The sequence below is a fragment of the Anser cygnoides genome, chromosome 15, assembly GCF_040182565.1.
Source record: "Anser cygnoides isolate HZ-2024a breed goose chromosome 15, Taihu_goose_T2T_genome, whole genome shotgun sequence".
Classification (NCBI taxonomy): domain Eukaryota; kingdom Metazoa; phylum Chordata; class Aves; order Anseriformes; family Anatidae; genus Anser; species Anser cygnoides.
In genome coordinates, this window is record NC_089887.1 from 17,428,376 (window position 1) to 17,715,930 (window position 287,555).

At 40.4% G+C, this 287,555-nt stretch overlaps 7 protein-coding genes and 1 long non-coding RNA gene across 22 annotated transcripts; 4 read left to right on the plus strand and 4 right to left on the minus strand.

Moving 5' to 3' along the window:
* Positions 1–16,452: 16,452 nt before the first annotated feature.
* Positions 16,453–51,307, minus strand: TEKT5 (tektin 5). Of its 4 annotated transcripts, none has more exons than XM_066977977.1 (9): positions 50,658–51,307; positions 50,439–50,542; positions 45,944–46,673; positions 44,657–44,740; positions 42,931–43,001; positions 40,868–41,011; positions 37,354–37,576; positions 21,226–21,380; positions 16,455–17,849 (listed from the first exon to the last, which is right to left on the minus strand). In XM_066977977.1, the coding sequence occupies exons 3-9, from the start codon at positions 46,502–46,504 to the stop codon at positions 17,636–17,638; spliced, it is 1,452 nt and encodes a 483-aa protein (XP_066834078.1). In that variant the 5' UTR covers positions 46,505–46,673; positions 50,439–50,542; positions 50,658–51,307; the 3' UTR covers positions 16,455–17,635. The 4 variants fall into 4 exon arrangements, with proteins under 4 accessions (XP_013044959.2, XP_066834078.1, XP_066834077.1 ...); XM_066977976.1 differs by having other exon boundaries at positions 45,944–46,904; XM_066977975.1 differs by having other exon boundaries at positions 45,944–46,904; positions 50,439–51,307.
* On the plus strand, positions 51,129–57,720 carry NUBP1 (NUBP iron-sulfur cluster assembly factor 1, cytosolic). 2 transcript variants are annotated; one of them, XM_048053764.2, is made up of 11 exons: positions 51,132–51,225; positions 51,302–51,403; positions 51,779–51,915; positions 52,101–52,169; positions 52,687–52,719; positions 53,484–53,574; positions 54,479–54,633; positions 55,847–55,957; positions 56,074–56,176; positions 56,899–56,982; positions 57,556–57,720. In XM_048053764.2, exons 1-11 carry the CDS (start codon positions 51,192–51,194, stop codon positions 57,603–57,605), a joined length of 969 nt encoding a protein of 322 aa, XP_047909721.1. In that variant the 5' UTR covers positions 51,132–51,191; the 3' UTR covers positions 57,606–57,720. The 2 variants fall into 2 exon arrangements, with proteins under 2 accessions (XP_047909722.1, XP_047909721.1); XM_048053765.2 differs by lacking the exon at positions 52,687–52,719 and having other exon boundaries at positions 51,129–51,225.
* Positions 57,721–57,722: 2 nt separating this feature from the next.
* TVP23A (trans-golgi network vesicle protein 23 homolog A) lies at positions 57,723–68,450 on the minus strand. 2 transcript variants are annotated; one of them, XM_066977979.1, is made up of 6 exons: positions 68,138–68,450; positions 65,285–65,321; positions 64,209–64,298; positions 61,109–61,234; positions 59,330–59,459; positions 57,723–58,896 (listed from the first exon to the last, which is right to left on the minus strand). In XM_066977979.1, the coding sequence occupies exons 1-6, from the start codon at positions 68,290–68,292 to the stop codon at positions 58,838–58,840; spliced, it is 597 nt and encodes a 198-aa protein (XP_066834080.1). In that variant the 5' UTR covers positions 68,293–68,450; the 3' UTR covers positions 57,723–58,837. The 2 variants fall into 2 exon arrangements, with proteins under 2 accessions (XP_066834080.1, XP_066834079.1); XM_066977978.1 differs by having other exon boundaries at positions 65,177–65,321; positions 68,138–68,446.
* On the plus strand, positions 68,323–70,105 carry LOC106041193 (uncharacterized). The gene is made up of 2 exons (XR_001210350.3): positions 68,323–68,460; positions 68,567–70,105. It is a non-coding gene; the product is annotated as an uncharacterized lncRNA (long non-coding RNA).
* Positions 70,106–80,493: 10,388 nt separating this feature from the next.
* Positions 80,494–114,380, plus strand: CIITA (class II major histocompatibility complex transactivator). 3 transcript variants are annotated; one of them, XM_048053762.2, is made up of 20 exons: positions 80,727–80,861; positions 83,559–83,670; positions 89,761–89,904; positions 92,053–92,181; positions 92,610–92,669; positions 94,013–94,096; positions 94,710–94,769; positions 97,162–97,311; positions 98,527–98,673; positions 100,967–101,032; positions 101,482–103,189; positions 103,311–103,481; positions 103,584–103,655; positions 104,992–105,072; positions 106,487–106,579; positions 107,618–107,701; positions 108,476–108,559; positions 109,794–109,877; positions 110,564–110,657; positions 112,211–114,380. In XM_048053762.2, exons 3-19 carry the CDS (start codon positions 89,778–89,780, stop codon positions 110,634–110,636), a joined length of 3,273 nt encoding a protein of 1,090 aa, XP_047909719.1. In that variant the 5' UTR covers positions 80,727–80,861; positions 83,559–83,670; positions 89,761–89,777; the 3' UTR covers positions 110,637–110,657; positions 112,211–114,380. The 3 variants fall into 3 exon arrangements, with proteins under 3 accessions (XP_013044910.2, XP_047909719.1, XP_047909718.1); XM_013189456.3 differs by lacking the exon at positions 83,559–83,670 and having other exon boundaries at positions 80,494–80,861; XM_048053761.2 differs by lacking the exons at positions 80,727–80,861; positions 83,559–83,670 and adding an exon at positions 83,960–84,109.
* Positions 114,381–116,033: 1,653 nt separating this feature from the next.
* On the minus strand, positions 116,034–125,698 carry DEXI (Dexi homolog). Its single transcript, XM_013189459.3, has 2 exons — positions 125,034–125,698; positions 116,034–116,684 (listed from the first exon to the last, which is right to left on the minus strand). Exon 1 carries the CDS (start codon positions 125,429–125,431, stop codon positions 125,150–125,152), a length of 282 nt encoding a protein of 93 aa, XP_013044913.2. The 5' UTR covers positions 125,432–125,698; the 3' UTR covers positions 116,034–116,684; positions 125,034–125,149.
* A 630-nt stretch (positions 125,699–126,328) lies between these two features.
* CLEC16A (C-type lectin domain containing 16A) lies at positions 126,329–211,429 on the plus strand. Of its 8 annotated transcripts, none has more exons than XR_010825181.1 (24): positions 126,329–126,494; positions 133,136–133,264; positions 134,539–134,672; positions 135,439–135,587; positions 136,258–136,363; positions 138,207–138,330; positions 139,218–139,392; positions 140,013–140,066; positions 144,391–144,504; positions 149,384–149,612; positions 150,970–151,099; positions 155,978–156,078; positions 159,950–160,072; positions 161,707–161,816; positions 162,287–162,331; positions 163,536–163,586; positions 165,781–165,909; positions 169,604–169,724; positions 180,295–180,446; positions 181,102–181,306; positions 182,099–182,266; positions 195,456–195,602; positions 200,671–200,873; positions 204,849–204,985. XR_010825181.1 is itself a non-coding variant. In XM_048053744.2 (24 exons), exons 1-24 carry the CDS (start codon positions 126,415–126,417, stop codon positions 205,187–205,189), a joined length of 3,237 nt encoding a protein of 1,078 aa, XP_047909701.1. In that variant the 5' UTR covers positions 126,330–126,414; the 3' UTR covers positions 205,190–211,429. The 8 variants fall into 8 exon arrangements, 5 of the variants coding, with proteins under 5 accessions (XP_066834069.1, XP_047909701.1, XP_066834067.1 ...); XR_010825182.1 differs by lacking the exon at positions 200,671–200,873 and adding an exon at positions 196,477–196,624 and having other exon boundaries at positions 126,330–126,494; positions 204,849–204,987; XR_010825183.1 differs by lacking the exon at positions 204,849–204,985 and adding an exon at positions 196,477–196,624 and having other exon boundaries at positions 126,330–126,494; positions 200,667–200,790.
* A 67,434-nt stretch (positions 211,430–278,863) lies between these two features.
* SOCS1 (suppressor of cytokine signaling 1) lies at positions 278,864–281,590 on the minus strand. Its single transcript, XM_048053740.2, has 2 exons — positions 281,361–281,590; positions 278,864–279,747 (listed from the first exon to the last, which is right to left on the minus strand). Exon 2 carries the CDS (start codon positions 279,670–279,672, stop codon positions 279,049–279,051), a length of 624 nt encoding a protein of 207 aa, XP_047909697.1. The 5' UTR covers positions 279,673–279,747; positions 281,361–281,590; the 3' UTR covers positions 278,864–279,048.
* Positions 281,591–287,555: the final 5,965 nt, after the last annotated feature.

Consider the following 287,555-nt stretch of genomic DNA (forward strand, 5'->3'; position numbering starts at 1 on the left):
ACATCATATGATGCTTCATGAGAGAAGTGGGATGCTGTAATACTTTTTTTTAAAAAGTATATAATAAAGAACAAGTGAGGACTGGCAGATGTAATAGTTCATTGTATGCTAGTTCAGTCTGAATCTTTTAAATGTTATTTTTATTCTACTGAAAGAGGATTTTTTTTTTTAAATGTCTGGGGTTTGTTTCTTCTTGCCCAGCCAAAAGATGACAAGCAGCCCTTGGAATTTCTCTAATTTCTCACTAAAGTTCTGTCCAATTCACTTATCCTGGAAAAGGATCCAAATCTCCCTGTGTGAAAGTAATTTAGTAGCATAGGTTTTGTCCATTTCAAGTTAGGCTCTAATAATTGAATGCAAAGATAGGAAGGTAAAGCATATATCAAGTAGAAGGAAATCAAAAGAAGGAAAGCAATATAATATGGCAGAGAACCTACTGCACTCTTCTGCATGTAAACCAGATCACTGGAGAGGCAGTGAGTCTTCTCCCTGGTGTGTGACAGTCAAGTAGAAACTCCTATGTAATAATAGTGTGTTAGAATGGTAACTCGCTCAGTCTCAAATATCTGCTGTCTCTAGGAGAAGAGTAGTCATCCATTCAGGAAAAGGAAATGTAATAGGGTTTGTGTTTAGCTGTTAGCACCAGGGTTATCCTCAAGGTCTGATAGCTCTCCAAAAGGAGTTCAGCAGAATGGTGAAAAAGGAATTGCAGCTGGAAAGTGTATGTGGCAAGACAGTGAGGGCTGCCAAGCACTACGCAATATCATTAGCACGGCAGCTTCCACAGATCTGCGCTGCATTCTCAAATAAGTCCTTCAAAACAAATTTTAGCCCTCATTATAAATCTGAAGTAGAAATGTGAACAAATGAAAGCTTCTCTTTTGCTTTCCAGCTGGAAGTATCATCCCAGAAACTTAGGGGCGCATGCTATCCAGAAGACTTTGTACTCTTTAGCAGCATGAAGCTCTTTCTTTTGATGAAGAATGCTGTGTGGGGTATGGTTGAGCTACATGAGATTTCAAGACGTGAAATCTTAAAGGCAGAAATGAAGGCCTTGAATATGCACTTTGATAGCATTAAAAGTGTGAAACCATTTGCGCATAATACTATTCTTCCCTCCTCCTTCTTTTCCCAGTTTTGAATTGCGAGACAGCCAAGAAAGCACTCCCAAGAGCTCTCCACAAAGTCTGAATCATTCACAAACCTGTTTTAACTTCTTTAACAGATTTAAAATAACTTCTGAGACTATGCATGTGCCAAAGAATACATTGCAGTTGTTCATGCAATGTGTTTTTAAAACAAAACAAAACAGGTTGATCTTTTTTTAACTTTGCATGTACATCCTACGTATTTCAGGAAGAAAGATCAAGAAAGCAGTACCGTGGTGGTTTTATATGGGAAATGGCATTAGAATACTTGTATTTAGCTTCCTGCAGCGATAAATACTAAGAGAATTGTAAACAGAAAATGGGGAATTTATTATAGACAGGATACTAATTAGACACTTCATACTGGTTTAAGGTTAAGTTTTTACTGTGAGGGGAATTGGATTCCTTAAGGGATCAAAGGTCTGCTGAATGCTTGAATTCTAATAAACAGCTTCCACTTTAGAGTGATCGGCTACTTGAGAATTCATCTTTTCCTTGCAGAGAACCATCCAAAATGCTTTCCACTTAAACTCTGTTGTATAAATATTTGCATTTATTCAATGATGAATGTTCAATTTTACATAGAGCTGTTTTGATTAGTTAATGTAACCATGAAATTTACATAAATGTAGATGGAAGGCAGTGCAGCTCCTAATTTCCTTCTCACTGTCCTACATGCTTTTTAATTCTATGCGCCAGGGGAGAAATGTATACTTTGTATTGCCAGTTGAAGAGATTATGATTTGACTTCAAGTATGGAGGCAGGATTTATAGGCTGCCTGACTGCATTTAGTTTTGTTAACTAGCTGTGTGTGTAGAGTGCAATGTACTAGAAAAAAAGTTACTTAGGAAAAAAAAACGCAAAAACCTGCAATGAAAAGTGGTCATCTGAGAGAATGGAACTAGTTATATTCTGTTGGGGAAGAATTGTTTTTTGGGATTACGACTGCAATTGGGTTATAAAGGGTGGGAGGAACTGATGTTAACATTGTTACCCAAAGGAAATTATTCCTGTTGGATGTAATGACTGAAGCATTATTGAAAACTATGCCTATCTGGTTTTGCAGCTTGGAAGATATTTCAGAAGTCAGTTGAGCTAGGGACAATGGTCTGTGTTAGTAGCTAAGCCAGTGCCATAATGAGGTTGAATGTAAATGTTGAATTTCAGCAGCCAAAGTCTTTGGTCCATCTCTGAACTTGTGCCTCCTTCCAATTGATACCAACGGCGAAAAACTGCTTCAAGTATGTTATCTTTAAGACAAGAACTGTAACCTTCTGGGTCAACAGACTGATTAAACAGTAGTCTAATGGATGAAGGGTCCATTCCAAATGCTGCCATACCATAAAGAGTTTTTCAACTATATAAACTTCAGTTTTGACTCCACATAGGAAAAAGTGGGACACCAAGGATCTGGTTTAATGTCACGTGGGATGAATCCTGTCTGGGAGGACTGGCATGTATATGCATGTTACTCCCAACCTGCCAGTTTAATGTCTAGGTACAGTGTTTGTATATCTATTTAGTTTTAATAGCAAATACTTCTTGTGCCTATGAAGAGATCTCACACCTTTGATTTCCCTGCTGTAGTCTGCATGAAGATGGAGGTGTGAACTTGTTCATTTCCATGCCACTTCCTTGAAAGAGTGTGTGTGTGTGTGTGTGGACACATGCAGGCCTTGCTGTAGGGAAGAAGAGAAGCAGGTCAGACTCAGAAATTTGGCTTTTGTCTCTTCCCACCCACCCCAAAACAAAAAAAATCACAAGCAATTACATAGCTCCTATTAAACTCGCTTTTATTCCCAATAATTCTGACTAATTGTACATTGACTACTTTCTGTAAGTTGGTTTTCTTTAGGAGGACTATAGAATGATTTCATTTGGTCTTCATTCACTTTTAGTGGTGGTATTTCTTTAAGTTATCCGCATACCAGCTTTGTTCAGACAACAGTCATATTTAATAGTGAACATTCAACATGATTTAAGGGAGCTATAAAAACTCTTCCTCTGTATTTAGTACAAAGTCCTTCTATACATTTGAATGCAGCAGCATTTTAATGAGAACTGAAGTCCCCTATGTTATTTATAATGCCAAGAATGTGGGAACTGGGGAGTGCGACTCAAGGGAGAGCCCAGCAGCTGCATGCAGAACCAGTTTGGACCTAGTTCTGCTCCTTTTCTCTATAGTCAGCAGCAATCCAGTTACTTTGAGTATCTTAAAGGCTGGAAAATGTGGTGTAAAGGAAAGAACAAAGCAGTAAGATGAGGTTTAGGATATGGGCATAGTTGATCCAGCATAACCAAATAATGAGCAGTAGTCCCAGCTGGAGTCAGGTAGGTTCCTTGTGCTAGCATGTCTTTGTGCTGCCACTGGGAGGATAATGTTGAGACAGCATAGCTGGTGCTCTGTCCTGAAGGCTTTATTGACTTGGGTTTCATGCAGCTTTACCAGGAAAGTCCTTTTCTTTTTTTTTTTTTTTTTTTTTTTTAGGATCATGGTAGATGTTCTGCTGTACTCTTTTTTTTTTCGAAGTGGGAATAATATAAAGGAAACGTACAATGAATGAGTTCATGAAATACTAATGCTATCCACTCTTCTTAAGCTCATAAGGATAGATAAAAGGTTTTTCTAAGCTATCAATAGCTTTCTTTGTCAGACACTTTCCAGATGAGTACAGTGAGGTTGGAGAAAGGAGGACTTTTGGCTTGACGCAACCACTTTGATTCCTTTCATTTTTCTTTCAAAACAAGTTTTTGTGTTTTAAGGATGAGGAAGAAGAAAAAAAAAAAGAAACTTGGCAAGTAGAAGGCTTTTTTGGGGAAAGATTATTTTGAGTAATATTGTGTAGAAACATTGGGCATTTTTAGTTCTAGAGAGATGGAGAAAATTCCGTAAGGCTTTTCCAGATTCTTAGGATTTCATTTTTTAAATAAATGGCTGTTAGCTTTGCTAATGTTGAGGACTGTTCTGTATGTGAGAATTCTGAAAATAATAAAATTGGCATTTTAATTACTTGCATTGTTTTTCCCCTATGTCCAGTATGTAAGAGGCCACTTGTTTAGTGCACTCAGTGAAGCAAAAATGGAAACAAGCTTCTACTTTGTTTTCTGTTTACACCCTGACGTTTCTAAACAAGAGAAGAATGCAGAACACTTGTGGAAGAGATGGCTTTCTCCTGGATTTGCCAGATGTAACAACTTGAGAAGTTTATTATGAATTTGATTGGTAATCATATGTTATATTAGAAATACTGAGAACAATTAGACATGCCCAGAGAGTCAGATATTGTACCTACTATAAATCCCAGACTCTCTTCCTGAAGAAAGAAATGACACACACATTTCAGTAGCATTTGGACCACTGATGAGCTATATCACATAAATCATAAAGATCAAAGGGTCCGATGAGCAGAGTAGCAACTAGGGAAGTGATTAACTTTTCTTGTCCTGTCATTCCTGACAGTGGAGCTGGCTTTAAAAAAGCTTGTTCTCTTATTAGCCTGTTCAGAGGTTATTCCCATTCAGCACTGTTCACAGACTTGGTGCCAAGGCCTTTAACAGTAGTAGAATAGGGCCTTCCCATACAAAAAAAAAAGTGCACCCACAGCTACGGCACTAAAGCCTGTTGCACCCAGAACCAATGCTCCCCAGTCAGAACGACAGACTTCTATAAGTAAGGGTTGGGTGGCTGATAACTACCATCAGGAAAAGCTGTTTGTGAGTGATTCTCACTGATCTGACAGTGTCATTTCGTTCTGCTTCTGCTCCCAAGGGAAGGATATCCATTTATTTTCTTTACAAAATGAACTTTGTACTATTAACTGACTACATTACCCAGTTTCTCATGTTCAACACACCTATGGGAGTGCTTTAAAATTAGCTATTAGCTGGAGCTGTGTACTTGACACAGTTTGCAGTATGATTGTTTTGCTGTGAGAAAGGCAGAAATCATTCAAATTCCCATTCCCCTTGAACACGCTTTCCACAAGTGTTTTAAAGCACAGATGAGGTTTTCTGTGGTGGCTTGGGGAAGAACTGTAAAACATCTCAGCACAATGAGTCCTGAGAGAAGACCATGATCTGCTGTTTGCTGGACAGAAGCAAGCAAGTGAGGAAACAGGGAGGACATAATAAAGCACATAAGGTTTTGCAGTGAATGCTTAGCATAACTGTATACCGCAGCCTGAATTGCAGGCCTGGAATATCTAATTGTCAGTGCATAAGACTGAAAAAACAGTATATTTACTCTGCAGCGAATGCTGTTCATTGCAATTCTTTCACTTCATTACTGAGATGAGCTGAAAAGCAAAGGTCACAATGTGCTTGAGCTGCCATTGGTGAATTTGTCAGGCAGGAAGGAAATGCCTTCTGCAAGAAGGAATTTGGATGGTGACTACTACATTCTCCGCTTTCCTCATGTATATGATAAAATTATGCTGATTTCTTTAACTCCCTCTCTGAACATCTTCCCCTGCCCCTCTTTTGCCAGTACGTGTTTTTCCCCCCGTTATTCTACAACTTGTCCCAAATTACTCTTCCTGAATGTTCTTTTCTCACCACTTGTCTTTCACAGTTAGCAGTGTACCAATTTTCTTCTCTCTTGAAAGCTTTCTCAGTGCTTACTGTGCTCTGGGTGGCAGTCACTGCTTGTTTTGCCAGGGAGCAGCCAAGTCAGTCAGTGCATGGCTGTGAGTATTAGTGATGGAGAAAAAATGTGTTTTCCTTGGGTAGCGAAACGATTTGAGTCCTGACTCCAAATAGATTAGCCCCTGTTAAAAGAATAGTTCTCAGCCTTGGCACCTGAGACAAAATGAGCTTGCAGGGAGATGCTTGTCAAGAGCTGTGGATGGGGAATTAAGATTTTGAGTCTGCTTCAATGTCAGTAAGAAAATTGCAATTTTTAAAAGCAGCTACTGTCCACTGGAATGATAAAATGGTTGGAGAAGAGAAAAAAAAAATCCAACTTTATGTATGAACTCTACAGCAATTCTTCTCTAAGTCATAAAGGCATCTGCTGAGCCAAACAACATTACCTTGGATTATTTTTCCCTGTCAAGTTAATCTTCCTGGAAGAAAAGGTCAGGAATGCAATGATAAATGCATTTTAAATATCTATGGTCTGTAGCTTTGTCAGTCCTGAATTCAGTACCAAATTGCAGGTATTTCATTTTTCCCCTTATTCCCAGGCTTCTCACAAAGCTGTTCCTATAATGATGGAAAGTCCAGTCCAGGTTGAGCACACAAAACTGGGCATCAATTTGCATTGCTAAGACATTGATCACTTTGAAGGCCATGGGCTTCCTGGGACATCTCAGCTTCAGACACCAACATATAAACCACCAGCTTGTAGGGCTGCTGTAGTCACAACAGTACCGTCAGGTGACTGACTAGCATGACACTCTACTCATACTAGCAACAAAGATGAAATCTGGACAAAATATTTTTCAGCTATGTTTAATTGATTATCAGCCTTAATGTGTTGCAATTGTTTGTAATGTAATTGTTTCCCCAATAGGAAAATAGAATGTAGTATCTCTCATCTTCATCAGGAAGGGGTTTTATCAACAGTAACTAGCTTTCTTAATTTCTTTTCCTCTTTCTATCCTTCCTCAGTTGTTGCTTTGCTTGATTTCTTACTACCAGCTTTGAAAGACATTGTTTTATACAAGCACCTAGCGCTATAAACTGTATATTGGTAAGTGGTCTGTAATATCTCTTTCTCAGATAAAAGACAAAAGAAGAAAAATCATTCTAGAGCATGCGTTCAGGCACCTCAGCACTGAGTTGTGATTTGACCAGTTGATGCCTCTGTTGACTAATTGTTGCATTTCTCATCGAAATGGGGGAGAAGCCAGAGAGGTTCGTGCTCAGCAGCCCTGCAGAGGAAATGGTGGGAGCAGGAAAGTAGCAGAGATGATGGAGATTGCAGCCCCTTGTCACCTCCTTACCTAACAATTCTTGTGTTATTCGGTATTATCTTCAACAGAGTTAATTCCCCGTGTGGTCCGGAGGTGCTGCTTTCCCATGTGGCATGAGGCTTGCCACCAGGCTCAGTGCCATGTGCCAGGGCACTTGGCAAGCTTATGACAGGTCTAAATACAAAGTGGTGGCCTCGAGTAGGTAAATGTCTGGCTGCATAAACTCCGTTGTAAATGTTCTCATACCGCAAATAGTTCTTCTGTTCTAGGAATATGAAAGATATATGGACTGTGTGCTGGAGCTACCTAGTAGTAATAAATCATAGTGCCTAAATGTTTATGTATAGAAACTGCGCAGCTCTCCAGTGCATAGCTGTTATTTAGCCGCCCCTGGGGAGAAGCAGGTTGTAGTTCTTCTGCATAAGTGCCTTCAGCTGGGATACAAAAAAAAAATGTATCATTTGGGGCTGTCAGCCTGGCAAGTCTGTCAGCTCTGCTGCACAAACTGCAGCTGAGGGAAAAACTGATGTTTTCCACCACCTCCTAAAGATTTGTTTAGTAGCAAAACCTCGTGCGTCGCTTGCAGGTTAACAAACAAGCCAAACCCGCCCAACAGTCTCCCCGCAGCACTTAACATCTCTGCTAGGCCATATTATTCCTGAGCTTCTCCTTATATAGAGTTGTGACTTCAGTAAAATGGCATTGTTTGCTTAGGCACGTATTGTCTGTTCTGTGTTTGGGACACAGGAAACCTCAGCTATGCCAAAAATCTTCACCAAAGTATTCAGAATACATTTTTTAACAGGCATTCCTCCATCTAGCTGTAGACTCTCTCTACTCAGGCTAACAAACATGAGGACAAATACATGAGCTGGTATTCTGTTGGGCAAATCCATTCATGGTCAGTACAATGCATACAATGAATTAGTCACTAAATAACTGGTCCAGATGAACTCTTCCTCCAGTAGATTTAAGGAATAAGCACAGATTTGAAGTTCTGGAAGAGGGAGCATGCTTTGTGATACATGATACAGGATGTGCATTAGCAATTAGCCATTAAACTCGCCTTGCTTTAAGCATGGACTGTGCACCAGTCCTAAGTGCTATGGTACCACTGAGCCCAGGGGCTTTGGTGGTACCTGCCATTTACAAGGTTCAGACGGAATCCAGATCATTTCTGGGACTTGCCTTCTTTGTAGGGGTATGTGTGTCTTTGCAGCCATCAAGGAGGCTGGGTGGTGCAGAGAGCATTTGTGGCACTGGCATCTAATGACTTTTCCCCTGAGTCTGCTAGATACATATTTTCCTGCATGAGATGGAGGCATGGTGGTGCCCTTCCTTCGGTGCCTCAGATGGCTGCAGGGAGGGGCCTGGCAAGGGCTGTACTCTTTCCTTACATGAGAAGGGTGAAGTGAGGACACAGCCTGAGCAAGCAGAAAGGAGTGTCGGCGGGAACGGAAGAGCTCGAGCTGTAGCTCCCAGGGAGAGGGGACAGGCTGTGTGGACAGGGAGCAGCAGTGGTGCAGACTAGAGCTTGCCAGAGGCATGTTAGAACAAGCAGCTGCAATTTCAGCAGCCAGTTTAACCAAACTAAACTGAACCAGTAAGAGCACAAGCCCAGCTCTGCATGGTTGCATGCATAACTGAGTTTTCTTGGTGGCTCCTTGTTGTTGGGGCATGGCTCTGTAAAACTCCAGCAGGGGGGTGTGCATGGGGATCCTCATGCCCCCCAGACCCTGCAAAGAAAGCACGTATACTTCTCGTTCCTTCCTTTGAAGGGTAAGAGGTAGGATGTGCAGTATTCATTGCTAATTCCATTCTGGTTTGAAAATACATTCTCTGAGCAGCAGGTGTGTTTCAGGTACATCGTTAACGCTGACAATTAAGAGGTAAGCATTTACACCAGGTCTGTGCCATGGGTAGAACAACCACTGACGTGCCAAAACTGAAGCAGTTCTCAGGGTATCTGAAGTAGCTAGCCCGGATAGCTGGTTTCCTAATAAGCAAAGGTACTGGCATGGTTCACTCCAGTGTGTACTCTTGCTACGAAAGGATGAAGAGAAGTTTCACGTTGAAGTCTGTGCAGATCTGGTGTGTTATGTAAAAGTTTGTGAGCCCATGTCTCCAGACCCCAGGAACAGCACTGTTCCTTCATGGAGCCATGGGCAGTAGTGAAGCAAAAATTGCTCTGCTCTTCTAGGTGAGGTTTTCCAGGTTTCTCCTCACCAGCCACTTCTCGCTCCTTTGAGTAATTCTGCAGCACGGGTGAGAGCAGGCTTTGGCATAGCTGGCTGTAAAAACTGTGTGGTAACAGATGGGTGAGTGTCAGCCACCGCAGGTCCCTGAAGTGCACCGAGCAGTGCTGTGTGATGCTAAACAGTAGTGCTGACAGGCTGCTGAAAACAGGGGACCCACAGTATTGCTTAGCTGTATGGATAGATTGCTTTTACAAGCAGCCAAAGGCACCACAAACCAAGATGCTGATATGATTTGTGCCTGTAAATGTTTTTAGCCAGCTAGACAACATCTCCTGTGATCTAGTAAAATGTTGTGTATCATAAAGGATGCCTGTGGGCAGTTGGCTTGGGATTCCACCTGCTGGATTTGGCCAAGCTGCTGTTGCTCCCCGTCCGTGGGCCAGTCCTGTGGGTGCTGCTTCTTGTCTTCCCTTCAGCCAGGACGTCTGGTGGAGCTCTGCAGCCAGCCCTTCCTGATCTCAGAGCGGTGGGACTGGGAACACCCCCTGGGGCCAATGGGGCAGCAGCAGTATTGCTAATGCCACTTATGGGTTAGGATCACTGAGATTTAGGGAATGCTGATGCTGCAGGAGAGTGGCCCAGAGGACAGAGGCCACAACAAAACATTGAACAATACTGCAACTAATGGAGATAATGCAAAAACCACGGCAGCATGGAGCTCAGTTTTGGCTGTAAAACACATACCGAAATTCTTGGTTAACATTTAATGAACTCATTGTATGGGCTGAAGTCACAGCAGCATCTGCAGCACGGGGGTACCACAAACCGCCTGGCCATGGGGCAGGATTAGGGCAACCGCGGAGCCCTTCCCAGAGGCACGGCGGTGCCGGTGTGTTTGGCTCCCTGTGCCTGCCTGAGTGCAGGCAAACGGACACTGCAGATACAAATGAAACTTCTGATCCCATTTTCATGTTTACCTTGCTTTCCTGTACGGTGTGTTTGTAAATGCTTGCTAGTTGAACGCAGCCTGTACTAGGCAGGAACATGAGGGGTCACGTACACATTCCTGGCATGGATTCAGGGCTGAGACAGTTATAGGTGGAGCTGGCTGAGATAGCTGCAAGTACGAGTTTCACAGACTTCTCTCAGAACATTGCCTGCAGGGCACAGATGCGATATGAAGGGATGAACACTCCTCTCTCTTGCGTGTTTGTAGTAACATGACTGTGTTTGTTTCTGAAGCCCAGTTTTTAAAATAATGTTGCCTCTTCCTCCCACAGCACCTTAACTTACAGCATGGAAGCTGAAGTGCCTCGGTGTGCAGCCCGAGCCCACCTGGATCAGGTGCCTTTGTGATGAATGCCTTTCCTTCTTGTGTACTAAGGCAAAGCACCAAACACAGATGCACAGGCTGCAAGCGGCATTTTGCAGGGCTCCTTGCAGGACGGCTGTGATCTCAGCCGTCGGCAGCATGCAGGGTGGCTCCTGTGACTATAACTTTGAAGCCCAGTGCATCAGCCCGTGCCACTCAGTGCCCCATGGTTTCACTGAAGCCCCCTACTCTTGCTGTGCCAGCTCTGCTTGGCTGTGAAATCAGCAACTGCAATGGGCTTGTAGGGGCTGGAGAGTAGGGACCTGCTGTCAGTCAGTGCCCCAAAACTTTCCTGACCTCGCTTTGCTCCATGCCCTCTGACCTAGAGATTATTTTTACCACTGTCTTTTGTTTGCATAAAGCCTCGTTTTCTTGTGCTGAATTTTCTTGTGAATATTTCACAACACTAAGAAATTTCCCACCAGAAGACAACCTCTGCCTTGTTTATTTAGACATTTCCCTCCTTTTTTTTTCCACTTTAAAAATCCCATTCAATATTGTTGGCTTCAGTGACAGTAATATAACAGCAAATGCCTTAAATAATAATAATAATAATAATTTAGAAAACTGATAGGGACTCTTATTTGTATAGCGTAGACCAGCCTTATATAAAATACTCCAGGGTATTTTATATAAGCTTGAATTTCTTTGCATTGGCAACCAATAAAGGACTGCCTTGGTGTTTATAAATCATCAGAGAACATCCAAACAAAAGTTTAAACTACTGTGTTGTCCCCTCTACATATTTGTCTGATAGAGATACAGGAATGTTATCTGCGTTTTTGAAAATAAAAATCTAAGGGATCAAAGGACATCATAGGAAGAGTGGGTAAACATTCACGGATTTCAGTTGAAAAATAACAAGAGCTGTAAAGTCCAAATAGTTAGGAGGGTCTTTCCTTCATCTAATAACATTCAGACCAGTCTGACCTGTCTTATTCTCCTGACTAAGTTTTAATAGAAGGTTTGTTTTATAGCATGGTTTTCAGCAGGCCTGAGGCCAGAGAACAGATCTGAACTGGTAACGCACGTAATAAGGAGGCAGTGGTGGTTTTATGCCTTGAGGAAATACAGCAAGCATGTTCTTACATGCTGTGGGATCATAACGCACGGATACTGAAATTTCTACCATTCCTTAACACTTCAAAGCAATGTGCAGTAGAAGAAAGATCTGCTGTTTTGCATTGTCTATAAATTTATTTTTTTTTGTTGTACGGTAAAGCATTTATCTATTTGTCCCTTGGTAATTTATCTTTCATTGTTGGAATTGGTTGTAACTTTACTGTAAGAATTGAGTCCCTTGGTTTAAAAAAGAAGTCTGTAATAATTTACTTCGGGTGTGTTTCCTTTTTGTAAGAAAGGATTTAAGGGGAAGAAATGCAGAAAGCTGAAAATTTAATGGTAGTTGGACTACTGCTTTGGCGTAGGGATCCAGAGTCATCTGCTTCTGCTTTTGTTTGTCACCGGTGTATCTGCTTTTAGTGTGCTGCAGCTCTCGTGTTCTGAGTAACCTCTTTTATACGAGGTGTTGACCTCTCACAATGATGAAGAAAATTAGTCCAAAACCACAGGGTATAGCAACAATTGTGTGCCATGGCTGCTTGTGGGTTAAAAAATCGATCACCTAGCAGAAAACTTTATCAGGATTGAAGGCGACAAATTTCAAATCTCATCCCTGCTGAGCACAGTTTAGATGTGTGCCCTTTCCCATTATTTCCAAAAGCTAAAAGGATTTGGGTCATATTAGAGAAATCTGTGATCATTATGCGTTCAATTCATGCCTGTTATTTCTAGGGGGAAAAATCCCAGAGAATCGTTTTTGGTCTGTAGACCTGTTGTGCCCACTATCCTACCCTGGGGCCCACAGTGTCTGTAGCCATTGATTTTCCTAGGGAACTTGCAGATTCTGACCACTTGTGAATGTGAAAATTATTATCGTGTGTTTTGATTAATGATAATAATGTTATCATCATCATCATTGGGCGCATGCAAAGTGTGAAGCACAGATCTGCTGGGGCTCCTATGTGTTACTCCTATGTATTACTTAAGTGCTGGATCTGTCTCAAAGAAGGTACAGCACATATTCTGAAGAAGAACCTGGAAAATCATGTTGAAGAACGAGCTCCAGTTCTACCAATAAAAACTGATCTGACAAGGAGAGAGAGTAAAAGGGGAGGGTTCCCCAAGTTCTTATAACTTGATGACACCCACCTCCATTCTTGTGGGGAAAAGAAGAGACTTTATATCTAAGAAATAGACAGAAATTGTTTTGTTTTGTTAGCACTACCACCAGGAGTGAGTTAATTTTTCCTTATGTTTAATTTCAGAGGTTTAACGTGAGATATCCAGGTTGCGGATTGTTTTATTTCCATGTTTCAAGGAACAAAATTCTGAAGATCAGATTCTGAAAAGAAACAAAACAAATAGTTGGATGACAGCCCTGGACTTCAGGAGGACAGACTGTGACCTCTTCGGGAATCCAGCGGTGGTATGGCCATGAAGAGAAGGGGGATCATCGAGGTCTTACTGAGTTGTTTTTTTTTTCCCCAATCTTATCGATTCCTCTGAGTTCAAGAATTGTCCATTAAAATGTGCAGGAAATCAGGAAATAGATCAAAGGTTGCGGGAGGCCTGTACACATGAACAAAGAGTTGCTGACAAAACTCAGGCCAAAAAAAAAAAACCCACAACATATAAGAAGTGGAAATACTGTCAAGTCACACAGGATGAGTACAGAGTCAATGTCCAAGCATGCAGGGATGGTAAGGAAAACCCAAATCCACCTGCAGCTGAATCTTGCAAGGCACATGAAGAACTACAAGAAGGGAGCTACAAGTATATGAGCAACAAAAGGAAAACTAGAGAAGGCTTCCCACCTTGTCCTCCCTAGTGAAACAAAAATACAGTTATATGTATATGTTTCCATAATGTTATGGAAAAATGCAATCGTACAACTGTATTACCAAACTGTAATTTGTATTTGAATGTAATTTCCAAAGTCAGCACTTGTCTCCATAGTTAATATTCCTTCTTTGTCTCCTGTTGTTCACACCTTAACATCCTGTGCTGAAAACGCATGCCAAGTCTTACATGATGAGTAGTTCTACTGGAAAGACTTGTCATATGAGCACCGTCACGTATATTGACTAGGGACACCATCTGTAAGTTCTGAGGGGCAGGGAACACTAGCTACGCATGACACATTTTACTTCCTTGATGTGATTTCATAAAATAAGAGGAATAAACTACTGGTAGATCTGGGTAAAATGAGCTATCTTCGCTACAATCAGTAATTGTTTGTGCTGAAATGGGATTATCACTAGTGAAGATACTTAGATCCATTGTTCTCTTACTCTGGAGGTTGAGTCCCTAAACTTTTATGAGCTATAGTTTAGATAATGTTAGGAAATAGCTTGTCTGGAACTAAAATTATCTCATTGTTTGAAACAGGCAGGGACAGGTGTTGGTCTTTTCTGCATTGGTTTATTTGCTATAAAAACAGATCTTATCTTTCAAGTTTTATGGATCTGCTCATTAGATTTGTGGGTTTATACATGGAAATACAGTAGATCTGGCTTCTTGAGGTCTGTGGTTGCATGTGAGTACGTTAAGGATCCTGTTCATACGGAGAGAGATCTACAAAAAAAAAAAAAAAAAGACAAAAGGATGTTTATATTTATATATGTTTATATGTTTAAGAGATTAAGAGATTCTCAGGTTTATCTGGGTGAGTATCTTTATGCTTATTAGAAATGTGTTTCCTATGACGTATTCCCTTCATAGCTTGTGTTAACTGCATTCTGGATGCCTTGTGAATTCGTTTACACAGTAAATCAGTGGCAGAACAAGATGACAATCCAGGTTTTCTGCCTTATCCATCTACCCAGACTTCTAAGAAGCAAATACTGACTTATCTCTCCATCCTCTAAAATTTGGTAGCTGAGTTCCAGTCTTTTTGAATTATATAGCTTTATAGCCTAGACCTATGGAAGTTTCCCCCTTTTCTTAGATAGTCTAAAGGAAACTGTTTACTTTTACAAAGAGGCCATACATTATCAGCAAACTTAAATATGCTGCATGTATGGGTATCATTAATGAAAGATGTGAACATTTTCTTCACTAAGGTTTTTCCACTAGGTTGATATATAGTATACTAGGATATTATATAAATAATATGTAAATATATTAATATATATATATATAATATGCTAGGTTAATAAATAATAATTTCAGGTAGTTAAGGAAGAAAATGATTGTCTATTCTGTTCTTATTTTTGCAGTACTCAGTTTATTCTTGTCGATGGTCGCTGAATCTCAGAACTACTGTTCTCATGCAGAACGTAGACCCATGGTTTTACTCAGTCACTCCTAGGAGGAGTTTGCACTGTTCAAACAAGTTCAGTGTTTGCACTGACTATAAAGTGAGCACTCCACCCAAAAGCAGAGCTGTGATCTTGGAGAGAACATGACCGAAGAAAGGCACAGGAAGGAGCTGGAATTTCTGATGTTCCGAGCCATGGCTCAACCCCAGCATCTCTGTCCCTAAGCCCCCAGATTTACAAATTCAGGGCTTTGATTCAGGCCCACTTGTCAGTCATGTTGCCTGCTTGCAGGAAAAGATTTTTTCTTTTTTCTTTTTCTGTCAAAAAGCGTTATAAGAATTCAACTCTCTTAAACTTCTGCTATATGCTTCTTAACTGGGTTCTTGGCATAAGGAGGGGAGAAACTATTTCTAGAATAGCTGTGTGAACTGGGAAAGCCTCCAACTTCTAGAAATGTATTTAAAGACTTGAGGTTGATCCAAATTTCCAAATAATTTTTACTCTTCTGCTTGGTCAGCTGTCAGTATTTGATAAATAGGGTGGGCCTATTGTCAATATTTAACAGCTCAACACAAATATTATTCTTCCTACATTGTAAGAATAATATAAGAAATGCAAATCAAACACCTACACTTCGGTGGTAACAGAAGAAAGTGATAAAACCTTCCTTGCTGCCTTACAAAGGCATACAGAGGGAGGAAAATGTTACCAGTGGTAACAGTCTTCCTGCTGAGAAACAAAACACAGCCAGATTCCTTGTTCCTCCTACCTAAAGGCTTGTCCCAAGGGGGGGTCTGCATTTGAAGTTTGTTGTTAAGCGTTTCCGAGTAAGAAACAGTAAGATATGACTTAATTCAAACCAGATTACCAGTGAAGTCTTCTGTAAGAGTCCCTCCTGCACACAGTGGCCACTTGGGCTGCTCTGCAGTCATGTATTGCAATATAACCACAAGTTGTGTATCTGGAAACTTCCCCCGTATTTGGGGGAATTCCTCTCAGGGAGTTGGAGACAGTGTGCACTATCCATAATCAAGTTACAGGAATTACCCTAATTTAGAAAATCAAGGTGCAGTGCAGTCAACGTGAGATGAGTTTAATGAGTACCAGAGTAGGCACAGATGTCACTTACCGAATGTGTATTCCAAAATGTTTTTCTGGGATTTTACATATGTACAAATATTTCACTGTGTAAATAGTTTGACACAATTAGCAGGAGATGCAACTTTTTCTTTTTTTTTTTTCTTTTTTTTTTTTTTTTTAAACTGAAGGAATGAAATTGATTGTGAAACAGCTCAGCCACAGCCACACTCAGTGAAAACTGAGGTTAACTTGCAAGGAAGTATCAGCACCACTGGGCTCAGTGATCCTCAGCAATGTTCCTTTTATTGGGAGCTGGATTAAGCCACCACCCACGCAAAACAAAAGGTAAGGAACACAGCCAGTTTGTTCAGGAGATGTTCAAATCTAGCATTGTTTCAGATTTGGCCTTGGTCCAGCGTAAAATGTGTTTTGTGTGTTCCTAGAGCTGTTCTGTAAAGGGGACCTAAGGGAGCAGGAAACAGCTCAGTTACTACAATTGTGCTTTGCTGGTTATGCTGTACTACGTGGGTGTGAGTAAACCCAGTAGAGAAACACAAATAGCAGTAAAACATTTTTATTCCGTTTTGTCCAAAAGTCAGACTGCTTTAGCATGAGTTAAAACTAGTTCTTCCTCAAATCCTTTACAGCACTATCAGTGTTTCAGCCTTCACCTGGAAAAGTCTGATCTCAAAGCCCATTCTTCCAACTTCTTTCCACTACACTGAGTAGTGCTCTGTTGAGATCTAGGAAGCTGAGAGATCTTGACTTACAGACTGAAGGACAATTTCAGTGCAGTCATTGTAGGTACATCATATTCTGTATGCTGGTTCCATTCCCCCTTCTTTGTCTTAACTTTCTCACTGGTGATGATGGAGCAATGGTATTGTCATTGTTCATGAAGTCCTTTGAGATCTACTGCTGTATACTACACATTTCTATAAAGTTAAGACCTTTAGACATCTTTCATGAATAGTTCATGTAAATACACAATATTTTCCTTATGCTTAAAGGTATGAAAGATCAAATTAAAGAAAAAAAAAGTAGGGATGAAAAGATTCTCTCTCAGTGAATACACGCTACATGTGCACCTGAAGTTGTTGCACTGAAATTGTCCTTCAACTTCTACAAATCAAGCTTGTTTGACGTCCTCTAATTCTAAACAAACACAAAATTTATCACTGCTAGACAGGAGGAGAGTCGAAGGACAGGGTAAGCATTTAAACACAACTTTACCATACAAGGATTGAAACACAAACGGCACAATATGCCAGACAGTTAAATCCTGTATTGTACTTACTCCATTGAGAAGTACTACAGCATGTTTGTCTATTGCTTTCTCTACCTAGTAACTCACAAATGTCCTGTAATATTTGTATGGTTATTTTAGCATGCTCTGATTCTGTTAGAACAAGCCCACTAATTCTACACCATAGTGCAGCTTCAGCTGAGACTACACAGTTGTTCAAAGGAGAAAAGCACAGTATTGATTTGGGTTAGTTTATTTCTATTGGATTTTGTTATTTGGGAGAAAAAAAAAGTTATCTTCAGAAAATCTTTGCAACTTTTATATTGTGTGCGAAAGATATCAAAGTTTCCTGCTCAAGTGTAGCCAATGAGGCGTGGGGTACTGGGGAAGGTTTTGCGCATGTCCATACACTTCTTGTCAATGAAGAAGGAGTTTGCCTTCACAGAAATGTCATGTTCCAGCTTCGATTTGTTGGCGAGCAGCATCTGCAGAGTATCACGGGCTTCTTGCAGACGTTTCTTTAAGGTCTGTAAGGTGTCATCTATAGTGTAAACTTCAGTGACAAGCCTGAAAAAAAAGAAGGGGACAGGTTGCTCACATAACTTTAGCAGTCCCTCACCACGTTCCTTTTTTGACAGTGGACAGATTTTGAGGCAGAATTTGAACAGCCTTCTTGGACTGAATTAATACGAAACCTATTTGTCAAACTAGTTTGTATAGCACCTGTAAGTGTGATTTCTTGCCTGCATTGACCTGCAATAGCACATGAAGCCACTCTGCATTTTATCTGATACCTCCTCGCTTGCAGGCTACTTGTGTAGCCTCTCTAGGGCTAGCATGGCCAGGCTGAACGCTTAACGTATAGTTCTGAAGTATATGTTTGGGATGGATATTACTGGACTCTGTGTAGTTTGTGACAGCTCAAACCCGTGCAGCACGTGTGCTAAACGATCTAGATTTGGTGGAGGAGCATGTTAATAAGAACAAGAATTACTTATCAGAACAACCACTGAAAGCAGAGCTCTGAAATCAAGATTTTCTGTGAGCTGATATTAGCCACATTTCTTCCAGTGGCCTATCAACACAGATGTGGCAAAGCTTCTTGTGTAGTCACTGAGTTGATAAACTCTCTTTAATGCTGTCAACTTTGTTTATTATCTAATGTTCTATTAAATGAGCAAAGCACCACAGCCTATTAAAAAAAAAAAAAAAAAGATTTTTCCAGAATCAGCTGTAACTTGTTTTGGGACAGTCCCAGTTGCTTTAGCACAGAACAGCACAGAAAAACTAGACTTTATTAATTTGTTTTCTGTCTAATCCCTTCACTACAAAGTTGGCAGCACACACAGAGAACAAGTGCCAACATCAGCACTTCCTTTTTAAAAAGCAGCAAACTCAGATAACATTTACGTGTTACAAAGAAGTGGTTCATTTGATGTTTTCTTTCTCTATTGCAATTGAACTATTAGGCTGAATCGTTGTGCTTTAAACAAGAGAAATACACTTAAATTATTTAAAAGTAAAAAATAAAATCCTTAAAAAGTGAATTAGCAAAAGGTTTTGCTTTCTCAGATAGGAACTTCTCTAAGAAAAACTATTTTATTTGAGATGTGAGCTCAGCCAAAAACTGTGATAGAAAAAAAAGCGTCCATGTTTCAAATACTCTCTGTCAGAATTTCCATCACTAATTGCGGTTATGATGAACATAACATACAAAGATTTGGATCAACTAAAGCATCCAAAATAATTTGGCCTGTACTGGGGAGCTGTGGCATAACAAAATTCACATGTGTCGGAGGAAGGAGAATAGGATACACTAATTATCTGTCACTATAGCTATGTCTAGTAAACAGCATACTTGTATAAAAATTGTTGTTGAAATATTAGAAATCATATCAGGCTGTTGGCAAATTTGTGTGTACAATAAGCCTAAAATACCTCTGAATACCTGCACAACTGCTTCTGAAGTTTTTATGTAACCTGTAAGCTGGTTGGAGTTGGAATGATTCAGAACGCCTACATATATATTCAAGAATTTCACGTTTATGTCTTTTCACTCTAGTTTAAGAAAATATTCAAAGACATTCTGATTTACAGTAATTTCAGATGAGGCTTGTGAACTCTTTCAGACAGGACCCTTTGGAATGTCAACAGCATCACTGGCAATTGTGGGAAGAAGGAGGAATAATGTGACTTTGCTTCAGCACACTTTTGATCCCAGTTTGGACAAGTTTTGTATCTTGGATATGTGCAGTCCTGCTGAATAGATTGATATCAATCATAATGCTGCAGACATTTTCGTGGAAGAGATCGTCAGGGGGAAGTAGGGAGAGAACAAGACTCAGTGAGTAAAGACTGAAATTGTATTATTTAAGGCCATCTTGGTGGTGGTGGCGGTGTTTTTATTTTTTTTTTCTTGTTGTTAAATAAAATGCTGACACTAGTTTATTTCCATACCTAATTGATGGTGCAGCAGTAACTGAAGTTGTGACTGATCTGCTCCCAGAGTAAAGGTAAGTGCTGAATTTATGCTATAGTGCTTAGATCATAAGTTTGTTTTTTTTTCACAGCTGAATTCCTGCATCTAGAACAGGCGTGATTTGTGTGATATAAAAAGACATAAATAAAACTACCCAAACGGATATAAAAGACTTCATATCCAAAACAATGGTTTATGAGAATGGATTTGGAAAGCAGAGCATTAAGTTGAAGGAATCTAATATGTGGATACACCGAAGGAAATGTCAAGATCTGATTAAGGAGTTATGAAGCTGAAAAAAATAGATATTGCATTCTACAATTTATGGGCTAAGGAGATGGACGAAAAAGTGAAAAGATGCCAGTACAATAAACTATAATTCACTGTCATTTCCTTGTTTGAATAGAAGCTTTTTGAGCTGATAAAACATGTTTAGGAACAGTAATATAAATACTCAGTTTAAACGTTACGTACTTTATTAATCTTATTGTATGTGAACCTGTTGTATGCAGTAGGATTTCGGTAGAGACAAATGCCAAAAGGGATCAGCTTCCTACTTTCTGGAAAAATATGCAAAAATTCTCATACTGGACTGCAAAATTTACTCCATCTATGGGAGGAACCCTGCAGCAGTATTTCGTGAGAAAACCCCCACAGAATATTTTGAAGACAGTACTTTAAATAAGATGTACTTGATAGGGTTCTCTTGCACGCTAATGTGTTCCAAATGGATTGGGAGGGAGGGAGATAACCGGGATTAAATTTCAGAAGACCCTTCCTTCATTAGGGAAGGATGACCAGTGTCTTGGACACCTTCTTGTATATCCAGGAGGACACAATACACACTGTTCAATGGACTATAGCACAAGGATCACCAAGCTGATGCCAACATATGTTGGAAAGGCCCTACAGCTACATGACCAAAATGCATGCTAGATGAGCTAACATGTCCAGAGATGATACTGGAATCACCATATGCTTGGATAAAAGTACTGAAAATGAGTTCAGACAGTAAGGGTTGCTGCCTCATTCTTATTTGCAACTAACTTTTAAAGGAGCTTGACCATTAGATAACTTCTGTATCAAGACAGAATTTTGTCTGGGAAAACATGTTTCTAAAATAAGGTATTTCCTGAATTGAAATCTTGGTGTTTCATCCTGAATGGAATTAAAATCATTTAATAAATCCCACTCGGGCATGAGACCAAAACCCCAAACATATGAACCACCAACAAGCAAATGGACTCCAAAGTGTCCTCGGAAAGGGTCTCTAAAGGCACACGCACTTAACATTTGGCCCATTACTTCAATGTAGATACTTGGATTTTAGTTTGTTTTTGCAGAGTTTATATTGTCACATAATGAATACAATTCTAATCCTGTTGAATTAATTCATTGTTGTTAAATTTCTCTTTCTTGAGTAGCTGACTGAGGAAGGGATGGGGTGGTCTGGCCTCTACTTACTGGTACTGAGGTGCATCACGGCAGAGCTCTATATTGGGTCGTTTAGTTCTCGTCTCCAGGCGTGTCTGAGCCACTTTCAGAGGGTACTCCTTTGCCATTATGGATCTCTCCAATAGCATGATCATATCTTCTGTCTGGAAGATTTCTTGAAGTACCTGAACAAAGCAGAACATTTTTGTAAGCCTCATGTGCATATGAAACCATAACTCCCCCCTGCTTTAGACACTCCTATTGGACCTGCTTCGATTCTGGCATGTCACTTCCCTTTAATTTAGGGGAGGAGACTGCTGTAACCTCACAGTAATCAGGTGTATCTGTATAATTTGTTGGCTTTATCTTGCCATTTTTTACAAAGGCTATACAGCAATCACAGTTCTTAGAAGAGCCAGAGGCCATTAAATGCCATTAAAGCATGTAATGATGTTGTTCCTGGAAAGCTGGATAGCAATACTGGGTGATATTTCTGCTAAGAAATGCACCATTGTTTGATGTTATAACATTAAGGAATTTTAAGGCAAACTGGAATATAAATATATAACAAGTAGAAGAGAAGCACTGAATTCTTGCAAAGGGGAAATTTCAGCTTTTTTTTTTGTGTAAAGCCATTTTCATAGAGGCAATGTTTATAGCTCTAAAGAGGCTCATTTCCATTTTTACTTCATTATCTACTTTTTCTCCTAAATAAAATAACTGCTGCTTGATCAGGGACTGTTTTGCAGCGTTAAAATTTCAACAAACTGCCACTTTCATTCAAACCTTCATTCAATTCTTATTTCCTTTTGCCTCATAAAAATTCAAAAGCCATCAAATACGTGCTCTCTGAAATTGTTTCATATTCCAAGTATTTTGAGGACATTTGCTGCAAGAATATATAAGCACAAGTAATATTTTCATACTGAAACTTCTGAAAGTTTTGAAAATCCTCTGGGAGCTTTAAAGGGAAGAACAGCTTGCTTTAAAAGCTTATTTTCTCTAAATGGGGAAGGTATGGAGTGAAACATCATCAAAAAGAGGCCCACAGAATTAGAATAGCATAGTTTTAGTTGCAGAATATATTATCATATACTTTATATTATTCCTCAGGATACTGTAACTGCTCTTTCCATTCTTTTCCATACTGATGGAAACACAAACTGCAAGGGGAAAGCTTATCTCAGTCATAAAAGGAGAGAGAGGGATGAAAACATATTCAGGTAACATTCCCTAGCCAATTGATTATTACATTACTTAAATTTACCACAGTTAATTACAGCCAACATAGTGAACAAGTTCAAGCTTTTCCTGTAGACAGGTTAAAATGGAAGAGAACAAATTGAACTGATGTCATTTCTCATCCAGTCTACTAAAATCAATGCAACTTGAATTTCAACAACCACTAAAAATGGCATAATGCTATTTGAGTTATGCTGCTGTTTAGATCTTGCCTATGTGCTAAGTTGTACTGTGTTAGCTAATGAGGTATGTAGTTTAAAAACACAATTAGTTCTTGCTGCTGAAAGGTTAGTTATAGACAAAACCCAAAGGGCTAAGGATGCCACGAGCCTGCACCCCAGTCCAAATCCTTAAGAGCTTGTTGGTGATGTGTAGTGGGGCAAGACAAGAGACCTGGCTAGCACTGTGCAAACCAGTTCACCCTTTCCAGTAACGCCACTTTCCAATGGACCCTGAAGCGGCAGTCTATGAACGTGCCTGCTGTGATTTAAAGCCAGGTGAGTGTCTCCTCACTATACTCCTGAGCCCTTTGGGTCTCATTTGGGTTCTCACAGAGCAGGCTTGAGAGCATCTTCACCTGAAAGAAGCCTTTACTGCGTACAGACTGCTGGGGAAAAGTCTGGTTTGTTATGAAAGGAACACAGGACAGAAGAAAGCAAAGTTCAGAGTAGTAAATCTCTCCCTATAGTTTCGTTCTGCACCAGGTCTTTCTTAATTAATCACTGTAAGCAAGCTGTGTTTTACAGGGAATATTTATGCAGGTAGGCCAGTGTGCTTTGGTGGCTTTTTACAGGAACTACTTATGGTAAGAGTGCATTGTTAGATATGTTGTTTTCTAACTTTTTTACAGTTCTACCAGTTACATACACACATTTCTGTAGTTAAAAAAAAAAAAAAGTTAATAAAGTTAGGTGTTTTCATTATGCAGAAAGTCCACATCTTTCCCTGAAAACACAAAGGCTTTGGTCTTCTGCTGCTTAGAAGCAAAATTAGAGTAGCTTGTGCTGTTGCCAGAACTTCACTATTTAGCAATTTGCTAAGAGAATCCTCTGTTTGCTCATTTGTACATGATGAAGGTGAGATCTGGCCCCCAGGTAGGCTGCTGGCAGTTAAAGGGATGTTGGGGAGCTCTTACAAGCTTGTCAGTCCTAACCTTTGTTCACACCTTTCACCTTCGTTGCCAACCAAAACATCAACCTGTGGGGACGTACCAAGGCTGCGAGGAAAGAACAGGCAGTGTGTTTAGAGGTCACCCTCTGCTGAGCCAGGGCCCTCCTTTCCTGTGTTTATCTTACAGCTTCTCTCACTGCCGTGGAGTTTCCCATGCTACGCCTTGCTACGTGCAGGGGGCTGAGTCCACTGTGCTGGTCTTCTGGTACCTGCAGTGAGGGTATTGCCTCTCACAGTCATTCTGCTTACAATTTATAGTAAATATCCTCCAATTTACAGTAAATTGTAAGTAGATTTTCTTTTTAATAATAAAGTGTAAATCAAAGTAAAAGCAATGGAACAAAGTCACACACATCACCTCAGCCTGGTAAGAACAGGACAAAATTATGTTTCAATTTAAGAAAGGATTGGGTGAATGTTTGTTTTCTACCTATAATGACAGAGAGAGGGGATTTGTGTTCTCAGTCCTGATTGTGAATATGACCTCTGTGGTTCACACTTTGTCGGTGGTAACATTTTCTCTCTTCGGCATCAGGTGGAAATCCACTTTTGTGGAGGAAATCTATCAGTGAAACAGAGCAATTTAAGCAACCTGGAGCACTTCATTAGAAATGAACTGTCTGTGAAAGCAGCTCCGGCAGACCAATGTAGCAGTTTAGAAATGTGCTCATGTTATAGTAAGCATGTAATGTAGTCACTGTGCTGCTACCTTGTCTCATGACAGCATGAATCAAAATGCCCTTTATTCAGGGAGTGGAGTTAAGTTACAAGCTATTGTGCGGGTAATTAATGCCAACTGTTCTGAGCAAGTTAAACAAGTGTAAGGAGATTGAAAGAACATTTTCTGATATATTTTTTTTTCTGCCCTCTCTCTCATAAGTATCTTGTGTGTATTCTACACATGGAAGGAAAACAGGAAGCCCTCAGAGGGGACTCAGCGTGTGCTCAGAAACACTAACTGCAGCAAACTCTGGAAGCAGTATCCACATTTATATAGAAGACCAGGGAAGAAATTTAGTAGTCTTCTGTATTTCAGGTAACAGTGCCACAAATCGTTATTTGGGCTATAGCAAACAATGGCAAGTGTATTAATACATGGTAGTGCTTCTGTTACGGCTTGGTGTCCTTTACTCTTGCCTTCCGCATGTGTGAAAAGGTAAATTACATTAAGATGTAGAAGGAACAAGCTGATTCTAGTACACACCATACTGAGCAAATTGCCCATGTATAATCTATTCTCAGTCCCTTAGGAGTGCCATTTTCAAGTTCATCTAGCAGAGAGAACTTTACAAGAGAGGATTTCTGAAGCCACACTTCTCTTGAATCCTCTTCTCATGCGTTCATGTGGCCATAGTGAAAATACAACCACCAAACCACAAACCCATGTATTTTGATTTCAGTAGTAATGTTTCAAGTGTGTGAATATTGGTATTCATCAAACATGAGATTTGTTTCTGTCCCTTTACAGCACTTACTGTGCTGTGAGTTTGCATCTGTCTGGACCTCGTTGCCCGCTGCACATGTAGAAAACACCTGGGTGTTATCTTAGTTATAGAGAGGCAGGAGATTGTGTAGTCCTTTCTTTTTAGAATACTAACACATAAAACTGGCATAGGACAAGAGTCTTCTTGTATGCAGTCATTTTTAGTGACTCAAAGTATTTAAAGCTTACACAGCCTACAAATTCACACAATGTTTATGTTTGAAAAGGGCAAGCTCGTGAGTCTAAATAGAAAATATTTCTCTTTATTGAGAATCGGGTAGTTTATTAGTCGTGAAAAGAGAGCTTTAATCTAACAGTCACAGAGAACTCAGTTGTATATCCAACCCTTGTAACGCTGTGTCTGCATAACGCATAGTAACTACAGAGCACCCTCATGCCACAGGACTTCAGGACACTAGAGCACCTTGTGCTTATGATGGTGCCAGTGATCCACAAAAGCTTTATGCACAACCAAGGCAAATGATGAGTGCTACTGAGCAAATCCTAGTCATTTGCTTTAAAAAAAGAAAAAAAAAAAAGAAAAAAAAAAAAGAAAAAAAAAAAGAAAAAAAAAAAAAGAAAAAAAAGTTTAAGCCTGCCTGTGAACTTAAAATTCAAATGTTAAACTATGCAGCCATCTTTAAATCCTGCCTGGCTGCCTATAAGTGGATGTGGTTTAGGTTCATTGTGTGTTCTCTTTTTTTTTTCCTTACTTTTTTTTAAATTTTTTTAAGTGCTGTCAGTTCAGACCTACAGACTAAAATGCCCTCAGGGGAACCACCTCCAACACATCACAGAAGCTTTGTACTAACAATTTTTGATTACTCATTCGGGCTACACATTGGATAAAATGATTTAGATAATCTACTCTACATAAACGGATTGGTGGGGAGGATCACCAGATAGCGTTGCACCAGCCTACGTCATTTCTGGATGACCTCCAAAGGCAAGAAGCAAAAACAACAAATGCTGAGCAGTGTGTTCCTCAGAGAGCATGGTGAGGGACTGGCTCAGGCAGCTGCCCATCTGGAAACCTTTCCTGCCAGGACATGAGGAGAGTTTTGTGCTGCAGCATTCTTGAGAGCTTTCAGAAAACTGCTCTCCTGCCACTCTCTCACTTCACCAAGGACGTGAATTTTCATAGGCTGAGTACACAGAAAGACTGGGAGAAAGAAGCACTAAAGTCACACGTGTTTCATCATGTAATCAGGATAGTCATATGGACAACACAAGCATCTTTAAAATGCTGTGGTCTGACAGTTATCATTACTCTTTTTTGCTTCTGAAGCTTTGCTCAGTGTTTGGTAGCTGAATGCAAAAAGTAGCAGCCACATAATACGGTGGGAGGCAGGTGCCTCCTACTTTTGTAAATTCCTTTATATTTAATATTGTGTATCTCACTTTTTAAAACTTTTTTCATCCCCGTTTCCATATTTCAACCAATTGATTCTGTAAAAGTTTTAAGTTTATTGTAAGTTACCATACTTAAATAGTGTAAATGTGGCTGATTCATTTTAGAGCATATGACTACATTATTTTAGATTAAAACTATGATATCTTGCAATCTTCGGATTACAAGTGTAACCCAGATCTTAAATGTGAAATGAATTAGGACAATTTTTACTGTCATATGATAGCCAAATTCTTAATAGGCATTATCATGTTCTTTACTCTGGTGTTTAGGGTTTATTTCTTTTGAAGCTTAATTGCAGGTCATCATTTTATGATTTATAAAGTTTTGTTTGTTTGTTTGTTTTAATTCAGATGATGGTAAGAAATAGTCCAGGAATCATTTAACAAAAGAAGACAAACATTTAATAGTCACACTCCTCAACAGAATGTAACATCAGCAGGTAATGACTCAAATAGTTTAACTGTATTTTAGAAGAGTTAGAATCATTTTGAGCAGTGGTTTTGTGCATTTTTTGTGTATATTTGTATGGGATGTCTAAATGCCACAGTTAAGAGAAGCAGCTGACTAGTTTGGGCCCAAGGAAAAGATCTTCAAATCAATGCATTGTACAATTCACCAGGGACATCAAGAGTCTCCACTGGATTGGTCTGGGCTTGGGAATATTGCAAGTTTTTATCTATAAAGCTTCATAACAATGGAAATAGGGATGGCATAAATACAGTCAACAGATCTGAAAGCTAAAGCATACTTTAAATTCTATGTGTGCCAAAGGAAACATACAAAATCCCCAACATTTTCTTTATAACTGTCTTAAACGTAACATTTTCACAGAAGAGAGAGAGGAGGGAAAAAAAAGAAAAGAAACTATTAGAATGTAAATACTACTTACAGAACAAAGAAGTCATTAAATATACATCTGGATATTTAATCTGTGTCCTTACAATCAATTTCTGCATGGTTTACCCGTCTACCCCATACAGATTGAAAGAGAGGACCAGGGACTCTGAGCCTTTCATATGTTCACTGTAACAATTTCCAATCCTCTAAAAAGCCTCCTTCCACCAAATTCATATATGCATTTTTTTTACTTTTACCCTTGAAAATAATCCAATCAATTTCACACTTATATGAAGTTTCTATTTAACTTTTTCACTGTCCCTTTAAATGTACAAGATGTTTATTTTAAAACAGCTTTATTAAAATTAAAGGGGGAGAAAAGTATGGAATCATTTAACTTGGGCTGGATTTGCAAAAATATTTTCAAAATAACATAACTATACACAAGAAAATGCTTAACTATTTGTATACCTCATTGCTACATGCTTAACTATTGAAGGACAAAAATAAGCCTCAGAAGTTCTGTCATATTTTTCTACAATTTTACACTGTTTCATGCCTTCGGATGCTGCAGGACCAGCATTTTAGGCGTATCATAAAATACTCTATTATTAATGTGGTTTTGCTAAACCTGGTCAAAATAACAATTAAATCTGCAGTTTGAATCTTGTGCACACTGTTCTGTCTGAAGTTACTTCATCTGAGAGAAGGGTACACATCCCTTTAATAGAGAAAAGATGCCTCTACAAAGAGATGGTGCCACAGAGAGGAACTGCTATGGCTCATGCAGCTGCTGATTCTTGTTAGAAATGAGATTCTTTCTAGTCATTAATGAAACGTAAACCCCGTCACACTAAGCTACGTTGTCGATGTTTGTCTCATGACCCTTAAAGCCTGAAAATGCTTCTTTTCTAGACAAGCTACTACATACACCCATCTCTTGTTTTGGTACAAGACAGCCCTTTCTGAGAATAAGGAACAGTTTTATAAACATATATCAGCACTGCTGCCTTGAACTAAATCCTGTTTCCTCTGGAAGCCTATATGAATTGCCTGAGTGCAGATGGGCTGCAGGGGAGGGAGCAGTAGTAGTAACAACCACCTCTGTTTCTCATATTTAAATGTCACAGCAGAAAAAAATTTTCTTCTATATCAATGTCAGAAAAGGCTTGTTTTCATTCAATCCAGGCTGCCTTTACTTGGCAGCTGGAAGTGTGTCCCTTGGTGTGAGATTTTGCAAATAAAGGCACATGGATTCATGATAACCTGAATGCATCCTGATGAGCAATAGCTCTCACTTGATTATGCTTATTCTAGCCTACCCCATTTCATGTTCCCCTTAGGCTACTCCATGAAGTGGAGGATTGCTGCATGGCGCGCAGAGAAGCCAGGATTCTCCACTTGCCCAGAGTTAGTACTCTGGTCTAGTCTATGCAAGTCTTTATGATTTCGTGAGACAAAGCAACCATTTTAGGAGACAGAAATCTACTTTTGTTTTCAAGTTAGTGCCTTAGTTTTCACCTGTAACTTCTCTTGGTTTGTAGGTAACAGTCTAATGTGTATGTAGTCCCAGCTTAAATAATTATTTCCTCCTTCAAACAGGTTTTTCCAGGCAAGTTTGTGCTGCTTACACCAACCAGCACCCACCTTCCCAACCAATTCTGAGTCACTCTTTGTTAATCGTCCAACAGGTTCCAATATTAAACAATAAGATTAAGTGTATACCCAGCCACCAGAAACAGGCATAAGAAACTGTAAATGACTCAGGTTTTAAGACATAAAATGAGGAAGAGAAAAAAGTGGCAAACAAAAACTTGCATAAAATTTACGTGAGGATACATCAGGGTCTGAGATGAAGGCCTGCGTGGGGAGAGTGCCGTGGGGAAGGTGCTCCCTCTCCTATATGCATGCTCCTGCTCACAGCCCTGCCTCCCCTCTTCTTCATGCAGCTTGGGTGGGCACTGCCTGTCTGATTTCAGGAGTTCGTTATGGCCCTGTTCAGAGCAAGGCCTTTTCGACAGCCATAGGCAGGCTCCTCTTAGAATTTCACAGATGAGAAGTTTGAAAATTCTTTCAGAGGCTGGTAGGCAGTTCCTGGTTTTACTGCCACTGAGGTTTTCCTGGTTTTCATCCTGTGTTTTATGCTAGTTATAAACGCAAGTAGGTTTATGCTTTGAATTAGAAGTAAATGGTGCGAGTATAAAATGTATTCCGTATTTTTGTCTAGCCACCATATAAACATATTCAGTAGTTGCTAAGACAGGAAAGGTTGGTTGTTTTTTAATTTATAAATAAATTTAAATTTAATAAAAAATACTGTGTGAGGGATGGAAACTCTGTGAGGGTAAACTGCTTAAGAGATGGAGTAACTTACTAAAAAAGAATTCTGTAGGTTCTCCAGGTATAGAGTAAAATATATCAAACAAAAAGGCAAGAGTTAATTTCCACCATATATTGATGTAGTACACTGACTTTTCAAACCCTAGGGGTTAAAAAAAAAAAAAAAGAGTGGGGGAAACTGTTTTTAAGAGCATACATTTCTCAGTGAACTGAATGGAAATACTCAGAATCATGGTTTCTCTTTTTTTTGGAGTAGGTGGTTATTTTTTCATGGTTTTACTAAACATGTATCTGTTTTTCTAGAATGTTTCTGATCCCTGTGCTCCCGGGTAGAGGAACAGTAAACCTTGCAGGAAGGGTGGTGCTGGGCAGCTCTGCCTCTGAACATACAAATGCTTCTGAGCAGAGTGCAGGTGTTCTGTCTTGCATGGTGCTAGCTGAGATAATCTGGTGTTTAGGCATGGTATAAATAGTGGGCTATGTAGATACGTCACTTGCTGTCTGGTCTGACTGATTCTCAGAGCTATTGCATGTAAACATCCTGTCCTATTGGGTATTTCCAGGAGAGTGAGGCCAAGGTAACTATTTATGTTAATATTAACTTTATGGAAAAGAGATGCAAACATATTAATGAGGGGCTGGCACCATGATTAAAGGTTTTCTTTCTTTCCCTAAAGATTTGTGTACATTTTACATCAGACGTAAAATATATTTACCATAATTTTTCTTGTCATAAATTGAATGTTTCTTGCAGTGAGGCATGAAGGCGCCATATCACTATCTCTTACACTGTATTCCGTAGGCTATATTTTCTATTCACCTAAAAATCAGGTTCTAGAAAAGCTCTGAGCCTGACCAGAGTTATACATTGTGATTAGACCCTTACAGAATACTTCCATCCCCAAACAACCACATCCACTGGGAGCCCAGTGACGATGAAACACAGCGGAGCCGTAACACCTTTCTTGGTTTGGGAGCTAACCCTCGCCAACGAGCCAGGCAGGGCTCCTCGTCTTCTGCCTCCAGCACCTCATATTTTTAGGGTTCTGCCATCCAGATTCTGGATGAACCTCACCTTGTTATGACCTCGATTAATCCCAGAATCGAGTAAGATGAATTAAATGACAGACTTGTGAAGCTGGGACTGAAATGGAAATAGGAAATATTCGATCTCAGGGCGAGAAGGAAGTTTTAGTTATCTAGCTGCCTGCACTGCCCGCAGGATGTTAGTCAGTCCTGCAGTAATTCCTCTTCATAAGCCTGTGCCTGTAGAAAGAGCAGAACTTTCAGGGAGAACAGTGATCCTGATTCCTGGTGCTAATGAAGCAACCTATCTGTGGTAAGTTGTTGCAGTGATGAATTCCTTTGCTCTGAAAAATAAGCGCTTATGTTTTCCATCTGGATTTGTCTGGCCACTGATTCTTTGTTTTTGTCTGCTCAAGCAAAGAGTCTTCTATTATAATTCTTTTGTCTTCTGTATATATATGTGTGGATTTAGCAAATTCTCTGCCCTACACAACAGTTATTTGGATAAGCTAAATAAAGTGGTGTCATCTAGTGCTACTAACGTCATCCTTTTCAGCCTGCTACGGAGAAAGTTGAGGAAGTTGAGGAACTTATTCAAGCAAAAGCCTGCTTTCCAATCCTTTAAGCGTTCTTGCAGTTGTGATGACTTCCAGGCTTTGGAGTTGCAGTAGGGAATGCTTTATACCACACCCTTGCTTCCATGTACTTAGCTTGATTGCCACTGTAAAGATGGCAAATTGTCTCAATCCTCTAGAAAAAAAAATAAACCAAAGTGGGGAGGGGATAATTCTGCATGGAAGCTGTACCGTGAACTAGACAGGGAAACTTATAAAGCAAGTTTTTAAGGAGAGCATTTCCTTTCTGCATTCAGTAGATTAATGTTCAAAGCCATACAAAAGCACTTTAATCCCTTTTTACTGTTCCCCTATGCAAGTCTCTTCTGATAGACTTGGAGGCTGTCAGCCTCACCAGCCAGCCTCCCCCGAAGAAGCGGCAGGCAGGAAAAGCCAAATAGCAGGTGATGAAAATCCGAAGTGAAGAGAACTCAAACGGTTTCCTGAATACATCAGTGGGGTAACAGTGAGAGCACACAGCAGCTGGACTGAGAATGTGGAAAGACAAGTAGGAATCACTGACAAACAATGCTTTTTGGAGACTTTCCTTATGCTGACTTGGAAACTTGATCTGAACTTGGAGCCTATTCAGTACTGACACTCAGACCAAACTCCAAGTAGAAAAAAGGGTAAAAACATAGCTGTTCTAACACAAGACATCTGTAAGTCACTAAACCATTCCTTTAGCTAAATGCAAATTAGTGTAGGTTTATAGTAAAAAATGTAGTGGAGCAGGTGATATGTACTATAAAATGGTAGCGCATGTATGTTTTCATCCTTGTGCATTGTCTGATGATGAGAAATTGAAAGCATTTGGTCTTGTTTGGACTGATTTAGATAAGAAAAAGAAGCAAAGGCTGTGTCATGCATTTGATTGTTGGAGTTTTTGCTCCATTGCTCTTTAAATAATTTTCTTAGGTTTGTTTATCAAATGCCTGCCAGGAAGAGTTCTTACGTGCATCCCTTGGCCTTAAGTGAATTGGGAATTGTATATAGTTAAGGCAAACTATATGAAGTCTTTCTCTGAAGAATGTGTTTTGTTCATGTGTTTCTAAATATGCCATGTGGATGCTCTGTAGTGGGAAACAAGGTTAAATGCTGTGACAGAAGCTCAATCAGTTGCAACAGGAATGTTTTTGGGATCTGCTATTTAATTGTGTGTCAGTAATTCAAGGTAAATGGTGCAGGAACATGGTAGAAACTGAGGTACAAATCCACCAGAAAGAAGTACTAGTAGCAGACAAAATACTTCTAAAAGCAGATGGACTGCTGTGTAGTCATTACTCAGACTTGCACAGTTTGTAACCTGAAATGGAGACATTATGTCATTGATGGAGAAGGTCCTGGCAAAACTCCTGGCATAATGCTTGATAGAAGTAAAAACAACAGGATACCTTCATTGCATAGAGACTTTCTGTGTGTCTTTTGGTAAAAAGAACATACTTAGCTGGACATAAAGGTAGACAACATCCTACAATAAAACTAAGCAGATGTAATAATAGACACTGTTTTTCTTTACATTTTGTTTTTTAATATAAATGTGGTATTTTTTTAGGAGGAGGAAGAAGAGCTGGAAAGAATGCTAGGGAGCATCCACACAGAGCCTTCAATAGCATAACTGTTACCAGCTACTTGTGAACTAGAATGTCTACCCAGCAATTCTTCTGGACAGCAGCTCTGTAAAGCAGCCCGGCAGGCAGCAGCATGCAGGAAAGAAGGTACACGATGCAACACGCGCAAATGTCCACTAAGGAGAAAATCCTAGCTCTGAAAAATAACAGGTATAGCAATCTCCATGTGATATTTCTTAGTTTGCCTGCATAAATTCAGAACTAAGTAAATCTTGTTCATTCCTGTATTTTTTTTCCAGTTTATTGTTTTCCAAGCAATAAATGAGTAGCACTCTGTTCACATAATCTTGTGTGTGATACAATACTGTCATCAAGCAAAGGAAAGAAAGGCAGGAAGAGAGAGGCTGTTTACCAGTTGAGAACAGCAATACAACAATGTTCTAATGGATTATTACAAAAGCAATATCCATGTTCCTTTTGGTAGTGCCTTTCCCTAAACAGGTTTGAAGCAATGGCGTTCTTGCAGAGAAAGTTAGGATCATGAAAGGGTGGCTGTAAGGACAGCCTACATGGTGAGCAGAGATCTCACTCTTCACTGATACACCTCTGTTCCATGTATCACTTGGTACTACTGTTTTTAATGCAATTTATCCATGACTAGACAATATATTGTTGTCTTGTGGTCCTACCCCTCTGACAGAAACAGTCATTCCCTCCTTCTGGCATATCCCTACAGCACAGAATATGTAGAGTATGTGAACTGTTTTCATGTAAATATTAAAGGATTCTGACAAAGGGAGTTGGGTACTAACTGTTCCTTGATGCTTTCCAACCCTGAAACGGAGGCTGGCCTTCTGTCTCTACAGGCATGACCCAGGCACGTATAACGTCACCCACTTTATTTTTGGACAAATATTATTTCTTGAGCTTAAGTCAAAGGCCAATTCTACTGGCGGTGGATGGAGATGCATATGTGCTTTTGCACATGTGAAGACTAACAGAGTTGTTTTTCTTCTCTTTGACGGCAAGATAGGTATATGAGTAGACATCATGCTGTGGCCAAGTGACATAAAACTCCCCTAATGTGGGAGATTTTATTTTTTTAACTAGCAGAAGAAAAATAAACAGGGGTTTTCCATATGGAATTTTATTTTTTAAAATAACTCAATGAAAGGGTGGAATTAGTTTGGCTGGTATTCACCTTTATATATCCCTGCAATATAAACAAAATATGAAAAAACTCAGGCTAGGAGAAACATTTTAGGTACATAAATGTACAACATTTTAAGTGCAAATGCTAACCACAGCATGCATCTCCACCACAGTATCAATCACAGACACTAATACAGTGTACGGATCCCAGGTTTTGTAAGTTTTTACAAAAAGTTTAGTTCCAAAGGATAACAAAATGTTTCCAGAGCCAGTAGATGAAATCTACAATGTAAGACAAAAACTATTCCACCTGGTCCTCTATGTTGTTAAAGAAAATGTAGTGGAACACAAGCTGAGGCATTGGGCATTTGGTTCATAATCTTAGCCAGATGATCTTTTATGTGCAAGTGACATAAACAGAAGAAAATGTGCTATTTCAATATCTGGTAATTTTTTGACCACATATTCACACTGTTTACTCTTTTATGTATTTTTTTTTTTATTCTTTCCATTCTGAGCGTACAGATTTTAGAAACAAATGGTTGCCTGAGGTTCCCTGTATAGCCTTTTTGTCTGGAAGAGATTTGGCTGTTTCACAAAGCAGAAAAACATTTTTTCATTCAGAAATGGGCTCCAGACCTCATTAAATATAAATCTTTTCCTGGTTCCAAGACAGCATACCTTTTCTATGCTCACTCTTCTCTAAATTCATGGAGGTAGTCTGCTTAGCTACGAGAAGAGTTTGGTAGAGGCAAGGAGGTCTCTAATAGCAGCATTCGTTGCTTGAAAAGTCAGTGCAAAAACAGCCTTTGAAAGAATGATTCATTTTCTAAATTCAAAAAAAATGAAATTGTGGCACCCATTGTCTGGTTGCTATTAGATGTGAAAGGAACAGGAACCATAGTTTAGCTGCATTTGACTATTATCACATCCCAAAGGAAGAACAGAAGTGTGGTAGAGTTTAAAGGAAAGCCTCGGGTCCCAGCTGCACTGTTGGCTGTCTTATTAAAACACCCTAGCAGTACTTTTTTCTCTGAGTGTTACAAGTTTAAATGCAAGCCAGGAGAAAGAAGAAAAGGTAGTCTGCTATGCTTACCTATAGATGGCTGTGAAATGAGTACTCACTCCTTACTCACTTCTTCCCTAGTTTTATTTCTCTTTGCTCTTGTGCTTTTGAGGTATCATCATGAGCAAGAGAAATAGTAGGATTTCTATCATATAACCTCATCCACAGCTTAACCAGCAATACTTTTGCTCAATAAAGCCATGGCATTTTCCTTTTCATAGTTACTCCATGCTTTTGGTTTCTGCCATGTATAGACCTGTGGTTGCAATCAAAAATCAAAACTAGACACCTACGTTATAGTGTGGATACTGGTAGCCTAAGAAGGGCCCTTAGCCCTCTTCTGTTATCCAGAAGACCCGAGGATAAGTTTTACTCAGTTCCTCAGGAAGTGACAGCCTGTGGAAGCTGCATGGTGAATGAAAACAAAACCATTAACTTTCCTCCAAAATTGACAACACTGACCAGCCTGAATTATTACTCACTAGCTTGTGCAGTTTTCTTCCAGCATTTTGTTATTCTGATGTAACTACATTACTGTGGAGTTTTAAATGAAGATCTCTCTGCTACGTATGTGCTATCACCACACAACTCAGCAGTAAAAACAGCAGTTCATAGAGTGCAATTTTGTATGACGTGTTTTTTTATCTCTGTGTATGACACAAACTAAATTTTCTTTATACAAATGTGATTACTTCAGTTTCTCCAGTTTGTTTATTATTGCAATCTAATGGTATGGATAGCGTAGGGACACAAGTCAGTTTTTCTTCCCTTATGTACAAGTTGTCAGCAGTTAGGTTGTGTCAGCTGGACTTGGTGACCAAATCTTTGGTAGTAAGTTGATAACTCACAATGCACTTTGTGGTTCCATATGTACTCCCTGTGCTAGCTTGTGCTGTACTTTCTTTTATAAAAGGGACACTCAAAAGCATTAGAAAACACCAACGGAAAATGTGAAGCAAATGTTCATAGATTAAATCCATGAGAAACTTGGATGGCCAATTCAGGGATAAAGTGCTTCATTTATGTAAGATCCAAACCACACAAAAACTACATTCAGTATCTTTTACGCTTTATAAGCAGGAAAAAATAGAAGAAAACATTACTTTATGTGCTGTGACTTTATACATATTTAGCTAGTTGGTTTGCACTTTCCTAAGAGTCCCTAAAAATAAACTGAAAACATCTTAAACTACTTATGGCAAATAGAATGGCAGGAAAACTCTATTGTTTCCAAATGTGCATGGAAACAAACGAGTGAACATGAGTCTCCTCTGTAAGAGAAGGAGTCTTAATGGAAGAACTTAGTGAACCCTGAAGTCATATGAAAGTAACACAGTGAGTCTTGATAGCTCAACAAGATTTTATCTGTCAGTACAAAGGCAACACCTCTTGTTAACTTCAGACTATGTTTCAGAACTCAACTAATACGCTTCCAACATGTCACACTTTTCAGTGAAAATTGAATGAAAAGGTAATACAGGTAGGATTTAATACAGGTCTCCTTTTCCATTTCTGCTTTTTACCATGTGAAAACAAAGAAAAAATGTTTGAAAAGTTAACTGTCTGACCCACTCGAAATATGAGACTGTTTTCAACCACAACCAGGCAAAAATTCATGTTAAAGATGTGGAAGTGTATTTATTAAAAGGTGGAGAACAACTTGGAACTTAGGTTCAAAGTCAGACTAATGACATTTTGAAAATAAGTATTTTTAAATTCAGAACTTTTCCCTTGCTGCTGCAAAATGAAAGTGCAAAAACTTAATCTTTTTCCTCTAAAGGAGAGAAGTCATGATGCTCTTTGTGGACCTTCTGATTTGTTTGCTTTCCAAAGTTATTTCACTGTTTAACACCCCTACCCCCCAAGTAGTTTGTGTACTTTTCTTTGATCAGGAAATCACCAGGGAATATCCTCAATAAATGAAAAATAGAAAAAAAAATACCATCTAAGATATTTTTCCCCACTTTGGACATGTAAGTTGCAAATGAACATAATCACACTGACTCTCCATATAGGACAGACATTGTGTGGTTTCTTCTAAAACTTTGTCACCTTGTCAAGTCTGCTCATCTTTGAGTGAGCTCTTCTGCTGTGATTCAAATGCATTGTTTGCAGAAAGGTAATGCAGCCATGCCTTTTGGGGAGGTGCTTATTCAGGAAGAATGTAAATTCTAGAGAAGATTTCTGTGCCTTTCAGGTACAACTAAGATAATATACAGCTGCCAACCCTTAGCGAATCTTACCTTGGCCAGTTGTGCTTGGAGTTTGTTCTTTGCATCAGCTACTTCGGCAATGCGATTATTAAAGGCCAAGTTGGTGCTGACGAATTGATTCCACATCTCCTCAGATGTGCTCTCCAGTCCAACCTCTGTATCCTCACGGAGCTTGACAGAGTTGGCCCTTGCATGCTGAGAGCACCTGATATTGTCTTCACTGAATTTAGCCCATGTTACGGGAACTGAAACTCTAGTAAGGAAAATAAAAGTAAAAGCTTAGGTGAGCTATCTTCTATTAATTGGCAATTACGCTGAGATTGTGTCCATCCACTGAATTGTACAAACTATGCAGTCACATACATCAGATGATTTTATGGGTTTCATATGCATTTTTTTCTTTCTTCTCTGTTTCACATGATTTCATATACAGCAAAGATTTGTTCACACTGAGATTTTGGAGAGCTGTTGCTTCTACAGAGTTCCTATGGCTTGCTTGAACATTGTAGAAGAAATAGTTGGTTTTTTTTTGTGTTTTTTTTTTTTTTTGAGAATGAAAGTCTCTATTTTCTTAAAGTTGGATAATTAAATTACATTAATCCCCAACAAAATCTTCATTTTCCAGCCAATATTTGTATAGCTGCTAACTAAAGGTCTCACTGCCCCTGACATCAACTCCAAAGTAAGTTTATGTTTTGCTGTATATGTATTGTGATGCTTAAAAATTTTTTTTTCGGGATCAAGTATGAATGTCAGCAATGCAGCTTCTTCCAGCCTTTAACAGACTAGGTGGTTGTCTGAGTTCATACCTGCTATATGTCAAATGAAATTTGGCTCATTTCTTTGTTTCAAATTTGAGAGTGCTTGTGGCTTTAATTGATTATTAGATTATTTAACGTGATCTCCTGCCAATTGCACACCATCATAATAGATTCAAATACTGTCTACTTTCATGAACCCAGAGCCTTTGTCCTGGGAAACTGAGTTGTGCGTCACCAACTACCAGATGACATGAGAACCCAGGGAAAATGAGCAAGAAATCACAGGAGAAGGAATGTTAGGCAACACTTCTGGTCTGCTGTCAGAGCAGCCCTGCCTCATGAGATACGTATGACCTACACAATAAAGCAAGTGGCTCAGGCCTCCTAGTAGCTTTCATCATCTGAATGAATGGTAGCAGGAAAACAGATAAGGCACTGACTGAGCTAGGATAGGAGAAAGGAAAAAGTAATTTTCTCCCAGCTCCATCACTCTCCATCTCTATCATCTGGAGTATTTTCATCCTCTTACTTTTCCATGTATTACAATGGACATTTCTGCTTTAACTTACAGGGCTATTATTGTTAAATTTTCAATATCTATGGGACATACAGAAATGGCATTGCTATGGAAAAGTCTGTGAGTAGATAGAGAAAAACTGAATGTAGAGTTCCGGCACTGAAAATACCACCCATGAATGTTCCCTCTGTAATATCCTGTAGCCACACAAATTTTGGGATGCTTGGTTTCATGCCCAGCCTTCACAGATGACATTCAATATCATAATTGGTTGAACCTAAATCCCAGACTCAGATTTTTCCAACCTGGGAGTCTGTGGGACTCTGAACTTGCCACCTGAGCCCCCAGCTTGAAAAGTGGTGCAACATAAGCTACCCTCTTTGGAGTTAAATTCACCACCCCATTTAATGCATTGCTTAGCCTACTAGGTCACTCTGCCCTTCAACCAGAAATATTTAGCATGTTTTATGGAAAGATACATATGTTTTAGTTACCAAGCTGAAAGGCTGAGACAAACTTCTGACTACTTTTAGACTTCCTTCTCCACACAAAACTTCCTTCTAAGAACTACGCCTGTGTGTTAAACTCTGCATAGATAAGTCACCATTTTTTGAGTCTCACAATTACTTTATTTAGATTTTAATTTAACACTGAGAATTAATATTAAAGGAGGCAAAAAAAAATGCCAGTGTTTGTTTTCTCAGAGGCCCTTTTTTCAGTTTTTCATAGGGCATTCCTCTCTCTCCAAACCGAGCACTGATCTTCCTAAATCATTTAAGAAATCCTTAGTGCTACACATTCATTTAGCAGTTGCCCTGAAAAGTTTCAGGCACCCAACGTGATTTCATAGTAGAATGCATAAATCAGTGTATTAAACCTGAGCTGACAGTGTTTACAACTACTTATCCAAACGATCTCAGTGTACTTTCTGCAGGGCATTTGTTTGTTCATTCATTCTTTCTTTTTTTTTTTTTTTTTCCTTCATCTTTTTGGTCTCATGGATTATACTCATTTTCTGATCAGAAAATTAAGTTTCCAAGAAGGTTTTCATCTTGACTGTTTGAAGTATTTAGTACTTAATCTGTTCTTTAATGTTGTTTTTCCAGACTAATTTATCTGGCTGGCTCTGGTGAATGATTCAGGCAGAAAACACCTGCTCTGCTCCTGAGTGCTGCAGGTATGTCTCAGTCTGCCAAATGACTTCAGTAAAATGTTAATGAAAAATGGCATTGCTTTGGATTATGGTTAGTTAGAAAGTAAAAGGGTTGTTAAATTTATCCACATGAATCTGCTTTTTCACTAGAGTTGACAAGAATATTTTTATTCATTGCTAATCCTGAAAGTAGGTAGTGTTACTAGAGCCAGCAGAATGCTTGCCAAGTTTCTCTCAGATGTTCCCTTATTTTAGTAATGAATTAGGTGATCATTTAATGAAAAGTAGAATATAACTAAACAAATAATAAGGAATTTCCCTCCTCTGTCCAACAAAACAGAGTTGCCATCATTTGAGATTGTGGAGTACATTCACCATTCAGATACTGCTATGCTAAAGAGCAAGAAGGGAACTAGCAGGTCATCAGCACAAAAACACTGCCCTCTATTGCAAGTTGCTTTCCTTCTGCTATTGCTTCAGGATTGGATGCAGGTGTTGATAAGGCAACTACTGATAAAGGTTTAAAACAGTTTACAATTAGGAAATTTTAATTCAGTCAGTAATGCTAAACTATGCCAAATCTTTTCTGGTCATACTATTTAATACATATCTCTATATCTTGATGGCCTAATTTCCAAAAGAAAATAAATATCTATATAGTCCTTGGTGTACGCTTGCACACTGTTCACCCCGTTGCACTTAACTGCACACTTTAGCTGGATTTTGCTTTGATTTGCTGTGGTTTTGAAACCTGAAGGCCACAGATTATAAATCAATACCAAAGGGAGGTATCTGCATGAAACAGTTTGAAGGCTAGGAGTCAGCTGCAACACAGTTGTAAAGGATTGTCCTCTCTGAAACGTACAGCTCACTGCACATTGAACATCATAGGTGCTGCAGACTGCCAGGCCTCCGACCATGGCAGCTGTTAGAAAGCAGGGAATAACTGAGGGTGATGGAGGGTTTTGCACCAAGGAAAGACAGAGGCATACAGAGAGAGAAGCCACTTCTTTATCACTTTTCACATATAAGCAAGGACTTGTGCTGCAACCAGCCTCCGGCTTAGAGCAGGTCACATGGAAAGAGGAGGTGACAGTGACCACTCATACTCACGTCCCATCTACTTTCTCCACTCCATGGTAGAAGTTGATGCTGTCTGATGTGTTCCTCAGGTTAAAGCACTTCTCATCAATAAAATGGGCAGAGTTTTTGTCAGAAAGGTCCTGCTCCAGGGCATGCTGCGCATCTCTGTTGATACTGTGAAGGGAAAGTCTTGCCTTAATCTGAACTGCCTTTAATGCTTTTGTGCTAGGTAACTATTTGCCTTCATTAGCACCCTGCAATGCTGCATTTTATAGTTTGCTGGCGTTTACAGTGGCATGAAAATGCTTTGCACTGTAATTTAGCTATAGGAAGCTGCTGTACCATTCATCCCTGCTCTCCTTTTAGCCTATTGTGAGTATTCCCCAAAGAATAGCATCTAACTCAGTGCATTGAATGATGTTTGTCATTTTGATGAGAGTTGACCACAGGGGTGAAAAACAACAGATAGCTGTTTTGTGGCATGAAGGAAAGCCTTGGAGCAAAAGCGAATAGGCATTCAGTAATAGCTTTCATGCTGGCAAAGCTGTGAGAAAGAAAAGAGCATACCAGAATTATAGTTTGCCATCTCTCTTGATTTGGGGGGAAAAAATCACTTAGCAGGAGAGAAATATGTTGCTCCATCACTGCTTTCTTACCCACAAGGAATTTTTGGAATAACTTAACCTCCTTGGCTCTTCCAAAAGCAGGGAAGGCCTGATGTGGCCTTTGGACTGTAATGGGAGTAATATGGATGAAGAAAATCAAAGTGCAGCATTCCAGTGCATCAGGAAGACTGCAAACGTGTTGACGTTTTTTGCAAATATTGTTTTTTCCATTATGTACATGTAAATTGGCATTAGTACTAGTCTGCCTGACACGGTCACAAAATTGAATGAAAGGTAACCAGAAATGCTGTCCTAAAGAGCCAGAAAGAGTTCATGCCATCAGGTATGAACTTAGCCTTTATCAGATCATATGCCTCGTATGTCACAGTAGTGGGGTGAGCTGCAGGTATCACCTGACTCATGTGAGTTCTGAGTGCCATTAATAAGAGCAATAATTTATAAAGTCTGCTTAGGTCTTTATCTCTGGTAATGTAATAATCAAGGACTTCACAATGTTATGTTCATTGTGTGTGAGTACTTGACCTGTTTCTTTTGAGAATCATGTCATGTCATAGAAACATTACTTTGTAAATTTGCATCAGTTCAGTGTAGTTAACAGAACAGGCTATATTCAGAATAGTCTTAACTATTATTAACTATAAAATGCATATAAACATACATAAAATTAATTTAAGTCCAATCCGTAACTCAATTCGTACCTTATGAAGTGCATAGATTCCTGTTTCTTTTGTGAATAACAATTTTGCTTTCGAATTTAGTTTTGTAATTAAAAATAATAATAATTCCTTTATTCCCTTTGAACTTTGCTCCAGTGTGGCACACAGCAGCATTGGCATAACAGAGCTGTAATTCTGGTGTCCCCTATTTTAATTAAGTATTTCAGGTTTAACATGACTCTAAAAATTGAGTCACAGTTACCTTTGGAAACTCCAGTTGCAAATACATCTACCTCGTGCTGTTTGAAAGCATGCTGCCTCCTCAGTCTGTAGGATGGCAATATGGCATGGGAGTCCTGTTCTCATTTCTGTCCAGAACAGAACCCCAGGATGGCTTGTCTCATCACACAAATTGTCATTTCTTAGCCAGGTGGTTATATAAGATTGTTCTTTATCCCTATGAATGCAACTTTTTTTTTTTTTTTTTTTAAGTCAGCCAGTTGGAAAACAGATGCCCACATCTTTGTAGTGGTCTAATATGAATGAGTCTGAAGAACTGCAAATAGGAAAAATCTTTGACAGAAGATGGTAAATTGTCTTGGTTCAGCTGGTGCTTTAAATGCTAGGTATTGCTGTTCTGCAGTTTAACATACTATTCTGTCCTTCGTAAGAATTAGAAGTAGAAGGCCAGGAGCATCTAACAAGCTAAGCCTCTGATTTTGGACTGGCTATTTATAGTCTTCATTAGATATCAGCTAACACTGAATTCAGCTTCCTATCTTTAAAACAGGAATTAAATGTAAAGTCTTACCCCAACTGACGATTGATTCTCTGGGCAAGTTTTGCCAATATTTCTTGACAATCCTTGAATACATCAGCTTCCTAGAGTGGAAAATATTCAGTTGTCAGTGTTTTCACCAAACTGTATTTGTTTTAGTGAATATACCCTTTTTATTCTACATTCTAGATGTTGCAACCATCTCATATATGTCAAAAGTAATATGGATAAAGAAAGAATGTGTTTTGGTCCCTCTCTTCCTCAGTGCTACAAAGCTGTATCTCTGGAGTTGTTTTTGTATGGCTTTTTATATTACATCAAACATGCCTGTAGATTTTAATGGATTGAGTCATTCTAATAAAGAGAAGGCCAAATTTCCTTGGCTTAGGTATAATGAAGATACTTGTATCATGAGCCTTAGTCCATTAAACTATTCTCTCTAATTACTGCTACATTGTTCTACAATACAAACATGTTGTTAATAGCAGAATAGGTCAAAAACATACCTGATTTCAGAAGTAGGCTGCCTGATATAAATACTATAAAATTCTTCACAACTATAAATATTAATCAAAGAAATTCAAAGCCAAGTTTCCACTCCGATTCAAATAAATAAATAAATAAATAAATACTCAAACAACTCACACTGGAAATTATGCGAACATGGTACTCATAGTCCCTTATGGTATTCCATCCTCTTTCCTTTTTAGAAACCCTCTTTTAGCCCAAGGTACTCTCTTACCTGAGTGCGTAAAATTATTCATATGAATACATTTTGAAACTGAATAAAGTGCTTTAAATTATTTGGAAGTCATTAAGACAGCCTGGATTTAAAAATATAAGTTCTGTCTCTGTACTTGTACTGTATATGAAGGAATGACAGCAACTTTAGAACTGGCTTTGATGTTATTACAAAATAGTCCTTTGTTGTCCTTTATTGTCACTATCTAGCTTGTTCCATAGTCAGAGCAGTGCTTGGGGAGATCAGACAAATAGTCTTTATTTTTTATTTTAAAATATATCTGTTTTCATTGAGTCATGTGAAAGGATAAGCTGTGTTTCATCCTGCCATGAACTTTCTTGCTGAATTAAATTCTGAAATAATCAAACCACTATGTGTTAGCTCCTTGGTTCTTCACTGGAAACTCCAAAACACCAAGTTGCAAACTGTAGGCTCTGAACAACCATTCCAGTTTTTGAAGTGGTCTGCACATCCTTTTGAAATCTTTTAATCCAGAAAAATGCTTAAAGAATGGTATTGTCCCATAAATTTCTTTTCTAATATTTCTGTTTTCATATACATCCAATATAATTTATTTCAAAGTTTTGCAAAATTTTATTAATTTTGTTATTATTATTATTTAAAAGATTTAGCAGTCACTACTATCCTCATGTTCTTTGTTCAGTAAGAGTATAGAAAAAGCAAGGCAGCAAACCAGCATTTTATACCCTAAGAACTTCTGAGATTTTACAGACCATGGCCTAGAAAACAATCCTGAGATTGTTTCTACATTGTTTTATAGCTTCAGAGAAGATAGAACCAGATGAGACCTCACATGGATGCCAAGCTATTCCTCTTGCTCTAGGGAGGGTGAACAGAACATTAACCATAGTTTAACCCAGTTTCTTCTCCTTTCCCCTCTCAGTCTTCCAAATCAACTAAAGAAAGAAAATATTTTAATTCTTTTGCCGATAAACATTTAGTTGGACTTTGGTTATTCCCTCAGTTATAAAAATAAACTAGAAAGTCTAGTCTTACCTTTATGAGGTTCTTTTCCACATCGTCATGAACCAAGTCTATGCCTTTCCGCTTCTCACGGTAGTACAAGCATTCCAGGGCAGTCTGCAAGCAAACCAAGGAACATTTGTAAGAGTCTCTGTACATTATAGAGAGTAAACACAAAACTGCAGGGGCCACTGAGCTGACACACAAAGTAATAACCAGCTATTGAGGCTAAAACAGAACAGGGAGGTAGCTTCACTGCACACAACTGATGAGTCTTGGTGGCTTGTTCTTCCTTACCTGTTAATACATATTTTAGGGACTGCCTTAGCTTCCATTTGATTAGCTGCACATTATTGTGCAGCAAGGCCTACATCTCAACTTGTCCCAGCTTTGGTTTAGAGCGTGAATTAAAACACCTGTGTTCTACACTTATTCATAGCAAAATCCTTTAACCTCACCTCCCCTAATCCTCCCTTACATAGTGATGAAGTTTAGAAGTTTCATAGCTACAGTCATGAGTCCAGTTAACCTGCCTGAGCAGGCTGAGTTTACTTGTAATGTCTCAGCCACTTGTTTAGAACCATAGCAGTAAATGAAACACCATCAGTTGGCACAAAGCCTTTCAATGGAAAATGTTCGCTGAATAGAAAGCCTCCTCAGACACATACAATGTCATTATTGAATACTGAATTTTGGTTATCTATGTGTACCTGTATAGAAACATTTCTGATAGAAACAGATTTCATCTACAAGATTGCAGATTTTGATAACTTTGACTCTAGTTTCTGCATGGAGTTTTTGCTAGCACCATTCATAGGCTCATACATCTCCGTGGCCTTCTCTGTTGCAGTTAATTTGCCATTAAGATTCTGGAGAACTTCAAGATATAACACAAATGACATGCAAGATATAACACAAATGACATGCCATCTTAAGAGAAAACATTACTTTCCCTAAGCGATCACAGAAAATTCAGAGCTAGAATACAATACCAGGACACTGCACCTCACAGGGCCATCTTCTGCTCTCCTGGAAGGTACTGAGCTGACCGGCTGGTGCCTGAGGGAGACTCAGCCTCCCAGAGCATCAAGCAGAGAGGAGGGAAAAGAGGACATACAAGTGTCTTGATAGGTTCCTTTGTTGACTAGTACATGTAAAAACCACGGTGGCCAGGTTTCTTCGTTACTGAGAATAATGTTTGACCAAGATCTGTCTTGATGACAACAGTGGAAAGTCCTAACAGTATTCAACAAAGAGAAAGCTATTTTCTTTACCCATTCCACAACACAGTCGTGAAGTAAGTAGCTGTGTCACACCTACCTTCAGAGGTCCTTGCATTTCATCTACAGCACATTCGAGACGTTTCTTTGCGGTTTCCAAGGCTTGGGTCTCTCTCAGCAGACACTCTAGCTCATAGACAAGCTCAGATCTCCAGAAATCAATGTTGGAGATCCTCTCTCCCAGGTTTCTTCTACTGTCTTCTTGCATCTCATAAGTCAATTGGTCCTTATCTTGCATCAGTCGCACTGAATCCGTGTTCAGCCTACCAGCCCAGTACCTGGAGGCTTCGGAGCCTTTTAATTGAACCATGTTTGCATGGTGCCAGTCACGAGTGCTGTAGCGGGAGTGCAGGGCAGACCGTAATGTGGGCAGAACGGTAGGTGGCCGCCCAGCAGGATTAAATGGCTCATCAGAGCTGGGAGGGATCGAAATCACTTTGTGAAGCAGACTGGGCCTCCAGGAGCTGAGGTGGCGGTAGCCCGGTAGGTAGTAGGACTGGTAGGTGTCCTTGGTGGTGCTGGTGGGGGCCGGGTCCGGGAACAGGCAGCTCTTCTTCATGCCGCAGTAGCTGGCTACCTGTGTGGTCCCCAGAAACTCCATCCTGCACGGGGCTCAGGCAGCCGCCCTCAGGCTGTCCCCAAATGGTGGGCTGCTTCTCAGGGCTGTCCCCAACTGGTGCTGTTCTCCGGGCCACCCGACGCCTTGTGACACAGCGGTGGTGTCACAGGGTTCCAAGGGCCTTCACACCTCCCGGTGTTCTCCTGCCATCCTGTAGGAATATTTGGCAAAGAGGGATTTGCTGAAGGCTCACTCCAGATAGGCCTCTGGGCTTGCCTTCACTGAGCTTGCCTCAGTGAAATGAAATTTCAGTTTTACTTCCTAGTGGTTCGCAGCTATCCGTCACTCATGGCAGCAGGGACAAGCCTTCTGAACCAAAACACATTCTCTGGGTGTTGTCTCTCATGACTTTCTAGTGATGTCTGCAGATGGTTTGGTCCATCTGCAACCAAAAAGCACATATAAATATCTTGGGCTTTGCTCTTCCCTTCAACTGTGTTCATTTTCCGTAAGTACAAAAGCTGGAGAGCCCTTCCTCTTCTCATGATTTTTCTCAAATTATAAATGTTATGTAACTTGTCAGAGAAATTACTTTTCTAATTTTTCCTTTCAGGCTTCTGGTCAGTTTTGCAAAGAAATCCAGTGCTCTAAGACTGCATTATCACCCATCTTCTGTGCCAAGGATTTTGAACATAAATAATGATTTGCAGTTAGGCACTCTATTTCACTATCCTAAGAGTCCTTCAATCAGCACAGCTTTCTTCTAGGTCAAAGGCAAAACAGTTGCTGCCATTTCTCCTTCTCCAGATACATAACTATGAATCGGCTTGCTACATTTTTTTTTAGAATGTGGGAAAATAATATATATATGTATTTATATGTATTACATTGCAGTATATCTTGTCTCAGAAAGCTAGAACTGCATTACACCTTAGCTAAAAAACAGTAGAGGTAATTTCAAGTAAATGGTCACTATAAGTTAAATATATCTTCTCATGAAGTTTAGAATACATACAAATGTAAGTGCTAACTGTAGGGAGGTGAGATTCAGGCAGCAGAACCTCACAGCCTGGCTGGGCACTGCATCAGTGTGCCTCAACAGCAAAGGATTGATACACAAATGCTCACATGTAAAAAACTTTCCTCTTGCAATAATGGATGGAAATAATTCTCAGCAGCTGCCCAGGAGGGTGAAGTTAATCCTGAGCATGAGAGACTGCAAGAGCACTGGCAGAGTTCAGCACTGAGTTCAGCCTGACTCAAACTCTCTAAAGCCTAGCTGTTGCCCAGTGCAATTCCTTTTTCTGGGGAATGCTTTTTATAATCTTGAGAACAGGGAACGGTCTGTTGACCCCAAAAGAAAAAGACTTGAACATGTTCCTCATTTTAAAATGTGGAAAGTCCTGCTGACATCAGTGAATCTAATCCACATGTTTGAAAGGTAGCACAGACCTAAAGCACTCTGTTGAGCTGTGGTCTAAACCAAGCCAACTTTTTCAGAGGGAAGGCCAGTTTCTCCCAGTCCAGACATTTGAATTTGCTTAAACACTTGGATCCATTTCCTCGTTTTTGTCATTAGTTTCCCACAGAAGATAATTACAGAGCAGTAAATACAGAAGTTCTGCACATATCAAGTTATGATGAGCATTTACCTGAATAAGTATCCATGAAAGGGAAAATGTGTAACAGACTATTCAGTAATAACTGGAACCAGAGGCCAAACTTCACAAATACCTTAACTTAAACGTACTTTAAAACCTTTTTCATGGTTTATATTATCTGTAGGTGGACAGTTATTTAGAATGGTGTTTGGTTGTTGTTTATTTTTTCCCAGAATGTTCCTACCAAAAAACTTGCAGTTGTCGAAGTGAAGAGTGTTCATAAAGAGGTAACTTTGCAGTATTTTTCTCTCAAAAGGTCCAGTTTGCTGGTACCTTCCCAGCTATTACCAGATGCTTTTATCTATATACTATTTTTCTAAGGTGAGACCACCTTAAATGTTAACTATTGTATGTTAAAACAATCAAGTTTATTCAAATACTTGAGACTCCAGACTGTGTTCAGATCAGAAAAAGTCAATTTTTACAGGACCTTCAACCAAAACAATGGAAGGAGGCTTTGTGAGCAGAAAGTGTGTTGATTTACTCACAGTTCATGCAAAACCACTTCACAGACCTGCCTTTCCCTCAAGTTTGGGTTGCTATTAGTGGTGTTTAAACCGGAAATTGTCGGCTTCTTCACGGGAGCAAGCAACACTTTAAGGAAAGTAACCATACAATATAAGACTGTTTCAAGGCTTACATTTGTTATATGCATTTCCACGAGGAAAACTGAAAACTTCTTTAAAGGGCATGTACGTATTGACTTGTGGAAAACGGACTCCACAATGAATAAGATTGTAAAGTAGGTATGTTTATTCAGCGCTGGGCAGCACGGGGGGTAGTCCCACCAAAATCGTGCGCACCTGACGCGGCAACTTGCCATGGTTATCTGCAGCAAAGAGTTACATATGCATGAAGTTTCACAATACGCCTATATGTTAGTAATAGAAGATGAAATAATACAATATTGCTTAATGTGTTACATTTGCGATGTACTGTTCCGGGGCTGCGCTTGGAAGATAAAAAATATATGTGCAAGGATAGCATGGGAGAATGCACCGATTCATGATGAGGAGTAAGGAGGACTAAAAGAATGCTCAGTTTGCAAGACATCTAGATAACTGGGGCCTCTTGGACCCTGGGAACTGGATCAATCCAACCTTGCGGTTTGGACTGAGACCGAGGGCTCAGAGAGCATGCGTAAGAAGAAAAGGTTAAAAAGTTCAACTCTGATGAAGACATCTTACTTCATCCCGACGACCACCCGGACGACCACCAGAGAGTAATATGCAAGCGCAGAAGGACTGATAAGATAATTAGCATGCGAAGCGGGGCTAGGCAGAGCTAGGAAATTAATATGCATAGATGTGTTGTGAAACTTAATGCACATGTAATATTTTAGGAGATAAAAGAGAACTGAGTGAACAAATAGGACGAAGTTAGATTTGGGCAGGCATGCCCCTAACTTCCGGCGCCTAATAAAGCACCTTCATATAATCACTTTGTGGATTATGTGTCTTCATAAACGCTAACATATACATATTCATAACCTGTCCCTGCTTCATATTAAAATTAGTTCCAAGGAGTCATTTCAATAAACTCCTCCCATCTGCATTTGCACAGTGTCTCCTGGTGGTGGTTGTCGGGGGTCATGGGGATGAAGGTTGATGACTCTTCCTCATCACCGCTAGTTGACCTCTTGTCTTTGCACAGACTCAGTTGCTCCTTGGCTCTTGTCCACCCGCAGGACCAGTTTCTGCCAGTTTCTTAACATAGGCTCACACTCTTATTAAGAGACTGACCTTGGTAAGGGGCCCAAGGCTTCTTGCTTTAGTTAATTTGCACAATGCACCATAGTTAGCAAAGACACTAAGTAGCATCCTAGTTTAATGCTGTCAGTGCTCTATCTCTACTTGATAAGATTCTCTTAACTCCCTCTCTCAGTATTGCTTGCATTTTTTCCAAGCAAATTGGTTGCACTATTTCAAGTCTTATTCAGAAGGTTTAACTTGTGCAAAACCACAAATTTTACTCATGTTACTACTTTCAGATGGCTGCTGCTGCATCTACAATGGCTGGGGCTCTGCACTGTTTTAGTTAAAATAGCATTGCAAGAACTGTGTACATAGGTAACGGAAAAAAAATGAAGAGAAGGTAAAAAGATTGTCAAAGAAACATTTTCCTTCTCGTGAGACTAAAAACGGTTCTGTTGTTTAATGTTCATCTCTATTTAGATCGCAAGCCCTTGGGGGCAGGAATTGTTTTTTGCTGAATGTGAAATTACCCTATTAGGGATTCTCTGCTGGTATCCGTAGGGGACTCAGCTTTACAGCTGCAGTTTCCACAACTTTTAGGCAGGTGAAGTGTTGGCTTACCGTGGGTTGACGAGCGGCACAAGGAATAGTCACCACTGCTTGAAGCCTGCACTCCAGCACTACAGTTTTGACCTGATGTGTGGCTGGACCATGCTGAGAAACACCTGGGGGAGGCAGACAGGGGCAGCTGTCATGATAAGGTGCTGGTAACAAGGCCCAGACTGCACCACAGACAGGTGCATGCTTCCTTGGTTTGGGGATTTAGTAACCTTTACTTACAAACACAGCGGTTATCTGACTGCTACAAGCTCATGGGCCAAAACGAGGTAGAAAAATCTTGCAAATGAGTGCGCCCATTAAATTAATGGGAATGAATTGTGTAACAGCAAGGAACGGAAATAAACATATTCAAAACTGGTACGAAACACGGCAGTGGCATTATTTTATTGAAGCGATAATCTCAGAGCTGTATAACCTGAGAGGAAAGCATGGCGCATTTATTGCCGCGTAACGCCCCCTCCCCGCTGCACGGTGTCGGTGGCAGCACCTCCCCCTTCGGAGCGCGGCTCCTCCGGGACACGGCCCGCGCCAGGCGGGTGGCAGCGGGGCGCCGAGCTCCGTTTGGGGCCCTTTCGGGCGGCCAGCGCGGGCTCCAGCACGGACAGCAGCGCCCCTGTGCCGGGCCGCCCCTCAGGGGTTCGTCCCCTCAGCCCCGCACCTCCCCTGAGGGGCTCGGCTCCGCCCTCCCGCGCGTGCGCCCCGCTTCAGCACCGCCCCTGCGGCGCCCGGCGGATGTGACGCGCAGCGGGCGCCATGGCGGACGCGGCGGGCGGGCCGCAGCCGGAGGGTGAGGGACGCAGCGCGTGGTCCAGGGCTGTGACCGCCGCCGGTGCCCGCGCCCCAGCTCTCCTTGTCCGTTGCAGACTGCCCGGGGACCGGCAGCGCCCAGGCGGGCCGGGCCGCCGCCTGCCAGGGATGCCCCAACCAGAAGCTGTGCGCTGCCGGCGCCACCGGCCCGGACCCGGGTGAGGGAGGCCCTGAGGGGGCGGGGGGGGGGCGGGGGCGGGGCGGGGGCGGGGCTGGGGCTCACAGCGCGAAGGGCGGGGCTCACAGCGCGAAGGGCGGGGCTCACCGCGCGAAGGGCGGGGCTCACAGCGCGAAGGGCGGGGCTCACAGCGCGAAGGGCGGGGCTCACAGCGCGAAGGGCGGGGCTCACAGCGCGAAGGGCGGGGCTCACAGCGCGAAGGGCGGGGCTCACAGCGCGAAGGGCGGGGCTCACAGCGCGAAGGGCGGGGCTCACAGCGCGAAGGGCGGGGCTCACCGCGCGAAGGGCGGGGCTCACAGCGCGAAGGGCGGGGCTAGTAGTGGCTGACCGCTGACCGCGGCGTGCCGCCCCGCAGCGGAGGCGGCGGCGCTGCGGGAGCGGCTGCGGTGCGTGAAGCACGTGGTGCTGGTGCTGTCCGGCAAGGGCGGCGTGGGCAAGAGCACCTTCAGCGCCATCCTGGCCCACGGGCTGGCGGCGGACGAGAGCAAGCAGGTGGGTGGCGCCGGGCGCCCCAGGGCCGAGTCCCGGGCTGCAGGAAGGGCTGTGGCTGCCCCTGCCGCTGCTCCCCGGGGCTTTGGCCGGGCCCGCCGCGCAGAGGTTTCCCCTCCCCGACCCGGCCCTCGAAAGCGGCCCCGTGCCAGCTTGTTCCCAGCGGGCTGCGGTGCTTTGTTTTCCAGGTTGCTCTGCTGGACATAGACATCTGTGGGCCGTCGATCCCGAAGATGATGGGTCTGGAAGGCGAGCAGGTATGTTTGTGTTGCTTCTGTAGGGAGAGCTCAAACGTCTGGTTGAAAAGCATTCCCATTTTCTCATCCGCGTTCCAGTTTTACATAGATTGAAGGCTTAATGTTTACTGGGAAAGATGTGGCAGTGGGCAGGGAAATGAGATGAGTGAGTTTGGCATGATTTAGTTTGTGAAAGAGTTGTCTGCTTTTCAGTTCTGCAAACCATCTTTTGCTCCATATCTACCACATATCCATGAGCAGTTAACTTCAGTAATGTAGGCCTGATGCTCTTTACCAACCTGGAATATTTCATATAAATACATAAAATCAGAGGGGAATTTTCTGCAGAAGAATTAAGCAGTTCACTTACTAATGGAGATCTGGCCTTTCTGCACTGTTTAATTCAATTGTTCCAAAGAAGTGGCATTGCTCCCATGGGCAGGATATCTGTTTATCCAGTTTTGACTTAGGTTCATCCTCTGTGTAACTTCTACATTTTTTTCTAACGTAACTTTGTATGTATCACTTCAATTTTCAGGTTCATCAGAGTGGATCTGGATGGTCACCAGTGGTAAGCTGGTGCAGCTGTTTTAAAATGAGTTTGCCCTGTGGATTTGCACTGTGTTCTAAGGAGTGAAAGGATGGGGAGAAGCAGAGGATACTTATTCTATTAATTCTTTTCTTAATTACATACACAAATTCTAAAGAATCTGGCTATACGCTATATAGATCAGTGTTAAATTTCTTTTGTTAATCATAATAATACTGTATTTTTAAAATAGCTTTATTACTGTATTTCTGTTGCTTATTGGTTTTTCTGCTATGCTATTGGCAATAAATATTGGCTACTTGATATTTGTATTTGACTGTTATGCAGCTGTACAGTATGCTAACCTTTCAGCGATGGACAGAAAGTATTGTACACCCCCAAAAAAAATCATTGCTCTTCACAAAACGCAGGGAAAGTGCCAGGTGTGGTGGTTTGTTAGTTTCTAAAGACCACATTCAGTGTGTGTTCTGCTAAAAAGACAGCTTGATGCTGAGAGGGAGAGCTGCTTTTATCCTTACACTGCTCCCAGGGTTTCCATCAAACACTGTAAAACTTAGTAAAACTAGTTTTTTGTCAATCTATGAATGTAGTTGGTGAGAGTTGCAGAAAAACCCACGCAGTCTTTAAAGCTGTTTGTTAAAAGGGTAGAACAAGGTTCTCTGCCTTTGTTTTTTAATGTCTTTTTCCCCCCTCAAGCAGCTTTTTCTATAAGACTGTTTAGAGTTGGTTTCTCTGCTCTTTCTCTACTGTTCGGTATTCTCTACTAAGTTTCTCTTCTATTTTAGTATGTTGAAGAAAACTTAGGTGTCATGTCAGTGGGGTTCTTGCTCGGTAGTCCTGATGATGCTGTCATCTGGAGAGGACCAAAAAAAAATGGTACGTATAAAGCGTTTTCAGCAATAATCTATGTAGTTAAAAGACTGAATATCAGATGATGAACTTACTTGTCTAATAGCATAAATAGCATAATATAGCAGGGTACAACAAAAGAAAAAGCAGTAAATAATTCAGTTACACCAGTGGCTAATGTTGTTTCATGGTTTTGTAAATTGTAATACCTTCTAACTTCATCGAATGAATATGTTCAGCTTAAAAAAGTAGGTCATAAAAGGTCTGCGCTCATTATGAATTTGTAGTAACAGAGACAGATTTTAGTTTTGCAAAAGAAATTATTTTTATAAGTCCCACTTCTAGTTGCTTTTTCCTGTCAAGACAATGAATGATAGGAGCAGAATCTATCTAATTGTTGAAACAATTGTAAAATGATTGACAAGAAGGTAAAACCAAATGAAAACAAATGGAATGCTTTGCTGAAATTTACTCAAACCTCACTAATAATAAATGCTGTAATGGTCCACGATTCCTCAGCGTCAGATGCTTTAGTTGTGGTGTGATAAATTACAAAATACGTTGACTGAGAAGAATTATTTCAAAATTGGAAATGTATAGAAGTGTTTTTTTTGTGATGTTCACTACATACATAGAACTGCATCACTCTGAAGACAAATGTACAGCTCCAAGCATTTTATTTTCTTGTCATACGTGAAGGTAACTAAGTAACCTTTAACTAAGTAGATTAGTTTGAGTCAGTTTTTGCATGGGCGTATTTTTTTTAAGCTTTGGCAAAGTAAGCATTTCTGTACTTAAATCGGCTGTAGTCAGAAGAATCTGAATACGCAGAATCCAGCATTCGAAGTAGACTCTAAACCTTGAAATATACAAAGTTGGGTGTTTTTTTTTTTTCTTCTTTTTCATTGCACATTCTAATCCTTTCTTTTAGGGTTGATCAAGCAATTTCTTCGCGATGTGGACTGGGGTGAAATTGACTACCTAATAATAGATACACCTCCAGGAACGTCAGACGAACACTTGTCTATTGTGCAGTATCTCGGTGCATCACATGTAGATGGCGCTGTTATAATCACTACCCCTCAGGTAACAGAACTTAAATTTCCATTGATTGAAACATCATGGCAGTCCCTTGATTTAGAATCTGTATTTAACTTCAGAGAAAGGATGGTACAAAATCTGAGGGAATTGATTGACCCTGTGCCTACAGGTGGCTGCTTTATGAGTTAGACGCCGTACTCCACTGAGGCATCCATCTGAATGAGCCACTAAACCACGTATCTGTTCACTGTCAAAAGCTGTTGTGATCTGAAGCGTGAAGTGAAATGCAGTATTTCACTTTCTTCTTCAAGATTAGAGTTGGCATAGCTGGGAATTTGTAATTTACTCACCAATAGCTTAATGTACAGAAGTCAGAATGTTCAGAAGTCAGTAAGAAGTTTAGTATTTAAGTGATAAGATGTGCACTGTCTGAGAGCACACGAAGTGCTGCCTCCAGACTGCACAGTACTAGGCCTTTGCATAAGTCAGAGGGAGTAGAGGAAAGTCACACAGACTTACAATCTCAAGGAAAACTTGATTTGCAAATGGAAAGTAGGCACATTTCTGTGATGCGTGTTCTTAGAAGAAAAATCTGACCATGGAGAGCTGAAACTTAAAAGATATCAAATTCAAACATAGGTTTTAATCCCTGGTTTGGAAAAGAAACAGGAGATAAAACTAGAAGAAAACACCAAGTATTTTCACAACACTTGAAAGAATATAAAATGTAAAGGAAATGGAATGCTGAGGACAATACCAGATAGGCGTTGAGGAAAGGAGAATGAAAAAAGGAGAACTAATTGAGGTCAGGCATATATGCAAAAACTCTGAGGGGATGATAAGCTATTTAAAATGTGACTTGAAAAAAGTAAGTGTAAGCCTAGTGGTTCTTGTCTTTCTCTGCTGTTGACAATGCCAAGGATCTTTCTGTAAACTGAACATGTGAGAAAGTTCCATTTTAAAGAACTAGCAATTCAAGATGAACATGAGATAAAATATATGTATGGGTGAATCTACACTAGAGTAAAGTCAGCTTCCAAAATAAAACCACGTTCAGTAGGCTAGAACAGTTTTAGCCTGTTCTACTGTTATTCGGAGATTTTTTTTGCTGGACTACATAGTACAGGTTTATGTTCTTCAAAATATGAAGAGACAGTAATAACTGATTATAAACTTTAACATAGCTCTAAGGATTAACTTAGTAGCTTCAGCATCAAAATATTACAGTCAAAGTAGCAGTGTTTTCTAATATTTGTAGGAATTATCACTTCAGGATGTTCGGAAGGAGATCAACTTCTGTCATAAAGTGAAACTGCCAATCATAGGTGTTGTGGAAAATATGAGTGGCTTTATATGTCCAAAATGTAAGGTAAGGCTAGCTGTATCTTACAGCACTTCTTTATCTTGATGTTGTTTGCATATAAAACATTTCTCCAAAAATGCCGTGTTCTCTGAATTGCAGTATTTTAACTCATGCTTTCCTAGAATGAATCTCAGATCTTTCCCCCGACTACTGGAGGTGCAGAGAAAATGTGCCAGAACTTAAATGTTTCCCTCCTGGGTAAAGTGCCTCTAGATCCTCAAATAGGTAAAGTTACCATGTTGCACTACATTTAAAACAAGTTGTTCATCTTGTACTGAATTTATTACTGGAAAGCCTGACTTAGACACTGGTAAATTATAACATTAAACGTTTTGTCTCTTGGGTAAATAGCTGCTTTCAGATAGAATGGTTATTTGAATCAAAAATTACTGGAAGTGCGACACGGCATGGTGTAAAAAGAGAAAAGTGCTAGGATAATTTACTTAACCTGAAATTTCATCTTGATAAAGATTATATCATATATCTTTTCAGCTGTATAATTGTATTCTAAGTACACTGTGTCTTTCTCTTCAGTGTAATTACGTGAAAGTGCAGAATTAATAAATTCGTAACTACTACCAAGAATAACATCTTGTAAATATTACGCACTAAAATTAGTGCTTTACCCACTGTTACTGGCATGACTCAGATTCTCTTGTGGATTGTGGGATGGCTTGGTTCTTTACTCACCACCTATTAGAAATTAACGCTTGATTTAATGGCATAAGGAACAGATCGGTACTTCCAAAATAACGACTGAAATTTTCTATTGATAGTGTTCCTTTGTAAAGCTAAGCCATTATATTACTGACACAATGACTTAGAAGGAATAGATCAAGTGGCTCATTGGAAGGGTATAACTTCTAGTGGGATGAAGTTTAAAATAAGACAAGTTCTTTTTTAATTTTTCTCTTGGTATGTTTTCATGTTTTTCCCTGTCCTTCAAGGAAAAAGTTGTGACAAAGGTCAGTCTTTCTTGTCTGAAGCACCTGAGTCTCCAGCTACATCATCTTACAGGAACATCATTCAGAGTAAGTCTGGAAATCTCTGTTCAAGTGAATCCTTTCCATTCTGAGCGTTTCCTTTGGCAATGCGTAAAAGTGCTAAACAAAATTATGTTATTCTGCCACATACAATTAAAACAAGCACGGTACATATGTATAGCAATTCTGAAAGTAACGTACACAAGTACAATGCTTATTTTTGTTCATCAGTTATAATAGGCTTATAAAGCAATAACTAAATTGTATTTAATAACCAGTTTAAATGTTTAGTGTAAGTCATTAATTTTCAGAAAAGGTGTATATGCTTGCTCTCAAGCAGTTCTTCAGCGGGCCTGTTGAGAGGAGCTTACTGAGTAAGATACAGCTGGCTAATTATTGCCTTCACTCTGATTGTAATTACACAAAAAAAAAAAACATACAAAAACTACCTTAAGAGCAGACGACATACAGTTTTTAAAATACCAACAGTTGGGAAAATTCCTAAGGCCCTTTAGTGCTGATTAAGGCCTAACCTGTGATATTTGTACTGAATGGAGACAGGCTGATCCCTGATATGCAACTGAGATGTTACTTATATTACTTTCTCCCTTGTCTCTCCAGGAATTCAGGAATACTGTGATCAACATACTCAAGAAGAAAAGATTATCTAATTATGAGTGAAGTAAAAATGTATTTCATGTGTAATTATAGAAAAGTAACTTATGCCTTGATTTAATAGAAGGAATGTATTCTTTTTGTATTTTGCAAATAAATTCTTATAATTAATGTCTTTGCCTTAGGTTTTTATTTCCATAATTTAAGATTCTGGAAGTTCACAGGCATCTCAAAGCTTGCTATAGTTTAAAAAAAACACAACTGTACATCTATGTTACAAAGGTGTAATCTGAATCCAGTGTCACCATACTAGTAACCTGAATATGAAGTTGACTTTTGAAAACATCTGTATGCAAGATTTTATTCACACAGTTGAACATAAAATACGTTTCACTGATGTAGGGATGTTGTATCTGAAGAATCTAATAAGCATGTGTAGTAGGCTTTGCCCTACCCTCTGCACTGGGATTAATTGTAACGCCCACTTTCTTACTGCAAAACATCCCATAAGTATCTTTTTCCTTTCCGTATAAAAGATCTGTATTTTGAGTAGAATTGTTGAAGTGATGTCTTTTTTTATTATTGGCATCAGTTTTAAAATAAAAACCTGCTAGAGTTTAGGCAGCTATGATTACAGTATAAATACAATATTTTATTACAGGTATTGAATAAAATAAATGTATTTTAATTACTTAACTGTGGCTGCTCCACACAAGTACACTGTGAACTTGCTGCAAGATTTTTTTCTTCTACTAGATCTTAAGCCTGAATACAAAAAAAAAATTAAATTTGGTTTCTTAAATAACCAAGTGGCCCTTTATGATTGTAATTCCTCTTTTTACTGCAGAATCAACTCTGAGAACAGAGTTATGAGAGTTATGAGAGTGTACAAGAGGAAAAGGTAATTTCGTTTTATTAACTGTAGTTTGAAAAACAAGTGATCGTTGTCTTTTGACTATATTCTAATTCTCAGTTAGGATAACCCAATAGTTTCAGGTTAGTTCACAGTTTTTTTCTCAAGGACATGTCTGCTCATAAAAGTTCTGTATAAACCACAAGCACTGTTCTCATGCCTGTGCAAACTGCCTTTTGGTGAAAGTCTTATTTTGAAATAAGTAGAGTCTTTAACAAAGGCTATAAACCTTTCTGTCTGAAGACACAAATGACAAAATCATTATTTCATGCAGGTATAATTCTAGAAGAGCTTCACTTCAGTAACTTAATATGAAAAACAGCTTTCATAAATCAGTATTTTTACCGGTTGTCTTTTTATTATTTCCTTAAATGACTATCTAGTGCCTGTCTTTCCATGTTCTTCAATGCAGTCGTCTGAAATTCTTGTCTGTCCTACAGAATGAACACAGGAAAGGCGGATGTCACCATAGCACAGTATGCAGGAATCATAAACAGGGAAAAGGCTGGTGGAAGCCTCAGGGTTTAAGACTGCTCTTCCATTTGTATGTATCCATATTGTAACACCTAGGCATTACAATACCTCAGAAGGCATCATACTGAAGGTTTAACTTAGAGGAAATTCTTCATGGGCCTTGCAAGCAGCTCAGTTGTGAAGCTTCAGCAAGGCTCCTGAATACAGAGCAGACTGCCATGGGGTACAGCCCCTCTGCGAGAGTGCACAAGAATTGCTTATTGGAGAATCAAGGTAGCCCTGTCAGAAGCTACACTAGGAACTAATACCAGGAAAAGCCAAAACCAACAGCGTGAGGCAGGTCGGCATTTGATACCTCGTGGTTTATAGCTGATGGTCCAGCTTGGTACTTACTCTTGGGAACATCTGCTGTGACAAAAAACCTCGAAGTTATTCTGCTGATGCTTTTTTGTCCCCCTAATTTGCAGTGGATGTATCCATATAAATTAGCAGTTTGAAGGGAGATCCCAGCTATCACGAGAGCCTGTGGACAAACAAAAGATTGGCTGGGACAAATATACTGCCATATATGTAGACTATGCATAGAATATATATGCATGCACATATATGTATGTATACTCTATACATACAGGCTGTAAGAAAGGAATATCCCTTCAAATAATGAAAGACCTTAAAAGAGATCCAACCGTACTAAACACTGTAGTCCCTTTCTGCAAAATGTCTTTTTTATCAAAACTGTGCAGCTTTTTTTTTTTTTCTGGCTCAGGTCATTCTGCATTTTGAAAAACTTCATTACTTTCTGAAGAGCACCTATCCAAAAAAGCACCTATTTGACCAATTGCGTAATCATTTAATCTTTTAAACCTGATCGTATCTAAGAGCTTCACATCCAAACACACAGCAAGCCTGCAGACACGTTTAGCTGCCAAATGCCTTACGACACACAAGTAAGATCCTATAACTTGCAGATTTACAAATAGCATCAATAGATGTGAATCAATATCCATCGTTAGCAGGCAGTGTAAATGAGTAGGTCCTTTCATGATGCTAGAGGCTTAGCAGCAGGCAAAATCCAATTAATTAACTGGTAAAATAATGTTTTTCTTAATTTCCTGGAAGCTGTCAAATTTTCATTTGGGTAACATGGTTTTACAAGCACCTGAACAACCTGCATCTTCTGTGCTAGCTCAGGTTCCTTCTCCAGCTAGCTCTTTGCTTAGCAAACAATCTGTTTTTCAAAACTAAAGGTGGAGCTGTGAAGGAAGACAGCTGGTTTAATTTTAACTATTGTTTGTATAGTTATGCCATTTGGGGCATTAGAAAGCAGTTAATGATTTGCAATAGATTCATACCCGTTATCTGAATTTCCTGTTTCATTTACTAACAAAATGTAATCTCGGCTATTATTTGTTCTGTAGCAGCAGGTATGCAAGACGCTTTATATCTTTTAAAAATTAATAATAAAATTGTACTTTGCACAGTTCAGAACTTGACGAAATGTATTCTATGGTGATTATGCAAGCACAATTGAAAAGTTTACAGAGGAAAACAAAGATTTCATAGACAAAGCATCAGCATAATGTAATATATGGGGTACAATTTCTATTTAGGAAAATGTAATGTTTTGCTTTTTGTAGAATAGATGACTTATAAATACAATAATTATAAACTATATATCTCAATTTATCAAGATTTTTAAGTGCTGTGATACTGGTTCTTTCAAAAGGGAATGATACCAGAAATCTAAAATCCTTACTTTTAAGAGCTTAAGAGACATTCAAGTCCCGAGGAGATGTGAAAACCTGAAAGCCAGCACTTTTGGTTCACTTTTTGTTCTCTCCTACTAGTCTCCTTTGACGGCAATAAAGAAGTTGGAGAAAAGTAAGATGCTACAGTTAAAAATGAGGCAGCAATTCTGTCAACTACCTAAGATGCTTTACTGGAGATAAATGAAGTAGTTGACAGCTGATAACCTAGTAAAAGTGAGGCTAAAAATGATCCATTCTGGAGTGCAGGGCTTGCCTGCAGAAAACTCTGACTCCTTGAAGCTGTTGGGGGGATTTCTGTAATGTTGGAGATTTTGGTACAGATTGTTGCAAAACTACAGATCTGGGTTTTCCCTCAATTAACATTACTTGTCAGCTGTAGCTCATTCAGTAATGCCAGACTTACCAGCCATTTCAGCTTCAGGGAGAACAAGGTGCTGAAGAAAAATACAATCCATATGACTGGACAGATAATGAGGCCAAGCCAAAAGATTCGAGCTTCAGCTTCAGTTGAGGCAGCTATTGTAGACACCTAGCAAGAAAATTACTGAAACTTTTAGTCACAAAGACAAAACCCATAATAAGTAACAAATCAGTGGAGGAGGAGGAATGGACAAATCTACTTGTTTACCCAAATTTCATTTATTACATGCATACAGACAGGGTGGTTTCAATAGGAAGAGAAGTCACTGATGCGAAATTTTCTGCCCGCTGTCCTACTGTACATGATAGTATTTTCTTTTCAAAATGCACTGTTTTCCTTTTCCTGTTCTCACTTAAATGAGATAATCCATTCCTTTTGTAAAAGGTAGTTGCCACTAATGCTACAGATTAATAATATTTTATAGTCAAAAGTTCTATATGCTAACCATTACTTTTAAACTTCAGAAAGACTAAGTTAAATTTGGTATTAGATTCAAACTTTACCAAGGGCTCAGAGAAGCGTGAAACAGAAGACAGTGTTACAAGCTGAACTTCAGTGTGAGTATTTTGCAGTCTGAGGAGTAGTTTTGTGACTTGTGCCATGATCACAAGTCAAAAGCATTGGGAAAAAAATCAGTGTAGTATCAGAAAAAAACTATAATATCTAATGTGGCAATGAGTATCTATACCAAGTGCTAACAAGCAAACTTTAAAGATCCGCACAGGATTGATCATTTGGTTCCAGTTCAGACAATTAAATTCTCATAAAAGTGTCCATTTCTACACATTTTATAAAAGCACACATAGCTTAATTTAAACCTGGTGTGATGCTTAGTTTTATGTTATGTAAACTAATAGTTCAGTCTTGCTTATGAAGTCCATTGATATTTGATAAATTAAGACATGTAGCTTCAAAATGCCTAACACTACTGTTGGGCACCACAGCAACTGCTGGCACCTCTCTGAAGGGGGCATCATTCAAGGTGCTCTATTTGCGTTCTTCAGGGAGAGCAAAAGCCTCAAGGCAGGCTGAAAAAAAAAATAAAAAAAGGTTGTGGATTTCTTCTAGTCAGTACAACTCAAAAGGATCACTGTTAGCTCCAAGCACTTAAGAGAAACTAAGCAAAGATTTGCTCAGAAGGTTTTGATCCTTCCTGGGAGAACAGAATTCAGAATCACACACCAAACATCAGGCCACTCAACCATCACCAGTGCTACCTTCTGAAATACGAGCTTCTCAGCAGGAAAGGAAAACTCCGTGGAGTTTGAAAACTGAAAAGACTCTTAGTTCAGTACCTAGAGTTCTCCCTCTGAAAATAAGATTCATCCGTCCATCCCATGTTAGACAGATGGTGGTATCCAGCAAACGTGGTTAAGCTACTCTGTTGCGCCAAAGAAAATCCTGGAAGATGCATTAATTAGCAAGTGTCTAATTTTTCAAAATACACTCTAAACCAGTGATGTTGGAGAGATCCAGAGAATAATGTTGGTCTGTGCCTTCACAGAATTACAGAAAAAGAAAGATGTTCTGAGTCAGTAAAAGAGCTTCATCACCTGTATCCAGAACTGACAAATTACCCAGTAGGGTATTAGCACGAACTAATGCAGGGGAATAAAAATCTCAGTGCACCTAAGAACTCCACACCTAAAAGAACTAATTAACTTGATGAGCAAGATTACAAAAGGCTGCAGCCCCCTAAAAAAGAAAAAAAAATAACTCTAGGTGGAACTTCTGTCCCAGCAGCAGTGCACCAGGAATTGGCTGCTTGTTATTGGTGACTTGGAATATTTCTAAGCAAATCCACTCCCTAGAGGAAGAGATTTCAAAAAGCTGCCAGAGGACTGGGAAGGGAGGTGGGGACTCTGGAAAGTAAGATGATTGTGTGTATTCCGGGACTTGTAAATGATAAAGCAGTTACGGACAAGCCATGACCAAAGTACAGGCCACTCTAATTACATGCTATACTATGATTTTCATGTTTATCAAACTATTTGCTACAAGTTTTGGAAGGCTTGAGCCCATACGAGTGAGTTGACTTTGTACTCTTAGGCTGGAATTAGCAAACTGCAATAAGCGAACTAGGGAACATGCTTACTCATTTTACGGTGATATTGCAGTCAGGAGGTCATCTCATGAACACCCTTGCTTTTAAGATCTAAGAAAGTTCTTGCTTACTGCCGCAGATCAACAAAACTAAGATACTCTAAAGGTCTTCTAGCTTCTCTGCTTTCCTGCAGACCTTCCTGTATTCCCAGTTTCACGTGGCTTACAGGCAGAAAGCTGGCATCACTTAGCTTCTTACTGGCGTGCAGCCATGCTGCCTGCTGGGCTGCGGCTGGGCTCCAGACCTGCACCTTCAGTGTTTTATGCTGGGCTCTGCACCTGGGGTGTGTGCACAGCTGGGTCTGTGAGAAAGGGATGTCCCAGTCAGCAGCACTTCAAGTGCTGTTCTACAAGCCTCTTGCCTCAATGGGATTTTGGACAATGTTAGGAAACCAACATGAAAACTGTTTAATCTTGACCTTGGAGGCACTGCCAAGTGCCACTTGGTAGTTGGGTTTTTGTTTGTCTTTTTTTGCTCAGGGTGTTGGGCAAGCACTAGCAGTGTTGGAATGCGTTGTGATACAGGTACTACAGCCCAGCATATTCCCTGAGCATGAATAAAACTTAAAAAAAAACTTTTAAAAACTGAATTTGAACTATTCAGCCTTGCTTTCAACCTAGCTCTTCCCTGAAGAGAATTCCCTTTTGTAATTAACTAAGGGAAGATGTGTTTATTACAAGGTGTTCTCACTTGAAATTAAAATAGAACTACCAGAAATGTCATATATAGAACCACGATATGAATATTTATTCTGCTGATGAGTATGATATGAGTTGCAAGACCTCTGCTGAGTATTTCCAGGAACTGACAACCTGGTGTGCTTGCAGCTGAATACTTGCTTTATCTTCTAAAGAAACTAGATATTGAGCATTTTTGTAACAGTTGCTTTTTTGTTCCTTTATTGGAATTAGTATGGGCTTTACAAGCTTTCATACGCACTCTTGTTTGTCCCGAACCTATTTTTGTTATCATTCTTACCCTTCTTGCTTCAAATACCCAGTGGCTTTTTCCGTCTTCATCAATCTGGTTCCACCAACGTAAACCAACCAGGAGTCTTCCTGTCACATTCTAGTGACACAGTTATTTGCATTAACCAGGTGCGCAATTTACTTGTCAGACAACATTTAAAATTAAGACAAATGTCTTTAAAAAAAAATAATTTTATCAAATAGTAAATTTAGTTCTAAAAGCTATGTCAACTTGTGCACAACAGTCACTAACGATGGATGAGTTAATAAAAATCAGAGGCCTGTTCTCCTCATGTGATAAGTAGCGCAGTAACATTGATTTAGGTAAGAAATTATACGACGTGCCCTTTCAAAGTCAGTATCTTGGAGAAGCCTCTGATAAATTCTTAGTAAGAGAGGAGAACACCAAACAAAACCATTTAGGGAAAATGAAAGATTAATTATAAGCAAGTTTGGAATCAAGCAAATTAAGACAATATTTTTGTGCCTGGATGAATACTATAATTTTTCAGGATGCCCGAGAAATAAGTGCTTCACTTCAGTGCAGAAGCATCATTCTGTTTTGAACCCCTGGGGATTCAAGGCTGGCCTGACCAAGCTGCCTGCCCATGGTGAGGGCACTGCTGCTTCAGCTGGGCTCCCGGTAGCGTCATGCAGCTCCTGCACGCTGGCAGCGAGGCACAGAATTGCAGCTTTGGGCACCCTTGGGCATCCATCACTGAAAGCTAGTTTTAATTTATTTTTTCTAAGAGGGAAAGTATACAGACAAATCTGCCTATGGCAAGGCAACTTGCTCACCATGTGTAACTTATATCAGTGACTAAAGATACGTAAAAGTCTTCAATAAAATGTGTCAGACATGTTTAATAGATCTACAGATCAGTGTTTTTGTCACTCTTCAGTACACATCTTCCTTATCATTTTCATTTAATGGCACATAATACTTTCAAAGGTAATTACTGTTCAGGGTCATCTTACCTTAACTGACCAGAAGTCAAAGGACAGAAGGAGGAGAATAGTGACAAAACAGGCAACAAAGCTGTTGCTGAACCAGTCACAGAACAAGTAGGTAATAATAGCACTCACTCGGAAAAACAGGTGGAAAAAGGTGGCCAGTGGGTGCCTGGAAAAACAACAGAGAGCACTTAGGAAGTTATGGGACAAGAAGGGAAGTTTTATACTTGCTAACAATGCAGTATAACACAGCTAGTTCTAGTCTGTAACGGTATCTCCATTTGTATCTGCTGTTATTTCATATGTTGATGTATTACCAAAGTGATAATTCTTCCAATAACTAATCTCCAATCAACAGCTAAAAGATGTGTTGTTCATGATAAAACTTCCTCCAAGATGGCACAAAATCTGCATTCTTTCATCCATTTCTTTGGTAGTGCATGAAGGAATCTAGTGGTTGCATTCACCACTGCACTCCGAACTCCGTATTTCATGAAATCAACCAGTGTAGAATTGAGACAGATCTCATGCCTTTCAGAAGTATTTTGAAAACAGGAATGGGAACTCTGAAGTTTAAAAAAAAAATCAAAACAAAAGATATAGCATAAGACAAAATGAATCTTAGTATGCAGTGACTGAGAACGTGTCCTTTCACAGAGGAAGTACAATTAAGGAAGTTTATAGTTCTTTTGAATGAATGTCCATTAACTTTGTTAGATATTTGTGCTTTCCTTATCAAACAATTCTGTCTATTATGAAATAAAGGGAAACTTTGGAACAAGAACTATACAGAACTGAATTTTGGCCTGTACAGTAAGACACAGGTTTTGAGGAAAGCTGCAATAAATGCAGTAAATTGTAACATGCCAGGTACAAAAGCTTGTACTGTACAGTTGTTCCTGTAAATTAGTTTAAAATGACAATTAACCAGATTAATTAAATGGACATTCCATTTAAGTAACTTCTTGCTTTAAAACTGGAATTAATAAAATGTTTTCCAAATAACTTTTCCATCAGTGATGCCCCTCTACATCTTTAAACAATTAATAGTATGGCCCAAGCCACAATTAATTTTAACAATTCTATTTATTACGTTAAAAATTAAATTAAATAAAAATTAAAAATGCTGCATATATACAATAATTATAATTCTTCATAAAATTGAAATATAATTACATTTAAATTAGAATTAATGTTTATATCTTTATTGGAATGTTATTCCTGTGTGCCTGTTCTAGAAATTAGCTAGCCTATAATGGAAACGTTGTGCTCGTAGTAGTAAACGTGCTTGCCTGGGCAAGCAAGAACGACACGCAGCTGAAGTTTACATTTACTCCTTCCCGATCATGCCCACACTAACCTCAAACTTTCCAAAAACTACTTCTGACTTAAAAACTAAACATGTGACATTTGAAGTGAAAGGAGCTTTATTTGACCCAAGCAGATGGGTGGGTGGGGGGAGCGGAGGGAGTCCTGTGAACTCTCAAACCCAGACACGACCTTGCTATCTCAAACAGGACACAAGAGTTGCATGAATGGTATGTTTTAGCAATAAAAGCTATTTGGAGAAGTCACAGTGCTTTATTTTGGAAGTCAGATGATGAATTACTGTTGAATACTGATGAATTACAGAATGAATCTGTTCTGATGTCAGACTTTGAAGACTGTTTACTGAGAAAGTCTGTGAGCAAGAGGCCTGCAGTTATTACAACCCTAAATGCTTTACTGAGCCTGTAGAACATATCTCAACAGCCAAGGAACCAGTGCTGTGGACCTCAGGAACTCAGACAAATGCTTCAGTGCAGTTTCACTTCATGCAGGCTCTAGGCTGGTCCCACTGACTGACCCTGTGGCTGGTGTGCGCAAGATGCCCTGGAGTTGTATTTTCCAGTTTAGTCTCATTCGTTCATGTGCTCCAAGTCTGCACCACAACACAAATCAAAACACAAACCTGCATCTAAACCGTGGGCTGCCGCTAATGCACTGAAAATAAAGCAGTTCTGGCCATGTTAACTGTGGCTGGTTCATCAAGCAGGTGCCCTGCTGCGAAGTCCAACGCAGTGGAAGGGCTGAAAGGCTTCAGCAGACACTAGTAAAACTGAGTGATTGTACTGTGAAGCTGCACAGTTGGTTGTGTACCTCAGATGTCCAGTCTTAACAGCTCTTATTTTACTTTGTTTATGCATGCAAGAATATTAATGGTGTAATGGACCGCAGTGATCTGGGGTAAGGTAGAAGGAGGGAGTAACAGAAATTTCAGCTGATCATGTGCAGTAGTGATGTGTACGTGTGACATATATTGGTCTTAAACTAAAAAAGGATAGGTTTAGACTAGACATTAGGAGATTCTTCACTGTAAGGGCAGTGAGGCACTGGAACAGGTTGCCCAGGGAAGTTGTGGGTGCCCCATCCCTGAAGGTGTTCAAGGCCAGGCTGGATGGGGCCTTGGCCAACCTGATCTAGTGGGTAGCATCCCTGTCCATGGCAGGGGGTTTGAGTTAGGTGATCCGTAAGGTCCCTTCCAACCCGAGCCATTCTATGATATGCCTGTGGCACGCACCTGTCTTCTCAACAGCCTTTGGGGGGACATCCTTCTGTAGCTCCGTATGGGACAAAAGTGGGGTCCCCAGCTGCAGGCAGCTCACCCCGAGGGTGTTGGGTCTCTGTGGCTTTCCCAGGTAAGAGCTACACACGTCATATTCCAGGCATCACCATCCCTTGGTGGGAAGAGCTGCTGCTTCCACCCAAAACAACCGCTCCCGCTCAGCGGGGCGCACAGCGCAGTCCCAGAGCTCACTGCCGGGGACGAGGGAGCCCTCCTGCCGCCCCGCAGCGCGGCGGCTGCCCGGCCCCGAGCAGAAGGCGGCTGCCATGGGCCGGGGCGGCCCCCTCAGGCCTCGGGCCTCCCCGCCCGGCGCTCGGGTGCTGCCTCACGCGCCCCCCCCCCCGCCCCGGGAAGGGGCCGCTCCGGTCCCCCGCCGTTACCTGATTTGGGCTTTCCGCAGCGCCAGCTCCTCCTCGCCGCCCAAGTCCAGCGACACGTCCTCGGTGTCGTCCCCCAGCGCCTGTGGCGGGGACCCCCACAGCGCGCCCGGCAGCGGCGAGGGGAGGCCGGGCCGCGCAGCCCCCGCCTGCTTCATCCTCCGGGCGGGGGGGTTCAAGGAAAAGGACCCGGCCGCGGCCTGTTCGGGGCCCAGGGGTTGGGCTGGAGCCGGGGGAACTGCCCGCAGCCCCGCACGGACACCCCTGGAGGGGCCCGGGGCTGCCGCCCCTTCCCCGGGCAGCGGCCTGGCCGCGCCGCCGGGGAGGTGGGCCTGGGAGATGAGGGTGCTGCGGGCACCGCCAGCGTAACGGGGGGGCTCGGCCTTTGGTAAAAGGTTAGGGAAGAACTGCGGGATGTGCTTTGAATTGCAGGTGGATGGCGCAGCGGTAAAGGACAAGTGGAAGGAGACAGCGATAGCGGCAGCGGGAAGCGTTCGGGAAGGTCGATGACTGGGGGAAGTAGCACGGTGAAGTGAGGCATCAAGGAAACAACTCGGGCAGGAAAGTGTGAAGTGAAGGATCAAGGAAGAGCTGATACATCAGTCATTTGTAGATCTCACTAGCGTTACGTAAGCCTGCAAATGACAGCGTAGTAGGCTTCTCTGAAATATCTAACCGAAACAGAGTGTATATTTTTAGTAAGTACAGAAGCTGCCAAAGTGAACATTTAAAAATATTAATTGCAAAGTAGTTCTGTGTAAGCACTATTATTAGAGCAAGACTATACCTAATGCATCAGAAAATCTGCCAGAGCTGTTTTCAGTAGGATTTGCAATTAACACAAATTATAGGGGGGAAAGGTGTATTTTATAAGCAATGGTGTTCATATGGTGGTAGCTATATTTTGACCTTGGTAGCCTTAAAACAACACTTTACAGTGTGTCAGTAAGTACACCAGACTCGTACTAAAAAACTTGGGCGGTCTGTAACTGGGTGGATAGCCTACAACATTAAAATATTTAGGTAGGTGTCCACTCCCAAAGAAGAGAGAGTTAATCTCTTTGAGATCTGTCATGAGATACAGTTATTAAATAATTCTGTACATACCTGAAGTTGACACATAGTTCACTTACTGTACCAACAGGCACTATGGTTTATGAGAATGTGGTTTTATGAGAATTAGCAGCAACTTAAACAGAGCCAGCTTCTAACTCAGAAGCAGCTCCGGAACTGCAGTTACAGGTATTCAGTATTTGCATTTCTAGTTCTATTCTATTCTAGCCAATTCAGTATTATAGCCAATACTAATTCAGTCCTAGCAGTATTCTCTGGAAAGCTCTGTTAAATTACATTCTGTGATTATTGAAGGTGTAGTATGGGTTATCATTTTCTTTTAAAGTAAATTAGCATCTAGAAAGAATCCTTGGTCAAATCAGTTCTTCAGGTTTAGAACTGGTCTGCAGAATACAGTTGTAAAGGAATTCATGTGGGAATTATTAGAAAAACATTGTTCATTAGAAGTTTTCTATGTTTTCTAGTATTTCACAGGAGAAACTATCCTATTCCCAACATTTTACAGTGATTTTTATTAAAATACAAATGATTCGAACTGTGGAAATATTAGTAATACAGTAAAGGTAACATAAATCCTCAAATACACACATTGAAGATTTGGTTACAGTAAATTAAGAATTGTGGTTTGGTTTTGAGGGGAGACAGGTTTTTATATGGGAAAACCTTGACCACTTTTGAAATATATTAAGAATTCACCTAATTGCTAAGATCTATAGCATAAAATATTTCAAAATTGTCAGTCGTTTCTGTGCACTTGCCTTTAATCTATGGACACTCGTCACCCCAGGACAAATAATTGCGTTCCTATTGTAGAGCATTATCAGTGCTATACAAGTGCTATGCATCTCTCTCACTGTTTCAACTCCTTTCACGTACAATAAATGGAACGTCTTCTAAGTGCTTTGTTGACTCAGTTAACTGAAGTCAGCTGATTTTCTCTTTCTCTTTGGAGTGTTTCCTGGAATCTACACTGGCATGGTTTCAGAGACTTGCCCTTTAAACTGTACCAAGGATATTTTGAATGTCTCAATCATAGTTGCTCTGGTTTAAGTATCTCAGTTACAGTTTTATATTCAAAGGAACAGAATACTTGGAAATATTGTTAATTCAATAATAACTTTTAGCTCGCTTGCATTAGATACACCTATGGGCTTTGATGGGGTCCAATAAAATGCTTAAATTTTAAGGAGAAATGGGCCAAATTACAGAAAATATTAAATAGATAAATTTCTAATAGTGTTGTCTTTTAACTAATTTGTAAAAGGCAATTTCCTGTTTTGGCCCCACATCAATTTCTGTGGAATTTTTTGGCTGTATGTACCTTAATTGTTCTAACTGGTAGTTCTGTATTAATAGAAGAGAAAACACAGCAGTTGCATGACAGATCAGAATAGTGTCTTTCAGTTGGGTGATACCTAGCAATGTACTCAGAGTAGAGATCAATTTCTGCCATCAGTACCTGATCAGTGAGAACTGGGTAACTGAAATACATGTCAAAGCAGAAAAGCAGAAGAGATTTAGGCTCTAAATATTAATGGATGTTAAAAAAAAAAAAATGTATCAGTGTATTGATCTTTAAGTCAATTATGACTAAAGAGATGAAAAATAATTTTTGAGTATCTCAAGGGGTATAGATACCCATATTGCACAGCTACTTGTTTTATTTCTTAAACGGGTAAGAGTGTCTATATTCCTTCCAGTGAGGGGAAAGAAAAAAAAATAAAATACGTTTTTATTAAATAGTTCAGTTTATTCTCTATATCACCATGTAGCTTTAGGCCTTACATAACTTAAGCCGTAGGAATCTCTGGTGCGGTTACCCGGGAGACAAAATGTTTTGCATTATTAACGAGTTTACTTCAGTATCTTTTCCTGGTTGGACTATGCTGTAGTCACATATAAAGAGCAAAAACAAAGGCATAACAAAGCAAAAACATGAGCTGTCTTCCAGGTCACAGTGCATTGCTCCCCAATGCTTGGGATGCAGACTTTTTAGCGTGCTTAGCTTTATACATCCCTTGATACACTCAAACCTTCAGACATTCTCAGCTGTAGTTCCTGCTCCTTGTTACTTCTGCAAATCATTTCATTTTTCAGTTTGGGAACTGCAGAAATAAGGAACTATCAAAAGTTTGATGTGACTTCACAGATCCATTGCAGTAAGCAGGGATTGGATTCATGTCCTAGAACTGCAGTCTTCTGATTTCACCAGAACCGATGCTTGAGTTCGATTGCCTCCTTCCCTATATAAACGTAGAAGGCCTGTACATACAGAAGCATCCAACACTTCTGCTGAGTTGAGCTAGTCCTCTGTAGGCTTGCTGAGTAAAAATAATCTAAACCTATTTAAAAAAAAAGTCCCTAAAGGTAATCAAAGAGTTGAGAAACTTAGTTCAACAGAAGGTTAGTAGAAAAAATGACTGAGTATTGCTGCTTTTGCTGCTTTCTCTGTAAAAGGTGAAATTACTTATAAAAGCTGTAAGGTACTTATTCATTAGCTCATTTTTTTTTTCTCCTTGCTGATAGCAATATCTGATAGTTCTGTTCAGATCCCCGAGGCCCATGTTGGACCTTGTTCTTCAACCACAGCTTTCAATGGCAAAGTCTACTTCATCTTTTGTTGTAGACACTGTGGTTAAGTGGTTTTTGCTATGTCTGCTTGCATTTGTTCTTATTTATTCTAAATTGGTATCTTTGACAGGAGGGTACAAGGGAATAAAGGCAATTTCAAAATTCTCAGGAAAAAGTAGAATACTTAGACAAAACACACACAAAAAAAAAAGAAATAAAAAAGGGTTCCTAATCTGATGCAGTGAAAGGAAAACCTGTATTTACAATTCTTAATTCTTTTGACATGCAGATTTCTGTGAAGCAAACTGGTACCTACCTCTGTAGCATTTCTATTCAATAGCATATTTCCTTAATTTGTTAATACCTTTTTTTTTTCTGGTTCACCAAATAACCATCAGCTCCCTGAAATTCCTTATACTCAATCACAGAGAACTTGAAAAGGTGTCTGAGGAATCCATACTGTTTCTATAGGCCTGAATCATATGAAGACGTATAGGTTCTCAGGATTGTTGCTTTTTTCAGGAATCTGGATCCGTAATATAAGCCTCAGAAACGTGAAGCATCTCGGAACAAGGTCCAGCACATTCACTTGCATGTTCTTTTTAAGATGCACCAGATGCCACTGTAGATAACTTGCCCTATACCCAGTACACAGCTCTGAACCTCTCCTGAGGGTCGGGGTCTAATTTCTTTTGGCAGAACCGAAAGCACAGTACATGTCTGTCTTTTAAGTGGCCTATGAGTCTCTTTTTCAATGGGATCTGTGCTTAGGAAGAGACCCCAGTTCCTTCTGCCACATGAAAGGTTCCAAACCTCAGCCTCCTGGCTTGGGAGAAGAGGAAGCTTAAGGCTGTTCTCATGAAAACTGTTCTGTGTGACTCTCAAGCTGGAGGCTGAAGCATCTGTCCCTCCTGTGGATGTGCTTGAATTCATGATAAAAAAAAAAAAAAAAAAATCTGTAAATAAACACCAAATAAAGGTATTGAAATAAACCTTGGAAGAAGGGCAAGAACCCAAACCTGGTTGTTTCTCAGAATGCACTAACTGTCTGGTTTCATCCTTTGTACATGGTAAAACAGCTTTAACAGAAGGATTTGAAAGCTCCCTGTCCCTGCAGCTGAGCAGCCCTAAGATCCCATTACAGGGCTGCAGAAACATGGATCCCGAAGCTCCTTTAGAAGGCTGTGTGACCATGCCTACAATCATCACAATTGCTGGCTGCAGTTGCAAGAAAAACTGCACAGCTACTGAAATAAAAGTCATGGTAAAGGCAAGTTTGTGCAAGTGAATAAAGATAAAGCTACTGTGACTGATGCGTATTTTAGTATCTTTTGTGTCTAGCGTGTGCAGAAATGCTGAAGGGAAGCCCCTAAAATACATGATTTCTTCAACTGTCAGTGTAGTGTTTTTGCCCAGATTTCTCTTCTCCATCATTCTGAAACTTGACACAGAGCTGTGGTTTTGCACACGTCCTTTTCCTTGTTGGTTTCGGTTTGCATTTGTATTCGGTTTCCCATTCTTGCTCTATTTTATTTTAGTGTAAGGGGAATTACAATTTTTGTCACATGCTCCAGTGCTCCAGTGTACTGGACTAATTAGGTGAAGTCCAAGTGATGGATATACATTTCTTTTTACATATTTACATTTATACGGGATATACTTTTTTTTTTCCCTCTTTCATCAGTTTTTGTAATTGCTCTCAGCTATAGATAAATGACAGAGTTCTTTAACAAGATGAATGCTGTTGCGCCCTGTCTGTCTTAAAACTATGGGCAAGAGATCTGCGCATTTACATGACACTTGCAGACCTCTTGAAAGTCGAGAGAAGGAGTAAGACCTCCTTGCTGTCTCTCCCTCAGTCTGTAGGCCAGGGAGCAGCTGGATGATGCTGCAGGTCCTGGTGCTCACGGCGTGCTTGCAGAGCATGCAGCTGCAGCCAACTGCTAGTGAAAACCCTTCACACTCCATCCATGGCTTTCTGGTGAAATGTCTTTTCTTTAAGGTATTATCTTTTCCTGCGTGTGACAGGTGTTACCTTCTTTTCCTAAGACTAGCAGGGAAGGTACCTCTGCATATACAGTGATGGCTTCCCCACCCTGAGAAGTGTCACAATTTCTCCTTGCTAACTGTTGTGGCCATGCTGCTCCTATGGAAATTTTTGTTGGTAGTCTGCTGAAACTTCTTGCCTTCTCTCCACCTCTTCTCTCCCAGGTGAAAACAACATGTTTCAATGGGACTTGTGCAGTTAATTGTGATGAAACCCTCAGCATCTATGCTTCAGTGGAAAACAAGATAGTTCTGTAACATTTTCCAAAGAATAAGTACAAGTCATTTCAGGAATGTTTCCCACCATGTAACTGTTTCTGCAAGGCAAGTGTGGAAAGCTCTGCTGACCCTTCCTGAGCAGGCATATGTGGGCAGGATTAGTGGAAGAAATTCATTCATTTCTGCTGTGTTTGTGCAAGAGGTGGGGTCATATAGCTAGGAACAGACATCACGTAGCTTTTAAAACAAATGATATGTCACTGAAACAGACTATCAATATAAGAAAAACTATGCTCAGGTACACCACAAATTAAAGAGTAGCTGGACAGTTTTTCATAAACTAGACAGTCATGTAATGTAACTGCAATATTTTTTCATAAATTCAGAATATGACCTAAAATCTCCTTTGTATTTGTTTCCATAAACTAGTTCTGGTTCTTTCTCAACAAGTCTGTCTAAATGTCTCTGTTCTTTGCACTGTGAACAATTATGTATTGAAACCTAGAGGTCAGCTGCTTCTCAGTGTTACATGAAGATGGGAGGAAAACTGTTGCTTGAGAAAGCCTAGAATGATGCATTCCCTGGCACTGTATTCCCTTCCTGTACAACTTTATGGTGTTCTACAAGTGAGGGATCTAAGACTGATGACCCCATTAGGACAGTCCCACATTCAACTTTGCTGGTCCCTTGTCTAAGGACATGAAGAGGTCCATGAAAAATTATAGAGCCCCTCTGCTATCAGCTCTGGAGCTCCCCCCAGGTAGAACAGATCGTTTGGAACAGGAACAGAATCTGTTGAAATTTAGATCACAGAGGCCCAGCATGCTGGTGAAAATCATGTTGTAGGATAACAGCATGCTTGTCAGTGAGCAGTGCTTGCTTTGAACACCAACAAATTTTTGTTAATTTAGTTTTCGGTTGTTGCAGTTCTGAGAAATTCCACACATTCTAGTGCCAGTGAAAGTAATGAATCACTGTGATTTTAGGTGAGGTAGAAAGCGGTGGAATTACTGATTTAGATGTCTGCCTCTCAATACAGAGAGGATGCAGGAAAAATGATACTTTGCTGCTGAAAACAGTTTAATGTCTTCATACATATCTGCGTAATTCTCCATGAAGAGAGCGTTGTGGTAGCAGTGTCCTCTTTGCACAAAAGATCTGGCCTGCACAGGCCAGGTTGGCAAATTTGTTGTTATTTATGCTGTGAAGCTAAAAATGTGAGGGCTATGAGTTTTTTAACTTTAATATTTTACAGGAAGCAGTGGAATTCCACTGAATGTTTATGGTAGACTGGCAGCGAAATTGGGTATCCCAGACTAGTTAAAAAACAAGGTCATTTCTTCAGGAATACCTTTCAAAGGTAAAGTCAATTAGGATGTTGTCAAGCAGTCATCTAACAGTTCTTTTGTTCAGCCTGCTTTGCTCCGTCAGTTTTCTGAGAATGGTTGTCAAGTTTGGGAGATTTTGAATGATCACAAATATTTGCAGTCCTAATCTTTTAGACTTGCTAGACTGGAAATTCCCTACCTTTTGAGTTTCTAACCTCAACTGAGACAAATATATTCTGGGGAAATAGCCAGTATGACCAGCAGTGTTGCAGTGTGTCACCTTGGGCTCTATGTATCTCACCTGCAGGCTTCCTACTGCAGTACTGAGGCTCTTCATATTGTTTGGGAAGCAATATGGTGGGTAATACTAGAGGCATCAGTGTGGAAGGTTGCTGAAGGACTTTTACAGAAAATTGCTTAGGAAATCCTGGTTATGTACACGTGACAAAAAAATAAAATAAAATTACATTGGTAACAGAAGTCTCCATTCTAATATTCACTCAAAGCAAGTTTCCATAGTCCAGCATTGTAAAATGCAACAAAGTTAGGGGGGATGCTGATATGTAGACATTCACTAAGGGCAGCATTCTCTAATGCTCATGGATGTTGCAGCAAAGACCCAATTGATTTCAGTGGATACTACGTTATGTGTTAACTTAATTCATTGAAAATACCTTTAATGTTGAGTGAGCTGTTGTTTCTGGTTTTCCAGTCAGCTAGTGTCACTGGCCATAAATTGGATTCAATACCACATTTTTGGGGGGAAACCCTTTTTTTCCAGGCTTATCATAGCACTAACATACTGTTGGTTGAACAATTTTTCATGGACTGAAAAGTCTGTTCATCAAATTTCTGTGCTTTCTGATTGTAATGATTCAAGCTGTGTAGTATATTGGCATCAGCATTTCATTTCTTTGCTTCACAGATGAATGTGTGTATTCAGGGTCACAGCTTCCCTTCTTGTTTTAAGAATTCTCTTTAACTGACACATGTATGTAGGTAAGTGATTCTGCATAGCAGCTGTATCGCTTTTTAAGGATCATTATGGTAGTCTTCTCTTGAAGTCAAAAGGAGAAGAAATCTAGTGTTCTGCCTTAGCTATAGAAGGTGCTAAATAGTGGCAACATAAGCAGTAAATAGCAAAAATGCACAGTCTGACTTAGTTCTCTTTTTCACACACATTGTTTGTGCTATGATACATTTTAAAGAGGAAAGTTACTTAAAAAGGAGAACTCGTGCTTTTGATTTCTCTGCATTGAGAGGAAGTATCACTTCTAAGTAAATATTAGTCTACAGCTAATTTTGAAATCCAAATAACCATAGTAAAATGTTGGCAATTAATTTCTCTGGTCTTCCCAGGGACAGTAATACAGCTGAAAGTGTACCAGTGTAGGTGAGGTTATGGCCTTCAGTACCTGGCATCTGGCTATATCACAAGCCTTAGTAGATTTTACCTGGTGTCAAGTTAGTAAGAGATTTTTTTTTATTTTATAAATGCAAAAACAAAAGCAGAAATAGAAATATTTTATCATATTTTTTTTCAAAATAGAAAAGTAGCAGTGCTAGAAGTCAAGTGAAGTTTTCAAGGCTTAATGTAACTGTAATCCCCTGCTGCTCATTTTGCTTACAGCTACAAGATAATCATTTTTTAAAGTCAAAGGCAGAGTTCTTCTAGTACTTGATACCTTTGCCTATAGCCCAGCAAAGCTGGGGACAGCTGTGTAAAAAATGCATCCCAACCAATGATCTTGGATATATTTTTGGAAAACTCGGGAATCCTGAAAACACATAGGAAGAGTAAAACACAGGGATCAATTGAGATCCTTATACACTCACACCTGTGTGAAGGCAATCCCACTTTGGATCTGTCTTAAATCTAAGTATAACAGAAAAAAAAATGTATTTGGGTTGAAAAGCCTATAATCTCCTCTTTGTGCAGGACATTCCCTGGGTACATTTGCAGGTGGAAACTGTTTAAGGCTTGAAACACAGAAAATCTACTTTCCTCATGCTTAAGTGGCAATCCTGATTAAGCATCACAAGATATTTCCTTGCTTTTCTACATCTGGAGGAAACTATCCCATGGATGCAAGTTCGTTGTTTGCCCACAAAATGAAATCTGCCATCCCCGTGTTACTGTATTTCTTCCCCTCTGACACCCCTCGTGCCAGTCAAACACACTTATGCCCTGGAGCATTGGGCAAGGCTTTCTGTACCTAGCTTTTACAAGAGTTAAGGTGCAGCAAGTCAAGGAGCTGCAGAGACTGGCAGAGGATTACAGTTTAAATTGACTTTCTTCTTTTAATAGACAGCTTCCCATGTTGCTTGGACTCTCTTCATTTTGCATCAAGAAGGAAACTTCTCAGTCAGGAGAACTGCTGACTAGAGGGGCCTAAAACATGACTAATGATGCTGAGAAAGGCTTCTGAAAACCTCTCAGGCCAACTAATGGAGATAATACTTTTTTTTTTCTTTTTAACCTATCATGCCCATTCAAGAGTACAGATCACAGGAGAAGCTGAGATTGAAACCATCTCTTCTCCCCAAACTGTGGTAAACTCATTCAGGTTTGCTCTAATAGCAAGCAGTTCCCAACTTTCTGCAAGGCAGGCAGGCTTCCAGCTGCCTTCCACATGTGCTCCACTCATGATAATGTACATGTGGAGGCATCTTATTCAGTACAGCTTTACGTTGATAAAAGTAAGGAAACAGTATTTTTCAGTACTGCTCCGAGCAGAGAGCTCCATCTTACTATTTATGCTTCAACAGAACTAATGTTCTCTCCTGTTTTGAATCAATGTAAGCAGCAACTTTAAAGGAAAATACATTTAAAAAACATTATTTGGCATGAGTAAAACATCAATATGCCTGAAAAAAATGAAATCGAAGGGATTTACTTTCCCCTAAGGAAAACAATTTGCTTTTCTCAGTTGCCATTTAAATAGTTACAGTAAAACTTGTTACCTACCTGCACTGCAAGTCAAAATTGTACTGCTAGATAATGAGGTTCCTTATTTTTCTTATGTTTTGCGTGTATTTCCTGATACTGAACATAAACATGAACATTTGGAAAGAACTTGACATTATTTTTTGTCTACAAAGATATTTTAGATCTTAACCAGAGTTTTCAGTTGTGTACTTCAAACTTTTATAAAGATTTAGCAAATTCCTCTCAGTGTGTTGTTTCTAACTAGGTAGAATTATTGCTCCACTTTGAAATGTGTCTGATGATGAAAAGTAATCATGGAAATATTCAAGGTAGTAAAACTGAGAAGCAAATAATGAGAAAAATAATTAGATATTTCAATCTTAATCCCATACTCAGCCTATAGGCTTGTTTAGGCAGCCATGTAGCAGACTGGATGTTAAAGATCCATCCGTCCGTAAGCCCCCAAACAGCCCTAGAAATTTTGCCCCAGTATGTATTTTAAAGCTGTATATTCTGCTCCAACAGTCAGATATTTAAAAACAAAGTGTTTTTTTTTTTTAAAAAAAAAATAAAGAGCTGTGGTGTAAACTGAAATGTCAGTAATGGGTAACTGTTTATTTACCCACTGCTGTCTTCTATCCTAAAACACCTCCCTAAACATAAACAGCTCCCAAAAATAAGATGCTGCAACATATCATATAGATCAGTAAGTAGAAAGTTTTGAGTAGAGATAAGGAAAACGAATCACCGTTAAGAAGCATTTATTATGGTGTTCTCTGCTGCATTAGGCAAAGTGTTGCCCGCAGGTGGAGGGAGGTGAGCCTTCCCCTCTGCTCAGCACTGGTGAGGCCACACCTGGTGTCCTGGGTCCTGTGCTGGGCCCCCTAGGATGAGACAGACCTGGACATACTGGACAGAGTCCAACATAAGGCCACAAAATTGATGGAGGGACCAGAGCATCTCTCCTGTGAGGAGAGGCTGTGTGAGCTGGGCCTGCTTAGCCTGGAGAAGAGGAGGCTCAGGGGGATCTCACCAATGCCTACAAACCCCTGAAGGCAGGGTGCACGGAGAATGGAGCCAGGCTCTGCTCAGTGGTGCCCAGGGCCAGGCCCAGAGGCAGTGGGCACAAACCGGAGCACAGGAGGCTCCCTCTGAGCACCAGGAGGCACTTCTGTGCTGTGCGGGTGCCGGAGCCCTGGCCCAGGTTGCCCACAGAGGCTGTGGAGTCTCCTCCTTGGAGATCTCCCAAAGCCACCTGGACATGGGCCTGGGCCCCCTGCTCGTGGTGGTCCTGCTGGGGCAGGGGGGAGCAGATGGGCCCTGAGGCTCCTTCCACTGTCAGCCATTTTGTGAATTTTAGAAGCATTCTAATTACACACTGCCTATTCTTGAAGAGCAAGAAATTACTCAAGAAGCTAGTATTAAAAAAGATTTCTTACTAGTTTTGAGCTGAGGTGAGGGGTCAGGTGGTAGCAGATTTGGAGTTACTTTTATGGAAGATTTGGTACTCTTTTGAACTGGGGACTTTAAAACTTCTCTTTAAGGAATTTAATTTAAAGTATCCACCCCTTGGAATACAAGTATGTTACCTTTGAATAAGAATATATGGAACTCATAACCAATTTTTCTAATTACTTTTTTCAATCTCGTAACTTCAGATGTGGCAGAAACCAGAGCCAGATTTGGAATCATTTTCTACCTCAGAGTTTTTACCCTGGTTCTAACTTGTTTGACTTTTGTGAAAGCAAGATTAATTCCCAACTGAATCTCTAATTCTGTGTTGAAGTCTCTGAGTTTTAAACTTATACCTCTTGCAGAGGATATGTTTTGTGCTGAAGCTTCTGGTACCGTTCTGATTTAGCAGTGGCCTAGCTGGGTCCACTAGTGCATCTACATTCCAGCTCTGCTGGGAGAAAAAGATACAGCTGTAGCAGTTGTTCTTTAATGGAACAAATGTTTTTTAGTTATTTTGTGAGATGATCATGTTGCTGATTTTGAAAAATCTTTTATGAATTGAATGCTTGGAAGAATTATGATGTTTTGTCATTTCATGAAGAAGCTATTTGTTCTTGGAAATGTTATTTAAAGGCTTAATGAAATGAGGAAACACCTCTGCTACTGCAAGCCAAAGTCTCTGAACTTTTTTTTTTTCACTTCATCTTTTTGATGCTGACTGAGTAGATTTATTTTTTTTGTTACTTTTAATTGAAGCAATTCAGATTTTGCTCAGACCTCCTTCAAGCACCCACAGCTGCAGGTATGAATCTTTTTAAGGAGATCCTGCCCAGAATAAGGAAGATTCTTTCAGGTGCTACAGCTTCTGATGACCATGCATTGCTTAACCTTATGCTGAAAGAACATGTGATATCCAAGGAGTACCATCAGGCCTTGCTCCATGAAAAAGATAAAGAAGACCTTGCAAGGAAGATTTCTCTGACATTTGTGGAGAAATGGGACCTGTATTGGAATACTTTGATTCCCCACTCTTGTTTAAACTTCTGTGGCAGTAGACCTCAAAACATCACAGATAATGAGCCAACAGGAACCAAGCACATGTCTGGTAAGTCAGCTTCTTCTTTTTTGCATTGTTAAAGATTTACTTTTGTTAATTGCATATTGAGATTGCATTGTGACATAGTACAAAGTGCATCAGTGGAGAGCAGGTAAGGAAGAGAAAAGCAACAAATGTAATTCAACAGCAGCTAAAGCATATCCACCCATTCAGGGTAACACCCAGATATCCCTTTACAGTCAGGCCATAATGACTTATTCTTTGCCTTCTTTTGCAGAACACAAAATGCAAAATAGATTAAGGAGACTATGCTAAGATCAATTTTTCTCAACTGACATCCCAGCCACTGATAGTCTGAGCAGCATTTGTTAATGATGATCTGTTCATCCTGACGACTGATGTGGGGAAATCCCTTATATTTGTCAAGCATGTACTGGGGGGAATGCACTCTGTTGCAAGTTCCAGGTGTCTATAAGCACAAAAATTACAATCCCTATAACAGACTGCTGCAAACTTAAGGACAGGAAGTACTTAAAGACTTATGAATCTGGATTCAAGAAATCTGAGATTCTTAGTGGGCAGTAGGAGACATAGAAATGTGGAGACCTTATCATGTATGTAATTTACATACAACAAATTAATGTTGTATGTAGTGAAGAACAGGAGTAGTACTGGGACAATCCTAACATGGACCATTTTATGTGAAACAACAGAACCCCAGCTTAAATTATAGTATTCAGAATTACTTTTATGAAAGCAAGCAACTCAAAAAGGAGAATAAAAGAATGCTTAATAGAATACCCAGATAGTCCTGTAAAACTGATGGGAGGACCTTGGATGCTATTGTGGGTGCAAACTTTTTCTTCTCCTAAAATACAGCATTGGGCATTATTTCTCAGGGTATTGCTGAAAGTACAAGAAGTGCTAATGAAAAACTTAAGATAGTTCAGGAAAAATACTTAACCAGAAGACCTTAATGCTGTTATTACAGTCAAATTAATGCCAACAAGTTATATTTAAATGTAGAATATCGTAGCAAGTACCCTAGTGTCACTTAAGCTGGGGGTATATATAGTTTGTTTTCTGTTTTTAATTACATCTCTGATGTGTTCATAAAGATAGCCACTCCTTCTCATTTTTGTAATGGTAGCAACTAAAATCTCCATTCAAAGATCTTGATGCTGTTGTGCCTGGCTCTGTGCCTCTGTCACAAAGCTTGAATTTGAGATGCGACAGAGGGAAACCAGAGTGCATCAGAAGAAGCATTAGTCTTCCTCCATCACATGTTCGACCATTGTCACTGTTCTATAGATTTTGTAGTACAGAGATGAATTTAAAAGAAGTGGTTTCAAAGACAAATTTATCACAAAGAGGCTCAAACTGTATTAGCCTTCCCTTGAAGCAATTTTTTTTCTAACTTTCCTTTTCCAATTTGTTCACTTTCAGACACATGTTCAATGACGGTTTCACTGTGCAAAGACAGCTCGGGTCAGGAACAGACTGATACCAGCAGGTTTCTCACTGCTTAGTAGTTTTGCAGATGTTTCTCTTACCTGAAAAGGATGTTTAAAATTTCTGGGTGAGAAAGCCCCAGCTTTCCTTCTCTTGCAAAGTGCATCATTGACATCAGTTTTGCAGTGCTTTCAATACCTATTGATATATTCTGCTTGTTCCTTTTGCCATAGAGCAGCGTGTCTTTGTTTTGGATCAGCAAAAACTGAAGCACAGAAGGTGATGGTCATCTGAGGAGTTCAGCCAGTTAGTTCTTGGCTCTCATAGCCTCCTGTTTTCTAGTCTGCTTTACACTCTAAGACCGTCATTATAGATTAGTCCACTAGATGAACTAGTATTCTGATTTACTCCATCCATTGATTTCTGCTGTTTCTAATCAGCTGTAGTCATTGTGCAAAAAGTGGACAACCACTGTTTACTGTAGTTCATGTGAACTGGAGTCACAGTAAACAGCTGAACTCTTTTGTTCCCCAAACTGTCATCCTTGAAGTAAATCACTTACCTCATGGAATTACGGCCTCAGAAGCTGATAAAGAAATCTGGCTGCAAGGCTGGTAAAGGAGCTTATAACTTGTGGGGTTGTGCTGTGCATTAGAACAGAGTTAACAATTATCCTCTTAACTGTTGTAGGGGTTTTCCATGCAAAGATTGTATTATGATCAGCTGCTCCCAGGAAGGAAACATCATCTCTTGTGAGCATGAGAAGCTGGTGGAAGTGGAGCTCCTCTGCAAAGGGAAAAGGCTTAGGTCAGCAGCTGCTTTGTTGATAGGACATGCTGCCTTGTGCAGAAGCCAGTGTTACCAAGAAGCTGACCAAAATTTTACCTCACGAGTCTTGGAAGCCATTGACTTCATCAAATCCCACTTCCTTCCCTCTTCAAACTCTGGATCTTTGTTATAAGCTGTTGATGGTGGAATAGTACTAGAAGAAATACTTGCTCATTTGAGAATAAATTCATAATTATTTTCTAACTTGTGTAGGTCTATGCATAGTAAAAAAAAAAAGTAGAAAAATAGGAAAACAGGGTTGCAGAGACACACAGAAGCTGTTATAGGTATCGTGGTAGGAACACTCATTAGGTAAGTTGGCTTTCAAAAGGATCTGTGTCTTAAGCCAGATAGGCACTATAAAGGTGTGACTCAGTTTGAGATTCATTAAATGAATAAATGCTGTCTACCACACAGCAAACTCTGAACAGCGTATGTAAGCCAGACAACCTTTACATTTCACAGAACATTGTACATGTCATTTTGGACCAATGGCAAAAGACACTTGGAGAAGAGAGCAAACCAGTGAATGTGTGAAAGGTACTTTCATTTTTGTATGAGCACATCAAGCTGCAAGGTAAGAGTGTTTGCATGCTGCTTGCTTTATTCTTACTGATGGACTGTTTAACAGCGTGACTTTAGGACAGGTTTGAACCAGAATAAAACTACAAAGAGCATTCTGGAGGGCACTGAAAATTGTTACTATTGACACCCATCCAATTTCCACCAGAATAAATCATTCTATTCCTACGGGGTGAGAAGCACAGGCTCTTCTTAGCTGTGGCAAGTGACAGGTTACCCACGCTTATTCTACAGGGGCTGCCAGAAGGGAGCTTCCTCTTGGTTTTCCTCTTTGGAATTCCCCTTAAGCCTCTAGCATTTCTGCTGTGACTGGCCTGGCTCATTTCCTCCTTTCTGCTGTTACTTTCTGTGAGCCCTAGGCAGTGACAGCAGCTCTCCTGCTTTTCTGGTGCTGAATCCTGAGTGAAGGAACAGGAACCGTCTGCTTTCCTAAGGTCAGTTTTTCCTCAATTCTTGAATGCTGTGCTTTTGTCATGGTAAATCCATCTTATATTGCCTGCTGTGAATATTGGTAACAGCGGTGTGTCAGTATCTGGTCCTGAAGTATTTGTGGGATGAAGTCTGAATTTGAGTGGGTGAAGTTTTGGAGACTTTTCAGCGATTTTGTTTTGTGTCCAGCCCTGTTAATTGCTTGAAAGCTTGTTATAGTTTCTTTCCGATTTTGAGAGGAATGCACTTGTTCTTTGTACAAATTTTGCTTGTATTGAAAGTGAAACCGTGGAGCATTAGAAAACACTGGCTTGTTTCCAGTCTTAGAGCTCTGTCTTGAAGAAAGTCTCCGAATGCAAAGGTAGTTGGTCTGACAAAAGAAGGCAAGGTGTCTGCTATACCACTTTATATCACCTCGCTGCTGAGATGGGCGAGATGAGCACAGCTGTGACACCAGAGGCAATACTGGCTTCAGAAGGCAGATTCTGCTCTCAAATATTTTCCCAGCTATGGCACCTGCAGGACAGCACATGATCAGTCTGCCTGCTTTCGGCTATCTTCCAGGCAGGACTTTTGTTTTTTGTCTGGTTGGATTTTGTTTTTAATTTGTGTTGGTCACCATACAGCAAAGTTCATTGAAAGGCAGAAAATCCTTCTACTTGATACTTACACTTTTTCTAACTTCTTTAAACTCACCTAAAGGAGACAAAGGGCAATAAGACAGGATATAGTGCTGCTTTTTTTCTGGCATCATCTCTGTTCTTTCATTTTAGACTATAAAGCCCACGGAAAGTTAATACTGCATGGGCCAGGTACATTCTGTAGGTAAAAGTAGTGTCTTTTATTAAATCATGTCATACAACAGGAAAAGATGAACAGGCTTTCAGACATATAAGCTTTTTCACCGATCTGAAACAGAAACCCAAACTCTCAAAGCTAAATATAGTTTGGGCACCATTATCCACAGTTTAAGAACCATCAGACCTTCTCTGAAAGAAAAAGCTGTTTGGTACCCACGGAGCAGAGGAATTGCTGGTGATGGACATGGGGAGAGGAGAGACAGTTATTGTAGCATGGAGGGGACTTGTGCTGCTGATGACCTGCCCATACCCCAGAGGGCATCACCCTGAAACACCACGTGGGGCAAAACTCAGGAAACATGACCCTGCCTTCTGGTTTGTGTTGTGGGTTATGGATCACACAGGCACAGTAACCTTCAAGGGATACAAAGAGAGCAGATCAAGAGAAAGTTGTTAAAAAAAAAAAAAAGTCTTGAAAGTTGTGGCTGATGTTACTGAGCTTTTAGCTCTAAGTAACAGTGTTTCACTGAAATGCATAGTTAGATAGTTTGATAGAGCTTGTTTTTTTTTTGTCAGCTTGCTTAACTCAGATTCATCCTAAGTGTAGCACATAATAACATTTTTAAAGTAATATTTGTGTGATTTTGTTTTAACCTCCTGTCTTTATGACAGTCCCACTCTCTTGTCTTTCTATAACCTAAGATTTGGAGTAGTAATGTTATGTCATCCTCCAGTTACGAAATGTGTGATTTACCTGGCACTGCTACTGTCCTGCTAGGAATTACCCTCAGCTTCCTGAACTGGTATGAAAATTAAATTGCAGGGGGGCTTTCCTCTGTTCCTGAAATTACTTTTTTTTTTATTATTATTATTTTTTTTTAATGTCTATACTCATGTGGGAAGAATGCTTTCTTACCTGTTAGTTCAGCTGTCAACAGAGTTAGGGAAAGGAACCCCCCTAACGATCTCTTCAGAAGCATCTGCCTCCTTTTTGGAGAAAACTTTACATTATTGTCTTTGTATAAACCTTCTCCTTTCTCTTAATTACCATTTGGTTTTAGTTAGTAGCAGAATTCATTACTTGGTGTCAAATAATTGGGGCCAAATGACAAATCACAACCATTCCCTTTATCTTTTGAAATCTAAAATGCCCCATCTAAATCTTAAGATTTGTCTGTGTTTAAGTGAACACCTACTGCTTCTTCAGCTGGATTCTTTGTCCTGGTGTGGTGATGCTCACTATTTCTTTTACTACTTTTCCAGCATTGTTAATTCTTATGGTTTTGCTTGTGCTCTGAAATAGCACTGAACAAAAACCTCCGAGAGTCTTGCAAATGAATCATATTGTTGTGCTGTATGAGTAGAATACAGCATTAACACAAATGCATCCTGTGTAGAAACCCTGCTGCAACAGTTATGTGCTGAATCATTGTAGAGGTAATGCAAAGGGAACACGAGTCTATTGCATATAGTGATGGAGCTGGAGTGTATAGACTGCTGTGGGAAGGAGGTTTTACTTCAATATTTAAAGACACAAAAAATAGTTTTAACAAGGGTCCACGCTACAAAGGATTGAACTTTCTGAAAGGCCTGGAAATACACTGGGAAGTGCATCCTGTCTAACTCCACCCAGCACTTCCACTTTGTGCACAGACGCTGACCACAAATGAGAACACTGGCATCCCAGGTGATGCGAGGCCTCTGTTGTTCCCCTGAGAGCTGGCTGAGAGCAGCAGTCACAGCTCTAACACAGGGAATGCGATGCTCAAACCTTAATTCACAGGGACAGTGATGACACTTCTTAGTCCTGTGATGTGAAAGTGTGCCATATGCCCCTTTTGGCAGCATTGCATGGCACCCCAAAGGGACTGTATTATGAGTAAGCTAAATTAGAATCGTGTAGGAAACAACCAAGAAAGTGTCCGAGTGATAGAGAACATATTCCCCTGTGGTCTCAGACAGTGGGCTGCTGGATTCAGTGGGTTGCAGTGAGAAAAAAGGAGAAGCCATGGGAAAGCAATTGCTGTTGTAAACATGCTTAGTAATGTCAGGTTTCATTTTCTGTGCTTCAGTTCCAACCCGCAGCCAAACACTCGCTGTCCCTGGGGCACAATCCTGTTTGCCTCTGTCTCTCTTGTTATGTAGAAATCTTTCCAAAATTCCCTTCTTTTTCCCTGCAGCCTTGGACAAAGTGCTATTAGTGGTCCCACCATCATTTTAACACAGCAGCACAGCTGCTGATAAGAATTTCTTGGTTCAGCTGAAGAAAGAAATTACAGCATCCAAAATCAAGTGTAGTCAATAGAAAGGCAGCTGCATGTACATTTGTGTCAAGCCCAATGCAATGAAGGAAAAAAACAAAAGAGGGTAAACTGAAGCAAAAAAGAGAAATATTTAAGTTTTTCATTTTTAAAAGAGTAGTAGTCTTCGTTCTTCCCTAGGTAGAAGGCTACATTTCTCTCACTCCTGTGCTGCTGGGTTATAGTACCTCTTAGTTTTTAATTTTCACCTCTCTAGCTGGTGGAAGTCTCTAGAATTCCTCTTGGCTGCTTCCTGACTCCTTGACCTCGTAATGCAAAACATTGTGCATTACTTATATATTTAACCACGTGGAAATGCCATTGAAAGAAAGCTTTAAAATAACAAAAGCTCTACGATTATGAGTTAAATAAAACTTTTCATTTCCATGAAGACTAAGAAGGCCTACTTAGTCTTTATCCATCGTACTTGCCCTTTTCTTCATCTGCTGTAATCAAGCACTTTACTAATTGCTGAACTTGGAAGGAGTAATGAATTTGTTTGTCTTGCATTCCCTTTACAGCTTCACAGGATCACAGAATGGTTAAGGTTGGAGAGGATCTCTGGAGGTCATCTGCTCCAACCCTGCTACTCCTGGAGCAGGTCACCCAGGACCATGAAACTTATGAGCTTCTGCTAATTAGTTCTCTGTCTCTAACCCCAAAATCATATTGAATCAGATGTAATGCTTCAACAGCGTTATTCACAGTGTGGAAACCTGGTATTCTGAAAGGCCTGACTGTGTTTAGGTTTTCTGTTAATTCAACACAGAACGTGGCAGTGTAAAATGCAGCAGCAAATTGAAAATTTGCCACATTCCTCGTTCTCACAAAGGTTTGTCAGCTTCTGCTTTCCATTTATAGCAGGGCAGGCAATAACTTCAAAATTTTGTGATGTTGGTAACGAATATGAGGCCACACAACATGAAAAAGGAGAACTACCTGACTGTAGGTCACTCCTACATGTGGGGCCTCACTAAGTCCACTGCCTGTCCTAAGGTTTGGCTCTAGATTCTGGTGTCTTCCCTGGCAGGATGCAGAGCGGTCCATTTCAAAGCTCTACAAAGGGACAACCCCACATAGGGCTGTGGGAGGAATGAGGATTAGTTCATAACAAAGCAGATTGTGGCAGTGTCACTAGGTCTGCCTGCTTCCTTTTGTCAGAGCTGTATTTATTTTTGCTGTTGCAGGTAGACTTGATGGTCCAGCAGGTTGCTCCACATTTGCCACCTTAGCAAAGTAGATGTGTGCAACCAGGGACATCAATGGCATTCTGCTAAAGGCAGAATATTGGAGAACTGTATTATAAGTATCCTTCATTGCAAAACATGGTTCTTGATGCCAATCTGAAACTTCGCGTGGTTGCAGTTTGTGGCCATTTTAACAGAATACCGACTGGAAAATTTGCCCGTCGTCCGTTTCACGTTGGCATCTGGGTATTATGGTGGAGTTAATGACTGGGATCATCAGCCCAGGTAGCATTCATATCAAGGATCTGTAAACACTGAAAAGCCAATATTTGTTTTGGAAATAGTTTGATAAAGATGATGAATAACCAACATGTACAGTTATTACACTACTTACGGAATACCCAGGAGGAGTGTTTGAGTTTATTCTGGTGCCTCCTGCAGTAACTGGAAGTAATAGAAGAAAATGAAGTGGAGGAAGAGAGAAACTTTATCAAAAAATATAGCTGCAGCAACCTAAGCAGTTCTTAGCCCATATAAACACTGGTGGCTGCAGCAGGGAGCATGTTAGAGCAGTGAGAATTGTCTGGGTTCTGTATGGTACTCTGAAACGCTATAGCAATTCTTAGCTCATGAGTAAGTACTCACATGAGTTCTGGAGATGTATGTAGTATGAATAATTTTTTGTCTGGTCCCAACAGATATTGATGTTTGGAAAGAAAATGGATTTTAAAATAACTGTGATAAATTCCACAGTTGCAGTGAATGCCCTGTTACCAGAAATGAATTCTCAAGTTGACCATACACAATCAGCCATAAGGTCTGGGGAAGAATTCTATGAAGCAACTGTTCAATCTTTTACTGTTCTTAGCTGTGCTGAGGAGATGTCTCCTAGTGCTACCTGCAGGTCTCAGGAACTGGGATATAGCATCCCAGCCAGAAGCTGCTGACCCTAAGAAGAAATTGTCATACCAGTACAGAATGGGATTCTTTTTCCATCATCTTCACTGCAGTCTTCTCATTCCCCCAGTACCTGCTGAGTCTGTGCTTGCATCACTTATATACTAATGAACTTACAGAAGTCATAACTTATTCCCAGGAGCTTTAGGCCCAGATGGTTAGACTGCAGTATCCCACTCCCCTGATTTGGGTAAAAAATGGAAAGGTCTTGTTGAAAGCTGCATCTGGATCTATAATTTTAAGTAATTCAGGGTTATAACTCAGCTCAAGGCTTTTTTAGCAGTACCAGTTCCACAGCATTAAGATTTTAATGCCTTGTGGTCAACAGAAAGCCGCAGCAGCAGACTTGTAATTCTGGTTGACAGAAGCGTTGACTTTCATCATAGCTAACTGTTTTGTGATTTGATTTCAGACAGCAAGAGACAAATCATGGATTCAGCATTGGTGTGTGAAAATGGCTATCTTGATTTGCTGCACAGTGACATCGATCCAGTGCATCTGTTTACTCTCTTAGACCCTAAGTCATCTGGAAATGAAGAGGGTGACTTGTTTGCAGGTTAGTAATACACTAAAAAGCCCTTGAATAGTTTAGCTGTCATGCTGTAAGTCACTGCCATCTCCTCTAGATTAAGCCATCTAATGGCAGTTTATCGTGGTGGCTGGACTAAATTCAACAGACACTTAGTTTTACAATATGATAACTTTGTGACTATCTGTATATAAAATAGCAACTCCTTCCATAAATTACTATGTATTTAAAGCCAAGCACAAGGTGCTGCACCCCAGTTGGGGCGATTCCAACCATCAGTACAGACTGGGGGGATGAATGGATGGAGAGCCTCCCTGTGGAAAGGTACTTGGTGGATTGGTGGATTAAAAACTTCATGTGAACTAGCAATGTGCACTTGCAGCCCAGAAAGTCAATCGTATCCTGGGCTGCATCAAAAAAGTGTGGCCAGAAGGTTGAGGGAGGGGATTCTCCACCTTTGCTCCACCCTTGTGAGATCCCATGTGTCTGGATCTGGTGTCCCCAGCACAAGAAAGACACAGGACTGTTAGAGTGGGTCCAGAGGAGGGTGACTAAGATGATCTGAGGGCTGGAGCACCTCTCCTAAGAAGAGAGGCTGAAAGAGTTGGGGTTGTTTAGCCTAGAGAAGGCTCTGGGGAGACCTTATAGCAGCCTTCCAAAATATAAAGGGGGCCTACAAGAAAGATCGGTAGAGACTCTTTACTAGGGTGTGTAGTGATGCAACAAGGGGAAATAGTTTTAAACTAAAAGAGAGTAGATATAGATTAGATATAATAAAGAAATTCTTCACTATGAGGGTAGTGAGGCACTGGAACAGCTTGCCCGGAGAAGCTGTGGATGCCCCATCCCTGGCAGCGTTCAAGGCCAGGTTCGGTGGGACTTGGAGCAACCTGGTCAGGTGGGAGGTGTCCCTCAGATTCCAACTCAGATCCTAAGGCACCAACACAATAGATGTGCATTAGAAGATGCTGTTTTAGAGCTTTTCAGAGCACAGACCAATAATTTCTTTATTCTGTGATGGAGAAAGCAGAAAGACCAGGGTGGAAAGGTGGTAGTTCCTTACATAGAAGTTGCTGCAGCTAAGCAGGTTAGAAGGTTGGCCTCGGCTTTCAAATTCTGCTCCTGAGCTGGTGTGGACATTGTGGAATGTTCTGTTCTCCCTGAGTTTGTTGGCATAAAGGTATGAGAGCGTGTCTATGCTGCTGACTGTGTTGTGGAGCAATAGCTGAGCTTATTTGAAACAAATGAGCTGGATTATGGGTTGAGAGTGGCAATAAAAGAACACAAGTTAGTGTATACCAGATATGAAGTCCTATAGTTATGTGTCAGATAGGCATAAAAAGTTACCAAATTTGAGTGATATCATTTCACATCCTCGTTGCTTTCCTGAGTGACCAGTGTCAGCAGGTGCATGTGCAAATCAATGCAAAACTGAGCACCAGAATCCGGAATCATCTTTGTAATTAATTATTTTCCAGTTTGAGTTTTGCTCTCTCAACTTCTATTACTAATATCTGCAGGAGTTTTTCTGCACTGCCATGGCCTCACTTGCTCAGTGACTGAAAGTAGGTTGAAGTAGGGATAAAAGACTAACTCTTACTACACCAGAGATGTTTCATTGATTTGAATACTTCCGAGCCTTCCCATTGTCTGAGAAGACATGGATAAATTAAACAGTGTCAAGACATTGCCCAGGTTATGGGAAGTAGGACATCTCCATTGTTAAGGTGCTAATATAGTCCCTGACAGGTTTTTTGTCTTGGCCAACTGGCATTTTCCCAGGCAATTTCTAGCTGCAGAGCTGTGGCTAGCATGGACCCAGAAATACTCTGAAGAGGGAATTTGGATGGTATCACCACATACTGAAGAGCAAAGAGGTTTAATATTATGGATGAGTCCAGGCCATGTCTATAGGCCTTAGTGTCATGGAATGGGTTCTGAAACATTTTTATTTACTAGGAGAGGTGGATCCTCAGAGTTTAACAAAAGTGTTGATTTCTGGGTAACTAAGTTTACTGAGAGTTCAGTTCTGTTCTTAGGTAGCCAACATGCACCAAAAAGCCAAAGCCATATGCTGAAGCGCTAAATCTGCCTTTTCTGCATGTCCTGCTTTCTGTTATTTTTCTTTGGCTATGGTATTCATTGAACCCAATGCTAACTCCTTTCTCATTCTAGATTCTGAAATTGATGCCAGCAACTATGATCAGTTGAATAGTATGGATTTCCTGTGTACAGTGGAAAATGATGAAAATGGGGATGAATTATATCTCTCTTCCAATGCCAGAGAAGCTTATGCTAGAATAGGTATGAGAACTTTTTTTTTTAAGTGCTTGGTGTCAACATGGTCATTATTTTCTACTTACTTGATATATCTATTTCTTACAAATTTTATTTTTGCTCTAAAGTGATGACATATATTCAAGTGTCCTCATGCACGGTAAGTCTAACCGTGGTACCTAAACCTGTGAGTTGTGAGGAAACATGCACAACAGTTTGTGGTTGTCAGGGGAAAATCTCTCCTATTAATGGCTCCTTCTGCTTAACACTTCCTGTCTCCACTTCTTCTTTCTCATGTTCTTTGTTTCCTGAGCAACGATTTACAAGAAAAACTTAATTTAACTCTTTAATTTCACTTATACTGGAGAATTCTGTTAATGAAGTAAACCTACAATAGTTTTGCTGTGCAATTTACTGTGATGTTGCTGTGTTCCTTTTTTTCTTTTTTTTGGTAGCTGAATTAGCAGAATATGTGCTCAAAGATCAGCAGGAGAAGCAGGTGGAAGACACTTTTGGTAAGATTTATGTGAATAAGATGAATTTTCTCCATGACAGTGTTCTGGCTAACATCTTACATTGTTCCTCATCTCCACAATCAGAATACCAGTAGGGTTTCTGTCACCTGGTATCCTCTTTCACCTCCCTCCTTCTTCCACCTGGGAACTGTGTCCTGAAAAACTCCAAGGATTTTCTGTATTTTGAAGGGTTTTCTCAAAGAGAGCAGTTGTATCTCTGACCAAGTTGCAGGTCACCTCATCAAAGCAATAGTGTATCCACTGCTTGACTGCCTAGTGCTATATAAGCTCTCAAGCAGCATTGGACTTATTCTGAGCACTTGACACATATTGACATGTATTCATTAAGCCTGAGCCACCAAGAGAACTTATCATGCATACAAATGCAGTTCATGCACCCTTTTTTCTGTCCAGGATGCACAAAGTTGCCTGAGAAGGCATGTCAGATTTTACTTCTCTCCCTGATCAATGCAGTGATGGTATAATATACATGTAGTAAATGATTTCTTCATACCAGTGCTTAACCAGAGATAATCACTTGGCTTGTTGTACAAAACCATTGTTTTGGCTGTGGTGCAGCTGTTTGCTATTTTAGAGTATATATATTAATGTGTGGCTGCTGGGAAATCTGTAGATTGAGAAAGATTCACACAATATCTGCACATCCTCTTTTACACTTGGGGAAAGTAATTTGGAATAACTTACTAAAGGTAATACCATATGTAGGACAACTAATTCTGGCTACAAGAAACCTATGTGACTTAAATGCTTTTTACTGCTCCCTGGTGCATTTAGAATTTGGGGGGTTGGTTACACCGAATGGCAATATTCATATTTATCTTAGAGGAAATGAGACACAACACGAGTATGTCTTTGCCTGTAGAAGACTGGTATAGATAACTTCACAGTTCTTACAACACAAAATATATAAATGGTTCAGAACCTTTTACTCTACATCTAAAGGAACTAATCCTTTTCGTATACAAAATGAGCAAGTAACTTCAGTAATACTGAGATCGCACAAAAAATATCTGTGAATCAGCTGTGATGTTTAATCCTTTGCTTGTCATTAGAGCATTGAGAAGTACTTGTGTATTAGTAGCCACTGAATTTGCCACAGTACATTAATGTCACACAGTGAGAGAGTCTTTGGCCAAAGTTCTGAGGGCTTTCCAAATTGTACAGATTTGGATACATTTTACTGCATGATTTTTGGTTTCCATCTTTTATTTGGAGCATGTTTCATTGTTGCTTTCTGGTGGTATCTTTCTCTTCCTTTCACCTCCTCCTGGAATATTTCTAGGAGAACAGAGGTTGACATTTGCAATATTTCATCTTTTTAGCAGGGAGCCTTATTTTGGATGAAATGACTGCTGAAAACACTGAGATATTTACTGATGTAAAGATGCAGAAATGTCACAAAAGAAGTAAGTAAAAAACGGTGAGAGCTTGAAAGTCTGTGGTGTTTGGATTCCGAATATGCATTAGGGTACTTTGGTTTTAAAAGCAGCCTCAGTATATTCCTCCTATAGTTCTTCGCTGATATAAGCAGATGTGCTTCCTCTGACTTTGTTTATCCTCTATGGGCTGGAAGTGAGATCTCCCCCCAGCACATTCTTCATAATTTGCAGAATTTGTTGTCCTCTAACATGACATTAAGTGTTATATTTCTTCCCCCCTTTTTTTGTCATCCATGTGACGATATTAATTTTGTTTTCAGTATATCTATAGCTTAGCAAGCATTAGTTGAACTATTCCCTTTTTAACAGCAAGAACTGCAAAAATGTTTGATTACTGGTAAAAAATAAAAATAAAAAAATCTGAAGCGCAATTCAAACTTCATTATTGTAGTAAAATAATATAAGACTATTCACATTCATGTTTAATACATTGGACTCATGCAGTTCTGAAATAGCTGAATTGAAACTGCTAGCATCTCCTTCTACTTTAAAAAGTTAAAATAAGTTTCCACAATGGACGCTTAAAAATGACAAACTGGATTCCATTTCTGTCACTTACTATCACGTTTTTTTCTTTCAGCATTTTTAGGCTCCGTAGAGAGTTGTGCTGATGTTTCAGAACCCAAATGCAAGAAAATTGGTAAGATATTGGCTGAATAGGAAAAGGTTATTGAACATACATTGTCTTTTGTTCCATAGTGCCTTCCTCTGTTAAATGTTGTAGCTCTATCTTCTAGAGAAAGTCTGTTCTCATAGATTTGATGATATAACACAGAGGTGCGTTTTCATGTTTCAGTGCTTCCAGTAGGGTAGAAATAACTGTAGAATCATATACTTCTTATTATACACCTCAGTCTAATTCATGAGGCAAGAAATCAATGATCTCTTATCAGTAGGTATTAAGATGTGCATTTTAGGACTGATTACAGTCCTGTGGCCTGGAGACAGAAGGATCCTTACGCCTCAAAAGCACAGATCTCTGTTGGGCAATAGGAAAATGATGTCCTTTGCATCAACAGAGACACAGCTGAACTCCTCTAAACTCATCTGAGGGCAGAAAGCAGACCAGTGGCAATCTTCATAACTTATGTACACTTTTTGTTTATGATGGGTTATGTGACAACAAAAGAGGATCAAAACCAGGAAATGCCAAACTATGGCTTAAGTGTGACACCTTCCAAACATCCAGTGAAACATCCTAGTAAAAATAACAGTGAAGAAACTGCTTCTTGGCCCAGTCCATATTCTACAGTCCTTTACACCAAAGTAAGAATTTGGAGAAAGGGAAATCTCTAGGTGTTGCCTGCTCTCAGACCATCCACAAGGCAGTAGCTGTCGCCAGCACACAGGCTGTAACTTGTTCCCCAGAGTAAATGAGTGTTCAAGTTCTTAACCAGCTGTAGGCTAAATGAGCGTCTCAGACACAGCTGACGCAGCAAAATACTCTTTCAAAAGATGTGAGATCAATTACCTCTGGATGAAGATATACCGTGCTTTGAAGTGCTATATACATCCTTCTATGCTAGTGTGTTTCCCAGGCTTCCTGAGAGGAGCTCTGACTGCACCAAACTCGGTGTCCTTGTATGTGTTGGGACACATAGCCAAAAGCACCTTTCCACCTAGAGAGCCATCAAGAGAGAGCTTGAATCCTGGTACTGCACCTCAGCACAACTGAGGCCTGCAATTTCTAAGTACTGGCTTAATCTGGACAAAAGTCACAGCCAGGGCACATACAGCCAGGGGACTGTGACCCAAACTGATTTTCCAGTGTTCATGTGGATTTCTGGCAAGAGATTGAGCAGAATCAGCTGGATGGATTTGGAAAGGTAAACAGACTTCCTCATGAACTGCTCCTTGCTGGTTTTAGTTTATTCAGATGCAGTTAAATTTCTAGGCAATTAGTAGGCATTAAAGGCAGATCATCACGTATCTGTTTAAATTCCTTTACAGATTTGGCACTTTTTAAAGCTTACGTTTATGCCATGCTAACAAAGAGAGTTTTGATAGGGAAATGGCACATCGATTCCTGATTAAAATAAATAAATAAAGAGAGCATAAAACACCTGATCAAAAGGGCTTGCATTCTAGTCTGTGGTGTACAGAGTTGTGGCAGAGCTAACGTACTTTGTAAAGCTTCACCTACCCTTTTTCAGAAAGTGCTGAGAATACTGTCACTCTCTTCACTTTAACTGACCCAATAAAGGTGCTGATGGAAAGAATAAATACAGATGACAGTGTAAGTACTGAAGACAAAAAAAAAAAGCTTATTGACAGAAATTTGAGCTACACAACAAAATCAGAATTAATCTTCCCTATTACAAAATGAGTGTCACTGTATGATCTTGCAAAGGCAAACAGATTCTCTCTTCAAAAAAGAATGTCTCTACAGTGAAGAGGATAATGTGGACTAAGGTTCAGTAATAAGCCCAAGATATTTCAAAGGAATTGAACAAAATTAAACTTCAGATTGGCCCAATCCTTTGTGGCTAGGTGGAGCTATAACAGTACTTGATCTTTTCTATCTTAGTAACGCAGTGGTTCTTGGATAGGAAGTTATGTGGGAATTTTATGTACTTATTTACACACAAACCAAAAAGCACCTTTAAAAGTTTGTTTATATATAGACCACAGTAAAAAATTAGAGATTTCTATAATAACACATCGGTTTCTGATAGACAATGTAAAAACATCCTGCCCAGACTACAGGTTTGTAGCTCTTGACAAACCATTAGACCACAAGAAGTGATTAAATATAGACTTGATTGTTGCTGCTAGACAGGCAGCAACACAACCAGCTCTGAGAATAAGGGTGTGGCAACACCAGGGAAACCAGCAGACCAGTTCAAAGCAAAGAAGTGTATCTCAATTGATATATAAGAAACTTTCACTAAGCAGATGAAATCAGGCACTACATGTAAGCCTCCCTTCCCATCTGACCTCTTCTTGAAAGACCTCTCCTTTGGCCCACTTAGCTGCTAGCCATAAAATAACTTTCTCCATTTGTTTTTGTCTCCTGTTTTCTTTTTTCCAAGTGGATGCCCCTGCAGTGTCTACAAGGAATGGCAGTTTCTTGGCTATGCCTCTCAGCAGCCATCCAGCTAGCTCCACCTCGCTAACTCACCAGCACATGTCCTTTTCTGTCCCCGCTATCAATGCACTGGGAAGAAGTTTTGTAATTCCTGGTATGTACAGGACAGCTATACCTGTGCGCTCTTATACAGGGTGATTTTTTCTATCTTGTAAGTCCAGTTGTTGACCATGAACAATAGTGGGGAAAAAACAAATATGGCAGCCATTTCAATCTAGCACTTAAAACTGCTCCCACTAAGACAATGAAAATATTCAAGGGAAATTTGAAGTGCATTGCCATAATGAAATAGAATGAATCTTCCTTTTAATTGTTGAAATACTGTTTGATAAAAAAAAATAGAGAACAGTTATTTAATGTACACTAAATAATTATCTATTGGTCTTAAGAATATGAAATCACAAAATTTTCATGAATAAACGTGTTTAGTTTCAATTTCTTCCTCATTCAGGTGTTTGTAAAGGGCTGCTAGGTAATTATATTTGAAGTGATATATACTATTAGTGTATTTGCAGTAGTAGAGCAAAATCTAGTGTGGAATTTTGTTCACAAAAAGCAAGTACTAATCCAAGTGATTAGTGATAGTCACTTTATTTTAATCATGTTGTGTAGTAGAGGGTGTGCAGGGTACACTGGCAAGTGCTTATGACAAAGACTCACAGTCCAATAGCCTTTGCTGTTAAATCTGTGCTGGAAAGGAATCAAAAACAATTGCTCAAGTTGGAAGTCTTGGAGTATCTGAAGCTAGCTGAGGCAGCACAAAGTAGCATAAGAAATTGTGTAACACCCACAAAAACTCGGGGCTGTGGGTGATTGAGTTGCAAGCACTCCATCGTCAAAAAATTCCCTGGTGCAAGTTGAGAGGGAGAATGCTGCTTGTACATTTGTGTTGTACAATTCTGTGAGAAAGATAGTGCAAAGAATGGTAGAAATGAATTCAGGTATGTAGTGGATACGTACATTTTCTACACTTCTTCTCTTCTGGAGGATCTGTGGTCCATACATTTACAGACTTTGCCCTGAGTACTGTGCCTTATATTAACAGACTTTGGTTTTCAACTGTCAAAACACAATGGTTACTAAAAGGTGGGTAATCCTTTATATTTCACATTCATCATCCTTTTAACAGTTTGTTTAATGGATTCTGTGGCCCTCAAGTGATTCTATGAACTCATAAACTCTTAGCTGGGAGTATTTGCCCTGAAGGTACAAGGAAAGATAAGTAGCTTTGAGAAAACCTTTTCTGTTTTTAGAAACTTTTGGAAACAAGGAGCCTTTAAAAACAGGAGAGTAATGATTCTGCTGTCAGTTTCAGGATCTTCAGCACCTTTGATTCCAGAGTGTCTACCCCTTGGCATGAAAGACAAACAAGAGAATATAGACTTTCCAGATCCTGCTCAGCAGAAAAACAATTTTTTAATTGGAAATGCCACATCAAGTATTATAGCATACCCAGGTAAGTACAATAATCTATTATCCACGTAAGTAGACAAAAAGTACTGGAACGTCACTGCTGCCAACAAGGTGCTAAGCTCCCTCATTTTGGTCACTGGTAGCTGTGATACACTCAAAACTATAATTCGTTTCTTGCTAGCACTGACTACCTCCACTGAAACAATGGTTTCCCCAAGTTTTCCAGTTAATGTATGTGGTAAGTGTGAAATTAATTTTTATATGTACAGTACTTTGGATTGGAAGAGGGAACACATTCCTTCTACTCAAAGCCAGTTCAAACCCTGCAGGCTTTACTCATGTTGACCTTATTCAGGAGAAGAAAAAATAGAGGCATTTCTTCCTTTGTATTCATCACTGACTGCTTAGTCTAGTAGGCAAAAAATGAGGCAGATAAGGGGTTGTAGAGCTACTGGGTCAGTTATATATTAGTAGCCAATTCAGTTTGCTACAAAGACCAGTCTTACCTGGTTAAAACTATTACAAAAGGCCAATGTGTGTGAGCACAATCAAAACTGGAAGTTGTGCTGGTACTCGTCCTGAGCATCTTAAATGCTCTGTGCTGGAAGCCAGACTGCAGTCAGCTCTTATAGAAGCCCCGAAACCAAACTGATGTGTTATTTGACTAAATGATGCAGACGCCTAATACAGAAAGGCTTATAAATAAATGCATATATATATATGTATATATATATATATCAGAGTCTTGGTCAGGCTGTAACAGCCCCACTTGTTGTAGCAGACTTTCCCTTGCACTTCCAACTCTCAGCCTTTAGACCTGGGAGTTTGATTTCAGTGGTTACTCAGTTTCTTACCTCTGTGTATCCTGGTGATTACAGCTACTTGCAGCTTAGTACAAGTGCTTCGTTGCCCTCTGGTGGCTAACACAGCCCATAAGAGCAAAATTTTAAAGTGGGGATTAATAGGCAAGTAACCCTAGATGTGGGGAAATACTTGTAAATGTCAGATGCTGCTTTGGGGAATAAACGATAATAGTAATTCCGTCTGATTTACAGCAGCACAACGTATGTGACTATGTCACAAACCTCAGAATTCCTAATGCAGGAAAAAAAAAAGCACATAAGATACCAAACCATTACTTTTTTTTTATGTCATTAACACCTGATTGGTTTGGCCAATGCTGCTTCCCATCTAAATGTCTCATTACAGCTTTTCTTGGTTTTCCATTCTGTTGTTTTTATTAAATGAAATAACTAGTAAAATCAAACACAGGCATATCCCCTCTTTATTTAATATCTTAAATGGATATTTCTTCTACCAGGAGAGAACTCTCTTATATCAAATGTATTCTTTTACTGGAAGGGACTTACTTATCAGAAGTCTGTGGGTGTTTCCTTGCCAGAAACTGCTCTGACCTCTAACCATTACCCCTGTTGCTGCTGTGCATAATAGGAATTAATTTCCAGATCTCCAAGAGATTAAGCTTTGTACTGTTTCTTGCCACATTCTACATCAAGATGAACCAATTATTATGATAATAAATACAGTTGTGCAAAGCTACGGAAATTAACCTCTTTTTTTTTTTCACATCTCTCTTGAATGTGTTTACCACAAGACTATTGGTGAGTTTAGGTTTGTTAGTCTCTGTCCTGCTCCGTTAAAGCCTTTGCTACCAAACATTTTGTCAGAACTGACGCTTTGTCATTAACCATATGTTTGTAGAAAATACACTTTCTGATAAAATTTCCAGTTTTCTTTGTGTATGGCAGACACTGCTCATCTGATGAAGTGCAAAGGTCTGCAGTAGTTTGAAAACAGCCATAAAAAAAAAACAAAAAAGAAAATTGGACAGTGACAGTACTTTGTCAGGAAGAGTAATAGGTAAATTCTGTTACCAATAGTCAAGTTTTTACATGTCACTTATCTGTGACTTTCATAATACCTGCTCATGAGGTATAGAATAACAAAAGGAAGCTCTTACTTTTGATGACATAAAGAAGTCTTATGTGTGAATGTGAATTTATGCACAATGACATTTGAAGAGAACAGTGGATGTCAGCTTGTTATCATTTGTCTTCTGCTTCACACCATTGTGAAGGTGTCATCTTGTTTAGTGTCATACTGCCTGCAACAGTTCATGTCAGCTGAAATGTACACTTTGGAGCCTTTTTTACCTTTCCCATGTAAAAAAATAAACAGTCATCTCTCTCTGGATGGTACGTGGTTTATATTGTAATGAACTTGAAAATTTGGACTAGTCTTATTGTTACAACTAGTAAAACTGAACCAGTGACCATTTAGGTGTCTTTCTCAAGTGTATTGTTATGTTTCTCCAGGCTTAGAAATGTTCAAAGAAGTCCAAGTTCCTGTAATTCCTTCTGAAGAACCTTTCAAAAGACCAAGTGAGTTTAGATCCCTCGAACTTGAAACTTCCACATTTTTTGACAAATGTTGCTGTTTACTTGTCTACAGAAAAGAAACTTTTGTAGGAATTGTCATTCACAACAATTTGTGAAGGTGTTCCAAGTTGCTTAGCGCAGTTCCTGTTTTTAAGATCTTTGACTTGTACATCTTTAGACATCTAGCTGTACTTCCTACTTAGGAGGTTAATGTACTCAGCTGTTGCATAGATACCTCCAGAGTGATTCAGATCTTAGGTGTAAAGGTGTCTATGGTGCCTGCACTGCCAATTGAAGTACCTGGAGTTACATGGGATAAATCCAGACCTAAATGCTTGATGGGAGCTGATGTGTTTTGACCATATTACAATTATGTAATTACAACACTCTGAAACAATGTTGTAGTTTTTGGACTGGCTTCTTCAGTTTGCATGTTTGTGTTATTTCTCCAGGGTCAGTGGAAGTTTTCTGTACAGCGCTTAAGGATTACTTTGGAGACATATGCAAATCTGTGGCCATGGAGCGTGAAGTGACTCTTGATCACTTGTTTATTGATGGTACACTCGTGCAAAACCAAATTGAAACCAAGACTGGGAAGAACAGTGTAAAAGCAATGGAAAAGGAGCTGGTAACTTACAGTCTACAATGGAAGGAAAAGGCATCACTTGAAAGAAGCCAAATATTTCAAATCCCAGGAGGTAAAGATTTAGAGACTAAAGTGATTGTGGTGCTGGGAAAAGCAGGAATGGGCAAAAGCATTCTTGTACAGAAGATCTGCCAGGACTGGTCCAATGGAGAGTTTCCTCAGTTTGAATTTCTTTTTTGGTTTGACTGCAAACAAATAAGCTTGCCTGAGAAGTGTTACAGCTTGAAGGATCTGCTTCTTGATTTTTTTGTAAAACCTCAGGAGGGAAGCAAAGAGATCTTTGAGTACATATTGCAAAATCCTGCTAAAGTCCTTCTGGTTTTTGATGGTTTTGAAGGATTGCAAGACCATGAGAATTTTTCTCGTTGCTCAAACAGACAGCCTGGCAAAGACACGTACAGTATAAAGGAGCTGCTTTCAGGACTTATCCAAAAAAAGATACTCAATGGCTGTACTTTATTACTTACAGCAAGACCGAAAGACAAGGTGAACCAGTATGTGTCCAAAGTGGATAAGACTATTGAAATAGTAGGATTCTCTCCTCAGCAGAGAGAATTGTACATAACCAAATACTTTGAAGGATTACCCTACTGCGATAATGCACTGAAATTAATCAAAGAGAGTGAGTACCTGTTCAGTCATTGTTACAGCCCTGTTATGTGTAGATTTGTTTGTTTTCTCTGTGAGACAGTACTTGAAATGGGAGACAAAGGCCTTCCTTCAACTCTTACTACACTTTTCCTGAAATTTGTTCAGCAAAAGATAATACCTATGCAAACAGATGTTACAGCTGTGCAAAATCAAAAGAGCCTTGCTACACTAGCCCGTATAGCCTGGTATCTTGGAGAAAAGCACCGGAGTACCATGAAAAGTGATCTTCTTCCTTCTAAGGAAGTTAAAGAATTTGCTCTGAAATATGGATTTTTCCTGCCATTTGCATTCCCTGAACATTCAGATACTGAGGAGGAGGAATTTGGGACCACATTCTCCGATTTTGTCATTCAGAATTTCTTGGGTGCACTCCACCTTATATTAGCAGAAGATGTGAAGGATAAAAGTCTAACGAAGTATCTGTCTTTTCCATCCAAGAAGAAAAAGCCTTATAACTGGTTAGATTTACTGCCTCGATTTTTGGCTGGATTGTTGTTCCTCCAGGATGATGCCTACTTCTGCTCCCTTTCTAATAAGGAAATAAAACAATCAACCAAGAAGCAGAAAACGCTCCTGAAATGTATTAGAAGGTTGCAGATAAATGACTTCTGTCCAGAGAGGTTACTCGAGCTTTTACACTGCATATATGAAACACAATACAATTATCTTTTGCAGCATGTGACATTAAGGCTCAAGCCAGACCTGTCTTTTCAGGGCATTGTTATTACACCACCAGATGTTCATGTACTGTACTCTACTTTAAAAAGGTCAAGAAAAGAGTTTTCCTTGGATTTGCAAAACAGCAGCATTGACATGCAAGGGCTGAAAGACTTGGTTGGCCTGAAGAATGTGGCATCATTCAGGTTGGTCATTCTTTGTAGATAGAAGGGTCATTCATAGGGCTGCATGTAGATGACACTTCCCTGCAGCACTTCCCAACAACAGCAGTTTTATCTGTTGGTTTCGTGTTTTATCACTTCACAGGGCCTCCCTTGGTGATACAATCAGGCTATGGAAATACTTGGAACAGACAAAAGACTATGAACTGTTGAAACTGTCAACAGAAAAATTTGTTCTCGATCCCTTTAAGGCAAAGACAATGAAGGACGTCAGTGACCTTTCAGACCTCGTAGAAATGCAGGAGATGATCAATTGGTAGGCTCATTTATGATCATATTCCCTCTGAACTTATTTTTAATGCACTGTTTTGGTTGCTAAAATATTTCTCATGTTCTTGTTCTACTGTGATTTATTTAGCATGCAAGATGCCTCTGGTTGCAGCAGCTATGAAATTCCTGCCATAAAGAACCTGAGAAAAATAGAATTTGCGTAAGTGAAATGCTTCTCTGTTGATTGACATTTGATTACATTTAAGACTGAGTTATGGATATTGGCTACAGTGTGTAGTTAGTTTATGGTAAAGAATCAAGTAAAACCCACTTATTTAGATTTTGTTTGTCTCAACTAGATTTATTAATTTATGGGCAAAACTCAAAATATGCCATTTCTGGATCCTGGAGTGGTACAGATCAACATGGTTCTATCAGTTTTCTTTGATTTTACAGAAATTTACCTCTGTATTATCAGATGCAGATCTCATTCCAGTATGCAAAATTTCTTTATTGTGCTATACCTGTGAAATACTTTTTCCCCAGAAATGCTCAACTGTTCTATATCTGAGTCTTCTGGCATTAGTTTTCTGCCTATCAGAGCTTAGGCCATGAGAGGAAAAGGTCAGAGAACACCTTCCAAATAAAATCTTTAGCACCATTTTCCTGGAAGAAGGAAGACTGACTTCGAAACACTGGCTTGAAAAATGAGGTGTATTAACACCTACTTTTTTCACAAACTGTATGCAGCCCCAAATGTAGATCTTTCTACATTCTACTGCCTAAAAGTATCCTGCTGTAGAGTGTGGAGTAATTTGGGCAGAAATTGCACCAGAGCAATGGAAAACTCTCGCCAGGTCTTCATCTGTTTCTTGCTCTTTTCTTCTGACCTAGTCTAGAACTATAGTGCTTGGCCTCTCTTCTGATTTTATGCTTCTTTCTCTTCTCACTTTCTCTCCTACTTTTCTTTTAATTTATAATTTTGGTTAAAATTCCAGTCCTTTTAATTAGGCTGAACATGTTCTGACACCAAGGAAACTCCAAACGAGATTAGTATCTGAAGGACCAATATGATGAACAAATACTTGGAGCTGGAACACTGAAGTTCAGTTTATGCTTTGAGCTGCGGTAGAATGTTAAGATTAAGTTAGTCTGAATTACCAATAGTTTGAAAAAAAGTGAATATTTTTTCATCTCTGTTATCAAGATTATAATATTTAAAATGAAAGACCTGAAGAAAAAAAAAAAAGAACAGAAATATAGGAATCTAAAACAAATGAGAGGAGTCTTGCAGAACAGCAAGTGCATGTGCCACTTCTGTGCAGACCGCTTCTGTGCAAACAGCTCTGTTCTGTTTGACCTTAGCCTTGCTTGATCCTCATCTGGAGTCTTCAGAGCAGAAGTCCTCCCTGCAGACTGTAGGGAATGGATGCTTCTGAGGAGTGTCAACTAGCTTACATCTGAAGCTGTAGAGGACGGACTTTACAGATTTATACCCTTTGCTGTTTCTGAGCATGAAACAACTGCTGCACATCTATATATTTATTTTCTTCCAGTCTAGGTCCAGCATACGGCCTTCAGGGATTTCTAAAACTTGTGGAAATTCTGCCGTCATTTCCATCACTTCAGCATTTAGAGTGAGTAATGCTAAAGATTAACCTTGCTAATGCTGCTCCTCAGCAGCCTGTGATGGTGGGGGAGCTGATGTACCCAAGAAACACTGTATTTCCAACAGGTATATTTGTTTTGATGCACAAACTGAACAACAAAAACATTCAGTGAATATAACTGCAGAATATGAACTATGGCCCTTCAGCTCTGTTAAGATGCTCAATAGTGGTCCATCTGATAGCCCTTTGGTCACCTCCTTGTGTGTTACTCAGTGATTAATATCTTGTGAGAAAGGTTTCATGCAGTGCCCCACGGGGTGCCCATGGATTTCTGATTTATTCATACAAGTTCCATAATGGGCTCCAGCCTCAGACTCCATTGTAGTGAGGTCTCTGAGGGACTCACTCTCGTGTCTGCACCAGGAGAGAACAGGCTTCCTACTGAACCAGCAGCAGTGTTGCATTTTGGGGTTAGCTTTACTACGTGTGCCTGTGCTGTGCACCCTCTGGTGTCAATGGGCATCTTCAACTTCTGGTAGCACTTGTAAGAAACTGGGCTTTTGTGGATTTGTACCACGTAAAAGACATAAAGATAAAAAAAAAAAAAAAAACAACTAGTATTTAGTTTTATTCTTCACATGCATCTTCCTTTACCAGCAGCATCCTTAGAAATAATTTGTTAAGAATTCCAGTTACTATTTATTCTCTCGCATGGCAAACCATCTATTTCTGAATTTTAAGCTGCTTTACACTAGAAACAATTGTAGCAACAGTAGCCAGTACTTTGCCATCATACCTGAGGGAAGAGGGCATTTGGTCACAATGGATCCATCTATTGGCCATTTCTCTCTTGTATCTGGCCTTTTTATATTTTGGGAAAACAGTAGTGCTCTGAAATTGGAACAAGCCCAATGTATCCTAGTGTTGTCTGTCAGTTTGGAAGGGGATTCAGTATCTGAAATTGTGACTACCTAAAACTCTTTCCATCTGGATACCCGAATGAGGAAAAACTTAATTTCTAATGTTTCCTATCGGGAAAGTTGATGTTTAAGCAGGGATTTAGGGCATCTGCTGGATTTTGTCAGTTTCGTGTTTCTGTGTGCACAGGAAATCTCATTTCAGCATAGCTGGAACACAGCTATTTCATAACCACTTTAATAGTCTTCAGTGTATGGTGGAAGTGAGGCATTAAGTGCTACCATTTGCATATCAAAGGAAATGTATCAAGCCATTCAACTAGTGAAAAAAAACTTAGGCTATAAATTTGAGAAGCAGGAAGCTGCTTATTAGAGAAGCTGGAATTTGTGTGATGGTTCTTGCTGATTGAGGCCACTGCAGAGAAGGAGCTTCTCAAGGTATACAGAGTGGTCTCTGAGGTGAATAAACCATGAAAATTTAGATTAAAAGGGAAGCTAATTCTCTCTTTTTTGTCGCCACCCAGCCTTGATGCTCTGAGTGAAAATGGCATAGGAGATGAAGGAGCAAAGAGTCTATCTGAAGTCTTTCCAACACTGAGATCACTGGAAATATTGAAGTAAGTTTCAAGGTTAACAGTTCTGGAATTCTTTTAAAAGAAATAAATCAAACCAAGAGCCTAGGGGACTGTGTGTTAACAACTATGGGCATGACTAACCCATGGGCATGATGATATTTAATCTGTACATTCATTGGAGAAATAGCTTAATCCTATGACAATTCCTTATTTCCTTTCAAGGATAATAATTTGACTTTTTCCCTAAAACAGTGTGCGCACATTCCATTTAAAAAAGAAAAAAAAAAAAGAACAAGGTGTATATGATTTATTTAAACGTTTCAGACAGCTGCCTCAAAAGTTAAAGCAATGCAGGGAAGAACGATGAAGGCCAGACCAAGGCAGATATATCGATATATCCTTGGGGCAGCAAAAATCAAAGGGCAGGAGAAAACAAAAGGAAATGGAGTAATGTGGAAGTGGAGATTCTAGGGGAGCTCATCTTGCTGCTTCTGACTTTACTGAGGGAGTGGGAGAGGGACGAGTAGTCAACCCCAGTCAGAGCCTCTCACAGTCAAAACTCCCTCTACAGGAGCAGCAGTATCTGATTTTTTCAGTGGGAAAAGGTAGTTTGCTGTCATATGTTCCTAGCTTTCATTTTACTGCTCTAGAAACTATCCAGTTTTGTAGTCCTTTGAAGTCAGTAGATTTCTGAGTGTAAATATGTGCAGTGTCTCATTTAGCGCACACAACTAGATACTGGGGTCCATTTAAAGCAATGTTTTTCTGTGTCTTTGTTTTTCTTTCTTTTTTCCTGCTTTTCTTTTTGACTGAGAACTACCAGTTACTGCTCTCCATTTTTTGCAGAAATGTGCCAAATTTAACTAAGAAGATAATCTTTTTTGTAAGAAAAGACTCTTGAAACTGTGTTATCTTAAACCCTGAGGAAAGGTCTTGGGTTAATGGTAATTGTAGGCCTTATCGCACTGTATCGTAGCATCACCTTTGTTGTTCGGGACAACATCTAAAATCAATTTGCTCCATATATTAATCAATTAGAATAAATGTGCTCAGCTAACAAAGCCATCTCATTTACTGTAGTTTATCACAGAATAAGATAACAGATGTGGGTGCAGAGAAACTAGCTACAGCTCTTCCTTCCTTATCTTCATTAACAACACTAAGGTAAGTGGTTGTGTCCTGTTCAATTGTTTTACATAGCACACCTTACTGTCTCTGTCAGAAATCACTGAAAACAGAATCCATGTGCACACAACTTGCAATAGCCAAGTTTTGACTACAAAGCCTGTAGGGAGCAGATAAACATATGACCCAGTGTAGTCATACAGGAGCATATCTCAGGAATATAACAGTGAACATACTGATTTTTAAATCCATTCATAATACCTAGTGGTTAATAATGCCCTATACAAATTCACATGGAAGACCATGATCTATTGAAAGCTTATGCAGAGCTTGCTAAGCCAGCAATGAGGTAGCGCACACTTGCTGGTATGGGAAAAATGGCCCATTCCACTTCATTTATGTCTCTGGCATAGGCCTGAATGAAGTGTCTCAGGGGGAATACAAGAAACTGTGGTGTGCAGTTCTGGGATAATTTGCTCATACTGAAATCTTTTGAATGCAGTGCACCAAAGCTTTGAGCCTCATTTTCTTGCAGATTTCTAATTTGCTCTGAAGTAGTCAGGAATGTCGTTAGTATTCATCAGGAATCCTAGACCTATTTTTGCTGTAGCTGTGTAAGCTGAAAAAGGTATATGGCTATTTGCCTTGCTTGATATAAAAAACATGAAACTGTTTTAAAGATTAGCTGCAATTAGATAAGGAAAATTGGAAGTTAAGATGTACCAATGATATCCAGAATTTCTTGATCTAATATATAATCTGTTTACATTGTTCATTATTTGATTGTAACTATACTGGTTTTGTTGTCTGCAGCTTGTACAATAATAACATTTGTGATTTTGGAGCAGAAAATCTTGCAGTTGTTCTTCCTGCAATGGCATCTTTAAGAGTGCTAGAGTGAGTACGAAATCTTTTTAAATGGCTCAGGACAGCTTATTTGCTTGGATACTGAACATTCAGGTCTTCCATGCTGAGGGTAGAGGAGACAAAATTTGCGGGGAAAAAAAATCTGCGTGGTTATGTTGGGCTTTGAAGCTGACATTCTTTGAGACAGAAAAGTTGTGGAAAGATTGAGATGATCCCTGATCCGTATCTGCCTGAAAACCTAGACTGCAGTGGCAGAAAATTTTTGAGAAGGCTGATTTGCTTCTAGGAAATGCTGAAGGCTTGTCTTGTTGTTGCCTCTCCATATAGGACAGCTATGCATTTTTCCCAGTCTTGTGTGAAGGGAAAAGGCACTTATGTGGAGTCTAGATAGTCAGTGGTTGGAAGGGTTTAAGGAACAATTAACCGTAGATGCTTTGGAACCATTATAGGCCATGGCAAAGGAAATGACTTCATAGTTCTCTAGGTACTTGGTAACATAGCCAGCCACTGATGAAGGACACGTGTGCCAGGAGTCTGCAAATCTGCATACTTCCACCACTGTTGGGTGTAGCTGTGCCCCTCAGCTGGGTCTGGAACTCAAAGCTGGACATATTTCATTCCTTGCTCATTCTCTAGCCAATCTCATGGACAGGCACTCTGCCAGGAAGCCAGTTAGTGGCTGGGCTGTTGCTCATGTCACTTGGAGCCCCAAGGGCAGCAGCTCAAGCAGGCGGTTACTAACTGGTCAATGTTTTATTAAAATACCTGGAAGACGCAGAACAGGGGAAGAGTTTCATAGGTGCAAAACTTGCTAACTGAAGAGGAACATCCATGTCCATCTTTAATGCCTACTGATGAGTATATATGACTTGTTGGCTCAGCGGGGGAAAGGGGGAACTTTAGCTCCATGACATCTGAGTGCTGTAGGACAAATCAATCTGGAGGTGAGAAAAAAAAATGGATAAGCAGTCACTGGATGGAGAGGAAAATTTGGTTTTAGTTGGGAGAATACAGTCATGGGGAGATGCAGAAAGACCTTAGGTACATGGAATAAGGAAACAGATGACCTAACTTAATGGAGTCCCAGTTTGACCTTTTGTGTTTTTTTATTTTTTATTTTTAAATCATGGATCTATTTTCTTTTTACTTTTTCTTTCCCCCCTATACACAGATAAGCCCCTATATTATTTTTGCTTTTGAATGAAATGCTTGCACTGGTATTTGATCTGATCTGAATTAACAAAGTTTTTTTTACCCCCCTCAGTGTTCAGTATAACAAAATAACTGGTGTTGGAGCCCAACAGCTGACTGACAGCCTACAAAAATGTCCCCATATAAAAAACTTGCTGTAAGTCTCTTTATACATATACATCTAGGATATATCAAATAGATCTGCAAATTGAATTAGAACTCATGCTAAAGCTGTCTTCTGTATTTGTCAGATTTATATGAGGCACAAAAAAGTAATAACCAAAATATGAAAGCAGTCACACAAATGTTAAAAATGTCATTTCTGGTTTCAGCAGTATTAATTTTCCATTGCCCCAGGCAAGCAAGCTTGTTCTGCTTTAAGCAGTTTCCACTGAGCCTTCCATCACTTGGCTTCCTCCCTCCAACTGTAATGATCTCTGTGCTGCAGGACTTGTATTTGAAGGATAAACAATGAACAGCCATCATTACAGGTTAAATAGACTGAAGCTGCCAGTACATATTGAGGGGAAGGGAGTTTGATAGGAAGCTAAAGAATAGTTAGGGAGACAGGACTGTAGTGTGTCCTGTAACCAGAGTCAGCTAGAGTATGGGGGAGTGGACTGCTTTCTTTTAAATGAAAATGAATTTTCCTTTGTTCCATAGCTTAAATACTTCTGTAGAATAGAATGATGTTCAAAATGGAAAGGCAACTTAAAAACAAAACAACAACAAAAAAAATCGCTGCCACCAAAAAACACAAAAAGACAAAAAAACAAAACCTCCCAAAAATGTGAAATAAATTACACGTCTTAAAACCTTTCCTTTCTGAACACGCCCTTACAGGATGTGGAATCCTACAATTCCCTATGGAGTTCTTGAACACCTTCAGCAGCTGGACTCGAGGATCAGCGTGTAGGTTCAGTTGTGTCCTGTAAAGGTAACATAAATTCTGGCTCCTTGAGATAACAAGATTTGTTTTTTGTGGCAGCTGTTGATTCTGACAGGTCTCACTGGCACCAGGCACAGGAACAGCATCAATGCATACATGGTTACATAAAGAGAGGCTGCCTGTGAGTGGCATAGATCAGTATTACAACAGATTCCCTTTCTGCCACTCACCTCGATCCCCCATTTCCCCAGCACTAGTGCTAGCAGACTGCAAGGGCTGAGTGGGCAAGAATGAATGAACCTTATCAAGGACTCCTGGTTCAGCCCAGTTCAGTGACTGGCAGCTGGCCTGCTAACCTGCTCTTTTCTGTTGGTCAAAACTAAATAACTGTTATTCTCTTGTTTTAATAGATGAGTTCTATACTCCTCAGAGATTGTTTTGTACTGATTTTTAGTCAGTCATTTCACTTTTCATGTGTTTAATCCTCCACACCTGTTTTGTCTCCCTATGAAGCCGTGCCTAGACTGTACCCAGAGCAAACCGTTGGTCCCTGCATTCCTTGTTATCAGTTCATTTTGTGCAGTCTGCCCACGGGCAGCCACTTTCACTTCATTGATTCCGCCTGCACAGTCTCAAGGATCCTTGAAATAGTTACATCTGTAGAGAACAGTTTGCTGATGGTCACCAGGATTTGACTGCCTTGACGCTGCTGGGCTGATGGAGCTGCAGAGGCAGTTAGGGGAAATTAAGTACAGGATTTTACGTGTAAATTAAGTACAGGATTTTGCCTCCCAGCTTTCTGCCATGTGCTTCCTCTTGTTCCTGAAAAAAAATTATTCAGGATACATCAGTGAAATGATCTATGTAAGGAGTAAGAAGGCAAGTCAGACACCAGAGGCCTTCTGGCTTTCTTTCAAATGGCCAAAAACAGATTGCAGAATGATTCCCAGGCTGCTTGAGCTATGGTTTTGAATGGTCCTGGTAAAGGCTGAAGTTGCCAATGGCTCCCGAAGCTATGCAGGGAGCCAAAGTTTTGCATGACTCTTGCTCTCAGTGCACTGATCACCATATGTAGGTTTAGCTGTTTTTGTAGCTCTGATCAGGCTACAGGTTTTGGAAGAGTTAGATACCATACCAGCATCACAGACCAGCTTTACATGGCAGCAGGAAAAAGCTGTAGTGATTCTTAATAGCTGACAGCACACTGAAGTACTAACTCTGTCATGTTGAATAATCATACCTACTTAGGAGAGAAGACATTAGGGTTAACAACAATGCTGGGAAGCCTCGTAAATGCAGTTTTCTCTAATCCTTCACACCTTCCTCTGCAACTATTCTCTCATATCTGCAATGCATTTCTGTGGCACAGGTTGCCACATTAGTGTAGTATCCGAGCATGTGAGGAAACCTTTGTCTTCATTAGCACTGAGGATTGGTAGCAGCAGGGAGTGTGGATCCTGTCTTCCAGCTGGAAACATCCAGCATCTACCAGCCACTGCCATGTTTTTTCAGGGCACATCATATACATGTGATTTTGGTGATTTTAATGGTGATTAAGCTGATGTGCCTACATCTGATATTCTGTTCTCATTGTTTCACAGGTAACAAAAAGAAGAAGGGAAGGTCTCCTCTGTGTTTTCCCATCTTCTTGCTGCTTTATGAATCAGGAATTAAATGCTGATTTTCATAATAGTGGCAAAATGAAAAGTGTCCCATTTAAGCTTCTGGGTGATGCTTGAAGTGAGTGAATGATGGAATTCAAGTTTTTAAAAGGTCATTTTATATGCTTTTTAAAAACTCGGTTGTGCTTCCATTGAAGTGTTGAACAGTTAAGTAACATCAGGTTTCACAGAAGAAAAGGACATCTGGATATTGCTCACCATTAAAGGTGAACAGGAGTCACCAGCTTATTGGTAGTATTAAATTCCATCATCGCTTCATTGAAGTGTACACTGCAAGCTGCTGTATGTGCAACATCTGAAGTAACAACAGATCAAATCTAATTGTTTCATGGTGTAATAACTGCATATTTCATAACTGCAATTAAGTTCTCTTTGATTTCAGGCTACCAAAGCTCAATGTTACAGTTTTCACCTGCAAATCTGGATTAAATTGAAGTATTAGGGTCTGAAGCATAAGTAAGAATGACCAGTCTGAAATTGTAATATTATCGTTGCAAATCTAGAAGTGGCTCATTTCTTGATGCTAATTGCGATGCAGTCTTAAGAAAGGTATTTTTAATCAAATAACTGCATTGTTACAGATTTCTTCAAAAAGATTAGGGAAAAAAAGAAGAGAAATGAATTAAAACTGGAAAAGTATCAGGGATTTTTTGATGATATAGCAGAAATCCAAATATATATAAATAGCTTCAGCTCTGCACAAAAATCCTCAGTTTTTTACTCTGTCACAAATGAGAACTTTAAAAACTTTTTTTAAATTTTAAGGAGTGTGTGAAAGAATTTCACTTAGTGTGAGCTATTAAGAGAAGAGATTCTATGTTGTATAGTATGTCAACTAAAGTATATATGCATGAAACTTTGAGGAACTGAAAACAAAAGTTGAACTTCTGAAACGAACTTTTCTCATTCATATACATCAACTGAGATTTAGTCTCTCACCTACAGGTGGCAAATAAATGTACATGCATCTATTTTATACTTGAAAGAGATATCACTACTTAGTGTTGTTTTTGTGGCCTGCTTTTACAGAGTTTGAAGAATTAGGCAATGATAGGAAGTAGCATATTTCAAAGTGCTAATGCATCCATTCTGCAGGCATCAGTGTTATGTGGACTGTACACCAGCCCTGCTGACTGCAATAGCAAAACAATTGGTTCCTCTTTTTTTTTTTCCTTCCTTCTTTTCTTGTACTTCTGCTCTGTGAGCATGAAGAGAATTTATAATTGTGCAGAGGCACTTACCAGGACTTTCACTCTGGTTCCATGTCCAGATGCAATCTGGAGACAGGAAAACAGTTGGATGGTAAAAGCTAGAAGTATTCAATATGCTACAGATAAGGAAGGGAGGCTTCTGTACTTCATTTTGCTAGCTCACCGTTAGCTCAACAACATCCTTGAAGTTTCTTTTGCTAGGAAGCACTGACAATGCTGACCAAAGACCTTTGCAAATGAAAATCTCTCAACTCCAAATGCTATGATGTGGTTCAAAAACAATCCCCAATTTAAACAGTTCAAAACTACAAATGATTTCTGCCGATCTGAACAGCCAGGAACCAGACCTAGTACGTGGAAGCAATAGTACAAGACAGCAAGGTAAAAAACACTATGGAGAATGTGATTGTAACTAGGAAATGGCATTCTTCTTCACTACTTGCTTGGGTCTTCAAATTCTAGCCAGAGCTGTGGAAAAATCTCATTCATATTCCCCCTCTTTAAAGCTGCTTGAATGGGAAGTAGTTTGAACTAAATTCAGTGTGACACTCCCATCAGCCTATGACACTCCAGTCATGCAGAGCTATGGTGAGCCCTTGTCTCAGCTTCCTCTAGCTAAGCTTTGAATGACAAATGCACCTGTAGGGATATACTCTGCATCTAGGCTTCACTGTGACTGGATCTAAGAATACGCTAACATTACATAGGCAGCTGAATATTACAAGACTGTCTGGACTGCTAAAATGGTGTTGAGTATTCTGCTGTTCTCTTAGTGGGAGATGCGTGCTTATAGTGTACATATTGTAAATTCTGATGCAGTGTTTTGGTTGTTTTTATATGACTTTTAAAAAGTATTAATAAAAGTATTTCTTTTTACAGTAGCTTGCAGTAGTTATTGAAAATTATTTTGATTTTTCTCTCTGAAACACTGGGAAAACATTGCTGGCTTCTGAACATAGTAACACGTGAAGTGCTCCTGCGTTCTCTGTTAAAGGAAAGGAGTATGCAATGGAGTCAGCTTGGTCCTGCTGGCACTTACCAGTTCAGTGGTCTGAAATGGAGAAATAATGCTTTCCTAACAGGCAATGGGATCTTGCATCACCAGCTGGCAGGCTGTGCGTCCAAACTAGAAGATATAAAAATGCTGACTGAAGCTGCCTGCTAATAACAGCAAAAAAAGTTGTTTTCATTGTTTCAGGCTTTTGGCAGTTACAAGTTTTTAAATTAATCAAGGTTCAAAGTCTGGATGGATACTCTTGTGGCACAAAACTCATGGAAAATGCTTTTATCAATTGAGTGCCTTGTGTGTAGAAGACTGAATTCACTGGCTACCCTAAAAAAGCTACTCTGATCAAATCTGTGTTCTAAAACCTCCTTTTAGGATGAGAAGAATGCTTATCTTGTCTCTTTATGCCCATATTCTTTTTGTTATATGTGAAGCCTTACTAAAATATAAACCTTATGTTACGATGGTAGTCAGATCTACTTTCAGTCGAAGTACTTTCTCCCCATCGCTAAAATGTCTAAAGCTCAGCTGTTCTGAGAAATCAGAAGTCTTGATTTTTGATTCAGAACCTCTGAAGTAACTTACCTGGTGGAATTTGTGTTCCTTAATCTGTGCATCATGTGGTGTAAACCCAGTGCAGGGAATGATTACTGAGCAGTAGATACCACAGTGAGCATAATGAAAAACTCAACCATGTTCTTGAGATGGCACACGTGTGATCTGAAATACTTGGTGTAAGATGTCTCTGAACAGTATAAAGTCCTAACTATATAGACGGCAGGCATGCTGCCTTCAGTAGCAAAATGCAGTATTCCTTGTGCTAGTACCACATGGGCACGTGTACACAAACTTTACAAGTCTTTAAACTTGGCTATTCTTTATATAGGTGCCCACATGGCAATTTAGATCCCTAAATGTGTTCTTACGTGTCAGAATATTGTGTCCTAAGTGACTTCACCCATGAATTACAAGCCAGGGAATGCCTAGAACAAAGCACTTGTTTGCTTTAGGCTCCCAAAGTGTTTCTAATAACCTATTTTGGAGAAAGCTATGTAATTTCATGGCAGTGCTTCACCTCTTGCAGGAGCAGCTGAAAATTGTGTTTGGGGGACTGTGCACGAATTTCTACTGCGCTAGGAGTTCAGAAATGCCATTCAAGCATTCATGATGTTCAAGCATCAAATGTTCTTCATACATCAGCTTGGCTTAGCAACTGCACTGTTATGAAAACCAGACTTCTAAAATATACCAGTAAGATAAAAACAGTACAATAGCTGCCCTCAATAACGTGTTTGTTGCTTGCTTGTTTGTTTGTTTGTTTTCCCCCAACACTGCACGGTTCCTGGTGTTTCATTTCAGGTCTGATTTTTCAAGTAATTTTTCATGTAGCCGGATTGCCTGTATGCTGGCCATCTCAGTAACATGGAACTACTTCCAAGCACCTGTACGAAAACTGCAATTTCCTGGAAAGCATATTTAAATTACTTTCCGTTCAAAGGGAAAAAGAACAACTCCAACAAATGACTGCTTTCTTTTTCATGGAAAAGGTCAGGCTTTATTGTATTGCTTTCACATCTGTACATAGGAACATGAGCTTAAACAATCTGCAAAGTATCTGGTTAGACAATCTGACATATAAAATTCAGTCTCTGATCTATTTCAAAGCTCATGATTAAAATAAAATATCTTGCTAGCACAGTTCTTGCCATAATACTACCCTGAACAGAACCTCCTTGAAGCACTCCTGGATATATTCCCCTGAGAGAGCACCGATATGGAACTACTGGCTGGTCTAGTTTTCAATGTGCGATTGCAAAACTTGCTTAAGCAGTATGTAGAGTGTGTCCATTTGGATGACACGGTATTTATTCAAAAGTTTATCAAATCTGAGTAACATCTTGATTTTCTGTTGTAAGAGAACATAGCTTATATTATTTGTTCACACAGTCCATCCCAGAATTTCCTATGGACGCCCAGTACTGTATGTGAATCACTGCAGGTAGTGCACACTCATGACGCAATGACCATGGGGAAAAAGTCACGGCTGACAAGGTCTGATAACAACTCTTCTTGTTGTCCCCTTGTCCTTCTTTTCATCCTACATTTCAGAGTATAGTTTCTTTCCATAACTTGATCCATTAACCTGGTCATAATCCATTTCAGGTGTTTAATGAATCTGTTTAAAAAAGAACACATAACAAATACAGAGTAACCCTCTAGACCTGAACTGAACAGAAAAGTCACTGTGTATGTTAGATACAGCACCGTGCTGTTTGTTTCTTTAAAAAATAATAATAATAAAAAAAATCCAAATCTTTCATGACCATGGATAATAATTCTTTGAGAAGTAAGGGCCTGACTAACATTTCAGTGAAATCAGTGTAACAGTTCCTGTTAAAGAGCACATCAGTCCTTAGCGTAATTTTAATGGAGGTGTGAAGCTATTGGTGTGAGGGGTATGAGAACAAGCAGTCAACCACAGTCCATCAGGTCAATTAGTAAGGGCTGCTCCTAGGAGAGCAACCAGCCTTGACATGCAAGGGGTAGACTATTTTATGCTAGGTTTGATATCACTTTACATATCTCTTACTAAAAACTGATTTTTGAATTGGCTATATCTTCTTAATGATGCTGTTCCTTAGATGGTATAATTGTTTTAATCACGTGCTGCTTACATTTGACGCAGCCTCTGATTTTGGTCGCTTTCTCTTTTTCTTTCTCTAGCGTCACTTTGTTCAAAGCGTTTTGGATCCACCAGTAAGTAATTTATAGAGTTAAGTAACATGTTGGGGTAACTTCTTGGACTAACTGACAAGAAAAATTGCTACTGTTTTGCTTTATCGCAGTGGACCTGATTTACCTTGACTGGTTCAAAGTATCTGACAGGTATTAAGAGGTGATTTTTACTATCACCAGAACCTGAAAAAGCCTTCTTCAAGCCAAACCAGAGCTGTGGATGTGCTGGGCAGTGGTGACAGGACCCATTTGGTCCCGTGATCTTACAGGTGACTTTAACACAGAGCAGGATGGTGCAGCTCGGAGTGGGGATGGTTGTCTGGGGATGAGTCTTTGTTGAAGAAGAGTTTTGGAGGTACAGGAAACCGAGAGCAGGTCCCTGGCTGCCAGCAGTTCAGGAGATCTGTGCTCTGCAGAACAAGTCTCTGGAAGGACAGCTCTTCCCTCCTTCCCCTATTACAGATCTTATAGGCCTCCTGCACAGCATGTAAAGGCAGGGGACCCTACACAGTAAAGATGCTTGTCTGGTTGTAAAGTGAGAGTTTGTGGTACAAAGCTGTAGCTGGGGATCTTAATGGGCCTTCTAACATCTGCTTTACATCACAGAGCAGACCATGATCTATTCACAGATCATGGAGCTCTCTGAATAGGCTCTCACTGGGCTGCAGGGCAAAACACAGCCTCTCTCCCGGTCACTTTCTGTGCTTGGCGTGGTGGCTCAGCAGATCATTTTGCCCTGCCAACCCAGTTCTCTGGCACACGGGTCCTGAGGCAGAAAGATTGTCATGAGTTCAGGTGCAGAAGACAAAGCAGACTCTGTGAGGAGTCTGAATGAAGAATGAAATGCAATTGTCACATGTTCTGGATGAGCATGGAGAGACTGAGGAACATGGTGCCATTAACAAATTAATTACAGAAAGCTGTAAAGCAAACAGGTTGACACAGTATTGGGAGAAAGGTTCTTTTATGGATTGAAAGCATATGAAACGATTGGAAGTAAAGAACAGAGCTTGATAGGAAAGAAGTCAGTAGCAGGGTATGCCAGAGAACAGTTTTTGTTCAACAACACCATTAGTGGGCCAGAGAAGACAATGAACAGAGAAACCTCCACAACTGCAGAAAATAAGCTCTTTCAGATGTTCAGATGCTGATAGCAAAGAACCCCAGAAGGACCTCATGACATCGAGTGGACAAAAGGCTGCAGGTGACTTTACTTAACTGTAATATAATGCAATTACAGACAAATATTTTGCACCTGCCTACATGATGCAGAAGTTGGAGCTGGCAATTACAACTAATCATCACTACTGACAAGACCCTGAAGTCCCTATCTCAGCAGTGGCACCTAAAAAAGCCACTGCTAAAAAACTTTGGGCATCATCATGAAGGGTACTGAGAACAACACAACAAGAGCCATATAAAGCCCTTGTGTGCCTACATCAGGAGCACTATGTGCGCTTTTGGTCCCTGTGTTTCAAGACGTTGAGCAAAGAAGGTAAACAGAAGAACATCTGAAAAGATTGAGGGAAGGGAGGGAGCAGCTCATCTCAGTCTTAAGAGGTAGAGAGAAGGAATTGGAAAACAGTTGCTAAAGGACTGGGCAGCAGTGTGCCCTCTAACATCCCTGTTTCTTCCAATGTGGAGTATGAAAAGTACAAAGGGAACAGGCTGCAGATTTTGGTCATATTTATGTGTGGTCTCAAATGGCATCTCCTGCTAGTGTCAGAGCCAGAACACGAGGCCGGGTGATTTTGGTCTGACTCATCACAGCATTTCCTATGTTCCTATTTGCCACCTAGTAGATACCAAGACAGGATCAAAAACCACTTCTGTGTCTATGAGGTCCTTTTATCAAATGTTTATCAGCTGCAGCACCCTGATAACAGTAATCATATATTCTCAATATCCTTATTTATTGTCCATATTTCTTAAACTAAGGGGAAACAGCTGTTCTAATGGGTTACTCACTTGAAGTTTATCTGATCACTTTCCAAACTGAACTAAAACCAGCAGGTAGTTCAGACATTGTTAGTGTTCTGCATTGTGGATCGAAACCTAGGCTGACTTAAAAATAGCACAGCAAAATGTATTGGGCTTCCAAAGCAAAGCATAAAGCTAACTGAAGTTTCAAATAATGCCGTAGGGCTGCTAGTCCCAGACAGTAATTTGTAGTGGCAGATATTAAATGGTGTGTGAATGATACGATTGACCAGGATATTCAATTTTGCCTTTCTATTCATCCAATTAGAAGCCTGTCCTTCAAATTTCATGTGAACCTACTTCTTACCAGAAAATTTCCAAAATTTCCCCAAAAATGGAAAATGAAAAGGTTAGCAAATCTTTTTTTCAAATTTCAGATCCAACAGCTTAAAAACACTTGTAAGCATTTAATAATGCAGCTGTTAGAGCACAACTCCAGCATTAAAAGAAGAAACTCAGTCATGGTATTTTCGCCAATTCCATCTCTGAAGTTATTGTTCACCATTTGGGCTGGACCAAAGGAAACGCAGTGACTCTGTTCTGCATCCTGACATTGTCTGCCATCTATTTCCTGACTTTCCAAAAGAGCGTGTTTACGATACCACCGCCTATTCAGGCTATACTGCCTTAGCAAGCCTTGGCTCTTTTCTTCTGGCCCTTCAAAGAGCAGTCTTACTTCAAAGAGTAAATAGTCTTAGGTCACTTACTAGAGCTTTACACAGCGATAAATCGTTTGTGCATATGATTATTTTCCATTATATCTGTACTTTCCATATATGGGTCCCATTAGTCTCTGCCCGTTTTATCACAGTTGGATGGAGCGTACAACTCTCCCAGAAGAATGAGGTTCTCTGCCTGCTGAACAGAACATGAGCAACCACAACCCTCTTCTCCATGTGCTGTGCCAAAGGAGAAAAATGCTGTTTAGCAATAGGGAAGAGATACCCTTCCCAGGCTGTAGGGAAGTTCATCAGTGCCTTCCCCATAGCAGGTGACAAAACTGATGCTTCTCAATGCCCATCTCCAGCGCTAAGAGTGAATTGGTTGGTCCACAGCAAAAGAAGAGTCTGAGCAGTGGGACTTCTCCCAGCCACTGGTTGCAGCTGAATTGTTCCTCCCCATTTCCACTGGTCCCACTCCACTCAAAACCCTTCTACCAAGCCTCGAAAGGGCAGGTTCTTAATCCCCTAATATCCAGCAGATGGTGAAGTTTCTACTGATACTTCTGGGATTCTTGACAGAACGTTCACCTCTTACAACAAAGAACTCTTACAGAAGATCTACACACTACTCTACACAAAGAGAGTGTGGTTTGTAAATTAAATAACCAAATTTGTGCCAGATTTTCCTCAATAGTTTCATACACCCGAAGAAGATATTGATCTTCCTGCATTAAAGTCTCAGCTCTACAACTTTTCCAAAAGTTTTAAGTTTGATTCTGTGAAGAATTTCAATACAGTTGCTAGCTCTTCTTAATGACTGAAATCAGATCTCACACCAGGCTTGAAAACTAGACAGGACATACATAGAAATATTTTTGTGTCCTCAGAGAGTATCATTCAAAATCTTCAGATATTTTTTCCCAAGTTTGTGGCCAGACAAAACACTTGAGCTTGCATAACTGGAAAGAGGAAGACAATATGAAAGTTTCCCTGAAGAAATTGAAAGACTTAGCTATTTCTGTGCACTATCTAATTCTTTGGGACACTTGTACTCTGTATTAATTAGAATCATTATGAGGGAAGAAAGACAAAGAGTTGGAATGGCCAAGTATACATCCTAAACTTCTCTAAACAAATTATTCTTCTGTTTTAGGATTGCTAGTTGCCATCTGACTAATAGCATTTTGCTGGTTCTCTGGAGGAAACAAACACAAAGAACTATATTGAATTCATTTTTTAATTCCTTTGACAGCTTAAAACTAGTAACTGGATATTATCAGCTGCTATTAAAGCAAGCTGATTAAACTTCATTTTGTAGTGAAGAACTAAAGAAATGAGATTTTAAAAAATTCTTTAAAATCACCTGTGGCTGGGGGTTTTAACAAATTAAATACTCAGACCTTAAGTATTTCTATCTGAAGCTAAACGCCTCTTATTTTTCTGTGCCTTATTTTAATTCATGTTATTAACAGTAGCTGTTGGAAAACTTTACAAAAAAATCTGTCTGCTCTCTTGCATTATATAACTAAAGGCATTTGATAGAAAATCACTTAGGACTGTGCCTGGCTGTGGTTAACGAGGTTGAATGGCTAGTTCATTAGTTAACCATGATTTTGTCTTCCTTCCATCTAGGATGGAACTCCTGTTAAGAATAGCTGGAGTACAATAGACTTTACAACAGAGCTGCCAGGCAAGCTTGAGCATTCCACTTCTGTTAATTATAGTAATGCCTAAGAGTTTAAAACATACAGTTCTAAAAATTCCAGTTATTGCTCTTAAACCTGTCATTACTATAACTGATAACAAAATGGACAAATTGCGTGTATCATGAAGTCAATGAGTCACTTTTTTTTTTTTCCACAAGAAGATTTCTACAAATAAGGGAAGAACATACTGAAAAAGTAAACGGAAAAAAAAAATCACTGCTCATTATTTTTACAATTCCAAATCAGGAGGTGGGTTCTAATGCATTTATGTGTGTCTTAGCACTGCCAGTGATAATGTTCTTCTGATCTGTTCCTTTATGTGGCATTCTGTTTTAGAAATGGAACAGAGGCACAAGTGTGTTAAGCTCACAGAAGCCACCAGTGGAGACCCAGGAAGGAGTCCAGCATGCTTCTTTACCTCTCTGCTGGGCCGTACTGCCTCTTACAGCTGCTGAGCCTTTGTTTCCAATTGGCACTATTTGATCAGCTAGTGAGTACAGCTATTTCTTTGACTGGTTCAGGATTTACATGCTGGCAAAGAGCAGAAGTGCTGAGTCACAAGCTTTTGAGTGCTGGATTCTGCTCACCAAAGGCATACATCATAATTCACCTTGATAAATCCAGTATTTCCTATTTGGTTTTCATTATTGATTATTCTTGCTCATTTTCTTTCTGATTAGAGTACTTTGTGATGAGTCACATCTGATTTTAAAACAGTACAAAGAGAACAGTCATACAACCTTATTCCAGGAGACTTCAAATATAATGAAGAATCTGGCACACTCAAGCTAAAACAGGAGATGACATGAGTAAGCTCAATTCTGCTGAGCTTACACAGATAGAATTCTCCATTTGAATAGGATAGGAAGCTTCTTCGAGCTGCTTAGTTGTCTATCTTCAACCTCTGCCACCAATTATGCTTAGAACGTGAACAGAATTTTGCTCCTTTTGGGTTTATTCTGCTGAGGTTTTCAATGCAAGAGAGCAGAGCTTTTCTGATCCACGTGCTCTTTTAAATCTAAATAAGCCTTTCCACACTGTGCAGAATTGCCTCTTGGGGTTTCCTCCCTTTGTCTCTCTGTTCGTGCACGCCACTCACCTCCTGGGTGGAAGGCAGCACTTTCTAAAAGCAAGGAGCACACTTGCAAGGTTTCAGCTAGGGCTAATCATAGCTTTTTAGTTGTTCTCGATAATCACTGGTGAGTCACATGAAGAACACTCCTCTTACACTTTATGCAATGAGTGATGCCTATATATTTTTCATCTCTGCTGATAAAACTGAGACCCACTCTTCCTGCAGTGTCTGATGAATCCTCAGCACTTCTGGGTTGAAGCAAACAGGGCAAGCCTCCCTAAGCCCATGGCTTAACATGGGGAACTGGTGGTGACAAATGCCGCAGAGCTGTGACAAACCCTGTAACCAGGATATTAACACAAATTCCTTTCCATGGTGATGTGCTGAGTCTTTGCCTTGTGGCTAAATAATTATGTAATTTGTGGCCTGGTTGCTGAATATATAATTAAATATATAAATAGATGAAGTGCAGCAATAGCATGTTTTTTGCTCTCTAATAATTGATCTAACTTAAAAGATTTGTGATTTGATTCTCAATGGAAACAACAATCTAACATGCCAACTTCCAAACCAAAGGTCAAGGCTGCAGTTAGTCCTTGTGCAGTGCTCCATCAGCTCAAGATGGGGCATGGGCTAAGGTTTACTTCTGAGCTCTGTGAAGACATTTGCATTTCCACATATGGAGGTGACATTGTTTTACAATGAGAATATCGAGTACTTTGCAGAGCTTCTTTCCTATTAATATGAAGGCAAATTTTAAGATGCCCGTATACATGCATTGAACAGAATTGTGCTCAGATCCTGTGCTCTACTGAACTATGTAGCAGGAAAAATTCACTGAGTAAGCTTTTATCTGTGTTGTTCCCTTAGGTCTTCCTGTAAACTGTATGCAGCTCATCATAACAAATCCTAGTCAGCATAAAAGTGATCCCTTAGTCCCTTACTAATTGTTAGTATTTTTAATTAATTTTTAATATTTTTAATTAGATTACGTTGGAGTTTTAAGATCTGGGGTTTGGGAAGACGTATTTTTGGGGAGCAAAGGGTAAGGACTTTTTGCACCAAAGATTTTGCTTAAATTTCCATTATTATGAATTTCTTTCCTGGAAGACAGGAGATACTGGTTTGAAGGATACTTAGGAAGACTTTTGATTTGCGTTGTCTGTGTTCTGAGCCTGTATGTTATATGCCCAACTGAAAAGGGAGAGGAGGAGACAGCCACAAGAAGTAGCCAACAGTGTTGTGCAGGGAGTTCAGTTCTGCTACAGATCTTCGGGGCTGCCAAAAATTATTCTAACCCAGTAGTCCGGGATGGACCACCAAATGTGCGTACATAGACTTTTATTTGTAAATTTGTATTTCTTCAGTAGCAGCACAGATCTGTTCCCCCCAAGCCACACACACACACACGTTTCTCATGCTCCCACTTGCCTTTGACCAAGCTTTGCTCAGCTGTGTTTGTGCAATCAATATTAATCCAACACCACCAATTTCCATTTTATATGTTCTAAACTATTGACCAAAAACTGCTACTGTTGCTTTATATGGAATCTTAACAGAAATATTTAGGAAGATAGTTTTAACCTGTGTGATGGACAGTATTACAGAAGTGGTTTTGTTTTGTTTTTAAATTGGAAGACTGATAAAAATAGCTTGATGTCAGATGGTATTTGTATATGTTCACCAAGGTTATGTCTGCAACCTTAGAACAGAATTTCCTATTTCCCTATTTTCAAACAGAAAGTTAAAGAGGTATCCTAAACCGATTTTCAAACTTACAGCCAATATTTTGCTAAGAAATTATACTGGCAGATTTGCTAACACATTTTTATTTAAACTGTGAATGTTTTCATTAACATACACTTGGCACAGAGTGTCCCAGCTGGAAATACTGGTTCTCTTCCCAACTGCATTTCAGTGGTTTAAAACGCCAAAATCCTTACAACGTTCCCAGGCTTCCAGCATCGCTCAGAAGTACAGAACAAATTGATCAAGCAACCCCTGGGGCTGCGATAAACGTAAGAACGGTCAGCTGGGTGGTTTCTTGTTATCTAAGTGCAGTTATTAAAGGGCGGCTATTTAAAATGTGTTTATGAGCAGTGTGCGACCTCCGCTGTATGGGTAAATACTGCCCCGCGTTATCACTTCCATTCGGCGCTGCTCTAAGACCCGATTAGCGAAGTTGTTGCCCGGCTGCAAACACCACACGGGCAGCAAGAGCCCCGGCGACGAGCAGCAGCCCCCGGGGACGAGCAGCCCCGGGCCCCCCCCGCTCCGCGCACCCGGCAGGGCGGCGGGGCTGTTCCCTGTGCCCGGCCCGGCCCCGGGAGCCCGGCTGCCGAGAGGAGCCGGCGGCAGTGACTTACTTGCCCTGCGAGCCCTGCGTTTGCTGCCGGCTCCCCGGCGGCGTCCCGAAGGGCAGAGGCCGCTCGGGTGGAGCGGGGGCATCCCGGGAAGCCCGCTCCGCAGCCGCCCCGGGGCGTCACTCCAGGTAGCCGTCAAAGACATCCAGCTCGCCGTCCGTCTCGTAGAGCACGGAGCCCGGCTCGGAGAGCACCCCCAGGTCCAGCAGAGCCTGGTCCACGTCCTCGGGCAGGAAGACGATGCCCACGTTGAGGACGATGTACTCCATCAGGAAGGCATAGTACAGGATCAGCACGTTGACGAAGAACAAGCCCACGTAGAACATATAGGGCAGCGCCAGCAGCGCATGGAAGGCCCAGGACTCCAGCGCATCCAGCCGTGCCGACACGGCGGCGGGCATGCAGCTGCGGGGGGCCGCGCTCCGCAGCCTCGCCGGGGGGGGCCGGGGGACGAAGGGGGCGAAACGCCGGGGCCGGAGCCCGGTGCGGACCCCGCAGAGAGGCCGAGTCCGGCGAACCCGGCTTGAGCGCGGTGCCGCAGCCCCGCCGCTGGCAGGAGGCGCTCCAGGGGCAGCCCCGGCCCCGCTGCCGCAGTCCCGCCGCCCGCCCGCCCTCCCGCTTGGCGGCACGGCTCGGCACGGCTCGGCACGGCTCGGCACGGCTCGGCACGGCTCGGCACGGCTCGGCACGGCGGGGCGCGCTCCCGTGCGCGGGGCCGAGTCCCTGCCCGCCGACACGGCCCGGCCCCGGCGCTGCCGCTCCCGGGGGCCGAGGGGCGCCCTCGCCGCCCCCGTCCCTCAGCGGCGCGGAGCGAGGCGCTGCCGTTCGTCAGCAGGGCTCTGCCGGTATCAAAGTGCGATCAAAGACACCACTGCCAACTTTTATTAACTAGATTTATTTTTTTTTCAACTATTTAAGGAATTCAACTGGCGCGGATCTCCCCCAGTCAGCTGCCACTAACGCTCCCACTCCCCTTGTCCCGCTTGGAACCAGGCGGTGTGTAAGCCCAGGCGGGCGGTGCGGACCAAAAGCCCTCGGCGGAGGGTACGGCACTGCCGGCCCCTCCAGCCCCATCTCACTTCCCGTGCCACCCGGTGCCTGGGCAGGCTTTCCCCCGTCCCTCGCGGCCCGCCCGCCGTGAGGGAGCACCAGCGCCAAGCCCCTCTCGCGTAATGGCGAAGGGGCAGCCCTCGGCGCGCCGCGCTGCCTGCTGGGAGTTGAAGTCCCCGCTGCGCCGCCGGGCCCCGGGGGCGAGGCCTCGCTTCCCGGCGTGCCCCGGCCGCGCGTGCGCCCTGCCCGCCGTGCCGTGCGCCGGGGGCCCCGCGGCACCCGCCCCCCGTGCCCGCCGCGCCATGGAGCCCTAGGGGCCGCCGCCGCAGCCGCCATGTTCGGCCGCTCCCGCAGCTGGGTGGGCGGCGGGCACGGGAAGGCTGCCCGCAGCATCCACTCCTTGGACCACCTCAAGTGAGAGCGGGGGGCCGGGAGGGCCGGGGGTGCCCCCCAGTTGTGAGGGGCGGCGGGGCGGGAGGCGGCCGGTCTGCTTTCCTCAGGAGCCGGCAGCGGGCCTGTCCGTCTTCGCCCCCAGATCCCCTCAGGGCAGGCGCGGTACCGTGCTGGGAGGTCGGGATCGTGGCCGCGACGTGTGTGGCTTCGGTCCTGCTAACGCCACGGTCTCCTTCTGCGGAGTGACAGGAGCAATAAGCGAGAAATCTGTGGTGCTTCCTGAGACAGCCGTCGGCCTGCGGGGGGCCGGGGCCTGGCCTGGTGCTGTGGGGCTTGGGGAGCGAGCTGCTGGCAGCTGTGAAGCTGTTGGGCTGGGGCATGGTAACGCTGGTCTCTGGAGCCCGGTATCCTGGCGTTACTGCTGACTGCAGAACGGGTGGGAGAGCGTTTTCTGGCTCTGCCGCTGGAGGGGTGGAAGGGCGGCAAGGGATGAAGCAGTTTCCAAGTCACCGATCTGTTCTGAGGGGTCCGGTCCTGGGAGAATAATGAGGTCTGCTGTAACAGCTTCTCGTTCTACTGAGCGAGGGAAGATGAGCATTGAGAGGGGAAGCTTTTTCTAAATGAAATTGCAGCGAATGCAGAGCTGTTTGAGAAATGTGTAGCTGGTAGTTTTCGATGATTAGTCAGAGTACAAGGCGATTTGAATGGGCTCTGACACTAAAGAGCAGGATACACTTACACAGGATTTGGATCTCACTATTACTTTATCAAGTTGACGTATGGATTCTGGTCCTTATCTATAAACTGGAGATTTGTGCAAAACCAGCAAGACTAAACTGCAGTGCAGGACTCTAGCAGAGACAGGGAAATGAAGTCCATAAATACAAGGCAGTGTAGCTGATGAGGCAGTAGCACCGCAGGAAGTAATGTTGAAGGCATGGTAGGTCATACGGAGAAGTCAGTGACTGGCATTGTGAGGAAAAGCCGTGCTCACACATAAACACAGGAGTGTTCTAATTAACGTACAAGGGGTGGTTACTCTGTACTATTCAGTGCTTGTGGAGTTCTAGTGTGATCTAGATCTAGTTTTGGTGTTATGCTTGCAGATAGAGCAAGGGTGCTGTTGCATGATGAAGTGGGAAGAAACTGAGTTTACATTTAGGAGGAGTTTAATGAGAGGGATATTAGTCTTTCAAGCAAGAAAAATGTGATCAAATGTTCTTTTGTAGCCACAGAGGGTAGGACAAGCAGTGTCCTGTTTGATTGGCAGCAAAGGAGAGTTAGGCTTGTAAATGTTGTGCTTGACTTCTTACCTGAGAGCTGAAGTATGTAGTTCTCTACTAAAATACTAGATTGGGGTGGGTTTATTGTGTATGGTTTCTTTAATTATGAGATCTGAAATAGTATGTAAAGGAGAGGGCAGCCAGTACCTTCGACCTGTTCAGACTGTGTACGTTACAAGTGTTAATTTAGTTAGTTTGTATGAATTTCAGCTTCTAGCCAAATGTCAACAGCAGAGGTAGCTGCCTAGTAGTAAGTGAAATCTGGGGCTTCTCGAAGGTAGCAGGCAGAGTACGTAAAACAACAGAGGAAAGAGAGCAAAGAACCTTCATGTCAGGGGCATGAAAGTCAGTCTTGATGAGATCACTTGCTCGTGAGCTCTCTTTTTAACTCTGTCAGAAACATGTTATTTGTGAGAGAGTTGAGTAGAACATACCGACCTTGCTATTAAAAATTAGCTTAGCCTATAGAAAGTGTATCATGCTAGGTTACAAGAGCGGAGTTAACCTGGGCTGTCCCTAGGGGAATACTTTCATCTTTAACATGCATAAATTTAGTTTAAATTGTAAAAAACAAACAAAAATAAAACATCTGTTTAGTACTACTGAGAGAATTACTGCTTTTTGTCAGCAAATGTTCAATCTGGAACTACCTTTTCTATCAGTTTTAATACAGTTTGAGACTTGCTTCTGCAATTCTGCTGGTCAGTTCAGTTTGCTGGTCTGCAGGCGTGCCACAGACCAGCTTGGCTAAAGGCAGATTGGGAAGCTGTTTGTGTGGGGGCTTTTGGTATGGCCTTCTTGTCTAGCAGAAATAGTTGCAGTATGATCCAGTTTTCTAATACCTTGCTGAACTGAGCCTAGAGAGGCTATGAAATGTTACTGTGCCCTGCCTGAGTGCTTCTGACTATTATTTTTCAGAGAACTTGCCACTTTTGTGCCGTTTGGGTAGTAATTGTGGGAATTGTGGTAATGTATAAGGAGGAAGTGTTAGTATTCTGGAAACAGCACCAGTGTTAGTGCCTGCTTGTGCAAACAGTCTAAAATGCTTACCTTGGTATGAGATTGCCTGAATCTACTTCTTAGGGGTGGCATCCAGCAGTTTAAAGTGAGCCCTCTTTTTCCCCTTTGTATAGCCCTTGTGTAGGTCAGGGCTCCTTACAGTAATCCCCAGCTGCTGCCTTTGATAGTCACTGTACTCCTCTTCTGCAGCTCCTTGCTTTCAGAGCTGTGACCTGCAGTTAAAATAACGAAGTCTTTCATACTCCTCAACTGAGGATAGTCTGATCTTGGTAGATGTGCAGTCAAACCTACTTGAGAAGCAACTGCCTCCTCTTTGCCCACCTGTCTACAGACGTTGACTTTATGTTGGAGTGGATGAAGAGGATCTATGCCATTTAGTCCAGTATTTAAGTAGTAATATCTTAAACTCAACCGTCTCTGAAGTGTTCAGCTGAACTTAGCCTGGGTTTTCCAGCTGGAGTGAAAGGCTCCAGGGTTTAGGCTTAGTATCTTTGTTTCTAGACACAACATCTTTTCCCATCTCTGAGTCTGTAAGAGGTATTCTACAGAGTCCTGTTGTTACCTTCCGGTGCATTTCTCCTTGTTGCTTCTGTGCTTGGTATTTTAATTGTATCCTGATTGCACACTATTTTTATTTATTTTTTTACGTGAGAGGTGTGTGCTAAACATTTCTCATGACTTGGTCACATGCAGTGTTTATAAACAGGTATGGCTTAAGACTTGTTTCACAGTTGATTCATTTCCTGAAGTCCATGCTCTGCATTGTTTCCTCTTTGAGAACAACAACTAATTACATAGTTAAAGGCAGCACGAAGAAGCAAATGCCTTATGGTTAAATCTGGGGTTTGTCCATTTGAGTGCTTGACTTCCTAAGCTCTTAGGTTTTAATGCATTTTTGTAAGCAGTAAACAGAAAAGTCATTAATACCACTTTGTGTACTCATGAACTGTTGTAGTATGTTGTAGCTTGAGCGTGTTTTCTTAACAGAAAAACATTCAGAATCTTGTCTGTCCTGTTAAACTGCTGGCAAAGTCCCTTACCCATGGCAGTGGTATCATGGTGCTCTGAAGCTTCCTGCATGTTATTTTATTAGAAATTATTTTTGGTTGAGCCCAAGGCCTTCAGATGTATAGCGTGACAGAGGTGACGATCTTCTCTTCTATGAGGGCCTAGCATTTTGGAGCACAAACAATTTATTTGAAATCAGTGTGTAAAGACAGACTTTATGAGAATATAAAAAATACCAAGTTTATGTGAGACTTTATATTCTCATGTTACAGTATGTTACGTGTCTTGTAAGAGGAACGAATTTATACTTTCTCATTCGTTTTCAAGTAAATGGATAAAAGACTAGCTTGAAAGTGAAGCATGTGTTTTCTTTATGTGTGTCAGCATGTTAGCAAATCAAGGGAATCTTCAGTGATATCAAGGAAATTGCCAGGAATACATTAAGCCCAAATTAACCAAATATTTCTTGCTTTTCAGAAGTGTCTGTGATGCTCTACATTTGGTAGACACCTGAGGTTAGGCCATGGCACACAAATCTTCCCATTTTTTAATTGTTCACAGTTCTGCTGTTGGAGTGATTCCCAAGTTTTCCAAGTTTCAGTAATGTAACTTATTAATGAGAAATATATAAAAAAAAATGCTCACATCTATGAATGTTTGACTTCAAATAAAGAGGCTAAAGCAGGTGTAGTGTCGTATTTGAAAACTACATTGTTTCAAGAACAATAATTTTTTTTATACAAATTGCTGTAGAATGAGCTGTCCTGATTTATTGGCTTCAGCCATCTGCTGTTCCCCTAACTGATGCATGCTCAGAGCAGCGACTTCATTTGTGCTCCGTGTTGTGGTTCCCTGTCCTGATGACAGGTACAGTGCAGTAATGGGGAGGGTTCGCAAGGCCTGACTACTGCGTGCTCTGCTGGAGAGCCTCGGCAATTCTCAAGGGTGGTCAGGCTTAGGCTGCCACCTTTGCTGCGGCCCAGCACACTGCCAGTCCCTGCAGAAGGAACCTGAAGCTGTGATCCTCAGATTAATTGTGGGGGATTTGCAGGGGCTGTTTGGGTTGCTGCTCAGTGGCTCATGCTGTGGTACAGCACGTGTTGTGGCTGTGGGAGAGCTGTGGATCAACATTTCCCTGAATGGTTTCAATGTGACCAGATTCAGTTCTGGATTTGCAAAGCAAGTATTGATTTGTGAGAGGAAAAGTAGCGTAAAGAGAATTTCTCTCTTTCCCCCTCCTGCCATATCTTCCTTTTCTCTTCTTCCTTCCTCCGCTGCCTGGCAGGGTAACCCTTAATGCAGTGTAGGCTTTAGCACATCACTGACTGTGCAGGGAGGGAAGGGAGCATCAAGACTGCAGAAAGTGAACTGTCACGAGCTGTTTGTTCATCTCTTGGTGTCCTTGTATAGTACTCAACACGTTAACAGCCTTACTCGATCATTAGGTGGCAGCAAGATCAGCAAGCATTTTACCGTGAAAGCACAATAAACTTTTCTGCAATCGCTTCTGGTTCCTGCCTGGCTGGGAACAAGTCACGTGAAGCTCTGGCCAACGGAGCGGCAGCTCAGTCACTGGTTGAAGATTCCCCAGCACATGCAAATTTTAAGAAAACTGGAAATATGATCAAACTTTACTTTCTTGATTTTAAGCATGAAAGAGATTCTGGCACTGTTTACCATCTTGTTTTGTTTTCCTAAGCCTGATAAGTAGTTGGAACAGCCTGATAGTGCGTTCAGGTAAAATGCCTTTGCCTTGTACAGTTACTCAGATTGTTAGTGTAGATAAAACTGATGGGAAACATTGGTTTTAAACTGCAATTCCAAGTCTGGTTTTGACCTAGATTTCTGAAACGTAATGCAAACCAGATACTTAGAAATGTTGTTCTAGAAGTACACAGTGTTTCCCGGAACCATGCAGTAGCTGGGCAAAACCAGCATTTTTATCTTAGTAGCTGCTTGAGGTCTTTGGGTGTGTTGCTTAAAAATCGTCTTCTTGGGCTTCTAAATTAGTGCATCATACTAGGAAGATTCTTAAAACATCAACCTGAATCACTGAGCAGCCTTTGTAGAGTCCAAAACAGTAATGGTAGGCTGCCCCAGAGCCAGGATCTGCGGGTCGCTTTCCCAGAAATAGATCCTAGGAGTTCTGATAAAATCCAGTTTTCATGGGAAGGTTGAAAGTATAAAAAGCCTATCCTCCTTCCTGAACACTTGGGGTATATTTCCCAGATAATCCTGAATGCTCAGGTGTTTCTCCTGGATTTCAGTAGATGGCAGTATAGTAGTACATGATCTACACTTAGTAAGCTAAACTCTTGCAGTTATAAAATGACAGGAAATTTCTCTAATATAGTAGTTTACATTTTTAATATATGTAGTGTGTGTATATATATGTAATAATTTAGGTTTTTATTTCATTACTTTGCTAACTGTCTGCCTTTCTTCCATCCATCCTTTTTCTTTGTTATTATTTAAAAGCAAAAAACAGGGTGAGGAAAGGAGCAGTTCTTATGTTTTAATAAAATTCTCATCCCCTTCTTTAGGACAAAAGGAGGTAACCTTTAGTGTAACTTATTTTGAAGAAAGAAGAAAAATAGGAAAATATGCTTCCTTGACTAAGCAAAATTCTGAGGTGTAATACAAGGTTTACAAATTTTATGTAGCTTCCTGTCACCTGTTGTTCTGTGTACTTTTTTTAAACTTCACTAGAGAGCATTAAAGTCTTGCCCTGTAAGGTGGAATTTGCCACCTTTCCATTTAGTATTTCCATGCTTGAATGGTCAGAGTATTGATTAAACTTGGCCAAGATGAATGAATAGTGTTTGGCAGTCCTGATTATTGACCATCAAATTCCCTCCCAGGGGTCTGTAAGGTGTCACTGCAGACAACAGAAAGGCTATTTTCTTGTTAGATCTGCATGAGCCTCTTTTCAGAATTGCTTTTCCACATTGGCTACTGTATGCTTATCTGTTTTTTGTTTGTTTGTTTGTTTTTTCTTGCTCTTCACACCTTTAACTGTCAGGTAGTTCCTAAGAAATTCACTGTTACCATAAGAAGCACCATGGGACAGGTGTTTCCTGATGTTTCTTCCTGTGTTAACATATGCATAAGCATTTGTAACTCACTTGGCTAGTTTGGGGTTAATTGTGTTTGTCACATTCTATTTAAAATTTATTTTCACTCTGCATTGGCATTAAAAGGAAATTTTGGGATTTTAAAATTGTGTAATGATTAGAAATCATGTGTGTGTATGTGCATATCTACATTAAGTTATTGAGTAAAGAGAGCCATGGTATGGTGGACATGGAAGTGGCAGGGTAGCGTAATTAATTGTAATTTTTTCTGCTTTAGGTACATGTATCATGTTTTGACTAAAAATACAACAGTAACAGATCACAACCGCAACCTACTGGTAGAGACTATTCGTTCCATAACAGAGATCCTTATATGGGGAGATCAGAATGACAGCTCAGTATTCGAGTAAGTACTCCTCAGCAGCTTCACCTCTGGATCTGAAGAACAATGAGAGTTGCAGAGACCTGGTTTTAAACGGCTAACTCTTCTAAGACAGTTTTCTACTAACATTCATGAAATGCCAATGTCCTGTAGTGGAGAACTAAACAGGGTCATATTCTCGTCTTATGGAATAGAGAATTTACTTGTGTTAACGAAAGTGTTCCAATATCAGAGCTATTTTTATATACTGCATTTGCTTGATTCTCAAATCTTTTGACAAACACAAAAATCTAAACTATTTTAGAGCCACACTTACTTAGTACACCTGTTAATATCAAGTGACATTCCTTTGTTCATTCTAATTCATATGGCACTCTAAATGGATATCTCAATCTAGCTATGATACGTAGAATTTTTGTTTAGATATCATTTTAATCCTTGTAAAATAGAATGATAGAAAAATAACTTCAAAATGAATGTTCATAATTGCAAATCTGACACTATTAATGCTCATTGCTTGGCTGCTTGTTTCAAGACAGTCTTTTATGAAGGCAATTTGTGATTGAGATAAGGAAAGCTAAGGTGTTTGGTATGCTTACTTAGGGAGTGGTTAGTTTTACAAGATTTTAACGTGATTGGGTTATGATGTGAACTAAGAAAACTGTTCTGATTATTCATATCTATACTGAAACTTAATTACATTCCTCACTGCCTTCTCTCCTTGGGAGAATTTTAGGGGTGAGCAGTTTTTTCTATAGTTAATGCAAAAAACAACAACAACTAAAACATAGATTTGTACTTGTGATGTCCTGAAAGGAAAGAGTCCATACTTTTCTCTTTTAAATTGCATGCATTTCTAGTTTAAGAGTGCTTCAGGCGTTCATTTCTTTTTTAAACTGAACAATAAACCATGAAATGCCTGATTCTGGTTTGCTGCCTTCTCTTTTTGCTCCTTGTCTGATGCAAGTGAGTATTAAACAAAACATTCTCATTTAGAAAAACTCTCTCCTTCAAAACTGATAGCAAGGCAGGAAAGCTAAGATTTTGTGTTTTTGTTTTTGAAGTATATCCAACTTACATTTTGACATACTTTTACTGCATAGTTTGTGTGTAAGTGCCCTAGTTCTTAAGGTTTTTGATGATACCCATCTTACACAGAAGACTTTGCGCAGTAATTCTGCATAAATGTAAAACATGCTCTTTGTCCGATATGCCTAGAATCAACCCTGATCCTAGTAAAATCATGTTCTCGTTAAATACAACAAGTGACTTAATGACACCTCTTTACTTAATTTTAGCTTTTTCTTGGAGAAGAATATGTTTGTTTTCTTCTTGAACATCTTGCGTCAAAAGTCTGGCCGTTATGTGTGTGTACAGCTGCTGCAGACTCTGAACATCCTTTTTGAGAACATCAGTCATGAAACATCACTGTGTAAGGACACATTTTAAAACTGTTTAGGATTAAGTGAGAAAAAATTGATTGAATTCACTTTAATGCAATTTAGTCCTAATGACCCCTCACAGAATAACCATCTCTATGTATTACTAATAGTCTTTTTAATTGAACACAAACTCAGATGTTGTAATTTGACTCTTAAGATGTATTTTTAGTGTAAGTTTTCAGTAGTGCAGCAGTACATGTTGGTTACTATTGAAAAAGTTTACGTATTTCAGGGGTTTTTCCATCAAATTAGTTGTGGTCTGAAGTTTGCCTTGCTGCTGCAGGTTATTTATGCAGCTTATGCTCTGTCTTCTAATGTGTACTGGAACTGTTCTGATATCATTGGGACTGGCATTCAGTTCAGAAATACAAAGAGGAAAAATAATTAATAATTGGTTAAAAGTACTCCATGACTATAAAGTAGAGAAAGCGGTGTGACAGCCTTTGCAAGGATGTGACTTCGGGAGGAAAAGAGAGAACTCTGTATGTATGCTACTGTTTATGTTGTTATAAGTGTTCTTTACTACTAAATTGAGAAAGTATATATCCCTTCTCAGTTGACTCAAGGTCTTGTGGAGCAAAGATATCTGTAGGGAACAGTAATTCGCTCATTACTGCATGCAGCCATCACTTGAATTATTTAGATAAAAATTGATGTCTTGAAGCATCAATTAGTTTGTTCCCGGCTGGTACTTTAAATGCAGATAGTTAGCATAATGATTTTTTATTAATCTGTGTGATGTCTCTTGTTTTTCAGACTACTTGCTTTCTAATAACTATGTAAATTCTATTATTGTCCACAAATTTGACTTTTCTGATGAAGAGATCATGGCATATTACATATCGTTTTTGAAAACTCTTTCCCTGAAGCTCAACAACCATACTGTACATTTCTTTTACAATGAGGTAAGTGGGGGAAAAAAAGGAATTACAGTATAAGGATGAGAGGACTTTAATCAAAAGTTGGCAGCAATTTGGCACATATTCTGTTTAGTCTCTTGTCTGAGCATGACTTGTTTGTCCTGAGTTTATTTTTATAATGGTAGTGTCAATGATTGATAATTAAAGTGTGAGAATCTCTGTGGAAGCATAACAAAGAAGGTGGTTCATAAAATCTCAAAGTTAGCAGTATATTGGACTGCTTCAGCAGTTCTGAAGTCTGCTTCATTGAGAATTCAACTTGCTTATACCTTGTTTTCTGTGCTTTTATGAACAGGATCTTTTCTGTTGCATCACTCGTTTCTAAGAGGCTTAGCCGAACTCTGAGAAAGGCTGATTAATCAAAGGCCGAAGTGGAAATAGGCTTTTCCTCTATTCATGTCACTTTTTGCCAGAAGAGGGCAGTAACGCTCTGACTATGTGCAGAGTTAACATGGAAACCTCTTGATGCTTAAAGCAGTTCATTTTAATTCAGAGATACAAATACAACTGATTGTGCATTGTGAAATCATTTCAGTTTCTTAAGTAAAGATATTTGGTGAATACATAGAATTCTGTATGAATAATATTTTCTAACAAATATTCTGTACATGTTATGGTTAATTAATTCATAATGCTTTCTTTCCTCTCGTTGCAGCACACTAATGACTTCGCTTTGTACACAGAAGCTATTAAATTTTTTAACCACCCAGAAAGCATGGTCAGGATTGCTGTTAGGACTATAACTTTAAATGTCTACAAAGGTATGGTTTCTATATTAAGAAAAGGCATGTGTACAAAAAGCTTGTTTCATTTTAGCTTAAGTTCTTTAAGCATACGGGGGTTTTCTTTGTGTTATGAGATTGAAAACATTGCAGGTTGACATGCTTCAGGTACATAGTTTGTTTTTTATGAAGCAGAATCCTAAGCCTGCTGTGTGTACTTGTAAATAGTTCTATCTCCTCACAGATGAAACTGGTTTAAGAAACATAATGAAATAGTATCAAGCATGCACAAGAAACTTTAGCTTCCATTCCAACAGAGGTCAGAATAGGGCTGTATTTTAAAAAAAGGGGAGGGGGAAGTGCTTGAAGAATATCAAGTATTTTCTTATGAACTTGAGTTTTATAATATATGAAACAGTAACCTTACTGGTTACATCACTTCCTTCTAGAGTTGAAATGCATTAGAATATGATTGTAAAATTCCTAGATGCTGCAGCCACTCTAGTATAAAGACAGACCTAGGCTATTTACAGAGGTTCCCGGTTAAGGCTGGGAGGCTGCAGTAGCAAATTACAGTATTGGACGATCCAGTAGGACATAAGGAAAAAAAATCATGGAGAGAATAGATAAGCATTACAACAGTTTTTTTGTGAGAAGTTGAGTAGTCTGTAATGTTTGAGATCTTCAAAACTCAGCAAGGACTTTTAGTTCCTGATTAAACTTTGAAGTTAGCCTTGCTTTGAGAATGGGTTTGGACTAGACAACTTCCAGAAGTCACTTCCCACTACATCTTTGTCTGGGTTCATAAATTCTGTAATGGGCTGAGAATACCACAGTGATTTCAGTGGGGAAAAATTGGTGTGTATTCATAATCTCTACTTCAGAAGTTAGTATGCAGTATGAAATATATTCAGTGTAGTATTTAATATCTTTTAATCCATATTTAATACAACTAAATTTTGAATATACACAACTCTCTATCAATAACAGTTTGCCAGGCTTCATCAAAAAGTCTAGGATCTTTTTTAAAGCCATGAACAGTTTATTTTGCTGATAACCTGGATAGCCTCCATAGTAGTTTGGTTCTTTGTAGTGTTGACCACTAGGGACAATTTTTCTTTTGTACATTGAGAAATGAGCACTTGGTACTTGTTTCCTGCTTAAACCAGCTGTAAACCCAAATGTGTGCTCACAGAGTGAAGTGCAGGCTTTGTTAACCTGTTTGTGCGTATTTCCATGACTAAATATTTTTATGGTAAAAATACACTTGTTTAGAATTCTGGTTGAATGTTGTAGTGATGTAAAAATTAAAGTTGAAAAACACAGCTCAGATGTTGAGGTTTCATAGTTCTCTGGCTATACATTTGCATATGTTCTGATCTAACACCTACCCTGTATCTCTTAGTTTAGATGCTTTGTGCTTTAGCTGTTTAAACCCTTCTGGAGGATGTCACTCTCCTAGTTCCTAATCCTGTTAACTGTTGTCTGTTTCTTTTGCCCTTCCTTCACTGATGATTCCTGTGTTCCTTAATGCAGTGTCATGTAAGTCTAACTAGCCTGACTTTCAGCATTACTGCTTTGTTTTTCTTTTTAGTTGTCTTTTTAATAAAGAATGTGCTAAAAAAAAAAAAAAACACCTTTCTGAATTCTACTTGATTTGTTTATCTTCAGACATGTAAATATATCTTGATATGAGGCTCATTCAAGCCAATTAAGAATTGATTTGATGCTTTTGTAGATGTCCATTTCATGCATTAGATCATATCAGGTAATAACTCGTGTGAAAAACTGGCATGTAATCAAAATCCAGAAGATGCTTTCTGTTTCTTAAAAACAAAAAAAGAATGGAAACTGATTTTTCTCTTTTACAATTTCTCTTCAGTGGACAACCAACCTATGCTGCATTACATTAGAGATAAAACTGCTGTCCCTTATTTCTCCAACCTTGTCTGGTTTATTGGAAGCCATGTGATAGAACTGGATAACTGTGTGCAGACTGATGAAGAGTAAGCTTTTATAAATGTCGGGTATTGAATAAAAATGCTTTTCCTGGGCATCGATGCTCTCCTTACTTTGTCTGTAGTAGTCCAGCAAAGTTAGTTTCTGAATGTGTTTCTTTGCAGACAATCCAAGCTTTTCATTCTCACAAAGTTATTTTAGTGATGCTCTGGATTAATATTGGTTAGTGCTGTGTGCCCTGTCTGTGCTAATATCTGTACAAGTAAAGTATTGTTTGGCAACGTGCTTTTTCTTCATTTTTATTTTAATTCTGCTAAATTTAGTAGATATTCAGAAGATACTAAAGGTACTTTGTGCTTCTTAATCTTATTAATTCCCCTTTTTATGTTTCTCTTCTGTGTACTATCCTAGCAGAACAGCTCTCTGTAAAGGTACTCTAGGGGAAGGAAGGATGAACTTTGTTTTATATGTGAACTGTCAGAACTGAAATTCCTTTGTAATTCACCACTATCAACTATGGAAGTACTTTCTTGCTTCAGATTGTCTGTGGTTTACTCCTTACCCACCTAATACAGGGCAGCTGTTTGATGCTTTCTTAAAATGAAAAGGCAGAAGTTAAATAAACAGATGTCATCTGGTTTTGGAAACAAATCTAAAAAAATTTTATAACTGGCTTCTGAAAAGACTCTGGCAGTGAAGAGGTAGTTTTGTAAAAGTACTATTTCTGAGAACTTGGGGAGAAACTTTATATTTGCAGCCTAAAGCAAGTATGTGCCTGAATACTGTTTTGTAGCTGCACTAGTGGACTGTACTGACAACATCTGCTTTAGGTAGTTGATCTGTACAAGACAATTGGTGGAAGGGATGTACATGAATTCTTTCACAAAGTTTTTAAAATTTACTTGTCTGAGACTTTTTCTTCTCTGTTTTTCAGGCACAGAAATAGGGGCAAGTTGAGCGACCTGGTAGCAGAACATCTTGATCATTTGCATTACCTTAATGATATCCTTATAATTAATTGTGAATTTTTAAATGATGTGCTGACAGACCACCTACTTAATAGGCTCTTTCTACCCCTCTATGTGTATTCATTAGTAAATCAGGATAAGGTAAGTTAATACCTGCAAATACTTAAGTTGTAAAGGAATTATTTGCTTTCAATATGCATAGTGATTTGTTAAACAGGTGTATTCAGTAGTAGGTTCAATACTGTTGATGACTATGTTTGTATTTTGAAACAACTTAAATGAGGTGACTGTATGGGAAAGTTATAATTCAACTATTTTTGTACATCAGTATTTACTTGGTTTATTGAAATATCTGCTAAAAACATTTTTTATATAGATAACATTCCGTTGTTTCTAAGTAGCTAATTTTCAGAGCTTTCTTTAATGAATGTTATCAGAAAAAATCGTTGTGAAGGAATAATTGCATAAGGAAAACCAACATACTCCTTAGGTACTTGTCTGTTAAAATGTTACTAAAGTGACCATGAAAGGAAGCGATCAATAGCCATTTCTTAGGCGTGTAGAGTAAAATTCTTAGACGAGAGTCTTCGTTTGAGATGATGTTCTTTAAAATTTACTTTTTGGTAAACAATGGTTAGAGAACATTTTGTGATAGAATGTAGAACAATACAATGTTACATGTTTTGCTTTAAATAAAACATTTACACTGATTAATGTTATTTGTAAATAAATCGTCATTTCTCATAACTTCTCTTCCTTAGGGTGGGGAGCGTCCAAAAATAAGTCTCCAGGTTTCTCTCTATCTTCTTTCTCAAGTACGTATTCAAATTATTTTGTCCTATTTCAGAATGTACTTTGCAGTACTGTTACAATTTGTAATAATCACTGTGTTTTGACTATTTTGGCAAAAATGTTAAAGAAAATTTGGCAAACATTGTCAAAGACTTGCCAGTTTTCATATTGTGAAAAAGAAGTTAATTGTTCCTTTTATAGACAGAGTAAGTAGCTTCTTCAATTAATACCATTCCTCTGAAGGATCCCATAGCACATGGCAGCTTTTGGAGCATTCATTGTAGTTTATGTACAACACCTGATAAAACAGTGCACAATAGAGCTAGGCAACATTCGAGGACAGAATTTGTAAAAATTAGAGGTGAAATTTAGCTAGATGCTGTATTGCACTTTGAATCTGCCTAAATCTGTGAAATATACTAGGTTTGAACTTTCCCTCTTTGAAAAACAGATCTGTTTTATGCTTTGTGTTTTTCTTATGTTTTTTTTCTTTTAAAAGTAAAAAAACTTGTCTTCACCCAAACTTTCTCACAACTTAAATTTCATCATGCTTATACCTTAAATCTATAGCTCTACAATAATTGGAATAATTATAAAAGTACCTGTTATTTCTCATTTTCACCTGTCTCATCTCCTTTTCTATCTGGAATGTATTTTTTTTTCCAAATTAAGAGTCATATAGTTGTGCATTTTTTGATTGTAGAGAATGTCAAATCTTGTCTTCCAATAGTCTTCTGCACGTTGCTGTGAGACTTAATTTTTTTAATTATGTTTTCTGAAGTTAGTTTTGATTTGTATTTCATAAAATTTATACTTTTTTCTTTGAACTTTTGATTTTACATTGGTCATTTCATTGTAGTCTGGCCCATAATTTTATCTTTTTTTCTGGAAAAACATTATTTGTCAGGTAAATGTAACATAATGCTTAATTTGAACCTAAAAATTGCAGTGTTATGGGAGTTATTAACCACAGATAAAACATTGGGAGCAACAGCTTCTGGTAACTAAAGGGATCTACATCATAGTGTTGTATACTTCAAACTCTTTTAACCTCATTGATCTCAGGGAAAGTATTGACTAGGTATCACTTCAAGATTTACATCTATGTTATTTCATAAAGAAAAATGAACTTTTTTCCTAACCATAAAGAATTGGGAATGGATTTTTTGTGTCAGGATAGAATGGGATGTAGAAAATCAGGCTGCTTTTCTGTAACTGGCAGAAAGGCATCTCTTTCCCTCTTTGGCTTGGGAACTGGAAAAATATACACTGAGTATCTGAAAACCCATCTGACTATTTCTGTTACTCATACTAGACATATTTTTTTAGGGATTACTCATATATTACAGTCAAATACTTGAGAGTGTCATGCTAACAGATGAAAATCCTTTGCTATTTCAAGGTGAGCATGTAAGGTATTTATGCAAAAATATTCCTGTGTACAGTCAAGCTATGTTTACTGAATCAAAATAAGCTTGAGTTCAGGAAGTTGCAACACACTTCAAAAATAATTTGAAAAACCTCACAAAGTTCTACATAGGTCACTGCTGTATGCTGATCATCACCTAGCTTTTGAAGGTCTGGCATTGGTCTGTCTTTAATCAGAAAACCTGTGGAGACCATATTGAGCTGTGTGTTGTCAAAACAAGGCTTAGGTTTACTGATTTGGAAATTATTAGGGGATTTTTCAGTTAGAACCACTGTTTAGGTTCTCAGCTGTGATGTTCCTGTGAAGAGAATGGATGGAAGCTGATACAAGGTCATTGTGGCTGGACCTGAGCTGGCTCTGTCTGGAAGCCCATTGTATGCCTTAAGCCTAACCTTGTACACCTTGCCTCAAAACAGAGTGCTCAGTGTAAACAGAGAACTCTGGTGAGGCACCTTAATGCTTCTGGGTAGGTGCTTAGATGTTACAGGCAGTAGCCCTTATTCCTGTATTACATAGCTGCTTTGGAGCTAGAATGCAATCCATTGCGCGAAAATTCACGGGGCCAAAGCCCAACTAGAGTTGAAGCTGGCCATGTCTGTGGGAGACGACAAAAAAGGTTTTTTTAGATATGTGAATAGAAAAAGGAGAACCAAAGAAAACATAGGTCTGCTACTTGACGGGGAAGGTCTCCTCACAGAGGATGACATAGGCAAAGCAGAGACTTTTAATGCCTTCTTCACCTCTGTCTTCAACGCTGATGATGGGCTTCGGGACCCTGGGTGCCCTGAGCTGGAGGACCATGACAGTGGGAATGACAAACTCCCAATCGACCCTGAACGTGTGTGGTATTTGCTGCTCCACCTGGATCCATACAAGTCCATGGGTCCGGATGGGATCCATCCCAGGGTGCTTAAAGAGCTGGCTGATGTCATCGCGGGACCTCTCTCAATTATTTTTCAACGATCTTGGGAATCTGGAGAGGTCCCATTGGACTGGAAGCTGACAAATGTTGTGCCAATTTTCAAGAAGGGTAAGAAAGAAGACCCTAGCAATTACAGGCCTGTCAGTCTCACGTCAGTGCCTGGTAAAATTATGGAGAAGATGATCCTTGAGGTTATTGAAGAGCACCTGGGGGACAATGCAGTCATTGGTCCCAGCCAACATGGGTTCATGAGGTGTAGGTCCTGCCTAACAAATTTGATTTCCTTTTATGATAAGATCACCCATCTAGTTGACCAAGGGAAACCAGCTGATGTGATCTTTTTGGACTTCAGCAAGGCTTTTGACACGGTTTCCCATAGGATCCTACTGGACAAAATGTCCAGCATACAACTTAACACAAACGTCATACGATGGGTGAGCAATTGGCTGACAGGCAGGGCTCAAAGGGTTGTGGTAAATGGGGCCACATCTGGCTGGCGGATGGTCACTAGTGGGGTCCCTCAAGGCTCCATTTTAGGGCCAGTCCTCTTCAATGTTTTTATAAATGACTTGGATGTAGGCCTAGAAGGTGTTTTGAGCAAATTTGCCGATGACACCAAACTTGGAGGAGTTGTGGACTCGGCTGAGGGTGGAAAGGCCTTGCAGAGAGATCTGAACAGATTGGAGAGCTGGGCGATCACCAACCACATGAAGTTTAACAAAAGCAAGTGCCGGGTCCTGCACCTGGGACGGGGCAGCCCTGGCTATACGTACAGACTGGGCGATGAGACGCTGGGGAGCAGCCCCGCAGAGAGGGATCTGGGGGTTGTGGTTGACAGCAAGTTGAATATGAGCCAGCAGTGTGCCCTGGCAGCCAGGAGGGCCAGTCGTACCCTGGGATGCATGAAGCACGGCATTGCTAGTTGGTCGAGGGAGGTGATTGTCCCGCTCCACTCTGCACTGGTGCGGCCTCCCCTCAAGTACTGTGTGCAGTTCTGGGCACCACAGTACAAGAAGGACATTAAAACTGTTGGAGAGTGTCCAGAGGAGGGCGACGAAGATGGTGAAGGGCCTAGAGGGGAAGACACATGAGGAGCGGCTGAGGTCACTGGGCCTGTTCAGCCTGGAGAAGAGGAGGCTGAGGGGGGACCTCATTGCAGTCTACCCCTTCCTCGCGAAGGGGAGTGAAGAGGCAGGTGACCTATTCACTCTAAACACCAGTGATAAGACCCGCGGGAATGGTGTTAAGCTGAGGCGGGGGAAGACATCAGGAAGAGGTTCTTCACGGAGAGGGTGGTCGCACACTGGAACAGGCTCCCCAGTGAGGTAGTCACTGCACCAAGCCTGTCTGAATTCAAGAAGAGATTGGACTGTGCACTTAGGCATATGGTATAAACTTTTGGGCAGACCTGTGCAGTGCCAGGAGTTGGACTTGATGATCCTTATGGGTCCCTTCCAACTCGGGATATTCTGTGATTCTGTGATTGTGACTTTATAGCTAGAAAAGCTGCTTCTGATCCAGTTTAGCCTACTGCATGATGAATTACTGTAAAATAATTATATGCACAACAGAGAACTGGAATACTGCTGGTTGTTGGCATGCAGAAAATTCAGTGGTCAGTACAATAATATTTTCCTAAAAACAATTTATATGGACTAGTTTTAATTTGCATTCATTTGGCTAGAATATCTCATGGCTTTCATCATAAAGCTGATGACAGAGAATTCCTGAATCTCAGAAGGAGAGAAGAGTATAAAAAATTTTTCAAAGTAGGTAGTTTTAAAATGTAGGGAAAGGACAAATACCTGTATAGAGGATTATGTCTGATTGTGTTTTGAAGCAAATTTCACGAACTGTCAGTATTTACATATACAGTAATATCAAGGTAACGTAAGATTCAACAAGGTCAAAAAATTACATTCAGTGACTGAAATTGTGAAACTGTATGCATCTTGTAATACATGTCTGATGTTTCTTTCTATCCTTGTCTTAATAGGTTTTTCTAATTATACATTATGCCCCTTTGGTGAATTCTTTGGCTGAGGTTATTCTTAATGGTGACCTGTCGGTGTTTTCTTCTAAAGTTGAGCAAGATATTCAGAAAAACACAGTAAGTGGCCAAATAATCTTTGAAATTTTTCCTTTTTTAGAGGCAGATACTTAATTTGAAACACAATCAAGTATCTGAAAACTGCTAAGTTAAGGTGATTGTGTTTAGGAAAGAAGAGCAACATTAGGAAACTTCAATTTTGTTGTTAAATATGACAGCAGAAAAGTGCTCTGTGTATCTTGCAGTATTACGTTCTTGCTTGCCAGTGTTTCCTTGTGTTTTTTGTACGTGTACATATGTATTGCAGGTAGGGGTACAAAAAGGTGTAGGACAGAAAAAAGAATACTTAGTTCTGCTGTGGTGGTCAGACACTGCAAAGTCTTCTAGCCCCTTTGATAGGACGCTTTTATAATCAAGTCCATGTTAAGTTTTGGTTATTGACTCTTTGCTGCCGAAATAAAGATCGGTCATCACAGGTTTCCTATAAAATTATTCCCTTACACAGTCTACAGTAGAAATGAGAGCCTTAAAAATATAACTGGCTTTATGGTTAATCCTTTGGATATAGAATGAAATAAATTTATCTGAATATTCCTAGTGTTCTAGTAATAAAACTGATGACCTGTGAAAGCCCATCAATGCAAATACGAGAACATAGACAAGCCACAAAAAGATGGAAATTGTATCACTCTGTCATTACCCTTTTTTCTGAGATTGTGTTTTTCTGAGATCGTTGTATATATGGTTTTTCTCTTTTGTTGTTGGCTTCAGACTGTGAAGTGCTTTCTTATTAATTTTAAACGCCTATTTGGGGACAGTAATAATAAGGGGGTATGACCTTACTTTGGTTAAGAGGCTTCTGACTGTAGCTTTGTCTAAAGGGTGAACTTGCCCCTAAGGTCTGACTGTTTGGTTAAGAGTTACTGACTTCATCTTTGATTTGTAACAAAGAGTAGATTGATTCTTGTAAACATCCTTTCCCATCAGCAGCTATAGCTCAGAGTTTCAAGGGGGACATATGCTAGAACTCGTACAAGTCAACTTTTTTCAATTTATTTCTATTCTGTGATGGAAGTTACATGTTTGCCATGCTTTTTGGAAGCTGATGTTTGCCAGTAGCTTTTGGCTTTTAGTGTTTATATAGTTGACATTTTATGTTTAGAATCTCATCTTTTTTTTTTAGGAGAAACTCTAAGGTGGAATGGTGGAGCTGACTGAGTATTTCAAGATAAAGGAGTCTCTTATTTGTGTTAGGAAATGTCTGACCTTCTGCTAGTTGCATGCTGAATGTTGTGTTACTTGTGCAAAAGCAGTTTTGTAACTAGGAAATTTGTGGTGAAAGGGTGGGGGAGCATATCTCAGCATAACAGGAGTGAGATTTTTTTTTCCTGTCACTGTTACTGTCCACAGTTGCAAAATACCTGTAGCATGTGTTTGTGTGCTTACACTAATGTGAGGAATATTAGAGGGCTCCTATAAATGTCTGCTCCTCTGCTCTCTTTTGTTTGTAATACTGTCTACGTTGCTGCTTCTTACTGGTCTTAAAGATGTGATCTCATGTTACGTACACTGGGGGTTCTGTCCTACCTGAACAGCTACTTTAAATGAGAGGGGTATTGGCTTTCTAGGATAAATCCTTAGCAAAACATGGATCTCTGTTACTAAGAGAGCAGAGTGGTGGGTATGGAAAAAACTTCCATGGGAGAAGCTTTATTTTTTTAGTAAATTCAGCCATGTCCTTCAATGAAACCTTGAAGGGCAAGCATGTATGATCAGCAAGTGTACTGCTGGAACCTGGTTATTTGCAGAAAGGACAGGGAATAATTTGGGGAAGAGCTCCATGCCCCGCTTCCATGGAGGGAGCTATCAAGTGAACTGCTGTCAGTTGATGAGTGTGAACAGCTACTGCTTGCACTATGTGGTAGTTTCTACTGATGTACATCTCAGTGTGCTGAGGCTAAAGTAAGCTGTAGCTACAGAGGCGTAGATAGCTGTAGGTAAAGATGAGACAGTTTCTCATTGGTCTGTGGTAGGACTTCTTAGAGCAGAAAGATGATTTTTGAGCAATGCTAGTCGTTTTAAGGACTATTTTTCGGACTATTATGTATGTCAGAATCATAGCAAAGTTGTTGCTGTGGTGCATTCTGCTGCAAAGAAAGGACAATTTCATTGAATAATAGGAGCTACTTAGGGAGCTGCTATAGGATTGCTTGTTCCGAGGTTAATAGAAAAAAGTGATGAACAACTTTTTCTTTTTTTTGTCTAAGAATAGATTTGTTTGTTCTTGCACCTAAATTTATCTCTGACTATTTCCTTTCTGTTATAATTTCCCATGGTAATCATTTTGATACTCTCCTAAACTGCTTGTTTTGGGGATAATTCTCAGTTATGGTGATTGCCAGTTACCCCTGAAGTGTACCTAACGCTTGTAACTCCAGTAGCAGAGATGTCTTGAAATATTTTAAGTTGAAGTGTAACTGTCAGTTTCTAATTAACGTACAGTTTCTAAAAGCAGAAGTAGGTAAGAATCTAATGTCTATATTCATCTTCCTAACAAGATGAGTTAAAAGTAGAATGAGGTGTAGAGAGTAGGGACTGAGATAACCAGAAGCTGGGTCACCTGCCCTCATAATAGGTGACTAAATAGGCAAAGAATACTTAGCCTAACAAAAGAAAAGTTGAGGAGTGTTGCAGTTGCTGTGCATAAATACAACATATACAGGGTTATTTAGGGGGAAGGAATGATGGTAGTACAGAAACAAATGTTACTCTTTACTGGAAGTTTTAGTGGAAGAAAAATCAGTGACAGATTCGACTGCTGATAGCTTATGCGTTGGCAATAACGTACCCGTGGAGATCTGCAGAACATCATATGGCATTAATGATTGCTCAAACTCCATTGAGCAGGTTCTCCAGTTCGAAACAGCAAATTAAGACGCACTTGTCTTTACATATTTTTCACTTTATTTCTGCTATTAGATGGTATCAGAAGTTTTTTTTTTTTTTCCTCAAGATGTGCATTGAATATGTGTAGCCATCAGAATGGATTTAAACTTGTTAGCAGTTATCACACTCAGTTTTACCTTATTTCCTGTGAGATCTGTTTTCCTGCATAATTCGGATGTGGGCCACATCTACCTATTTCTTGTTTCTTGTTTAACCTACTTTCTCCTTCCCGTAAGAGGTTGTTACTGGTACTACCTTATTTTACCAACATAAATTGCACAAACCATAATTGAAAATATGTTGGAAAGACACTTTTAAAAGTATGAAATAACAATATCTTAAAATGTGTAATCAAACTATATACTGTATAAACTAATTTTAAATCTGAATTTTTAGATTATTTTAATATATCCTGTGCTGCTAAATATAGTATATATATTGACCTCTTCTCAGCATTCTTTCTGGCAGTGGACCAAACCATGGTTCAGTGCTTATCAGCATATCACTGTCAAATGGTCTCTTCTGTTATTTTGCTCATATGGCTAACAGAAGTATATTAGAAATACAAGGATGTTAAGTACCTGCACTCTTCATGAAGTAGTCACAGAATTCTAGGAAGCAATTGTTAGAAGTAAATGCAGGGAGGCAAAAATCTAAATGCTTCTTGCAGTCTGCATCCTACATATTTTTTTCCATAAAGAATAAGACTTAATGTGTTTTTCAATTTTCTTATGACTTTCCTGACCAGAAACCATCAATAAAAAGTAATGTGGTTGTAACCCCAATTGTTTAATAATTTTCTTATGTTGCAGTTCAATACAGTTAAAAATACATCGGAGAGGCTACAGGGAAAGATGTGTGGCAAATTTCACATTGTGGGTTGAGTAGTTTTTAGTATTGTGAAAGATTCTTCATACTGTGTGGCTTGTTTCAGAGTACAACTGAGTTCAGTATTTCTATAAAACCTCTTAAGTCGTGTTTCAGAGAAACACCTTGGCCTCTTGATTTGGAAGGCTTATTTCCTGATCTCCTAATCTTATTTTTTTGTTTTTTTTTTTAACATATTCGTGTTCCTTATTAATTGAAGAGAGGGTTTTTTTCCAAACTTTTTCTGAGGTCTCTTTGATGCACTCATCTTCACTGCCTGCTGCGCTCGATATATACAAGGCCAGGAACGGAACCCCAGTTTTGTATTTAGTCTTACTTCTTTCCTATTGCTTGCCCTTTTTGAAACCTTTAGCCGGTGTCATCTAATCATGAGTTAAGCCTCAAGATCTAAAAGGTAATGAAGTTTCTGTAACAGTTTTTTCAGTACAGACCTGTGCTGGCAGGAAGCCCCAGGAATATTTCACTTCTCAGTAGCAGATAAGTTTGGCTGGTTGATGTTTGTGTAGCTTTGGGCAAGAGGCAGCATGTACGCTGATGATCTAGCTGGCAGGCCAAACAAGTGTGAAGGGAGCTCAAAGCACTGCAGCTCAAAAACAACCTGCAAAAGGATAGGAAACCAACTTTTAGTCCTATTGATTGTCAGGAAAACATACTGATCAAGTACTTCTTGCTTTCTTGTCAGTGTATTTCATATTAATACATTGCTATTGATACACACTTGATTTTGATGCCTTTATCCTCTTTGTAAGTAGTGTTTTAATTTTGTATGCACTAACTGCCTCAACTGTTAAGCAAAGTTCAAAGAAGGAAAATACAGTTTCAAGAACCTTGCATTGAGAAAACGCATAATTCTGAATCTCCTTGTTTCAAAATGACACGCTTAATGACAAATTTTTAAGATATGTTACTTTGGAGATAAACTATACTAACTCATTAGTAAAAGTTGTCTGAGGTCTGCTTTCATGTATTTTGAAACTGATTTGAAATTTAAGTAATGTGCTGAATTACATTCTAAAGCCCCTGTTTTGTGTGAACTAAAGTTTCTTTATCAACCAGAATTAAAAATGTCTTGCTGTAGCTCAGTGTAAACCCTTAATATTTACAGACAAAGTCAAGTATCAGATGTTTCATAAAACCAACAGAAACGCTTGAGAGGTCTCTTGAAATTAACAAACAGAAGGGGAAGAAGAGGGTGCAGAAAAGACCCAACTATAAAAATGTTGGTGAAGAAGATGAAGAAGAGAGAGGATCTGAAGATACCCAGGATGACCTTGATAAAACTAAAGGTACAGAAGCAAGTTCAAAGGGCATCAGAACAAGCAGTGAAAATGAAGGTGAGTATACCAGCAAACAAAAATGATACTTGTATTTGGATATTACTATTTACTGTATGCACCTAATTTTGATCTGTTACATGGCTTGTTCTCCTGTTGCACTAGGTAAACGTGGGAATATTCTTTTTTTATTCTCTTTGGCTGCATTTTTTTTCTCACATTAAATCATTCTATCAGAACATATACTTCTAGTCTGATTGAAAAACATTAAAATGTCTTTGTATCTTCCTTCTGTCTTTGGCTCTTACCACAAATGCATGCACTTGGTGTTGTATGTGATCATGGAGCACTTTATAAGTAGATTTCACAACTTCGTAACTTTTCTGCAGTAAGGCAAATGGTGTAGGCACTTCACCTCTATAAGATGGTATTCTGTGCATGTTTCAGTGATAAAAGTTCAAGTATGCTAAAAGCAATAGTATATGTTAGAAGATATTTAATAGTTCAAAATTAAAAACATCCTTTACCTTAGATTTTTAATTGCCCATTTTCAGGATTTTTGATCTAACTCTAACCTTAAGAACTGGTTTTATAGGATGAGTGCCACATCATAACTGTTTATTTTAGCAGTTAGTAACTATTAGACAGATGTACATCAGAAAATAGTGTTTACTTTAGGTGTATATTGAGAGAACAGTGGCAGAATTGCATGCAAGGAGTAGAAAACAAGACCTTTTGTGCTTTGACAGCCCTCTGCAGGCATGGTTGCGTTTTGTTGAGGTAAGCAGTCTCTCTGATAAGACTTTCCAGGATCCTCTTTTTTCCATAAATGATGTCAAATAATTGATGTTATGTTGTCCACCGTAATCTTAAGGAAGTATGATGTGATCTACTGTGTAAACCGGTGTGTTAACTAGTAATCTTTGTCCAAGTTCTTAAGCAAATGCTAGATTTGGTCCTGGTATTTCTACTTCAAACCAATTGGTCTGAATCACTTAGGACTAGGTATCTTGTTTGCTGTGATGTAGAAACCCATTTACACCCTCTCTGAAACTTAATTTCCCACTGCTAGCGCTCGCCAGTGTTTTCACAAACTTTTTTTTTCCGAAAGATATTCTATGTGTTTCCTTCCTATGATTTAGAGGGGAAGGGGATTACTGTTATTTACTTACTGGACACATTTTTTATATTTTCTTTCATATGTATATGCGTAACTTTATAGTGTTAAATTTCTTGAAATATAAGAAAGCTTTTTTCTATTGGGAAGAAGATTTGCCTACATCTAGTTATTGATTAACCCTTCTGAGGTTGTGGTTATACATCTTATATAGTTGCATCAGTGACTTCACATGAGAAGTGGGAAATATGAAAGAGCTTGTAAAAAAAATGTTTGAAAATACTAATTTTTGTTTTTCAGAAATAGAGATGGTAATCATGGAGAGATGTAAACTGTCAGAATTGTCTATCTCTGCTGTGACAGAACAGAATACAACAGATGAAGAAAAGAGTGCAGCTGCCTCTGGGAGTGACATAACAAACTGGAACAGGTATAAAAACTGCTGCTTTTGCCTCCTAAAGCGTAGGTTTTGCTAAAATTAAAATGATATTAGTTTAACATCATAGGTCAATTTTTAGGTTAATTATTATCAGTTGTTGGTCTGACAAGTTACCTAGTATTTAAGTGTTTTAGTAATCTTGAACCTTGATATTTTGACCCTTTTTCTTCTTTCAACCTTGAGTCTGAACTCTTTTCGCTATGTTTAAAACACCCCATTTCAGGATGTCATGACAGTTGTAGGGGTTGTTTATTGCTTAGGAAGTGCTTTTAAGACTGCAGGCACTCTTGGTTGTTACTCAGAATGTTCATTTTCAACATGACTAATTATTTAGGTCGCTTTTGCTCAAATAGCTATATTCTCCTTTCATGAGATCTACAGTAGGACCATTGTATGGGAAAATTGTCTTAGATATGAATAGCAAAGTGAAACTTGGGCAGAGAGGAATAAAAACTTAGTGGCAATTGAGTGTATTATAGAGGATGCATGAAATCATGCCTCTCTTAGAGAGGGGTGAGGATTTTTGCTCAGGAGTTGGCTGGGCTGATAGGGCTTTAAACTAGAGTCGAAGGGGAAGGGGATAGAACCAGGCATGCCGGTGATGAGCTAAGAGATGGTGTGCTAGAATCAGAGGGACTGTGTCCTAGTGAGGCCCTTCGGTGCCCTTCGGCAACACAAGGTGCTGCGTGTAGGGAGGCGCATTTGAAGTGCTTCTACACAAACGCACGCAGTATGAGGAATAAAATGGATGAGCTGGAAGTCTTGGCCCAGTCCCACAGCTACGACATCATCGGCATAAGCGAAACCTGGTGGGATGAGTCCTGTGGCTGGTGTGTTGCAATAGATGGTGACAGGCAGGGTAGGCGAGGTGGCGGGGTGGCGATGTATGTGAAGAATGGGCTGGACTGTGTGGAACTTCAAGTCGGCGATGGCAAAGCTGAGAGCCTCTGGGTAAGGATTAAGGGACGAACAAATAAAGGGGATGTCGTTGTGGGAGTCTATTACAGACCAACTGGCCAGGACGACAACGCTGATGAATTATTCTTTGCAGAACTAAGAGATGCCTCGAGATCGACTCCCCTCGTCCTAATGGGGGATTTTAACTTGCCAGATGTCAACTGGGATCACCACACGGCTGACACGAGCAAGTCCAGGAGGTTCATAAAGCACCTCGATGATAACTTCTTGGTGCAGGTGCTAAGTGAGCCAACTAGGAAAGGCTCCCTCCTAGACCTGTTGCTGGAGAACAGAGAGGGTCTTGTGGGAGACGTGGCAATTGGCAGCCGTCTTGGTCATAGTGACCATGAAGTGGTTGAGTTTAGAATTTATGGTGACAGAAGGAAAACTGCCACCAAAACCTCAGCCCTGGATGTGGGGAAAGCAGACTTCAGGCTGCTCAGGGAATTAGTCAGCAAGGTCCCCTGGGAAACTGCTTTTGAAGGCATTGGTGTCCATCAGTGCTGGTCCATCTTTAAGCACTGCCTCCTAAAAGCTCAAGATCAGGCGATTCCAAAATATCGGAAGTCAGGCAAGCAGGGCAGAAGGCCGGCCTGGCTGACCAGGGATCTTCTACTGGAGCTAAGGCAAAAAAAGAAAGTGTATGGCTGCTGGAAGGAGGGTCAGGCGACGATGAAGGAATATAAGGATGCTGTTCATGTTTGTAGGGAGAAAATTCGTGTGGCCAAAGCCCAACTAGAGTTGAAGCTGGCCATGTCTGTGGGAGACGACAAAAAAGGTTTTTTTAGATATGTGAATAGAAAAAGGAGAACCAAAGAAAACGTAGGTCCGCTACTAGATGGGGAGGGTCTCCTCACAGAGGATGACATAGGCAAAGCAGAGACTTTTAATGCCTTCTTCACCTCTGTCTTCAACGCTGATGATGGGCTTCGGGACCCTGGGTGCCCTGAGCTGGAGGACCATGACAGTGGGAATGGCAAACTCCCAATCGACCCTGAACGTGTGTGGTATTTGCTGCTCCACCTGGATCCATACAAGTCCATGGGTCCGGATGGGATCCATCCCAGGGTGCTTAAAGAGCTGGCTGATGTCATCGCGGGACCTCTCTCAATTATTTTTCAACGATCTTGGGAATCTGGAGAGGTCCCATTGGACTGGAAGCTGACAAATGTGCCAATTTTCAAGAAGGGTAAGAAAGAAGACCCTAGCAATTACAGGCCTGTCAGTCTCACGTCAGTGCCTGGTAAAATTATGGAGAAGATGATCCTTGAGGTTATTGAAGCGCACCTGGGGGACAATGCAGTCATTGGTCCCAGCCAACATGGGTTCATGAGGTGTAGGTCCTGCCTAACAAATTTGATTTCCTTTTATGATAAGATCACCCATCTAGTTGACCAAGGGAAACCAGCTGATGTGATCTTTTTGGACTTCAGCAAGGCTTTTGACACGGTTTCCCATAGGATCCTACTGGACAAAATGTCCAACATACAACTTAACACAAACGTCATACGATGGGTGAGCAATTGGCTGACAGGCAGGGCTCAAAGGGTTGTGGTAAATGGGGCCACATCTGGCTGGCGGATGGTCACTAGTGGGGTCCCTCAAGGCTCCATTTTAGGGCCAGTCCTCTTCAATGTTTTTATAAATGACTTGGATGTAGGACTGGAAGGTGTTTTGAGCAAATTTGCGGATGACACCAAACTTGGAGGAGTTGTGGACTCGGCTGAGGGTGGAAAGGCCTTGCAGAGAGATCTGAACAGATTGGAGAGCTGGGCGATCACCAACCACATGAAGTTTAATAAAAGCAAGTGCCGGGTCCTGCACCTGGGACGGGGCAACCCTGGCTATACGTACAGACTGGGCGATGAGACGCTGGGGAGCAGCCCCGCAGAGAGGGATCTGGGGGTTGTGGTTGACAGCAAGTTGAATATGAGCCAGCAGTGTGCCCTGGCAGCCAGGAGGGCCAGTCGTACCCTGGGATGCATGAAGCACGGCATTGCTAGTTGGTCGAGGGAGGTGATTGTCCCGCTCCACTCTGCACTGGTGCGGCCTCCCCTCAAGTACTGTGTGCAGTTCTGGGCACCACAGTACAAGAAGGACATTAAACTGTTGGAGAGTGTCCAGAGGAGGGCGACGAAGATGGTGAAGGGCCTAGAGGGGAAGACACATGAGGAGCGGCTGAGGTCACTGGGCCTGTTCAGCCTGGAGAAGAGGAGGCTGAGGGGGGACCTCATTGCAGTCTACCCCTTTCTCGCGAAGGGGAGTGAAGAGGCAGGTGACCTATTCACTCTAAACACCAGTGATAAGACCCGCGGGAATGGTGTTAAGCTGAGGCGGGGGAAGTTTAGGCTGGACATCAGGAGGAGGTTCTTCACGGAGAGGGTGGTCGCACACTGGAACAGGCTCCCCAGTGAGGTAGTCACTGCACCAAGCCTGTCTGAATTCAAGAAGAGATTGGACTGTGCACTTAGGCATATGGTATAAACTTTTGGGCAGACCTGTGCAGTGCCAGGAGTTGGACTTGATGATCCTTATGGGTCCCTTCCAACTCGGGATATTCTATGATTCTATAAATCCAGCTTCAGAAATGCGCAAACACATGGCTGTGATGTCATGAAAAGTGCAGAGGAACAGTGTGTTATTCTTGTGATAGCTTTGTTTTAGTAAACGAAAACACAAATGTGTTTGGAACTGAAGGGAAGTGCTAAATACATCATTACGTAAGCCACTCAGCTGAAGTCATAAAGTGTGTCCATGAAGGTAACATGAGTCTGAAATAGATATGGAAGTATGTTGTGTTGTCATCTTTGATAGCTCTTCTGACCTTTTGCTAACCAACATGATGGGCTTGTAGTGGCCGCTTCTTCTCTGCTGAGTCTAGAGATGGGGAAAATATATTTGTTTTATGGCTTTGAATGTTATTGTTGAGTTAGGTAGCATAAGGGTTTTATTCCTTTATTACTTTAATCAACAGGTGGGAATTCTGTTTTCAATCTAAGTTCTAAACTTTATTCTTCTTCTGACTGTGAGGCTTTCGTCATTTTTTGTCCATCCTTGCCACTTACCCTGTGAAAGTACATCAAAGAATTTAATTTCTACTTGTGCTCTTTACTTGAGCTGGCTGGATGCAAGCCAGTTTAAGACAAGAAACCAAGTTGCCTTGCAGTTAAGGTTGGGTTAATACCAGCTGAATCTCGGCCACATTTGATCTACCCAAACATCTTCTGGATTAAATTGATTTTTCTTACCTGTTAAGGATACAGGTGAAGGATGAGTTCACCACTGTTTGTAGCTTCCTGAGTATGTGTCACAGATCACTCGTGCTTAAACCCAGGAAAACAAAACTCATCTGCAACCCAAAGCTTTCATTTTTCCATTCAAATGTTCTTTCCTTCTTCATTTTTTCTTTCCTATACCTTTTTGATTCTAAATTTTTTGACTGCTTTAGAATAACTTATCTTTCTCCAAACTGTTTGTGAAAACTGCTTTCTTGCTATAGTGATGATAAAAACTTTTCAACTCTTGTTTAGTATATGGATTTTAAGTTAGTTATTTTTTATGCAACAGTGGTAGCTCCTTGAAGATAATTATGTGTATATACACTTAATCTGTACAATGCTTCTACATGCTTACATAAAAGTGCTACAAACAAACTCAGTAAATGTATGAACAAGTAGCTCTTGGGAAAGTACTATGAAACAATTCCTGTTAAAACGTTTGAATTAATGTCAGAATGTAATACAAGACATGGCCCTGATCTGAGTACTCTTGAGCAGGTTAACTTTTGTTTTAATGCCTGAAAATGTGCATTTCTGTAGATTCTCTTTTCTGTTCTACATGTAGCTAATGATAGTTACTGATTTTTCTGTAAATGATTTTTCTTGACCACTTCAAAGTTTTTCCTTTCTGCAGGCCTTTTCTTGATATGGTCTATAATGCACTGGACTGTGCTGAAGACGATTACTATGCCCTGTTTGTGCTCTGTCTTCTGTATGCAATGTCACACAACAAAGGTAAGCAATGTTTCTTCTTCCAGAGAAAACTAAATGAGATGTGTGGTTTTAGACATGCACAATCTGCTTGTAGTTTGTTTATGCAAGTCTTAAACAGTGAGAAATTCTTTACATGATATGGCGGAGGGATAAGTACGCTGTAAGTAAAAAACAGCTGCTAAGGATCTCCTTTTTAGGCAGGTGTTGGTAGAAAGCTATGTGAACATCAAATAACTCTTCTTCGTTGGTTTCTTGAAATTGGCATAGAATTATCATGTTTCACTATAGATCTTTTAAATTCAGATGAAGCTCGCTATGTTCAGTCTGAATATATGTTGGGTAGGATTCTTCCCCACTTTGCATGTAGTGTGATTGCTACATGTACTTCAAGTATAAAATGTTGTAAAACTTGTCCCCATGTGTAAATAGTAAGTATTTGTGTACTTTAAACATCTACATAAATGCACAAGGCCTGAGAATCAGATCTGACTGTGACAGTTGGCTGATGCCTGTTTCTGTTCAGCTTTGACAGTCCTTCAGTAAGTCTTTTTATGCTGTCTAATTCCTCAACAACCTCTTCATCCAGTGTGCACAATGTCTTAACAAGACATAATTGATTGAAGGCTCAAGGAGATTTTACAAGTTGAGTTGTGTTATGGCATAGAACACTGGCATTCTGCAAATCTCCTATGGATTCTGGACTGTTGTAAAAACTAGCAAAACTGTGTTACAAGTGTAGTTCGTTATAATTCATATTGCTTAAGAATATGTAGCCTTTTCCAAGGGATGATTATGGCTAACTTTTTTTTTTTTGGAACCACTGTTCCAATAAATTGAGCAAAAGAACATCATGTTTGGTAGCAAGCTTAAAGGAAGGATTTTTTTTCTCATTTCAAGGCACCTCTCAAGGTCAACTACAGTGGAGATAAGGGTTGAGGAACGAGAACTCATGGTGTAAATAGCTAAGCTGAATCCTTCCTATTCTCCTTTCATTTTTTCTGGTAATGAAGGAATAACTCTCTGAAATTATTTGCAGTTCAGGGATAATTTCAGGGTTTTGACAGACTATTATGACAAAAGCTGGTAATGCAACTAATATCACCAAAGATAGCACAACAGTCTTGTCATGGTCTAGCCTACTGACTTGCACCTCTCTGATTCCCTGCCCATCAACAAACGAATCCTGCAACCAGTACACTTTCTTAGGAAAATGTTCTGCCCCTGAGGGACTTTTGGGTATCACTGTGCTAGAAAATCCCCGTTTCAAAGATGGATTCTCTTCTGTTGTGATTCTGTAGCTGAAACTGTGATTAGCCAAAATCAGTAGTTATAACTGTGCAGCTTCAGAGTGTCCCCAGAAGTCTTTGTGTCATAAGGGAGTAAGGCTGTATTCAAGGGTGATATTTCTTGAGAATTATTCTATTTCAGACTATAAAATAACAGATCCTTCAGGCCACTGTATTTGCTTTCAGCATAATTAAACTCAGTCTTCAAGATCCTGTTCCCAGGAAAAAAAAATCTATCCTCTCATCTCAAAGATTATTTGCTTACATCTATAGTGTTGCTGTAAACAGTGAGGAATGCAGCAAATGCTGCGTCTTGCTGCCTAGTTTCAGCAATCTCTTATGCTGTTTATTTTTCACTAAATTTCTAGGGTTACCAAGAGAAATACAACAGGCAGTGAAATACCTACCTTTTACAGGCTAAGAGTTTCCAGCCCTAAAACTGCAGATACCTCTTATATATTTAAGGGGTTAAAATCTACACTTCATTCTTTGGTGGTCACATCAACTGTCTCTAAGTGAAAAATTCCTTAGGCTGTACTCACTGGTTTTCCTTGTCAACAATTTACATTACTCTGTTGCTCTTTGGAAGTTATTTCCCCTTACCCCATCCTCGCCCTTAGATCTTAGGTGCTAGACAGATAATAACATCCAATTTTGGTCTTCTCTGTCTTCCGCTGACTGATTTCTCTTGTGCCATGTAATAGATACGAGGGCTACAGAATCAGTGTCTCTGCATCTTGAAGAGGAGGAGGTTTTATAAGTTGTTGATTTCTAGTGTTTGTTTGGTGCAAGAGCTCAATGTTGTTCTTGACAAGCTCAGGAACTTCTGCAGATCTAAACCAGAATTCTTAGATTTCTAAACCAGATTTAGTGTCAGTCTTGGAAGGTGCCTCCGGATTGAGGTACAGCAAATGTTTATATCTGAATTCAGCAGAACGCAAGAATCTGCCTGCCTGCAGTCTTTCCCAAGATATGGGCCAGGGATCATTTTCTTTATAAAGAGGCTTGAAGGTTTCTCTCCAAAAACGGAGTGACAGAGTTGTTTTCTCAGTTTCAGGAAATGATAAATCTCTAGGAGTCGCCTATCTAGGATCTGTCTAGATATTCACTGTCTGTCTGACAGACAGTAAATGCTCTAGTGAGCACTTGAATCAGCTCAAACAGTTGATGAACTAGAAAGTTGGGATGACTTCTGGTGATTGAACGTAACACAGGGTTGTCCTTTCTACACCAAAGGAAAGTGACTTGCAGATTTTCAGTATCCTGGCTGTTTCAGATATGTTTTTGATTCTCTTGTTGGTCACTTTGAACTTCACCACCATCATGTCCCACCCACCCCCCATCCTTCTCATTCTGGCACTCTATGAAGACTATAAGAGGACATGTTTAAAAAAAAAAAAAAAAGAGAAAAATCAGAATTGTCCTAGCTCAATGAAAACTCTGCTTTCAGGCCTTGCTTCTAAAGGAGCACCTTTCTCAGTCTCTGTCACTAAATGTAGAGACCCTTCTGTGGCTTTTGACTGGGGCGTTTCCATTTTGACACTGAATCTATGTTTTGGTCCATGTTCTTGAATGGGTTTAATGAATATGTGCGTGTTTCTCACCAGCAAGAAATACCCACATGAACAGGAAGAAAGAATCCCAAGAGGAATGCATATATAGCTAAATAGATTCTTTGCAAATTGCATCTGAGAGTTATTTTTATCCCAAATGGAGCCCTTCATGTATGTTGCTAGAGCATGTGCAGTATTTCAGGAATGCAGAATTCTGCATCCCTGGCAGGCAGACAACCAAATGAAAGATGCTGATAGAATACCAATTTTTTCACTGTGATTTCAGTTTGGCCGATTTGTTGAGTTGCTCAGTCCTGCTTCATTCTTGCATTGTGTCATCATAGTCTCCTTAATGTGTTTCTGCTGGGCAATGATGACATCCCTCTGTGAGAGCTTAGTTTGCTTATAGATAATCTGTAAGAAATGTTATTTAAAAGGACCTTTACTTTTCGGAAGGAAAACTGTAGTTCTTTAAGCTGTTAGATTTTTGTAAACACTAACATTCTGCTGATTGCCCTCATTCCTTAAATGCTTTCGCTTTCCCTCTCTTTCTTCAGTATCAGTGATAGAAGACCTAGTGTAAACTAAAAGTTCAGGGTTAGAAGAAACTATAAACCACAATAAAGTCATCTTCTGTTTTATAGGGATCTTTATTACCATTCCTTAAAACAAGAACAAGGAGTTCCTGAGCAATCCATGACTATCTTTTACTTTATGAGGTCTTATCAGTAACCAGTCTATTCTGAGAAATAACCTTGCTTGCTTTTTTTCTATTAAACGGGAATAGTTTGAGGAAGGATGAGTTTGGATGTCACTAACCATTTTGGGATTGGAGCGTCTTCACCCATTAGGCTTTTTCTAAGGCTCTTAGTTCAGTGGTCCACAAATGTGTTTAGTCTTTGTTCTTCCTTTTCCTTGTGATAACTAAGCAAGTTGGTTTTGAGTTTCTTTGTATCACTAATTACACTATTCCAAGAAAACTGTTGCAGTTTATTAAATACTTACCTTGAGGTATAGTCCTGTTTTCTAACTAACCTCCCTTCCCTACAAAAGGAATTGACCCAGTCAAGTTGGAGAGAATTCAACTTCCTGCACAACATGCTGAAGAGAGAAATTCGTATAATCATGTACTTGCAGAAGGGCTCATCAGGATAATGAATTATGCTGCACAACCAGGTATCACGTTTACAATATTTTTTTAACAAGCTGAAATGTTTGCAAACTTAAAAAATAAAATAAAATTAAAATAAAAAGCAGCTACTTAGCTGCCTGTGTATGAGGAGAAAATCTGTTTAACATGCTCTTTGTTGAACAATAAGTAAATAAGGGCTGTGAAAAACAAATACAACTTTTTCCTCAGTTGCTGAGCAACCTGAATAGTCGTTTTTATGCTCAGGACTTCACAAGGGTCTGCCTTAATTTTCCCACTTTCTGCTTTTTTTGAATAAACAAAACATTGAGCAAGGAATGGTGAGATGTCTAGTAACTGCAGCTTAATGTAGGATTTCATTCTGAAAACTTGATGTATGGCACCTTTGCTTGTAACAGTAGTTCCAGTGAAGGAGTAGTCTTCAAAAATATATTCAAGAAATAACTGATGTCCTTTGTTTATAGGTGTCATTTGTTTCTGGAGGTGTTAGCAAATTTTCCCATGCTCTTCTTTTAATCACAGATTGTATTTTCAGTTCTGAATTGTTTTGCAGAAAATGTTTTTTTTCCTTAACTTCAACTTCTTTGTAAAATGAGGGTAGAAGGCTCAGTGTCTTATTCCATAGAAACACAACTTTTGTTCAAGCCACAGCTCCTCTCCCCTGCACTTCCCCTGCTAAAACTTTAAATGAGTGGAACTGGTTTCCCCTGAAACTGACTCACGGTCAAGTTCCTGATTGTCTGCAGAATAAAATCTAATGCTTATTTGACTTGCAAGACTGATCTACAGAATATTAGCTATCTAGCAGATGTGCTAGATACAGATTAAATGGTGTATATACAAATAATTGCCCACCAAACTACTCTCTCACTTGGCAAGCTGGGGAGAAAAATATGGTCAAGGTAAGGACAGTGAGATCACTCACTAATTACCATCATGGGGAAAACAGACATGGCTCGGGGAAGATTAATTTATTGCCAGTACATAACAGAGTAAGGCAGTAAGAACTAAAATTAAAAAAATAAAATGATACCACCTCCTCCCATTCCTTTCCAGGCTCCACTTCACTGCTGATTCTTCTGCCTCCTCCCCCATGAACAGCACAGAGGGGACTGGGAATGGGGCTTGTGATCAGTCCTTAACGCTCGGTCTCTGCTGCTCCTTCACCCTTACTCTTCCCCTGCTCTAGTGTGGGGTCCCTCCCATGGGATACCGTCCTTCCTGAACTGATTGTACACGGGCCCTTCTCAGGGGCTGCAGTTCTTCAGGAACTGCTCCAACATGGCTCAGTTGCGTGGGTTGTGCTGAAATCCTTTGGACTTAAGGAAAAGCTATACTTTACTAGAATGCTGTATACAAAACCTCATTTCGTCTCGTAACTTTATCCGTGCCAATCATCCATGATTCTTCCCTCATTTTAGTGTAATTCAATCTGTGCTTCCAGTTAATTAAGATGTTGGTTTCAGTGGCTTTTCTGATGATGTTCATCTTTATTGCCACCTTGTTGCATAGTTTTGTTTTAAAATTTCTTACTAATTACTCCTCCAGTTCTCTTTTTATAGCCATCTACATTGTATGTCAGCATCAGCACCCATTTTTCTCAGGCAGGGTGTGTATGACAGATGCTACTGTTTTGTATATTGAAATTCTCTTTTCATAGATGGAAAAATCCGTTTGGCAACTTTAGAACTTGGCTGTCTGTTGCTGAAGCAGCTTGTGTTTTCTAAAAATGGCAGCATCATAAAAGACGTTCACCTTGCATGCCTTGAGGTTAGTACTTTCCTTTCAGATACCACTTCCAGCATTACTTGTCTTTGAGTCTTGTATAGTTGCACAAATATTTCGTTTTTGATTGCAATAAGCATATGAAATTTTAACATATTCCTATTGGCGATTCTGTGCAGTGAAAGTAAAGAATCAATAGCCCCCTATTCAGTTCTCAGCTTTGCTGTTTTCTTGATAATTACTTCTACTTGAAAAGTTAATTTCATTTTTTCTGAAACTTGTATGTCAATGTCTCAGCAGTGTAAAGGGAATTACTTTTGAAACAAACAAGCTCAGCTAAGCTGTATTTTTGTAAGTGCAAGAACAGTGCTAGATCAAATTCTGGGCTGAAGGCTATGAAATGGGAATATTAATAGATAGTCTCTATACAAAGTTTTGGGTGCGTTTTCTTTAAATACGACTTTGAGTAAAGAGTATATTTACTCCCTGAAACACAGTTATTTTTTCTTTTCTAGGGTGCAAGGGAAGAAAGTGTTCATCTCCTTCGTCGTTTCTATAAGGTATATACATGAAGTGCTATTAAAATTTGTTACATGTGGAATTAAAAGAAATTCCGTAGCCCATTGTCAGTGCTCAAGGCAGCACTTGTTTAAGATGGGAACTACATGTTTATTGCAGGGAAGAAGGTGTTTGGAGGATTCCTCTCTTTCCTTGCCTTTCAATACCCCACTGATGTACTTCATAAAAAGGATGCGAGAAGTCCCGTAGAGTTTGCATTGGAGGTCAAATGAGTAGATGTGCTTTTTGTTGCAACTGCTATATAGCTCATGGAACAGAGCCACATTATTAGAAAGTTTCTGGAACTTTGTTATTGACGTTAATATGGAAGGTGGTTCTTTTTGGCATTACTTTTTGTTTGTCTTGTCTAAATGATGACATAAAACTTTACTTAATCTTTTTTTATTTGAGACCTCTGCAGCTTTTTGCTTTTTTTAATGTTGTAAACAATGAGAGAAATAAAATACTTAGCCCTAGACATGAACTTCTACATAAGGAGCAGTAAATCTGTAACAGGTTTCGAGTGTCTAAAATATCTTCCAATTTTTGTTAAGTTCTTGTGAAGAAGAAGGTGCAGGGTTATTTTTAACTTAGGAAAAAAAGGTAATTTGTGGTGGGTTGACCTTGGCCTGCTGCTGGACACCCACCCAGCTGCTCACGCACTGCCCCTCCTCAACATGGCAGGGAGATGAGAAGATGGCAAAACAGTCTTGTGGGTGGAAGTAAAGACAGGGAGGTTGTTTGCCAATTACTGTCATGGGCAAAACAGATTTGACTTGGGGAAAATTAATTAATTGCTAATTAACAAAGATTTGGATAATGTGAAACAAAGACAAACTGAAACAACACCTTCCACCACATCTCCCTCTTTTCCCAAGCTTGACTTCACTTCTTCCTTCCCAGCTCTTCTACATCCCACCTTCTCTCCTGGGCAGGATTTTGCCCTGATCTGTTTTGTAGAGGCACCCCCAGTGTCACTGACTGGCTCCGCTGCCCCGTGTGGTGGGGCTGTCAGAGCTACATGGTGCTGGCTGTGTCCAGCACTGGACAGCCCCGGCCTCTCCTCACAGAGGCCACCCCTGCTGCCCACACCTTGCCACCTACAACCAATGCACACTTAAACAAAAGCAAACATGGGTACTTAACCATATTCATGGATTCATGATATGTCCATGTTCCTTTTTTATTTTTATTTTTTATTGAAAGGGAGAAGAAATTTTTCTGGATATGTTTGAAGATGAATACCGGAGTATGACGGTAAGTGACACCCTTCTCAGCCCCCTGAAGTCTTCCAAACCAGTAACATAGGAGCAAGAGCAAGTACTCACTGAAAACTACTTGAATACACTGATATCCTTATATCTAGGAGTAGAATAGCAATTGTCTTTGCCTCTATGAGAAGTTTTCTTATACTTCCATAAATCATTTATGAAATTCCACAGCCCCTTAATTTATTTATTTCATAATTTCTGAAAGCCAGTATACAAAAACTACTTGATCCAGGGATTGAGACATTTAATTCATTTTTTTTCCAGTTATTAAAGTGATGAAAATCGTCCTATGTCTATTTGAAACCGTACAAGTTTTGAGTGGTGCTGCCTTACTTATTAGTGGAGAACTGGGGGCCTTTGTCCCGTCAAGGAGATGTACTGCCAGCACTACACAACAGCTTGTGGGGCACTGTCATGGAATTTTTTAACAGATTGCTAGCCTTAATCTCAGTTAATACTTAATCTATAAATGCTTTTTAAAAATAATTAACTGTTTAAATTGTTAGGTTAGTGTTTGGGTAAAAATCGAATTGTCAGGTGCAGGCATCCTTTTTTCTAGCTGTTGTGCAGGGGTTGCATTAGCATCTTTTCTTTTTTGAAAAAGAGCAATCTACAGTTTGCATATTGCAACAAATATTTTAATATGGGAAGCACCTTGCAGTATCTTTCAAACTCAAATAATAGAACTGTTTAATCAATATCTAATTCTTTAGTAGTTAAGTACTGATGTGCTTCTAGTGTGAAAACTGCCACCGCAATTTGCACTGTTTTCATGTCACAAGTTCAATATGCGTGTAGGTTTTCCTGTTGTATGTGTGTGTCTATTTCTGAGACTGCAGATTTTTTTTCATTTACTCTAAAAGATGGAGCTTCACCTTGGAAGTTTAACTCTGTTTGCCTTAAAGCATATTTATTTGTCTAGCTAGCAAAGAATGTGCTCTGCTAATTTAAGCAGTGATTTAACGCTGAAGTAGTCTTACTAGATGAGGTATGTAAATAACATGGTGCGGAGCTTCTATGAGGCAGAAGTGTATTTGGTCTATCTGAATGACAAAGAAGTGAAAAAACGTTGTTCCTTCAGTAACAACTGTAGATGACGGTTTACGGGAGCAAGTAAGCTGAACACGGTAGTCCTTTGTATTTTGGTTTTCAATGATTTTTTACCCACATTCTTCATCTTTATGAAGTAAAATGCTGTTTAAAACAATGTATGCAGACATGAGAATGGCATTATAAATAGAAATTTCACTTTTGTGCTCTCATTTGTCATCTATTTAGATTTCTGTATTTTTCTACAAATTATTTTGTTAATCCAGCATTTTTGACACTGAAAATGATGGTTCTGAGATCAGAAGGATTGGCTAGAGACTATTTTTGAGCTTGTATTTTTTGCAGAGCAGCAGTTCAAGACTGCTGTAAAAATTCTGGATTTTATTTTAGTCTGCTTCTTTCATGGTATGTGACCATGGCAAAGTGAGCAGGAACGCTTCCAGTTACTGTTGGCTGTTTTAGAATGCCCACGTGACTGCACTTCTGCACAGAATATTTTACAAGCTATGGGAAGGGGTTTTATGTTTATTTTAGTCATTCCAGCTGATTTTCTGGCAAAAACCTTATGTCTCCTGTGTGTAATAGACCTTAGATGAAATTGTCCAAAACTACAGAAGGATAAGATGTTTCAAACATCATTTAATCAAGCAAATAAGCAACCATGTAAGGGAGAGACTGTTAGTGGCACGACGTAAGGAAATGCCTAGTCTGCAAGTTACTGCATCGTTAGAGACTAGAGATTTTTTTTTTTCTTTCTGGGGAGAAGAAGATACGAGAAACTTTTTTCTTGTGATTGAAGTAGTTATAAATTTGAGTCACAGCTTCAGTCACAGAAATCAAACATGACAGACTTTGCTTTTTAGTACTCATGAAATGGCTTTTCTACTCTAATCTTTCAGGTTTTTTTTTGCTGTGGTTTTTCAATATGGAAATTTTAACAGTGTTAAGGAACAATGAGCAAATATAAAATAGAAATTGCATGTAAAGAGCTTAAAACAACATGGATGGTATCAAATTCTCAGAACTCTGACCCCTTCCTCTCAATGTATGCAGTCATGGGTAGTATTTAAAAGTAAAGATGCAAACTTTCATTGTTCTGTATAATAATCAATGTTAAAATATTTTTATAGATTAAACCCATGAATGTAGAGTACTTGATGATGGATGCCTCCATTTTGTTGCCTCCAACGGGGACACCACTGACTGGTATAGATTTTGTGAAAAGATTGCCTTGTGGAGATGTGGAAAGAACACGAAGAGTAAGTAAGGCTTTTTTTCTTTCATTAATGACAGTTTAATGCCAAAGGCTTTGAAGAATTCTACAAATACAAATGTTTTTCCTTGAAAGCTGCTTGGTTGGAAGCTTCATCCATAAAATCATAAAAGCTTAATGACAGATCCCTGTAGAACATATAATAATTACCTGTCCCAGTGGAGAAACCTGTTCTCTACTTTCTCGCTTCTAATTACCTCAATATGTTCTTGTGCTGTGATTTTCATTTTTTCAGTGAAGAAATGTACATAAAAGACTTTTGATGGCATGCTTTAATACATTATCCATTTTCTTTCATTATCTGGTATCTCAGTCTTTGATTGTATTCCTACAGTAAGAATCTCCACAGGAAGGTTGGTTTGCTTTGTATTGTTTGTGTTTCTTGACATAGCAAAACATAATTCTATTCAGGAGTGTTCATCTTCCAAAGCAATTCAGGATGGAGATTTTGAGTGAGATAGTAAAATCCTTTTTTGACTGACAATTTTTGGAGGTTATACTGACATGAATAGCCACTTTGGTATCTACTTTCTTGGGATAATCAGTTCTTGACCTGTACAACTATTATTATCACAGGAACTTTTTGATAAAGTACAGTGAATTATCTTCAAAAGTATTGTTCTTAGAAAGCAAAAATGCTTCCTAGAATACTATCTCTGAAGCATTAAACAGAATGGTGTCTAGAAACACTTTCTGAAGGAAACTGCTCCGTATTTTTATGTATTAAGAAAGAAACGCTTCAATTACAGGAAATTCAGAAATAAATACAAATATCCCTATAATTTAGAGATAGAAATGTCTTTTTAATCAGCAGAAACGCCTAGAGTGTGCTGTCTTTTCTTGTCAGTACTCCTTCCTCTGATCACATTGCTCTAGAACTTTTAAAATTTCTTAGAATTCCTATGCCACAGTTTCTTCCTTCTGGCTAAGCTTTGCTCCTAGGCTGAATTGCAGTGACAATATTCTGAACTTCTGGAGCATCTTGTGACATTCCTGCTTATGCTTAAGCTGCTGGAAGTTTTGCTGGCAGTTTCAAATGGATAATGGCTTGATTCTGAGTGTCCTGTGGCATGATACTAAAAAAAAAAAAAAAAAAAAAATTATAAAGCTTTATTTTGCTAGCAAGTGAAGAAATTTCGTTCTGTGATTGTATCACAAGCTCTTGGTTTAGAGATCAGATCTTTTTAAATTTTCACTTCTTTTACAATAGAAAGTTCCTGTAAGTGACTTTTTCATTTTAACATTTTTAGGAGGAACTCTCAGAAATCAGATTTCTCTCAAGAATTGTCAAAATCCAACTAGCTAGCCCTTTAGATGTAAAACATGAAAATTACCAGAAATTCATGATCTGCTTTCTGAAATCAGTTACTGTTGCCTGATGAAGCATTCTTTCCAAAAACAGATACTCTTTTTGAATTGTTGATATTCCAGTTACTAATAATTGGCTGCATTTCTTGCTTCTGACTATAGTCCTGTAGATGGTACTGTCATCTAGACAGTCACCAGCCACCTAGACCAATGCAAGTGCATTTATATGCCTATTTGGGAAGTAATGAACAGTATGGGTCTTGAACTCTGCATCTTGGAGTACGTAGCAAGCAAATACTTTGAGAAAGGCTTTTAACAATAGCATCTGAGAATGCTGTTTCATGGGAATGTAATGAAATATTGGTAGGTCTGTCTGTGCATTGGTGCTTTTTTTGCATATGGTATGCATATTTAAATGAAGGAATCGACACAAAGTATACCTTATTACAGGTAGTTCTTTAAAGTAGATAGCCTTTTATAGTTGTTTCTACTTGATCCAGAAAGCAGAAGTTGGTTGAAAAAAAGTTGTAGTCCATGGGACTGCTCTGCTGCTACATTGAGATCTAATAAAGTGTTACAGTAAGTCACTGATCTCCTGCTTTCTGGTTTATATTGATACTGTTAGCAAACTGAGGGCTATCAGTGTTGTGGGAGTCACAGTGTAGTTACCTTTTCATCTGACATTCTTGAATTCTTGTTTTTTCTTGCAAGGGCTAATTTCCTGCTCTTGTATTCTGCAGTAAATATGTTTTGAGATGAGTGATAACAGGTTTACAGGGAATGCATGCAAGGAAAATTAACACTAGGGAGGAAAGAGGGTTGAGGGAAAGGAAGTGGAAGGCTGAGTGATGGTTTCCCTTTGAATTTAAAAAAAAAAAACAAAAAAACAACTGTTGACTATGACTCTGGGGTTAACAAAAATGCAAGGATGGTGCAGTTTGGAATATAGAAGCTTTTGGTCTCAGTACCATGAATTAGTCTTGAAGCATCTGGTAGTAAAACTATTTTAAATTAATCCTATTTAATTTCAGTAAGTTCACGGTTTCCTTGAGTGCAATCTCCCAAAATGGGAGAGATTGTTTTCCATTACAAACTGTCCTCTGTTACAAACTGACTCTGCTCTTATTCATAAGGTAGTGTTGATTAATTTTGGTTTGATAGCCTTGACAGTCTTTGCCCCAAGTAATCACATTCCTGCATAGATTTCAACAGCACATCAAATTTGTCTGCTCTGGTGTGAAATCATGGAAGTCAGATATATGATTTCCCTCTCTTTGTCCCTGTTCTGCCAGAAGTTTCTGAAAGCACCAGTGTGAAGAATGGCCAAATGTATTTCTGGTTCACAAGACCAGTAGTTGTGTTGCATTTAAAAATACAGAGAGGTGAAGGGTTTTCCCTTAAAGCATTTTAGACTGTGCTTCCTAATGCTTCCTGCAAGCTGGGAGTTCCCAGGCATTGCAGCTGTTCGTGAATTCAGTGCTTTTACTGTAAGACAGCAGTCACTTTACACTATGCCACAGGTTTCCTATGTAGGAAGCTAATTTTTAAAAAATGAAAAAGGTGCCACCAAACCCCTGTAGTATTAAAAAGGGATTTTTCATTTGCTATACAGAAAATATAGTTCTTGTAGCAGAACAGGTTATAAATGGTGCCTTTCAGAATGTGGCTAATAAAGTGGTGATTGTTCTTTGCCACTTTATCTAATCTTTAAATACCTTATGTCATTAATTTCTGAATCAAAACAAGACTATCAATTTCACAGAGCAGCTGTTGAAAGCTCCTTAGATGCAGCTTTCAGTATGCTTTGCCCTGTTGTAGACCTTTTGGGAACATAAATGAAGGTCTCTGAGAATGTTCTCTTAGATGTGGTTAGTGTTGATGAACACAGAAAAATTAAAACTAGTGAATCCCCACTGTTTCCTCTCAAATTTGTAGACATAGTAATTCTTCTTACTAACTCTAGTTATTCTACTGTTTAAAATTCAAAATGTGAGAGTCTGTGAAGGTTGATTTAGTTGTCTGTAGAATACAGGTCATGTAAATAAAATCAGTCTCAAAATGCCAATTTAAAAAGACGATTTTTTTAGTATTCATTTAAATGTCTCTTGTAAGCATTTGCCTGTCGGTCACTGTGTGTATAAGTGTGCCAGTGGGATAAAAGCTCGGCTGCTTCTACTTCAGTGAAAATAAAGTGCTTCAACTTCTCTGTATCTTTAACAAACTTTTAAATTACGTTGTTTTCTTAATTTAAAAAGATATACTGCATGACAACAAATTTAAGGGTTGTAAAAGTGAGTGTTTTTGTAAGATTGTGCTAAAATATGTACTACTGAGTGCAGTAATGCTTTATTATTCTTTTTTAATTTCTCAAGGCAATTAGAGTTTTCTTTATGCTCCGTTCATTATCACTGCACTTGCGAGATGAGCCAGAAACTCAGTTACCACTGACAAGGGAGGAAGATCTGATAAAGACAGATGATGTTCTTGACCTGAGTAAGTTGTCCCCCAATTTCCCAAATATTCTATGGCATAGAAAAACTGCTGGCTTTTTTTTTTTTTTGCACTAAGTTAAAAACCATCAATCATTAATCTTGGTTATGTAATTGACTACGATGGATGATTGCATTATGTTTATCTTCTGCTGGTTTTGGAACACTTTTTGTAGTTTTATTTTTGCATTGTTTGTTTTGTTTTTAAAGAGACTGTTAATATTTAAACCCTGGGTTACTTATTATCACATAAGGGATTTGGAGTAAGTCATCTGACATCCTTGTGCAAATACTAGTTTTCTAAATGAACTAATACTACAAGGATTTTCTTCTGTTCTGCTTTCACCTATTTAAAATGCACAGATGTTCTTAAACCATGCATGAACTTCAAAAGACTGCAAGTAATTACTTCCAGCAGCTACACTGAGTTGTTTACTGACATGGTTTTTGTTTTCCCCCTGGAGTTCTTTTTATTTACAACTGTTGTGACACTTAAATAGCCATATGGAAACTTTCACTCCCATAGTTCCATTCCACACTGAGCTATTCCCCAGGGGAATCACTCTGCAATGCCAAGAATGACCTTGGGATGTTAAGTAATACTTACTATGAAGTAAAGGCAAAATACCTTCTTCTGCAGTATCGTGGGAAACTACTGTGTTCTCCACAATGAAGGAAAAAAAAGTTGGAAGGAATAGAATCATGAAGTATACTGTGTGTCTGCAAATTTAAGATACCTGTGTTCACTTAATGTCAAAACAGGCATCTCTAGATGACCTTAAGTGTTACTGAATGGTGCTGTACTAGAATAACTTTGGCGTGAATCCTAAAGCTGTAGTCTTACTGTCTCCAGCACTGGCATTGTTTGAGAAACAGAAACTTGTCCTGTTCTATGGTAATCCTACGATGGTGCAAGATGTTTGCTTTTGTTCAAAGGCTTAGAATATGTAGGAAAATGTGTTTTAGGCTGGAATTTGCTGGGGGGGAAGTAGTGCTTAATATAAACATTATTAATCCTATTTTATGTAATTAGGATTTAAGAGTTTGACATATTTGTGTTAGCCGATTGCTTAAGTGCTTAGCTAACTTTTGTTCAGGCAGTTAGCTGATTAAAAACTTGCAGCATCCATAGCTTTAGAGAGCATGTGACTGGGGAAATAGTGTATGTATCTGCCAAGTTTTAATTTTAGAAGGTGTCTTACAAAAGAAGGGAAAAGTTTGATACTTCAGACGTTTTTGACTCTGTATGTTTAAGTGTTTGTTAATCCTGCTCTGACTAGAAAAAGAATTGCCCTAGCTGCCTTAATAGATGTTACAGAATTATGTGCAGTATCTCAGAGACATTGTAGTGCATCACATCCATCAAGAATGTTAATCATCTGTGTGAAGGAAAAAACACTGAAATCAAGTTACTGAAGCAAAAGTTTTGTGAAATCAGAGGTGCCGTGCAGTAGCTTAATGGACACAAGTCATATTAAACTATATATATACACATTTGTATATGCATACCATATACGTAATATATACATATATTATAGTTACAATTTAAAAATTATTAAAACATATTGAATTTACATTCTGAAAATACAATTGTCTGCAATGCTGAATGTCAGAGGACATTAATTTATTTGTTAAATGCAAGCAGTTACCCGAACACATGGAAATGTACAAGTTTATTGGATAAGCTTTTAATAAATGAATATAGGTATTAGGCTTCAAAAAGTGAAAGGATATCAAGGTATCAGTCTAATGTTTGCATTTTTGGTAGATGCATGGCTGGTGGCGTGGTAGGCTCATAGTTGACTCATTTCCCATTTGTTGAATTTCTGTACAAGTTAAACGATGTAGGAAAGAATAGAGGGGAAATATTTTTAAAGTGCTCTTCAATAGTTGTATTTTTTTCTTCTCACTGGTATTATTTTGGCTTGGTGAATTAAGCAGTGACCCCAGTGAAAACTAATCCCTTTTGGTCTCTGTTTAAGGTATTACAGTATATCCAGCTTTTTTTATAATAGATTGGAACTGATCTATGTGCTTAGCAAGAAAATGGTAGAGCAACATGTAAAGTGTTCATATAATTTGCCACCATTACCATAAACAAAATGTTGTCAGAAGCAGATTTTTTAAAAAAAAATGTATCTGTACTTTAAAAAAAGTTAAAGGGGTATTCATTTTTACTCTATTTTAATTTCAGCTGTTGGCTTAGAAACCTTTACCATTACACAAGCTCTGAAATCAGTTTTCTATCTGAAGGTTTTAGTTCTAGTTTTGAAACCTTTCATTGCTGCTTATTTTGAAAGGAAAACAAATTCCTAAAAAACTTTCCTGAGGAAAACGAGCAGCACATGATACTGTTTATCACGCTTCTCAATTATTAGTTATGAGGTTAAAAAAAAGGTTGTCCATAGTGAAGTTACTGTTGACTTGCTAAATGTTTAGTAGTATAGAATTAACCCAGTTTCCTGTTTCAGATGAGTTAGATATTTATTGTAGTGTTGACTCTCTCTCAGAGAGTGAAGTGAAATAGTGACTCAGCTTCTACTGAAAAAAACGTGTTCTTCTTAAATTAACTGGAAATGTGATTACGAAGTAGGTTTTCTAACAACATGCTGAACAAAAGGTAGATCTGATTGAAATACTATTTTCCAAATGTTATTTGTTCACCTTCCTACCCCCACCCCCCTCAAAAAAAAAAAACACACCACAACAACACCTTTTGTCCTTGCTTGCCTGTTAGTCCAGCAAAGTGCTGATTGTTCTTGTTATAAAATTCAGTGTACTACTCTGCAGGTGTTTTGTGCAGTTCATTGTAGGTGTCTCTGTTTATGACACCTCATTTCGAAGGCAGTTGCTTTTATGCAGAATACAAATTGTCGTTTTATTGGAACTTGTAATTAGACCATATGTTACTAATCCTTCATTCTGCTATATATAAGTGCTTACAATTCTAATTACATGTATGTAATTACATATTAATTGCTACATACTCTGTGTATTTAATGGTATCCAAAGTTGTTTCCTTTTTCCAGTGTAGGATACAACTAGTTAAGAGTATATATAGAAAGGATTCAAACAACTGTTTGCTTGTAACGAAAAAAAGAAAGCAAACAACTGTTTGCTTGTAAACTTAGCTTAAATTTGAATAAGATGCCCTTTAATTTAAAGATGTAATGCCTATTGCAAGAAGCTTAAGAAGTTTTATAAAAATTAAATTTTACCATCAATTTAGAACATCAGCCCTTGTAGGTTTAAACTCCTTTGCTCTGTTAGGGCATTTTATAGCCGTCAGCTCTACTGTAACTAACTCCAAATGTGAATTTGGACTCGCCAGTGGACTAAAGGAATAATGGTATTTGAACTGTTTGTTACATGGTGCTTGTATGTATGTGCTTGAAGCGATTATTTGTAAATTTGTTTATACATTCACATGTATATGCACATGTGAATTTACCTAGAGAAGAAAAATTTCTCTAGAGAAATATACATTCACATGTATATGCACATGTGCATTTACCTAGAGAAGAAAAATTCCGTTGCCCTTCCTGTGAAACGTGCATTCTGGTGTTCTAGAGACCATTTTGAGACCTGACATGGCATCAAAGTATCAGGGTACAAAAGAACAAAAAAGGGAAAAAAAATATGGATTGCTAGACCTGAAAATTTAAACAAAACTCAGTAAAGAGATCAGCAGAGTATAGTTGCATACATTAACATGCAGAAACCCTAATAGGAAAATCTTTTCTTTTTCTATATTTTATCTGGTAACTCCTCTCCATTTTAGGAAGTCCTCATTCTTTCCAGCGTAACAACGTAAATGTTGCACCTGTGCAACACAAATGTTGTATAGGTGCCATATTTTAGGAAGAGACATAGCAATTGGCAGAACATAGCCCAAAAATTCAAATTGTGTGCCTTAGATACCTTCAAGGTGGTGATATAATTAGCAATCTAAAAAATTCCCTCAATCTGTTATTACAAAGCTTTTCAATTTTTTTCTGAACATGTAGATATCTGTAGAAATTATTCTTATTCATCAACATTTAGTGTCACGAAGGAATAGAAGTTAAAAAGATCCGGTAATTTCAGCAACGGTATTGGTTTTGAAGAGTTCTGCAAAACTCACCTTATCAACCTGGATGTTTTGTTTTGCTTGAATGTGATGCCGAGGTTTTTAGGGGAGCTTAATGAGATAGTTTAAAGTTCCCTGTAAAGAAGCATTTTAATATTTTGATGCACTTAGGTTCGGTGTAAACCTTTAAGTGTAGTAGCAGGGTTCTTAGCTCTGTATATGACTGTACGTTTAGAAGTGAGTCACATATTCCACAGAAAAATTCACTTTATATTGCTGGGCATGCTGCCATTTGGATGACAGTGTTACTTTTCAGCATTTTTTTTACTGTAAACAGTTTTTAAAGCATTTAGCTTTTGCGCTTACATATCCTGTGGTAACTACCTGCCTTAGACTGCGTGTGGAGGTTGTAGGTGCCTCACGTTGGTGGCTTCTTTAACCTTATTCAGGAGCTCACCATTTGTGCGAGGTTCACTGGCAGCTCAAACTGGCAGCCTCGATGCTTTGATCTTGGTTTCAGACAGTTGATTCTGTTAGTCACAAATGTTTGAAATGCCACGGCTGAGAGGTAAATGCTGATATGTTTAAAGTTATTTCTGTACTAAAACTGGAAAGCTAACACATGGGAAAAGTAACATGGTGAGATCTCCTTATTCACCCTCTCTACTATATATACAGACTTTATACAGGCTATGTATTCAACTTTTTTTTTTTTAATTAAGTGTACAAAGATTTGGGGAACCTTATCCTAGGACAGTTGAGGTTGGAAGGGACCTCAGGATGTCACCCAGTCCAGGCCCCTGCTCAGAGCAGGGTTAGCTAGAGCAGGTTACTCAGGATCCCTCACCATTTGGAATTTGGGTGTCTTCTAGGATGGAGACTTCTCAGCAACTGTGGACAACCTGTTTCAGTGTTTGACTGCCTCCACAATTAAAAAAAAAAAGTGTTTTTTAATGCTTTGGTGGTATTTCTCGTATTTCAATTTGTGCTTAATGCTTCTTGTCCTGGAACTGGATACCACTGGCTTCATCTTGGGAGATTTAGATTAGAGGTTAGGAGGAAATTGTTCACTCAGAGGGTGGTGAGGCACTGGAGCAGGTTGCCCAAAGAGGTTGTGGATGCCCCATCCCTGGAGGTGTTCAAGACCAGGTTAGCTGAGGCCCTGAGCAACGAGATCTAGTGGGTGGCATCCCTGCCTATGGCAGGGGGGTTGGAACTAGGTGATTTTTGAGGTCCCTTCCAACCCGAGCTGTTCTACGATCTTCTTTATTTCCCACCCCAACACCATAGTTTTTTATTTATAGACACTGACAAGGGGTTTTATGAAGGGCATATAATAATATTTCCATTCAAATGTCTTCCAAGAAAGATAGCTTACCTTGTGAGTCCATATCCAGTTACTTTCAGGTCCATTTAATGAACATTAACAGTGTGGGCAGGGGAATGAAACAGTTCAATTTATGTAAGCAGCATTTAAATTGGACATAAATATCTAAGCAAATGAAAATTTCCTTCTGTAGTTCAGTAAGAGATTTCACTGTGGATAGATTCACTGAAATGTGTAGCTTTTAATTGTTTAAAAATATTTGTAAGAATTATCTTAAGTGTACTAAAGGTTTTTGATTAGTTTTTTCTTTCCAGAGTAGGGATGTTTAGGGTTTGTCTGTTTCATCCCTAAACATGTTGTCATATTTGAGGAGAAGAGAATAGACCAAAATGTAGTGTAGGTGGCACATCATCCAATTTCAACCAGTGTGCTTGCAAACACCTAGGCTGGTGCTTGGCTTGTTGCATTCTTGATGCAAATGCTTCTGCATAGATGTTCTGCTAAGTCTGTGGAAGGTAATGGTATATGTGATCTCTCCCTCCTGTTCCTAAATAACACTTAAGAGTGGAATACCAGGATTTTGCGAGTTGAACAGATGCTTTGGAGGATGTTACAGGGTGTGTAGTTGGTGATGAAAGTGCCATTTCCTTCTCACTTCAAGGTATTGGCTTAAAAATAAATTCTTTTACAGCAAGACAGGGATGCCTTTCCTGATCAAAATTTAACTGTTCCCATGTTACCGTCCTGTTATGGAGGACTGTATGTAAAACAAGGTCCTTATCATTCCCCTTACTTCTGCAGATATTTCCTCCTCAGAGCATTCTCCCCATTTTTTTTTCCAGATTTGTTCTCCAAATTATCATATTCAGGAGTTTCCTGTCCAGCTGAGAGTTTCAGCAGGTGTGGTTTATCGCAGAGAGCCTTTCTGTCTGCTGTCAGGGTGCAGTGACAGCAAAACAGCAACCAGTCTAGTGCTTCTCCACTTCTGTATTGTCATCCTTCAGACATTGAAGCTAATTCAAATATCGCTTAATGAACAGCACAGGTCAATTTTTTTTCTCCCCGTACCGCTACAGCTAGCTGCTTTCCGTGATAAGTTTTTTTTTTTAACAACTGAACTTTTCAAAATGGCAAAGCAGACATCAGTAGATTGTATTTACTGATGTGAAAACTGATCTGTCTAAAGTTTGTGCAAATGTTGAAATCCACATACTCATTGCAAGCTGAAAACGAAGCTTTGGTCTGTTCTTGTTTGCTGCAGAATCATGTGTTTTAGATAAACTGAAACGACAGCTTGTTTTTCTGTATACGTCTCTTAAGATTTTTGTGATGCATTTAAGAAACCGAAGTGTCTTTTTAAGGCATCTGTTTAAATGCTTTTTGTATACACGTGTATATATGAATGTATGTATATACACACACGTGAAAAATACATTTTGAATAAAAATAGCTAGTCATCTTAGGCTTACATTTTGCAGAAGAGATATCATATCTGCTTTTGGTTTCCTGCATCACTATAGATGCTAATAAATACTAGTCTTGTGCATTTTCCAGATGGCCTTGAAACACTGAACTGAGCATGAAGGTTTCACGCTACTTTGAAAACTCAATTTTTTTCACTAGCCTACACTAGTAAGTTGGTGAATGCTAACACACATTGTACAAGAAAATTTTTTTTAGTATATTTGAAACTTGACAGGCATCTGAGAGGAAAATGTATCTTTTATAGGTAATTCCAGAAGAGATTTCCTTTTAAATGCGAACATCCTCTTACTCGTTATCATCCTCACAAGGCGAGATTTTTCTGGACTTACTGGCATAACTCATCTGTAGTGTGTATGTGACATCTAGATTTATGCTTATTGGTAGTGATGTGAAAGAGCTTAACTGAACAGTTTTGCTGGTTTACTAATAGTTAATTATAGGATGATTTACTTGAGATGATGCTGTGTTCTGTGCTGGATTTTTAGCTTTGGTTTATAATACTTTAAACTGCCTCCTTAGTACAAGCAAATGCTAGATTGGTATTTTACAACTTTATACCTGTAGAAATCAAGGTGTTTAAATCATGTAACAGTAATTATTAAATCAAGATCTTTAAATAATTTAATTATTAAAAGTACAGTTTAACAGTCTTAAGATAATTCCAGAAAACAGCGCTACAATATGTGAGTCCCTCTGCCTGGGAATCAGTAGTCTTGTATTCACAGTAAAATAAGTTTAGCAACAAGCTTGCTTCTGCTTGATTGCAGTACTCCAAGTATGATCAGCATTTATAGTATGTTCTCTTATTTTTAGTTATTTTGAGTTGTTCAGAAATAAATTTTCAGAGGAAAAAGAACAGTAATGATAAAAAAAAAAAAGCTCTTAAAATTCTGTGTTTACTACCAGAGCAAATTTTACTTTCGTAAACATATTTTTAGATAGCTAGATTTTTGTTCAAGTACACTCAGACCTGGTCAGATTATTGCGTTCTTTCCAAAGTTAGTGATGTTTTTGCATGTTTTATTTCAAAAAAAGTTTTAAAACTGATTTTTAAAAAAAAATGGATCTTTCACATTTTTCATCTCATTGTTCTTGGGGAAAAAAAAAAAAGAACAAAAAATCTTTCAAATTACTTGCCCGTTGGTTTGCATTCTGAAATGTGCTCCCTGGCATTCTCCTCCGTTTATCTTCTCAATTCATCTGTATACAGTTCTGTATTTTCCCCCTTTTCCAAGGTTATCTTAACCCTCTTTTCCTTTTTCCTAAATTTCCAGTATCTTGTGACACTAAATTTCCAGAATCTTGTGACAGTTGTTTTTTTTTTTTAAATGTGTTTACCATTAGTAATATCCTTGAGACCTACTTCTTTATCTGAAACTGGTGGTGAGAAACCCTTTAAAGATGAATTCTTCTTTTAAAGTGGTTAGTATTTCTTGCAATAAAAGATGGCAACTCACTCGTAGCAGTTCTTTTTGTTCCTTACTGATGTTCCTGAAGGGAACAGTGTGCTCACCTTCTTAAGAAGAACAGTGCTCACCTCGTCAAGAAGGTTGGTAGAATCCAGTCCTGATGAAGAGGACTAATAGGTGAACTGAGGTTTTCTTCTGATGGACAAACTAGAGATGGCAGTCACAAGCGATAGAACAGTTTTGAACTTCTCTGAAAGAGATGTTTATTGTGAAGAGAAACAAAAGTAGTCTTAGACTGTTCAAAAACATGGTTGAAACAGCTTGTCAAAAACACTTGGGCTAGAGAGTATGGTGTATATAACTATTTCAAAGGACTTATGTAAAGTTTGAAATTGCTTTGTAAATTCTTGGGGTGAGTGTGGGGAGTATGTTATAGTTTTGTCAAGGACCATGTATGAAGTTCTGAAGTTCTTTGCAGTGAGTCTAGCCCAGTAAGCAGTAAAGCAGAATTTCTTACCAAAAAGGCTGCGTGCTTTTGGAAAAAGTTCTTTATGTCAAGTGCAGAGGCAGTACATTAACTATCTGCAGCTTGCCAGATGAGTCCAAGCTCATCTTGGACTGCCAGCTAAATACACAGTGTGCTAAATATTTTCTGTAAGAGCTTCCGATCTCTGCAGAGGATTTCTAGAGTTGTGATGACTATAAATCATGGAATCACTAAACATCAAGCTCTGAGGCAAGTCAGATATTTAGACCATCTCCTAAAGACGGTCTTATTTAGACCGTTTCCTAAAAGTAGCTGTTAAGTTCTTCAAGACTTCAGATAATAGTCTTTCAAGGCTAATAGTTTGGCTGTGTGCGTGTGTATTTTCAGATAACTTACATCTTTCTTGCTGCTGACAGCTGAAGCCTTTGAGCTCTCCTTGCTAGGCAGTATTTCCTAGGACCTGTGTTTTTCTTGGAGGAAGTCCAGAGAGCTGCATTTAGGGCCCAAAATCTTGGCACTATAGTGTCCAAACAGTTGGAAGCCTCATTTTGCATGAGGAAAAATTAAGCATTGCTGTTAGTAATACCAGAAGCGATACTGTATTCTCAGATGAGTTCACTGGAAATGTATTTAACCACATTCTCTTCTGTTTTCATCATAGGATGACTATAGCATATGACCCTGTAGCAGCTGTGTACTAGAAAAAATAACGTAAATGGGGTATACTGGCTTGTATAAAGTCAAAAGATTCCCATAACAGTTGCCTAATAAATGACTGATTTTCCTTTCTGTCCTTTGATTAAATTTTACGGTAATGCTTTGCCTTCAGTTGTTTTGTTTTTTAAGATCCGAATTTGCTTGCTATAAATAGTGGTAGTTGGAGGTGAGAGAGAAGAAAAAGATCTGTGTATATTAAATATGTGAATGAAAGTATCAACTTGATGAAATAAACTAATATAGTTAAATTAGCAAAGGTCTGCTGGGGAGGTGACAGTGCAATTCGTGGGACTCTCGGAAGAACTTCGGGTGTAAAGAACGGGTTTTAGTCACTTCTTAAGAACTGTGTGTTTGAACTGGTACACATACAATGAGGAGGTTTGGAAAGGATCAGGGAAGGGAGGGAACTCTTTTTTGAGATCTGTAGTTTAAAGGGGCTTTCACTGTAATGGTTAAAAGAGGATATGATTATTCAGTGTAAATGTACAATGTGGGTGGGTAAAGGAAAAGATATAACCTCATTTAACTAATGGCAAAAAAGGTACAATTTACCATGAAAGTCTATGTAGTCTTGAAGTTGGAAGGCTTCCAACAGTCAGGCCTCTAGAAATGGAACTTGCCTCAGACTGGAGCCTAAGTTTATAAAGTAGAAGATATAATTACCTGCAGAGGTGTTGGACGGTATCTGTGGTCTTTCAACAAGACTCGAGACTTCTGTTGAGTAAAAGAAATCAAAACTGGTGCAATTTTACCCCTGAAGTGAAGTGATCTTTTATACTAAAAGACAGTGAAAGAAGTGCATTGTAATATACATCTTATGAGTAGCTCTCAACTTGTGTTGTAAAGATGATTGCACTTGTATGTATTATATGGTCCAGACCTAGGACTGCCTGAACATGGTCCAAGGCAGCCTGCTCTAGGTGGCCCTGCTTGAGCAGCAGGGTTAGACCAGATGAACTCCAGAGGTCCTTCCAACCTCAACCGTTCCATGATTTTTGTATTCAAGCTGTTTTCATGTAAAACCACCAAAACCCAGAATCCTTAAGTTATGTAGCTATATAACTTTTTTCCTTCTTTCAGATAACAGTGATCTAATTGCTTGTACAGTCATAACAAAGGATGGAGGTCAAGTTCAAAGATTCCTGGCTGTGGATATTTACCAGATGAGCTTGGTTGAGCCAGATGTTGCCAGACTTGGCTGGGGAGTAGTTAAGTTTGCAGGCCTTTTGCAGGTAAGAGGTTTTAATCTTGGCACTCTGTATTTTCTCAGCTGAAAATCTGTATTTATGTAGGATAAATAGTAATAACAATATTAGTTTATATATTTAAGGTCTGTGCCCTGCTTGCCTGTTTCTTCTCTTACTAGTCTTTTTTAGTTCCTGCCTTTAAACTATTCCTATTTTTCTGAAGATGTTTTTATAGATAACTAGAGGCACACTTAAAAATGTGGTAACTTCCCCAATATACGTTGGGGTATGTTCATTTGAATGCTGAAATCATGTAGAATTAGGATTGAGTCCCAGATGTTTTCCTTCTGTGTCACAGTAATGAACCTTCCCAGTGTTCTGAACCTCGTACAAGGGTAGAGAAGGTGACAGTTTGCAACTTAAGAATGATTTATGCTTATCTAATTGATTTTAAAAACTTTAGAAAGTTTGTTGTTAACATTGGCTAAAGAGACATAAATGTTCATGTCTCCTGAAAATTCTATATGCTCAAATAATTGCATTTTAAAATGACTTAATCTTTAGGAGTGCCATTTACTGCAGAACTGAATCCAGGATTGTGCAACTTGCATAGTTCTGTTTTGTTTTGTTTTAAAAAAATGGAAACTGTTTTTAAATGCTAACTTTTTTCATTAGCTATTTGCCCTCTCTTTCTGTTCAGGATATGCAGGTGACAGGAGTGGAAGATGATAGTAGAGCTCTGAACATAATAATTCATAAACCTGCCTCAAGTCCTCATTCTAAGCCATTTCCTATCCTTCAAGCAACCTTTATTTTTTCTGATCACATTCGCTGCATTATTGCAAAACAACGTCTTGCAAAAGGTCGTATCCAAGCTCGGCGTATGAAAATGCAGAGAATAGCAGGTAAGCAGTTACTTTGAAATGATCCTGAGAAATGAAACTTACATGTCATAGCAAGTCACTCTGTGATGTAAGGTTAGAAAAAATCTGTTAGAAAACTGAGAAATGTGCACAGAACTGCAAACCAGTGTCTAGTTTCCAAGGAAGGGATCGTATATGGTGATGTTAATTATAATGATTAATGCTTGGGTGTTGTGATGATGAGCATTCTAAAATGTTAAAAAGAGTATCAGCAGCCAGATTTTTGTGTTTAGAGGAAATACACATGAAGAGATGAAAGAAAGAGTTGCTTCAAGTAATCAGCAAAGAGTCTGATACAAGTCTAATACAAGTCTATTTTGATACCTAAAATTTTAGGTTGAAGGGCCATGCAAAGGCATTTTTTGCCAGTTTAAAGCAGGTTGTCCTTTAAATGGCTTTCTGCAATGTTCACTTGTAACTATGGATGGTTTTACCCATACAGGGAAAAATGGAAGGTGGTGGTTTGTTTGTTTGTTTTAAAACTCCTTGCATTCCACAAACTATACTAGCAGTTTACTGTAATCCTTGTTTTTGCTCCCCTTTATTCTGGAGCCTAGTATGACCATGGTGTGAACAGCAGTGATAGAAAAAGTTGCCAGAAATCTGTTCTCCTTTTCCAGTGCAATTGCAACTGCAATTAAGAGGTAAATGCAAGCAAGTTTAGACAGTCTGGTGTAGTCTTAAGATTCTGGGCAAGCTATTGATTTTATTTAATCTACTCATTCTTTTATGTATTTTTGAGTAACAACAACTATCAATTGTGATTAAACATAGCTCTCCTGGATCTTCCTGTTCAGCCTTCAACTGAAGTTATGGGTTTTGGACACAGCTCTGCAGCTGCATCCCAACACCTTCCATTTAGATTTTATGATCAGGCACGACGTGGTAGCAGTGATCCTACAGTGCAACGCTCTGTTTTTGCATCTGTTGACAAAGTTCCAGGTAAGATTAGCATTAATTACCATGAAATTCTTGATGTGTTTCAAATAAATCAAAGAAGCTCACTTTGAAAGTTCTAACTAGACTCCTTTTGAAGAAAAGAGTTTGCTAGAAACTGTATACCAAAGAATGAAAACAGCTTGTTTACATGTTTAGTAGAAAGTCTTTTCCCTGAAGCTTGGCAAATACCTTTTAAATGAGTTTGATTGTAATTTATCTGTCTTTTTATTGTATCAATAGTTATTTTTAAAAAAAGATTAACAAATGTTTAGAAATGCTTTTGACAGCTATCCGTTAAGTAGTGATTATCTCATGTCTATTGCAAGATGACTAGCGTAGCCAGGGGCGGTAACTCAGACTCCTTGTTCTAGTTCTGCCTTAGAGATGTGAATGCAAGCACATTTGTAACTCATGGTCATGGCCTTATCATATGCCTTCAATTTATTTTTCTCAGAAGTCATATAATTATTAAAAGTCTGTTGGTCCAGTATTAAAAAGCTTGTTTTTAAGCTTGACTGTTTTACTTCTGAAATAGCAATTTAGTCATAGTTGACTACTTGTGTTCTAAGTGCAAAGACTGAGAACAGATCCGTTGTACTGTCAAACGGTTCAGTGTGGTTCAACCTTAGAATTCTACCTTAAATAAGGCCAGGAAGTCTTTGTCTTAGCAGAAAGCTTCCTGAGTCTTTATTTACATCAAGATTCAGTAAGAATAGTTGATAAATGCAATAAAGTTTTCTGCACCTGTGTTGTTATGTGTTTACCAAACATGTAGAGATGACATCTGTACTTTGAAAGAAAAAAAATAGGTCTGTAGAAGGTGCCTCCATTCACAAAGCTTTACATCCACAGGCGTGTAACTGTTCAGGTCTGTTGAGATGTGTGTAGATATTGCAGGGTGCGTGTAGACAGAGGAAGGTACGTATTCAATTTATGACTTGAATACACGCCGTTAATACATACAAATTGTTTATTGGATGTGAATTCAATGGTTCTTCCTGTTATGTTCAGTTGTTTGAAACCTCAAATTTTGAGGCTTTAAAGGTCATTTACAATAGCTGGTACAGCATTTAGTGGACATGAACAAGACAAATAACTTCCAGATTTCCAAGATACTCAATTCCATTCAATCATCAAGAAGTTTGGAAAATACTAAAATTGCCTTTTTTTTCAGACTGCCCTTACAACAAATTTTGTGATTTGTATTTGCAAAAGCTGAACTGAGCATACAACTCCAGAATGAGATTTATGGGAAAAAATTAGCCCTAGAAAGACAAGTAATGCCTGGGTGTGTGTTCCAGGTGTGTTATGAGCAATATATCCATGGCAGTTTCTCCAAACACACTGGAAGTGCCTTAATGCTTTGTCATTGTTTACAAACTGAGTTAGTTTGAATCATGTTTCTAATACTCAGTATTTATGCAACATATCTGTCAGTTGTGCATAGGTCCATCTTAAAGTTACTAGCAGTTTCTCACCAGTCTGTAAAGACAGCTGGGATACTGTGCATTGCTTCATCTACTTTAGAGCTAACAAGACAGAAAAGGGCCACAACTACTCTTAAAACATTAGCTTGGAATTGAGATTAAAGGGATGATTCTAAATCAGTCCTGTCTTTTTTTTTTCGTTTTTTTCTGTTTTTCTCATTTTTTTATTTCACAAATTGATTTCTGCAAAGCTCTTCATCCAGATGGTGAAGCTTTCTCATTTGGGATTGAGTCATTTTGAAGTTGTATCTTTTTGCAAGTGCTTAATTTTGCTCTATTAGTACAAAACGATGTAATCTTGTTACTATTAGCTGCCAGTCATTTCATAAATCTCAGCATTTCTCTTTAAATGTGATCCACAGATTAAAAATTCAAATCCTCTACTTAGAAAATAGATGTTCTAGTGCCTTCTATCTGACTCAGAGGTCAACTTGCCTGAGTGCTGAGCATGGAGAAATCAAAAGCTTTCAGATTGCTGGTTGTATATCACAAAAGTCATTCTCATCATACATGATGAACTCGAATTTCCTTGTTTGACTTGAGACTTTCATGGAAAAGGTGTGGTTGGAAACATGCCAGCATTACAGAATCAACCTTCTGTAAGAGGAGTGTACAAGTAGTCATAACAAGTGACATCATTTACTGATTTTGGGGGGGAGGGTGGGGAGACGACAGGCCAGTCGGTTCAAACAGTTGCATACTTACTTTGATCTCCAGGAACTGAAGATTTTCAGTGTATGCACATACAAATCCAGAGAAAAAGTATTTTAAATCTTTCGTTTTATAACAAGTATGACAAATCACTCAAACAATATGAAGTTTTTCAAATCCCGCAATTTTGGAAGGCATTTCGTAGCAGTCAGTAGTAACATACGGATGTATGAACAAAAAACATGATTACAAAAATACATATCTGATTACAAAATACATATCAAATGCCCCTACCTTCTCAGTTTTGCTAATGAATGAATGAGAATTGCCAGTTCCACATGATTTTGTTTTGAATTCATTCATATTTATCCCTTAATCAGGCCCGGAATTATTTTTACTTTAAGAGAAAAGTTTTATAATTTTCTTGAAGATTACTGAATAAGTTGCAGTTAAGGTACAAGCTTCCTGTTTTCATTTCTTAATGTTACAACTTTCAGTGATGTTTGACTTTTGCGAAGCTCATATAGTATGTGAGAAATGCAACAGCAGTAGAAAGTTGATTTGATTATACTTTGTAAGAAAAAAGTTAAGCTTTCCCTGGTGATGGTGTTTTTTTTGTGGATTTAAAGGACAGTTATGTTTTTGGCAATATTTTTAGAAAACTAATCACCTTTTTGAGTAGGACAGTGTTACCTGTCAATGCTTTGCAGCTAGAGTGATTTAAGAAATTGTCAATATTACTGTTTTAATTCCTCCTGCAAATGGCACTCGATACGGAGAATTTTAGTGCAACTAATTGAATTAATTCTGTAATCCCCCTTCTCAATGATTTTTAAAGTTTTAAGACCACTTATTTCAGTCTTTTCTGGTACATTTTCTGTGTCATACGGCATGTAGCACTGTACATACACATATATACATATAGTGCTGTAGTATGCCAGGGAGCATTGCAGTCAAACTGTGCTCAACGTTGCTTTATCATTTTTTGGTCTAAAGTTAAAATCTGTTTTTAAAGTTCTTCTTGGTACTTGGGTGGATGTGGGGAGAGATGGTAATAGTTTAAAACTGGGTTTTTTGCAAGTTGGGTGAAAAGTGGCATATAACAGACCATGCTTCAGAGCATCCTTGTTAACATTCTTATATAAATCACAGGTTATGCAAATGCTGTTACTCATCCCCGATGACTGGCCTTGTAAGCTTGGCTGTTATTATCAAAGAAGAACAGAGGCAAAGTCCTTCACTTGGTCAATTTTATCATGAACAAAATCACTTCTGTACAGAGGTATTCAAGCAGAAGTGCCTAATAGGGTAGTTTGACAGCACTAGGATTACCCAAGATACAGCAGACACGATTTATTTAATAGGAATTACTGCTCATGTGCAAGGAATGAAAGATACCATTGACGCTGAGTTAAATATGCAGGAGTGCTAGTTTTTTGGTTTTCTTTTTTTGATAAGAAACAGGATTGGAAATGGAATCTTTCCCATTTAGAATTTGGGAAATTTAGTATTCACAAGGATTAATTTTAGTAAAAATCAGCACTTTATAGTATCTCCCTATATTCTGAGGGAGACTGAGAATTCTGGGCTCTTGTATTACAGTGCTGATGTGCTTTTCGAATTAACTCGTTAACTTCTCATCTTAACAACATGCTATTTGAACTACAGCAGTTAGTCCCATTTCTTAGAGTTTGATGGAAGAAATTGTGGCGTACTTAACCATTGAGTTCCTTTGTACATTAAGGGACAGCTAAAATAAATGTTGTCTCAGTGAAGTATCACTCATGGTGAGGATGTGCTGGCAAGGCGTAAGGAGTATCAGCTGTGGCAAAGAATCAAGTCCTGATGACTGGGCTAGAAACTAGTTGCTTAAGTACACTGAATTGATGAGAAGGATTGTGAATAAAGCTACAGTCATCACGTATTGTCATTGCATGGCAAAATGGGGAGACTGAGAATGTCAGTTAATCATTTTTTTTAATGCTGGTTAAAGTAGCAGTGGCTACTGGCAATTGAGTTCAATGTAACCAATTTGTTTTGTATATTTTTTTCCTAATGGAAAAACTTTTTACTGTTAAAACAGTTATTCTTCAGTTCTATGAGTCTGTAAGTGGATTTCTTAGGTTTAAACAATCTCTTCAAGCTGAAGTGCATCATTTTTCTGAGGCAGAACAGCACTTTGTAAAGGTGCAAAGTATTGCAATACCAAAAGTATTTTGGTGTTTGGTGTGAAATTTGCTGTTACATAAAACATAGCAAAAGGGTGACTGTTGATACATAGTTTATGAAGGAAACACTGTCTTGTGAAACGTTGTGATTAGGGAAATAAGATCTTCTGCAAGGAACTGGAAAGGTGTATATACAGGTATACAGTAATACCTTAGCCATAAATAGCAAGTTCTGTTGGAGCAGAATCATGACTATCGGAAAGGAAATAGTTGTGTTTGTAACTAAGCTTTATTATAACTGGAGAGTCATAAAGTAGTGACAAAGGCACCTCTAGAAGCTCTTGGGTATTGTTTTAATTCCTGTAGCCATGATTAATTCTGCTCACCTTTCTTCCGCAGATTTTTCCTGGAAGAATTTCCTGGTTATGATATTTGTTCTTGGTCAATGGTTTCCATTTACAGTATTTTGAGTGACTAAGACTTACCTTTCCCTCCCCTCAATTACCTTCTGCAAGCATACTTAAAATCCTTCATCAGCAGTTGTATTGTTCTTTTTTTAAAAAAAATAAAAATAAAAAATGGTTGAATATTTTCCCATTAGCAAATTCGGTGATTTCTTGACGTGTTTCATCTTAATTTTTTATAATGGGTGTTCGTTTTTGCTGTATCCTCTTCCCATCATCCTCTGTTGAGATACTCGTACTTGGACACTAGTGCTTTCCTTTCCTGTAATAAACAAAGTAAGGAACTCTTCTATCTCACAAACTGATCATTGGAAGCTTTGTACTTCAAGAACAGGAGTGCTGCAAAAAAGAAAACGTTATGTAGTTTATAAAAGAAACAAAATAATTTGATAAATTTGGACAGATTAGGACAAAATATCCAGAGTGCCCTCACAAGATACTGGCAAAACTCAAATTGAAGGCATGCTTCCCCCTCTGATTATTCACCCCTTGCTTACTGGTTGGCACATGCCTTTATTTTAAAAAGTGTTCTATATTATATATCTGGGTGGGCTTGTCCTGTTTTAATGATGTAAAATGTTAACGTGGGTAGGTGTGCTGCCATCTGAACTCATGAGCTCACTGTCTCCTACTCGCTGTAACGATTTAAATTCTTATGTATGGAATTTTTAGGAAGCTTCATCTTATTTGTGTATACCAGCTGAAAGCATTACCCTCCTGTTTATATTCACATAAAGCGAACTGAAGCATGGAAGTGCTCTGCAGTTCAGTGCAGAGTTCAAAATGCTGATTTAGAGGGAAGCCTAATACGATAACCACTTGGGTATTGCGTACACAGGAAGCCCTTCTTTAGAACAGTGATGAAGAATGCAAGGTTGAAAACTACTGTATTTTTGTGATTCCATACACTTTCTTGATAGTTTTAATTATAGATTTTTACTTACATTTATCTACATATTTTATTAGTGATTTTGCTATCAAAATAGTAATGTTACCATAATCAGCTGGACAGCAATATTTAAGTATTTCATTATTCTGGAATTTGAAATCATGATCGGCAGTCCTGACTCTTAATATTTACTATTAATATATCCCTGTATATTTCTATGACAATGGTGTCATAATGTAAATTCCAGCTTTACAAACCTGTTCAAAATCCTGTTTATAAGTAGCTATGGCTAATAATTTATATATATACACACATTAAAAAAAAATACAGTATATATATGATTTTTTTTCTTTGGAGAATTTGAAGATGAATACATGCAAATACCAAGAAAACTCTTTAAGACAGCCTTATGTGGGGGTCAGTGTCAGCCAAGGAAATGTGAAAAAGGGATGTCTATTCTGCCTTAAGTGCTAAAGAAGTGATGAGCATTAACTTGCTATAAAAAAATGGAATGACAGCCATGCTTTATTTTTTCACTTTTCCAATTATGCATGATGTTATAGCAAGGGAAGAATTCTGAGTAAGGGGTGCTGTAAATCTGGAATTTATATGGAAATTATCAGCTGAACTCTTCCAAAATGAATTGAAGAAAGCAAGCAATGTTTCTAAAATAGTACTAAAATACCAAAATCTTTTGAACTAACTCGGTTTGCTTCTTGTTTGTCTGCCACAAGATTATTATTAAGCTTCTTCCTGAAAGACCACACTGAAACTCAATAGTTTTTCAAAGTGTCTTTTATGGGAAATGATTGAATGGGCACAGGAAGAGAAGGATAATGGCCTTGCTGAAAAATCTGTCAAGCCTAAACAGAGGTTCTCTGAAACAACTGCTTGCAATTGTTGTATTGTTGTTTGTTTTTTCCATTCTGTTCCCTAGTATTATTCAACATTTCTGCTAGTGCAAACTCTAAATGTAAAATCATGATGAATGCCTTAGGATTGGTGCATTTACACATAATTACCCCTTGTATATGAAACTGTTAAATGCTTTTCTGATTTTTAATTTCACTCTGCTGCAGTTGGCAAAGTATTGTATTTTTTGTTCCTTTTGTTTCTTGTACCTTATACAAGGAGCCTCTACACTGCACTTTTCCAGAAACTATTATTGTGATTCTGATCTGACCTCAGAATTACAGCTTTTAGGAAGTAAATTATGTGACATTGAAAATAAAAAGTTAAACATGCATTTGATGCTTGCAAAAACTTGGCAAAAAAAAAAAAGTTTTGAAAACTGAGCAGGATTAGAAAGCTGCTTTCATAAGCATGGGACCTTTTTCGTTCAGAAATCACCAATGTGAAAATGGGTATGGTATGCTCACTTAGAGTAAAAATTTTCTCCTTTAAATTACTGACATAAAATAATTGCAACACATAGGGATCCACCCTATCCAGGATATGCCTCTAGAATCCCAATTTTTGTATAATCATCCATCCTTGGAGGTATTTAAGAGATGTGGGGCATGGCACTAAGGAATGTGATGTAGCGATGGGATTCGGTAGGTCAGGTTGGCGTTTGGACTTGATGATCTTGAAGATCGTTTCCAACATAAATGATTCTGTGATTTTGTTCTGTGATCTTCTGAAGAGAAATTGATTATCAGCTTGGATAGTTTGATTCCTTCAGGGTTAAAAGTCAGTGAGTTTTTAGACTTTTATGTAATAACTGTAAATAGTTCTTACGGTGGTCAGAAAAAGCTGCCAATTTCTAGGTAGTGTTCTGGGGCTTGAGTCCGATCTATAGAGTTTAATCATCTGGAAGTGAAATCAGTGACAGTTTTCTCTGAAACGGTGGAGCGCTATAAAAATATCCAGCTATGCTTGTCTTAAATCCCTTCCAAAAATAGAACTACCTCAGGCTTGACATCTTTCCCTCAGCTCAAAATTGATAAAATATACTGAAAATAAATATATTTTTGAAAATAAATGTATTTGTGTTTGCAACTATGAAAAATTAGTATTCGTGTAATGCACAAAGATTTAGCACAAGCGAAATCTATTTTGGGATTCCCCCATCTTCAGCAAGAGGGCAGATTTCAATTTCAATTTTCAGCTCAGCTGTCCTGCACAGCAGCCAGTCATTCAAACGTTGTTCGCTATCCAACCAGTTACCTTGTGGGTTGAGTTTCAGTACTCTCTTAAAATAAATTACAGCAAGAAATAACCTATTTTCATGGTGATCTGCTTACCAGAACAACTGAACCATAGAAGGTTCAGCAAATGCAACTAACGGTGTTATATGCGGGCAGGAGAGAAAAGGAGTGGGAAACTCTTAAGCTGGATGAACTGCCGAAGAAACCATACTTATTTAGCTGTACCTTTATTCATGTCTTCCAGATGATTCAGTCATTTCCCATTTTTATGGCACTTTGAAAAACTATTGAGTTTCAGTGTGGCCTTTCAGGAAGAAGCTTAATAATCTTGTGTGAGCAAAACGAGCAGTGATATGGGCACTCCAAGCTCTAGGGCCGTGCATTCAGACAGATGAGAGTTTCTTTTGAATGTTTAGCCGTTCTGAGTTCTGGTCATCTTACCGAGTGAGGACAGCGCCCCTGGAAAAAGGTGACCTTGTATTTCAGATAGTCATAAACACACAAGTTTGGAGGCTGACACAAGCTGCTGTCTAGATATATTTTAGGAAAGTTCTGCATCCAGTCCTATATGATACAATTTTATGTCCTGTTCTACCATGTGCAGTTACTGCAATTTGAAATAAATGTTTACGTTTTGACAGCACTAGAGAACACACTGAGCCTTTATGAGCTTGTTCTTTAGCTTCCCAGGAAATCTGTCAGCCATCGCCTCTTGACTCACAATTTGACAAGTTCTTTTGTTAAATATCGCTTCTGTATGGGCTGCAAAGAGTTCCTCCTGGATTCTCTTTTATCAAGGGCTGTTATTCTCAGCTATAGGTTCAGAAAATGTCATGTTTTCAGACAGGGTGAGTTACCCGCAGTTGCACAGATGATAATTGAAGGAGTCTGTACATATGGTGGCCAAAGAAGTAGTGCTTAAATATTTCCATTCAGGAAACGTTCGCATGCAAACACGCTAGGACTGTTGCTGTAAGGTTGTCTTAGACCTGGTAGTGCATCAAGCAATGGATCTTGCTTTGGACTGGAGGAGTAATCAAGGAGGGAAAGGGTTTTTATAATATTTTGAGCAGTTCAGTCTTTATAGGAAAGAAGAGAACGAAGTTCTCCTTTGTGTTTATGGACCACCTCTTGCTGTAGGGAATTGTCTAAGTGAAACTCTGTTTGAAGGAGAGAGCTACAGTTTTTTTGTGTTTATCTACGTAACATAAGAAACTGCTGTTGTAGAACTTACCATTTTTGCTTTAGTTTAATCTGTTTCCAGTAGCAAGGAACATTATGGCATGAAAACTGGCTGTGCTGTCAGAGGTATTTTCCTGAGAGTTTGCACTAGATAGCATGAGTTGATGCTTCAACTGCAGTCTTTTTGCTGCGCACTAGAGTAGTACTGACATTTTATATATGAATCTTCTTTTGTCTGTATAAACTGTTCTTTCATGTCTTAGACTACTGAAATAAGTGTAAATAAACAGAAGTAAATGTAGCTAAATTTCTGCCTCTGTATTACATATTCTCTGTGAAGCTGCTCATTTACGGGTCTGCGAAGAGGAGCTGAAAAAGCAACCCCGTCATGACAGTTGTTTCATGGGAAGAAGGGAGAGAAATTATAAGATAATTTGCAAACATATGCTTCGGTTTAAGAATTAAATCCGTAAAACATGAGCTCTGTTCTGCAGAACCTTTGCACAAGCAGTCTCGCTGAATCAGGCCAGCTCCTCCTATATAGTCACAGTAGGACTGTCTGCTTTCTCCACTATTGTGGTGAGGATGGAAGCTTCTCCTCCTTTGAAATAAAAACAGGGAAAACCTTGTGTGGATCTAGAATGCCTTGCATGGGTGCAACCTTGCACAGCCCCAGGAAGGAAACAAAATAAATTGATGTAAGCACTTTTCTACCAAAGACACTAGTAGCTATTCCAAAAACGTTTCTTTCACTTTAACAGATGGCTTTCTGTCTCCTGTGTGATCACAAGCCCATTGATTGTTCCTTGTTTCCCACCCTAACTGCTGTTTCCGAACACAAAGTATTGTGTAAGAAACCCAATGCATGTTTATTATATTAAAAACTGTATGTATCAGTGGCTCCAAGTGCCATAGATGTCCTTTATGTTTGAGGTAGTTTAGTTTGTGGTTAACTTCTTGCAGATCATCAGGCACTACTGTGTGTAACCTCAATTTAATTAATCTCAATGGTTGTAGAAGATCAATGGCTTGGTTTCCGGAAGAATAACACATGGATTTATTTACATTTATGTAATAATGAGGTGCTTACCAAACTGTTTCTTAACTAAAGTAGATGTCTCCTGGGACAGTGGTTATGTAATTCTTTCAATTGGTGATTATCTTGGTCTTGAGGAATAGTAACTTAAAAGAAGAGAAAAGCCTGGTGAAACTGGCCTTCACCTATCTAGAATGATGATGCAAGGACTACAGCAGCTCAGACAGCGTTGTGTTTGTGCAAGTGGTTTTGAGTCTAGATCTTGAATCTAAGCATGGGTGGTACAGGGTAAGCGGTAGGACCACAAAGTCAAATTGCTAACTGAACTAGTATATATCAGCTTTTTTCTGCGTGACTTCCTTTCTCTATCCATTCTGGTGTTTTTCCTTATAATGCAGCCTGTCAGTACACGTTGCTATTAAAATCGTTTTCCTGACTTGCCATGTCTGTTTCAAAGCTTTCATATGTTTTTTGTAGTTTAAAAAAATAAAAAATTAAAAAATATTTAAATCTACCTTTGGCTGCCTCCTGCCCAGCACCAGCAAATTCCCCATACCGAACGTTCGCTATAAAGGGTGAATCATCCATCCAACACTGCGGGAGATTCCCCATTTAAAAGAAGAATCAAGTATTGTTCGGTGCATTTGATTTTTCTCCTACCTGCCTGTCAAATTGTGCTTCCCTTTTCAGGGTTCACTACACAGTGAAGATGGCAAGCACTATGTTGTTAGGTTAATCCTAGTGTGCGTACGTGTCATGGCTACTGTCAATAATTCAGGGAACTGCCAGTAAAGGGTAACCTTTCTCATTAGTGATTTCCACAGGACAGCGAGGAGGGCTGTAGAAGCAGCTAAGTGTCCTAGGTAGCACCTGACCCGTAGCTCATGTTGAAGATATTTCTGTCACTGCAAGAAGCACGTCTTCTTCTGAAGAGCTGTTTATTCATCACTTCGGGTTTTGGTAACAAAAGCTTCCAAGTGCTGGGAGGAGTGTGTCAGCCAAAGGAAAACCTTGCTGAACATCAAGGAGTTGCTCTAAGCACATTGTTGTGAGGAAAGTTGCTGAGTGAACCACAAGAGGAGCGTGATCTTCTAAAGAAAGCAGGAGATGAACTAAGTATGAGCAGTGCAGTTGTGGTTGTCTTCGCTGGAATCGTGTGGGAAGGGCAGTTCATGAACTCCTCTCTAAAAGCATGTTAAAGTTCTAGGAGGTAGTTCCGTGGTATTCTAAGTAGATGCTAGACCTTTAAAATTTTGATTCATCTAGGTTTTCATAATACTGATGTGATTCAAGATAATCATTGACTTCTGTAATAGCAAAACTATGAAAACTCTTAAAGTCAGCTGAAAAATCACATCCAAGGGGAAAAAAGTGCTCAGAAGAAACGTTGAAACCTGATACAGAATTCTTTTGGAAAAACAAATGGAAAATGACAGTAATAACCTAAATTGTTACATGCCTTGAAGGAAAAAATCCTGTAATCTCATGTGAAAGGGTTGCAGGTTCTCAGTGATTTCGTTAACCGCAGTGTGTTATTTATAGTGCTCTGATGCATCTTAGTCTGTAAGAAAGCTAGGTTGGGCAATGATCTAGCTCACATTCCATGTTCTATTTTTTAGCTTTGTTATAAGCACTTCTTGGACAAAACTTTTCTGCACTCTTCACAGTTCAGCACTGCAGTCTGTACCATGCAGATTACTTCCTGCTTTGGATTTCTCAGAAACCAGTGGTATTCTGGGGAATTCTTTCTGTTGTGGTTTTTTTTTTTTTTTTTTAGAATCATGAATATTCCTGAAAACTGGCTGTTGCCCACTTAGAAGAGCAGGAGGGGAAATGTTAAGTGATACATCATGAGTGTTGGAAAACACCCTTGCCTGATCTGATTTAAATCTGAATTACAGATTTTAGAAGATACTTTAAAAAAAAAAAAAGAAGAAGTTGGATGGACAGAGCACAAAGTACAAGAGCAGAAGATCACACTCCTTTCTTGTTCTACTGTATCTGCTAGCTTTAGCTGCTGCACAATAGCAAAATTATAGTGGGACATATAATACAATGAGTTAATATATGTATACATGTAGGCCTTTTAATTAGGAACATATAAAATAACATTTGCTATGTATTTTCTCGAGAGAAGACGCTAGTGTTTAATAACTAAGAATCAGGGAAAATTTCTATTTTCATTGCACTCTGATTATACTTGATCAGTCAATTTCATGATAGAATATTAGTATTCATTTACACAGGGAGACAGTGCAGTGTGCTCTGCAGACATTATAACTGGGTAGTATTATAAGCTGGTTTCGTGCAAGAGATCAAATCGGATTTTAGTGCAAAAAAAAACAGGGATCTGAGTGCCTTGCTAGCACTCCTTTCCCAATTGTCAGTGTGCTGCAGGTCCATAATACTTTCTGAAATTGCATCTTAAGGGGGAAAGTACTCAAATCATCGTACTTGAGGAGGGAAGGAGGTAAAGTGAGGAAATTAATAAAAATCAAAAGTCAAAAAAAAAGATTGAATTGGCTGGAGAGAGGCAGTTGTGGAGGAAGGAGAAAGGAACGAATGCAAGACTGTTAGGAGAGAAGAGGATGTTACAATGAAAGAATTTGAGCAAATATTAGACCGAAAGACAAAAGAACACTTTTAGAATAAATGCTTTCAGACACTGTATAAATGTTCTGTCTTCAGATGGGAGAAAGTTAGATTTGTGAGAAGGTGGATGAAATCCAATGCTAGCATTAGGCTTGATTATTAAAATTTTGTGAAGTTCTTATTGCAGTAAAAAAGGTGGTGTAGGCTTTCTATCTCAAAGTTTTTGTTCATTTTTAACTAACCATTTTCCTTATGTTAAGGTGTGTGACCCATGAGTAATGTATTGTGTATACCCCAAACTGACCTGCTTTGACTGTGCAAACTGTGTTTTAGAATGTTTTGTATCATTTAACCTGTGTTTCCTTGTTCATTGATGCTTGTAATCAGCATGTTTTGAGTAAGACACATTCGGATTATCAGGCATCTGAGATGAAGAAGGTACATCCTCTGGGCCACCAGATGGAGTTAACACCACTTTGCAGTATTTTCTCTTTCCCTTTCTCAGTTTGTTCATGTAGGTGAACTCTTAGAAGCTAATTACTAACTGGTGAACATCATTGTCCTATCTTGCAGGCTTTGCTGTAGCCCAGTGCATAAATCAGCACAATCCATCACCACTCTCGTCACCATCACCTTCCAGTGGCAGTGGGAGCACAGGGCGCTGTGATTCAGTGACTGCAAGCTCAACTTCCACTCCTTCTGCTGCACAGAGCCCATCAGGTATTAAATCACAATTTTCAGCATAGTCACCAAGGGATGTAGAGTACTGTAAATGTTACTGAAAAATTAACTTCCTGTGTTATCAAATTAAATACAGAGTAGGGGGTTGTTTTCAGATCGCCTGATCATTCACCTAAACTAGTTAAAGTAAATTGTGGTGCAAATTTTAATGATTTATTCAGCTTTTTGAAACTCCTTATCCAATGCATACAGCAGTGTTCTTAAATACTGGTGAAATTTATCTTGTTGTCTGATTTGTCTCCCAGCACATATGATTTGAAACGTTTTTTTGTTTAAACAGAAATACTGTTTTGCATAAACTCATGCTGACATTTGTTTGCCCTAATGAATAAGTTCATCTCCACATAAAGCATCTGTATGAATCGGGCAACATTGACTTTCAGTCAGTTATATAATCATATGCTTATCTGATACTTCTGTTAATTTTTAACAAGAGGCCAAATATGAGACACTTTGAAATAGCTGTAGTTATTTAGAATGCTAACACTACACTGAGGAATGAAATGCCTTCACTCCTTTTTTTTTTCCTGTAGTGTTTCTGGGGAATCCTGTAATGGTGTTTGTTTTGAATACAAATGGTATGTGAGGTAGAGAACCTCCAGCTGGAGGCTAAGCGAGAAGTAAATTCTGAAGGGTGCATATTGAAATGCCTTCAGTCTAGAACTGACCCTACTCTAACTCTTTTTGGTTATTAAAAATAGATTCGCAAGAACTTTTCAAACAGCCCCTCATTTTGGCAGTCACTTGCAATGTTGATCACTCTTTGAAATGGTTGTTATGGTTCCCCCATTAAGATATACCATTTTGCCTTCATTTGGAAGTTTTGTGTTGATAAAAGTAAACTTTTTTGCAGTTTTACAGGAAATGATGCAATCTTTGTTAGGCATTTAGTGTTTTGGAGGTCATGAAATGCCTTAGTTTCACTGAACACTGTGTCAGGAGATCAGTGTACATTTTATGTCCGAAGTGACTATCCTTGCAAGAAGTACCACTGGAAAAGGGTAAGCAAAAGCTGCTTATCAAGTTTATGAACAGTTTGTAAAGCATTCTAGCATCCAGTCGTTATTTAAAAGCATTAATTACTGTTATAGACTAACATATAGTCAAAATACTCTTGCAATATGTGCAATTCCAGATTGAAATTTGAGATATTTTTCTAATGCAATCCATTCAAAACTTTGGAGGGATCTCATTTTATTTTCTCTGCTAGCAAGTGATCGCTATTATCCAGTCTTCAGAGGGTCTGGATAGATATGTGGAGATTACACAGAGAAGTGGTATGATCTGTCAGAAGTCTCAATATAGGTTGGCATTAAAGACAGAAACCACTTGTTTCACTTACATGTTTCACTCTAGCTGTAGAAGAGAGGCTCAGCTACTATGTCCTTCACTGTATTTGGATCCTCTGAAAGGTGTCTGCAATTTTCTAAGAGAAAACTGTGGTAAAGGAAATGAAAATAATTTTTAAATTCTAGCTGCTGTTGTAAGCAACATGTTAGTTCACAGAACGTAATATGCAGCAAGAGTATATTACATACTTCAGACAGAGGTCTTTCAAGTACATGTAATCTGACTTCTGTGAAGAGCTGAGTAAATTCGTAGCATGCAATTCCTCATCTAGCATATTTTAATTTAAAATAATAAGAGTTTTGAAATGCCTGGTTTCAGTCTGCACTTTACCAGTTCAGTTGCATGAATGGTCCACGTTTAGTGTGACCTACATTGTGGCTTCATCATGAAGCATGTTCAAAATGCCACGTCATGCAGGAAAACAGTCTTTGGTGTTTTTTTTGGCACAGGACCTGGGGACATTGATAGATGCTTTAGGAAATCTAGTTGTGATGATACAGTTCTGTGCCGTATCACTGTGGGGGTAGGTAGTAACCTTCAGCAAAGGCAGTGGAAATGAATGTGAGAATGTGCTTCAGCTACTTTAATGCCAAGTCAACAACTCTTATTAACCTGATGCAGGGATGAATTTTGAGCTAAGCTCCTGGATTCTTCAAAACTGCTCTGTTCATCTGAACTGAACTGCTAACGTAGTTGCAGCCAATACTGAACAAGTAATGTTATAAACAGTTAACAGCTGAGTAGCTGACAGTGCCTCCAGGTCCTTAGTACAGACTAGAGAGGATGCTGAAATCACCGAGGCTCTGGTGCAGGGTGTTGGGGATGAGGGACAGGGCAGGGGGATGTCTCTGACCCATGTAGGTGCTTTGACACTTTTTGCTGATCTTAAGTATCAAAGCATTTGATGCTGATTCTGCTCTATTCCTGAGAATTGTTTCTGCATTAACTAATTTGACCAGTTTATTGCAAACTTGTAATGAATATTCTCCCTTCTGTAGTATTCATATGTAGTTGTGGTCTATACTGTAACCTGCTGCCAGGAGCACAACCATGAAAGAGGGAATCTGGTTGGTTTGTCCAGACGACTGTTCTGCAGGCTTGTGCCTGAACAGAAGTATGCTGCTAAAAAATAAGTGACAGTGTCTTGATATCAGCACTTACTGACCACTCAGCTGAGTTACTGAAATGATTGTTGATATTTGTCTACTTCGGTGTGAAACTAGGTGACGTTTCCCCTAACCTGTTCTAATCTGCCTTATTCTGCTGTGAAGTAGTAGAGGAGGCTTGCATGAAGGTCTTTCCCAGCCTAATGATTCTGTGACTTAATTCTGTGATTCTTAATATGAAGTGACAAGAAACATTGTCAGCTCCTTCAAGGAGAAAGAAATAAGTAGCTGATTAACAGCAAGCAGTTACCAAGATTTGTTTTATGCCCCGAGGTAGCACTTGAATGCTGCCACCATCTGTCACGTAAGAGTCCCTTCTCATTTCCCATTCCATTCTAAACATGCACATGAACACAGGTGTGTTCCCTATCTCTTCTGCCTTCCCTCCTCCCGTGTTTCTTCTAGCAGCTAAGCAGGTTGCTGACGGTGAAGAGCATGCTAGGTTTCTCAAGAACTTCAGTGAAGAAGGCCAGCTAACAAAAAAGGAGAGATGGATATGTGAATGTCATGGAAACTACCTCAACTGTCTTCCTTAAGGACAACATCTTAAACCATGACAGCTGCTTTTGCTGTGAACTTGTAATTACTACTACTGTCCTAAGCTGCTGTCTGTTGACAGATTTAGGCTGTTCAACGTTTGATATGTTTGAGATGGTACTTATAATCTTCACAGAGATCTTCCAGGGAATAAGATTTGGAGCATGACAGAGTGACTTTACATAAAACAGTGATAGATGAGAACAAAATAAAGACAAGTTGCATATTTGTTAGTTGAGGAAAAGTTTTAAAATAGTATACATTGAACAGTAAAAGAGCTTTTGAAAATGTATCACTGGAAAAAAAATATTTTGTTTTGTAAAAACATTTTCCTTGCTATCACTCTGACCTGCATCAAGCAATATCACACTGTCTTAATGCAAGAACGGAGTGTAACTGAACTTACATAGAACCACTTGGCTAAACATGTTTCATTTGCTATAAGAGAACAATAGTTGCATCAACTGCTTTGTCACAAGTAAAATAAACTTTTATAATTCCTGAGTCCTACCTAGTAACTGCCACAATACTTTGCGGCATAGAAGTTTTAAAGCCTGACAGCTCCCACATATCTGGCAGTTAAACTTAGCCCTTTGCAAGTTCTCTGTTCCTTAAAATAGAAAAAGGAGAAGCCATCCCTTAAAGAAAGAAGAGTCTCTAGCAAGACAGAAAAAGTACTGCCAGGTTTTGCAAATGCTGCTATCCTGTTAGGTATTTTTTGTTGTATTTACAGTCTCTTTTTAATGAACACACCCATTCGAAATGTTGCTGTGCCTAGGGTGGAACTGTTCTCTTGCTAGACAGACTTTAATCTATAAGTTTCTAAGCTTAGGATATGGTCTTGTCTTGGCTGCACTTCTGGAAAGTGCTTATTTTTATATAAGCCAAGGATTAAGATAAAGAAGCTGTTACTGTAAGTTAGCAGTCTTCCAGAGTTATATATATGTAATGTCATCCACGATTTATTTAATCACTTTTTAAGTTGCCTAAAGCTTTAAAATGCAATTGGCTTCTATACTTAAGAAAATGTTTACACAGGAGCAATGGATATTGAGGAGTTCAGAAAGCATTGATCTTCTCTGTCACGCCATATTTCACGCTTCTGGCAGATATTAATGGTAAATGGTCTAAAATAAGCAAAAAGAGCTGTCCCCTGTTGCAGAGAATAAGTTGGATACCAGTCTATAAAATAAAATACGTGTATACTGAAGAGAGAATGCTTAAGAATGGAGAGCCTGTGAGAACAGTGCCTGCCATCTTACTGAAACCATCACAATTTCCTCTGTGATCAGTAATGTAAATGTGGTGTGATCTGTTCTCCAGTGGGAGTAATTTTCTAATTAGCTGAGGAAGTACTTTTGTTCCTAGAAAGTTTCTTTCTCTGAAACTTTCTACACACCAAGCATCATCATCTTAACTGCTGTTATCTTTTAAAGTGCTGCATTTGGCTTTGTTATAATCCAAGTATAATACTTCACTTTCACATCTTAGAATAGTAGTGCTGAGTGGTCTGAAGTAGTCACCTGCTCAGGAGAGCACCTCGTGTAATGTGTTGCCAGTCGGAATCAGAATAATTCTCTATCACTAGAATGCACAATGGAAAGGTTTTCCCAAGGTTTTTACAGGATGTGAGTAGATCATAATGCAAATGCATACCAGTCCTGTCTCAGTGTAAGTGCTGTCAGAATTGCCAGATGTAGTCCAAACCGTATCATGTACATTTCTAGATAGGTAAGCAAAAAATAACTTCACTTAAGCTCACTTGTTTCTAAATAAATAAATGAGTTAATTCTTCCAGCTGCAGAAGTACTTCCCAAACTTAAAAAGACTCAGCTGTCAAATTGTATGCAAGATACCAGCAGTTATGAATGTGTCCTTGTCACTTATTCTTGTTGCTACTCTAACATTTATCCTTTGTCTTCATTCCAGTTTCCCTTCCTTGTTTCATTGTTAAAACCTTGGTATGATATATTGCTGTGTTTTCCTCTAGTAAGGTCTGGCAGGAAAGGACGACGGCGGGTGTTTAGTCTGTCGGAGGCTGACAGTCACGGTGGACACTGGGTTTAGGTCTTCAAGCAGCAGCTGCAACCGAAACTCACGCAATATCAAATCAGGCAGGTTCCTCCCTAAGATTTGAAAAGCCCGTAACAGTTAATAGAACATACTTGGTTTCCATGCTTGCAGCAGTGACAGCGAGGTAGGAAACTGAAGAAAAGCATCATAAATATTTGACTATACTGGTTTTGGGGAGAATTGTGCAGCAATAATTAGCTGTTTCTGAAAGTCCTACCTACAGTTTCTCCCATATTTCTTGGCTGTTTTGTCAAAGACTGAAATTCTGCTTACTACCAAATGATCTATCAAGCCTCCAGCTTCAAAGCAGCTATGTCTTCATCTGCACAGTGGCAGCTATGGCTGTAGTGGAATTTAGCAAGCACAGGCTTCAGAATGGATGGTAATGCAGGTAGCTGACTGGCAGCAGGAAATCTATTTATAACTTAGAAAAAAACTAGCTTGTATCATCACAGTCCAAGGACAGTCTTACACTGAATGCTTCTTCATTTTACCTGTCATCACATTTGGGCAGATGGCTTTATGGACTGTTTAATTGTCTGCCTGAAAGAGTGGGGAGGGGAAGCAGATACAAAAAGGATGGAAATAGACCTCATACTAGATTCTCACTTACATAACCCGTGTTAACTTGAATCTAATTTATATTTTTCACCACCATAGCATAAGCATTTTTTATTCTGTTAATACTATGTAAACATCCTTTCTCATTTTTAGACTTTGTGTCTTTTCCGTTAGTGTGCTCTTACTTACATTTTTGTTATCCTTTCACAGTATATTGCTGTACAGTTTAAGACATTTTTCTGTAGACTGTATTCATTCTTACCTCTTTCTGTTCTTTTCTCTCTTCTTTCCCTAATGACCATAATAACATAAGTTAATATAACAGAAGTGGAGCGATTTTCTTCTATTATGTTACCAAGGTTATTTTTACAGGAGTGCTGGGAAAAAAAAAAAAAAGAAAGGTTGCTGAGCCCACCACAACCAAAGATAGCTGGTAATATCCAGTGTCGATGCCCTGTTTTTTAACCTTGTTTGGTACTTAAATTCCATATCTGGCTTTTTTTTTTTTGTGCCAGAACATTCCTGCTTAAACGCATGTGAGTTGCGGAGAGGTAAATAGAAATATTTTTTCCCATGTTAGATGATAACTCCTTGATATTTAAGAGTAAAGTATGTCTTAGTGATTAGTGAAAATGACGATTCTTTTTGTTCCTTCTGTCCAAAGTGAAATTTGAATGGAACCAAGTGTTAGGAGTCTGAGTTTTTTTTGAAAGCTACTTAATATTTTTATGTCCAGTGTAGATAGAAGTTCCAAATAATGGGTAAGGAACTTAATCTCCTAGTAGATTGGATATCTTGAAACTTTTTTGAATCAATAGCTTGGTAACTATCCAGATTTTAGAGACAGACATTCTTATAATAAGCCCTTCTTGAGCTTTTTTTCCAGCTAGGGTACATCTTCTTTCCAATTGTTTATTCCAGTTTCAAAGACTCTAAGAATTCAGGTCATACATAAATGCATATTTGTCTATTTGGATCCTTTGCTGAATTGTCTGAGTTCAAAAGGCTTTCAAATTTTGAGCCTCAAAGGTTTCCTTACTGGTAATCATTGCTCTGAAACGTTGTATTCAGTTAACAGGGAGGTGTCGTACATGAAAACTTTCTACATCAAGAAGGTGCTCTTTTTTTTTTTTTAATACCTCTTTATTTTCCAAATTATCGTTCTAAGATGCTAGATCTCTGTACTCCATTTAGTTTCCTTAGTCTATAGTCTGATCACTTATTTCTTTCTATCATCATATCCAAAAGATATGGGAGATAAATCATATAGCACAAGCTTATAGCTCCAGTTTCAAGCTAAGAATACGCCTGAAGTGCCCATTGATCCCTGAGAGTCTGGTCACAAAGATGCAAGTGCCACTCTCACAGTCCAGAAGGGATAATATATTGTAAAACAGTAGCGAGAGCTGTTGACCTTGTCTAGAATGTTATTTTTTTTTTCCTCTCGTTGTATATTGATATTTGCTTTCTGCCCCTGCAAGGACTAAGTGGCAGTTGGCTACTCTCTGGTTGTTTTGGCAGTAACGCTGTGCTGGGTTACAGCATACCTGTCCCTGCTGCCATTTAATGAGCAGCAGAAGGGAAGTTCTAACAGCGACTAAAGGAATATTGAAAGTAGGGGAGAGAGAGAGACTGCTATCAATAATAAATAAAACAGGAAAAAATAGCGTAGAGCTCTGCTTTTTTATTTTCTGTTTATAAAATACTGTAGCTGAAATACTAGATGCTTAGTTTGTTCTGCTTTTACATTTTCTGATATGTTTTTTACCTTTTTTCTGAATGCATTTTCAGACTTAAATGTAAACTTTGTCAACTCCAGATATTTTTTTATGGAGTCATTTTTCAAATATTTCTGTTTTCTTTGTTGTATTGAGAAGGGAGCCACTTTAGCAGTCATTTAGATCCTACGTGGAAGGATTTGGGACAGTATATCATATCAGAAGAATATGCATGTCTGTCAGGATTTCAATGAATGAAAGTTATGAGGAAATCATTCTCCCAAAAGGAAGGGCTTCTCAGTGCAAGCCTTGCATCACATTCCTGTTATCAATCACCACCATTTCACTAAAACTTCTTGATAGCTCAAAAAAAACCCCTGCAGTTACTTTGAATTTGTCCTTATTTTCCAAAATAACTGGTGATGTCCTTTCTATTTAAAGAGGTGGGGTTTTTGTTTGTTTGTTTGGTTGTTGTTTTTTTTACAATCTAAGTTTCCTTTTCCTTAAAGGGAGAAGCTTTAGCTACAGATTCAGCAAAAAATGAAATCAAGTGATTTTCTGAAGTGAGAATACATCTTTGTTTGGGGTTATCTTACCAGAAAGGTTTAAAAAAAAATCACAACTGTCTCTCACTGTTATCTTACTGATACCTTACTGATACCCATTCCATTCTAAGCTCTGTTTTTCTTTTCTTCTTCCTTATATTCATGTGCTTTTTTGTTTGTTTGTTTTACAGGAGTAATTGGAATCATATTGTAGCAGAAATATTCTAAGGTCCTTGTGCATTAAAAAACAGAATCTAATTCTTAGCTTCTGCATTCACTACATTGCCTTGTAGACTTTTCTACAGATGCCTGTACACTTGAACACATGCTGATTTTTAACAAGAGCTCTAAATGCCTTGAAGCTGGATACCTGTTAACTTGAATGGCATCTATTACTCTAGCCTGAAAAGAAAAAAAAATAATTGTGTGGGCATACTTGCTCATATGAGGTGGTACCCCCGATCCTTTCTGTTTATTATCCATCTGAGCCAAATAAGCAGTTCTCTTGCTAATTACAAGGATTTTAAGGAAAAAAATGGCAATACAAGTAGCTGTTAATGTTTTTTTCACTGTATGGGAAGGGCTAGCAGCATATCGGGTTTCTGTGATATGCAATGTCTTATTGCCAGTTTTATCCATGTTGTATGCTCCATACTTATGAGCACAGAATTTCATAAAACAAAAGCCTGTGTAAAAACAGGTTTATTTTGCAGCACCTTTCAGTTACAGTATGCACATAATTCTCCTTCCTGTTCTTACATAATTCTACTTTCTATGGCTAAGATATCACTTCAATCTGAATGCGGAGAACGGAATGAGAGAATGACTTCCAGATCTTTGTAAGAATAGGTCTCCTCTTGGGAAAATTAGTCATACAGGGCTTCTTTTCTATTTCTGAAGAGCTGCCTGGCATGGAGTGGTTATTTATTTTAGTCTATACTAAATTCTGGGGAGGCTTTCTTATTCTTCTTATTCTTCTTCCCCTCTATTTCCTTTCTCTAGGAATATTTATGATATTGCTGTATATTACAGTATTATAGATGTAGATTTTCTGGTTCCTAACGTGAACAGTTTATTGCTGGCATTTTATGTTATGCCATCATAATATTTACGTGTCATTTCTAATTACTAAAAAGTAAATTTAAATATGGCGCTTCATAGAACTGTTTTCCACCCAAGTATTCTTAAATATTCATAAGCATAGTACACTGGTTTAATAAGCAGTGTCTATACTAAGTGGAATATTGATTGTTTCTTGGTGTTTTCTTTCAATAGATGGCCCTTCAGCTCCAGAGCAGCCTCACGTGACCATTCCTGGTCTGATGATGATGTCTGACGAAACTCTTTCAGCTGTCTCAAAGTCTAGCAAGAATGTTGTAAAAAACAGTGACATAGAAACAGCAAACCTGTCCCCTAGCCTGATTCCTGCACAGCAGCCCACGATATCGTTAATATCAGATGATAATACAGATGCACTAAGTGTAGAGTCACTTACACTGGTCCCACCGGTTGATCCACACAGTATTCGTACATTCTCCTGCATTCCTCAGCCGCCTTTGCCATCTGAAATTGAAGTTGGCACGGTAAAAGAGACAGAGGAAGAGTGTTGTGACTAAAGCCAACCTGCAGACTGTGATAAACAGTGAACCAAATTCTTGTTTGGGAGCGCAGATACTTCTTGAAGCATCAGAGGCTATGGTCTGCAAGAAGAGGCCCACTGGTGAAGCATGTGGGCAGCTTTTAGGACAAACATCAGAAGTTTGGCATATTTAAACCGGAGAAAAAAACTTCAAATCTGGACTGGGTATCTCCAAGCCCATTTCTGGTATACAAGAACATGAATGTACTTCAGATCACCTACTTTATTATAAAAATAAAGCTCCAGCTGCAGTAACTAAATTAATTGTAAAAGGTCTACAGTATTATGGCAAAGTGAAGAAAATTTTGGATACGTGGTTCAGGATGTTGTATCGCTACTTTGAAACTGGAGACATACCCACTGACAAGGAAAAAAATACATATACTATAGTACAGACATACCACTTCCATTCGATTCATGAATGTTTTTTTAATCCTGATCTCTTTCAGCTTTTGTTGGCCTGTACGATACCAGCAGGCTTGGCCCCTTTAAGTGTTGTATTCATAGGTCTCCAAACTTCAATATTGTGTTTTCCACGTGTAATATTTTTTCAAGGTTTGATTCAAAGCAAGATACATCTCAAAGCTTTTTTTTTTAAGGTAAAACTCTGAAATTTAATATGACAGCTGCTTATGCAGATTAATGTAAGGGATTTTTGAGACTTTTTCAGTCTTTGCTTAACCAGCTACAGAGGGATGGGAAATATTTTAAGAGATTGCTATAGCTTGTTTGTTCACTGCTGACAGTCAAATTGCTACACCTCTGAGGAGTGATATCTTCTATACTGAAGGACAGCTAGAAGCAGACAGAAGCAGTTTTACTCTAAAGAGGCTTGTGTTGTGTTTTTTTTTTTGTTGTTGGCAGGCAGGTTTTTTCATATTCCTGTAAGAAGTAGGTCCCCACATCTAACCAGTAATTCCTTTGCAAGTCTGAAAATAAAAAGGAAATTTTTTCCCATCTGGGAGATTATCCCTGTTAAATGAAATTACAACATAAAAGTGATTCTGAGTTTATACTTGCCTTACCAAATTTGCCTCTTAGATCCTGATTCTGAGTTGACAGGAAGTAGAAGAAAATTGTGGAGTAAAGCTTGGAGTGCTCTGCTGACTTTATATGGAATTTAAAGTGAATGGAGTTCAAGCTTTCTGATCAATTTCTATGTGTGTTCATTTAAGCTAGCAGTAAGATGAGCAGTGTTTCATTATTGGTCTGCACATAACATTGAATGCTCTCTGGCTCTCAAAGATCGAAGTCTACTATTTACTTTACTTTGGATTTCAGTCATCAGTGCAATCTGTTTCCTGATTGTCTTTGCGAATATTGATTTCATATCAAATAGGTGAATCTGAATTTTTTTTACCTACTTTTCAGTCCTACCGTATCTCTTCCTTGCTGTCAGATGGAATACTTGAATTGATTTTAAATATTGCATTTATATGAGATTGAATAATCCACAGGTATCACTTTGCTTGTTTTTCCATATTTTCCTTTGTGTAATGATTTAATCTTTGTAAAACATGGATATAGCATGGCTACTATTGAAAGCCAGCATTTTTTCTTTCATTATCAGCTTTTGCATGCAGCTTTGTTCACTTCTGGTTTTCTGTGGCTTCTGCTTCATCTCAATTGAATTAACCACTATTCTGACCATTCCAGAATGGCTCAAACTCTAAAATGAAATCTGAGAACTAGGTGTCTTTAGCACTGTTAAGGGTGTGGGATGAGAATTCGGCCTTGCTGGATTAAGAGGCCACTATTAATTTTTTTTATGTGCTTGGGGTAAGTTTTCACTGGAGTCACTGTTGTGGCTAATGTACACATACCTGAACAAGCTTAGACATCAGTAGCAATTTGGGCAGAAGGACCACATAAATATGTCTTATTAGCTTAACTTATTGCGGTCTAGACTTTCTCTAGCATGTTGCTGCAGTGCTCTGTAGCCACAGTAATAGTCTAAAGATCAGTATAAAAAATGATTCCTTGCTTAATTTGAAAGCATTTTATGTTGTTAACCTAAACTCTTCACCTAGATTACAGAAAATGCCACTGTGCAGGCCGAGTTCCCTTAAATAGAATTAATTTTAGACAGAAAATCCTTGATCTATCTTTATCTAATGTAAAATTCAGTCCTAGCAAAATTAGGAGCATGCACAAAGCAGCTTTTTAACGGGCATGCATAATCTCACCCTTGAGCCATGCTGCACAAGAAAGGGGATGTGGGGAAAGAAGGCCGACTGTTTTTCATTGCCTTGGAGTGGCTTTTAAGTCCCATGACTGGTTGTCTACCAAGAGCTTCACAGGAAGCAGCTGAGATGCTGTTAGTAGGAATATTAAGGCATATGTGTATAATACAATTTATATTCTCCATGCTGCATTAGGAGACTTAATAATGTAAAAGTTCGGGAGTTGCTGAAATATGTCATCTGAAAATCTTATCTCTGCAAGTATGGTGTTAGTAATCTGCAATTCCTCGAAGAGTATCATATCTATCTGTCTCTTATCAGAAGAACTCAAGGGCTGTTTCCTTATCCCCCCCTTTCACTGTAAAAAGGAAACTCAACCAACAAAGCATTAGCACATCAGCCACAAATACAATTTCTTTTCTAAACAAGTCAATTTGAGTCAGTGTAGCATCCTTCTTTTTATCCAAACCCAAATACCAAGGTGCAGCTGAGAGCAACAGCTGAACGACTGACTATTCAGAAGGCTCACTAATTCAGTGCAACACTGCAGAGAGAAGGGAGGGAAACGAGAATCGCTCTGAAATAAATTCACTAATGGTCCAGAGCAAAATGCTGGAATTTTGTGCGATGAATTCTCAGTGTGTTTGTAGAGGCTATGTCTTAACTTCAGCCATACTCTATTGCATAAAACAGTTCTGTTATTCCCTTCTTTTTGAGGAGATGCACCAAAGACACCAGGGCATACTGAATGTTACTTTATTATTTTGTGCTCTGTCTCATTTTATTAAATTTTACCAAGATATTACTCGTTTAACAGAGCTATGTGTTGCTGTCACTGTCAGGTGTCTGCCTCTTGCGGGTCCCCTTTCTGTTTGTCATCCCGTGGACAGCACTGGATGAGACTTGCGCTTTTTCCTTGCAAAGGGCACACGGGCTGTCCGTTTGGCAATCTGGTAAAGAAAAGAGTGGAAAGGAAGCGTTAGTGGCCAGCTCTAACGTCCACCTTGCTAGTGAGTAATGTTTGCTGTGCAAAACTTGTGTGCAAGAATTGGCTTTTGCAGAAATTCTTTGGTACAGGAAGAAACCAAACATTTATCTTCCTGCACTATTTTTTATGAGCTGTGTGGATTAAGAAATTCACTAGAAGTGTGGTCATATGTATACGAATACTGGAGACTGTTTCATGTGAAGTTGTGAATTATACTGTAAAGACTGACCTTGTTTGTACTCTTTGCAGCTATTCATGATAAACTAAAGGTCTGAATTCTGTTCCTTAAATTAAGCTGGGCTTAAAATATAAAATTACACCTGTTAAAGAGAAACCTCAGTGTTCTTTGCTTTACAACACAGCTGGAATTTTCCTTGAAGTCACTTGAAGAAAAAATGTTGATGTCTTCCAGAATTGATTTGCTGTCTTGAAATGCTCTTGCTAAAGTAGAGGTATGTGGCATTTAAAGACTTTTATCGCTTCTCCAGAATTTAAAACTCAAAGCTCATCACTATTCAGAGTTTTAAATCAATGTCCTACAAGTTTAGGTCAGTCATACAAGCTCTTTGCCCCCATAGCAACAGAATACAGGGGGAAATAATGTTTTCTTCTGGGGATTTGAAGTATTCTTGTTGGCAAAATTTTAAAATTGATGGTTAAAGTAGTTTACAGCAAAATCAACAATCCTTAGGATTGAAGTTACTGAGAATTTTTTTCTTACTTCGCAGTAAGATGCCAGTAGCTAGAATTGCCACGCGTGCAACAAGAGGCCATGGCTGGTTACCGTAACTGAGCTAGGAGTTCAAAAACTGCCTGGCAATTGAGTGTCATCCTACTAGTAGGAAATGGACTTATTTTTCCTCGTGAAGTAAACGAAATGTAAAACTGTATGCTTGAAGACATGGGTAAGCTCTCAGCCAACCAGGTCAAACTGTAAGTGTGAAGCCACTCCATGGCACTGAGCACTTCAGTCACAGGGTGTCTGTGCTCGTGTAATCTGTCACTCTTTTCTGCACAGGTGTTACAGGTAAATGCACCATAGCCTAATGAATAGTTTTGCTGATGTGTATGTCCTACTCTTCCAAGAAAAAAAATCATGCCAAGTATTCATACATTGTCTTCACTAAGCAGCTGAAGTTAAATGGGGAGTCGCTTTTAGAAGAGCATTGTGCAGGCAGCTGTCAGCTAGGAAATTTAGTCTTTTGGTCCTACAGCTGAATCAGAGATTTGGGAAGAGACAGGGCATCAATGGGATCTGGGCGTTTTGCCTCAAAAGTGGTTAAGTCTCCTTACTAAGTTTCCTACTCATTTTCAGACAACCAGACCATAAGCATTTAAATGTCTTTTTGAAGTTCAGAGCTGTTCTGTCTGTCTTCTTGAAAGAGCCTTTGGGTACATCACTGTTTACCCACCTTTGGCTTACTTTGGGGTGTCGTTCACCTGGCCACTGCACTTTGAGGGGTTTTCCTGCGCTCACCTGCTCTGCTCTGTTGTTTCCCAATGTTTACAGCATGAATCCCAAACGTGTACCAACCCTCACTGCCTCCTGCAAAGCAGATGGTGATCTGGGCAGGACGTGCTGGGTGGGGGCATGCAGAAGGTGGGCAGGGGGAAATGCTCGGGGGGGTTCTGCTGTTCAGGGTTATTTGAGCAGCAAGAGGTATGGGAGATGCAGGTCTGGACTGAGTCTCAAACAGAAGGTTCTTTCATATGGAAAAATATTTTTATATTACATTTGTACAGACTTTTCCCTAGTTTGATCTCTCCAGATTTTTAAGGATCTGCACATTGCTTAAACTTGATTTGTTTTGCAAGATGATTTAAAATGTATTTTAGGTTTTCTAATGTATTTAAAAATGTAAAGCTAAGTTTTGCATGTCTAATAAACGTGCACTGTGGCGGTATCTGTTTATTGTTTTGCTAACTAGAATTTATTCATTCTTAATGAATATGGAAAACTTGTCATTGTTGTGACTGTCTCAGCCTCAATGAATGTGTGGAGTGTGTTTATTTAAAAAGGTAACTAAAAAGGGCTTAAGAAGCAAGCAACTAAGAATCCTTGTTGATGACACAAAGTTCAGGCTAGTACATACTAGCCAGGATGTACTGGGATGTGTTCCCAGGATTCTTCTAAGAGCATAAGATACATAAAACTTTTTTCATCTTTTTTTCTGTTACTTTGGTTATGGGTACCCACACTAATGTAAAGCGAACTTAAGGCACGATAATGGCCGTCTGATACTTAAGTCTCTATGAGATGAGAGTCTGAGTTTTTGTGTATTTAAGACTAACCGTGGCAGGAATAGTTACAATAAACATGAAGCTAATTTTGAAAAGGATTGAGAATAGCTTCAAGCTTGCCAATTCCTTAGAATTTCTAGGAGCTTTGGTTTGCCCAGTGATAACACCAAGAATAGACACAACAACTCTAGGGGACCTGCTGGAAGCATTTTAAGCTTTAACTTCAAGCATCTCCATTTGTGAATGTATGTTGATATTTTGTTGCAAACTTTTTACTTCATTTTGAGCTGTTTTGCTGGTTTTGATTATTTTAAGTGCAAAGGGAAATGTATTTTTCTAGAATAAATGCATCTGGGCTTTGAATACTACATAAAGCATTTAATGAATATGGAGGTCTTTCCTCTTATGAAATATATTTCAAAAATGTCTGAAATGTACTTCATTAAAAAAAAGTCCTGAATGTGCACTTACATTTAAAAGGAAAAAAGCCCAAACATGGGGTGAATTGAATTCTGAAATGTCTTTTCTACAGGCAATAAGTGTTAATTATTTAACGTAAGTTATGTTAGAAATTTGGAGTAAATATGACAATATATTATGTTAATTTAAAGAAAAATGTAAATAAGTGGGAAGGGAGTGAAATTAGAAAGCATTGTTGTATGTCTCTGAAATCCAGATTTATATAGCTGAGTTTGTATTTGTTGGCATTAATCATATGTCATGGCTATGGAAAACCTGGGCAAGAATGAACAATAGACCTTTCTTTGTAAATGGAACTTGGCAATAAAAATGGTGTTACTGAGAACTTCCTTCCCCTTCGTGTTGTGTCACTGGATTTGATGTGCAAGGACATCCAGTAACAGTGAAATGCCCAATTTGCAAAAGTGTACTCTTAAGAAGAATGGTGCATGTGAGTGTTAGGCATTCTAATCTTTAAGCTGAAAACTGAAATAGCCAAGGCGTTTCTGCATTGTGTATGTGAGGGAGAGCAGAAAAGAAGCCTGTAGAGGTGATGGAAAGTAGACGAGACCAAGGGTTAAGAGTGGCTGGGCAACATCTAAAGTGGTTGTGAACCACTTGGAAAGTGCCCCTTTGCCTGTCATGTGTGATTTCTTCCACAAATACGTCCTCACATCCTCTTTCTCTGGTGTATGTTGCCAGTTCTGTACATGGATCAAATCCAACAGAGTTATTAGTTGGGTTCTTGTTAATTAGACTCTCCATCTATGGGAATTAATTACAGTCAATGTATGTTCCTTGTGAAATGTTATTTCTCAAACTAGGCATCGGTCCAAAAGCTTTCTTGGGAAGAAATTAAGTCATGTACCATGAAATAAGCAAGGGAGGTATTGTAGACAGGAGACAATACTGCGATTTCCTGTAAGTTGCAAATATTAAACTATGGTGCATGGGGGAAAAAGGGGTCAAATCTGCTCCTGGCAGTTGGTCTCTGTACATTGTGCCACCAGCTCTGCTTTGAGGATACCAGCTTTTGGGTTCATGGCCTCCCTTCCGCTTGAAACTGTTTTGTGCTTCCTGTATCCTTCTGATACCTCAGGACTTTTGCAGCCTTTTGTCTTGTAACGCTTCCTCTGTTTCTGTACAAGATCTGTTTAGATTTGGACGTTGAGTCAGGTTCAGCATCTCGCCCTGTATTGCCAGTGGTCAGAGCTGGAATGAAGAGCACAGCCCCAAGCACTTTCTTCTCCTCCTGACTGGGATAAAATGAACTTGACAAAACACAATGCTGCGTCTGCATAGTCTCATCTTACTCCCCATGAATATCTAAGTGCAACCAGTCCTTCAGTAGGTAAATCCACACCACTATCACTAAGATAATTAATTCCAACATAGTCCTTATAGATAAAGTGAAAGCGTGTCAACATACAATCTGTCTTTATCAAAGTGACTTTGTCTTTATCCAGGTAGCTTTTGTCTAAGTAAAGGTGCAGCATTTGGAGGTTGATGCCTTTGTTATTTGACACTTAAACTGCTGGTCAATGTTTCCATATTGAAGCAAGAGTTCAATGGCATTGCATGCTGGCTCTTTGGGGCGGAAGAATCGGCTCCCTAACCTGTGTTAGAGCTTTAAAGCTTGTGGGTAGGCAAAAGCTGTTCAGCACCTTATAAAGATCTTTTTGAATGTGGACTGGGAATGCAAGCTCATGATATGTGTGAGTACTCCCTGAAAAGGCTGTTGAATTTTAAGCTGGTGTTTTTTCTCTCGACTAAGGAAAGATGGTGGGAGTTGCAACACTGGGAGTTTACAACTCTTCCCTGGCAAAATTAGATGACTTTTTTTTTTTCAGGCAAAAGTTCACACAGAGTCAGGGCAGCTAAGCTGATGGGGAGCAGCTAACTCAGCCTGCCTGGACAGCGTTCAGTTGTCTGGTTTTAGTGCAAGGATTATCTGCAAATGTCTAGATACTGAAATAATGAGTGCTTTGGCTGACAGTTCTCTAAAATTGATTTTTGGAGGTGAAATCTTTAGATTGCCAAGTGCCTTATTACTCAGGCTTAAGATTGAGATTTTTTTTTTAAATATGAAAGCTTTTGCCTGTCCTCGGAGACTTGTTCTACGAAGTTGGGTAATGTTGAGCTTGTGGAACAGAAAACACTGATATCATTCCATCCTCACTATCTTGCCCCCAAATAAGGGTTTATATTTCACACATGCCACAGTTTAATTTTATTTAGCCTGTCCGGTTGAGTGATCAGAAGAGATGAATGCTCAGGCTCTGTTTCCTAGTTACACATCATTTTTTCTCAGCTTCAGTGCAATAAACATTGTGATGCAGGATGGGAAGATACTACTTTACTGCAGAAATAAATTTTGACTTTAGGTTAATTGGATGAAGACGACTTTGTGTAAATTTGCACTCGTTTTTGGATCATTTATTTTAAGCGGCTTTAGGTTGCTGAGAAGCTGTTTTAGAAAACTGTCTAAAACTTGAAGTTATGCTGAAAACTTACATGAAGTGGGTACTAAGGGCGGTTGTAGTGACCCAATTGTCTGAGCAAAGCTGGGTGTAGGAGTTAATGCAATTGGCACAGGAGCAAGGAATGATAATGTATTCCAGCCTCTTGCCAAAAAACTTATTAAATCAACTGTTACAAAATTCAGAGAGGTTTATTTTAATATGGTTGTTAATAGCAGCGTGTTTCCCAAGGCTTCCTACCTCTGCCGCTATGAAATGTACTCTTCCAAAATGGGTCACTCACTCCCTGGAAGAAACATTTTGCTCTTCACTTCAACGATATTGCTGTTGTCAATGATTTAAATGGGCTTGTAAGCATGACTGCCTTGGGGAGACTGCTATGTGAACGTGAAGTAACGGAACAAACGTCAGCACCAAATCAAGAAGTTAACTGAAACTGGAGCTACCTGAGGGAATATCCTAGCAGCAGCCTCCCCCCAGGCTCTCCTCAGACAGCTGGATTTGTTGCAGTAGTACTTTGAATAGGTCGACTTTGCCCTGCTCCTAAAGGGCTGGGAAGTGGCATGGTGATCTGGTGGCAGTCACCAGAGGGGGTTATGGAGTGGTGGGTGCCGCAGCTGTGCCAGCTTGCTCCTCTATTCCAATTGCGGTTTGGAACTGCATGGTGAAGGTCGAGTGAGTCAAGGAGGCAGCTGGCCACTGCTCATTGCTGGAGGTGGTCAGAGCTTGCTCTGCCTCAACAGCCAGACCTGCCAGAAGGAGGAAAAGGAGCTGCTGAGGGGGAGAGGCAGAAAGCCAGCTGATGTCTCTGAGAGAAGAACTTGAAGGCAGCAAAGACGGGCAGGGCCTACAACAGACAGAAGCAGGCACTTTTCCTAAGAAATCCTGGGTGTAATGATAATTATGCACATGCACACACCTCTCCTGGCCTGAATAGCAAAACCCTGCCCAGCCCCTGACATTGAGGGAAATCACTTCCCTGTGCCCTCTCTCAAACAAAAGCAGTAAAGAAGCCAGCAGACCATGCAGTAACCAGGACTTGCTCGTGGCTGTTGCTTGTGTGTATATAACTGTGCTTGCATGCACCCACAGGCTCTACTGCTGGCGCATCCTGCTAGACTACTAATTAGATAAGACTATAATATTGTTAATTTACTAATTAAGGCTATTAGATGAGATATACAAAATTGCATGTTGCTGAGCAGGGGAAGGAAGAAGCCAAAGTTATTTCAGTGGGTGGTAACAGGTATTTGTCAAATTCTGATAGTTCAGAGGTGAGTTGCTTACAGGTGAGTGTGCAACTACCACCAGATTTTAAGAAAGTTTTCATAATTAAAAGACTCATAAGAAAATCACAAGAACTGGCAAGACTGCATATATCGTTAGTGCTCCTTTGACTATTTTGCATCTTGTTGTAGGCCAGGTGGAGGAGGAATGCAACTGTATGCGGTTTTCACTGCAACAGGTTTTACACGCTCAGTAAAACAGAGTTCCTCTTGCAAGTTTTGTCACTCCTCTTGCAGTTTTTGTCACACATTGGGCTGAGATGAGTAATAACCTGCGTGGGAAATTCTAGTCAGCAGCAAGTACCAAACAACCAGCTTTGGAGGTGAATTCCTCAGCAGGGAGACAGCGTGAGTTGGACAGGCTGAGTAGCGGGTAGGAGCGGTGAATTATGGAGATCAGATTTGCTTTTTTGACTTATGTGACAGTGAATACATTCAGTGGTGTTTCGGTGGCTAGCATTCAGTGTTTCAGTTTCAATAGCTGACCTTCCCATAATAGCTCACAGGCCAGGAAGCAGAGGGAAAGTCTTCTCTGAGGTCAAAGTGGAAATAATGGAGAATTCTGTGGAAATGGTCAAAGTGGAAATAATGGAGACTTCTGTATCAGCCTCTTTCAGCTCATCTCATATAATTTTTTTAAGGGGATTCCTTAGATTTCCTATAGTCCTCATCCTCCTTGCTTTTACATAGTTTTTTTAGGTTTTGGAAAGAAAGCTTAATTTTTGTTTAAGGCTTTAAAACCCAAGAGGGAAATCCTTTCATGTAGGCTGGTTTAAAAAAAAAAAAAAGAGAATATTCTTATTCGTTTTTATTTAAAAGTTTCTCACATAAACCATAGCAGGGACTTTCTGTCACAATTTTAAATTGTGCAATTCAGGAAGAGCTACTTTTTTAGGCCAACATACTTCATTCTGTAAGAGTAAGGTATTTTTGTTTCTTAATACATGGAAATGACACTAAATTTTCCCACTCTTTTCAGGGCCCTAGTAAATGGACTGGGTTTTTATAGTTTTTCTTCATTTAAGATAATATCCTGAAGGTGAATGCTAAATTTAGGGTTGCTAAAAGTGAATAAATATCCTAATCCCTCTGCCACAAGCTGGAGGCGGTAAGGAATATATCCTTGTTTGGAGGGTAGCATCTATCTTAGTAGTAGATACCCCTTACTGATGGATACTGACTGGGGAATTGTGGTTAGGGTGAGAACTTCGACAATTTTTGGAAACATCTATGAAGCACATGCGTGTTTTTTTGCTCAAGGGTTGTAAAAATAAATAAATAAATCACCAATGCAGTTGATCCTCGAACAGAAAATTCCCTGTGATTATTTCTTAGAGGACTTTTTCTTTGCAGTGCTGCTTCTGTCTCTGGTCTGTTAGAGTCTAGCAGTGTTGTGACTCTCTGCTGGTTCAGCACATAAAATGGTTTGGCGTTTTTCTTTTTCTATTGGTTTCTATTGAAGGTCTTTCTCCTCTTTTTCTGGGGACTAATGGAGCAGCAACACCAGTGTAGGTAGCTGTTGTTCAGGTGCCCGTGGCCGGCATGCTGCTTGGTGGGGCAGGTTAGCTGTGGCTTTGTGTCTGCAGCCATTGTGGGACAGGAGAAGTCAAACAAGTGGTTGTTCTGGTGAGGGGAGGTTGGGAATGAGTAAGAACGAAAACATCAATGAAAAGACTAAAAAACAGATTCAAAATTGTGCGGGTCTGCCACCAGAATGTTTCAGATTTGGTTTCTAGCCCTAAGGGGAGGCTTAGGATCAGATAAAGCAGCCGCTGTCCTTCCCTAACCTGCCCAGGTCTTCACAGAGAAGAGTGCTGGAAAGCCTCAAAGTTCTTGATGATATCAATCACTTCAGAAAACCAGTGGAGTTTTTCTGAAAGCCAAGCGGCTGTTTCAGTCAGCAGCTCTCTCTGCTCAGGTGGAGTGGAGACGAGGGTTAGATGGGTGAGCGGGGGCTCCAGCAGGGCCTGGTGCTGCTGCAGCGCTCTGCAGCTTGGTCTCTGGCCCTTGTCAGAGTTTGCAAAGCATCAAAGCAATCACACGTAGTTTAAAATGAACTTGAATGCCTTATTCAGGGGAGGGATTTTTAAGTAGTACAATAGCTAGATTTCAGTTTTAATTCATTTTTATCTATTGATACCTACGTGTAGATTGAACAAAAGAAAAATAACTGAAAGCAAAGCATTGTAAAAAGATCTTTTTGGCCAGTAATCATCTAACAATTTCTGGAATTTGTTACCAATTTGTTGCATCTGCTAATCTACATGAATACCATGTGGGACATGTTATGATTTGGGTATACTTCCCATGCACACCTTGTGATTTCAGTCTGATAGTCTAAAGTTAAATGAAATCAATCTGATATGGTGTGGTTTTCTTCAAATGTGAGATTTACTTTCTGTTTGTTAACTTAACACGTTCCTCCCCAGTAGAATAGAATAGAATCATTAAGGTTAGAGGAGACCTTCAAGATCATCTGGTCCAACCATCCCCCTACTACCAACGTCACCCACTGAACCATGTCCCTAAGCACCACGTCCAACCTTTCCTTGAACACCCCCAGGGACTGTGATGCCAACACTTCCCTGGGCAACCCGCCCCAACGCCTGACTGCTCTTTCTGAGGAGAAACGTCTCCTCATTTCCAACCTGAACCTCCCCTGGCACAACTTGAGGCCATTCCTTCTAGTCCTATCACTAGTTACCTGCACGAAGAGGCCGACTCCCAGCTCCCCACACCTCCCTTTCAGGTAGCTGTAGAGAGCAATGAGGTCTCCCCTGAGCCTCCTCTTCTCCAGACCAAACACCCCCAGTTCCCTCAGCCGCTCCTCACAGGACTTGTGCTCCAGGCCCTTCACCAGCTTTGTAGCCCTTCTCTGTACATGTTCCAGGGCCTCGATGTCCTTCTTGTAGTGAAGGGCCCAAAACTGAACACAGCACTTGAGGTGTGGCCTCACCAGAGCAGAGCACAGGGGGACGATCACCTCCCTGGTCCTGCTGGCTACACTGTTCCTGATACAAGCCAGGATGACGTTGGCCTTCTTGGCCACCTGGGCACACTGCCAGCTCATGTTCAGGTGAGCATCAATCAGCACCCCGAGATCCTTTTCCTCTGCACAGCTTTCCAGCCTCTCTGCCCCAAGCCTGTAGTGCTGCATGGGGTTGTTGTGACCGACTGTTGGTAAGGATGAGAACACCTGAGGTCAGAGGGTTGGCTAAAGGCAGGACAACGAGCTTGCTTCTCGCTCTTTTAGTTAGAAGCTGGGCATGGAAAACAAGACATTGGCAAGTGTGAAATGACCTCTGCCTTTTCCTACCCTTATTCTTGTTTCTCAGAAAGGTCCCAGCAAGCAAAATGGGAACTTTTAGATGGGGGTAACCTGAGAGATGAGAGTCTCACTCAGTGCTCGCAAGACAAAGGTGTAAAGAGGAAAGTGTTGCCCCAAGAAGCTGACCTCTGTGGTTATTCTGTTCCTGCCTCCTGGCAGCTCTGGCCATCTCCAGACTGCACTTTTCCTCAAGACGGCAAAATGGAGATACTTTACCTAAAATATAAATGACTCTTAAGTGTTCATTGGTGACAGTGATACAAGTTAAGAGTCCCTTAATTGTTTTGGGATGACTCAAGAATTTACACCAAAAATGTTGAATACTTGATGGATAATTTTGGTTTAAAAAAAAAAAAAAAGAAAAAAAAAGCTAAAAAATATTGAAGTTAGTGTTTTTGGGGTCTTATTTTGTGCATAACCAACTCAGAAGATTTTATATGCATTTCTAGCAGATGAGAGTTCAAAAAGTGTATATTTTAAGAGAAAAGCTGGGAACTACTGGATTGTTTCCTTCACTTCAGAATTTTTAATGAGAAAGCCATGTAACAATGCTCACATGCTTGTACCTTCTGAATATTCAGAACTGACGGCATCTCTCAGGCAGAACCCTTTCCTCCAGTCTGTGCATTTTTTATAGTAGCATGCCATAAGCTCAAAACAAATTCCCTTTGCTTTGTCTCAATTGTCACAGACTTTGCTATTTAATTTTGGCTTCTCTCCAGTAAGAATGTTGAAACCTTTTGTTTAGTTCTATGTCAGTCTTGCTTCTGGTATTAAAGGTAAAGATGTAAAGCTTTCAAAGAAAAGACTTCTAAGTTATACAAAGAACCAAAATAATTTGACAAGGCAGTTGAAGAGAAAAACATCAGTATATTGCATTTTACGTGTATACCTTGACTGCTATTCAGGATATCAGTTATTCCACGGACACTATAAAAAAAAAAAGTCATCCGTAAGAAAATCAGGTTTAGCTGCCCACAGCCATACTTGCACTTAAGTAATACTCTTTCTACACCATGTGCATATTATCCTATGCAAACTCAGTTGTTGATGTGAGAGGGTGTAACTTAATTCCAGAGTTCCTGGGAACAACTTGAGTAGTTTTGCTTTACTGCTTCTCCATCGTGCAGTTCACTCGAATTTGCTTATCACAGTTTATCAGCTTCAAGGCTTTTCCTGTGAAAGCGTTGTTTGCAACCACTGTCTGCTAGATAACTTGTAATTCTTACATAGCTGCCAAAATGATTTGAAGGGAAATACTCTTGCTTGGCTAAAATTTGGTAAAAATAGGTCTAGCAAGCTTCTTTGTGAACAAATCCTTGTATTAGATGTTTTGTGGAGGAGGGAAACTTGTTGAATTCTCTAAAACCACAGATGTCTTTGAACCACAGGCTTGGAGCTAGGCTTCCTCTGGTTTTTTTCATTGTTTCAGAGAAGAAAATCAGAACTGCTGTAGGAAATCAGAGCTGACTTTCTATAGCTGCATTTAGATTTTCTCTCGAAGTGCATGGTGTATGTGTTATCCTGGCTTCAGCAGGCTTCACCTTTGCTTTAGCTAAACAGGGCTTTGGATAGGTCACTCAGCCTGTCTGCTCCTTAGTTCACCTTTTACAAATACATTGATATCAAACTTAAGTGTTAACAGGGCAATCATGGATTTTAGTTTGTGTTTGCAAAGTGCTTTGACGTTGATGCTAAACGTTAATCTCTGCAGATTTTTTTTTTTTTTGTCACAAAAGGAATGCTAATACATTACCATTCCAGTCATGGCGCATGCAGCAGATAATTTAGTTCCTGGTGATTGATGTAACTTTCAAGTCACCACAATAAAACTTGTGTTTCTTCATTTGTGCTACAGCTCTGAATCATCTGAACAACTTCAGAATGTCAGGGGAAAAAAATCTTCCTACAGTGTTTGACTTAAGTTTTGGTGATAATTTCCAGCGGTTCAATATTGCTCAATCTGATTCATTTGTGATAACAATTTTGAAGTTTGAAAAGAAGCCTGGCTTTTTTTAAACTTTTTTCTTTTTTCATAACCATTATTCCTAGAATCTTTTTGATCCTTTCTGCTTCATAGTAATGATAGTAAGGAAATTATTTGTCTTCTAAGAAGTCAAACCAACTGTATAAGTCAGGCTTAAAATGCTAAAAGTGGTTTCTAAGAGTGTTTGCAGATAGGCTGAAAGAAATATGAAATTTCAGAAATAAAAAGGAATTCTTAGTAACAACAAGATAGTGTGAAAAATTTGCATCAATAAATTCAAGCATAGCAGCGTGTTGCATAGGCAGTCTCTGCTAAAACCTCATGCATTAGTCACACAACTATTTTGCAAAGAAATTGTAAAACGGCACAGGTGAAGATGTTACTGTACAAAAAGGGAGTCATAGAAAGGAACATGTGAACATTCTTCATCTGCCTCTGTAGCAGGCAATGTCTGGGCTGAAACTGCCTGGAAAGGTGTTTTGAAACAATGTGGCAGGCTTGGTGTAGCTGAGCAGCTCTCAGCCATTCCCTTTTGCTGTCTCTGAGCTGGGGATGTGATAAACTTCCCTCTAATAGGGCTAAAGAGGAAAGTGTGGACTGGTAAGCGCAAAGAGATCTTCAACTGCTTGAGCCTGATCAGTAATAGTACTGAAAATACAGCACCCATGCATCCCCCGAGCTTGAGCGTAAGTACTCACAACACAGTTCAAATACAAGATCCAGCTGCTTATAGGAGTAACTCTGAACAACCCCAGTTGGACAGTCTGCTCTGAATAGCTGTCAAAGCTCGTGGATAGCTTGGTTGCTGTACAATTTTTCACATAGAGCCTTGTCCTTTAGAAAAAGATTGCTCAGTAAAATGCTGGGAACAACTGCAATGGGATGAGAAAGTCTGGATTCAGAAGGAAATAGAGAATTCCTTGTGGAGTTGTTTTCAGATATTCCCAAATGAAGGAAACAGGAACAGCCAATAGACCAGGTCCTGTAAGGCACTACTGGCAATGAGACTTAACCAAGAATCACTTCTTACGCATTGCTTAGAATAATAATTTTAACACTATCCTGAGTGAATGAAGCGCATATAACTGAGGGATGTTACTCGGTTGATTTTAGTACTTTCAAGAAACCAAACAAGTCACCATAGCCTACTGCTAGATTGCACCCCTGTGTGTAGGCAGGCTTTCTTCATCTGGTTGCTAATGTTCCATTAATTCTGGAAGCTGTAATTTCTGGACAGACCTTGTTCATATGTAATTCAAGCCCTGAAACACTTAATGCTGTGTACTTTCTTAATTCCTTACTGAGTCTGAGCTGGATGACTAGAAGCTGATTCAAGAAATTATCATTTCCTACCGCTGCATCTCACCCTGAAGCTTAACTGGTGCTACGCTAGGTGCTGCACAGACATGAACTAAGAGGCAATCCATGTTACAAAGAGCTTACAGTCTGCAGCGGTGGCCTGCAGCAGGGAGGCCACTGTCATCATTTCTGTATTAAAGATGGGGAAATCACATGCTGATTGCTCAAAATTGTATGCAATGTCTGCGGAAGAGTCAAGAACTGAACCCAAAACAAATCCTTTACTGATGAATATATCATATTTCCAGTGGTAAGAGAGATTATATATAATACCTGATGAGTCTCTATTGGATATGAGGAAGCTTTTCCAAGTAGTACTATTGCTTAGAATAGCAAGTTTTGATGAGTAAATGAATATTTTGACAAAAGCAATAGGACAAACTGAGATTGACTGCTCAAATGGCCTGGATGAGGATGGTCTGGAATGTTACTTCAGCTGTCAAAAAGAGCTGATTAAAAAGCAGCTAACTGTCCCCAGAAATCTCCTCTGTAATTGGTAAAATTCAGAAAAATATTGATGTTGACCCAAAATGATCAGCTCATCCCTAACGATCCCTAATCAGCTCAGCTACTCTTCTGCAGAGCCTCATGGGAGCAGTAGCTGAGAAGTATTCATACCTTTAGGATTGTTTCTCTTTTCTTTCCTGCTCAGGCTACGTGCTGATAATGCCAGGCAGTGCGTTACCCCCAGGAAGAGCTGTTGTTCCTGAAGGGCGCTGTAGGTGAGTTTCAGACACAGCTCGTGGTTTGGTTGCACATGAAGTATCTAAATCAACAAATTTTAGGGGGCATTGGATGAACAAAATCTGTTATTTCAAGCTCCTTGATGGAAGAAATGGAGAAATGGATATTTTATTTATTTTAATGAGGCAGTATTTCATTCAAAGTGTGTTGAGCAAATTTACATGCAAACCTTCCTTAGCACAAAAACACTGCTGGATGTCTTGTAAGAAGTTAATTCTTCTATCCAACCAGAGCAGAGGCATGTGTCTTTCAGAGTTCAGTAGGCTCTACCTACTCTCCAAAGAGAACCTTGTAGGGGGGCAGGAAATTGAGAAGCAGACATACAGACAATTTGTTTCTGCCAAGGGCATGTCAGTGTTGGCACTTACTATTGTCATGTACATGGAGCAGTCGTTTCTCTGAATTACTTGTAGATTAAGGAAACAATAGAAATGAAAACCACAGGATTTCTCAACCCTGAGAATTAAAATAGGGTTTGCTCTCCAAATAGACAATTTTCAGATATTGCAGTACAAACAAAACATGCTGCCTCCATTGGTGTTGGAGATTCAGCTCAGGCTTGAGTAGTTAGGTCAGTTACTGACTGTTGTGTGTTGAGTTTGTTGTTGTTGTTGTTTTGTTTGTTTTTTTCCTCTAATTTCAGCATTAAATAAAAGCCTGAAACCAGAAGGCTGGGACATGCTCCTACAACTCTGAGCTGGGCCTTTGTAAAGATAACTTGCACCGGTCGTTAGATCTGCAGCTGCATCCACCTTATAAACCTGCAACTCTGCTCCGACACCCTGCGACTGGGCGAGAGCTCCAGCCCTGTGGGTGTGTTCAGTTCAGCGTGCTCAGGCTTCGTTTTGGAGCAATTTCAGATCCGTCTGCACAGCAACATGTTCCTGCAGGATATTTTGGTTTTATTTTTAGGTGGTAAATCCACTAATCACTTGTTTAGTGAACCAAGATCTCTAGCAGCTCTTACCTGGCAGGCAAGAAGGAACAGCTGCACCATATTTTGCTAGTTTCTTTGCTCCAGTGCCAGAGACCTGAGAGGATGGTTCCTCAGCTCAGCATCCACTGTGAAGTCCTGTTCTTTATGTTAAAGCAGGCAGTGAAGAAACAGATCAGATTGGAAATCTGTAATTCAGCCTGCTTAATCCAAGAAAAACAAACAAACAAACAAAAAAGCAGTATCTACAAGGCAGAAAATAAGTATGTGGCTTTTAATGAACTTTCTGCAATCCTGGAGCAAACAGGGCGGCTCGTTGCTCCATGCTGCTGCCAGAGCCGGTCTGGAAGACATACTAGTAGGAAGGTGGTTGGAAGTTGTGTGCTTTGAACGTTATGCAGTGGAGATCATTTGTAAAATGAGAGGTAATTATCTGCCTGTGTGAGAGCATCTTAGTGCTGAGTAGCAAGGCAAGGGCATCCTGAATTGTACCACCTACCACGCAAAGAAAGTCCTGGAATTTTATCCTACCACAAAGGCTTTGAGTCTGCAGAGTATCTTGGCTATTTGGCTAACGAGTAAGTCTGCTTATAGCCCTGCTGATTACAGGATCTAAGTGTGTAAAAAGTATTTTTTCTCTCTCTCATTCACTGATGCACTCAAAGAAAGATGAAACTGATGGAGGCAGGAACAGGATTTGTTCCCTGTCCCAGAGCAGCATCCCTGGAGCGGTGCAGCCACACCACAGAAATACTTCCACATTGCTGTGGCTGGCCTCTAACAGGAGGTCCAGGGGTGAGATTTCTGTGGGGACACTAACTTCACCATTTATACTTCTCATTAATAGGTGTCAGTCGTTTGCGTTTATAGCAGTGAACTAACTTTAACAACACCATTTTTGCCTTGGGGTAGTGTGTTTTTTTGGTCCTCGCAGTAAAATCTGCACAGATTTTTAAAGTAAAAATACTGTTTAAGTAGAAGACTAATAAGGGTTATCCTAAGCACATGTGTACATACAGCCTCAGGAATGTTCTCTTCGCATCTCCGACTTCTGTTACATCTAAGCCAACAAGAGCTGAAGTGGGAAGCTGCGTGAGGAAGGGGAGTATTACCTGCTTCAGGTATCTGGTGCAGGGCAACACTGACCCCAGAGGAACGGTTCTCATCCTTATTGCAGCAGGGAGAGCTGCCAGAGCGATCAGGGAGCCTGGACAGATAACTCTAGAGTCTGTTTTTTTTTTTTCTGTTTTTTTTTTTTTCCCCTGCTTTTTTTCTTTTCCAGCTCCTCTAGGATGTGGTTAACTGTAGTGTTGCCGTGCGGCTAGAAGGGCTATTATCGTTTGTGTGAAACTGGATAGAAATGGGTGGTTAAGTCTGCTTCAGATGTAATTAAGTCTGAAATGCCTCAGTGGTCACATTAGAAGCACTAATTTTAAGCTCACTTATTGGTTTAGGCCATAGCCATTTCTTAGATAAAAAGGCAAAAGGTTTTTTTTAATCCTTCATATGATTTTCTGTGGAAAAGAGGAAAAGAAAAAAGTGTTTTTTTAAAGTAAAGACAGTATACCCACTACAGACTCCTTGTCCTGCCAAGATAAATCGATTAAGAAACCCCAAACCATTTTTTAACGGAAAAAGTATCTAATCATCCTTTTTTTGTCCATCAGTGGAACAAACTGCAAGTTCCTCCTGTGGGTGACTGTCCTGCTGTTTGTGTTCCAGAGATGGATATTTAATGTCAAGTTAGTCAGGCAGAAGCTTAAATTTAAAGTGCAATCAGGAGTATGTAGCTTCATATGTTTTTCCTTGTTAAAATAAATAAATAAATAAATAAATTTAAGAAGTCATTTGCTTCTGCCTTTACCTTACAGTTTTCTACAACCTCATACATACTGATGCAACTCTTCATGTGGTTGTGTTACAACCAGTTCTGGTGGACATGAGGCGGATTTGAAAGTGCAGAAAAGTAAAACATCAGGGAAAAAAAAAAAAGGAAAGGAAGTAACTTGCGTGGAATTCTTGGTAGTATTTTTGTCAGGCTTATTCCGTCAGTGAGGGGAAAAAAAAAAAAAGATGCAAATTTAGCTTAAATACATAGTGTCCAGCACTAAAATACCAGGACTTTTGCATTCTGAAGTAGCCTGGATACAGTTGGTAGGGGAAAAATAAAGTCTGTTTTATGCGTTCCCTGCCAGTGACCTTTGGACACAGTGCTTATGTCATGAAAGTCTGTGGTTTCCCATCACAAATTGTGCGCTTTACACTGTTTAAGAAAAGCACAGAATGTGTGTTTAAACATTTAAAACTGACTTGTTGGTCTGAATAACTGCTGTGAAGGAATGCCCTTGCAGCCATTTGTCCACTGTAAACAAGAATAGATGCAGATCATAGAATATCCTGAGATGGAAGAGACCCACAGGGATCAACCCCTGGCTCACGGAATCACAGAATCATCTAGGTTGGAAGAGACCTCCAAGATCACCGAGTCCAACTTCTGACTCAACACTAACAAGTCCTCCACTAAACCATATCACTAAGCTCTACATCTAAACGTCTTTTAAAGACCTCCAGGGATGGTGACTCAACCACTTTCCTGGGCAGCCCATTCCAATGCCTAACAACCGTTTCAGTAAAGAAGTTCTTCCTAATATCCAACCTAAACCTCCCCTGGCGCAACTTTAGCCTATTCCCCCTCATCCTGTCACCAGGCACGTGGGAGAATAGATCAACCCCCACCTCACTACAGCCTCCTTTAAGGTACCTGTAGAGTGCAATAGCGTCGCCCCTGAGCCTCCTCTTCTCCAGGCTGAACAATCCCAGCTTCCCCAGCCGCTCCTCGTAAGACTTGTTCTCCAGACCCCTCACCAGCTTCGTTGCCCTTCTCTGGACTCTCTCGAGCACCTCCATGTCCTTCTTGTAGCGAGGGGCCCAAAACTGAACACAGTACTTGAGGTGCGGCCTCACCAGAGCCGAGTACACGGGGAAAATCACTTCCCTAGTCCTGCTGGCCACACTGCTTCTTATGCAAGCCAGGATGCTGTTGGCCGCCTTGGCCACCTGAGCACACTGCTGGCTCATATTCAGCTGACTATCAACCAGTACTCCCAGGTCCTTCTCTGCCAGGCAGCTTTCCAGCCACTCATCTCCCAGCCTGTAGCTCTGCTTGGGGTTGTTACGCCCCAGATGCAGGACCCGGCACTTGGCCTTGTTGAACTTCATGCAGTTGACCTCAGCCCATCGGTCCAGCCTATCCAGATCCTCCTGCAGAGCCTTCCTACCCTCGAGCAGATCGACACACGCACCTAACTTGGTGTCGTCTGCAAACTTACTGAGGGTGCACTCGATCCCCTCATCCAGATCATCGATAAAGATATTAAAGAGGACTGGCCCCAGTACTGAGCCCTGGGGGACGCCACTAGTGACCGGCCTCCAACTGGATTTGACTCCATTCACCACGACTCTTTGGGCCCAGTTACCCAGCAGCCAGTTTTTAACCCAACAAAGCGTAAGCCAGTCCAAGCCACGAGCAGCCAGTTTCTTGAGGAGAATGCTGTGGGAAACGGTGTCAAAAGCCTTACTGAAGTCAAGGTAGACCACATCCACAGCTTTTCCCTCATCCACCAAGCGCGTCACTTTGTCATAGAAGGAGATCAGGTTCATCAAACAGGACCTGCCTTTCATAAACCCATGCTGACTGGGCCTGATCGCCCGCTTGCCCTGCAAGTGCCATGTGATGACACTCAAGATAATCTGCTCCATGAGCTTCCCTGGCACTGAGGTCAAACTAACAGGCCTATAGTTTCCCGGGTCTACCCTCCGGCCCCTCTTGTAGATGGGCGTCACATTTGCTAGCTGCCAGTCGACTGGGACCTCCCCCGATAGCCAGGACTGCTGATAAATGATGGAAAGCTGCTTGGCCAGCTCTGCTGCCAGTTCTCTCAGTACCCTCGAGTGGATCCCATCTGGCCCCATCGACTTGCGTATAGCCAAGTGCTGTAGCTGGTCACCAACCATTTCATCGTGGATTGTGAGGGCCACATCCTGCTCCCCATCCCCTTCCACCAGCTCAGGGTACTGGGTATCCAGAGAACAACTGGTCTTGCCGCTAAAGACTGAGGCAAAGAAGACATTAAGCACCTCAGCCTTTTCCTCATCTCTCATCACCACCCCAAAATCAGACTGTGTGTCTGAGAGTGGTGTCCAAATGCTTCTTGACCTCTGACAGGCTCAGTGCCATGCCCACTGCCCTGGGGAGCCTGTCCCAGTGCCCGGCCACCCTCTTGGTAAAGAACTTTTCCCTAACACCTCCCCTGTCCCAGCTCCATGCTGTTCCCTCGGGCTCTGTCGCTGTCCCCAGAGAGCAGAACTCAGCACCCACCCCTCTGCGCTCCCCTCGTGAGGGAGCTGCAGGCTGCCATGAGGCCTCCCCTCAGCCTGCTCTGCTCAGGGCTGAACAAACCCAGGGACCTCAGCCGCTCCTCATACACCTTGCCCTCCAGGCCCTTTCACAGCTTTGTTCCCCTCCTTTGGATGATCTCTAACAGTTTTATGTCCTGTCTTTGCTTTTCTGGAGGAGGTGGGGACTGTTTGTGGAAATGTTTAAGAATCCTTCAGTCTGGAAACAATCCTTGATGGAGTGCAGGAAACCTAAGGGAGAAGAGGCTCTTGCTGGGAAATAGAAACTGAGCTCCTCCCAGGCAGTGAGTATTACAGCTGAGCCCGGAGAATGAAAAGTGAAACTACTCTTTCACTTCAGTGATTTTACTGAAGTCAGTGTTAAACAGACTTTGAAGTGTTACCTGAGTTTGAACCTAGAGTTGGCTCCACTACTACAAGTTGTTATTCTGATCAACCACCCTTCAGCTTCCTGCTGATGCTAGTGGCTCAAAACATAGGCACAGCAGGTGGGTGAGCCCCTCTGCACCGTGCTCTAGCATACCCACCACTGCAATAGGTATGTCATGGCAAAGTTATTTTAGTTTGTAGTTGCACTTTTTGTTAAACCATTTTTGACGGTGTATTATAACATATATTTGTTCCTTTTCAAAGTGGTGTTTCAATTCCAAACAAAGTAGATGGAGACTTTTTTTTATTAGCTAGCCTGGATGAGTTATGTCGGTGCTCACTTTGGCTGATTATATTAAACGGACTTCACAGAAGTTACTTCCACATTTATATGATGCTGCATGCTGATGTGGTGATACTTGGCACAGGTTAAAGGATTAAACCTTAGTATCATGAACAGAATTGGGTTGATAATGTTCCATCTAATACTAGGACAGCCCTACAAAATGTCTGTAAACCCCAGATTGATAACCTTACCTTAGAGAGATTACTTACCAACCTCCAGGTGGTGGTAGCTTCTGTTCCCTTTCTCACCCCTGTCAGAACAGAACAAAACACTAGATTTCTGAGAAGACACTACAAAAAGAAGATGAGTGAGATGGCAAGTAAGATGAATGATAAATAACTGGAAAGGTCTAAGGAACAGAATCAACAACAGGAAAAGTCAGGAACTGACTGTGTCTAGAAACCCAGCTCTGGTGTTTATTCATTTCCAGAGCACACCCATACTATTGCTTCTGCTGCAGTTCTCTGATCACTCACACAGTTCCTAGAAGCCTCTGGTGAGCTTGAGTGACAGGACGAGGTATAGTTTTTTGCCTTGCTTTCTCCCCACTCCATCTCTGCAGCATTAACTTTCTGAATCTGGTACAACAGAAGTGAAGACTTCATGGAAGAAAGTTTGAGAAATAAGTGATTTTTATTAGGAACAAGACATTGTTTGATTTCAAGGAAAAAGGTTACTTGGTTCTTCTGGAAATCTTCCTACAAACGCCTGCCATCAGACTACTGAATGAACATCTGCTCAGCTGCTATGTCAGATTAAAACCATTATATCTGTGCAATCAACAGTAGCTGAGAAAAGGGCATTTTTAGCAGTTGGGAGAGTTCAGAGGATGAAGGCCCAGGGAATCTAGGAGCCAGATGTACTAAAGTCATTCACTATCTTCCTCTTTACACCAGCACAAGGATTTTTGAAAAATGAAACAGCAAAGTGAAGAAAGCCAACAAATTGCTAAAGCCAGCACAGCTGCTGAAGCATTTCAGAGAACAACCCTTTGATACCACTGACATCCTTGAGCTGCTCTCTTAAGTTATCTTGCTGCTCACCATCTTATTTGAGCTGTTTTGTCTTCTGCTCTCTCACTTCAACCCCTCGTTTAGTTAATGTACTTTGACATGGTTTTCCAGAAAGGATTTAATTCTAAAACCGAAAAGTACTCAAAGCTCAAGGACACCATCACATTATCTTTTGTCCCTTTTTTTTGTAAAGGGAAAAACAGATTTTGTGCAAAACACAGATTCATCTTGGAGCCTAACTCACTTGGACTGTTTGCTGGCTTGTCTTCTAGCCACTGAAGACAGGTCAGAGCAGTCCTGGGAGAGCAACATGCATAGATGTTCAATTTTCAGCTTGGAAGGAGAAGTCTTAGTAGTATTTGGAATAGCTAAACATGAAAATCTCTTCTTGGAGAAGCATTCATTCAGCTTCTCACCCAGGAAAGGTTCATTTATGCTGTTTGCTCAGGCAGGCACCTCCTGAGGGCACGGTTTCAGTTGCCCCATGTAACCAATCACATGCCATTCTCTGACAGCACTTGTTCTTTATCAGCCCATTAAACATGGGCTTTCAGCCAGTGAAAACATCAGATATTTGGCAAAGCATTTATAATTAGTAAGTGCTGTGACAGAATAATGGAATCTGAGGTCTCAGAAACCATCAAGCGTGTCTGTTTCCAGCTGATAATGCCGTGGAGACAACAAAATGGGAAATGAAGAATACCAAATCGAAGGAGGCAGCATGAAGTGTTTGGATTTACTGCAGACTATCTTACAGCAATCCCAGTTCTTGACAGTCTGATGCTCAGTGTATGAAAACCTTGTAGAGAAGGATGTTTTCTCCCCCTGTTTCACCTGTATGTTACAGGCTGTCTTGCCTTTACCATTTGGTCCTCTTCAGACAGGTTTTTTGTTTGTTTTGTGTTTGATGGGAAATACACTTAGCAAGGAAGACATTGTCACAATCTCGAATATGTTGGGACTGAGGACATAGTTGCATTGGTGGGATGGCAGGCCTGAAGCTTGCTTTTTCCAGGTGTGGTTTTCCAGGTGTGGCTGTGCAGATTTCCACCCAGCCTCAGCTTTTATAAAGTGGGAATCTCCTTCATTTGTTTTGGCTGTTGCTCTAGGACCTGGCTGGCCAGCCAGCAATCATTTTCCACCTTCAAGAGTGGCCTATCAAGACATGTCCACTTTCTGTCAACCACATTTTTATTTTTTGCTTTCTTGATGTGTGTTTGACAAGCTTTTTTTGACCTCTTCCATGTCTCACAGCCTGTTTCCTAAGAACTGGCTTCCAAGCTTTGGACATTCTCTGGCTAGATGTCATCTTCCCATAGCAGAAATTCTTCTCCCCTCACATCACTGTCTATTTGGTATCGAGAGATATCGCTGATACAGCACAGAGGAAAGGCATGTCTGCCCTCAGCCTGGAGGGTCTGAAGACATAGTCTATAAGGGGAATGCCACCTGCCTTGAGCCTTTGGGGATTGGCAACATTCAAGATTTGTCTTGTTGTTGTTGTTTTCAGAAGGGTGCAAATAACTGAGGAAATGATGTCGTGAACCTTCTTATTGACAAAAAAGTTTTAACACCTCCATTCTGTGAATAAAGCAGGATCAGGTGACAGCAGCATGATGCCACATCAGCTTCAGCTGGTCTGCAGTGGGTCCTGGCAGCCCCTTCTGCCCAGCCCTGCTCCTCCTCTCCTTTGCGTTGGTAATGTTTCTCCTTGACTGTAGTGAATGTGTTCAGGGAGCTGATCTGCCTGAACTCTAACTGGAAGAAAAACACACACACAGACACACACAAAATAATGTATTTTTTCTTTCTTCGCCAAATCTTTTTACTATAGAGCCACGTGAACTTTACTGCTGGCGTGAGAGAGGGATGGGGCAGGAGGGACAGGCAACAAGACCATAGCATCTTGGCTGAGGTTCACATCAACTTCCGTTAAATCTTGCTCAAAGCTCTCAGCACACCCCAGCCCTGTACACTAGGCACATGCTTTCTCTAAGCTATGGTCTCAGCTGCTGCTGCTTTCTGCTGCCTCTGTAGTGCAAACTTATCATTCAGTTCATGGTTACTGCATCAACTTCCAGTTTAAAGGGAGCCTTCAGAGCTATGGTTTAGTCCTCATCAGCACTTGGTATGTGCACCACTATTGTGGGCTGTAGCTTCCTTTTGTTTTTATTGTTATAAATGTCCCTGTACCAAGAGACAGGATTTCTGTTCTTGGTCTGAAGTCATATGCAAGTTGCTGAGCAGATCTGTGGGATTTGCACTGGTGAGTGATCACAACTGTGCTCGCAAGCTCTCCTTGACAGTTTGATGACAGTATCCTTCCCATTCAAAACAAAGGCTCAGATCATACAAAATGTTTATTTCTTCTAAATGCCTGGAATGAGGGAAAGGGAGGGGCTGGGGGGAAGAAGAAAGCAGAACGCCTGATTTTTGAGTCACTGCATGCAGCATCAGAGCCAAGTCTGTACTCTTCTCCTTTTTGCTTTGGTTCGGTTTGCTCTGCCGAGGATGAGGAAGAGTCCAGAGAGGGAAGACGCTGGCAGGCAGGCACAGGGAGCTCAGCCCAGGGCCTCAGTTTCAAGTGCAAAACCGATTATTTTGCAAACACTCATCTCGGTGCTAATGCAGCCAGCGGGACTGAGTCATGCAGTTACATTCAAACCTTTCCCTCTGAGCCTCAGCAGTGTTTCTAGCTCCACGCTGCCCACAGATCCAGTCCCAGGGTGTTTGGAAGGACAGAGCACCCTGGGCCATGCTACAGCAGGTCATAGGAATATTTTGCAAAACTGTACATGCAGGAGTAGCAGCATGGGCTGAGTACACCCCAGTAGAATAACACAGGTTCTGTGATTACAGGCCAGGCTTTTAGCACCATGCAGGTAAACTGTGCTTAATGCTTTTTTTGTAACAAATGGATAAAGTTCTCCCTTCTTTCTGCTGAGTATCCGGTGTGGTCCTAGATGGTAGAGCAACTTCCTACAGGGCAAGCTCAGGGGTGGTTTGCAGTGCTGTGTTATTGTCAGAGCTGGTGGGCCATCAGCATTAGGGCACTCAGTGGGAAGCCAGCACTGGACAAGAAAGAAGGCAGGATTTTCAGCAGTGTGGTTTCAGTGCTGTAGCCTGGATCCAATTAAGCCAGCAGAAAGCCACTCTTAATCATGTCCCTTGCCACGCTTGTAGTTATGCTGCTTTAACTCTGATATAAACAGCAGCCATGTTGGGGGTTGCAGAACAGCCCCCCTCTCGTGCAGGCTGCTGGTAACCAAACTGATGCGTGCAGGCAGGGTTGTGCCTTTGGTGCAGCTGAACTGATCTCGATGCTGGAGTTATGTCACTGCAAATTGTAACACCCTTCTCTGTCAGCACCCACGCAAGGCTATAGCAGTACAGAATCTTTTCCCAAAATTAAGGTTTTTCTTCTCCTTTTTCTTTTTTTTTCCTTTTCCTTTTCCTTTTTCTTTTTCTTTTTCTTTTTCTTTTTCTTTTTCTTTTTCTTTTTCTTTTTCTTTTTCTTTTCTTTTTCTTTCTACTGAACATTTCTTTTCTTCCCCTCCAATTGATTCAAGGTGTTCCTTTCTGTTGCCACTGAGCAGCTTTGGAGTGGAAAGACGTGTGAGCCTTGCAGCTGTTTTGTATATGTGTGGCTCTTCAAAACCAGCGTGATGCTGTTCTAGTAAATGCCTCTGTTTCTCTTCATTGGTTCGTGAGAGCTGCAGCCCTGTGGACTCAGTTAAATTCTCACGAGGCCATGAGTTTCACTTTCAGGTTCTTGGACTCCCTGCCTTTCCCTGCTGCAAGGAATGGTAGGGTGCTGCCTTAAACAGAACTCTTCTTGAGCTCTAAGGCAGAAATTGGAATTTTAAATCTTTCCATAGGGTTTAAATAAATAAAAACTTTTCTTATGGAATAAAAAGGCGGACCTCTTTTGATGTCAAAACACACATCTTTATCTTTTTTTTTCAGCCACCTCATTATGAGAATGCCTAGATAAGCTTTAGGTGAAACAATGAAGCAAAAGTGGTGAGGAGAAGGCTTCTCTGAATGAAGACAACCTCCTTCTGGGAAATGGTTGATGAATAACAGATCAGAGGGAACCAAATGCTCCAGAGGAGTGAATCCACCTGTGGCTAGCTAGAAATACTCTACATCTGCTACCCTGACAGCATTAGCTGTAATTCAGAACTCTGCAAGAATCCCACACTAAGAGTCAGATCCAGATCCAGCACTGTCTGAAGAGCTGCTGAACTCAGCACCCTGTCTTTAAAATGTGTACAAGTAAAGCCAAAAGTGATCTCTGGAGCTGGAGCATCTCCTGGGCTAAACAATAGTTCAGCAGGATCACACATTTGGGCTCAGTTTTGAAAGTAGGGACCCCAATTCTGCAGTACTCTCACTTCATAGGCCTGTATTTCTTATCCTGTACGATGTTTTATTAAAGCATCTTGTGAGAATGGAAACCTCGTCCTGTGAGAGGAAAGCATGAACATAAATTGTGTAAAAGTCTTTTTGATTTGCCTGATGTAAGCTAGGAAAAACCAAACATGCATAATATATGGTGAGAGGAAGAAAGGACCTGCTACTGCCATACTTCTCCGTGCTTCAGTTCTTCTCAATTTTAACGTGCTTTGGAACAAGAGGCAATAAATATGTGCATAATAATAACATTTGGGTGTGACTGAAAAAATCTATCTGTTCTCATGAATAATATACAAAATTCTCAGCAAGATTTAAATTCAATACACTTAAGATGTCACCAAGGCTCTGGGCCTGACTGGCCGAAGACCTGGCTGCAGAAAGGCATTATTCTGTTCAATTGCTGGCAAAAAAAATGGGTTGGACATGACCAGAGGCCAGTCTCTGTGGAAAGCTCCCACTGAACAACCAGTAGTCACTGGAATAAGAGAGATCTGGGGAGGGCAGAGGGCTGCTCCTTCCTACTTGTTCCAGGAGATGATGCAAAGCAGCTGCATGGATGGGTTCTTTTGATTCTGCTTTTTTTCCCTGCAAATGAAAGAATTCTAGACTTGTCCAAACCCAGAAACTGCCTGGTTTGACTCAATAATTGATGTTACAGTGGTTTAATTAACTCTAAAAGTAGTTTAATGAGCAAAGAGCTTTAGCATTCAAATTAAAAATGCAAACCTTGTTTACTGGGGTTGGGAGTTTTAACCTGCAAACCTGCTGTTAATTACCACCATGTTATATCTGCTTTGCCACTTTTCCCTTGTACTTGCAAAGCAAGATAACTGAGCTACAGGTTGCTATGAAAAGGTCATTGCCATTTACAATGACAATACATTTTATTGTTTTCTGGATAACTGGCTAAATCAAGACTTACATGGTAAAATGTTGAAATTTTGCTTCTGTTGGACTTTTGTGCCTTTAACAGAAATATTGTTGATCATTCCATGGCTCTGTTTCTGATGTTTGCTTTTAATTTCTGTCTTATGATGTAAAAGCATGGGAATCTAAATCTAGCATCATAGAGAAAATTGGTGGATTCCAGGCTTTTCAAGTGTAGTGTTAGCTAATGTTTCTGCTGATTCCAAGACTAATTGCTTGTGATGGCAAATGAGGATTTCTTGGGCTCCTAAAATAGGCATATTGAAGTGATCTGCGCTGAACCTGCTTTGAGTGCTAGTTTTTAATTTTTATCTCTTTATGATTACTGAAATAAGTCAGTTGTCACTGGTGCTGTTCCCCAAGTAGTCAATCTTTTGTTTATCAGCAGAAGATGTAATACAGCAAGTTAAAGTGATGGATCATTATTTTTTCCAGACTAATTAAGAAAGAAACAGAGCTCTGTTACTTGTGGGTGACGAGTGCGATGGGAAAGTAGCTGTGCCATTATAGCAGACCTTGCAAAACTGCATCTTCAATGATTTGTCCTGCATTTCCCAGCTTTGCAAATCTTCTGCAAACCCCTACAGACATACCTTTACCTCCCTGCCTGTCTCAGCAGTTCACCCTCATACTGTCACCATGCATGCACATACATGCGTATGTCAAAAAAGCCACCCCAAAACGCACCCTCAGCACTCCCCACCATCTTCACCTGCCTTTCCTGAGCTTGCTGGCAGCATGTCCTACAGCTGGATAACAGCTAGACAGGTGCTGGTTGTTGCCACTCAGGTACAAGGTGGCTCATGCCAAGCACAGCTAAGCTGATCTGTTTTTCGTTTTTCCTTCTGAGAGGGGACAGGTAGAGAATGACGGAGTACTTTCCCCTCTCTTCACAACTGCAGGTCTCCAAGGGGCTGAAGGCAGCAGACAAATCCACTATTTAGAGCCTTGTAGCAGACTGGATTGGGGTTGACCAACCCTCTGAAACCTTCATGGCAGGAACAGGAGGAGGATGAGGCAGCACAATAATGTACACTTTCGTCTTAGAAACCAAAACAAGAAAGCAATGCACTTCGGCAACGTTCTGCAATGTGCAAACAGCTGTCTCATTTAAAATAGAGGAGCAGTTCCACCAAAATTTCCTGGCCATGCCATGGAATCACAAATCTGCCTTCAATGGATTTCTCTTCCAGCTGTTTTTCCATCCTAGGCACTCTTTCTAAAATAAGCTAACATTTCCAGAAATGAATAAAAAGCAAACAAAATCTCCCCTCTCAGTTTCCAAATTAGAGTAGGTGGCTTTAAGACTGAGTGTCCTTTGGTTCTGAAATTAAAGCTTCTTCCTTATCTCCAGGCTGCCAGATCTGTGAATAATGGACTTTTCTCCACCCTCCCCCCCCCCATACTGGAAGCTTTTTTTAAAAGCTATTCAAAGAGACCTTGGCAAATATTTCTCTATCAGGCAGTAATTGAATGAAGACCCAAGTAGCCTGACACTACCCCTCCCTTTTCCCCTGAGTTTTTTTGTATCCATTGATTTTCATCTGTAAATAACAGAGATAACTGGAAAGGGAAACCTTTTTTGAAAGGTGATATGGTCATCTGGCAGCTGCCCAGCAAGGCCCTATTGGCTCAAAGTCAGTGCTGAACTTCCCTGAGAAAAAGCAAAGTCTGATGTCAGTTAAAAAAAAAAAAAAAAAGAAAATAGACCTCACTGTCTTGCGTTTGCTGTTTAAAGGGCAAGGAACAGAGACTGTTTTATCTTGCTGCATAAGCAGGCATGGGCAGACTTTAACCCTTCAGCTGAAAGCACTTTTCTATCCCTTTTAATCAGTAAAGGTTATGTAGAGCTGTGGAGGGCTGTTTAATGTGACATAGATCACAGCCATGCAAAGCAGCAGCTGAAGCTCAAAACAGGTTTAGGTTTTTCTGTATGTAATGAGAGCCCCATGTGCTAGAAGCAGAGACTTCTTGGTGGCTCTGTATCTGTTGGGTCTAAGCTCACAACTTCCTGGAGATCCTAGAGCCGTGACTCCAGAGTCAAAATGGGAAGCCTGGTAAGTCAGGGGATTTGTGGTATTTACCTTTAGGATGGATCTTTTATGCTATTGTAACTGCTTCTGTGCTCACAAATAATACAGCAGAAGACTTCTGTGCCTAGGTGCATACTGGAAAATATAAGTGAGTGTTGATTTAATGGTTGAAAACACTTGGTCAATTTGCTGCCGCTAGGTGTATTTCCTTGCCCATGCCTAGGACTTGAAGACCTAGGCTCAGTAGTCTGCTCTGTCCAGCCAGGCATCCAAAAAACACTAATTCTCCCCCATCTTGTCCTGTTTTTTCCCTGGTTGCATTTTGCTGTCTGCCTGAAACAGCTTGACCTAGTTAGTGATACTTCAGCATGTGTTAGAATCACAGCAATAACATCTTCAAAGATTCTTGAGTTCAGAGGCTCTTAATTAGAGGGAAATGGTCACAATGACTTGGTGAAAATAGCTTTCTTTCACTTTAAAATGTTAAAGACAGAGTAACAAAGTTAATTATTGCTCAGTTGCTGGATTTTTTTCGTTCGTCTGCCCAGATACAGTGCAATGGTATTAGCACTCAAGCAGTTTATCTATAAATTAACGAGTCTGATACCTTCTCTGATCTCTCTTTGTTACTTTGAGCTTACCTGGGGTTTACATCAGATATTACCATAAATGCACTAAGAGTTTTAATTATTTTGAAAAATATGAAAGGAGCAAATGACACAAATACTTTCCAAACTGTTCCCAGCCTGAAAATGATTTCATTTTTGTAGTTCAGTTGTAGGGGGGAGCTCACTTTAAACTTAGATAATTATTTCCATCCTCCAGGAAAGAAAAGAAAATTAAAAAAAAAAAAAAAAGAAAGAAAGAAACACTTAAAATCAAACACAAAACGCTAAGTCGGTCATTACACTGTAAACAGATTTGGGCACAGCCAGTAACCCTTGTTTGAACCTGAACTCCTCATTTACTGCCTCGTATTAAAAACAGGACTCTGAAGCACAAATAAGGTAACACTAAGTGTCTGCATCCAAATCAAATCAGTTTATCCATATGGTGATGTATTGCCCAGCACCTTCAAACCCTTAATGGGTTCTGTAAAGCTCGCTTATAAATTCCCCTCCCATACAGCTTGCCCTGACTATGAAGGCAGCATTACACCAGCTGCAGGTGTTTCCATGCAGTCAAGGACCAGCATGCTGTGGAGGTTTTCTGATTGCAGGAGGTTTCTGATCACATCTAAATGGGATCAACTTACGAAAACTACTACTGGAGAGCAAGAAGACCGTATGTCCCATGACAACAGAAGGACCTATCTGAGTCCAGCCTCGTTATATTTGCTGTTGTTTAGAGTGTGATCCTGGCCAGCCAGAGCTATATGAGCTGCCATCTCTTTTCTTTCCCCTATACCATCTTTTGGTTGTACCAAAGTCATTGCGCTGTGCTGCTTACACCTTGAAAGCAGCAGTGAGATCTACCTTACAGATTTAAGAGTGGTTAGATACTAGAACAGAGAAGTTGTGGGTGCCCCATCCCTGGCAGTGTCCAAGTCCAGGATAAATGGGGCTTTAAGTAACCTGGTCTAGTGGGAGGTGTTGGAACTAGTTGATCTAGTAGAGCTAGCTGGGTCTAGTGGAAGGGGTTGGAACTAGGTGGTTCTTTAAGGTCCCTTTCAACCCGAACCATTCTATGATCACCTATACTGTATTTTCTCAAGGCACTTCTGGTTGCCCTGGGCTAGGGGGAGGAGGAACAGAATTAAAGGGAGACAGAAGATGGAAATAACAGGCTGGGATGAGAAGTATCTGGAGAAAGGTAGGCTCATCCTTAATGTCCAGATGGTAAAGATTTTGGGGAAATGGCTTGGTCTGTCATTTGGAGTTAAAGATTTACCACAATTTAAAGAGACTTACAGTGGTCACGGATAACTGGTGTGGATCTTCCTTAAAAGGAAGGATTATATTCAGCAGAAGCTTCCCTAATGTACAAACACAGTTTTTCATGATTTTGAAATTGCTGCTGCTTCCTCCTTTCTGGTTAATATCATCACCAAAATTCCCCAAGAAACATTTCCCAAATAAGGATTATCCACTTGGTTTCTGCTAACTGTTTTAATTCTTTCAAATGAGTAGATAACTCATTGGTCAACTGGAGCATTTAGAAACACTGTCGAAGTATATGATTCATCAGGTGGTGAAATCTACTTTTCTTAATTGCTGTTAGGCAATAAAATGTGACTACAAAAGCTTTGTAACCAAATCCCCAGTCCCTGATAAGCAAATAATGCAAGGCCAGGGAATTAGTGGAGTGTTAGACAGTCTTTTCCTGGAGAGATAAGGAAATAGATTTCTTTGTTAAAGCTGGTATGGCTCAGGGTTTTGTAATTGTGCATGATGCTGCAAGAACAATGCTGAGACATAGTTTCATTTTAGGAACACAGAGCCCTGTCTGCTAAATAACAGTTGGAGGCTAGAGCCAGCAGTTGTTTATAATAGAAAAGGAACAAAAATAAGTCACAATTTCTGCAACTTCCCAGAAAAATTGTAGAGTGAAACCCTTAACAGAGAAGCTGTCCTTTGTGTAAAGCAATGCCTCAATAAGAGCATTCCCTTTAATGCTACTTGGAATAAAGCAATCCCTGTCCAGGAAAAGAGCAGATTTACCTGCTTGCTTTTGAGGCTGAGCTCAGTTTAGGTGGTAGGACTTGGGGAGGAGAAAGGTTCCCATGGTTCTCACAGGATAATATAAAATACTGTGCATGTTGGAGACTGCCTTGGGATCCTCCCAGCCCTGATAATCTTCTGTCTCTAGAAGGGTGAATTTTCCTTGTCTTGCCTGGGCTCTGACTGCATTTTAGAAGCCACACGGATGCTCACAAGGTATAATTTCACTTTCTGATTGGCTGCAGGTTAGGTGGAGACAAAAGAGGGAATGAATTTTGAGGTAGGGGCCAATTTTCTTCTCTATTACCCTGTCTATTTTCAATATTAGAAAGAAGACAACAGAAATGACAGACAATAAGGTAAAGGATGTTTCCCACATACTTCTTTAGAAGAGAGAGAAACTGCCAGAAAGGCTGCTGGAGAGTGAAAAACATGAGCCAGTTCAGCCCATATAAAATTTATATATGTATATGTGTGTGTGTGTGTATATATATGCATATACTGCTCTCACTTCTTCTGAGAAAGCATTTTAGAAAAAGATGACTAGAGGGAAACTTATGCAAGAAGACAGCAAGCATTCAGAGGGCAGTAGGACATGACAGATGACCAGGAAACCAAGAAGCTCAGAAAAAGCTACTGACAAAGGCTCTGATGGGACTTCCTGTAACTTCTCAAAGAAAGCTCATCCAGCATACCACAGCCTAGCTGAACTCTGCACTGTTGGAGCGAAATACCAATGAGGAAACAGTAACTAGATACTACTTCAGTGAATTTAAATTTGAAGAACATCCTCAGACTGGTATTTTGGAGGTAAATAATGAGTAAGACCAGAGTCTGTGAGAGGCGTGACAACATCCCCCAACTCTCTGAATGTGTGTGCTGTCTGTCGTGTACAGCACACTTACTTTCTCCCATGGTTAAGGCAAGTACAGAGAAGAAAAATTTATCAAACAACACCAGGAAGGTATCAGTCCTGCAGGAGTGGGTTGCACAAATTTCCAGGTCAAAAGGTTGTGTTTCTTGGGAGCTGCACAGCAGGAGGTAGAGCAGGGACCTCAGGGGTAAGGAAATATTCCTTGATCATAAACACTGACCAAGATTTTTCACACACGCTGAGATAATGAGAAATCCATCTTGACCACATGTGTTCCTAAGGAAGTTTGTGCCAGCATGAAACAAACTGAAATCTGTTTTCCACTGAAAACTTAAGTGAACCTGGACCAACCAACTGCAAGAACTTGGCCTCTAGGCCTACTCCAGAAAATTTGTTAGCTTTAGTGACTGAACCAAAAGGCACAGGGATGCCTAATTTTACTTTAAATCAAAACATAATTTTTTAAATGGAAACAACAAGATCAAGCTATTTGTTTCAGACTGAATTTTTTTAATCTTTAAAAAATCTAAATACATTTTCATGGAAAAGTTCTGTTTCAAAATGTTTTTAAGCAAACCTCTTCCTGTGGGGAGTGTCTTTGGGGGAAAAAAACAGAGTAAAACTGATATATGTATACTACCAAGCGATGTCAGTGAGCGGCTAGCTGCACACTGTACCTTGTTGTAAACTCAGTAAAACTCCTTTCTTGAAACTCTCAAAACTCCTTTCTCTCTTTGGACCATTTATCAGGATGGAGCCTTTCCACATGTCAGCAGAGGCTTAGCTGCTTCTGTTGAAGTCCACAGAAAAGTCCCCGTTCTAGGTTTAGCCTCAGTTATGCTAAATGCTCTTATGGTGTCTGAGTGAAATCCTGTGAAATCAATAGGAGTTATTTCCTCCTGACATAGTGGGAGCTGCGATATCTTAGTCAAGAAACCAGTGCAAACTGTGTAGTTCACTCTAGGCTTAGCTTTATATGGTTTGGGATGAGCTGTGCTGACTGTAATGCATCACCATGTGTGTATCCCACATACAGATGGATTCTGTAGAGCCTGTGTTGATTTTTGGGTTCAGCACACTGCACAGTAAGTTAGCATGAGCTAAGGTTCATGAGAATGTTCCTCTGTGGACGTGTGTCACAGTGGCTTGGTGGTCCTCTGACTACTGTCTCACACTATGGCTAGTCTATTAATTTTAATTACTTGCCTCAAAACCGATCAGTATCTGTCCATCTCTCTTCTTTTAGTCCGTGATTGAGTCATTGATTAAAAAAGCCCAGGAGACTGTTCAGACAACTGCAAAAAGCCTCTTTTAATAAAGTGCCCATCACTTTGATCAGAAAGAAAGTGTCCTGATCAGACAAGGAGATGTTGTACCCTCAGCCAGCTGCCACTCCACTGCTTCCTGGGGCCACCCAGCAGCCTGTGAAGGAGCTCTCCCTTCCCAAGGAACTATTTTTACTGCAGAGAGGAACGTTTCTGGGATAAGGATACTAGCAGTTGAATGAAATTCCCCTGGAAGATAGTGCAGGCTTGTTACCCAAACACTTAGAGATAGCTGTAAGATATCTAGATTTACAGAGTCTGGCTTCTCAGCCTGAGCAGTACCCATCTGTATTTTAAACTGAGTTCATTCTGAAAATGATTACACTTCTTGGCTCTCTATGCTGTTTTGGGGAGAAGTTTCCTGAGAAGCTTGATAGAAAGTTTGGCAGCACTGTACAATCAAGATACAGAATAGTTTGTTTGTAGTCTAATAATTATGATGTGTCAACACATGCATCTGCTCTGCTGGGATTGTGTAGTGTAGGTGTTGTCATCCTGTTTAAATAATGCCCAGATTAGGCTAAATACAGGTGCTTTTTCTTGGAATTAGCAGTGTTATGTCATATTTATCTGGGTACATGCAGGGCAGGGTATGTTACCAGGCAGCCTGCCATAAATGTTGGAGAACAGAGCAGAGAAACAGAGGGGGTGTGATGCAACTCTAAGGATCCAAAGCTAAAAGACTGCACAGGGAAGGAAAAGGCACGTGAAGCATTTTTTTTTTAAAGAATTTATTATCATAAGACGATAACCTATTGCTGAAAAAATCGCAATGTGGAACCACCCCAAGGATGCCCAACAATATAAGATTGAAAGCAAGTGGCAGAACGTTCATAGTTACCAAAACAGGTCCAAAACAATGTTGTTTATATACTCCATTAACTGTTAATTGAAATAAATACCAACTGTACCATACAAAAATATTTGAACTCTGTCATTTCTGGAAACATCTGCTATATAGCAGTTATTTGGGAAATTAAAGCAGCCCACGATGAATTGGTTCCTCACGATATCTCTGTCTCTCTCTGATAAGAGAGATCTCTGCCCATAGCAAACCAGGAGGTGTATAGCGCTCTCAGTGCTTTCTGTTAGATCCACCTTTATAGACTTAAAGTAACTTTGTCTCAGGCAACCTTGGTTTATTCTTATCATCTTATTATTAACAGTTCGTGGTGTCACTGAAGTGAGCTCTTTTCCACTGGGAAGAAGAAATTTCACTGCAATTCAGACATGTTCCTAACATAGTGGTCTACAGCAAACTCAGAGGTGCCAAGCCCCGCCAGCCCGAGACTTCAACCAGTAAGTGTGTTTCTTGCTACATATTACACTGAATTCTACTGTAAGTGGTGTGAAATGTGACTCACTAGTCTTTCATGTCTCCTGGGCGCTGGATGCTGCTATCTTGTTAAAATAGCTGCCCTTCTGAATGCTGCCTTCATGCACTAACAATGGAAGTCACACAAGCTAGGCATTTTGGGTTGTAAAACAGTCTGTTGCAATGAGAATTGAAAAATCTACTAGTCCCAGCCATGCCATTCACTCGTGGATTTTCTGTTCCTTGTCTTTAGGACAGTTTTATGCTGTGCTATATAGAAAGGTGATTGTTATGGATGACAAAGTAAATACATATGTAAATAAGATGTTTACATGCAAACAGGAAATTGTTTTCCGTGTCTACTGCTTTGTGCTCTTGGATCCTGCCCTTGGCAGTAAGACAACTGTTTTAATAGTGAATTGAAAACAGCTCAGATTGCTATTTGTTTGTTTATGGGCTTCTGTTTGTACATGAAAATTAGCTTTTAAGTTCATGGAGAAATAGTTTCACTACATGATTCTAGTTAAGAGAAATTTGTTCAGACTTGATGGAATTTGAATGAAAGAATTCTTTGCTTAGAATATGTGTTAAGTTTGGATATTAGGCTTACAACTGCTGATAATCAGATTAGGCAAAGGAATGTTTGTGCCAGTGTTACTGGTGATATCTTTCTCACAGAGTCACAGGATGGCTGAGGTTGGAAGTGACCTTTGGAGGCCATCTGCTCCAACCCCCCAGCCCCAGCAGGGCCACTGCAAGCAGGGGGCCCAGGCCTATGTCCAGGTGGCTTTGGGAGATCTCCAAGGAGGAGACTCCACAGTCTCTGTTGGCAACCTGTGCCAGGGCTCCGGCACCTGCACAGCACAGAAGTGCCTCCTGGTGCTCAGAGGGGAGCCTCCTGGGCTCTGTTTTTTGCCCACTGCCTCTGGGCCTGGCCCTGGGCATTGCTGAGCAAAGCCTGGCTCCGTCCTCTGTGCACCCTGCCTTCTGCGATTTGCAGACATTGGGGAGATCCCCCAAGTATGCTCTTCTCCAGGCCAAGCAGGCCCAGCTCAGTCAGCCGCTCTCCACAGGAGAGATTCTCTGGTCCCTCCATCATTTTTGTGGCCTTATGTTGGACTCTGTTCTATATGTCCAGATCTCTCTCGTGCTTGGGGGCCCAGGACACAGGACTCCAGGTGTGGCCTCACCAGTGCTGAGCAGAGAGGAAGGATCACCTCCTTCCACCTGCGGGCAACACTTCATCTAATGTAGCCCAGAAGTCTATTCACCTTCTTTGTGGCAAGGGCATGTTGCTGGCTCATGTTCAACTTGGTGTCCACCAGGACTCCCAGGTCTTTTTCTGCCAGGCTGCTTTCCAGATGGGTGGCCCCCAGCATGTACAGGTACATGGGGTCGTTCCTCTCCAGGTGCAGGATTTTGCAACTTCTCCTTGTTGAACATCATGAGATTCCTGTCAGCTCATTTCTCCAGGTCCCTCTGGATTGCAGCGTGACCCTCTGTCATGTCAGCCACTTCTCCCAATTTTGTGTGATCTTCAAACTTGCTGAGGGTACACTCTATCCCCTCATCCAGACCATTAATGATGTTAAACAGGACTGGACCCCTTATTGATCCCTAGGGTATACTGCTAGTTGCTGGCCTCCAACTAGACTTTTTCCACTGCCCACTACTCTCTAACCCCAGCTATTCAGACAATTTCCAGTCCACCTCACTGTCTGCCTGTTCAGCCCACACATTAGCAGCTTGTCTATGTGGATCTTGTGGGGGAAGTGTGCCAAAAACCTTACCAAAGTCCAGGTAGACAGCATCTTCTGCTTTCCCCTCATCTCCCAACCAGTAATTTCATCACAGAATTATCAGTTTGGTCAAGCATGACTGCCCCTCAGCAGGTTCTTACACGCTGCATTTCTTTGAACAACTGTTAAGGCTTGATAAGATATATGTGATGTTACTGTTGGCAGGAGAGAGGGAAGAGAGATTACTTTCTGCCTAGGAATCTGAAGGCTGATCCTGACTGACATGACCCTGTGGGAACCAGGCATGTTTGCTAGGCTGGATTTCTTGAAAGGGCATGTTCAGGTGCTTGTGTAAGGTGTGATCTAGATACACTAGTAAAATAGATTGTACTTTTTAGTTTTTGTCATGCATATGACAACTTTTTCTGTAGTACATACAAGGTAAACTCTGAAGCTGTGACTTCTGCAGCTTCCCATGCTGGCATCACTGGTGCCAGAAAGTGCCGTGGTCTCTAAAGAAAAAAGGGATTTTATGGCTGTATCCTCTAGGTGAGGAAACAAAGCATCAAAGAGTTTAGAAACCTCTGGGAATCAGAGAACTTTTGATCAGCTTTCCTGCAGGAGGCAGCATTTTTCTCCTTGCAGTGCATTAACAAGAGATACTTTGTGTCCTTTGCTATTTTGCATTAGCAATCACTGCTGCCTTTGGGTGCTTGCCACTGTGCCACCTGCACAGCCACAGTGAGCTCCATCAAGTGTCTTCATCTTCCACTTCCCCTTTCCCTTTTGCATGCTCATCATGTCAGAGAGCTTCTGCCTTGGTTACGTGTTAATAAGACCACATTTCTATTAAAACCAATGCTGGATTTTAAGAAGTACTTGAAGGAACCATAGAAAATACTGATCATTTCTTGGAAATGAGAATGAATTACAGAAATGCCTTGGGTGCAGTGGCCTACAGGTGTGCTGCAGCAGCAGTAGAGGGAATGAAAGCCCTATACAGCTCTGGGAGCACCACACTGAATTGAGTCTCACAACACAAAGTAAACTGTCATGTTTTACAAGGTTCCTTATTATTGTTTCCCTTATGGCAGCCCAAATGTGTAACTAGAAACATTTCTTTATAAATTAAACTTTCTGAAGCAAAGGGTGAGAATTCACTGGAGACACTTTATTTTTATTTTTTTTAACATCCTCCTCCAAAAAGCTAATATTCTCTGCATCTAAACTTGGACTATGAGATAAGATGTGGAGACGTACAGAGAAAAATGAGGTGCAGTAACACAATTCTCCCCTAAGCTAAATAGTTCCACCTGAAAGCAACCTCAGAAACAGGTTTTTCAGCACAACAGTGCATTGTGCTGTGAAAACCATCCTAAATCCATAATGCCATACTTCTGTGTAATGATTTCACCTGAAAAGAACTTGCCTTGCAGCGAGAAATGGAAAATTAGATCAGCATGGTTTCAAAGACTTGGCAAAGCTAACTGGAGAGAGGTCAGGTTAACAGAAATCTGGTGAGCATGGAAATACTAATGATAACAGTAAAAAGTAGTGTTAAAGATGACTGAACATCAGGACCCTTACGATTCTATTACAGCCCTACCTGGACACCAGCTCTTGGGGGGATCATTTTGTTTCATATTTTGCATCTTGCATACCTGGCTAAAAGTGTTGATATTCACAGGGGCATGTTCAGGCATAAGCCAACCAGTTATCTAAAGCAGTGGACTAATGGGACAGCAAAATTCTGCTTTCATGTGTATCTCTCCCTCCAAGGGCAAGGGGACCATCCCAGCTTCTGGAGGGAGAAAAAATGTTGGGCATGGACAAGACCCAGCAGTGACAAGGAGGGTGGGCCGCAGAGAAAGGACATTTGCCTTGCTTTCTCTTGAGCTTCCTGGTGATGCTTCGCTGGCGATGTGGTCGGTACTGGGAAGGGCAAGGGCAAGGCTGGGCATGCAGAAGCAGAGACCTCTCCAGGGGCTGGAATATGGCTCTGTGCTGGCACCCTCAGCTTCCAGGGAAGACTAAGCCTCTCAGGGTTTTTCTCAAGTGCTGCCAAATCCCTGCCTATGATCAGGTGTGGTATTTCATGGGATTTAATTAGCAGGTGCCAAGGAATTTAGCTCCCATGGTGAAAAGTAGTATGCTCGTTCAAAACATAAAATACTTACTTAGATTTTATTGGTATTTATACAACACTTTTTGAGACACATACATCTGTCTGTGCAGTCACTAGTGGTTTATTGTGGTATGTGTAGGATGAGCCATGATGTCCGTGTCTGTACCAAGAGTTACTGAAGGCCTATGACTGAGTCTTTACCCCCAAAACCAAGGATATGTGACAGCTTAATTAAGAAAAAGAAACATGCTGGTAGAGGAGAAATCTGGGGAATGACAGCAGGAGGCTTGGAATAAAAATGCTGTACCAAGGGCAAATTCAGGGCTTTAATCATGAGCTTTCTCTGTGCTTGGTAGAGTGAAGGGTTTGGAGGAACAAAAGTCAAATTATTTCTGGCTTGCTACATAGCACTAACTTGGGAAGGAGCGAGAAATGGTGCAGTAGTTTCCTCCCTACTACCTGTCCTTCAGGAAAGACTCAATGCCAGTCTCACTAAGGGAAGCTGCACAGCACAAGTGCCAAGCTGAACAAAAATCACACAGTGGGGCTTCTGATTTCTGTCCTGCTCCTCTCAACGTCTAGCTGCAAGTGGAGCTCAGAGCAGAAGACAGCTTGGTGATGAAGACGCCAGCTGCTTGAGAGCTGTGGGGCCCTGCTGCATGACGGGGCCTAGCGCTGACTCAGGCCCTCTTCTGGGAGCCGGGCTGGGCTGTGAGGAGAAGCATGTCGGGCCTGGCTGCTCCACTCTGGGAACCTCATCTGAGCACACATACTGGAGCTACATCATTATTCCAGGCCGGGGCATTAGATTTATTCCAAGTCTGATCTGATTGAATTTGCTGGAGTTACTCAAGGATGAGTGGGACAGCAGATCCTGTCAGAGCTGACCCCCAGGGAGAAGAAGAGGGCTGGGATGGAGTCTCTTTTTGCCATCTTTTCCAGCAGATCTTCCCCAGGCGCAGTGAGTCAAGGACTGCTAGGATCAGTGAAGCTAATCCTCCTCTATGCTTCCCATGTTAGAGTTGTCATGAGGGGTGTACTAACTCTTATGAGTCATGACTCCTCATCCCGATGACCCTTAAGCACTCAGCAACCTCCCATACCAACCACTGACACTACACTTCTCACCAGTTTAAAGCTCTGGCCCTGCTGGCACCTCTTCTGAGGAAAACCCTGGCCTTGGCTGCTGGGTGTGCTGTCCTGGAGGAGAGCTTAGGTAAACGTCCTGCCTTTACCACGTGCTGGCTGTGCTCTGTGGGGAACCGCTCATTCATAGCAGACGTGGAGAAGAGCAGAAACTTCTTCCTCATGTTTCAAATTACAAATCCAGCTCCATTGCTTTTTTTTTTCTTTTCCTGAATCCAGGCCCTGCAGATGAAGAGCTCTGGCTGAGATGCTGATTTTACCCACTGACCACAAATAACAGTAGGAGCAATGCACTGGTGGTCCTCTGCCATGCTCAGTCGCAGAAGACTGTAGCCTCTTCCTTATTCTTCACAAGCACTTTTGTGCACTCCAAACCTCATCCATGGGAATGAAAACAGCTCAAATTCAGGTGCTGTGAGCAAGAATGACTTGGGGGAGAGGGGGAGGAGGAACAACACTCGCTTAGATCTCTTTGTATGTTTTATCTAGTCAGCTAAATCTTTCTTGTGGGGAGAAAGTGGGACTTCAGCATTTTCCTCCAAAACACAGGCACAAATCTCCTCCAGTCACGTGAATGAAATAGGGTTGATGGTGATAGAGATCCCAGCTGCTTCAGGATTTTCTCTTGGGTAGGAAAGGACTTACAAAACAGTCATGTTACTGCATGGCTGCCTTATGTCAGGAGCAGAGAAGAACTCGGTGTTCGTCCTGGCATAACAATGACTTGGCATGGGCTCAGCTCTGCTCAGCAGCTTTGTTTCTGGGGCCAGCATGCAAGCTCAGAAGTAAAACAGCTAGACAGCTGCTCCAAGTGCTGTAGGGTGGTTTCTTTTTAAAATCTGCCATCAAGTTATAGCATGTGATTTATTTACTAGTGAAATAACATCCCCACCCTTAAATCATAATTTAAAGATGCAGAGACTCCGATGAGCCTTTCATGAATAACATTCATAAAATCATTTGTGTGTGTCATCTTGGCTGTGCTGGAGACTGCAAAGGCATCACCCTTCTCTGGAGAGGAAGAGGCTGAGATGGGGTTGGAGTGTGTGTGAGGTGACTGTGACAGCGAAGTGTTATGCATCAGGGTGTTGAATCATGGTACATGTTTTTGCATCCAGGTCACCTGAGCTGGAACAGCTACAAATCTTCGTATGGTGAACTCATGCACAGCAGCTTCAAGGGCTGTGCATAAAGCACACTTTTTGTACTTACTTGTGTAAAGGAAATAAAAATGAGATGACTGGTATTGCAAATGCAAAATTAGCAATGCAGGTGAAAGCAAGAGTGCTGGGGAAGCACAGCAGGATACAACAGTTAGAGCAATCAAGCTTGAAAAGGAATCAAGGAGCAGGAGGTTTACAACATCCTATCTGTCTTGCTTAAGCATGCCTGTCCATGTGATCAGTGAAGGTAACTTGTGATTCTAAGCAGACACCTGCAGCAGTATGCTACAGGGCAATAACAAAATTGCTATCAGCTAATTACCAAAGCTGTGTCCTTTGCTGACTGTATGTCAGCAGTGGTAGGTCCCCGTCGCTCATGCCATGTTCTGCTGCTGAGTGTGTTCCAGCAGTGCACAGGGAAGATTTCCTCGCAGAGCACTAAAAGCTGTGCAGGCGCATTGGTCATGCTGCTCCCTGCTCATTTGTGGCTTATTGCTAAGCCTCCTCTTGGGACCCAGTGTCATCGTAACTAATGCACAACTAAACCCTCAAGGCTGAAGGAAAAGGGAACTGAATTTCTTATTCCAAACTTCAGTTTTAATCCCTGCAGAAACTAACTATTCCCCCCTCCTTCCCAAAATGCAGAGGCTGACTGCTGGGGATTAATGTACCAAGCCAGGAGCTGAGCTGATCAGGTCACCTGAAGGAATGTAAGTGTACCAGCTGCAGCAGAGAGCAGGCAGCTCTGTGTGTACCTGTGAACGGCTTTGTGAGGAAAGCAAGGGATCAACAACATCTGGAGGGGCCGACTTAGGAACAGGATGCTGGCACTTCTTTGCCGTCAGTTTGAAAAGCTTCTAAGAAGAGAGGACGGTGATAGGAATAGCAGCTTCCCTTGAAAGGAAATTCAAAATCCAGTAAATCACTTGTTCTAACACAAAAACTGAAGTAAACCATATGCCTATGCTACTCATGTTTTCCTTCTTCAGCCTGGTCCATTGTTTTTCAGAGGCCAAGTTTTCCTCGGGCTACTTCTTTCTTTGCTTTTTCCTTTGATTGAACAGATTCTTTGTTTTCTTCTTGGAAACTGCCTCCCTCTTCCCACCCCCTTGTTTTTTCTATCCCCTTCCTCTTTTCCTTCTCAAAAATTGCAGCTGAAGGGAGCTGGCACCCTCACACAGTGCCTTGCTTCTGGATGCAGGAGAGCAGAGGTAGGATTCACCTCCTTGACTATTAGCTGCCCACAGCATGGACTTGTGTACCCTAAGCTCCATGTATAATCTGTGGGGAAAAATGAGCACTCAGAGCATAAATCCCCTGAACTGTCCTAGACTGATTTAGTAAAGGTGAAACACACCTAGACTCTTTAGTGTCCAGGTCTGCTGGGCATGTTTATATTTAACTGATACCTCCCAGTTTGGGTCTACTACTGACCTATCCGATGACTTGGGCAAGTCACCTACCAGTCTGCAAAGTGGAATAATGTTATGATTTTGTAACGACTCTAACTTAGTTAAGTCTGGCTACAGCAGGACTTGGCTGTGTGCAGTGTTCTTATCCTATGTTAACTTTTGCCTTCTTTTTTAACCTTTGGACTCTTTTGCAATAGGAAGTTGTGTCATTTCTTTAATTGGCAAGGGCTTGTCCAACATCTGCAGCCACAGGGGTTGGAGCTGGAGTCTGAGACCCCTCTCTTTACAGGCCACAGTCTCCTTTGTCCAGAGAGCAGCTAATCCCTCTCTTCCCAGAGCATTACTACTGTCTCAGGGCAGGAAGGAATAGAGGACACTGAGTGATTTCCTCCTTGCTCAGCAGTTTCCTCTCCTCACTAGCAGCCACATCAAAACAGCCCCCTTGGCAGTGGCAGGTAAGAGAGGTGACAGGCAGCAAGCTTGCCAGAATTTGTTGCTCAGGTCTTGTCTCCTCAACGGAAAGTGAGGGCAGGTCGACTGGAAGCACCAGCGAGTCATGTAGCACCCAGAGTGCTGCAGCTGGACCTCCACATACCTGCACTCGGACAAAGGCGTGGGTGATGGCTTGAGCAGGATGCTCAGCAGAAACCCTACCTGATGCAGTGGCTTTGGCAATGTTGCCAAGTCGCTGAGATTCATTACGGATTCATGATATTTGTTGATATGAAATTCTCAGTCTGTTCTTAAAAACAAGTCAACCAGTGCCCCAAACAAAAACAAATTTTATCAAGGAGAGAAAGCTGGCAAATGCAAGCCATGAAGTCTGAGACTACAGACCAAAAGATTTGTTTACCAGCAGGATCCAAAGTTAACCGTAAGTTTCTCAACTTTTACTCAATCCTGTCAATTTCCAGGGTCTGATCCAGAGATGTGGAGTGTTCCTTAGCCTCATCTGCTATTTCTTGAGTGCTAAGCCACATCAAGGTCACCTCTTGACTTTTTTCTCTCTCATGTCTTACTCTATCCCATTTTTGGATTACTTCTCAAACCTGAGGTCACCAGAGGCAGCTGTGCTTGCTTTTGCATGGTTAATGAGTTGCAGATTAGCTCTTTTGAAACCATTCTGCTGTTTTCATCCATGCTCATTTGTACCCAACAACATTATATTCTTAATTTATTCATCCCGCAGCTTTATCAAATTCTTCTCTTGCCATGCGGTTCTCTGTTGGTTGGAAGGTTTGGTTTCCCCACAGGAACATCCTGGCTTATGACAGGAAGAACTCTACTTCCTCATCTTCGGTGATTGATTGGTTTTACAGTTGTCTGTAAATGAGGTGCCGGTAGTGTCCTAGATAAAAAACACATGTTCAGTTCCATGCACGACAGATGATATAGCAGGATATCTGATTATTAGTTTTCTCATACAGTTCTGACTTTCAGTGCAGGATGAACCCAAGGGAAAGATCCTGCTCAGTCATGATTATGGTTGACAGCTTCATAAATCTCACTGTTGGAGGCATTTGCAAGGACTGCTTGTTGTTTCACCTCTTCCTGAATGGCAGGATAACTGCACGTTCCAAGGGCCCACGGTTAACAGGCATTGTGCTGTTTTAGCAACATGCCATCAAGCTGATGTATGTTAGACCACAAGCATGAAAATGGTCTGCACCTGTCAGAGCATCAGCGTTTAAATAGGACTTGATGGCTCTGGTTTTGTGCAATGTCCCATGGGATAGTGTTTCCAGGCCTGTCAGTTAGGGCTGCAGGAGCTTTGATCCTTGTTAACGCAAGAATTTACAATATTCATAGTGGGCTGCTGGAAAAATTTCATGCTGTGATGATATGAAAAAAATGCATGAGAAAGAACAGCCTCTCAGTGCAAATACCTTTGTTTACATCTTCTCTCCTTTCATTTCCTTCCCATCACCTGAGCAAAAAGCAAACAGAACAAGCAGCAAGGACCACAAAAGCAATTGCAGTGCAGAGAAGCTGCTTATAGTTCTAGCTCAGCTGACTAGTTCAGTTCTTCCTACCCATGCATTCAAGCTGAAGGAGAAGCTAATGCAGAAGAGATGTTTTCCATATCCTCAGATTTTAGCATGTGCTAAAAATACTGTGAGAGAAGAGGCCATAGCCTGAAACCAGCAAGAACTGCCTAATTTTGAGGCTGTGAGAGGACCGAGTTTTTTCCCCAGAACCTTGTATTGCTTTGGGGTGGGCACCAGGGACAGGTCATGTCTGTTGGGGTGCCTTCTCCACTCCCCTTTGAGCTTGTGGGTTTGTTTTTAACTCCTCATAGTAAGCCCTGCTTGGAGAATTTAATCTGCTCCTACTCATAGATGCCTTTCCTCTGTAGAATTCCTTAATTATGTGGGAGCACACTAAATGTGAATACAAACTAACTCCCACTGTCTGTGCTACTAGCAAAGTCGCAGCTGGCATATGGAGGCAGCCTTGAACTGTTCTGCTCTGAATTGCTGGCTATTTTTCCCAGGAAACATTCAGGGAAGAGAATACATTAACGGTTTCCTGCAAGCATTTGACTAAATCATTTAGCACACAGCACATGTGGTATCTTTAACCTTATCTCTTAAGAGTGCTGTAACATCTAGTGAGCTGCTGTTGCCTGCACATAGTGTACTCTTCTGGCTGAAGTTCTTGTTAGTACCAGCTGAGCTTTCTGTAATTTGGGAACAATCTGTGCTTCCTGTAGGTCAGACTGATGTGTGTGCCACAGAGGTGCTTATGTACTGGAAGATCTGACCCGCTGGGACAGCTGGTGGCTGCCTGGCACCTCTTAGTTTCTGGGATTTTCCGGTTAACCTTGAGGAAGGATGCATGGAATGCTGTCATAAATACATGTGCAAACAACTCTAAACTGGTACCATAAGCCTTTATGACAAAGCCTGGTTTCATGCTGATGCAGATAAGCAGCCCTGCAGGCTATTCAGAAGATGTCAGCAGTCTCTGCCACAGTTAGCGTTGGAACACATGAGTAAGAGGCATTGAGAAAATTTTGGGTTCAGGTTGATGCGAGGCAATTAAGACAAGGATGTTCTCCATGAATGGTTGAGTTTGAAAGTAAACTGTGTAGAAAGTGAGTTAATAGCATGTAGAGGATCTCACAGCTGCCCAGGATGTGGGGAAGTGTGTGGTTTTTCTTCCTAAGGATCATATCTCTTTAATTCTGCAAGTATAAAGCCCTTCCTTTGTTAGTTTAAGCAAATTGGTACCAAGTGGTTAAAAGGAAAAAGCTGTTCTCAAGCAGAAGCATGCTTACATGAGAGGAGATATGAAATTCATCAGAAGCATAAAGCTGTTACTCTCTTAGTGTCTACGTTATGTTCTAGAGTAGAGACTGATGTCTGTCTAAATGGAGAAGCCCTTGCTTGTGATTCTAGGGTTGTGATGGAGTCCAGCAGCATCAGGTGATTGGGAAGGCACTGAGCTGGCTGTGCCTCAGGCTAGAACAGTTAATTCCAACTGGAGGGGAGAGCTGACTCTGTACAGGGCATCACTCTGCTTGTCACCTTTGTTGGGACAGTTGTAGGGCTGACAGTCAAAGACATAGAAGACAGGAAGAACTTCATGTATTCTTAGTTTAGACAAACTTTTGATATGCTCTTGTCTTTGAGACGACTAAAATGGTGTAAATACTTGCTTGTGTTTCTCCTCAAGGCACAGGGGAGATTTTGGTTTGTTGCTGGGTTAGGCCCAGGTTAAAGCACTGGGAAAGGAACCAGATATAAAGCTGCCAGGAGACAGGGCTGAGAGCAGAAAGCTGAAGAAGAAAAGAGCATCCCAGCTGAGTGTGAAATTTGTTCTGCGTCATGGTTTGCCCTTATACACTCTTTTCATTAAAGACCAAATTTTTGACTTGCCCTTTGCTGGTTGGCAGTCTTGTGATTAAAGGAGCAGTTTGGCTTGAGGGTAAGACTTAAAATCCTAGGACAGATGAAGCCTTTAACAACGAGCTTGATTTCACTGTGGGAAGGCTAGTGCCTAACTCTTCACACATAATATCAACAGAAGAGTGTAAGCTTTCTAAACAGTGGGATGGTTTACTAATGTCATTTGTTTTAGCCTAAAGCAACAGCCCTCAGCACTACTTGTGAAGGATCTGCTGCTGTTATCAAAGGTTGGATCCTCTTCATTGATGCATGAAGCTACCTATCCCTGTATGTGTGCTAATTGATACTGTTCCTGATGCCAACTAACAGGTCTGCAGTCAGTCTGTCCCTGTCAAATGCAGACAGCACAGGTTGCTAGCCTGATTAGTGCACAGTATGACTGAAGCCAAGATCTGTGCCTGTGTGCAGCCACCCTAGAAAGCCGTTCATGATTTGCCCTTGCACACCAGCTCTGTAGTGTTCTGCACTGCAGCTGGCTAGGAACAGGGACCCTAGATCCCATGCTGTTTCTGGCATGTGATTGGAATTATGCCAAGACCTTGTTTATGCCCAGAGCTGGAGTGTAAACCAATTTTGAAGGTTGGGTCTTGAAAAAAGAAATGCCTAAAAGGAGAAAAAATGTTTTACTACCTATGACTTCAGCAACCTCTTGCTTGTTCAACAGCAGAGTATGCTCAGCAGTTGTCAGAGGTAACCTCAGCAGGCTGCTGCATGAAGCAGGGCTTTAAAGACCTGCTGGCTCAACACACATTGTCTTGTGATACAGATCAGAGCAACCCAACATACTCCAACAAGGGGGAAAAATTGTTTTCTTACTTCATTCCAGAGCTGAGGCTTATGCTTTTGTCCAATTCAGACCAACCCATGAAACAAATTACAGCAGTGACAAAAACAACGTCACTGTCTGAAAGATCAACTCATATCAAGGATGCAGCCTGAAGGGGAGTTTTGACCAAAGAATAAATCTTTAGCTGATATGCTGTTTTTCCATGTGTGCTAGTTACATAAATACATATGAGCACTTACATTAACTGTCACACTATATGGCTTCTAACAGACTTTCTTCACCGTTCAGCACATCTCTTTTGCAAAACCTGGTAACTGGAAACACATGTTAATTGGTCGTACCAGTTAGCAGTCCAGAAATCCAGTTAATTGCACTCTGATATTCAATAATATTCTCTCCACTAGAAACTTCTAAATGTTCCTTACCTAATACTCTGTGCATGTTCCTTACCTAATACTCTGTGCAGGTTTTCTGGTGAACATGGTCTTGATACTAACTTGAAGGGGTGTGTTTGTGTGTGAGTGTCAGTTGGAGAGAGTGGCACAAACACCAAATTTAGGTCTGTTTAAGTGCCTGTGGCCTTTAACTTTGGGCCTCAGCAACAGAAAATTTCTGTTTATGTTAACCTTCTACCAGGACTCTGCAGCACATTCTTCTTTTATACAAAAATAAACAAATAAAAATAAAATAAATAGAATAATAAAATAAGAAAATGTTTATACTAAAATAAATGAAGAAGAATGGGAGTACTTTTATGATACATAGACAGATCTTAGCGAGTATTTTCAGATTAATATCAGATTTCTCCTCATCTCAAGCCAGATTGTATCTAGTAAAGATGCCAAAGTAAAGTAGAGATAACAGCTTTATAATGGCTGTGTTCCTTGAAGCTGTTTCTTTCTTTTCTGTGCACTTTATTTTTTTCCATACCTTCTTTTGTATTTCCTTCTCATCCCTATTTTGACCATATCTAGATAATGTTCTCTTTCAGTCCCATCTAGCCTTTTGCTCTGTGGTTTGCTGCAGACACTCCAAGCAAAAATCTTCCCTTTTCCATATTATCAGTCTCTTCAAGCATTCCTTTATTTTTTGCTTCTCTGGACCTACGTGCATTTCCCCTGCTCTTAAAATATTAAAGCAGAGTCCTTTTAGATATAAGTTAGCTAAAAGTACTGTATATTAATTTCATTGACTGTGTTCTATAAAAAGCTGTTGTAAATATAGCTTTTTCCAAAGGAAGCATAAGTAAGCTAAGAAATTCAGATCTGTCAGACAGGACTATAAATATCCACCTATATTAAACATACTCAGGAAGCTGTAAATACATGTATTTACCATATGGGTGACTTCATTTTGTGATTTACCAGAGCTAGGCTTTGTGCAGGTTTTCTGGTGAACATGATCTTGATACTAACTGAAGGGATGTGTGTGCGTGTCAGTTGGAGTGAGTGGCACAAACAGCATCTTGGCTTCCTGCAACTGGAGAAAAAAGAGACATGAAGTTCAACTTGCCCGTGGCATTGCAACAGGATTTCCTCTTCCCTCCAGCGTGTTTCCTACTATTTTTTTCCAATAATTTTTTACTGCCAGTTAAGATTCATTCCTCTGGGAGATTTTCTGAAGCTAGTTAAGCTCAGTGCCATTTATTTTTATTTTTTAACTTTAGTGATGTTGAATTCTTCTTTCCTTACTGTTCCGTTGTTGTTTAATCTCTCCACCTGACCATCTGTCCTGATTATTGCTTAGTATTTACAGTTGTACTACATCAGGAGGATTTGAGGATTTGACCACAAGAAAAAACACCTCTGTAGTCAAGAGGAGTTCCAACCCACAACTGGTGAGTGCTCATCTGAATGAGCAGCTAGCCAGAATTAGCCCCACACAGCATCCCCACTGCATCTCACCAACAGGCTGGTGTGGCTGGATGGCTCCTGAGCAGTGTTGGTATCCACCTGGCTGAAGAACTTGCATGGCAGACAGGCAGACTTGCATGAGCTATAATTTGAAGTAGATAACTTTGTGTTGCAAAATAGGTGAGAATGGTACAAGTTCTGCTGGGCTCAGCCCTATGACACAGCAGCATATGTTTCTGTATATTCCTGTAAAAGGGCTCGAAGGAAATTCTCTGCCCCTTAATGATGAATGAAATATTTCCTTCTTCCTATTCTCTATTAACTCACAAATGCGTAAGTGACCTTTGGACTTTGTTACATGTTCCTCAAACGTGGACTGTGTTTCTAGCCATTGCCAATTCCTGTCACTGGAATTGCAGCATCGAAGTAGCCTGACAGAGAATGACATGAGAAGAACAATGCTATCTTCTGACACTTTTTATCACAGAGTCAGTATCACAAAGGATATGTTCTTTTCCATGCTAGCTCTTTTTATCATAAAACAAACCTTTGTTCTGTTACTGAGTGGTTTTGCTGCTTAGGTCCAGAGTCTCCTCTCTCCGACTAGAAGACATCTCCAGAAGCGAGTAAGGATTAACTGAAAATGGTGATTAGAACAGGGAGTTTGTATGCAGGAAAAAAGGCAAACATAAGTTAGATGTAAACTACTTTTCAACATCAGTGGAGGTGGCATTTACTCAAAATGATTGGACGCTGCATAGAATCACTCAATGAGGTATGGATTTTGGATGTGGGCCACAAATAGTCTGGAGAAATCTGGACTCAAGTCCTGGTTAAAGACTTCAGCTTAGAATTAATATCTTAAAAACTTTCTTTGGAAAGCTTTGCCCTAGTCAGACTAGGCTGCAGCATACTGGGAGTACATTTTGTTTCTTTCCATGCTGTATTTATCTCCTGAGCAGGGGAAGGAATATTTTTATCAATCAGTGCTTGCGATGATCATCACAGTTCTAGAAAGCTGCCAGCTGAGGTGACTTTAGAGTCCTGTGCTTTGCAGAAATCAACACAGAGATGCTCGCTTCATTTACCGAGTTTTAATGGAGCTATTTTGGGATCTGGAACTCCTGCTCATCAGCCACATACTTCTGGGCAAAATCATTCTCTCACCAGATTGTTTTCAATTAAGCTGTTCTGGCTCTAATGGATTGTGGGCAATGTAGAGTAATCCTGGTTTGAATGAACAGACACCCAACTGAGTGACTTACTGCTACATATGTCTCTAGCTTTATGTTTATTTCTGATTGCACAAGCAGCCTGCGTGTAGGCTAGAGAGATGTGTGTTTCTTCTTTCTCTTATTCTCAAACTTTTTGCCTGAACCCTCTCCCATCTGCTTGGCAAAGATGATTTGAAGTGGCTACACTCTCCCTGGATGCCACAGCTGGATTACAGCCTTGTTTCCCTAGGCTCTTTTTAGTGGTGTCCAGCAGCAATGGGCACAAACCGGAGCACAGGAGGCTCCCTCTGAGCACCAGGAGGCACTTCTGTGCTGTGCGGGTGATGGAGGACCGGCACAGGTTGCCCACAGAGGCTGTGGAGTCCCCTCCTTGAAGATCTTCAGAAGCTGCCTGGCAAGCAGCCCTGGGTGGCCCTGCTGGAGCAGGGGTTGGACCAGACAGCCTTCAGAGGTCCCTTCCAACGTCAGCCATTCTGTAATTCTGTGCTAAGGGGAGACTGAAGTAGGTGTATGTGGGGGAAGACATCTTAAAATCCAAGTTGGCTGCTGTAGCTGCTGACCTATCCTTCATGTAGGCAGCAAGGAAGGTTACAAAGTGGTCACTACACAGCTGCAGGAAAGCGCTCTCACCCTCCATTGGAACATTCCTATAGATCTGGGAAAAGAAAGCCTATGCACTGCTTCTCCAACCAAGATCAACTTGTAGCTTTCCCTTCCAGAGGGAGAGCTGTGTCTGAGACCTGCCACCAGGCTCTCACCAGCCTTTGGTTTGTTGACATTATGCAAACTGTTTAGGGCAGTCCTCACCTGTCCCACTAAGGACAACTTTTGCCAGGGTTTGGGACCCTTCTTGTACAAAAAGTTGTCTCTTTCAACTCTTCACTGCAACTTTCTGAATGAGAGCTTTCGTTAGCCTGGGAACGATGGAGAAGATTTTGGGATGCCTGTTGGTATTGAAGGCAGTCTCTTGGCGAATCTACACACTTGAGATTTTCGACTGGTTTTGCTATTTATTTTTGTAGCTCTCTGCTTGTAAACCCCCCTTTTCCTCTACACAAAAGCAGAAGCCTCTGAAGGAAAAGGAAAGTTACAATAATTTCCTGTCAGAAATCTTCTAAGATTACCCAAAAGAGCTTAATCACAAACCGTGTTGTGGCTATGAATCTCTTAAAGGAAAGCTCTGTATCTTTTACACTTCTAATATGATTAAAATTCCTGTCTTCAGCTGCTATTTCTGCTCTTGTTGGTTTGCTCTGTGGTTATGAGAGATCACTCAATCAAATTTTAAGGAAAGGCAAATTAATGAAAGAGCCCACACGTGTTGATGGTGAGGAAATAGGAAATACTTAGCAAGGTGCCTCATCTGATGGGCAGGACAGCGGGACAGTTAGCTGCATGTGTATTATGGTGTTGCAATACGCCACATAGTCATTGCCCTGTTTGTAGCATAAACATATACATAACACTTCAGAAAGCAGATGAGCCAAATTTTCTATTTAAAAAAAAAAAAGCCCCAAAGTGCTACAGTTTGCCTCACTGCAGTCCTGTGCCCACACCTTCCCTTCCTGCGGCCCTGTCACCCCGTTTCTGAGAATATGCTGCTCCTAGCTCTTCAAGGTGTCACTCACAATGCCGAATCCCTACAAGTTTTGTGCATTGAGCAGCTTGGCTTCTCTCTGAGGTCGTTTGATATTTCAGGTCATTTGGGTTATCGGAAGTATTGGCCGCAGCGCTTTTGCTTTCAATGTGCGGTTCTTTGAGTTCGTGCTGTGCATTTCCAGGGAAGGATCTGGCCGCCTGGCTGCACAGCTCCAGCGCTTCTGGCTCTATCTACTGAGAAAATGTGTGAAATTATGTCCAGGGTTTTGCAATGTAGCTCTTCCTCATAGACCTGACGCTTCCTGGGTGGGGGGGATGGGAACAGGAAGGGGGTTCCTGAGACCTCTCATTTATCTGTCATGATGACAGTTTCTTAAAACAGAAGTAGAATTACTATAACCCATTTACAAGCCTGCTAACAGCAAAACAGAAACTGAAATTACACATGCAGTTCTGCTAATGAGAGCTTTGAGGTCTTTTTTTAAAAAAAAAAAATTCAAGGGCCATTTGACAGGAACAAAATCCACTGACTCATAAAGTCTGTTTATTTAGAGTCTCTAATGTGAAGTAACTGAAAACAAACAGCAACAACAACAAAAAAAAAGAAAAAAAAACACCACCCTTTCTGAGTTTTCTTAACCATGCCACTAACACATCACTCGAATCACTTGATAAAAACTCAATGTTGATCTAAACCAATGTTACAAGTAAACAGTGAAATGCTAGAAAAAGGCAGCTACTTTACTGGAAACTCTTCATCCAAGAGCTATTTCTGCTGCAGAGGCTCCAAGCAGCTGCTGCACAATAAGGGCATGATTATCTGAAAGGCCATACCTTGGGGTAAAAGGAAGGTTATTGATTTTCATTTTGAAGAGTTACTGAAAACCAGGAGGAGAGGGAATGAGGGATTGTTAAGTTCCAGGTAAAGTAAAACAGAGATAATGACGACTGCAAGTGGATGGGCAGCCAAAATGTCTGGGTGCCTTTAAAGCTGCATAATTCTGTACCAGCAAACTTCGGGGAAACAGGCAGGTTTGTTTTCCAGGAAGAGATAATAATGTAGAAACCTCTTTCTTGTGGCTTTCTTTAATCACATGGAGGGATGGTGTTAAAAGCCAAGCGCGCACAGAGAGAGACGCTCCCTTTGAACTACAAAAGCACAGCACATCCCAGGCTCAGTTCACTAAGCAAGTGCTTTACTGAAAGTTACAGTCATCTCTTGTGTTGGGCTGACCTCCTGTATCTCTTTAAAAACAGCTATTTAGTGGCCTTTGCTGTTACAGTATTATCAACATGCAGAGAGGGTGTCACTGGAACATGCTTGTGCCATGTCGTCTGTTTCTCTTCAAGCATTTTTGAGTGTATCTGACAATAGCTGTGCAAATCCAGTTAAAACATTTTCACTAGCTGAGCAGTCATTTCTCCAGAGCTGTGCCTGGGAACATTCTTATGATGTATGGTCGTATCCTATTTCATTTCAGATTTGTAGGTCACTGCTTCCTCCTCATACAGATTGAGCTGTCAATTTTTGCACGTATATGGGCTCAAATAAATCCCTGTCTTATATCTTTTTGGTGTGTCCTAGGAGAGCTGAGGTGTTGGCTGCTGTAGGTGCTAGATCTGGAGTGCCTTTAGAAAACACAGACATGCGAAGTCCTGCTACAAGCAGAAACATGGAGATGGATATACAATGAACTGTTTGTAGCCCCTTTTGTTCCCCCTTCATTAAATGTATGCTATCTTCTTTACCCAGGAGGAATAACCATGGTGCAGCAGACGGGCACCCAGCCTCAGCCCATGCCTCCCTGCTGCTTCCCTGTCAGAGGAAGAAGATCCCCTGGTGAGATGTTCACCGCTGCCCTGGGACTCCTCTTCTGACACTCCAACCTCCGGTATGATCCAAATGCTGAGAAAGATAAAGTTCTAAAGAAGTTTTAAAACAGAAAGATGGAAGGATTTAACAGCTCCTGTACAGCAAAATAAGAGCATGCTGGCCAAAAGCCCGCTCTTCTTTTCAGGGAATCACCAACAGGCAGATTACAATGATCACCTTCTAAATTATAGTAACCAACCACATTTTCTGTGAAGATAATTTTGGATTCCAGTAAGTAAAAAAAAAAAAAAAAAGTTACTGTTGGTTGTCCCCCCCACTTCCCTCCTCTTCCCTTTTTTCCAGGAACTCAGTACTGTCTTGTATGCCTGTACATTTGTGTCATCCAGCGTACATTTGGAGTCATCCAAACAAAGCCGTGTGGCAATCCCTATATGTGCCTGCAGTTGGCCATAAGGCTTTGCTTCTTTGCAGGCTCAGAAAAGGCTCTGCTGTTTTTTTCCTGCTCTGAGATCCAAATCTCCACAGATCAGTGAAAACATTCCCTCCGTTCCCATCTGTTTGGATGGGATCCTCAGGCTCTTACTCAGCTGCAGTCTTTCCCCAGAGGAGACCTTAGTTTTTTGAAAGCTAACATCTGATGGCCCTACCCATGAAAACACAAATTCAGTCTGACCCAATGCAGAAGGCTATCGAATTCGTATTCATAGAGGTAACTAGGTAAATAAAATAGGCTGTTTTTCTCCAACCAATTACTTTCTGTGCAAAAGGGATTTCCTATGTTTTAGCAAAAACTCAAATCCTTCTGAGATCTCTTTTGAATTCAGTTTTGCAGTCACTGTCAACTTCCTGCTGCAACTTCTGTGGGGCTTTTGCCTAAAGAAGACTGGGGAAATCTGAGGCCTTGATTCTGAATTGCTTACTAATGCAGTTTGCTATAAATCTGTAATGTTCTTGGATTAGTCATTGGCTTGTTTTCTTTCTCTCCGTCTTTTATTTTACTCCATAAATATTCAGCCTTAATTACAGCTATTTGTTCGTTTTTTTTTTTTTTTCTAATGAAATCTAAATTTAGCATTTAAATTTAACTTACATTTCCTGGACAATTAAGGGAGAGAAAGTTTAGCATTCATCTCTTTCTTTGGCAGGCTTTTCATTATCATTAACGCCATTCCCTTTTTGTGGCAGAATTAGCAAAGCACTGTATGTGTTTGCTTGTGGATCCTACCCCACATTACTAATAGACTCTGAATGATTTCTCTCAGCTATTGGGTATATACCACCAGTTCAGCATTTCATTTCCAGTTTGATCCTGCCAAACTCAAAAGTACGCTCCTGTGACAGCTGTTCAGTGGCTCGGGTCTAGATTGGGAAGTTTGTCAAGTTTGTCTTTTACTGACGTTCTGCATGACTGATTTGCCAGATCTGGTAAACAAATGGGAGCTGGTACCTGCTGCAAGCTCTCATTGTTCTTTAATACACAAAAGTGTCTCTTATATTCAGCAGTATGGAGGTTAACACAAATAACAGAACAAAGAGTTGTCATAAAATCTCGAAAAATTACAGTCTATCCCAGCCAAATATTCCTGCCATAGGTTAGCACTGTTTCTGACATTTCTTGGATCTTTCTTTTAGCCATTTTAGCTCCCTAATGTGACATGGTTTGACTTTTTTTTTTTTCTTTTTTTTTTCCTAAGTTAGCAAGTTGTCTTGGCTCTGGAAGGGTTTAAGAGCCAACACAAAGGATGAGGCAGGATTCTATAGCCCAGGCACAGGGATGGTGAAAAAGAATGGCCAAGATGGGGTGGGGGAGTTACTGGATTGTGTCAGCTGTCTGTGACACCATGCCTCTGAGTTGTTTAGAAAACACCCTGCCTATATTGTTTCTATCGCACAAAGTAGACAGCTGTCAGCCTTCCTATTACTGGCTCACAAGAAAGAGCTAAAATTGTTGAGAAAAATCTGCTTTCAGGAATGCAAAGTATAGATTAGGACAGATTTTACATACCAAGCTTGCCCAGTGTTCTAAGAGGGGGCACGTTTTTATTTAGAGCAGCTCAAAGAAGGGTTATACTGCCCAATCTGTTGGGGGACAAGCCAGTTGGACTAAGTCCTTCAGGCTGCCTTCAATACCTCATGCAGGGATTACATACACAGTATGGGTCAGTCTGCTTTTTCAGTGAGACTGCTTTTACCTGCTCATCAACTTCAGTTTGGAGGATCACAATATGTGTGTTACACAAATGTACTGAAGGCACTTCAGTGTTCATGTAACTCCAGGAGGGAGGTGGAGGGAACTTTTACTATTGGAGGGAAGAGGAGCATGATCTGTCGTGTATGAATGGTGAAAGCAATTGCTTTATAGCTCCTTTTGATGAAATGAGACTCTTTCTCACTCCACACGAGTAATGCATCTGCCATACCTCAAACAACCAACTCGCTGTTTTAAGGGAAGTCATGGAAATTCTGCATAGCAATACCATAATAAGTGAATGTACACCACTTTCCCAATGCCAAATTTTCTGTTATTGTTTTCAAACAACTCCATTGATCTCTGCTTTTGTTCCCACTTACCTGAGTCTACTCCCCTTACCTCATCAGATGTGGAAAGACTCATCAGCCCATTTTGTGTCTGCGTGTGCAGACCACACCACATCCACCTCCTCTCCTTTTTTTTCTCCCACTTGCTGGCAGTGATACAAGCGCTGAGGACTCCTGCTGTCAGAAGTTATATCTCTGGCAGGTAGATTCAAGCTTGCCAACCAGTAGGTGGGTGACTGCCTTTAGACCATTAACAAGCCAAAAGGACTAGTAGCCAGAGCAAGCTGGATCAGAGCCAGCCCCTCCTGTGTTGCAGAACTTCCCACAGGTGCCCACAGAGGCACAGGGGGAGAAAACCTTCCTAGCTCTGTCCTCTGCTGTCGTCTGGCTCAAGCAGGTCCAAACTTGCTCCCTACCCCTCTGCAAGGACAGGGCAGATTTCACAACTTGTGTTAGCAACCATTTTGGAAATCCCACACAAGGAGACATAGATAGGTAAATGCTACGATAATTTCCTTATAGATTTCTCCATAGAAGTGGTAGGGAAATCCCCAGTCCTTGCAGGTGAGGGCACAGCCCTTCCAGTTCTAGATTCTCTGGCTTTTGGAACACGTGAGAGCTTGGATAGCTGCCCTCGTCTCTGTCCTTTCTCTGCCTTGCTCACTTGCAGCCTATTTGCAGTGCAGCACTTTTACAAGGCATCTGAAGCCTGCAGTTTTTTTTAAAGGGGATTCCCATCCCACAGATTGTGTGCGAGTGCAGACAAACTCCTTAAGTGTCACTGGGGTGGAAAAGAAGAGTGAATGGGTTTGTGACATGATTTTCCTCTGTTGCCTCTGTAGAAAGCTCTCTGCAAAGCCTGGGTTGTTTATGTAAAGCAGCCAAACCCCTTTCCATAGGAACTGGTAGCTAAATATTGGTTGAAGTCCAGCTATTAGGTTTATAGAGCACTAGTGGAATATAATATACAAGCATTTTTCTGATTTCTTCTTCCTGCATCAACAAGAGTGAGCAGTGGACTTCATGAACAACATGTCCTCCAGGTGTGCCCAGTTCTGGCATTGGTGGAGGGTCTTGACCCAAAGCTGCTGTGTGCTTGCTGGAGAACAGAGGCTGTTTCAGTGTAAGGAGCATGTCTCCATCATCCAGAGCCCAGGGCAGGTCTGGTTATTTCATTACACAGTCATCCATAGCTAGGTATGAGGCCACAGGGCAGAAGTAAGTCTGCGCTGAGCAGCATAAATATATGGTATCATTCTGTGAGGGATGAACAGTCAAGAATTTCAGAGAAGAGGCCTTATCCTCAGCATTCAATAGGTCTTACTAAAATCTCGTCAGAGCAGTTGACCGAATGACCATGCCTAAGCCTGAAGTTCCTTGTGTATGAGGAAAATCACATATTAAATGGAGAATCAAACGATTGCATTTATGTAGGAGCCTTCTGTGAAAGAGAGGAACAGAAGAAGGGAAGGAAAAACCCTCAGTAAAACTAACAAAAGCATGTACAAACAATATGATTCCCAAGCAAATCATCTTTCCAAGAAAATTAATAATCAGATGTGAAAATCCTGAATCAGATATGGCCATGGTGGTTAGCTATGTCTTTTGGGATTTTTCAAAATAAAGCAAAGGAAAGAGCAAAATCCTCACCTCATAAAACCTCACTGTTACTTGTGTTGTGAGGAAAAAAAGAAAAAAAAAAAGCAGAATGGAGCTGCTAAATATTTGAGCACTGGCAAGCTGAGGAAGTGCAAGAGCAAGCAAATTCAAATTTATCTTTGATGAGGCGCCAAATATCCTGATGTGCAGCATGATTCTCCTAAATTAGGTCAAATACTTTCTGATAGATGTAAACCCAAGTGCCGATGAGGAAGCACTTCTGACTTTCTTGTATTCTAACACCTGAACTTCCTGCCAACCACCAACATCCTGTTTCTGTTACTGTCAGAGCCACTCATGCATTTTACAGTCAGATCTGATTAGTGCAGGCCAGGTGGCATTATTTGATGGGCCATTGTACGGTGAGTAAGCTTTTCTACTGAAATCAAGGCTTTTGACTAGCCCTAGGCGGGAGAACTTGTGTTTTATCAGCCTGATACATGCACAGTCTAGTCCTGCCTTTGCTGCCACTATGATCAATAGCAAAAATCCCCCAACTCCAGTAAAAACAGATTACTAGAAATCACAAAAGTGTATGTTTCTTGAAAAAAATCTCCTTTTCATGCCTTCGCTCCTGGCTGCTTTAGGTATATGGATGGCCTCACCCTTTCACAGCCTTCCACAATCAAACATTGAAGTCCTGAGGAAGTTGCTGTATTTGCCAAGGAACTTTTTTTTTTCTTTTTTTTTTTTTTTTTTTTCCTCCCCAGTAGTCTAGTGGTCAGAGCACTTGCTTCCAGCCAGACACGGTGCTGGGAGAAGAAGAGGTTCACGTCCTAGTTGCCTCACTCTGGGGCTTTGTGGTGGAGGGGAAGGGTCTTTGCTCTGTGGAGGAGTGGTGGGATCTGTGCAAAAGGCTGGGCTGAGCAGGGGAGGTCTGCAACTCCCTGCCTAGATCACTCCCTGAGCCAGAGAAATCCTGCGGTTTAGTCATTGCTCCAGAATTATTGCTAGATTTTAGTAATTCACAGTTTCCTTTCCTTCTCTTTTCCTTTCCTTTTCCTTCTCCTGTGTGCACCTAACTCTCCAGAGGCTGGATTCCTTTTCCTAGACTTGCTCCTATCAGCTCCATTTCCTAAAGTGGATGAAGCAGAGATCACAGACTGCAGTATTCCCAAAGCAGGGCTAGCGTGTGCACGTCTCAGCTCCAACTTGGTCATATGGAAATATGTCTCTTTTAAACCTATAGAAAAAATAACATTGGAACTGATGTGGAATGTTGACTAGCTCATCCTCCTCAAAACTCTTAATATTGAACCATCCAGAGCGGAAAACACGAACTGATTTGTAAAGTAAAAACTGAGTTCAGTGAAAAGCTCATTGCTCCCCTGCCACCCCCGTTAATAATATTAGCAAGTATTGTTTGATGATACTCTTTTCCCCTTCTCAGCCTTTAATTTCCTGGAGAATTGTACCTGAAGGAGGAATTTAGAGGACTGTGACTGTGAGATATGTTCTTTAACTGCAGTGGTTCTGGTGTAAAGGTGTGGTTGTTTTACAGCAAAATATGCCGTTTGTTGAACACCCTGCGTGGAGCAGGCCACTGGCTGTTCTGCTTACATTTGTGGCCTTATGTGTCTCTTTAAAATGACATTAATAGCAAAGAGCATTACCACATGCAATTTAGCTGTTTAGGAGTTACCAAGAGAAGATAGTATTTATGCCAGCTTTTTCGTGACAGGTCAATTATTTTGTTAGCACAGGCAACAGTGTATTTGCATTGTGCAACTCTTCCTAGGAACTGAACTGCAGTGGAGGACAGGAAATCATGGGAAGCAGGATGGACTTGAATTAAAAGGAAGGGATTTGTTTTTCTTGCTTTTTGATGCCAGTGCCTGTTGAGCTGCAGTGACATACTGTACAATCTGTGTTTCTCATTATGCAACTAAGGAAAAGTAAAACCTGCAGAAGATTAAAGTAAAAGTGAGTAGAGTGCAGTTATTTTTGAGTTTAGTTTCTTTTCCCTTGTTCTGTTTCGCCGTGGTGACACATGGTCTCCACAGGTCAAAATATTTTATTCTGTAAGATCTTTGCAAGGTGCTATTTTACAGAACTTCCTGAGCTGAACTTTGGCCAAAGCTGTCTTAACCTAAAGGAATAAATGACCACCTAACTCAATACACAGTGTTTAAAATTCAGCCACTTCTGTAAATTTTATAGCTGATGAGGCCAAGTTACTTTCATAATCTGCCTGCTACATAAAGACTTTATGACTCAGACTGGGGGAGGTTCATAAATACTTTGCCCTTGATTATCTAAAAAGACACTATGTTATGCAGGTGTTTAATAGATGTCTCCTCCCCCTCCCTTTTTTTCTCTACAATCAGCATCTTATGTTAATTGCAAAATTGTGCACTTACTGTGGATTAAGCTTGAATAAAAGAGATTGCATGTTTCTGCTCAGGCACTAAAGGCTGTTAAAACTGACCTGCACTAAATTCAAGCTTGAAAAATTTGGACCACCAGAAGTATAACTTGTATGGCAATTAATTTTTGGACTTCTTCAAGTCCTCAATAAGGGCTCAGGCCCTTCACCATTGTTCAGTGGACAGTGAGCAGCTTTTGGAATGTGCTGATTTGTGTAACATCTTAATCTTGGAATAAACAGCTCTATATTAGCTGTATAGTTATTCTGCACTTGGTACTCCTTTTTACTAACAGTTCCCTTGCCAGCTGTAATCTCTGTGAGGACCATCTGTATGTCCTCACAGCTGTTGATCCCTCTTTCAAAATCCAGGTCATGTTTTCTCTGGATCTCTCAAACACATCACCTCCTTCCAAACTTTCTCAGCCTTCCAGGATGCTTTCCAGTCCCCCATATTTCACACAATTTTTTCCTTTAGAAAGGGAACATTTTATCTCAGGGTTAGTTTTCAGCTCAGCTCAGTTTCTGTTGACTTCGGCAGAGATTGAATTAGGCTCTGTAAGAGACCCTGAAGACCTCTGTCTATTCCTTGAACCTGACATTTCAATTCAGTGTTCAAGCTAGTGTCCTTACGCGTGCGCTTATAAACTGACTCAAAGCCCATTTACACCACCTCGGCATATGCCTATGGGTCATGTTTTGCGTTTACACTCGATTACCCTTGGTGTGTTTGTACACAATGTTAACAGATAACGGTTTGTATACCATGTAGCTGCAACAGACCAGGATGCAGCAGTCAGCTTTTCCTTTCACTCAGAACAGAAGCTCAAGTTGGGAGGATAAGTTGCGGTGCTGTAAACTTTGAGGAGTCAGAAGAGATTATTCATCCCCACTGGAAATGTCACTGCTAAAACCCACTTGGGCTTCCAGTCCCCAGATGTATTTTGGACAGAGGGGAGACCTTCAGCATTTTTTTAAATGACAGTCTTCTTAAAAACTGTACTGAAATTACAAAGGAAATGAAATCTGTAGAAAAGCAAGGAGAAAATAATATGGATGGCTGAGCAAGCCATTCAAAAGCCCTGGACTGTGGAGTCTTCACTTTATACTCAACATACAGACATAGCATTACCTGTTGTCCTCATTTGTGCCTTTTATTGTAGATTTAGAAATAGCATGGAAGTCCCATGCTATTTCAATACCTGTGATTGAAATGGTTGCTATATTAACCTTGGAAAGGAGTTTATGTAGTTTTGCATGCAGTGCATAAATTACACACATCAGGAAGAAAGATTACCTGGTTTTTATTAGTTCCAGAGTATAATAAAAAGATATACTGTACAACTCGCAGAGTTCACATGAAAAACTTCTTCCTCATTAGGCACGCTGGTTTTAAAAGTAGATGTCGAACAATAATTAGACATCTGGGAAAATAATCAGCAAATACTTCTTGGTACCTAGACCTTTGTACTTCTATACCCCAAGACTCTTCCTAAATATATGTGTGTATTACAGCACAGGTAAGTGAATGAGGGCATAGGAAGGTTTATGGACTCAGGGCTGGAATAACAAGAGACTCATCCTACTGTCAAAAAGGTGTGCTTTACGGAGTTGTGCTTTCAGCAGGGCAGCTCTAATGGCCAAAAGATAGACCATACTGAACTAACTAAATAAATAAATAAAAGGCTGACCAATGACAAGAACAATATTGTTTGTAAATGCTAGCTGGACAGCTGCTTGCTTGTACGCTCTGTTAGCACTGCTCAGCCAGTCACTGGCTTTTTCTGTGCAGCAGCAGTGATGAGATGAGAAAACTTACAGCAGCCAGAAACTCTGTAGGAAAATGGAAATCACATTACTTTTGGGCTGAGAATACTGGAACTGAAATTATTACCTTTGAGAAAGGCACCATCTATTTTGCGTATCATTATACAAATACAGTACATGCCAAGCCTGCAAAGGTGATAGCTACATGATATGCTCCAGAGCTGTGGACCAAACAAGTGCAGCCAGTGCTCTGGAGCACCGCACTTGCTCTCTGGCTATTACACTTTCTTGTCTGGGAAAAGCATCCCTTGGCTGCTGGCTTTGTAAAGTTGGCCTGACTAGTGTATTCTCCTCTTCCTGCAGAACCAGAATTCTTCCTGCTTCTCCTTTCTTCCTGGTTTTCCACGTCAAATAGACCCACATTTGCGTAAGACAGCAACTTGCATACGGTACATTTATTTACAGGACAGTGATAGATATTTCATTAATCACAATTACTGAGTAACTGTGCAAGATTAGATAGAGGAGGTCCTTGTACTTGAAAAGGGAAATTCCTCTCTCCTGGCTGAAAAAGGCTTTGAGGTACTGAACAGGTGTTTGAATTTGTTTTAAGCAGAAGGTAATAGCTATCTCCTGTTTGTAAAGCTTTCATGGCTTGCTTTGTTTCCCTTCAGATAGCTGGCCTCCTTGTGAACAGGGACAAACCAGGGGAACCATCCACACAGTGTCATCTAATTTAGAGATCTAATTGCCCCATTGGCAATTGGGTAACGGCCTTTGAAAGATTTTGATTTGCACCTATCAGAGGTCTAAAGTAGATGTTGTGAACAGCCTACCTGGTGAGGGTAAATGGGAGTATAAGGGGGATAGAAAATCAAAAATAATCTCTGAAGCATTTGGCAAAAACTATTTCTGAAGGAGCCATATACTCAAATATGTGCTAGGGGTCTAGCAAGGGGGGTTACTGTTTTTTATCTGAGGAGAGCAATGGAAGTAGCTAGTAGTCTTACTCATTCTGTAGCACATTTATCTCCCAAATTCATACCAGTGATGTTAGAGACCATACCTATCCCACCTCTGTGCCAAGAGTCCATAAGATACACTGTCTCCAGCTCTGTGTCTCTCCAGGTTGCCTGAACAGTGATGGCACATGGGCAAGTCAAGAAATAACCAAACAGGACTATTCCACTGAGTGTTATAAAGTCATTAAGCCTTAGCCCACTATCTGTTGTAACTTATTGGGAGAGTACTTTACGTTCATTTCTGTTTTCAGTGCTCTGTCGGGGAACCAGAAGTCGTTTGAATCCCTGAGACGATACCTAAAATCTCAGCCTGAAAGTTCAATCTGACTTGAATTCCAGTAATAATGGGTTTCTGCTGTAGGGAAGTCGATTAGGGGAAAGTTTGGTTAGGGCAAAAATGTAACACAGGTATTGGTTTCAGTTTGAAGGGCAAATGGAGATTTGCAAATACTCTGCAGAGCTAGAAGGAATGGGGGCAGGAAATTGCCCATGATCTTGCATACCCACTTTCGGTATCAAAACTGAAGAGCATAGATATGATTTCACCTCACCCTCAACCTGTGAATTAGCTGGAGCTCTATCAGATAAGAAATCTTCATGATGCAAACGTAGCTGTTAGCTTTCATTTTAAGATGACACACACTGTTATTTAAAAATATTATCTATAGTAATATTGATCTTCCATGGAAACTGATTTCACACAGGAGCCATGTTTTCACTCCAGATGCATGCATGTTCTGATCCTTTGTTCAGCCCCTTTGGTATGGTTGATATTTCTACTTTTTCCCAGAACACATAAAAAAGTTGTGACTAGAACAGATTTACCAGGAGAAATAATGGGTCTGCAGTGGGTCTCTCTCCCCACTCACACTGCATCTTACAGAGTGTCCTTGGGCTCAGGACCTGTGGGAGCAATACCACGCTGGGGCTTCTTCCACTCTCCTGCAGCTGGAGGTGGCTTCTCCTGTGCTCATGCTGCCTGTATGGTACCTATTAAACCTACAGACCTTATTTTTTTACTTAAATCCTGTGAAAGAAGGTGGGGATTGGTGAAATTATCCCAGATCTTCAGCCTAAGATGAATGTAACTGAATTCAGAGGCTTCATTTCCATTGAAAACATTTTCATCCTCCAGCACACTGAAAACCTTTTATTCTACCCTGACTTATTTTAGGAGCATTGTAAGCAAATTAAACTATTGCTTTACAGCTACACAGAAGGTGTGGACTTCAGGACCTGATTCCACCTTCCATCTCAAGCTATGTCCCTATTCCCTGTTCTCTGCTTCTGCTGCCACCACCACTAAATGTCCCAGCACTCGTCATAGTACAGTCACCCTTTACTACCATCTCCTCTCAAAATTTGCAAATTATTTCTCCTATTTTGTTTTTTCTTGGTTGCTACTTAGTTTGTTCTTTCCCATTCTCATGATTAACGTGCTCACCTGTGTACACATCATGTGTCCTGACTACTGAAATCACTGATCTCTATTCTTCTACCCAAAGTCCTCAGAAGAGTGTCAAAACACCAGTTAGCAGCAGAATAAGAAAGGCCAAAGGATTGTTTGCTTTTTTAACAGAGCCCGGATGTTCAATTGCATTATAAAAAGGAAATAAAAGGGAGTGAAGAAATGCCAAGAGCTCTGACAGCATCTGAATAAAGGCCTAAGCTGTTTATCCAACTGGGTGCACCTCTCCGGGCCTTTTATCTGTGTGACCTGCACATCTTATTTTAGTACCGTAGTTACAGCTTCTTCACTATCTTCATTTCCACTGCCTGAAAGAGCAAGGAACATGATTTATAAAGACTTCAAGTTTCTTCCTTTCTCCATATGCTCTGCTAAGACTGGTGATCCAGGCTTTCCTCTTTCTTTACTTGTTACCAAGCTCAGTAAGTGGTGGGTGATGATTAGCTCACCTTACCCAGTCTTGTGCCCACTCCTATACTGTCAGATAAGGAAGAAAAATGTCCCATCAGCTTTAGGGCTTTTTTTCCCTCTGCTGCCACTGTCCAAGCAGAGTTTTACTTTCAACAGCCTTTGCTCCGGCCAGAGCAGAATACATGAAATTTGCTCATAGTTACAAAGACTCCCCTTGTTTTTAGTAATAACTTGTCAGCTGCATACTTGTTCTCCAATCTTTCAAACACATCTACCACCATTATCATCTTTATGTTATTTTCCTTAGATGACAGACTCGAGCCTCTCCTTGTATTTCAGTGCTGTGGCCTGGTCTTCAGTTTTGCATTAAATTAAGGCTTCTCTGCTTCTTAAAAATGTTATACTTCCCACAACTCTTCTACCTCCACATTTTCTCTCCTCGCAGTGCTGTGATGACCAGTTCATAGCATCTTGCTCAGATGAAAATTTCATTTTTTATCACATTCTTGCCACCATTTCGGAAACACAGCTTTAGAATTTATGGCGCAATGCACCTGCAGCCATGTCATGCTGCTTTTATAATGGAAAGAGGACTGTGCCTGGGTGCCTGGCTGAGCATGTTGATGGTCAGAAAAGACAAGTTTGCATTGCAAGGTGTGTTAGCTGGTGGAAGAGCGCATGGAGTAAGCTCTTCAGTGCTTGACATCCTTGAGCTGAGATTGGATGTTTGCCTAAAAACTCTGTGGAAGTTGAATTGCACATACCTGGCTTTGACAGCATTCACTTACACAGCAGGGATAACTATGTGCTTTGCAGGCCTAACTTACACAGTGCGAGGAATTCCTGGTGAAAACTCAGAGGCCTTTTCATTCTCTTATTCACATCAGTAGTCAAACTAGATGAATGTACTGGTATCTCTTAGCCTTCAAATCTTTCTAGCATGCAGAGGTACTGTAAAATGTAAGTAAGGGACATTAGGAACTAATGGCACACTTATCATTGCTAGGGCTGATCCACAAGTTGCATTAGGCTAACAGCGCAGTCTGTATGTTCTGAGCACATATAATGCTGTAGGCGTGGAGGTGTCTGGGTCAGAGCATTCTCCTGGGTGTCCTGGCACCATTCCGAATCTGCTGTGGAATATCTCCCTGCAAACCTGAGCACATTTGGCTCACTCTATTCAGTACGGATAACCACAAGTTGTGGAATCCAGCCACTTGTAAATAAGGACTTTGTTAGGATTAAACAAATGTCCCTTTCTTGTAACAAAAATAGAATAAAAACAGAATGAGTTATGTTGGAAAGAAGGAAACATTTAGTGAATATTTCTATGAAAGTGTTTGGCAATAGATGAGTATGTAAGAAGCCTCTGGTTAAAGACATTATAGTGATATGTTAGTGATTTTACCACGCAGTCAGGACTTTATCACCATGACTGGAGGGATCAAGCACGCCTACAAGTACCACACAGTGGCCAGTGGATTTTATTTGGTGAAAAATGAACAAATCCTTGCACTTGCTTTGTTACAGTTAGCAACAGAGAGCAAACAAACAAAACAGAACTCTGTTAGTGAAGGTGAACTTTTGTGATCATGAGCAGGAGCAGGCCAGGCAGTGGTGATTCACACGAGATGGAGCTCATTAAGGGTGATTTATTAAACTTCTACGTGGCTGGGAGTTACAAAAAATAAAAATAATAGCAAAAAATACCTATGACTGAGATTAAAATAGCAGAAAGATGATCCTACTTTGCCATGATAATCTTATCAAGAGAAGTAGAGTGAAGGAAGCTGAGCAAACATGGCTTATAGAACGGTTAATTTTTTGTTTTATCCTGCCTGGCTTCTATTCCATCCTCATCATACCCGCTCTTCTCCTAGCTGAAGACTGTTGGGTAATTGCTTTGCTATGCACAAGTATCATCTCCATTGTTCTGGTCTTCAAAATTCACATCCAAAACATGTTGCTGAGGTCCAGACAGAGGGGGAAATACTTTTCCTGTGTGGCTAATGCCCATCTGTCTTCTAACTCTCTGGCCTTTGCTGCTTTGTAGACTTTGAGGGCGGGGACATGCAGAAACGGTTGGGAGGGATTGAGCTTTTCTTTATGTGCCCTGCTGGCTTGCGTTTCTGTTTCTCCGTGGTGGCACAAACAACAGTTCGGAGCCAGGCACAGCAAATCTGTCTGCTATGCTGGGAAGCAGCTGTAGAGGAGAAAGTCAGATCCAGGAACAGGATCTGAGTACCATGCAGTACATCAGCCAAGTCAGCAACAATGAAGGGTCTTGAATGGCACTTAGCAGTCAAAATACGCTTGAAAGCTACTGCACATGCAGGTGGTGGCCCACACTTTGCACAGAAAGCAACACAGAGTCCCAACTAAGTTGCTGTTATGCAAGCCTTTGTCTCAGAGCTGGAAGAAACGAATACATGCATTGCTTACACAGCTGCCAGCACCCTGAATGGAGGGGCAGAAGGAGAGCCAGGGACTGAATGAGAGCACAGTGGGAAAGGATGGCATTGGATCTGAACAAGAAGGTGCAGGAGGTGGATGCATTGTTCAATGGAGGATTAAGTATGGGCTGTGGGTGAAGAGTATTGATGGCTAGATACGGTCAGCATAGTGCCCTAGGGGATACCTTTTTCTTGACTGTTGAAAATAGCATCAGTGCTGACTGCAGCTGAAGCCTCACTTCTTGTAAATGACTTCAATCATAACAGAATTAGTGTGACCACAGCTTCGCAGCGGGTGAGGTTATGCTTGTCATTCAAGCAGCTCCTATTGAGCATCCAATAACCCTTCGCAGCTGAATTAACCAGACACCTACAGTTCTATTAATTAGCTCCAGTCGTTAGCAAGTGTTTTACAGCTGCAGCATGGTATGTAAATTAACTTACTCTGAAAGTAAATGTGTGTTTCAGTCTTTAAAAAGCCAGGAAGCCCTAGCCTTGCTGCCTGTACATGAGCAGGGATGGGATGGGTGCCCCAGTGGGATGCAGAGGGACAGACACCCTGGGGGTGATGCAGTCCTGCTGCAAATGGCTTTAATTTGTGCTGCAAATTATTTCAAATCTGTCCCTTCCCCACTGGCTATCAGCATGGCAGTCTCTTCCGAGAGCTTAGGTCTGCTCCTGAGCACAGCTCAAAGTCTTCCACACTCCTTCCCCAGATTGACTGTTTACTTCACTTCCTAGCCACAGCCAGGAGTGAAAAGGTCAGAGGAAAGAGCTGGGCAGGAAGGGGAGGGACTGCAAGCACCACTCTTCGTTTGCTAGTTAGCAGGGAGGGTTGAAATCACTGCACTGTGTTTCCATTGCCCCGGGGGAGAAATGCAGCTAATTTGACAATGCTGGCACTTTATTAAACAGAGAATGAGAGATTTGGCAGCTGGCACTGCTACAGAAATCTTCAGGAGATGCCTGCTGTGCCTGTAGGTGTGACAGAGTCCCTAAATCAGTGCCTGCAGGTGAGCAGGTGCTTTAGAGAGCTCTTCCTTAGAGGGTGGGTCAGAGTGATGTTGTGAATGCACAAACTGCCCAAGGATTTTGTGTTTTGGAGCAGCCTACAGATACCTGCCAGAGATCAGCCTGGCCGTTGTGTTGTGTGCTGGAGAGAGAGCAGCAAAGAAAAGGAAGGGGAGGAGCAAGGGAGGTGGAAAGATAGGTAGTTTAAAAATACAGGCCAGCTTTATCTCCTTTTTCATTAAGAGAACTTCTAGCCACTTCTGGCCTTCTTGTTCTCTAAGGACATCTTTATTTTTTTTCTTTCTTTTTCTGAGCTACCTCAGGTTTGCATTTCACATTAAAGACACAAGGAAAGGATTTAGGCATTTCACTTGGGAAGATATGGGTCACTTCTCCTAAACATACTCTGAAAGAAAGTAGGTTTACTTCAGTCAGGAAGAAACCGAAATGTGCTCAGTCTTTATTCTTTTCATTCGATGTCCCTCATTGGGAAGCCCCTTACCATAAATCTAGTTCTAGTTTTGTTTTTCTCAGGGATGCTGGAGAACCTTTTAAGCCACCTTGGGCTTGTTCTACCACTGATGCTGTCACCTGGGCGCTCATTTATATAAAAAGGTAGGAGTCATTCACTTGGGGCCTGAGGGGTTAAAACACCATACAGATGGGGCTGGGAAAGGAGGACAGGGAGCAGGATAATAATCTCTGCTGACTGCAAACCAGTTTGGCAGACTTCACCCTGGAGTTTTTTTCCAGCTTAACTTCTTAAAACTGTTTGCATTCAGACAGTCACTTTGCTCTGTTCTTGTAGCTGCTGCATCTCGTCGTGTTTGTGGCTTCCCCAATTTATGCACTGCTGTGGGAAAATAGAGGGTTTGGCAACTAATTCCAGCTTTAAACAGAAATAACAGAAATGCTGCCTGACGGGCTCAGCCAGGGGTGGCTGACAAGGGAGCAGGAGGCTGCTTGGCAGGACAAACCAAAGAGCGGTTTTAGGGAAGCAGCACAGTAAAGAGTCATTATAATTAATACCTGTATGGTCTTTAGTTTTCTCTTTGTCACAATGGCCAAGGCACCATGAATGATCTTTAGTCATGTTTGAGCAGGAAACCTATTTATATTCTGAAGAATTATCACTGATAGAAGAGCTGACTTTGTAGAGTAACTCATGCTGTACAAATTAATTCAGTAAGGCACACTATGTAACAGTCGGTTTCTTAAAAGTGGCTGTAGTTTTAAAGGGAATGTGAGTTACAGTATGGGGAAAGACCTTTTATCTTAGAAACTCTAGCGATGACTTCATTTACTGCTTGCAGTTACTGTAAGCACTACAGATCTGCGCTGATAGAGGACATTTCTGTGAAAGACACTGCCTTCTTTGAAGTGATTTGGTTCAGCTGGCTGTCTAAGCCTATTTTTCACAGATTTCAAGAAATGTTTGGGGGATTGCAGAATTACTTTATCAGCAGTGATATGACTTTTTTAAAATCACACAGATCATGTTTTGTCAAATTAAGCATCATAGTCACAGCTACGGCGCTGTGGGGCACTGATTTTACACTTTATGAGCAGACAAATGCAGAGGTGCCTTCACCAATTTCTTATAAGTGGTATTACAAAACAGCCTGATGTATTTTTAACTTTCTCTGAATGCAGCTCAGCCACTAGAAACTGAAGGTGCAAATCTATGGGCTTGTGCTCTCTGAGCCTGGTCATCAGGAGCTAAATCACAAATTCTTTTCAACTATAAAGTCTGTACCCTGTAGAACATCAGCAATTTCAGGCAAGAAATACATTTTTTAAGTCTAAAGATGTCTGCATCTTTGCTGTTTTTGCATATGTTGAGTTATAGAGAGAAATCATTCCCCCAGTACATCATAATGATACAGTGTCCACTGCCTTATGAAGTGCATGTGAATAGCAGTTTAGGACAGTTTTATTTTTCCTCACTGATATTCATGTGGTTTGGTTATGTCAGACAGCAACTTTTCTTGCTTAAAGCCTTGTTGCTTTTAATAGGTACAAGGGAAGCCAGCACTGGTGTAATTAGCTCAGCCGAGGGTTTAATTCACCTCCTCAAAACTTAGGCACTGCTGTAGTCTTAAACACACTGCTCCTGCTGTTGCGTATTTAAGAGAGAGCTAGATTTTTAGGCAAGTTCATCCTGCGCATGCTATCTGCTTGCATCTTTGTTTGAGGCTCTTTGGGGCAGGAATCCTCTGCTGGACCAGCTCTAACAGCTTGTTCAGCAAGGCAAGGTATCAGACCCCATGGAGACCTGCCTGTCACCTGCACTCACATACATAGCAGATAGAGGTTGTTAACAGGATAGGTACCAGAGTACTTAGCACTGAAAACAGAGATGCTATTCTTTTTTTTAAAAACTTTCACAATAAAGTTTATTACATTAATAGCATTAAAAATATTATAAAATAATAAAATACTCTGCTTGGCAGAAAAATTATGCCAGGGTTTTAAAACCCCAGGTTTGTGCAAACAGTTTTTGTAAACATAAGTCAAGTGTTCAAGTTGCATCCCAAAATACAGTAAGTTGCTACAAAAATAAGTTTGCTCACTGTCAAACATGTTTAAAAACCCAGAAGGCTGGATTTCTTTACGCATCTCTCACACGTCCCTATACAGTTAATGCTGTACTTAGATCTGAAATGGGAAGGATTTCAGGTAGTCCTTTAGAACAGGATTGAGAGGGATTTGGTTTAAGTTCTCTCTTCCAAAAGTCTTCACGATGCTCTTCCGACAGAGCTCCTGCAAGGGCTGCACGCGGACTTTGCGCAGGGGGGTAACCAGTACCTTCCTTGGGGAGCTTAAGTAATGTTCCAGCAGCTTGAAAAGACAGTCAAAAGTCTCTTTGCTGCCATCCAGGCTGAAGCGCCCAGTCTGAAAGTTTATCCGGATGCTGGTGGGCCCAGTTGCTGTCTTAACACTGATAGCAAAGAAACAATTCTTCTGCGTGCTGTCCCTGATGAGGAAGGTGCCCTCGGGCTCAGACTTCAGCTTCTCATGGGCAGCACTGACAGTCAGAGGTCCCCAGTAAAAGCCACAGGCATCCAGCAGGCTGCTTGCTCGAGTGATGCTACTAAAATCCGCTTGCGAGCGAAAGGTTCGGAAGCGCGTGTTGCTCTGTGCCTGCAGAGTGCCGGGCTGGCCTGGGCCGTGGTAGCCTCGAGCCTGTGAACGATCCCGTGCTGGAGGGTCAAGTAGACATCTCGGGTCTGCTGCAACTGCATTATCTGCTGACACCTTGCTGTGCGCTACCATCCTACAGCCTAGACCAGCGGATGCGGTCTTCCATAGCGTCAGTGGCTACGGCAGGGCAGCTTTCCAGTAGCTATTCTGAAATGCCAGAGAGACACAAAGTGAGATCCCCAGGGAAAAGTGGCTGCAATCTCCAAATGACCAAGTCTTCCATTCACATGCCTCCCACCCATTATAAAATAATAAAATATTCATTTGACAATTTACACTGGGCAAACAACTGCTTGCTTTTGGACAAGATTAGCAGTCTATTACTACTGCAGAGTCCAAAGCTCCAAAAATATTTAGCAAGGATCACGAACAGCTAAAGAGGATAATGCAATTTCCCTGCTGTGAGCCTGCAGAAGCATCTCAGGACCTGGAGTGACCTAAACGGAAGGAACCTCTCATTGAGAAGTCACCCGGTGCTTGCTCCAACAGTCACAAGTCTTCAGACAACAAAGCAAGGAGGTTCTCCAACCACTCTCTCTGCACCTCCCTCTTTCCCTTCCCCCGTGCCAAGTGCTGTCTGAACTTGCAGGCAGCATCATTTGGTGCTCTGGGTGCAAAAGAGAAAGCGGGTGAAGGCAGCAGAACCCCTGCAGCTGGGCACGAGCCTGCAGGTAACTGGGGAAGAGAGCGAGGTGAATAGATGCCATTGTGTGACCGAGGCGTAACTTGGAAGGGCAGCCTGCAGCACTGCCAATTTACACAGTAATCCTCAAACTCCTTCCCTCTCTCCTGTTAACCTGAGGCTCAGCCATAAAAGGCTGTTTCCTATTCCCCCAACTTTCCCTTGGGATAGCAATGCTCCAACCTCACTAGCTTACACAAATCAACCTCTATGAACCCTTAAAGCATTACTGCTCTGTCTCTCTCTCTCTTTTTTGTATTACATGCACGTTAAGTGGCCCAATCTAAATTGCTTCCTATTGATATATCTTTCAGCATGAGGGACTAAATTCATCCCTCGTGTTACTTCAAAGGAATTAGCAGTGCTGCACCAGGAATGAGTTTGGCCTGAAATGTCTACCTCTGACAGTGTGGTTCGATACATCTCTGCCGGCTGCCTTGACCTTACTGGCAAGCATAGATTTTAGGATTTATCCCTACAGTCAGATATAGATCTGCAGCTTGTTGAGAAACCTTGAAGGATTCTCAGAAATGAATCCCTCAGCCATCTTACGGTTCAGGGTAACATGCTAATGCAGATTTCAAAGAAAGTACACCGCTAGATTCCTGTCTGCACTAATTTAACAGCTCGCTGTTTGGTTTCAGTTAGGTCAGATTACCCTCCTGAAACACCACGGCGGCTTGTAAAAATCCTTCTGCTGGCAAATAACAGGCTGAAAGCAGCACCGGGCTTTCCTTGCACAAGCAGAAGAAAACTGATGTCAGTTTTTCCAGTTTCTGGGCCAGGATTATCGCTTGGCATTTCAAGTTAACACAAAATTAAGTTTCGGCGCACGCTGCTGACAAAAAACGGCCGAGCCCAAGGGCCGCGGGGCTGCCCGCCTAGAGCCACCCGGCGCCGGGGTAAGCTGCGGGGCCCCGGGGGGTGCCTGCCCCCGTCCTGCCCCGGTCCGCGGGCCCCTCAGAGGGACACGGCGGCTGATTCCTCTCTTACACCCCCCCGAGGCTCCACAGCGAACACAACCTCCGACCCAGAGAGGGAAGGGAGCCCACACCCCCACGGCAGCCCCCCCCCTTACCTTCGGCCGCAGCGCGCACCGTACGCGGGGGCTGCGCGCCCGGCGGCGGGCGCTCGGTGCTGGCCCAGGCGGCCTCCGGAGCATCCTCCGTGCGGGGCCCCCCCCTGCCTGGCTCCGCTGCGAGCCGCGGCTGCCCCGGGCGGCACCTCCAGCGCTCTGGGCCCGCTCATCGCCTCTGCTTTCTATTTAACGCGGCGGCGGCGGCGCTTTTCTGCGCGCCCGCCCCTCCCCGGCCTTCTCCGAAAACACGTGGCCCCGCTTCGCTTTCACTTTCCCAATGAGTCACGGCTCGCCGGGGCTCAGCCTAGCTGGGCAGGGCTGAGCCGAGCCGGGCTCCCGGCGGAGCGACGGGGGCAGCCGGTACTGCCCCAGCCCCTGCCCCGGGCCGTGCCGGGCCCCGCTGCTCCCTTATCCCCTTGTCCCCCTGTCCCCTTGTCCCGCTGTCCCCTTGTCCCCTGAAAGCCGCCCGAGGGGTGCCGGAGGAGCCCCGCCGCGGCCCGCAGAGGGCGCAGGACTCGGTGTGCCCGGTCCCGGGGGGCGAGGGGAGAGCCGGCGGGGGGCCGGGACGAGCGGGGGGCAAGCGGCCTGCCGAGGGGAGCGGGGCGGCACGGGCAGGGCAGGGGAGGGGGCTTCGTGCCTGGCTGGGGCATGGCCAACAAAGGGTGCAGCCTTGGAGCAGCAGTGGCTTTGCGCTGGAAGAGCATTCAGAGAAACCTGCGAGCCTTCCACTCGGAGGACCGCGCCGACGCTGCGCTGGTTTCAGAGTTCTCAAGCGAGAATTTCTCCGGGGCTTTCTGCAGAGCGATCGGACTTACAAGTAACTGTTCAAATCCCCAGCTGTATGTATGACCTTGGCAGAAGCCAGTGCAGGAGGCTTGGGATGCTGTTCTGCTCACCCACAGGGAGATTTGCCAGCCTCAAGTAATCAAGCCGGTGTTTGATCTGCTCCTTCAGGCAGGTCCCAGCAAAGTGTGCCCTCCTTCAAAGAGGATGCCGCTTAAAGCAGTAACCAACATCTATTTAAAAGGCTGAGAAATCTTTCTTTTGACTCTTCCTTTTTGGAAGCCAGTTGCCCTAACCTAGCGCAGTCATTCACCTTCCCGAGTGTGCGGAAAAAGTTTGTGAGGAATTCGCTGCCTCTCAACTCTGGAATCAATACATAAACTTGTCTCTTCTATGTGGTCGGGGGCATGCAGTATGACAGGTGATTTTTGGAGCCAGACTGCTTTACATCAGGAGCAGAGAGAGGGTGTTTTCCCCTTACAGTCAATGTGGTGTTTTGTGACAATGGAAAGGAAATATTTCTGTCGGATGATTAAGGGCTGGGGGCCAGAAAGGACTTGTGAGTTGCCCTTTGGGATGCAGACAAGGGGATGTATTTCCTGTGCTGGGGCTGTATATTCTTTTCAAAAGCCGCTGTGGTCAGACTGAGTTAGTTAACCTCGTGGTGGTACAGTGCCCTACAGCGATGGGCTGCTGGTGTACAGTAGGCGAACCTGGAAATTTCTGATGATGCTCTAGCCACCAAAATTTACTGTTCATGTAGTACAGTTGTCATGAATTTGGAGAAACGGAGCTCATCATAAATTTTAAGAACTGGCATAGAGATTCCATTTTTGCTCAGAAATCTCTTTCAGGCCATTTCTGAGTGACTGAGCTAGAGCTGAGGTTCATTATGAGCAGCTGGGGGAGGGAAGCTCAGCTGCTTTTCTCTGTAAAACAAAAGCATTCTGGAATGGTGGAACTGAAACTTGCTTTAGAATTCAAACATGCAATAGTGAGAAATGTTTTGCCACTGTTTGCTTTGCTTTGTAGTGTGCTCCTACACACTATGGCTGCTTCATACAAGGCACTGTTCAGACGCAGTAGGACCAGGCCTTGCCCTTGACTGCATAAAACCTACTTAGACAAAACAAAGTCCTCTACCTCCCCTCCATAGAGAAGAGATTTGAAGTGCTTTGACTGTAAGGCAAATCAGAGCCAAAAAATGCACCTCAGATCCTCTAACTCCCAGCTTGGCCCCGAGGCACCGCTTGCTCCTGCCATCACCGCGGCTCTCATGAGTGGAGCAGGGCATGGCCACACAGCAGCACGGCGCTGCAGGTGTTTCTCAGGTGAGATGGAGGCTGGCTGCCGGTTGCCACAGGCATGCCAGGAAAGCTGTTACACTCTCACATAATTTTTAATTTTGTAAGATCACAAGGGAAGGCAGCTCCTCTGGGTGCACGTGCAGTCTGGCTGCCATGGACTGAGTAGCTGACAAAGCGTCTGTCCAAAAAGTCTTCCTCATTCAGTGGGAATGTGGTAATAAAGCTTAACTGCAAACCTTCAGAGCTTGGCAGGGCTCAGATGGGTAGGTGAGCTCCCAGTCACCAGGGAGAGTGATGGAGAGAGTCTGAGCTCAGGCACCAAAAGCCAAGCGCGTCAGGCTGCTGCTTAAAGTTTGCTGTCTTCTGTACGTGAATCGCAGTGAGAGTGGTCTAGGATGCTCCATAAAGTGTTCCAGAAAGGCTTGCCCAGGAGAAGCAGGGCTCAGTTGTGACATGTGAAGGACTTTTACAGTGGGTGAAGATTTTGTGGTAGGAAGAGTTGGGGCTTTAGACTTGAGGGTCTCACACATTGAGTTTTATTGGGATATCTTGTTTTTTTCCCACTCACATTTCCTTTTGCAAGGCCGTGTCCTCAGCCTTCTGTTTACTTCCTTACCCTCTCTCCCTCTACCTAAAATCCCCATGATCTGGGCCTTTGAAAGACATCCATTCCAGCAGGTTTGGATAAAAAGATGTTACTTTTAGACAAAAAGAGGTTACTCTACCCAGTAGAGGGCAGTGCATAAATTTGGAGCTGATGGAGAGCTGCTGAGCAAGAGCGCACATGGAAAGAAGGTCTCCAGAAATGACTGAAGTTTGAAGCACTGCTGCCAAATCAGGTGTTTCTGATCTCTGCTCAATGAGCTCACCTTAATGAGCACTCGTTGCATATTGCAAGGTGAGTTAGGCCCTCTTTAGAGTCTCTCTGGTAAGTAGAGTCTTCCCTGGCAAACTCTTTCAGACCTTCTGTTGGTTTCTTGTTTGTTTGGATTTTTTTTTTTTCCTTTTCACAAAGTACTATTTCACATGGAGAAAGAAATCCTGCTCCCTTTCTTCCCTGCTTATGGTCTCAGAAAAGAAAGGCAAAGTTTGGGGTGAAAGAAAAAGGATTCCCCTATTTCTCTGGGCAGAAATGTAAACACTTCTGATGTGAAGGATTGTATCAGTAAAGCTCCTAAGGTTTGGATAAAGAACAAACTCAATTTTGTTTAAAATAAGAGCCCTGACTCCTATTTCATAAACATTGGATTGGAAAATGAGGAAAAAAAAAAATCAGAGGAAACTCTAGTCATTTCTACAGCAGGAACATGGCTTGCTCGCTGGCCAGAAATGCATTGGGTGCAGCGAAAGGTCTGCCAGAAGGCAGTGAGGGAAAAAGCACAGATCTTGAGAATGGTGTTGAAGGTGGGAGAGCACTATGTCTCTTGGGGATAATATATGTGATGTTTCCCTGTTTTTCTAGGTTCTTTTTTTCAGAAAACATACCCTGAGCCATGTTAGCAGCAGTGTAAGGTAGGCAGAGCTTTCTTTATGATTGCTCCAAGCCTTTCTTCACCCTGTGAAACCACCAAGGGGTAGGAGGCTGTGATACCATGTATGGTATTCCCCAGAATAAAATCCCTCGTGGGGCACTCCACACCCTACTGAATTCATCCACCCTGCAGGGACAGTCCTCTGGAAGAAAAAAAAAATGCAAATAACTTAAAACAATTAGAAAATCAGTGGACACTCCCCATTTCAGCTGCATTCCTTTTTTTTGAGACGAGATGCAGACACTGATTCTCATAGGAAGCCAAATGAATTGGTAGGCCAACATGTCTGTGGAATGGTGTTTTGGTTAGAGTTTGGTATAGCAAGTGGATGATCAGTGTGGGAGTTAATGCATGAATGTTAAATCAGCTAATTCTGTTGTTTTTATTAAGACAGTTGGCAATGAGTAATTAAAATATTTTCCCAGGCCTAATAAATCACTGTTTTCTTGTACGAATGATTCAAGTAGGTAGGGTCACATATGTTATTATTAGTGTTTTGAGGTTAGAGCCTCCCTTGTGCTGCTGTTGGAGGTGGTATCCCTTGGATGAAAGAGCTCATTGTCTAAACTGCCCAAACCAGCAGCATGATTTGCAGAGCAGAAGAACTGAAGCACCGAGAAGTTCAGTGATTTGCTTTAAGTCAGAGAGTGAGACAGTCTGCAGAAGGGCTAGGACTGGAACGTAATTCAGGTCTTCAGAGCCCCGTACTAGAAACTTAACCACAATACCATCCTTCCTGTTTTAGTGGGTTTTGTTTTCTTCTCCAGAATCTGAATTTTCATTTAAATGAAACCCCTGAAATCGGAATTCTTTGATTTTGCAAGTAAAGTAGACACCACATTGTTTCTGAGCTTGCTTTCAGATGTACTGAAACCAGCAGCACTGAGAGAAGTGTGAACCTCCATCACCCACTTTAACTTGGTATTAAGGTCAGAGCTTGATGTAGTTAAATGGGACATGCCCAAAAGATCTAACTACCCTGACTAGACATTTCCTTATACATCTCCATTTCCATACTATCCATACTGTTGTGTTGTAGGTTAAGAGGTGATAAAGTGAGCCTGTTCAATACAGCTTATCCTCTTAACCTTTTAGGCATTTGTCTTTAGGCAAAATGGCTATAAAAATGACTCACTTTATACTGATATTAATGCCCATGTTATGTGTCACTCAAGGATGCTGGGTTTATTAGTTTCTCCATGGCAGCATACGTAAGTCATTATGCCAAGAACAAAATAGAGTTTGAGATGTCCTCAGATGGTTTTCATGTCTATACCTAGGTTAGGGGTGGCCAGTAAGTACACAAGCAGTATTCTGAGCTGGATTTCAAGCTGTTCTGCAGATAATGTACAATTTAGATCCCATCCAGCTAGGATGGATGATAGAAAATTTTAATTTTTGTCTTCTAACAAGGATTGCTGTCAGTATTAGCCATGAGGATGTGCATATGTCTACTGGCTAGGATGAAAAGCTGTGTTTTTGGGAAGTTAAACTAATTAAGCTTAAGAGCATGCTAAAATTGAGTAAGAGTGGAGCCTCTCCCTCTCATGAGTTGCTCTGAATATTCCAGACAAATTCTTTGAAATATATCTCTGTAAGAGAAATAAACTGTTATGCTTTAAATAAGTCCTAAATTCTCTGAGGCTATGAGGAATTTTTTTTTTCTTTTTTCTCCCTAAGTTGACTACTTTGGAATTGTTTATTTAAAATGTTGTTAGTTTCTTCTTCTGGAGCAGTTAATGTTGGTTTACTTGGACCCTGCCTGCTCTTCAGTGGAAGCTCATTTGTTGATATTAACCAAGTCAAATAAAGATCTGCGTTAGTCTTATGAATTCAAATGCTAAGCAGTTAGCTATACAAGAATGTGGTTTGGATTGACTACATTTCAGTACAGACATCCTTCTTGGTAATTAGCTGAGTAAAAAGAAAAAGAGAAAAAAGGAAGGACTGAAGTTGTTGGTAGAAGCATTGTGAAAGGGCAACATGCTTTCTGGTGGTGTTTGTTTTTTTTAATTTTCTTCATACAAATGAGAGATTTGCATAGCATGGGCGTGGGTGGGTGTGGGCCTGTGTGTATGCACAAACTCCACAATTGGCAGAGGAATTCTAGGTCCCCAGCAATCATGCTGGTGCTAGTTGCAGAGGTAGTAGGCTGCCTTTCAGATGGGAGAACTACCGCAGTAAAAACTGAACTGGATATTTTAAAGGAGAACCATATGATGGTAGCTTGGCTTCCACTTACTGGACTGCAGAGGTTTCGATGGTGGCTGGAGGAACATGTACCTTGAATTTCACAGCCAGTTGCTAATTTTACTTCCATCTGGATACCATGATACCTGAGTGATCCTTTCAGAAGTAAGCCAGAACAGACTGCCTTCCTCTGCCCCCTCTCCATTGCCTCCGTCACCACCCCAGCAGCTCTCTCCTTTGCTCTTGAAGCTACGTTCTCTATTTTTCCATTTCCCCATTCTTGTGTATTTTCAGATCCCAGGCCAACGAATGAGGAGTGGTAAAATGGCACAGGAAAATCAGCTGTAGCACTGAACTCTGCTGTAGATTTTGGAGCTGAAGTT

Bases quoted from the DNA above. Each gene is read 5' to 3' on its own strand.
- TVP23A (XM_066977978.1), bottom strand. From the start codon at position 68,292: ATGAAGCAGGCGGGGGCTGCGCGGCCCGGCCTCCCCTCGCCGCTGCCG. The intron at 65,322-68,137 runs GTAACGGCGGGG...TTGTTTTTCCAG, and splicing joins CTGCGGAAAGCCCAAATCAG to GCACCCACTGGCCACCTTTT. The intron at 58,897-59,329 runs GTAAGTACCAAG...TTCATTCTGTAG, and splicing joins CACAGCAGATGTTCCCAAGA to GACAGACAAGAATTTCAGAC.
- SOCS1 (XM_048053740.2), bottom strand. From the start codon at position 279,672: ATGGTAGCGCACAGCAAGGTGTCAGCAGATAATGCAGTTGCAGCAGAC.
- TEKT5 (XM_013189505.3), bottom strand. From the start codon at position 46,504: ATGGAGTTTCTGGGGACCACACAGGTAGCCAGCTACTGCGGCATGAAG. The intron at 41,012-42,930 runs GTAAGACTTTAC...TTCCCTTCACAG, and splicing joins AGAATCAATCGTCAGTTGGG to TATCAACAGAGATGCGCAGC. The intron at 21,381-37,353 runs GTAAGATTCGCT...TGCTTTGTTCAG, and splicing joins TCCAAGCACAACTGGCCAAG to GTACTTCAAGAAATCTTCCA.
- CLEC16A (XM_048053744.2), top strand. From the start codon at position 126,415: ATGTTCGGCCGCTCCCGCAGCTGGGTGGGCGGCGGGCACGGGAAGGCT. The intron at 151,100-155,977 runs GTATAAAAACTG...TCCTTTCTGCAG, and splicing joins GACATAACAAACTGGAACAG to GCCTTTTCTTGATATGGTCT. The intron at 161,817-162,286 runs GTTAGTACTTTC...TTTCTTTTCTAG, and splicing joins TTCACCTTGCATGCCTTGAG to GGTGCAAGGGAAGAAAGTGT.
- CIITA (XM_013189456.3), top strand. From the start codon at position 80,561: ATGAATCTTTTTAAGGAGATCCTGCCCAGAATAAGGAAGATTCTTTCA. The intron at 80,862-89,760 runs GTAAGTCAGCTT...ATTTGATTTCAG, and splicing joins AGGAACCAAGCACATGTCTG to ACAGCAAGAGACAAATCATG. The intron at 105,073-106,486 runs GTGAGTAATGCT...GTCGCCACCCAG, and splicing joins CCATCACTTCAGCATTTAGA to CCTTGATGCTCTGAGTGAAA.
- NUBP1 (XM_048053764.2), top strand. From the start codon at position 51,192: ATGGCGGACGCGGCGGGCGGGCCGCAGCCGGAGG. The intron at 53,575-54,478 runs GTACGTATAAAG...CCTTTCTTTTAG, and splicing joins GAGAGGACCAAAAAAAAATG to GGTTGATCAAGCAATTTCTT. The intron at 56,983-57,555 runs GTAAGTCTGGAA...TTGTCTCTCCAG, and splicing joins TTACAGGAACATCATTCAGA to GAATTCAGGAATACTGTGAT.
- DEXI (XM_013189459.3), bottom strand. From the start codon at position 125,431: ATGCCCGCCGCCGTGTCGGCACGGCTGGATGCGCTGGAGTCCTGGGCC.